This window comes from Rousettus aegyptiacus, unplaced genomic scaffold, assembly GCF_014176215.1.
Source record: "Rousettus aegyptiacus isolate mRouAeg1 unplaced genomic scaffold, mRouAeg1.p scaffold_m13_p_16, whole genome shotgun sequence".
Classification (NCBI taxonomy): domain Eukaryota; kingdom Metazoa; phylum Chordata; class Mammalia; order Chiroptera; family Pteropodidae; genus Rousettus; species Rousettus aegyptiacus.
This window is the reverse complement of record NW_023416291.1, coordinates 14,242,081-14,530,438: the sequence shown is the minus strand read 5'-3', so window position 1 is coordinate 14,530,438 and position 288,358 is coordinate 14,242,081. Positions and strand designations below refer to the sequence as shown.

The following is a 288,358-nucleotide window of genomic DNA, read 5'->3' as shown; positions in this document are numbered from 1 at the left end:
ATATCAGCTAAGTGTAAACTAAATGGCACGTAAAAAGTATTTATCAAAACTATAGATTTTAATGCAGAAATCATTAGTGTAATGTGAGATATTTTTGTATCGATTTTAAAAATACAATACACGAAGAAGACAAAAGAGCCAAGAACTATTTTATACCAAAGAACTGTGATCAAAATCTATATAAAACCCAAAAAGTTAGAAATGTAAGGAGAATTGTCAAAACCACAATTACAATGGGGACCCATACCTCCAAAAATTTGGCAGGCTTGGTAGTCAGAATCTACAACATTGTAGAGAATTTGAATCGCAAACAATTAAGAAACGAGCCAACATACAAAAACTACACATTCTTTCCAAATCCCCACAGAACATTAAAAATTTTATTATGTATCAGGCCATGAAGAAAATCTCAATAAATTCCAGATATCATATACAACCACATTCTCTGATCATTATGCAAGAAAACTAGTTGTTAAACACAAAATATATTTAAAATAAATCGAACTACATGGGAGGGGAGAGATTATTTGAGACATCCTTTAAAAAAAAAAGAAAGAATTATTCAGAATGAGGTACATATATACGTATTGCTATATATGTCTCCAAATTATATTAAATTTAAAAACACAGGTTATAAAACAATTTTTTATATTCAAAAGGATATTCATATATATAATATTAAATACATAAATAACTTTTGGGAAGAATATGCACAAAAAACTGTTGATATTGGCTATCTCAAGAGAAAGGGGGAGAGGACAGAGGCAGCAAAGGAAACATTACAGAGACTTTAAATCACACACAATTAACAAGCAAGCTATCCAATCCGCAAAATTACACATTCTTTCCAAGTCCCTATCGAATATTTTTTAAGTTTATTATGTAGCAAGCCGTAAAGAAAACTTTAGTAAATTCCAAATACTATATACAGACCATGTTCATTAAATGAAATGAGCATAACGGAACAAAGGCTGACAAAAGTTGCACATAGGAGAAAAGTAAAGACTGCATTCACTTACCACTATCGATAAAAATATCATAAATAAAATATTAGTAAACAGAATTCAGCAACATAACGAAATAGTAATACACCACAACTAAATGGGTTTGTTTCAGGAACAGAAGAATATTACAATACTTAGAAATATTTAAATTTCTCATATTACTGCATATAAGAAAAAAAGCTATGTAATTATCTACACAGATGCTCAAAAGCATTTGATAAAATTTAAATATATTCTAGACCAAATTTTCAACCAAAGACTGCTAGGCTGAGAATTCTTCAACATGATTATCTATGTGTCTATAAATACAGACATGGATGTCTTTTCTCCAAAAACAAGGGGAAGACTCAATTATTTGAATGAAACTAGGATGTCTAAAGTTTGCCAATTGGCTAAGAGGTCACATTAGAAGCATTATCAACCTATGTCCCCGAATGATGTAGGTCCCACTCAAGGGTCCCCAGAACTTACCTTCCAGGGCACTATGTACACCTCCAGGACTGTACTTTTTGTGTGGAAGTCAGGCATAACTTGTCTCTCTTTCAAAAATATGGTAACTTGTACTTCAAGGGGTAGGGCATCACAGAAACCTTCGAGTGTTTAAGAAAACCCCATGAGTAGATCATGTAGCCTCTAAAGGACTGTGGAGACCTCTCCAAAGTGAGATGTTATTGGTTACTCAGGGTCATTTCCCAGATAGATATCTCCTTACTTATGTACACTTTGCAGGTAATTATCACTATGATAGGAGATAGGACTGATCCGACTAGAAAAGGTAGTATAAATGTGCCCTTTAGCAGAAGTGATCAGTAATACTACCCAGGCCCTGGAAGGCATTTAAGTCAGTCTCAACCCACTGGTCAGGCTTGTTATGGGTGATAGAATTGCCCTAGAACTTCCCAAAGTTCTATGAGTCAAGAAGAAATCTACACAATCACTAATATACTCTGCTGTACCTGGACTAAAGCCATGGCCAAGTAGAAAGATCAGTGCTGAAGCTTCAAGAGAAAGCCACCTGGCTTTCTAAGGTAGACCATGGTTGTTTATGAGATTTGTTAAGCTGGTTGGCCTGGAACTTGGGGGCATGGCTGCAGTCGACACCGTAGGTTGCCCACGTCCTGCGGCTTGGGACCCTGTTAATAGCCTTAAGTGCGGTAGTTTCATAGCAGCTAATAAATGCTCTAAGAGACAGATTCAGTGGATTTAGCCCCAGCCTCTGACAGTCAAATAACTCCGAATAGCCGATGGAGTGGCATACTGAAGGGGAAGTTCTCCAGAAGCCAGGAGAATATAAAACGAGGGGTAGATATTACTTAGAAACAAATGTCTACTAATATATTACATCCCTGCCTGTCTTGAAAACAGACACTTACCACCATTAATTTCAGATAGTATCTTTTCAAGGATGTTTGTATAGCAAATGGTCTCAGAAAATAAAGATATTTCTCCTCTCAGAGCAAAGGGTAGGTTTGCTTACAGCTTTGGACAATAAAGGTAATGTCTCCCTCGGGAGCAAAAATGAAGCATGCGTACTGCTTAATGTCAAAGATTCCGGTTCCCGAAGCTCAGGGTTCTTCTCTTGTAATACGAGCCACTGCATGTGCAGGCATCCATCTGGGCCCGTCTGCATCACTCCCATGGGACTCGGGAGCAAGGACGATGGACACAAGTTTGCTGATGCTCATGCTTATTGCTGTGCTGGGGGTGATAAAGGTCTTCGTCCCTGGCCTGAGAGTCTCTTGTCTTCTGCCAGCATCTGCGAAACTGGCAGGCCAAACCCACTAGCTTGCAAGCAGGGTAACTTCTCAAGCCCTTCATACTTCTTGACAGTGATAGCACATAAAGACTAACTTGCCCAGCCCGGCTTACAGAGAAAATAATTTTTAGAATAAAATACTACGGCTTCTTGTGTAATGAGACCTTAAGTTATACACCTGGAGGAACTGTCAGAACCTTCCCAAAGTTCCCTCCCATATGGCATCCAGATCCACGCAGTCAGATCTAGACTCTTCCATGCCACAATTTCTAAGATTTTCTTAAGTTCTGCCTTTGACTCCACCTGAAGAAAGTCTTTCTTTACCTAGTACACAAAACTTCTCTTCAGGGATATCAAGCTATCTTGTAAAAATGTGACAATGATTTCATTATTTCTCTCCTGGGTATTTCAATAGCCCTGGGTCCCTGGAAATAACATTCTCACTTCACTGACTCATTTATTTATTCGCCAAATCTCTGTAACACTTTGTACACCCACCACATAGTAAGTGCTCAACAACTACTTATTGAATGAGTAAATCCCAGTCTAGTTAGGAGATTGCCAACAATTCAATCAATACTCAAATACTGCATCATTATAAACTGTCTCTGTTTCCCCAATCCCTCCACTGACCCAAGCAGGCTCCCCATCTCGGCAGCTTTCGACCAAGCACTTGCTCACTGAGGGGGCACAACCCACTCTCCGCTGATTCGCTACCCTGAGCCCAACTACTCACACAGACTTCATTGCTTACCACATCTGTACACATCCCAGATTCTCTTCAATATCTTATCCTTAAAGTAACTTCAAAGAAACAAGAGTTACATTAAGCTTTATGACACAGCAACATATCTTTAAAAGATGACAGAAATAACAGAACTAGAAAAATAGAAAGCCAGCTCTTTATAGAGTCCAGCAAACTCCTGTACTGATTGACTTGGCACTCTCCTGAACAAAGTAAAAAGACGGTTAGTTAGCCACAAAGAAATGTCTGGTGGCCAGTGGTAAACTTCATTTATTGATAAATACTGCTACCTTTAATCATATTAAAGTAGTTGCTGTCTCCTCATACAAGTGTTGGTTGGCATTGTACAATAGTCTTTACCAACCAGTCTGTAACAAAACATAGAACACAAATGTCTATGTTGTAAACATCCTTTTTAATAATTCAGATCGGAAGACGGATGTGACTTGGAGTGGAGGAAATATGAAACTGACCTCGAGTGTGGTACAAACCTATCTCACGTCCAAGCTTTGGTATGGGCCAGGGGAAAGTACCAGTTCTGCTCGATGCCATCCAAATTTGCTGTCAATAATAAGATAAACCCATGACAGGGTAAGAATTGCTGTCTACTGCAGACAACTGCTTCTCGTTAGTGACATTACTTTGTTGTTCTGTGACCTCTTTCTAGGGGTGATGAATAATATGACAGGCTTTTTTTTTTTTTTTTTTGAGAGCTTGCCCAGTAGAATTTATACTTCCTTGCTGCAAAATGAAACTGGGTGTGGAAGTTACGTACAGTGCATAGGCAGATATTTTCCTTATATATTAACTTGAATTGATCTCGTTATGATGCTATTTTCACTTGAAAATAAATAAATAAATAAATAAATAAATAAATTAATTAATTAATTCTTGCTCTTTGGAGATATGATTTTTAAGTCTCTGAAGTATTCTGCACTTCACTTAGTCTTTCTCTCTCTGAATTACAAGTACAACACTAAGTACAGTAACTCAGGATTGTTTGAGTACCTCTTTTCTGGGGAGTGTGTGTTTCATGTTCCATAGATCTTTTGGTTCACGATTGCAGACAAAATAAGTGCTACTGTGAGGAGTATGGAAGGGAGACTCCATTCCACATTCTCTTCACATTAATATGAAATGACGGCAACAAGAGCGTGACAGGTAAAGAGCGTCTGCGGGTATAATGGGAAACAGCGGTGAAACCCATCTGTTACTGAAAAGACAACACCCATTCTCCCCAGAAAAAAAAAACTCAACAGGAGAATAGAAGTTTTCCTCTTTTCACGTTGAATAAATAAGGAGGGAATTTCACAGAATTCAAGAGGGAGGGGTCCAAGAATTGATGGCAGCCAGCTGTGACAGGCAGCCGGAGAGAAAGGACACACGATGCTCTTTCGTCATTCACACCTTGTGGAGTTCGGCCGTCTGTGCCAGAGAGAGGCCGAGGGGGCCTGCCGACTGACTGCTGGGCCTCACGAGTCAAACCAACTGAGCAAAAACAAAGCAGCTGAGTTCAGTCTAATTTAAAAAAGAAAAAGAAAAAGGAAACAAAGACCAGCAAGTAGCTGATCGTTGTACACCACCCAGTCAGGAACTAACAGCGTATCATGCTGAACTCTAATTCTAGAACATTCTCTCAGTGTGGCAGCCACCAGTGGCAGACTATTGGTGGCATTACGAGCCACTGTAATCTTTGACTCCACAACTCCACTCATATTCCTAACCAGAAACCAAGAGTACCTACTGAGAGGAAAATCTTACAAAGATAAGCAGAAGAAAAGGGAACAGGAAGTGTGCTAATGAGCTACCTTCCTCTCAATCAAAACTTTCTGGTTTATCTGCCAACTCGAAATAATTAAAAGTTGTGGGGGTTTTTTGTTTGTTTGTTTCGTTTTGTTCCATTAATTCTCTAAGTTGTTAAATGTTGTGGTCCTCAGTCAAAATGGCAAAGTAAATTGCCCTGACAGGCCAGGAAAGCAGCCTACTGGCTTCAATGATGTCTCCATTCTGCGAAGCTTCAGTGTATCGGCCACAACCACAGCCTCTTCTGGAAGATCTGTCTGTATAGGTTTGTAGCTCTGAGCGAACAGAAATTTTGAGATCCACAGAAGAGATTTAAAATAGTTCTATAAATAGTCAATTGTAGAAGTAACAGGAGCAAAAACAGGAGCCAGGAGAAAGTAGAGAATTAGTTGTAGAAAAAAATTAGGCAGAGTGGAAGACCTGAATCAGGAGCATGGCTGACTGCTGGACATAACCGCTGAGTGACTTGACACACTGTGAGAGATTTCATTGCATCCTAAATAGCAATCGTGTTTTAGTTCTCTGGGGACTTAGCTTGAATTATTTTGACGATTTCCGGATTTTCTTACTTTGTCTTTGTAATCTTACAATAAACCCTGTAAACTGAGATAACAAAGTGTTCTGTATTTCTTATATCCTATAAGAGCCTAGCCATTCTCCAGGTCAGCTTTTAATGGATCCGAGTAACAGAGTCAAATGCAATAAAATTTAAAGATCTCCAGACTGTATCTGTTTCGATAAGCAGGAGCTACAATGTGTGCCAACTTGTCATTCTCTTTGAAGAGGATATTCTAGTATGCTACAACTCCTGGAAAGAAACTTTACTGAAGTGGTAAGACCCTCCCGCTAACTTTATGGAATATATGTATTTCCTTCCCTCTTGCAGACATGTACCTTATCAAGGCATCTAGGATACTTCTCAGCATCTGCTCTTTAACTCTGGTCAGCACGATGTCATCAACCTCGTAGACCACCGTGATATTCTATGGGATGTGTGCTGGTCAAGGCACTGTGTACTGTACTGTGGCAAACAGCCTGAAAATCAACATAGCCATGAGGCAAAAGAATAAAGGTGTCCTACTTTTCCTACCAGATAAAAGCAAACGCACTGTTTTCTCATGGCAAGAAACAGGTGTCAACAAAATAGAATCTGAAGGTTATATCTGACTTATCGCCTTTTTAAATTTTATGAACAAGTTATTGTTTAGAATAGTTTAGATCTACAGGAAAAATGAGCAGATAGTACAGAGAGCTCCCAAAACCTCTGCCATCTCCTATGGTTTATCCTATTAGTAATTTCTTATAGTATATAGTAGACTCATTATAGTTAATTAACCAATATATTATTACTAAATAAAGTCTATAGTTCATTCGGACTTCCTCAAATTTTACCTTTATGTTTCTATTCCAGGATCCTGTCCAGAAGACCCCATTACATTTGAACATCATATTTCTTTAGGTCGCTCATGGCTGCGACAGTTTATCAAACTTTCCTTGTTTTTTGATGACCGCGACGGTTTTAAGGAGTAGTGGTCAGGGATAGCATAGAACATCCTTCTATTAGAATATGATGACTTTCTCATGAGAAGGGATTATAGATTTGGGGAAAGAATATTATAGATGAAAAGTGTCATTTTCATCACATCATATCAAGGGTGCATATTATCACCCTGATTTATGTCCACTAATGTTGACTTCAATCACCTGACTGAAGCAGTGTTTGTCAGTTTTTCTATTATAATGTTACTTTTTTCTACCTTTCTATTCTGTTCTCTTTAGAAAGCAGTCACTACACACAGCCCATACCTTTAAAAAAACAGGTTATTCTTCACCTTCTTTAAGATGGGGTACCTACATGCTTTATTTGATATTCTTCTGCATAAGAGTTTTGTCTCTTCTCCCCATTTATTAACTTATTTGCATCAGTAGGGCTCATAGATACTTACCTTACACTTTGAGTCATAATCCAATACTACTTTATTTTGTTGCTCGACCTGTTCCAGCTTTGGCCATCGGGAGCTCTTTTAATTGGCCTCTTTGACATGCCCCCATCAATGCATTTTTTTTTTAGTACTTTTTACTTTATGGCCCGTCTTGTACATTTCTTGCCCCAATTCTAGAATCAGACATTTCTCCAAGGAACCCTAGTTCTTATTATTGGTGATTTATATTAGAAACCAAGATCTGGGCATTAGATGTTCTAACTGCTACTGGGATACTTACTGCCTATTTTTGTAAATAAAATTTCACTGGAACACGGCCGTGGCCATTTTTTGCACCTATGGTCTATGGCTATTTTCATGCTACAAGGGCGGGTTTGAATAGTTACAACAAAGGCCATATGATCTGAAAGTCTGTAGTGTATACTATCTGGCCTTATACAGAAAAAGTCCCTGGGGTAGAGAAAAAAGAATAAACTAAAGCAGAACATGCAGACATAGGCTCTAATAATTTCCTCCAATAAGGAGACTACATCTGGTGTAGAAACTGAAATTATTATAATCATCTGATTGAGTTTGCAATAATCTACCACTTTCTAAGATCCGTCTATGTTCTACTCTAGTTGAACCAAAAATTACATTATTGACTTCTACTTTGACCTTGTAATTCCTCTCCCTTTCCCCCACAAGGCATTTTAAATATAGTTCTGTAGACAATGAAGAATGTTGGGCAAATAGAGAAGAGCCATCCTATAGAAACGGGAAATTAAAAACTTGGTATCATCGCTCCTGAAGCAGTAGTTGGGCGTGTGGCCTTATAATGAATTGAGCCCCCCTGAGATCTATGATAGGACCAGAAAAACGCCAAGCGAACAAGAAGGTAGTTTTAGGGACAAACAGCTCCAAGTGGGAGAGGATAACTGCCAAGCTGCTCTCTGCCTCTCTCCCCTGAAGGCTTCCCCTTTCTCTAAGTACTTTACATTCTGTCCTAGTCATCTCTGGAGCTTATGATCCCCATGTCCCCTTCCCTACACATAGACAAAGCACCACTCAAAAAAGCAGAGGAAATGACAGAGAAATTCTTCTGAGGTGAATGGAGTTAAGAACCTGGCCCTAGATAGGCTGTTTATTTTTATTTTTTATTATTTTTTATTTTTTTCTCTCACAAATGAATAGAAATTTAAATCTCTTTCCCTTTCTTCTTTGGCCCAGAGGAGATAGAAACCTTCAAATGGACTTTGGTGAAAAAACAAAAGAAAACAGTGGAAGATCTAATTTAAAAAATCTCTAAAGGTCAAATTTACAATGTAGAAAGTTCTAATAATTAAATTCTGATAACAAGTTGTTTGACTCAGGATAAGATTCGCTTCTTTCTGGTTCTGCCTTTTTTATCATGGTTTTTGTTTTTCTGTTTGCACGTGGATTTATGATTTCTCTTTATTCCATCCCCCTAATTCCACCAGCAGACCAGCGCTAATACAAAAATGTTGCCTGTTTATAATAACAGCTGCCATTTATTCATCATCTACTACATCCAGGCACTTTATATAAGAATGCTATAATGTAGCTAATTAAAATAATAACATGAAAGTAAAATAATAGATAACTTTGGGGAACATTTCCTACATGCCAGGCTTAATTCACATTTAATCCTCACAACCATCCTAGGAGGTAAGAATTACAATCTCCCTTTTAGAGGTAAGAAGATACTATTAATTTCACAAAGCACATGAGTAGATGAGGATTAGAGGTAAATGACACAATTATTAAGTGGCAGAGACAGGATTCAAACCGAGGTCTCTGGAGGATGTAGAAAAATTGGAAACTTGGGCACTGTTGGTGGGAATGCAAGCCGGTGCAACCGCTATAGAAAACAGTATGGAGTTTGCTCAAAAAAGGTAAAAATTAAAAAAAAAAAAGAACTTCTATATGATCTGGCAATCCCACTCATGAGTATCCAAATGAAACAGGATCTTAAAAAAGAAATTTGCACACTCATGTTCATTGTAGCATTTTTCACAATAGCCAAGAGACGGAAGCAATGCAGAGATCCATCAACGGATGAATGTATAAGAAAAATATGGTATATACATACAGTGGGATATTATGAAGACTTTGAAAAGAAGGAAATCCTGTTGCGCCTTATAACATGGATGAACCTTGAGGACATAATGCTAAATGAAACAATCCAGTCACAAGAAGACAAATACTATGTGATTCCACTTTTATGCGGTATCTGGAGAAGTCAAACCCGTAGAGAGAGAATGTGGGATGGCGGATGTGAGGGGCTGGGCTAATGGGGAAAGTGGGGAGCCGTCCAATGGGCATGGCGTCCCCATTTCGCAAGATGAAAACATTCTAGAAATACGTTGCACAACTGTACACTTAAAAATGGTTAAGATGGTGAACTTATGTTTTTTACCACTACAAATAAATAACAAAAACTCCAAAAAAAAAATCCACTTAAAAAAAAAAAGTGCTCCACTCTACCCAAGAAGTGAAAGCACCTCCTCATAACCAGCAAACTCTCTTTTCAAAGAGGCTGCAGAGATCCAAAGTAACTAAGGTGGCTCAGCCCCACCCAGGATCGAGTTCTCAACGCTGCTCGTCTCCTGGAGAATGCCAAAGAGTCTTCTCTCTTGTGTTTCAGGTGGTCCTTTCTCTCCCCTTCTCTGGAAAATTCTTAACTTACCAGGACAGTTCATGACGCGACAACATCGTGGTGGCGATATCACAGAGGCAGAAGAGGAAAAAAAGACTTTCCTTGACTCCTGGGGACGTGGCGTCTCTTTGACCACACGTGGCACCTCCTTTCCCTGATGAAGACAGCAGCTCTGCAGTCAGACAGCTCTGCCTTCTGACAACTTCCACACAGGAGCAAGGTGACTTCTGTTAAGTCACCCCTTGTGCCCTGGGTTCTCCGTTCGTAAACGAGGAGAAAACCATCCAGTAAGTGGCAATGTGCATTAGGAACAGCATATGGAGAGTCCCCGGGTCACAGCGGGGCTATGATTAATGGAAGCCATTATTATAAAACAAATTTCCCGGCCCCTGTTTGGCTTCATCTTTATGTTAAGGTGAAGTTACAGACGGTGCTCATGCAAGAAATCAAATCAATATTTTCCATTTAACATTTGTGAACATTTTAAATGCCATAGTTATTGAGAGGGTGGATCCTGATGATTGTCCTAAATTTTTAGTTGGGGCTGGGGCTCCGTAGTAAAACAGGAGGGAAGTAGACAAAGTGAGATGCCCAAGCCTTCCCCTTAGGCATATCATGGGAACGTGGTGACTGCAGCCAGCCGTCTCTGTCCGGGCTCCGAGTTAGTGGTCCTGGCAAGAATGAACATGTGAGCCTTGACTCTGAGCTAATTGTGTGACTCTTGGCTTTCCTTGACATTATTTCCTACTCTAAATTCCACAAATCATTACTTCCTTTTTCTCTTATTATATTTTAGTATGAATGATTTAATGCCATCAATATTCAAAATAAGTCTGTGTCAGGCACGGGGCTAGGAGCTTCTCATACCTTGTCTCCCTGATTTCTAGAACAAGCCAGTGAGCTAGAGGCTCCATCTCTAGGTGAGCTCCATCCAGGTGACCAATCATAAGTTCAAAGAGTTAAGTAACTTGACCAAAGCCATGTAACTAAGTAGCAGAGCCTAGTCTGTCAGATTTCAACGTCGATGGTGGGAATTAAAACATTTTGCCAGCAGACTTTTCTCGGGATTTTGTTTTTCTTTGTTTTGTTTGTTTGGCTTACGTTTCTTCATCGGCCTGAGGATTGTTCTAGAGCAGCTGATAGCTGCTTCGAGTCTAACCAAGCTTTCGCCTCCTGGACATCTTCCCTGTCTCTCTAAGATGGGTCAGGTGGCCATCCCAGAGGTCCCACAGTGTCCTGCACGGAAGCTGATCACAATGCTTCCCCCACTGAATGAAAACCACGGGTGTGTGCTTTCCGGCTTCCCTTTCTAGGCCGAGCACCACGGGGCGGCGCTGGCTTTGCTTCCACAGCATCCCACACAGTGCTTGATATCCTAGCAGGGGCTCAGGGCAGGTCATGGACTTGATTGACAAATCTTAAGGTAGAGAAAGACCAGTAATCCCAAATGTGTTTGTTAAGGGGTGCGCGCGCGCGTGTGTGTAATGAGAATGTGCACTACAAGCTTTCTCTTTCCTCCTGTCCTATCGTTATTCCCAATATCTCTACACCCATGACATTTTCATTTCTTTCCCCAAACATCAGACATTTCTCTGTTTCCTTTACATAAAAGACCTCATTTTACTTCTCCCCTTCTTTTTCTGATTTCCTTTACTTCAGACAAGATAATGTCTCAGATAAATAAAAGAACTCTACTTTAATTAAACTCTGAATGGACTTCAGTTTGCTTCATGTCGGAGGCTATAAGAAGGACCAGATAAGACTTTTCAGCCGAAATGAACAACCTGGCCCCATCGTTCTTAGAAAATAATAGCGTAACTAAGATTATAGAACATTCCCCATGTGCCAGGGCCCATTCTAAGCACGTTACTCACATTTGCTCATCCGTTTCTCACAACAACGTTATGAGGTGGGAATTATTATGAGCCCCATTTTACAGATGAGGAGCACGAAGCTCTGACAAGGAAGCAGCTTGCCCAGGGCCTCACAGCCAGTGAGTGGTGGAGTCGAGTAACAGCAGCAGGAAGGCTGACTCCAGAGCCCACACGGCCCCTCCTGATCCTGCTGCAAGGGCTTTCTATCTCCCTATGAAATGAGGTCCGTGAGAATAGTGACCTTATTTCAGTTGTCTAAGTTGGAAATGATAGGATCTTTAAATTGGAAGAGACTTGTAGTCCAGACTAACCTTATTTCCTACCCACTGCAAAAATCCCTTCTGGAACTTTCCAGGCTGATGAGTATTCATTCAACTCTGCTTGAGTATGCCCAGTGACAGGGACAAAGTACTGTAAGATGAATGCGAAATACAAACCATTGTGGATAAATTATTGCATGATAAAAATATGACTAATGACTGTACTCCCCTAATACATTCTTTTGGTAGATTTTTTTTTTACATGTAAACTTGTCTTGATAAAATTGTTTCTTTAAAAAAAGACTTGGGGTGTAATTTGTCTTGAGATACCTAAATTTCCTTTTGGTATGTCCTTATTAGTGGGCTATTTTTCAGAGAGGAAAGTACAGCAAAGACAAAAGAAAAAAATAGTTACGTTTGCTCATGTTGTTCTGGGGGTTAAAAATACATGCTAACAGTGTGTTAGTAATCTTTTTAATATTTGCCATTAATTCCCCACATATACTTTTAAAAGCTGCTATGGTGCTGTTTTCTCCTACTATTTTTAAAAGAAATCTGTTTGAAATGAACTACTGGAAAAGTTAGGACATCATAACTCATGCTAAATGGGACAATTTCTTTGATATTTAATCCCCAATTAAGATGAAAATATCAATTGCAGCTGTTCATTAGTTATGTTCTTAGTTTGTGTTTATGCCACAGCAGGAGAAAAAAAATCCAGAATCCTGTAATGTTAAAGAGATGTCTAAAAGCTAGTGTTACACAAAACTTGCAAATATAGATGCTCCTCGACCGACGATGGCGCTGTATCCCAATAAACCCACGGTAAGTTGGAAGTATTGTAACTCAAGGATGCATTTAATACATCCAATCTACTGAACGTTCTGGCTTAGCTTAGCCTTCCTTAACGTGCTCAGGACACTTACATTAGCCCACAGTTGGGCAAAAGCATCTGATGTGATGAATCCACTGCAGAGCTTCACTTGTTCAGCCTCCTGATAGTGTGGCCAATTAGGGGCTGTGCTCACCGCCACTGCCCAGCATCACGGGAGTATCATACCGCAGGTCACTAGCTCAGGAAAAGGTCAAAATTCAAAATTCAAAGTAGGGTTACAATTGAAAATGTATCACTTTCGTGCCATCCTAAAATCAGAAAAGTTGTAAATCAAACCATCGTAAGACTGTTTGTGTAGTATCGGGGAGATAATGGTGCCGTCCTATCTGAGAGTGTGGGTTCTGGAGTTAGTCAGCCTGGGGTTTGACCCCTGCAGCCTTCACCAACATCATTGGGATGTTGAGAACATCCAATGTGCTTAGCAGAATGCCCAGCACTGTAGGTGCCCAAGAAAAGCTAATGATATTTTTTCTACTCCAGTGAGATCTTTTCAGAAGTGTAGGCAAAGCTGGGGACTGAGAAAGAGGGGTGCAGGCTCAAAAACTTGTAGTCCAAAGTTTTCTAACCATTTCCTCCAGTTTATCCAAAAATAAAAATAGGGGGAGTAAGGTATCCCATGAATGATCTGCCAAAGGGCCAAAAAGACTGACCAGAGCCAAAGGACGTACATGGGTGAGGTAGGGTACAATGTGGCTATGACCCACATTGGGGAAGACATCAGCAGCCAGGGACACCCAAAAGGCAGAGGTCCTCTTCTCCAGTCGTCAGGGTGAGGGGAGCAGAAATCTTTTCCACACCTGGAGGTGGCTTGAGGCTGAGCCATCTCTTTTTATGTCCGTCCTTGCCATGGAGGAATGGCCCCGGACCAGGCTTCCAAAGGCCTGGCCTTCAATCCTGGGTCTGCCTCCTGTCAAATGTCAGGCAGGGTATATTTTCTGAACCTCAAGTTTCTCCTAATGATATTTTTTTCCTGCCTCCCTTAGGGTTATTGAGATACTGTGTGGGAAAGTGCATTGAAACAAAGTTTCAGAGTACTATCTATACAAATGTCACATTTTATTACTATTACTGCTGTCTTCTAATACAATTATTGACTTAGGAAGACAGCATACAGGGACTAGGAGGCAGGCTGAGGCAAAAGCAACTGGCCACATATGATAAAAACAGGCACAAACTTTCTTTTTTCATCTCACAAGCCTCGCTTAAGGCCGGACACATAGCAAAAGCTAACAAAGTCCCATGCACTGATTTAAAAGTGTTCACTTTGCCTTGTATTTGCAGGAAGCACTTAGAGAACAACTTTTCGGTGGGTTACAATGTTGATTTCAAATTCTCAGTATAAAACATCACTCCAAATGAAAGGAATGAAGTCCTAGAAACAACTGGAATGGCAGAGTGAAAGGGGCCAGTTTCTACATGTGCTTCAGAGCCAAGGAAACAAGAGTACAATTTTCAGTATGCTCAGTGACATGCTTAAGTTCATGGGTGATGACATAGCACATGGTAATAGGCCAGTTGCCTTTCCTTGTTAGGCAGTTCTCTAAAATCTCTCTATATTAAAATTTTAAATATAAAAGTTTCCCTAAAGTAAATAAAGCATTATGTCATTTTTAATGACTAAATATGGCACTTTCTCCATTTTAATGAAACAATTAATTTTGTTCAACGGAGTGATCTTTATTGATTAAAAAGAGGACAAGGGTGTGGCAGCATGGTCACAGAATCCTCAGAGAATGAGGGAATTTTAGGGTTAGAAAAAGCCTGACTAAAACTTAGGCTTTTACCCTCAGCGTACAAATAAATCACCATTTGAGAGTCAAAAAACTGATTTCTGGTGCCATCCGAGCCAATAAATAGCCGTGTAGCCCTAGGCAAGTCATCCAAACTTCCTTTGACTCAGCTTATGGTTCGGTATAAACAAAGAACTTCCAATCCCATGATACCTTGAATTAAGTTTACCATCCTGGTATTGGTTTATACGTATTTTAAGCCAATAATAATATGTTTCAAGAAAATATGGTTTTCTATTTTTGACAACAAATAGGGGAACCGGTTATATTTTAATTGCCTCTGTTATTGAGTAAAACGTTTTCTTAATAGGCTATAAACACCCTGAAGATGGGGTCCGGGGTGCATTATTTTGTGCCTCCCATGGTGCCTCTAACCTACTGAGTAGTAGAAAAGTGTGAAGGGCTGTAGAATTTTATTGTTGTGCGTTTCGATATATTTTGGATAAAAGCATACAGTCTTAAAACACCATTGGGGAAAGACAACAACAAAAAACCTTATTGTAATATGTACCTCCAATGAAGTGAGTTTTAATTGTGTTACCCGACACCAACGTATTAACGAAGACTGACGCACAGCGCATGCGCCAACGCAGGGTTCCCCCCCCCCTATACAGTTTTGCGCCCCACCGTGCTATGGAGTTGGTGTTTTCCATCATTAACTTGTATTCAGGAAATAATTCCCAAAGCTACTTCTCCGGCAACATGAATGTCAACATGCCAGTTAAAATGGGTGGTGTAAATGTCACTATTCAGAAAACTCTTGACATTCTGTTTGTTTTTGTTTTGTTTTTTAATGATTTGGGACCCACGAAATGCCCAAGATGTGGCAGACAATTTCTCCAGGGAGTCTGAACTAAACCAACTTACGAATGGTCGGCTTAGACTGCCTGCATCTCAGCTACAAGGCCAACTGTGTCCTTACCTTGAGGTCTGAGCTCTATGGCGGCTGTCTTAAAGATTCAGGTGAGATTCCCACTCGCATTTCCTGACTTCTGTCCTGCAGGTTCCTGACTCCTCCAGGAGCCTGGAGCTCCCTGCACTGGTGGCAACTTCAGGAAACCATGACACTCCAGCTTCACGACACATGTGAGTCATTTTCCTCCCAGAGAGATTCAAGAAGAGAGTCTTAAGAATTCAATCTGAGTCTCAGTAATTCAATGGGTAGAAAGGAGCAAGCGAAGCTTTTACTTCTATCGTAATTAGCTTCGTGTGCGAAGGTATTAAGGCATTGTTTCACGGGGAAACACATTAGGTGACTAGAGTGAGCGACGTGGCGGATAAGGACAACAAAAGAGTCTCCCCGAAGGTAGGTAGGTGGCTGTCCCCTGCATGCAGACCCAGGAGTGGCTTCGGTGAGGCAGGCAGTTTGGGACAAACGGTCACCGGTCTTCATGCTGGAACCTGAAAGTGCGTTCCCGCCCAGGTGCTGTGTCAAGCCAGCAAGGGCTGGCTTTGCGAGCCCCACCCACACACGTCTTTATGCAAGTGCAAACTTTTCACCCACTTCCTGGGCTCCACACGGAAACGGCCAGCTTTCTCCTGTCTGGAATTAAGCCAGCTGTTATAGCACTCGGATCCAGTCTCAGCTGCTTTCCACGTGAGCGGCACGGCCATCTCGTCTTTGTTTCAAAAACTTAGCTGGAGCTTTTGGCAACCGCCGTGAAGCTCGACACTGCTCCAGTTTCTGCCCCTTGAACAGAGGGAGAGAAGATTGTCTGTGGTCACAGCAAGGTTGTCTGGAACGGTATAATCTCATCTTTGCCCATACAATCTCTAAGCGATTCAGGAGACCGCTAGAGCTCTCTAGTTTATGAATAGCGTTGACTGTTATTTCCCAAAGAAAGATCACCCAAGCCTTTTCTAAAACGTTAGTACCATGCTGAGGAAAAATAGGAGGATGCATGTGAGGTGGCGGTGCGTGCTGCGGGTGGGAGGGGATGTTCATTCCGCTGGGCCTGCTTACTGTCTTTCATGTTGGCTTTATGCCTCTCTGCAGGCGTTTTCCCAGTGACTTTTGGCCTTTGTTGTAAAGGAGGTGGAGAAAGATCTATAAGGGTAAGAGAGGAATATAGCTGCCCACAAACGGAGGCATGTATGCTCTCTCTCCGTTGTGCAAAAGTGCTGCTCATATTGTAGGTATCAGATGGTAGGGGTGAGACTCCCTATATCACAAAACAAACAAACCAACAAAGTGGTACCTTTTAAAGACAAACAACGAACATTGCAGGGGAAATGTCTAAACGCATAGGCAGGTTCAGGCAAGTCTGACCTGACCCATAATAATTACGGGGAAGAAAGTAATTATTAAGACAGGGAAGGGGACAGCCACCCCCACCCTTGAATCTTGAGGGCAGTGCGTAGCCCAGGCGATCCTAAAGATAGGTTCCTGGACTTTCAGGAACGCCTAAGGAAAGCACATTTCAAGAGGTGCCTTTCCTCTTTGAGCAGCAGGTATGCTATACCTGCATTAGGAGCCCAGACAAGGGGACCTGGTGGATGGCGAGGATGCTTCCAGCGGAGCTGGGGGAATGAAACCCAAGAGAAGGCAGCCTCTGGCTTTAGGCGTGAGAGAAAGAGAACCCCACCTCGCCGATGGCCCTCGCCTGTCCTTGTAGGTGCTATAAATATGAGTCTGGCCCTGTGCTGAATTTTTCACATAGATTATTTTTAATAATCCTCCGACATAAAGTGCTATTATTATCCTCATGAGAAAATGGAGGCTCCGAGAGAGAAAGTCGCTTACTCAGGTTACACGATGAGATGGCTGAGTAAAATTCAGTCCCATGTTTTTTTGACCAGAAGCCCCTGCTCAGATTCACAACCTCTTGCCTTTGTTTACACAACGTGCAGTGGCGTCTGAGCTTCTGATTTACCTCTAACTTCCTTGTTCCTCCATCCTTCTATTTCTCTGTAGCCTAGTTCTTAAAATTTCCACCCTGCAGGATGGGAGGTGGAGCAAAGAAGGGCGCTAGCTCCTTCCTCCCCATTTGCATACCTATTTCACTTTTCCAAGTACAAGTTCATTTAAGTCTTAATCACCCCCAAGCAAGAATATTTCAATGTCAGGATCTGCCGCAGCATAAGGATTTAGTCCACAGCACTAAATTCGGCGGTGATTACCCAAATTAATCAAGTGGCCCGAAGCCTTGATTGTGTCGAAAACTTCAGCAGAAAATGCTCTATTTTTGCTCTCTGCCACCTCTCTCAGCACACGGGGTCCTCATAAAGTGTCCTACTCATATATTCCTTGGACATCCACAGGGCATTTTTAAGACAATTTTCTAAAATACGTGGAGAAGATTATGGGGAACAGACATTCCCCTGTATTGCAACCAAAGATGTAAAGTGGAAGGTTCTCACTAGCTGGCAATTTGATGGTATGTTTCAAGAATCTGAACAATATTTATGAATATAGCAGCTCTGCATCTAAAAGTTTATCCTCCGTCTATGTGCAGATGTTTGTATGCACAGAAATATTCATCACAGAACTGTATTATAATAGTAAAGACCTAGAAATTAAGAGTCAATGATAGGGGCTTGACTAAGTAAACTGACACATCCGTACATTGTAATATTATTCAGTCGGAGGAAGGGGTTCTATAAAGAATGTTTAATTATTTGAAAAAATGATCATGAAATATTAAGCAACTAAAAATGTTTCAAGGAACTTCTGTTTATTATGGTTTCTATTAGTCACACGTGGCCATCTAATTTTTAATCAATTATAATTAAATAAAATCAAAAATTGAGTTCCTCAGTTGTAGAAGGCACGTTTCAAGTATGCAAAGCTACTATATTGGACAGTGCAGATATAGACTATTTCCATTCTTTACAGGCACTTCTATTGGAGGGCACTAATAATATAAAATATAATTTTATTTTTTTCCAATATATGCGTGCACTTAGAAAAAATTAGAAGGAAATACGCCAAATAGTAATTATGATGCTCTTTGGGGTTGACTAGGAGTACACAAACTTTTTCGGTAAAGAGCTAGACAGTGTTTGTTTAGACTGTGTGGGCCATAAAAGCAGTGTGACAACTGTTCAATTCTGCCGTTATAACGTGAAGAAGTCCCTGACAGTATGTGAGCGAATCAATTTGACTGTTGCAATAAAACTTTATGTACAAACCAGACAGTGAACTGAATTTGGCCCATAGATGTAATTTGCCGATTTGAATTAAATGATTAGTGAGGTTTCTTTTTTCTGTGCACATATTGATATATGAATTTTAAAAATAACATATATCTTTTTAAATAAAACTCACTGGAAAATTATATATATGTAAATACACATACACATACGTTTATTATATATATTTATATGTATATCTATCCATCCATCCCTGAAAAGTCTGGGTGCAGATGCATGGAATTTTTTGCAAAGTAATAATGTTTATTAAATGATTCAAACTCTCATTCGCCAATAAGTCCACTAACTCCTCCCATCCCTGCCACCGACTCTGTCAAACCACACTTCCCATCTCCCACTGCACAAGGAACACTTGCACTAATGCTCCCCGAGATGTTATTCTCCCAAGTTAGTAAAGTTCTCCTGGGGAGGGCAGAGCATGGGCGTGTGTCTCGGAGTTTGCCGAGATGGAAACGTACACCTTAGAAGACGGCTCGTGGAGGAGGCCACGTCTGCACCATTGGCCTCACCTGTTGCCAGCAGAGTATCCTACGCAGGAGTCTTTCCAGGGCACATTTTGCACGGTGAACGTGGTGACGACCTTGTCAATAAAAATAACATCAATCCTTATGAATCTCTAAATAAACGGAGAGCTTCAGCGGGCATTTTTGGTCAGCGCGTTTGGTGAGCATCCTCTGCACCGACTGCCGATACTCTGGAAGGGGAACTGGACCGAGGGTTAGGCTCCGACTGGTCTGTCACCTGCAGAAGAGGTTTGCATTCATCCACTGGTTTTCAAACTGCTTCTTCAGTCCTGGGAGAAGAGTGAAAAAGAGCCAAATGTTCAGCCGTCATTCTGCTTCAATCGGAGCAGTCCTCCGCGCTACAGATGGGGTTTCTGAGTTTGATTTTGATCAAACAAAGGATTCCGAAGCTTCTTGTGGGGGCGAGGAGAGCAGGCTGGGTGCAGTCGGAGCAAAGGTGGCTAAATTAGTTGTCACAAATGGTAGACCACGAGCTCCGGCTTTGTTTTGTTTGCTACAAATGTTGTTATCAAATATTAAAATTTGAAACCAGTGTTTCAAAATCAGAACACTTCACATTTAATATTAACAACAACAACAACAACAAACAAATGAAATCACCTGTGGCTCTGGCCTCTTAAAAAATTAGAAAATCCGGCAACGATCCCCTCGCAATCCGTCATGATGACAATCAGCGGATGCTGAGAAGCAGCTGCTCCCTTCGCCCAGGACATGTCCTCTCCATCATCCTGTCCCCACCGCTCCCACTTGTATGACTCCTGGTCCTCGCCGTTCATTCATATGACCTGCCTTGACCCTGTAGCCGTTTGAATTCAAGTCCCCGAGGCTAGATGATTGTTACAGCCCGTGCCTGTTCCCATAGTCTATTGGATTTCTATTACATTTATGGCAATCACTCCTAAAATTAAAGCCGAAATCCTTTCCTTAAAGTTATCCTGAGTTTATGAACATCTTAGCCACAAACGTTCTGCTCATGTTAAGCGTGGGGGCCAGGAGCTATTTTTCTCATGGACAAAGAAGGTGTGCGATGCCCCCCCCCCCCACCAAGAAAACAGGTTTTCTTCCCAGCAAGTGCCATGTCAAGCTGCATGGGAATCGCTGAGATACAGCCCTCCAAATCTTTTCTGTTCCTTCCTCACTCTGGGAACGAGGAAAGACTTTGCTTTCTGACCCCCTCGAAGTGGTCTTAGCTAAGGGGTCATAAGCAAAAGCGACATGCCAATTCTAGACCTTAGATTTCGTATGATCCAAAACCCCGGGCTCTCATTTCCCCTGAGAACAGGGATTGGAAACGTTCAAGATGGTAGCGGTACCATCAGCCACCTCACTCCCTGAGTGAAGGATGAACAGAGATCTTTACCGACTCATGGCAAACATCCACTGTGAGCAAGAAATCAAACTGTGTTGTTTTAGGCCTTCAGGTTTGGGGTCGTTTGTTACTGCAGCACACCCTAGTCTATCCTGACCACTTCAGCGTCCCGACTAAAAACACTATTTCGAGCCTCCAGATCTACACCCCTTCCTCCATCTTATACTAGCCAACCATACCTCTTCTTTCTTTGAAGTCGCTTCCTTCGAATCTAAGCATAAAGTTAGAATATTTTGAAGCGGTGCCTGCCATCCCGTCCCCATTTTTGGGCATTGCTCTGCACTTGATCTTTACTACCCTTTTCCCGCCCTGTTAGATAATAGATTGGAGGTCACATGTGTCTCCTGCTTTGAATAATTCATATCCACAGAATCTCAGTATTTCAGTTAGAACATTCATTTCTTTCATTTTAATATTTCATCACTTTTGTCCTAAATGTATGACCTTAACTGGTTGCCATGCGTTTCATTTCTTCTTGCCTTAAATATTTTAAAAGTTTCAAAGTACAAACATTACTCATAGAGAGTAGAACAAAAAAAAAAATGTTCAGTTTTAGTTCTATATTATTTAACTGAAACTGGGTGTCATTAAAATGATTATTTTCCCCCTTCTGATTTCTTTTCGCTTTGGCTCCAGTTTTCATCTTTCTTGGAAAATTTCAGTGCTTGGCACTTGGCCGCAGCGCCTACAGCTGGAAGGCGGACCGTAGAATACCAACGTTTTCTCCAGAGTTGTTAGTTTTGCTGGGGGCTTTGTGGTAAAGCACAGTTTAAACCGGGGAAAGTTTAAACATCGAAGCTAATGTCTTCTTCATCTGTTATTACTGCCAGAGAATATTAGACTAGATCTTTTTTTTTTTTTTTTTTTTTTTTTTTTAGTACAACAGCTTTACTGAGGTATAATTCATATACAGGGAACCATACATCTTTAATGTACAATTTGGTAAGTTCGGACATAAGCCAACACCCATGATACCATCACCGTAAACAAAGTAATAGTCATATCCAGTGCCTCCCTGAGTTTCTTTGTGTCCTTTGTTTTCTGTTTTTTGTTTTTGTTTTTGTTTTTCCCCTGTGGTGAGAGCACTTACTGTGAAATTTACCCTCTTAGACTTGAAAGTGCATGACATGGTGCCGTTACGCAGGCGTCAGGTTGTGCAGCAGAGCTCGAGGACTTGCGAAGCTAGTATAACTGAAACCTTATCTTTCTTAAATAACAGCTCCCTGATTCATTTTTAAATAATAGTGACAACTAACATATGGTCTATATTCAACCCTATGACAAGCAACAGTCTAAGAGCTTTATATTAACTGTCAGCACGTCTTATGCGGGAGGCCCTATTAAGTTCCCATTTCACAGATAGGGAAGTTGAGGGGGTGGTTTGCCAGTTATTCAATTTACCCAACCCTTTGAGGGACAGAGTACTCCCAGCTAACAAAGGTTTGCACGCACATAGAGAGGAGTGAGCTGTGGTAAAGGGAATGCCTCGCTAATCTCTGTTTTCATTAATTTCTTCTTCTTTTTTTTTTTTTTAAATTTTATTGTAGTAACAATACCTAATGAAAGATCTACCCTCAATAAATTTTTAAGTATACCATATAGGACCGATGACTATGGGCTCAATGTCATACAGCAGACCTCTAAATCTTATTTATCTTCCTTGTGACGCTTTGTGCTCTTGGTTAGCAACACCCCACCTACCTCCTCCCCGCCCCCTGCCCCCTGCCATTCGCTCTTTGAGTCTATGAACTGGACTTTTTTAGATACCTCATATGAGCAGAAGCATGCCGTTTTAGTCTTTCTGTAACTGGCTTATAAAACTTAGCATAACGTCCTCAGGGTTCATTCATGACATTGTAGATTGCTCTCAAAGAATATATTAACATTCCTGTGTGTGTGGCAGCATTATTCACAATCGTCAAGATGTGAAAACAACCCAAGTGTCCATTGACAGATGAATGGATAAATAAAATGTGCCATATACATATAGAATGGAATACTAGTCAACCTTGAAAAAGAAGAAACTCCCACATTGATTAATTTCATTGTACGAAAGTAAGAGAGTCTAGTTTTATGCTCTCGTTAGGGTAGGTCTGGCATGGTGGGATTGCTACTTTCTACTTGCGTGACCTGTCGTCAGACTTAAATAAATGCAGTAAGAGTTATAATTCTCACCATCACACTTGCTTATGGCTCCTGCTTCTATTTCTACCCCTAAGTCCAAACAAGCCAGCCAGACACAAGGTCCAATCTCTTCAGGATTTTCCCTAAAAACCCCAGATCTGTTCACACCAAGCATATCACATGTTGAGTAATGTGACAGGAGATTTGATGAGCCATGGAAGAGGTTAAAATGAGCATTACGTGGCTTCCTGCCATCTCCCCAGCATCTCCTCGTCTCCCCGCCTCACCCCCCACCACCAAGAGCCCCTGGGGGGAGTGGCACAGTCCCTGCTCAGGAAAACCTCCTCAGAGACGGAGCCCTCATACCAGCTGCAACAGGAATGACATTTTCCTCAGTATCATTATACTCAGTAACTGTCTTTTTGTTGTTGTTGTGCACTAAATTATTCCTTAAACTTTGACCGTAGAGGCAATACCTAAGAATTAGACATGTTTGCCCTCAGTTAATTTTAAGAAGCTATCTAAAGTAGAAATTTTTTAACTCAAACTTAAAGTCCAATTATCAGAAGATAATGAAGTATGAATACTCAGCCGTGGCGAACTTTGTAGAGGCTGAAAAGATTATAACAGTAAAACCAGTTGGAATTCCGAGGTCCGGATTACTGAAATGTTCTACGTTTAGGCTTCGACAAGCATCCTAAGTTAAAACACACTAAACAGGTGTTCCTCTCAAGACACTTTAAGGCTCCAACTTACAAGGAAAGAATCAGCAGTTAATTTTTCTGAAGCCAAGGAATAATTTCCTTTTAAATTCCTTTGCATCGCTCCTTTATTTCTTGACCTTGAAAAATCTCTTACCTCCATTTTTTTTTTTAATTTTTTTATTTCAAAGCTGTTAGGTCGGTTACTTTTCCCGCCATTTCTAGTGTTTGAGTCATAGCAGCTGACGTCCTTTATCTTCGCCTAAATCCGCATCAAAACCCGTCAATCTACAGATTAAGTGCAATCGGCTCCATTTTGACGTTATGGCATAGTGGGAATATAGCTATAGCTCTGTGTAGTAAAATAAATGGTTTGCAGCACAGCCGTCCATCCACTCTTGCTTTCTGCTGGCTGGTTCCAAAATTGGCAGGGCTGTGCCGACTGAGGAGACTGAAGGCAATGAGCTGAATCGACTAGTTTTACTGCACTACAGCACGAGTCAAACGTCTAAACATGGCCCGCGCCTTCTCTTCTTTCTTTATAGCCTTCCTTAACATCTGTACGTAAAATCAGCTCCCATCTTGCTCGACTTCATGCCTCACTATGTCAGTCACCGCCTCCTCAGAAATGTTCTACTGTACCCCGAACACAATGTTTTATATTATCCCTTACATCCCTAAACATGTGCTCTTTACAAAGTGAAAATCCTAACCAAAAGCAAGACTAGAAAAAATATATAATTTCAAGGGAGCATTGTGTACGTGAACTAGACAGTACAACGTCAGGTATATATTGTTGGAATCTCACGTATAAATAATGATACCCAGTCATACTCTTTTAATGCCCTAGTTTTGAAGTGTTTATTTTGCTTATATTTTCATTATGGTGATGCCAGTTTAGCTTTGGCAATTTGACTTTGAACCGTAGTTTCTATATCATCACTTAGTGATCCCAACTAGTGACTGAATCTGGCCTGTGTTTATGTTCAGTTATCTTCATAAATGCCTACTATTCTTCCGAGTCCCCTTGCTCTCAAGTTCTCTCACACTTACCGCACCAGCTATTTGAGATTAAAAAATCTGATACACAGACCCACACTATTTTCAGTTTATCTAACAACCTGTGCCCATGTTAAGTTTTCGTATAAAAATAATCTAATTTAAAAATAATATTTAAAATCACATTTAGCATGCACAAAGCTTAATTGCTCTACAGCGCCATCTAGTGACAATGGATGTTGCACCGAGCGTCCCAATTCACAAACCTACTAGAAACAGTGTTTCCCTCAGGTTTTGGGGGCCTAAACGGACAGATGAAAATATTCACAAGTTCCCACTATGCTTGAAAACACAGCACCTGTGACCATAGTCCATGGAAGTAGACAGCCTAGTTATCAACATGGACAGGACCTTCTTTTAATTCCAACATGTTATTGTACTTCTTCATTGTCACTGATCTTTTTCCTTCTAAAACAAGCGTAATTTCTCAGCCTTCTCTTAGTTTTCACATCAGATCATATATATCACTTACAAGTGTTTACTGGGTACCAGCCGCTGGCATAAGTGCTTTAGCATGCATTTACTCAATGGCTTTTCACAATAACCCAACAAAATGGTTGCTATTAGTATCTGCATTTTGCTTTCTGGAAAAAAAAAAAAAAAAAAGACACAGAGAGTGCCTAAAGTTACACAGCTAGTGACTATCTATCTTTCTGAATACGTGTTCCTCTTATTTTATTAATTCCTCTTTGCAAAGCTCGTTAGGAAGGCTACTAAGTTTTGTAGGACTTCATGAAATCAAACACTATTTGTTCTGGAATATTAAATAATTTTACCTTGCTCAGGTCTGGTTGGAGAGAATTAGGGCTACTTCTACAGGCATAAAGGAGGCTGCAGGGAGAGATGGTTTGTAACTTGGAACTGAAGTCAACTCTCGTCTGGAATTCTGGCCTGGAAAAGTTAGCCATGTATAGCTGTCACCCAAAGATTGTAATGTATGGCTGAAGACATTAGGAAATACCCAAGATTAACAAGGTAATAGGATTATAATATAAGAGATAGGTCATCAAAGTGATACAAATCTAAGAAAATTAAAACTAGGTTGGTTGTATTAAATCCTGCCCAAGCAGCAAGAAGATGGTCATCACAGAACCTAGAAAAAAGAGACAAAAATTGGATCACGTTTATCCAAAACTACCCAAGAGTTATATGAGTCTGGAACCATAGACATTTTCCTTGAATAGAAAAGTAAGCTCTGCTTCAGGACAGAAAGAGTTTATTTGGGTTTCACTGGCTTGAATGACATCTTTTTCAAAACTGCCTACCTTTCTCTGGACTGATTTCGTCCTGACTGATTTGGCAAGTTGTCAATTTATTGCCCCACAGTTCTAAATCCACCCTTCATTCCCTACTGTATGAGAATGGAGCAGGAGCCCATAAATATTACTCATTTTTCACCTGGCATAATGTTACGCATGTCAATAGAGGGCACAGGAGGGTCACCAGAGGAGAAAAAGGCTTGTCCTCCTGGGCCTGCTCTGTTTTCCTCTCCACGTTCCTTCGCTGTGTGTGGCGTCTGCACTGCCAGGCGCCTACAGCTGCGAGAGCCAACAGCACCTGGTGGCCAGCAGCTTCCTTCCGTACCTCCCCAAGTGATGGCACAGTAAATTCCAAGGTGCAGTACCTCTCTGAGGATGGCTTCCCTGACACCCCAGAAGATGGGTTTCCAATAAGTTCTACTGGCAAGTGATCCAGTGAGCCATGGCTGTACCCTCTCCCACAAGGTCTGGTTCACCCTTGGGTGCTTCGTCTCAATGCTAGAGGTGGTGGCTTCTCCTTACATCTGCTACTCCTATGCACACTAGAGATATTCATATGTCTTAATAGCTAATTCCTTATAACTCTAATTCTCTGCTATCGTTGATAATTCTTTATATCGAATGTTCCTTGTTCAAATTACTGTGTGGTTTTGCTCTCTCTTGACTGGACCCTGGCTGATGCACCAAGCATCAATGTAAAATCCACTCAGCTTTCCAGAAACTGAAGGTCTTTAAAAGAGTGACTCCTGAATATGGAGCATAAATAATTTGTGCATGACATAGTAATATTTGCCACAATAATTAAGAAAATAGAATATTGGTTTTTACATCAGTCCTTTGTGAGTTTGGTTATTTGCTGTTAGCCCTGAGCTCAATCGAATTTCAATGTGGAAAAAAAAAAAAACAACTCAATGTGCAAACAGAACCAGTTGAAAATACGGGAACAGACTAGGGACAGTGGGGACCTCACCACCACACCACTGCGGTGTTGGCAGCCATCTGGCTCCTCGCTATAACACTTCTGCTTCAGCTCTCAAAATTACAATGCTTAATGCTACTTTTCCTCTTTAGAAAAGACATAAATTTACTAAAATGGAAAAATGTAATGACCTGGAAAAGAACCTTATCTTCTGGTTCATTTGTTCTGTGGTCAGCAGGAGAGGTTAGGATAATATGGTGGTTACTGACAATGAACTTGACCTGCTAATGGGTCACAAGCCAGTAGCTATCAATGTGCCATGAAAACATGTGACAGACCTCTCCGGGTGCTTTTCATTCCATAGCATAGAGTGGAAATATTTTCCTGCACAAGGCAGTAATATAATCTTAATACTCAACCTCCAAATACTTACCAACTTTGAATCTTAAAGAGCAAGAAATTAAATATTGGTCAAATAGCTTTTTCTACTTCCCATTCACAGTGTAAACTTGTCTTCTATAATCTATTGTTGCTACTTTTGAATAAAAGAGTTCAAAATAGACCTTGACCATATTAGGTCAAGAACTTGATCTCCAAATCACATTTTTAAACAACTGCCCTGCACTGCTTACACCAAAGGCACTCTATCCAGATTGGGAGCAAAGCATTTGGAATAGTATTGTGTTTTACCCAAATTAAAGAGTTTAATTGCATGCAAATACCGTGATAAAGAACACAGCAATCCATGGAAAGGGCTTATTTCTTTAAGCTTTTCCTCCACATGTATCACCCTTCATTGCCAATAGAATCACAGAACGTTAAAGCTAAACAAAATCTCATAATTTTGCCTTTGATTTCATACATAAGTAGGAGGACTTTTGATGCTCACCCATTTTATACTTCCGACAAAAGCAACAAAACTCAAGATACTCTTCGGAACTGTCCAGTACTTTTTTTTCTCTCTACATACTTAGTGATCTCATTCTCGGATCCGCAAAAACTATATAAACTGCATTGCTCAGATGCATCTACTAATGGAAAGATTGAGTTCTGCGCTAAATACATGTTTTTATTCCAATACTGGTTACTGTGCCTTATCTTTATAAACATAGGAAAGTACCCAACGTATATTAGGCTCTGATCGATTTACTTGTTAAACTGCATTTGGCTTTTTATCACACCTATTTGCTCCTCGGTGTCAATCCTCTGGGTACCTTCTGCATATGTGCACTTCATTACGTGTTGGTTCTTACTGGTTTCATTCTCTTTATTCCCATTGTCTCGAAAGATACCCCCATCAAAGTGTTTTAGGTATTATCTACATATGGACTTTGATGCTCCAGAATCTGTCACCTCTCTGTGTAGTGAGGTGAAAATGAGCTTCACCCCTAGAGTTAGATTGTAGGGCGTTTTCAGAGACTAGGGAGTCTTCTGTGCCAGTAGAAGCCTTTTCTGTTCCTTACTTTGACATCTTTCTGGGCCGTTCATGCGAATGTTCATTTGCAGCGCACAACATACACCGCAGTCCTCGGTGGGCCAACCTCCTTTCCACCTAATCTCTCCACCTTTTTCTCCTCTGTGGACTAAGCAGAGTTATTAAAAGCTCTGAGCATCATTCAGTCTAGAGATTTACAACATAGAACTGAAGGCAACCATTTTGGTCAGCATGATTTTCAGGAGGCATTTTACAAAATCTCCAAAGTAACAGAGACCTTTTAGCCATTTGGTCACTTTTTTTTTTTTTTTACCTTTATTGTTGCTGATATTTTGACTTTCATATTTTTCTTTAATAAATTACGTAGCATGAAGAAAAAAAGAACAAAAAAGGAGTAGGTGCTTGAATCTATTATCTTTTTGCTAGTTCAAATAGCAATTGAAAAAAAAAATTGGAACTATCGATTCAGATGAAATTTCTGGATTTGCCTGAGAGCTCTGACATCTCCATAGTAGGGATAATTGAAAGCTGACCATACAAAACTGTCCTCATTATATTGCTGTGAAAGCCTTCATAAAAATGAATGCATACACCAAGAGAATTCAACTAGCGAGCACTTTTCTTAACATGAAAAGTTTAGCTGATTTCCAGTTGTACTGTAACATAAATTTTTGGACCCTATAAGTCAAGAGAAGCTTCATGCTTACGCGAAATTAAATAGACAGCATTCTCACTCTCCAAAAGTTTAGCCTCTGCTCCAAAACGTTTGTGAGTTAGTGCTTACGTGCGCATGTAGGCACATGCACATTCAAATACCTGAGACAAGGTAGGGGTTTTAAAGGTGAGGAGGGCCAGGATAAGGCAAGCAGGAAGAGTATGTGCCTCACTGCACCCTTGTCACCACCCAGAACCTGTTTCTAACCCACACAAAGGCGTGGAGTTTGAACTGATGTTACCAAGTAGTGCTTTGCAAGAAAGAGAGCTCGCGTTTGTTTTATGTGCTACGTGCCAAGTAGTTTATATAAGCTCCATCACATTTCACGACACCCCAATACTCACTACTGAGGTAGGCATACATGGATGGGGTGGGGGCACGTCAGTAAGATTAAATAACTTGCCCATGGACCTCCACAGAGTCAATAATGGGGACTCAACTGGGACTGAGATCTCTCTACTTCTCAAACGCTTTTCTTAAATATTTCTTTGTTGCTTCATTTTGAAAATTATAACCATAAAAATAGAAGTAATATATAAAATTTCCACATATCCACCACTCATTTACTAAATGCTATTTTGCCATATTTACCTTTGATCTTTTTAAGAATAAAATATTACAAACAAAATTTAAGTCACCTATCTGATTTCTATCCTTCTTCCCTTTCTAAAATCAACCATCATCCTGAAATTGGGTGCATCCTTCTCATCTACGTATATATATCTTTAATTCTTATGAATCTATCCACAAAAAAAGAAATGCTGCTTATTTTTACCTTCCTATATTAATGATATCATGATAGATGCATACTTTTTGTAGCTTGGTATTTATACTAACATATTTGTATGATTTATTCATGTTGATAGATCTATAATATATAGCTCTAGTTCATTCTTTTTAACTACTATTTTATTGTTTCACTATTCCATACTTTATTTTTCCATTTCAATAATGGTGGGTGTTTGGATTTTTTAAATGTTGCTATTATAAATAATGAGGAAGGAGGTAGATAAGGGTACAGAGGATAAATATATATGATATATAGATGATGTATTATTGAACTGTACACTTGAAACCTATATAATTTTATTAACCAATGTCACTCCAATAAATTAATCAAGAAAAATAATGCTGCAATTATTATTTTTTCTGCATATCCCCTTGTGCACATGTGAGGATTTCTCTAGGAAATATTTCCACAAGTGGAATTTCTGGGCCCTAGGGTATGTGTATCTTCAGATTTTTTATATCACCAAGTTGTTTCCTATTTTGGACTGATTTCCACCCTACCAGCAATTAAGATACTTCTCGTGACTTCCAAGCTTCACCAGCATTTGGCCTGGCCATGACTTTGACCTTGCGCCAGACCAAAGACTCAAATTCTTAGAATTATATCCCAAGTCAAGACATGCAGGAGTTTCACTGCATAATGGCATATGTGAGAAGCATTTAATTCCTTTAAAATAAAAATAACAAACCTCTTAACTTGATAGGTATTTGGCTACCAGACATATCTCATTAAAATTTTTAACATACATTTTTAACTGGGGATATTTTAAACTGTGATTAACTCTATTTGTTACCTAATTAACTTTTTCTTTCAAACTGGGACTTTTTTTTTTCACCCTTGTCTTTATCAGATGCGGTCTGCAAAAGCAACTGTGGAGAAAAAAGTAGGTTCCCCAATACTCATGAATTAAAATACTCAAAATGGCCAGTGAGAAAACTCCCTGAACCTGAGGGTGTAAATGGCACCCTATTCTAATACATTATTTATTGGAAATAGAACTTTTACCAAAGGCCTTCCTTGCTATTATCAATCCAACATGATCTAGTACCACGATCCTTTCTGGGGTGCCTTCTCAAGCTAGCTTGTATAAAATTCTCATCTCTACCTTTACGATTGTTCCTTATCTCACTGTACGTTAAAAGCTTTTAATTAAGGGGCCAAAGCCCATGAAGGTGAGATGTCAGGAGAGGTACCACTGCTGGCACCTCCCAAATCTAAACCAAGTAGCCACAGATCATTAGAGGAGCTCAAATCGATTAACCTTTCCTGACACTCCAGCCTCACTCCTTGAAATGAGTTTAGTGACACTTTATGACCCAGCCTACCACCATCTGAGAGGTCAAAGTGTCAAAAAAAACCAGTTTGGGCACAAGGTGCTAAGTATCCAGATATTCCAGTTTTTATAGTCCTATTTAGCCTATACCTAGAGTAAGCTAGCAAAGGATTTTGCAAGAAAGTGAGATAGATTATTCTTTAGATAAAATTATAACAAAAGAGTGTAAACTAAGATGATGGGTCTTATTTTCACCTGCTTCTGGAATGATGGAGACTTCAAAAACCTCTCCTTTGGATTGGCCTCTGCACACATTAAAAGCCCCATGGTTCTTTCGTAGCGGTCTATGGACTTCTGGTGGCCCCAAGAAACTTTAGGGGGGGCCTGTAAGGTCAAAACTATTTTTATAGTAATACCAAAGCGTTGTTTGCCTCTTCCACTGTGTTGGCATATGTATTCACGGTGCAAACGCAGTGGTAAGTGAAGCTGCCAGCGACTCAGCATGAATTAAGGCAGTGACCCTAAACTGTACTGGTCACCATGCATTCTTCACCACCACACACTTGCAGGGGGAAAACGCCATTTTCACTTAGTAATGTTTTTGACGAAGCATCAAAAATTATTATTTTTATTAAATCTGGACCCTTGAATACAGGTTTTTAACATATTCTAAATGAAGAAATGAGAAGTATACATAAATCATTTTTGCTGCACTCCTCGCTACAATGAATGTCTCAAAGAAAAGTACTAGAGTGACTGAACGCAGCTGAACTAGCTGCTTTTCTCATAGAACACCATTTTTACTTGAAAAAATTATTCTCAGAGAAACTACAGTTTTTCGGACTAATGTATTCAGTAGACATTTCTTTTTAAAAATGAATGAAATGATCTTGTCACTTGAAGAAAACACCTGAGAGTTTTTGTTGCCAATGATAAAATTTGAGCTTTTGAGAAAAAAATTAGAATTTTTGAAAATCTATATTTGCCACTGTTAGCCTGACAGCTTCCCAATACTTAAAGATTTTCTTAAATGAGTTCTTTGGTGACATTAATGAATGTATTTCTGATATCATATAGTGAAGTGTGTCAACATTTGGAAGATCTGCATAATTCATTAAACCAATATTTTCCAAATAACCAATACATGTTACAAAATCACTTTAAATCAATTTTAATGCAACACAATAGGAAATGTTTATTGATAGCCACTTCTTTGGATAGAATTAAAACCGGGAGCTGGTTAATAAACTCTAAGCTAATATAGGTATAAGCCATGTTCACTGCCTTCTTATGCAAGCTGCAGCAGAGAGGATGATGTGTTCTGTCTAATTTTAAAATGTCATGGTCCTATTTCACAATAGGTTACGATTCATAAAGCATTCTAGAGATTTCCAATGTATGCTAAATTATTTTCTTTATAATGCGTGTATATTGTTACTAATGCATCAGGGCCCCATTTTATTAATTTTTGGAAAAGTAGAAACGTTTTCACACTGAGGTCAAGTAGAATAATAAGGAGATTAATTAGATCCAGACTGGAAATCTGAGATCTAGTTAGAGCTCTGGAAATTTTACATATCTTGTCTGTGATTCATATTTCTTATTCTATTAAATGAGAAGTCAATTATATGTTCTTTGAGGTCTCTTTCTCCTGCCCTAATAGTTGATGAGACTAGAAGAAATTCCAGAGGCCATGTTTGGAAGTCTGCATCACACAGTCTCTCCGTAATTGAAAACATTATGGACTTTCGAAGTCTCTTTAGTTCAACAATAGTTTAGGCCTTTTCTTTAAAAAAAAATCAAACTTATACCATCAAATGCCATTTTGTCACATTCTCGGGTATAGCAGAAGTTGTCTTAAGGCCGTAGAATCACAAAGGGTAGCACCTTAGTTCAGCCGAATGGACAAAACTTGCTGGTTTGAAATAACCACATTTTTCATTTCAGGCCAATTAGGCTGTGGTTGCATGGACGCCATCTGTATTTTCCAGAAGGATCTAAAGTAAACACAGCCGGGTGCCAGACCCCAGGCCCCCCTGAGATGAAATGCCTCGGGGGCTGGACTCAGAAATGTGATTTCCAGAAGTAGCTGACAAGCCCAGTTAGAGGGACAGTCTCAATTATAAAATTTAAGCTATTGAGGATTAAAAGGTTTAAACTGAGCAAGCGGCAATGATGAGTCCTTCAGCCTGAAAACTAGTCGTCATGTCAAAGCCCGGTTTGGAAGCCAGCCCCGAGGTGATCAGAGAGAGCAGTGCAGCAAGAACTGTGACAGTCTTGGGGACAGGGGTGGGTGCATCTCTTGGCTTAAAAGCCCAGGATACATAAACACTTCTCACCCTTCTGTTTATTAGTATGGAAATGGAGAGTAACTTTCTTAACCATGTTTCTCAAGTGTTCTGAAATTTCATGATTCTAGAAAGAGCTGCGATTTGTGACTGGAAGGTACGAAGAAGTGCAGAATGTCACAGTTGAGGTTTCTCATTTTTATGTCGACATATAATACGTTGACTGAAATTGCCGGAAACCTCTGGGATATCTATCTCTTAATCCATTAATTTATCTACTTTTATGTACAGCGAGTATCAATGATAAGTAGCTCTTTGGGGAAATTTGAAAATCCTGCATGGACTACAACTTAGATTCCACAGAATGAATTTAGGATGTAGCATCCGAATTACCTATAAATGTTAGGCTTTGTAGTTTCATGTCAAAGGCGTTCTGTTATTTTAATGTTGCTTTGAATTTTGTTTTTCACCTTTCATGGAGGTGAAGAACAGTCGAGAATTTATCTCTTTGATGGACTGAGAAGCTCTTGTGCATAAAGAGCTTGTGCATACAGGGTTAAAGTGAGCATTTCGTGGCATTATTTCACCGCGTTAAAGCATTTGCCTTCATATAACACTCGGAGGAAAACTGGAGACACATGAATCAAGCAACTCGGCTGTAAATGATGTCAAATTGGTAAAAAAAAAAAAAAAAAAAAAAAATCAACATAAAAGTTAATATTAATGGCTCACTGTCACAGTAAAACTTTTTCCCCCAATAAATGCTGCCATGGTACAATATTTTTAAATAGTCTCATTAACATCGCATCATCATCATCATCATCATCATCATCATCATCATCGCAGCTTAGAATGTGGACTAGAGACCATTAATAAATACGTGACGATGCTATGGTGCTGGAAGGATCACAAATACAAAAGAAATTGAATTAAAATTCATAGAATCATGAAAAGTTGGAGCAAAGGATGAGATAGATAAAATGAGTTTAATAATGACAAATACAGAATAGCTATCAGAAGGCAGTAATGATTCAATGTACAAATTAAGTAGAGGGAAAGGATTAGGGAGTAATACAGCAAAGAAAAAAATATTCGCTTACGTGGGGCGATTATTTAAAAAGACTCTATCAAAATAAATCGTTACCCGAGGCCTCCACGAGCTCTTTGTTTACTGAGGCCTATTACTTCACACACACGCGTCCTTTATACTTCTCAAGGAAGAGAAGCCTTTAGGGCAAGGTGGTTTTGGGGGTGGGAGATATGGGAGGCGGTGCCCAGAGAAGATGAGTATTAGGGAAGAAAAGCGAAAGTTGGGCACTCATGAACCTGCAGGTAGGGAACACACCTGAGGGATGGTAGCGTCAGCGGAGATGGGTCTAACATAGCCTCTCTCGGGTGTATGTGTGAATGTTGCCACATTGACCCTACATGGCATAGGTCAGCAGTTGGTAAAAGAAATCTAACATGCTAAGTTATTTGTCTGACGTACTGAATGAAGACTTTGCAATGAAATTGGTATGTCTGCCCTGGGTCCACTAATAAGCGGCCAATTGATGAGAAGTTTCAAGTTGACTCTCTTTTCAACCTAATAGACTGTTTATTTAACTCAGTGAGTCCCAAACCTGCTTACATCTGATTCAGTGGGGAGATGTTTTTCAAATACTAATTCTGAGTCACTAACTCAAACCGATTGAATCTGGAATGTTTAGGGATTGGGCGCATGCTCTTATTTTTATTTTTGTTTTTTTTTTTTTCAGTCTACCCAGATGATTCAGATGCAACCAGGTTTGGAGACTACTGATTGAACCGATATTCATAGCTTCCATTTAAAGTACTTAGAAATGTAATTTGTGAGGCTGCTAACATGTTGGATTGGATTTATATTTATCTTTTTAAAAAATAAATTTGGTGGAATTTTTTCAAATCTCCCTTTTGCTATATTAAAAGTCTATGAGAGTGGTTAAATAAATTATTTGAATAAATAGCAATATCAATACAGGCACTATCTTCTAATTTGCTGATTGATGAGCATAAGCAGTGATGAAAACCAGTTGAAATATGGAGCAGAATTTATTACTTTCATCACCTTTAATGACTGTTGACTTCAATCATTTCACTCAGCACGAAATGGACCTCAGAATTTACTGTTCATTTCTTGAGTACTGAGATCCAGAATACTCAAGGGTCCTAGGGAAGCGTAATAAATATAAAGTATTTTTGCTAGGCTGATTTCTCACAGCTAGTTTCCCTTAAAGGCTCTCATGAAACTGCGACCAAATATTGGCTTTAAGGTACCAAGAACTGATGAAACGGAAACCTGGGACAATGATACATAAAAGGTACAAATCACTTTGACTTACATTTAACTCCATTTCCCCTTCCACGAAATGAGGGTAACAGCAGTTGGTAACTGTCTACTTCACAAGTCGAATTAATGGAGTAATAGCTTTAAACTCACCTGAGCTCTGCTAAGCCAGGAGCTCTTAGGAGAACGATGTCAGATTCAATAAGCAGTGCATTTTAAGGAAGAGAGGATGTGGGAGTGTCTAAAACATAGTTATGAAGTATCCACCATGCGCCATGCACAGTATAATGCATTGTCTCATAATATTTAATTTGCTGAAATGCTTTATTAATAAATGCCCTGTAGTTAGGCATTTAGGAAGCAAACTCTACAGGGGAACATATTTTATACACGTTTCTGTGAAGAAATGTCTATGGTGATCATGATAGTTTGGCCAAAGTCAAACATGATGGGAGTCATCTAATCTTGAGGTCCTTGGAGATGAAAAGTAGCTAATTGAGAGAAAAACTTTTCACACCCTATTTCTTTGAATGAAGTGCATTATCTTGCTGGGAGCAGCGCTAAGCTAACTTCAAGGGCCTTATGAGTATTAAGAAAGTGCGTTTAGAAGGAAACGGACGTAAGAAACATTAGACAAGTCCACTCACAGAAATAAAGGAGGAGTAGAAACTTCTCTTGGCTTCCCTTGACCATTTGGGGCTAGAGTGAGGGAGAAGAGACAAATAATAATTTAAAAACGCAATGCATAAGTTACATGTAAAAAAAATAATAAAACAATAAGGCACGTGAGTTATGAGGATATGTAGAGAAGGCGAATCCCAAATTTAAATACAGTGATCACTTTGGGCTTCACTAAGAAGGTAACGTTTGAGCGAAGGCTTAGCTAAAGTGAGGGAATTATGCCTGTGAACATCTAGGGGAAGAGCCCTCTGGGCAGAGGCCCTCAGGTGGGAACATGCCTAGAGTGAACAGGTAGAGCCAGGGCGCCAGTATGGCCCGAAGGGTGTAAATGAAGGGGACGGTAATGGGGAATGACATCAGAGCAGTAACGAGGGCTGGAGTATGGAGGACCTTGCAGGCCATGGAGAAGAGTTTGGCCTTCATTCTGCATGAGAGCGAGCTATTGGAGAGGGTTAAGCAGAAAAGGAACATCTGACTTACATTTTAAAAGAATCCCTTTGGTTTCTGTAATGAGAATAGACCGTAGCGGGGAAAGAGGAGGGGTGGCGTCGGGGGGCAGAGAATGGAGACCAGCTGAGAGGCAACCGAAAGCAAGAAATGATGATGCCTTGCACCAGGATAAGGGTGGAGTGAAGCTGGTGAGAAATGCTTGCAATCTGGATACCTTTGGGGGTCGAAGCAACAGGCCCTTTTGACTGATTGGATGTGGGGTGCCGGAGGAAGAGAAAAAGGAAACGGTGGCCCCCCTGTGTTTGTCCTCATCAACTGGAAGGAAGGCAACTGCTGGCCCCTGGGATATGGGAGGTGGGGAGCAGATCTGGAGGGGGAGAATGCCAGGAGCACAGTCTGGGTCATGCTGAGTTTGGAATTTCTATGGGCCATCCAAGCGGAGATGTAAAGCTGTCCATTTCTGTAGTTTTGCAGAAGGGTCTGCGCTAGAGATAAAATGTTAAAATTACCCTGGCTCATAGATTAGGATTTCCAGATAAAATATAGTTACCAAGTGAAATCTGAATTTCAGATAACAAGTAATTTTTTAGTATTTCTTATTCTCTAAATGTTCCCTTTTTTAATTTCGCATCATGTTCTTCTTTTATTGATGTAATAAATTATCTTTTATTTCTAAGGTCATAAATAATAAGTTTGTTTAAATGTTTTTTTTTTTCACTGCGAGGTACTTTGTTCATTTGTTTGTTTTAGTCTCCACGTTTTATGTTAGAGACTCACATGACTGGTGATATTTGACTTTCTTCGTATTTAGGAATGAAACACAAAAAAGCTGATTGAGAGCCCTGTGTATATTTGCAGGGCCTGTCAATTGCTCCTATTTACTGTGGGATCATCAGTCAGGTGCCTGGCCATTTCACTGGGAGACTTCCAAAGTCTATTAGTCTTTTCTCAAACCAGTTGGTTTCCTCAGAGGTGAATCTTCCAATCTCCTGTCCAAGGAACATAAATCCAGCAGTCAGTGACCTGGATCCAAGGGAGGGAAAGACGATTGGGGTCTCACTATTCAGTATGTGGTAGGTAGACTTTATTTAATCCTCCCTTTTCAGCCTTACTCCCGGACTCCACCAGACCTGTTGTCATTAAAGTCTTGAGACTCCATGGTTCCCTTTCTCTGGAAATTAAACTTCCTGTTGCCAGCTGGGTTGGTGACAGTGCTGGCCCTGCCTGCGCAGGAGAGGAGAGGGACTCTGACGGTCCAACTCCAGTTTCCTTCCTTCGGCCCCACCTGCACCCCTTCCTACAGAGGCAGCAACTACTTCCAGGTCGTGGGCCTTTCCGGGTTTTATGGTGGGGGTCCACTTGTTTGTTGACGGTTCCCACAGCAGAGCGAACATTCTTGCCACAGTTAACTTTGTTACCAGTCGTTCATCTGCCTTCTGTCTTCCAACGTTTTGTCACTAGCTTTTGTCTGCCGTTGCCTCTTCTGTTCCTTTCATCTTTGGGATTTTATGAAATTAAAAAAAAAAAAAAGATTTTTTTTCTGTCATTTTAGAGAGGCCTCAGGATGGAGGTGTGGTAGATGCATGCATTCAATAGACCATGTTTAACAGAGTTGTCTTGCTGATTATCTCACGTGAATTACTAAAACATAGGTATAGCAGACACTCTTGCTACCTTGCCCCCTAGCCCCTTGACCTTTCTTATGTCGCTGCAGGGGACATTCCTAAGTGTGCTCACAACATCCTCCTCAAGCATCTGTGCCATTCTGCTCCTCTGACTGAGCATTCCCTCCAGAACCTCGAGAGCTCGCTCGGCCCTCACCTAAGGTCTCCTGGAATCCCTCGTTGTTCAACGTGAGGCATGAGAACCGTGGGTTAGCAGCTGCCTTTCCCATAGTGGGCGGGACTGTCACGAGGCACTCTGCGTGGTTCCTTAGATGTCCTCAGTGAGACTGAGCCTAAGTTGCTCACAGGAGAAACCCATTCACCAATCGGACTTTCTCCTTTTCCTCTCTCACTTTCCACATTCTCTCACTTATGCTTCCTGGGATATTCTCCCAAATAAATTCCTGGTACCCAAGACCTTTGTCTCTGATTTAGGAGGAACTCGACCTAAGACAACTGGTACTGGAAACAGCCTTAGGAGGTATATTCTCAGTGCTATGGAGGCAACAAAGATGCCATGGGTGGTGGTAGGTTGGGTGGTGATAAACCCTGGCACTTTGTAGATCACAATTGTCAAAACGTTCACCTTTGGTGTACTAGGATTATGCGATAGCACTATGTCGAAAGATGTGGAGGTATAATGATCATGGGAATTAAAGAAGCTTTTATTCACTGGTCAGAAGCAATGAAGAAAGAGAATGATTGGTTTACACTGTCCAACCATCAGTTCAGGACATGGGAATAAAAACCAGACAGCCTCCTCGGAGAGCTCCATTTCCTGCAGCCAGAGGGTGGACTTCTGAAAACTAAGGCCAGGGGTTAATCCTAAGGGTGAAAAAACTGCAAAGATGATTAACAGTACAGGCCAGGCAGGCCTCTTATGCAAAAGTCAGAGCCCTGAGGGAGGACGGGGGCCCTGAGACCCGGGAGGCAGGCAAGCGGGTAGACAGATGTACTGGAGAACCTTGAACGCCTGGAGTTCTCTGAGTCGTGGGCCTGCGGAAGTCTCCTTGTGGACTTTCTGTTGCCTCGAAAGCTTGCAAAGTTCTCCTCTGAAGCAGATGCTTCACAGGTTACGCTTGTTTACCTCCAGGTCTTTCCCCACCTCTCCTCATGGCCTTGATCCCAAAAACTAGGGACAGGTCTCAGCATAGCCTGAGTTATGCTATGAGAGATGTGATAGATTTTTTTTTTTCCCCCCTGAGGGTGGCTACAATGATAGCCCTCATTCCAATGGCTCTTCTACAATAAAACCTTGCCATTACGCTACCAAGAGTCGGAGTCTAGTCACCTTGCTTGAATCTGGGTGGGACTTGACTTGCTTGGCCAACAGTGTTGGGCAGAAGTGATGTCGTGTGATTTCCCCAGCCGAGTTATGAAAGGCGATGCAGCTCCTGTCTTGTTCACGGAGACGTTTGCCCTCGTAGGCCAGAGCTGCCGTGCAAGAGCAGCTACGATGAGGCCACCACGCTGTAAGAAAGCCAAGCCAAGGCCCTGGAAGAGCACGCATGCTGGTTGCTTAAGTGAGATGTGTGGGCCGATCGTGGACGCCCACGGCTATCTTTCTCTTGCGAATGCAAACTGCTTTGGCGATGGCCTCCTGCTAAATGCCAAAGGTCGTCGTTTTAGCAATCGCGTTCTATTCGCCATTCACCACCGCATCTTGGGGATAGGTTAACTACTCCTCTTTTCTGTTACAATATCCTCTGCAGGGACCGCCATCATCCTGACATTCTGCAGAATATCATACTGGCCCGTGGCATTAATGACAGCGTGGTAACTGGGCTCGGCTTTTAAGAAGAAGCAAGTCTGCTGGTTGCTTTAATAAAATACTTCCTATCAGAGGATGAGAGATAAACCCTGCAAGGATTCTAAGGCCTGCCACATCAGAGGATGTTTTAGGGGCCCAAGGATCTGGGACATTCCAGATGTATTGCATTTGTTACCACTAAGAGAGAGAGGCAGGGTGCTGGGTGAGCTACTTTGGATTGCTGAGGCAAGAGAAATAGTACCCTTGAAAATACTACTCCGACCCATTTATTAGAAGCCGTTGGTTGTGAGGGAACCTGAGAGGGTATAGGAACTGCCTCGTAAACATTCAGCCAAGGCATCGGCGTAGGGGTGACACTTTGCATGGTTGGGTCACCGTTCTCAACGATGAGGCATGTATATTAAACCAATGATCGCTACAGATAGTCCCTACACGTGTTGTGTTCCCAATATCGAGAATACACAGGAATGGTAATTTTTTAAAATTAATTAATTATTTTGGCGAGGCAACCTTTGGTTGACCTCATGGGTTGCAAGGACCTTGTCAGTTTACAATCCCTTATTTTTTAATTTTTTATGCCTACAGCACCCGGTCTTCCTAGGTGGTCTCCCATCCAAGTACTAACCAGGCCCGACCCTGCTTAGCTTCCGAGGTCCGACGGGAGGAATGGTAATTAAATGAGGCAAATAGGGTTGGCCCCATCTGCCATATTCCCAGTGACCTATTCGTGGAAATAGTGGTTTTAATCCTTTTAGCTTTGGCTCTTCCTGATCAAGGCCTTGGTCTCAGCAGACAGAGGGGGACAGTCCCACTAGGGATACGGCAATGGTTCCTCTGCATCTGAACCGGTGACTGCAACCAGGTGATTTTGGGTTCCTCATGTTAAGAGGTCAGCAGGCAACAGTGAGCATCACCGTGCTGGTGGGGGCAATAACTCTGCTTATCTTGCAGAGCCGGAGCTGCTGCTACATAACAGGGGCAGGGGGGAAAAGATGCCTGGAGCTCGGGGGGTTCCCCGGGGTACCCCTTAGTGCTTCCGCGCCTGGCGATAACAGTAGAAGGGTGACTCAAGCCACAGGGGCCTGAGAAGCACGAGGCAGCCAGGGCTCGGACTGCTCGGAGACAAAGGCCTGGTCCTTCTCCCGAGCAGGCCACCCAGACTCGTGGAAGCGCTGGCCAAGGGAGAGGGGCGTCTGGAATGGACGGGGCAGGAAAGAGAACGGAGTGCGGCCCGGGGCCCAGCTGCGGTGTGAGGACTGGGGCTCGTCTCGCCAATTCTGCCACGGTCAGTCTGTCTTGGAGATTGCATCGTCACAACCTGGAAATGTCGGTTACAGGGTAAACTCCAGGTCGGCATGAAAGGACCTGACGACATAGGGAGGGAACGCGGCTGTCACTCTGGATACCCTGCTGTGCCCCCAGTTCACCCCTCCGCTCCCCTGCGGCTGTAGCAAACATTTCTCGCACAGCGGCAGCTTCCTCCCGGAGTTCGAACGCAGGGCTTCGCTGCCTGAGGCCCTTCTCCGCCCGCAGGCGGAGTGACCTGGAAGTTCTGGGACTAAGGCCTTCAGGGTCAACCTTTAACCGTGAGGCTCGAGAGTCAGAAGAAAAATGCCCCGACTTCTCCACCCGTCAGTGGATTAGTTCTACGTGAACCAACATCTCTAGTGGAGCAAAGCCCAGTTATCCAAAGTGGTAACCTGCTCATCAACGACCCTTCTGACTTTTCTCTTTTTCTGCTCCCCCTTCGCCCACTCCACCCCGTGGGATTCCTGGGATTTCCAAATAAACTACCCCCGAGGCCTTACCTCAGGGTCTGCTCTGGCGGGGGAACTCAGACGGTAAGTTTTCATTATAAGCATGTCTATCTATACTAATTTGTTATTTGCTACAAAAAAAAAAAAATACAATTTTAGTTGATAGGTCTAAGTAATACATATTTATTGTAGTAATAAAAATATGAAGAACAGTAAAAAAAAGTTACTTTAGTTTACAAAGAATGCGGAAAAATAAACTGAAAAAAATGTAGTAATATATACTTATACTATAAGAAGAGGGATATTTTAATAACCATAGAAATAGTTGGCAGGGCTATCGGCCATCAAGGGATTATTTTGAAATTGCTATCATTGGCCAACTACTATGATTAATGTACTCAACATTTTCATAATGCAGGAGACATAAATGTTATAAGTCAAATTTAATAGTTATACTCTTTTCCTTTAAAAGTTGTTGAGCTATTAGGTTACTCAGCCCCCTTTATCTTTATGTATGAGAAGACTTTTCTCACACATGCCTACACACACACACACACACACACACACCTCTTTATATTTTAAACATTTTCAGAGTGTATCTCTCCAGACCCATACATTTTAACTCTGGTGCAGTTTCCCCTTGAGGATACAACTTACAATGAAATCCACATCGGAGACGGAGGTCCAGCAGTTCTTCCTTTCTCTCCCTCATCCAGCAAGGACCCTCCGCAAGTGATATCGCTAAGCCAAACCGAGAAGGGCCTCCACAATCACAGGGAGGAAGAAAATGTCAGTGCTGTCTTCAGGAAAGACAGAGTGATCAAAAATCAGGAATAAACAATCTTCGCTCATTTTACACTATATAAACATGTGTTGAACAAATTCCGTTTTGTCTTCACATTTGACGGAATGTTAGTTTCCGGAAACAAATGGTATCCAGATTCTTCCTTCCTAGAGGCCTGTCGAAGCCCCAGACATGCTCCTTGGTGAATTTGGCCCCCCATGCAGGCTTTGTCGAAACTTTCCCGTTTTTGTCTACCTAGTACTGCTATTGCTTCTTCTGATAGCAGCTCCCCCACTTTCTCCATTTCAACCTTGGGGACCCCTGACGTCTCTGTTCCTGCTGCGGGGGCAGGACTGTGGCTAATCTTCATGCACAAGGCACTGTCTTCGGCGAGGGCTCCACGAGGCGGTGGAAGCCACGCCAGGAGTTTCCATGTGGGGCTGGGCCTGGAGGGGGAGCCCTTTCTTTTCCAGCGGTGATCTCGGACACAGCCCTGTAACTCCTCCACAGGGGGAAAGCTGGTCTGAAAGAACAAAGTCAGGTGGCAGTGGAAGGTGACACAAAGGGTTCGAGGTCCCCACTCCCGTTTTCCGGCCTCCGCTGCCTTCCGGGGCATGGCCATCCCTCTCCCCAACTCAGCACCTTTCCCACTCTTCCCCTTTCATGCTCAAGGTAAGTCAAGTGTGGTTTCTGGTATTTACAACCACGAACTCTGATGAACGTACTGCATTTACTTTTTTGTTGTTTGATGAAATCGTTGGAAAAATCACTGCTTCGTTAGGCAAAGCATTCTACTGCTTTCCCTTGTTGATTTCTCTGTCACTAATTTCTGAGGAGTATGTTCTCCCTTACTGAGATTCTTCTCACCTGTGCTGCCCACCCTGACCCACCCTCCCGACCCCTACCCCGCTCCACCCACAGCTTGGACAATGACTAAAGCCATTTGTTAAACGCCATGGCCAGGCTACAGACCACAGACGTACGTGGGCATCACCTCTCAGGTGCAGTAGCGAATTTATCACCCTAAACTGTAATATCAGGTTACTACGGCTGAGGCTCTCTCACTGTTCTGGAAAAACCTGAGCAATTCCTGGGACTCCCATGACCTTCTTACCCCAACGATAAAAACAAGAGCTCTCAGCAAATAGCTCTTCTCTAACACAGCAGAACGGACAATTCTTAACATTTTTCTTGATACAGTTCTGGAGACTTGTTTCAATGTTGTTTTTACATCTCACTGAGTACTCCTGTTTTTAATTTTCTTAGAGTTGCCTCAGTAACATGAGCGTCAGCTACATTTCAGTTGAATTGTCACTTTGTGTCGTAGGCTACTCAGTTTGCCATAACAAAATTTCATAGATTGAGTTTAAACAAAGCAGATCTATTTCTTACAGTTCTGGAGATGGGGAAGTCCCAGATGAAAGAGTAGATGGGTTTGGTTCCTGGTGAGGGCTTTCTTCCTGGTTTCTAGACAGCTACTTTCTGGCTGTGCCCTCGCGCGGACTTTTCTTGGCACATGGGCATGAGACAGGGGGATCTTTCTGCCTTCCTCTTTATATAAGGCCACTAATCCCATTGTGAGGACCCCACCCTCATGACCTAATCTAAATCTAATTACTTCCCAAAGGCCTTATCTCTAAATATCATCACATTGAGTTAGAGCTTCAACATAAGAATTTGTAGGGGACACAAGCATTCAGTTCATACACTCTGATCCAAATTTAAATCATGGAGGGGGAGCATTAGATTGGCCAAGCTTGGGTTCGCCAGAGGTGGGCAAGGTGCCTGTTTTAATCTCAACAAACTTTATCCATTGGAAGTGGTAATTCTGCAAGGGGATTCAGAATTGAGAAATGGATGCTAAGGAGTAAAATAACTACACATATCCATGGCGGACCGTTCCCGGTGTTGTCAACAGAGCTAAACTAAGCACAATTGGATAGCAACTGCTTTGTAAGACATCATGTCCACCTACAATATGTGAATAGATGAGAATGTTTCTTCTTGAAATTCCCACTTTTATTTTTCAATTCGGTTAGCCTTAGAAGAGATGCCTAGAATCTTCTATTTTCCTCCTTTTTAACTTTTCTACAGAAATATTCCCAGAACTTATGAATACATATATTACATACACATTATGTACACATAAGGTGTATATATATGAGAAAACGGACTTTGCGGATATGACTAAACTAAGGCTCTGGAAATGGGGAGATTATTCTGAATTATCTGGATGGTCCCAATGTAATCATGAGGGTTCTTATAAGTGACAGAGGGTGGCGGGGGAGAGTCAGTGTCAGAGCGACGTGACGTGAGAAAGACTCAAGCCGCCGTTGCTGGCTTGGAAGATGGAAGGGGGGGCCAGCAGCGGAGGAATGCGGGCCGCCTCTAGAAGCTGAAGGAGGCAAGGAAACTTGATTCTCCTCCGGAAACTCCAGAAGGAAACTCAGTTGCGGCAGCACCTTGGCGTTAGCCCAGAGACACCCACTTCGGCAATCCAACCTCCAGAACTGGAGATGGTATTTTTGTGGAGTTTTTTTTTTTTTTCAATCCACTATATTTGTGATCATTTGTTATAGTAGCAATGGGAAATTGATGCAAGTAGTTATTCTTAGGAATTAGGTTTTGGGGTAAGAGGTAAGTGCAATGAGACACTAAGGAACAGTAATGCTTCTAAGCTGGAGATTTTTGCAAGAATGTATTATTTGTATGCTAAACACCAATATATATTTTTGATAATAATTTGCAAATAAGTTGCTTAATAACTCATATTCAAAAGACTTTTCTGAATTTGCCAAACTTATCAGGTGTTTTTTTTTTTTTTTTTAACATGGGCAAATTTGTTATTTACCATTCATTGACTTTAAAAAATACATGTATGAGGTTTGTATTAGTTAAGAAATGTGTTATGTTACATGAATGTGTGTGTATGTGAATACACACACCTGCTTATATATTTCGCAAAGGTCAGAATTTCTTTTTCTCTCATGAAACTTGAAAACCAGAGGTCCACAGGAAGGAGGCCCGGGGCTAGTTAGAGGCTTCAAGGTTATACCTATTTTTGCCTCCTTATTCTTTTTTCTGCCATCTACGGAGAGCATAGCTTCCATTCTCAAGTCTGCCCCATGGCTTCGAGATGGCTGCAGGAGTTCCAGCCATCACATCTGTATTCTGGGCAAAAAAGAAGAAAGACTAGGGGAGAGGGGGAGAGGAAAGGGGCACATGCCAGCTGAGTCAGGCCCTTTAAAGGAGCATTCCTTAAGTCAGCATTGGCAATACTTTGGCCACCCCTGTCCACAGTGAGGGGCTAGGAAATGTAGGTTTTCAACTGGGCACATTACCACCCACAATAAAATCACGGTTCGCTTTGTGAGGAAGACGGGGAGAGAGGCCACAGGCTTCACGGACAACGAAATTATAAAGCAGGAGCCTTTGTAACTATATCTTTTAGGATAAACATTGTGCCATAATAAACAGTCCTTAACGGTTTAGGGAAGTATAAATAGACATACCATAAACATTCTATAACTGTTCAAAACCAATCCACGGGGAAAAAAAACTGCAATAAAAATTTAAAAACCTAAAAACAATCTGTTTCACTATGAGCTGGTTTGTAGGAAATCAACTCAGTAAATTTAATTTTTAAAAAAGTCCTAGTTTAAGATGAACTTCAGAAGGCATATAAACTACCCCTCTCTTTGAAATTCTATGCATAATTTATATTCGAGCATTTTTTTCTGATTAAACATTGCATAGATCTTCAAAGGAGTTGATGACCCCAAAAAGGTTAATGACCATGGATCTAGGTGTGGTTCCCATTTGGATGACACCAAACAACTAATATAACTGAACTCAGAGCTGAACTGGAGTCTCGGCAGCATACAAATATTCTCAGGTGGATAGAAATTCCAGAATGTGAGATGCTACCTAATGAGTTAAGAGAGCTGGGGGGCACAGCTGGCGTCCAGCGGCTGGACTATGACCAGCGTTAAATAGCAAAGGCAGGACATCTCTGTCCTTTGAAGGAGCGGGAATGGACTGGATATGAGTAAGACCTTAGAGATATGAGGGCGGTCATCAGAAGAAAGGAAATCCTAGGGAGGGCAGTGTTTCGTTTTGAGTCTGAGAAGTAAGAAAAGAACAACATGGACCATCTGTTTTGACATCTACAAACACAGAATTTGGCCTTTAGTTAGAAAAACTGTTTATCAAGCTCTAATGCTGATGACGAACAAGTAGGAGCCTCCTGCTCTGTGCTGCACCGTTGATTTGCCCGGGGAGGAGGGCTCCAATCCGTCAACCTAGTGAATCTACCGGCACACGTTCAAGAAGACTTAAAGAAACCTGGGGAATAGGACGCAGTAAATCTGATTATTTTGTCAAAAAGTTCTCAAAGGTAAAGTCCTTGCAGTATAATGATTATCTGGCTTTGTTGACACCTGGAGTTTTGCCACTGAACAAGTGCCACATCGCGGCCTCATCCTGGGCTGCCCAGCCCCCCACTGTGCCCCGGCTCTCTTGCGAAGGGGAGATCCCATCTTCTAGTCGGAAGGTCTCCAAGTGGGGTGTGATGTGCACCTCGTGGGATTCTCAACACTCTCGTTGGGGTATGAGAAGAAAATATTAGAAACCGTAAACATGGATTATCTTAAAAATAAGGGAAATATGCATTATGAATATTCAATATTTGGATTGACAGCAGCACCAACACTAGGTAGAGATGTCAGATGGTCAGGCCTTCCGGACCTTAGGGGCCATTTCCGTAGAGGAGCAAGAGGCTTCACACCTGGGTGCCGGGAGGAGGGGCGGGGGAGGTTGACTGTGGCATCCTGCTCCTTCCTACTTTTCCAGTGTCTGGCAACATGTGGCCATTTATTTACGCCAGGTTAAGTGGATTTATGGATCACGGCATCTAACTTTATGTAAACTAGTCTTCACTAAATATACCTGGCTTTAAAAGATTACGGAAAAAAAGAAAAGCCCTTCTGATTGACAGTCTTACTAAGGCAAGCAAAATTGAATGAGGTGATGGCAAAGTTGATATTTGTGTTTCTAGAGCAAGGTTTCTTCAGCCACGTTGCCCGGGAACACAAGGTCGATCTAATAGGATCAAACAAGAAGTCGTTCCCACCAAACTGAAAATATCAAGAAGACTACCAGAAATACAGAAGTGTATCTACTATTGTACACCTAAATTTCACTTGAGGTGTTCCTATCGAGTTTATATTGTGTCTGTGCAATGTCTTTTTCAACAGCCACTGAAATCAATGACAAAACAAACTGAACCTAGGAGACCTTCCACTTGCTGTATCATAAGAGGCTAAGCTATAATTTTCAAAAATAATGAAGCATATTCAAACACGTTGCACTGATTCAAATTAGCATATTCAAGAAAAAAATTTCTGCCATGAATAGAAATTAATAATATTTTCAAATATTATTTATTTCAAACTTTGCTCGTCCTTTAAAAATATTTATTTTGAGTATGTTGTAATATACATGTTTATACAGCAATACACCTATAGAACAAAATACAAATATACATACTTGGGAGATGCTACTCAAAATGGTATTTACTATTGGGCTGTATAATCAGCAGTGTTTAGAAATCATTGCTGAAGATAATTGAGGGTGGTAGCAATCTACCCATAAAATAATCTAATCCCTGCCAATTTGATAGTCCTCCTAGATGATTTAATGCTTAAACCCAATTAAAATAGGATCTGTCTTTCCTTCAAACTTCCACAGCAGTATAACTCGAAGATAACTGTTCTGTAACTTCTGCTAATTACACTTGACACTTCCTGGGTTGTGATTACTTGAGTAAATGTGGGGCCCTCCTATTGACTTGAGAGAAGGCATTCTGCAGACAGGATTAGGATTGGAGTCATTGCCTGCTTAAGTATTTATCTCCCATAGCACGTAGTACCTAGGAGATGCTCAATGAACATTTATTTGTAAGTGAAGAGAAAGTGAGTAAGTGTCTGGAAGGCCTTTAGAACTGATGATCACAACAGGCAATTTTATTATTTGGTGTGTCATGGAGGTAAACCACTCAGCACTGATCCTTGCCCAGAGTGAGTGCTTGTTCCCTTAGTGAGAGAAATTTTTTCACCCTCTGATTGACGCAAAAGACTGCTCTTGCTCCTCAGAAATAAAGTGCTAATATATTTAGCTACTGTTTGTGGCCTAGAGGTGCCTAACTCATTCTCACGTGTATCCATATTGAGTCAGACACAATGCTCCATGTTGTTCTCAGCTCGACTCATATATACGCTTATAGAAACCAAATTTAATATCACATTTAGCTAATTTATATATAGATACAGATTTTTTAATAACCTGCAACGGCAGATAACCTCACTGTTCAAAATAATCTTAATAGCTCAATTACTTATAAAATATGCAATAAGTTCTAATGGAGTCTTTAAGAGGAGGAACTAGGCGGAATCTTGCTTCGTGGGCTGACACAAGAATGTCTTATTTGACTTTAGCTATGTAACTGATGCTCTCTTTTTTTAAATGTCAAAATTATTTTATTATAATCTCTCTGCTTAGAACAAGTATATAAGTTTGCCTTGGATTCTCAGTAATTTCCCAATTTGTAACCACATATCTAGTAAAAATTTTTATTTTTCCATTTGCCTTTGCAAGAAAGTTAGTGATGATTTGATAATAATTTGAAAGATAATTTCTGCCCTATTAAATTATGATAGACTATAAAAAATTACTAAGTTATGAAAAATAAGTGGGTAATGGGTCTTGCTAAAGACCCATCTTTCACAATTTCCACACCAGTTTGCTCATGCTTAGTAATGAAGCATAGCAACTTCTTTTTGACTTTCTAAAAAAAATCATAACATGGAAGGGAATTGGGCTACCCTCATATGAGTATAACCAAACTGGGTTCTAACTATAGGATTCAAGCATAGAATTATTTTTCAGAAACAAGAAATGAGTTGAACCGAGCCATCCATAACCCTACAGTGAGAGCTCCTGCTGTGACCCCTTGCACATTTAAAGTCACTTGGTTAATGTATGATGCCAACGAGACTGAGGTCATATAAGTCCTATTCCCGTGCAGGCTGGGAGGTTCATGTAGAGACCTCATAGCACAGACACAGCCTAAACTACAGTCTGCCCTCCGGGAATACACATGTCTCTGTTCATATGGAAATGATACATGTCTAAAAGTCATGCAGCAAAACAAAAATTTTCTCTGCAAAACTGGGAAGAGCTTTTTATAATGATTTTAATTCCTAGGGCTGTGATGATTCATTTTATGTGGACTGGGCTAAGTGATGCCCAGATAGCGGGTAACACATCATTTCTGGGTGTGTCTGTGAGGGTGTTTCCAGAAGAGATTAGCATTTGGATCAGTAGCCTGAGTACCAATGTGAGTGGCAACATCCCATCTATCAAAGACCTGAATAGAACAAAAAGGCGGAGGGAGGAAAGGGAATTTGCTCTCTTGGCTTGAGCTGGGAAACGCATCTTCTCCCGCCCTTGGGCATCAGCGCCCCTAGTTAGCAGACCTTCAGACTCTGTCTGGAACCTTACGGGATCATCGCAGCCCCACGCCAACTCCCTGTCTCATTCCTGGACCTTCCGGTTTGGATCAGGACTGGCTCCCCTGGGCCTCCTCCAGCCTGCAGACGGCAGATTGTGGGGCTTCTCCGTCTGCACAGTCATGTGAGCCAGTTCCTCGTGGCCAATCTCTATATGCACAACTATACCTATACCTTCTGTTGGTTCAGTTTCTCTGGGGAACGCTGGCAAAGGCAAGGGTGCTCTTCAGCGGAGGGTCTTGAGTGAAGAAATTCTATCAACCAGGATCACTGACTAGGAATGGAGGGCAAACCGATCTTTATCTATCAGCCTCTCTATGCAAAGGGCACTGAGCCAATATCGAGTCCCAATATTCTGAACTTTTGGAAAACAATAATAATGAAGGATATTGACAAATAAAAAAAAAAGCCCACATTTTTCTGTCCTGCTCAGTGTCAACATACTACAAATTTTCTATAATGGCAAATTTTTATGATAATAAAAATAATACTTTCTCATTGCATAAAAATCTGGAAAATTCTGAAAACTATGGAGAAGAAAATTTAAATTATTCATAATCCTACAATCCATTCACTGGTTTATTCGAGCAATGTATATGCAAAATTGCATGGTTTACTGTGTGCAGGGCATATTCCAAGGCTCACCATCCAGAAATGTTAGCGGCTAATTGATTTCCTTCCAACCCTTTTCTCCATGTACTTTTAATAATAAAGTAGGAATCCGATTATATACAGTTTTGGATTTTCCTTTTCACTTAATGTCATAAATGTTTTCCCAAGCTACAAAATAATATCCAAAGCTATGATTTTAGCAGCTGCATTATAACACATCACATGAATTACATGATTTTATTAAATCATTCTTTTACTTGGGAACATGTATGATTATCAATTTTTCATTATTTTAAATAATGTTGCAAGTAATATCCTTTGGCCACATATCTGATTATTTTGGGGAAATTTTTCCTAGGATACAGATTGCTAGATCAAAAACCTTGAACATTTTAAAGTTTTTAGATACACAATATTTAATTGCTTTTTTGGAAGATTGGAACAGTTTTATTTCTACCAGCTAAGAGAGTATCTGTCACACAATGAGGTCCATCTCTCAAAACAATGAATATTAACATTTAAAAAAAATTTTTTTTTCCAACTAGGTCAAAATGATTTTTCTTTTAATTTACATTTCTTAATTGACAAAGTAAGTCAAATTTGAAGAAAACATGTGTCTTCCTGTAAAATTTTAAATTACACACACTTTTTGTCATTTTCCAAGTTGATACTTCTTCTTAGCATTATAGTCTTACTATTTATCAGTGGAGGATATTCTTATTGCATTCTGAGACCCAGCGCCTTGGTTAGAGCAGAAGGAGGCGAGGCAGTAAAAGGGCTGGGAGTGGGGAGCCCACAGTTGCTTTCTTTGTCTTCCCGTCAACAAGTTATGGCATAGGTAAGTTTCTTGGTGTATCTAAACTTAACTTTCCCCTCTGTAAATAGAAGGATTTAATTAAGGGCACTTCCTTTCCTGTGATCACATGATGCTGTAAAAGAGCCATTATAGATCCATAGTTTCAAAACTTCCTTTGTTATGATTTGTGATGAGCTTTGGGAGAGGTAGTGGAGAAGTGTCGAATCTTAAGCTTCTTTCCCAATTCCTACGATAGGGTTCTATTCTACCACCTACAAGCTGTGAACAAATCCTTTCTGTAAATAGAAACTTTATTTGACAGGTTTCTTGTAAGAATTAAATAAAATGATAAAGAAAAGTGTTTAAATTATAATATGCCACATAAATATATATGCACATACACACACACACATGTACTTATACTATGAAATTACACTTAAAAGATTTTGTTTTACAGTATGGAGGTTGCCCCCAAAATTAAAGTAGAACTACCATATGACCTAGCAATCCCACTTCTGGGTATTTATTTATCTGAAGAAAATCAAAACACTAATTTGAAAAGACTTCTATGTTCCCCTATGTTCATTGCCGCATTGTTTACAATAGCAAGATATGGAAGCAACCTAAGTGTCCATGGATAAATGTGACACACACACACACACACACACACACACATACACACAATGGAACATTACTTGGCCATAAAAAAGTGAAATCTTAGCATTTGTGAAATTATGGTAGGACCGAGAGAGTATTATGCTAGGTGAAATAAGTCAGACAGAGAAAGACAAAAACCATATGATTTCACTTACAGGTGGAATCTGAAAAACAAAACAAACAAACTCATAGATACAGAGGATAAACCGATGGTTGCCAGATGGGAGCGGGGTGGGGAGGCTGGGTGAAAAAGGTGGAAGGATTAAATGCAAACTCGCAGTCAAAAATAGTCACGAGAATGTAAAGCACAGCCTAGAAAATGTAATCGATAATATTGTAATAACCATGCATGGTGTCGGGGGGGGGCACTAGACTTACTGGGGGGGTCGCTTTGTAAGTTACATAAATGTCTAACCACTGTGCTGTCCTCCTGAAACTAATATAATACTGAATGTTGACTGTAATTTAAAATAACTTATAAAAACTAAAAATAAATAAATAAAAGCATTTAATTTTCATAAATTTCAGTGTGCGAAACAGGAAAAAAAAAATTGTCTCATTACATGAACTTCCCTTGCAAACTACCCTCTAGACTTTAATGCTCCAGAGGGAGCAAGGCCACAGACAGAATGTAAATAGAAATAAAAGAAGGTAAACCTTAGTTTTTAAGGTTCTAAGCATGGAGCCCCAAGTGATATATGCAGTTTTCTAAGGTAATTTTGGCTAGACGTGATTTTCTGCTGTGGGCAAATTGACTTAATATCTTAATTCACACATGAGGTAGGGACGTGTGTTTACATATACATATCTATAGATTCCTCACGCATATACATGCCTCACATATATATGCCACACACACACACACACACACGCACAAACACACACACACACACTCCTTCCACATACATATGAAAATGTGCTTAAAATTGCCTTTCAGATCTTCCTGTAGAAAATGTAATTAGAAAAATGCAAACCACTCTCATTTTCTTTAATTCTTTCCTTTAATTTTTGTCATTTAAGACTCATAAATTTGACCAACTCCATATTTATAAAACCAGCTTAATATACGGTATATGTATGTTGATTTGCATAAACAACCTCAGTCTGTCTGAAAATTGTACTTATACACCCATAGGTAAGTATAGCACCATTCCGAGCACCAAAAATACATAATATGGACCAGACACTAGCTTATGATCTAGGGGAGACATGACGTATAAACGTGTAATTATCTAAATGTGTATGTAAATACAGTTCTGTAATTAAAGACTGGATATGGGAGGAAGGGGATTTTGTCGGTGGGTTAGAGATGTTTACTTTTTTCTGCCCCATGCTGTTCTGGCATTTTTCTCCCCATACCTTAGGACTCGAATTATATCACACGAGGGCAGTCGTTTAGCTTATAGATCTCGTGGGCACAAACAGTCATTAATATAAGCACTAAAAACTGGCCAGAGATTTCTCGTCACAAAAGGGACCAGATATTTTACTCTGCAGAGAGGAAATGGTAGCAAATCTGAACAAATAAAAGCAAGAAAATGAGCAAATACTTCTGGACTAAGTTCAGCTTACGTAAGAAGAACAGATACAAGGCCGAATATCTAGGAGAAGAAAAGCCCCTATCTTAAGTCAAAGGAACGGAGTGTGCAACATGATTCGTGTTCTAAGGGACATTTCACTTTTCTCTTTATTCCTACCCACCTGTGACATGTTTGGGTCCCCCCCCAACCCCCAACAAATTCTCTTATATGTGTTAGCCACATTTCTAAGCACTTCACGTGTATTAATTCCTTTGCTTCTCATAATAACCCTCTGGGTTAAGGACTATTGGCATCACCCTCCTTTTACAGGCGTGGAAACTGAGGCACCCAGGAATTAAATAACCCTCCCAGGCAGCTGGGATTCCGTCCCAGGAAGTCTGGCTTCCTGGCTTACATTCTCAACTGTGAAAGTTGCACTGGCTTCTTAGCCGGAAGGCGAACTGTGCATTCGAGTAGCCGAGGGGACATGGATGGACTGACTGAGCAGAGAAAGGCTTTGAAAGTTAGCCTGTCTTTGAGAACATGAAAAGAGAGGCGAAAAGGAAGGGGAAAGCCAGTGTTAGTTGTGGGAAGGCAGGGGAAGCAGTGGAAGAACAAGGAGTAGAAGAAAAAGGCAAAGAGAAATCAGCCTTTGCCCTGCTCAGCTCCTTGGTGACCGGATAGAATGGCTCAGGGCTGGAGTGGGTGGAACGGGGCGTCTCTGTTTTCAAGCGGCGGCATCTAACTTCACTGGGTTTCTGCAGCAAACCCACCAGCACCGTTTTTCACAGCAATTATGAGAGTGGCAGTAGAGGAAGTGTTCTACCCCTATGGAGGTTCAGGAGCCACCCAGATAAAAATATTAACCCAGTGGTGAGATTAAATTCTGGGCCCCAGACGAAATTTCCTGAAGATGCCCTTTCCCATGGTGTAAATTGGAAACAATTTCCTCTCTTGGGCAAGATGACTGCTGTGGGAGGCGGAAATAGATGTAGAATTTGGATTTCTGAGGAGTTCTGTGAAACTCTGATGTCTAATAGAGGCAGTTTTAACAGTACATCCAGGAAGTTTCTTCCCCATGAACTTGGATCTTAACTTTGACTCTGCTCTTAAGCGACTGTAGCCTGGGAGGAGATTGTGAGCACTTCACAGCTATAGGGAAATGTTCCCCTAAAGAACTCGGCATCGGGGATGCAGGAAAATGAGATTAGCCTCCAAGAGTGAAACAACAAAATCTACATACGTTGTAAGGAGCAGAGAAGTGCGAAGCCGTCAGGTTGGACACAGGAATCTGATCGGGGACAGTAACACAGCTAAAGGAATCGTGGTCGGTTTGAAGTAGTGCTGGGTACCATCGGAGAAGCAAAGGAGAGAGCAGAGTGAGCAGACTCAAGCTCTCCATCCCCCTTCTGAGCGTCTGTTAAGTGCTGCGCTAAGGGCGGTGAACAAATCTGACCTCCCCTGCCTTCCTGGGGTCCCAGGATGTGGTCACAAGGTCCCTCTGAGAGCAGCTCATGGAGAAAAGGCAGCTTGGTCAATGGCATCTGGTGTTTCAGGCCACCGGCAGGGCTGTGACTACGACTGTTATGATTTTTTCCTGCATTCCTACCCGAGGCTACCTTTTCATTAACACCTCGGAGATTTTCACTGATGCTCTGAGGGGGTCATGCAGAAGGGCTTTCAAGTCCACGACGCAATCCACATTCATCCGTGCTCACATGGCCCTCTGTGCAAGCACACACATACGCCTTAGATGACTGTTTTGTACTTACCCTTACTACATAAATTAATTCTATTTCCTATACCATACTTTTTTCTTTTTAAACCCTGGCTAAGGTCTACTAAATTGATTTCAAACTCCAATATTGGCTCAAGACTGTCTAGTTAAGGGATACCATAGCGATTCGTGCATAGAGAGGCCACCTGACCTTGTGTCGGGTACCCAGCCTTGTTCGTCACCATATTTTCTTCTTGAGAGTCCTCAGAGCGCTTTATGCCAAGTGTGGGGCTTTGCCGTTATTGTCGTTTTTGACGTCTTGGTAAACAGATGATACTGTGGCACGGTTTTAATATTGTTTGATATTAGAAACTTATAAAACTCAGTTCCTGGAAAAAGCACTTTGATCGCTGCAAACAAAGTTTTCTGGGAAACGGCGTGTGGAGCCGGATTATTGCCGTTATTGTGCCCCGACCTCTTAAAGGGTCACAACAGACACCGAAGTCCACAAACCTGGCCGGGGCAAGGGAGCAGAGCGACAGCTCTCCTGCCCGGCCAGCCCACGGGCTCCATGGCTCCCTGGGACAGGGACGGAGAGCTCAGGCTTTGGGTATCGGACTCGGGCCACCAACCTGATGACCCTGTTCCCTAACCCTGCGACCCTTAGCACCCTGAGCTTCAGCTCTCCCGCCCGTGAGATGGCCATGGCACCAAACCCACCTGCTCCCTGAGGACTGAGTAAGTTAGCGCCTTATCTGTGTGTTCACAGGACTCGTGGCTAGGGTCACGGCGCTTCCTTCCCTCCTGAGTTACTTTCGGTGTTTTCAGGTTGATCAGTATGGGTCAGGGATTCAACGGTGCCGCGGGAGGGGAACGTTATTGCTCCTTTCCCCCTTCCATTCTTGGGATCTCCGCGCTGGTTTGATCGTCATCCTTGATTCCTGACACACTCTCATCATTGCCTATTCATACATACTCTGCTTTTGCTTGTTTAGTGAAGTAATTATTCTTATAATAATATTAGTAATTATTATAATAAGCACCCATGAGCCCATCCCCTTTAACCAACACTAAGCTTTGACAATGCGGTTCCCACACTTCCTCCTCTCCATCCACTCACCTAATCCTCTTGCCTCCCTTCACTCGAGGCGACCTTCATCTTCTCGCTTTCATTCTTGCGGAACCTAGAAATCCTGCTGTTTGGGGTGGAGTAGAGCGCAGGCCCCTGCTAAGCAGAGCTTTGGACGCAGCCTGGGTCACTCATCCCCAGGCCACGCGGACACATGGGGTCGGGGCAGCAGTGCATTGCGCAGAAAAGGGCAGTGCAAACCGGGATCTCTATCATCGCCACTCTTCTTGTAAGTCAGAGGAATGGTCTTCCTTTTCTTCTTCTTCTTCCAGTCGTGTGTTCATGCTACACTATCCTCAGGACAATAACACACGGGAGGCGGTAAGGGGAAAGTCAAGCGCACAGTAACTTGGTCTCTGCTTCATTCTCAGAAGTTCAGCGGAAGTTATTCCGAGGCACGCTGGCCTCAGCCGAAGGATGCCATATATAGCTAGACTGCGCTACCAGCTTCTAGATACATAGTTTCAGCAGAGTGAGTTAAGATACTCACAAGTCCTCTTGGAAAGGCTTTGTGACTCTTGTTTAAAGGCACAGGAAAGACACTCGACGCCACAGGCAGGAAGACACAGGACCGCTCACTCATGCTCGCCCTCTTCCCACTCCCCTCCTCTCCTTCCTCACCCCACTTCTGCCTTTCCCGGGGTTGAGGAATGGTTGTATAATAACTCTCCATGGAGAGTTAGTTCTGAATTAGCCACTTAATGGCATTTAAAAAAAAAAAAATCCTAGGTTAAGTCCCCCTGCCACACCACACGGCCCCATCTCCTTTTCTGACTCAGCTAATATATTCTCAAAAAGCAGGTGGCTGTGAACTCATTATAAAATTAGTCAAGTCAACTGTGCAAACATGTATTTCAATATTGTGCATAACTGTAGGATTATCAGAGCGACTACTCTCCTCTCTCAGGATACTAATAAAATTTTTATTGGAAGCCTACTGAATGATTTCTCTGCTTTGTCTTTTCTAGAATAAGTCATCGCATCCCCCCTGCCCGCCCCCACTGTTTGTAGCAAGAATCAGGACTGCTTCACTTACTTCCACCCCTAATGCACAGATTACAGGGTGTAGTCAACCCTGCCTAAGAAATCGATCCTGCAGAAGTAGAAGAAAAATGAATTTCAAAACTTCTGCCAAGTGTCATCAGAGATAAGTGGCACTTTTGTTTGGCAAGAAACCGTTGATGTTCAAAAGTAAGCCCAGTACATTAGAAAGCCCTTGAGAGTTCAACTAGTTAATATTTATGTAATGAGGTGGGGAGATACAGGTAGCAAGCTCTGGGGTGGGGAAAGGGAGAGAAAGAGAGGAGGGAGACAGAGAGAGAGAGAGAGAGAGAGAGAGAGAGAGAGAGAGAGAGAGAACCAATGTGAGGTTCCCCGTGGTGCAGATCACTGAAGAACCTGAGAGTGATGTCCAATATTGAACTTCACTTGACTCGGCTTCTGTTCTGAGCTGTGCTGACATCTTCATCCACTGCTCCCAAACTCTCGCCGTAAGTGCCTATACGCGGCAGCCCGATGGGCACGGTGCTTCGAGGAATGAAAGAGAATGGAGAATGGACACTCTGGGCATTGAGCAGGCTGGAAAGAGCGCCGCAGCCACAGGATGACTCGGCTCGGCGTCCACCACGGAGTGGAGACGACTCAGGATGCTCGGAGAACACCAGGAAGGATGTGTGGAGAAACGAACAAGCTAACTACACCTGGGCATGTCATATTCAACAAGCCATTTTCTGAGACTTGAGCGTGGAGCGGGAATGGTGCTAAGCATTTAGGATGAATAACACACGAGCTCCCCTTCACAAGCTCAAAGCCTGGAGAAGAGGCAAGGAAGCAGCTCGTCTAGCTCTGTGGGAGAAAACTCCTAAGTGTGATTATTGGTTCTAGTTCGGGAGCTCCTGGTTGTCCCTGGGATCCCAGGCTTCCTGTAGGTCTGCTCTGCCTTCCTTCATGCTTGTTTCTTCATGGCACAAGATAACTTTAATAGCTCCAGCATTAGGTCCATCCGTTTTCAAGACAGGAAGAAAGAAGAAGAGGCAATCCCAGCAGCTCTCCTCCTGTGTGTGTCTCTTCGTTAGAAAGCAAAAACTTTCCCCCCAAAATATGAAAATTCTAAGAAAGAATGAAAAGGCAATGTGAGCAATAAATACTGTGATGGAAATGAAGAATGCCTGTGATGGGCTCATCGGACCCTGGACATGACTGAGGGAAGAGTCTCCGAGCTCGACATGATAGCAGAAACTTTCAAAACTGAAGAACAAAGAGGAAAAAGACTGAAAAAACAAAGAACACATCATCCAAGAACTGTGGGGCGACTAAAGAAGATGTAACATATGTGCAGTGAGAATACCAGATGGACAAGAAAGAGAAAAGGAAAAGAAGCAATATTTGAAGAAACAATGGCAGAATTTCCCCCAAAATAATATCAGATGCTCAGAAAACACCGAGGAGGATATGGGGGAAAACAAACTAACTAACTAACTACACCTGGGCACATCATGCTCAAACTTAATAAAATCAAAGATAAAAAATCTTGAAAGAAATCAGAGGACTAAACGCCTTATCTACAGAAGCAAAGATAAGAATCACACTCAACTTCTCCTAGAAGGCACACGAACAATAAGAAAGTCGAGTACAATATTTCAAGAGTTGGGAGGAAAACTCCACCAGCTTAGAATTCTATACCTTTCAAAATTATCCTTCAAGAGTGAAGGACAATTAAAGACTTTTCAGACAAACAAAAGTTGAGAGGATTTGTTGCAAGTAGACCTGCCTTGCAAAAAATGTTCGAAGTTCTTCAGACAGAAAGAAATGACATAATTCAGAAAACTTGGAAGAGTGTCAAAGAAGAAATAAGTGAAGGGAAAATAAAAACTTTCACTTTTCTTATTCTGAATTGACCTAACAAAAAACAGTTCATTTAAAATAATAACTGCAGTGATGTATTTGATAATGTATGCTCATGTATATGTCTTATGTATATACATAGATACATACGTGCTTATATATGCTTACATATAAGTGAAATGAATGTCAAAATAATACAAGGGACAAGAGGGAGGAATTAGGATCAGTTTGTTATTATAAAGCATGTACTCTACTCGTGAAGTGGTATAATGTTATTTGAAAGTGGACTTGGACTAGTTGTAAATGTTTTTTGCAAACTCTAGGGCGATAACTAAAAAAAGTTTAAAAAGAAGCATAATTAATTTGCTAAGAAAAGAAATGATATAAAATGCTCAATTGAAACCACAAAAGGCAGAAAAGAGTGTGGAAAACAAAAATAAGAACAAAGGACAAGTCAACAAACAGAAAACAGTAAAAATATCATAGATATTTTCCTGACTTTATAAATAATCGCTTTGAATGTGAATGGTCTAAACATACCAATTAAAAAAATGTTCAAAGCACATCAAAAAGCAAAACTCAGCTATGTGTCGTCGCTAAGAAACCCATTTTAACTATAAAGATTCACATAGAAGCATTCTATAGTCCTGCGATTAAATCTCCAGTCTCTGCCTCCGGACTGTGAACTTTACCAGTGTTTTCGGTATTTTTCTCCAGCCACTCCTAGGTGTGTCAGGATGACCAGAGTGAGCCAAACTGGGGTATTTCCCTCCCTCAGATCAGTTAGGTTCTGATAATACCCCCAACCAATTAGGCTCTAGGGGACTAGTTAATCCTAAGAGCAAGAACAAAGTGACCTCGAGATCCAGCCATGTTGTTGCAAATAACAGTATTTCACCTTATGTCAAAGTAGTATCTTGAGAGTATCATGCCAAGCAAAATAAGCCCAACAGAAAAGGACAAGCACCCTAGGATTTCACTCATATGTGGGATATAAAACAGAAAGCAAACGAACAAAGAAACAAAACAAACAAACAAAAAACCCTCTTAGACGCAGACAACAGTATGGTGGTAATCAGCGGGGAGGGGGTGGGGGAAGGCTAGGAGGGCGAAGGGGGTCAAATATGTCATATATATAGTGGCAGAAGGAGACCGGACTTTGAGTGGCGAGCACACAGTGTAACACACAGCTGATGTGCTACGGAATTGTACACTTGAAACTTATATAACCTTATTAACTGATGTCGCCTCAATAAATTTAATGATTAAAAAAAAAAAAGAACAGAGTGCTCTGGCATATTTCAAAGTCATTCCTTTCTCCTCCCTCTGCAAGAAGCGTGAGAGGATTTTTCTCCGATATTCCTTATAGGGATCCAGTAGTGTTCTCGGAGGTCCCCCTGTGACTGCGCCCCGTGCCATTTTTGACTCTCAGAGTTGTCCAGATGTGCGAGCTTCCAGCGATCCATCAATCACAGCCCAGGTTTCCCGACCCTGACTCCGCTTCCCGCTGACGCTCCCTCTCGCTGGCTGGCGAGTCTCTGCTCCAGGTAGCTGCCGTGCCCTGGATTCGGATCCACTGTCCGACTCTCCAGCCTGGGGCAGCAGTTGGCCCTGTGTCCTCCCCTCTCTTAAGGATCTAAGAAGAGGCGCCGGTTTTTCAGTTTGTTCAGCTTTTTAACCTGGTGTGAAGATGGAGTGGGGTCTTCCAAGCTCCTTCCACGTAGCACCGTGAACCAGAGTGACAGGCTGCATTTTTCACACAGGAGATACACCTGCTGGCAGGTCAGAGATGCATTCACAGAGCTCGCTTTCTCAGTTCAACCCCAGCACACACAGGACGGGACGCGGAGTGTCCTGGTTGAGTCATTTGCCCGACAGGGGCCCTATGGGAACTCTCTGTACTTTCTGCTCAATTTTGATGTGAACTGAAAACTCCTCTAAAAGTAAAGCTCATTAATTAAAAAAAAAAAAAAAGGATAAGGTGGCTCACGCCTCAGTGTCCACAACATGATCGAACGGGGCAGGGCAGGGCGTGGGGAGCACGTTTCAGAGGAGCAGGCGTAAAATAATCCTTTCGTATGTGTCAAAATGTCCAGGAAGTCATAACTAAGTGATTATGGGTGATTCTTTCCGAGGAGCAGAATTCCATGGTCGGAGGCAGGGAAGTTGCCGGATGGTTGGAGTTCCACTTTCTGTCTTAAATACTTTGTTTCCAAAGCATGTATTACTTTTATAATTAAAAATTTTTATTTTGGACCAGTTGAAAGACTGACAGCCAAATCGATGAGTAGAATTAAGAGTCTTCCCATCAAGCCTCTCTGGGGTCTCCATTGCTTCTTTTTCTCTTGTCGAGAAGAAATAGTGTCCTGCAGGGGATGAAAGTCAAGCCACCGGGCCCGCGTAAAGCCACTCCGAAGGCCTTCTTGCCCCTTTCCGCTTGGCTCCCAGACTCTATCTTCCCTCCCCCCCGCCATTGACCCTCCTAGCCGAGGAGAACCCCGAGTAGGCTTCTAAAGCCCTATATTCATGTCGCCCTCTTTTCCACGCCCCCTCTAGCCTCCATTCTGCCACCACCACCCTCACCCCGTTCCCTCCCCCTCGTACAAGACAGTTATATTTTATGCAAAGCATGTGCTCCTGGAGACCTCACATAATTCAAAACTTACATAATTCAAAGCTGTTTCCCCAGAGGACTGAATAGAAAGCGTGTGCAGCAGGGAGGATGCAATCTCGGAGTGCATAAATCTGTAAACATCGTAATGTATATTTGCTTTAAGACCGCTTTTTACTCTCCCTGCATTTCCTTTAATATCTCGAAGTGCTCTCTCTTAAATTAATAGGAGGAAGATTGTGGGGGTCGCTTGGCCTGCGCAGAGATTTAGCCCATCGAAAGATCTGTCCCAAAGTCCCTGACTTTCCTGAGTGTTTTACGGCTCTACCGTTTAATGAACTCTTAGGTGACCTTGTTACAGGATTATAGAGGGAATGTGAAGATTTAAAATTATAATGGCGGCAAATGTTAAAATAACAGAGGAGACGCCGTCAGGCCTCTCACAGACGCTCCCAGGCAGGTACACACAGCTGTGGTTCACCGGGCATGTAAGAGGGTGATGGCAGAGGAAGGAGTGTCGCCGAGCGGCCGCAGAACAAACACAGGTGGCCGCGCTCCACCTGCCAGCTCTGCCTGCGTGTGATTCTCGATGCAGGTGTTTTCACTGCGGGGGGCGGGGGAGGAGGAGACTTTAAGTTACCTTCAGCTCTGAACGCAGAGTGAGGCCGTCCACGTAGAACCAGCTCAGTCGTGCATAACTTCGATAAAGTGCATTGCATGTGGAGAGGACGTCTTGTTTCTCAGCTCGGCATTCAAGGCTCTTTGGGCGTCTACCTACGTCTCCAACTTTATCTCTCTGCCATCCACATCCCCAGCCGTGCTGACCCTTGTTTTCACCTACCTTAGTTCGATTTAGCTTGTTAGTTTAAACAGTTCAATTTAGAAATGAAAATGATGCAAATAAGCAAAAATAAAATTTAAATTACCCATAATTTGATCATCAGAGGTACTCATAATATTTCTATGTGTTTCCTTGCAGTCCTGCGCAATGTACATGTACAAGGAAAGTGGCGTATTGGTGCATGTTTATTCATGTGTGTAAAGTTTTTTAACCAAAAAGCGATGATTCAGTAATTTGTTCCGCAGCATAATTCTTTTACCTTAAAATGTCATTAACGCTCCCTCGTTATTTTGTTAGGAACTTGTTTGGCTTCTGCTAACCCGTCCGTTCCATAATAGATGAAACTAATCTCGTATTTTGGAAAATGTAGACTGTTTGCACAGTTAAGCTTTTGTGAACAATGCTAAAATGAAGATTCTTGTTGCTAAATCTTTGCTATCTTTAGGACTATTTCTTTAAAATAAATTTCTGTAAGTAGATGTTCTGGATCAAAAGGAATGAAAAACTACAAGGCTTCAAGCCAAATGGCCCTAGGAAGGTGGAAATAACCGTCTCTCCCCTCAGAAACATCTGCGAGTCACTGCTTATTCGCACCTCGGGGGCCTCCCGATTCCTGTCTTCTAAATTCAGATTGTGATGCAAGAAGACCCCTGAAAGACACCCATATTTCTAAAAGTACTTCCTGTTAGCGTAGCATGCCGGGGAGCCTCGGTGTACACGGCTCGGTCGTCTTTCTTAGACGGTACGCGCTGAGAATGTGCACAGTGCGTATGTGTAAATCTCTCCTGGTACAGGACCACATGGAAAGAGGCCCTTGAACGTCAAAAAGCATTTATTAAGTGGGCTGATAAATGTATGTTACTTGCAGGCCTGATGTGAGTTATTTGTCTTTCCTCGGTCTCCTGTTGATGGCTTATTCATTGTAAAAGATGGTATGATGACTTGTGTGTGTGTGTGTGTTTTGTCTCGACTGTTTAATTTTTAATTGATGGATATATGCTTCTAGCCTTTTGATGGGTGTATTTTATAAACTATTTAAAATCAATGAATTACTCTATGGTACCTCGGGGACTGGCGATATCGGTCCTCTTGCGGAGACTGCGTCTGTTCCGGTGAAATGTAAAAAAAATGGCACTCAATTACTTCTCATATCATCCAGTACTAAGTGGCAGTGGCAAGGTCACTGGTAAATACACACACGACGGGACCCAGGTTCATGTGAGAGATAATTGTCTCCTCATACGAGCCTGTTTCCATGTCTCCTATTTAAGGTCGTTAGCATTTTGCAGTGAGCCTTGTTCAAAGTTCTTCCCTTGCAGGCGTGAAGCTCCCGTGTGTCTTGCTCTGTAACTTCCAGGCAAGGAGCTAGAATTAGCAGTTCCCTCCTTCTCCCCCTCCCTCTCTCCTGGGATATTCTGCACTCTCTTAAGAAATAGTCCATTAAGGGATAAATCCATCTGTTCATCTAAGTCATCCACTTAGACTATGGCCAGAGAGTTAACAAACATTTCATACCAAAAGTCTAGGAAAAGTGACGTGAAAAGAGTCACGACAGTTACCGTAAGATCCCATTAGCAAGTATAGATGCTCCCTCCTCTCTCTGGACACTCCCAAACCCTTTCTTCAAGTGCCAAAGGAAACCCCGTTCTTGAAATTGGGGCTAGTTTCTCGAGGTGTTGCCTGCTGCTGCAGGCTCTCACTGAGAGGTGATTATTGCTTTCTGAGAGAGTAGTGGGGAGGAAGGGAGGGGCTGGGTAACTTTCCTGCTGCCAGAGGATCTGAAAGGGAAAGAAATTAAATGAATAACCCTTTCTCTCAGGCTCATTCAAATGGAAGTGGTCTCTACCTAGAAAGTATTACCCCTCTCCTTACCCGCACCTTAATTAATGGAAATCTTTCCATCTATTATTGCAGCTTCTAGCCGGGTTGCCTTTGAGTTATTATAAATGCGCTGTTCCTTTTCTTGGACCTTTTGCAGGTCAACCCTACTAACTGTACAGGTGGCAGTGAACAAGCAACCTGATTTCTGCTCAGTGAGAACAATAATGTAATTGAGGTTTCGCCATAAAAAGCCCAACACTGATCATGGCCCTACCTGCACGTAAACATGTCAGCCTACCCGCATGGGGCCCTGCAGGTCCAACCCTCCCCAAATCCTGAATTCCTAAACCAGTCATTGAGAGAATGAAGATGATGATACAGCAACTGTGAAAGAAAAACCCGTCTTCATCTGAACGGGCCCTAGGCAAGCATTGAAGCACTCCATATTTGTTCTTATGTGAGCACCGTTTCTCTGGTCCACCTGTGGCAGAACTAACATATAACCATCTTAGATGAAGTGTACGGGTTTTTTCTCTTTACCTCTTTTTCTATATTGATTTTTCTGGAGGCATCGAACATCTTTAGAACTGGTTCCCTTTAACTTATAGTTCAAATGTTCGATTCTAAAAACACCTGTCCCAGGTTAAAGGACTTAGTAAAGTATCGAGAGAAAATGATGTGTGTAGTGAGGTGGCAAAGGAAGTAAGTACAGCTGCCGTTCGGTGTCAGCAAATGCCATAACAGATGCCACCCCGGCCGGTATCATTTAGGTTTGCACCTCCAGGTGAACTTGTCTTCCCAGAAACGAAGCAGAGTTGCACGATCCATTGCCTACAAACGATCTTCTGTTACAGAAGGCTTTCACTCCACTCCATCTCTTTTTCAGAAATGAGACTCACCATATCCAAGGATTTTGATGAAGATTCAATGGCCCGATAGAAACAGGAATGCTCCTTACACTCAGGTCACAACCTACAGCCAGAGCCAAATGTCAGGCGCTGACAAGTGACAAGCATGTGCCAACGGACTCGCCTTTCATGTCATTGAACTGGCTTTGCCTCTGGAGCTGTTCCGCCCAAGATGGAGCCATCTTTTGGGAAATACATCACCACCGGGGCGCTTTGTTCTGATAATGTATTACTCTAATACATCTGTTGCTTTAATGATATAGTAATGTAATCCATTATCAGAGCAAGGACAACTGTTGATCTATTATGGGAAGAATGGTGCCATTCAGAAAATGAAGGATTCAAGAAAAAAAAATGCATTAGAATTAGAATTACAGGATAATAGTCAACATATGGGATTCCGGAAACTGTAATCTTGGTCTGTTTTCTATATTTAGATAAATACCTCCCTAGCTTCACAGGCTCTCCACTCCACCCCTCATTCAGGTACCAAATTTCATAAAACGCTGGTTGCTACATATTTTATAAACTCTTTATACATACTAACAATGTCTCCCATGAACCTCGGGTCACCGCAGCCTCATTGTATCCAGTTACATTGTTTTTACTAGGAAGTCCTCCTTATTTACCCCTAACCATAGGAAACCAAGTAACGCTGACCTCCGGGCAGTCAGAACAGCGTATCATCTCTCATTACAATAATCTGAACTCCAGTCATTGTTCAACATTAATTATTGCCAAGGCTATAGCATTTTCTTGCTACTCGACAGTTGATCTTCATCCTATCATTAACCTTGGGTCAATTTAATCCCAACCTCCATTTTCAGCGCTATACAAACAATTGCATTTTTTTTTCAGCCACACAAAGACAAACAATGTCAGACTGCTCCACATTGTTTTACGCATTACAATGATTAAACATTTTAAAAGAAATTCAGACGTCAAAGTTTGGAAAGCACCAGTAGTCAATGAGAGCTCTGGAAATGAGACATCACAGCAGTTTATTTTCCTTTAGGAGAATTATATAAGAAAAGATTCAGAGAGAGAGGATAAGTTCAGGACTTAAAAAAGAAAATTATTTTAGGACTATTCTCGCTACATAAACCAAGAAGATTTAGAGTCAGCACCTACTATATGAAATTATCTACTATGGTATAGAATACTATCCACTCACTGTTTTTAAAAGTCATGAGCAGAAAAATAGCAAAATCGAGACAATTTTATCTGCCTGTAAGATTTCCTTTTTTCTCTTGGAAATCAGAAGTATGAACACATAGGAAGAGGGAAGGTGGAATTCCTGCTGAGAATTTTATTTGGTGTTTTCTATTCTTGACCTCATGCTTATATTGAAATGCCAGAAATAACAATTTGACACAGCAAGGGCCGTTGAAATTAATGCATTTAAGTGATGAGGAAGTAAGCATTGTAAATATAATCACAACAGATTGCAAGTTAAAGAAATGTGTTGCAGAACTTTGTTGAGTTTTTCTTTGCTAAATAAATACAAAAATAAAAAAAAATGCTTAGAAAAAACAACAAAACATAAAACTCAGGAAGGCATTAATTTAAAAATTTCCAGAAATGAAAAACTTTCACATACAAAAGAGGTGTTTTTAGATCCACCCATAAAGTATTATGTAAGCAAAATGGTTAGTCAGACAAGTAAACAAATAAATAGAAAACAAGCGAAAACCCTCTGTAGCTGTATGCATGAATATATCTTTATTTAAATTTTAATTATTTATGTGGCCTACCAAACAGTTAAGAGAAAAATCCAATGCTCTCTGTTGCACCTTTGCGAGGCGGCAGAGTAACAACATGAAATAGAGATGTAATGTCCAGGCTGAACCCCGGCCCTTCCTTTGTCTCTTGCTGCATCTGCCACAAAGAAGAAACTGAAACAACTTGTCTTTGATGAGAAGAGTGAAAACATTTACCTCTTCTATAATGATTTGCTTTAGCAAGGCCGACGAATACGGCCTACTGAGTATGAGAGTCCGGCTTGTTTCCGTATAACTTTAATGCAGAATATAAGCTGGAGGGGACTTGACGTGGGCGTCTGGCAGTAGCGTCAGACAACTCTTATTCTCCTGATCTTGAACGAACACGGACGAGTTCTGAATCTGCCTCAGCGCCTCAGAGCGATTCCCAGGGAAAGCTCTGTGGTCGCCTTCTATACCTTCCGTTGTCACCAGGCTCAAGGAAAGCAGGCCGCTCTCGTTCTGAAAGTGCGGGCTAGTGCTGGCGGCCTTCTCATTTCCAGGAAGAGCTGTGGTCCAGGGGCAGGGCGAGAGCTCTCCTTTGCTGTTGAACTTAAGGATTGACAGCAACAGGTGGGTAACAGGAAGTGTCCCTGCCATCCTGGCGGGCTCTCATTCTGCATCACGACCCCGCAGGCAGATCTGCCGGCAGTTCTGTGGGAACTCATGGACAAAGGGACATGAGGCCACGGCTTCCCGGAACCCTGCGGAGTCTGGGATGGAGAGAGAAGCCTACGGTTGGTTTACTCCTTAGCCTTGAGAGAAAGGACCCTGCACACGGAGGCCTAGAACTAACCGGAGATCAGAAGACCCATCTTGTTCCTGTACCATTAATTCTTCGAAAATACAAATTAACAGGAAATCCTGGGAAATTATAGTTAGAATTACAATTGAAACACTGAGTATAAATCGAACTACAAAACTCACTTTTAGGATGATGTTTCGGCAGGGGTCTGTCTACCTAGAACTTTTATTTCAAAACCCATAGAGAGGAAATCATTGCCTCTTTTTTTTTCCCCTCACGAATTCTCCTCAACTCCCACCACTCAATCCAACTTGCTTTAGGGTGACACACAGTTAGGGGAAGATTGATGAGCAAAGAAGGGAAGGCACGAGGTCTGCGGTAGCATTTAGTGTACGATGATTTGGTTTAGATCATGCAAACCTGCCAAAAGCAGCTGGCGCTTCTCAGGACAAATGTCAAAGATTTCACTGGAATCTCGGAAAACTAATAAAAAAAAATGCATTCAGTCAATATTGAATTTTTAAGTTATTTTAAGCAATTTCACAGTCAAATGCTGAGTTCTTCTATCCAGCAACGCATTTTCACATTGTGTTAAAAACGTCTAAATTCAACACGTCCCATAAAAGTGCTATTGCCCTGCATGTATATGTTTCTGCGTACCCTCGAAGTATGGACATTTCCATGTAGATTTGTCTAGTTCCTGACAAATGACAGGCGAAGATGGCGGTCTACCTGAGCTTGTCTACAGCGAGGAAGCAGAATCTTGGCCTTTGCTAATCTCCACCCTCCTCCCTGGGATCAAAGGTGCTAAAATTAGCAAGGAATGTGCTACACCTTGATGTGTGCGACAAGAATGTGTCATTGGTGGTTGCGACAGGGAGAGGGGTGGGTGGTGGGAGAAATGGGTGCAGGTGGTCAAAAGGCACAAACTTCCTGTTATAAGGCAAATAAGTCCTGGGGATGTAAGGTACAGCACGGTGACTATAGTTAACGGTACTGCGCTGTATATCTGAAAGCTTCGAAGAGAGTAGATATTAAACGTGCTCATCACAAGGAAAAAAGTGTGTAACTGTATGTGAAGTAGACGTACTGTGGTGATCATTTCGCAATATATACATATATCAAGTCATCATGATGTACATCTAAAATTAATATGATGTTATATGTCAATTATATCTCAATAAAACTGGGAAAGGCAAAAAAAAAAAAAGTTCTGGCTGTACTAGACTTGGAAAGGCCAATATATGATCCTATTCTCAGAAGTCTTTGTAAATTAGAATTCCGTGGGAACAGCCTGGTGTAAGTAGAATAGCATAAAATAGGAGTGGGGCTGGGGAGGGGTTCTTAAGCCTACAACATTAAAGAAATACCATACTACACAGCCTTCCCTCCGACTGCTGACAAAGAGCCAGTGTTGATGTAAAGAGACCGGCCTCTAGTGCGTTGGGTAAGGTGATGAATTCTGGCTGCCGATGAAGTTGAGCTGAACCAGACTAAGAACATTCTGGGACGGAATTTCACTCAAAAGTCGACAAAATAAAACATTAACCTCTCATCAGTGCCCTTCCCTCAAGTTTGCCTTCAGTCATCACATCCTGAAGCTCACGTTATAAACCTGCGTTCGCAGGCAAACTCGAACGCAAAGCTCTGCTTTCATGCAATCTATATTCAGGTGCACGAGTTGCACGCACACACTGTAGCCTGCTTTCACACATGTTGTTCTATTCATTCAAGCCTAAGCTTGATATGTCATATATAGGAAGGCAAGTTAAACAGAAAAACATGAAAGGACATGATGTTAAATGCAGATAAAATAGAAATTAATCTCTCAGTAAGCTTCCATGGAGCACCAACTGCATGTGTAGCCAGCTCAAATAAGCTTCAAACCAAATCCAAAATGAAATCATGGGCGCGTTAAGGTTCTCGATACACACATTGCTTTCTAAAAAGATCCTGACAATTGGCACCTTCACAAGCAATGTAAGAAAACCCTTATTTCACTGGTATGTACTGCCTTAAATTAAAATCTTAAGTAAAAACTGTCACACAGATTGTATATTACATACCCTAAGATCCTATATCTTTAACTATCTGACATTTTATTTGGCAGACTATCTAGCTTATAGCCCAGAGGATGGAGCCTCACAACTTAAAACAACAGGCATAAGTTAGTTGAGCAGTAGATGTAACTATTTTGGTCACTTTCCCATATAATCCAAGGTGCTTATGACCACCTTTATTTAACTCCAAAATCTACATATCTGAAAAAGTTCCTACACACCTATGATTTTCAAGCGATGGCAATCGTTATCTCCCTTCCCATATTTAGAGACCCAACCTCTACCCAAACCCGGATGAAGTGAGTCTATGTGCCCAGATTTTTGTTAGGTGACCCAAACACCATGGTGAAATCTGATTGGACAAAGAAGGAATACCTAACCCAAGGTGAGCCAATCGGATCCCTCTTAATGAATTTCGTAATTGGGATGCTTTAAAAATAAGTCTCTGAACAGAAGGAAACAGTCAAATCGAGTCTAAATTTGGCACCATGAAAAGTCAAAGCTGAAATGATGGGAGAGCAGAAGTTAAGAGTGGGACGGGATAGAAGCACGTGCCGGAGAGGACAGCTCCAGCACTGGAAACCCTGGTCCTGGCTACTGCCTGCTCCTTGGGAAGTCTTTCCGTACTTCCTATCACAGGATTATAGGAGATCTTTCTACATCCTTAGCACAAATGCCGATAACAACGAATTCTCCCCAAGTATTCATCTTCCTACCCTAATTTTAAGATGCACTTCCTCCTCTTCCCTGCCACTTTACAACATTTCTAAAATCAGGATTTATCATACACTCGATATACACATTGAACGTAATGGGTGTTTTTCCCCTTGAAAAGTTCTTAGATGATGGTCATCTTACATGTGATGGCATCTCAGAACCAGAGGCTGTAGAATGTAAATGAGGGAAGCCAGGCTGGTCAGCCATGCTCCCAGGTTAAAGGGGTTCTGCTATGCGCTTCTAGGCAGAGCTATCTAGAATTTATATCTCAAATTGCCATGTATTTTTAAAGAACCAAATGGAGAAGCAAAGTTTATTATACTTATTTGAGCTCAACATTTTTAAGCTGTTAACCCATTTGTCACCAAAAGGTCTATACATCTTAAATATAGCTACATATTACCACCACCATCCTTAATAATATAATGAATTTTGAAAAACTCCTTTTCTAGACTTTAAGAAATTGAAACTTTTCACTGCTATCAGCTCCATCCAACAGAAAATGGTAAAATGAAGAAATAACGTTTGCTAACTTTGATGAACCCCAGAATTTGACCTAGAAACTTGTGGTTTGCTCTGTAGACAGACAAAGGATGTGATTTAGGAACTGAGCGGGGCTCCCTGATCAATACAAAAGCCACGCCCTCTCATTCCCCTCCCTCTCTCAGGCCCCCTCCCTTCTTCTCACTGCAGGAAAGTCGAGGGGCGGGCTTTAATCTAAGGCCTCCAGGGATTGGACGCACAGAGAGGACTGTCAAAAGCACAGAGAACACCTCACAGTAGATCATTCTTAAAGGGAGCCACATGTGTCTGGCATCTGCTTGCCATCCCCGCGGAAAGTGGCTTTGGCGAGTTCTAATTTCTGATGGGAGCAAACAAAACTACGCCTGCACTCAGGGGACCTCCCCCCACCCCCCGGGGGGGCTCTTTCATTGTCTCTTTATTTCTGTTTGTCTGCTCCTGGTGCTTGTATAGTGAAAAGATAGCATTAAAATCTCCCTCCCCCCCCCCCCCAAAAAAAACCCCAAACATTCCTACAGTATTGCTGGAATCATGCACATTCTTTTGCTCATTTTTCTTCGAGCCAAAGTTGAATGTTCGCTCACAACCAAAAGATTTTTTAAATTACTGTAATAGAACTATGTCTGCTGCCCCGCTGGCTGGAATAAGATATATACATAGTGGCGGTGCTTCTCTGCTTGCTCTCTGCCCAAAGGCCCGCAGGCCCGAAACAGAAATGGAATCGGCCGGCACTAAAGGTAAGAAAAAGCCGGCATTCTGCTTCACAGCCCACCGAAAAGCATAAGCAGAAAAATATGCAGTCTAGGCCCGTCCTGTAGGATCGCCGTTTTTCCAAAGAAGATGAAGAAACTTTCCGGGTACTTTTCCCATGGAACTTTCCTCTGAAAGATGTATCATCTTGGATCAGATGAAAATGAGTACCCAGATTATGCCATTGAAAGTGTGTGTTTGTGTGGGGGGCAGGAGGGGGGGGGGTTGGGCTTTCTTCCACCCTCAAGGTTCTTTTGGCTGGTCTAATGATCAAATAGACATGAAATAGACTCATAAGATAAAACACACACACACACACACATTTAATACAAACATATGTATGGGAACCCTGTATACACGAGACAGACCCCACATGCATGAGAGGTTCAGAGAAAGAAGGGGAGAATGGGTGTATATGACATTCTGAGCAAGGGATAAGGTAAGGCACCTTGGGACATCAGAAGATCACTGCAGAGAGAGTGCATGTTTAGTAATGAGTAGTTTGCCCTGCCCTATGGATAGGTCAAAAGAGGTTATCTCTGATAATCTCTTATTCTGGGAAGAGCCCCTAATTCAAGTTCGTCTAGGCAGTTAAGGGAGGGGGAGAAGTTTCTCTTGAGCCCGCAACTCCAAACAATCTGCAGACCACAGAGGCACATCTTGGGGTGACTCGTTCGGAAGCCCCGCAGAGCTCAGAAATGGGCCAGGTGAGGAGCAGATCTCTTCTGGCCCCTGACTGGTGCTTTACAGTGGATGGATGCCCGTACTTACCTCTGCAGAATCTAGGCTGCTGCCACAGCTCCTGCTGAGAAGCTCAGAGTTAAGTAGCTCGCAGCAGAGACTTCAAGACAACGCGATGATAAGTGCTGCTTTGGGATCCTGAATGGAGCCTCAGTGAGGGAGAAGCCATGAAAAACTTCAGGGGAGAGATGAGTGTCGAAAGATCCCCCACTCAAACGAAAGCGTGAAGTTGCCAGATGTGGTCGGCTTCGTAATGAGCCGCAGAGGGAAGACGCCACCTTAGGATACACATCCTCCCTTTCAGAAACCCGCGTCGGCCAGACGAAACACTCTGCAGGCCAGATTCGGTCTGTGGGCCTTCCAGACTTATGTCCCCTGCTTTAAGGGTGGCATAGGAGGCATTTTAGGCAGTAGGGGCAACGCACATTAAACAGAAGCTCAGGAAGGGGCACGTAGGTCTGAGGTAGGTTGAGCAGGTTGGGCAGATGCCGTAGTTCTTCAGGACGGGCCAGAGATTAGCAACGAGACGACTGTGGGCTGGTTAGGACTAAGAAACGCTTTGAAACTACTCTCTCATCCTAACCACCCTCACAAGCCAAACGATATCTTTAAGCGGGGGGGGGGGGGGGGACACAAAAAGATTCACTTTTAGTAAGATAAATGCCAGCAGCACCGCAGAGGAGAGAGGCTGGGTGCAGGAAGACAGGCTGGCGACGGCAGGGACGAGGAAGGAGGCCAAGGCAGCGGCGGGAGGGGTGGGGACAATGGGGTACAGTCGAGAAGTATGTCTGAGGCAGCACGGATAAAGCCTAGCTGTGGGGGTAAGAGAGGAGACGTCAAGGGTGACCCCGAGGTTTCCAGCTTTCGTAGGTGCTTAGGCAAAAAATGCCACTAATCCGAACTGAGAATCAGAAAAGGTGCCGATTGGAAGGGCGATCATTGTTTGTCAGGTATTCTAAATTTTAAATACCTGGGGTTTAACCAGGTCGCAGTATATTTTTTCCTTACTTTCTCTCTTTTAATTTTGAAACATTACAAACATACAGAAAAGCTGTAAGTACAGTACCAAAGGGAAACAAATCTCTTTGACTCCCTAGATCCTACTAAACACGTTTAAGTAAGTTGCTGACCTAGTGTCCCCCTAAGTCTTTAGTCTGTACTTTCTACAGACAGGAATATTCTCCCACATAGGCAGAAGTTAACTACAAAATTAGACAATTAATTGGCCACGTACGTTTGTACCATCTCACGCTCAAACCTCAGTCAAGTTCTGCCAAATGTCCCATTATTTATTTATTTATTTTCCAGCAGAAGAATCTTGTCCCAGATCTTGGCTGGGTTCAGCTGCAGGGTCTCCTTCATCTCCTTCAGTCTGGAACAGTTCCTCAGTCTTTCCCTGTTTTTCCCGTCCTTGTCCCTGGTGAGAGCACAGGTCAGTCACTTAAATTTGTTAGCATGTGAGTTATGTGTCCCTCAGCTTGGGTTTGCCCAATGTTTCCTCATGATTAGATTCAGGTTATGCATCTTTGGCAGGAAAATCAAAGAAGTGAGTCTGTGTTCTTACTGCATCTTATCAGGTGGTGCACGATTTTGGTTTATCCCATTACTGATGATGCTTGCTTCGAACACTTGACTAAAGTGATATCTGCCAGTTTTCCAACTTTAAAGTTATTATTTTTCACTATGTAATTAATATATCTATTTGCTATTCCTCATCAAACTTTCGATTTATTTACTCATGAGTTTATATCAGAATGGATTCATTTATTCAGTTGATTATAATCCATTTCTTGCATTATTTAGTTAGTGGAGAATATTGTTCAGAAGCCGTATTCTGGGATCCAGGTGTGCCTATATTATTGGGGTGGTACTGTTCTGGGCCCTCACAGTGGACAGGGCTGGGGCATGTGTTTATGTAGGTATGTACATGCAAACATACAAACATATATGGATCTGCATTTTCCTTTTTTCTATTTGTTCTTTCTGTTCTTTATTTCTCTTTTCTTTTTTTTGTCTTCCTGTGGACTGCTTACACATGTTTTTAGAATTTCACCTTGATTGGTCTGAAGTGTTTAGCGTGTATCTCTTTGTAAAGACGTTTTAGTGGTTACTCTTGGTACTGCACTATGTATACATAACTTACCACAGTCTACATTTTACAAAGTTCAAGTGAAGTATAAAAACCTTAACTCCCTTTCTCTCCTTTTACACTCCACTGTTTATAATTGTCTTAAAATTTCCTTTACATACATTTGGAATCACATCAGAGTGTTATAATTCTTGCTTCAACCATCAGACATAATTTAGAAAGCTCAAGAATAGAAGGAAAGCCTGTGATGCTTACCGATACTTTTGTTTATGATGCTCTTTCTTACTTCCTGATGATCCAAGTTTCCTCTTTTCTTGTCTTTCCGCTTAAAGAAATTTCTTTAGGCATCCTCTTATGGTAGGTTGTTGTGTTCGTTTGTATTGTCCAGGATTCTTAGTTTTACTTAATAAGAGGAATGGGGAAATTATGTCTAGTCTACTCCATGTCCCTAGAAACAGAAGTTTTAAGATGTACATTTGTTTTAACTTCCCCAAAATCGGGAGTTCACCTGCTATTGATCAGGCTACAGTCACAACACGGTTGTTTCAGCCTCTGTATGTGTACATGTGATCATAACTATTTAGATTATATCATTTTAATAGGATTGGATACATTGCTTGAGTACAGGCTTAGCCTTTAGGGGAAAGGAATTCATAGATGTAAGAAGTCTTCTTGAAGAAAGTCGAAGGACAGAGGATTTCTCCTGGGCCAAAGGAGATCCCCCAGAACACAAGGAAAGACAGAAGAAGAAAGGATTAAATGCTATCTGGAACAGTCCTTCGTGAACCCACATAATCCACCCAATGTATTAGCTCTTGATGCACTTCAGGGACTTATGTATTAACAGTTAAAGATAAGCTTGTTGGAAAGGGTGGTAATGTGATTGTTATTTCTGGTGTCATGACTGGACAATGACATGCCCTTGACATTTCAGTCAACAAATCATTTAAAGACCTTTTGAGGAAGAAATATGAGCCCTTGTAGTTGTCAAAACCTCCCATCGATACTTTCTGGTAAGAGCAATAAAGTGTCAGCATCAAAACTTGCAGAATGGATGTCAGTGGTTTGGAAGAAAATGCAGAGACAATAGTGGCACCCTCTTGTAAAATACACTAGAAGTCCACTGCTGAAGATGGCACAGAAGACGACTTCGTGTGGAAAATCATGAGTATCAAAGATTCACTTTAAAAAGTAATTTAGAAACTACAGACCCTTATTGTGATCAAGTTCCGTTATTAACATATACATAAGAGCGATACATAATAAAAATTATGTATCTCTAAGCAAATCTAAAAGAGCTCTTTTGACAAACATAAAATAAAAACCCTAGGTGATAAGAAATTATTGTGCTACTGTTTAGGAGACGTTGTTATTTTTCTTCATGGCATATAAAATAATGATGTATTTTACAACCAACATTCTTTCATAACCATGTACACCATTTTTTTTCGCTTACAATCTGTATTCTTGTTTTGTTTTGTTTTGTTTTTAATTTTTAACTTCGGAGAATAAACATCACATAACATTTGCCGCCTTCGCCGTGTTTCAGTGCGCGGCCCAGAGGCCGAGAGCGCACGGACATCGTGTGCAACCGCAACCCGCTTCCTCTCCGGAACGTTCCATCTTCCCAGACTGAAACTCTGTACCTGCCGGACGATAACTTCCCATGTCGTTTTTTTCCAAACCGCTGGCAACCCGGTGGCGACATTCTGTCTCTATGACGTTGGCTACTCTAGGTACCTCACAGAAGTGGGATCCTATAATATTTGTCCTTTTGTGTCTGCCTTATTTCACTTAGCACAGTATCTTTGAGGTTCATCCACATCATATCATGTGTCAGAATTTATTTATTTATTTATCTGTTTATTTATTTATTTATTTATTTACTTTAGTTGAAGAAATGATTTACATTTCTTCCCCCCATCTACCTCCCACCTCTCCCCTCCCTCCCCACCCTCTGGTAACCACTAGTCCATTGTCCATGTCCATAAGTCTCTGTTTGTCCTGTTCATTTCTTGCTTTTAGGTTTATATCCCACATATAAGTGATACCATACAATTTCGACTTTTTCTGTCTGGCTCATTTCGCTTATTAGTATGATTATTTCAAGGTTCATCCATATCGTTGCAAATAGCAGTATTTCATCTCTTCTTGTGGCTGAGTAATATTCCATTGTATATATGCACCACAGCTTCTTTATCCAATTGTCTATCATAGGACACTTCAGTTGCTGCCACGTCCTGGCCACTGTGAATAACGCTGCTATGAACATCTGCGTGCAAATATCTTTTCGGACATGAGTTTTCAAGTGTTTAGGGTAAATATCCAGTAGAGGGATTGCTGGATCGTATGGTAGGTCAAGTCTTAGTTTTTTTGAGGGCCCTCCATACTGCTTTCCATAGTGGCTGTGCCAATTTGCAGTCCCACCAGCAGTGTATGAAGGTTCCTATTTCTCCACATCCTCTCCAACATTTGTTATTACTTGTCCTGTTGATTATAGCCATTCTAACAGGTGTGAGATGGTATCTCATTGTGGTTTTGATTTGCATTTTTCTAATAACTAGTAATATTGAGCATATTTATATATATTTATTGGCCAATTTCTTTGTTTTTTAAGTATGTATGAGCCATTTTTTTTTAGCCATTTATCCATCCGTGACACTTTCTTGCTTCCACCTCTTAGCTATTGTGAGTATTGTCTACAAAAAATTTATTTGCATCCTTGTTTTCAAAACACTCAGAAGTGGAATTGCTGGATCGTGTAGTAATAGCATTTAACTCTCCCTCATAGGGTTATAAATGAGTCAACACACTTAAGCATTTAAAGCACAGAATATTCCATAGTAACGCCTCTATAAACATTATTTATTTTGATTATTAAGGAACTAGAAATGTTTTTTTTTTTTCCTGATTCTTGGAAGAGTGGTAAAGTTTGTAGAAAAGAAACAAGAGAGTCGTAAACACATAGACGGTCCTGGAAGCCGGTGGAGTAGATGAGGTCCCTGAAAGAACGTAGAGCAAGAGGAAAAGAGAATTGAGCTTAAGCTACGGGCATATTAAAAAATAAAGGAAGTAGAATTAGTGAAGAAAACCATAAAAATGAGCCTTGTTGGGAACAGAGTAAGAGGAGAGGGATAAACGGCTAGGAGGTCGTGGTCCAGGAAGAGAACGGTGGAGTTTCAGAGCTGGGGTGATTCTTGATGATAACCAATTTTAGGGTCTGGTCTTGGTAGAGGTTTGGGGAGACAGAGACCAGGGTCACTGGCCTGCAAAGGATTAAGGAGCTATGAGGTAGGGTGTTCAGTGGTCAGTGAAGTCACCCAGGCTGATAGCAGGACTTGGGATGTGGAGGAAGATAGCAAATAGAAATTCTGAGTGCTCTACAAAAGCAGGAGAGTCCCTCGGAGGTTAGAAGGTTGCAACAAATAATGATGGAGAAAGGTGGTAGCATAAAGTTGTTATCAATTTATTTATGAATCTTCAAATTCTGAGGAGAAAGTTTTTAAAAGTGTGGTAGACTGAATCCACTGCAAAGAGAAAACCTTAGTCTAACTTTTTAATAATCGTTCATTCTGATATCCCATGAGATTCCTATGGAATACAAATTGATAGAGTATCATGGATTAGACTTATCCAAATATCTGAGCTTGGCTATTGTAAAACTCTATATAATTAATGTCTTGAACTTTTTCCTGTGTTAATATGGAATTGAACAGATAGCCCAGTAACTCAATGAAATCTATGGCCATTAAAAATGTCCAGATGGGTGAAGCCATATTTGCATATTGAACAGTAATGCTACATAGTGGCTTATTGACGTGATGATATTTAAAGCCACAGGAAAGGAGATAAATAAAGCATTTGAAAGTCTAAGACCATGCTATACTTATATACTATTACCTTGCCTCCACACAAAATTAAAGCACGGTGAGCTGGTAAGGAGATAACGAGTTAACTGGGCACATCATAAATTAACTTCAAACAGCAAAGCCACATAAGAAAACCCAACTTCAGAAATGATCTCTTGGCTCAGACTTCAATAAACAGGAAAATCACAGATGGTTAATCCTTCGCTTGTAGGCCGAAGATAGAGATGTAGCCCTGATTGTTCCAGAAAGCATGCAAAAATGTGTGCTTGTGTGAGGGTATTCATAGGTAAATAGTGAGGGCATGGTCATGAGAATAGGGACAAATTAAATTATAGCACGAGGACCAAAGCAATCATTTAAGGAAATCCAATGTTTACGAGAATACTTAGAACCACTCAAAGTGTACCAAGAGTTGGAGTGGTAGGGCTTGACAATAGTCGAACTGAATTCTCTTCATAGGATAGCACTGGCTACAGGACAGACTATGAGGCAGGTAACCTTTAGGAGGATATAACCATCGTATGCCCTTAGCATCAGCAGGAGAAAGATGCTCAAAAGAGAGATTCGGGCCTTCCAGAAAGAGAGTTGCACAGGAAACAAAAACTGAAAATGACACACTGTGTAGTAAATGAATATTGAAGAAGAGCCATTAATGCCACATATTTCAAGCATTATAGGAAGAGTCTGAGAGTGGGGAATTTTTTTCTCTTCTAAGTAATAAGGGATCTACTAAAAAAAAAAAGTCATTATTGGCTACATGAAAATGAAAACACTTTCACTATTAATTTCTTTTCTTTTTGAGGGAGAAAGGAAGACAAAATATTCAACTTCCAAGCTTTTAAAGTAATACTGAATTCAATAAATACAAGTAATAAGACTAATGTTTTTAAACTGGCTGTGTAAGGCTCAGTTCTGGGGTGGGGGCAGGGAGGAAAGAGGCATGAGAAAGATGGGGAAATGAAAGAAAGACAGTGATCATATTTAGGCATGGCTTTTCCTCCCGCACTCGGCCCCCTGTGACTGGCCGGTCGTGGAGGTCTCCCGCATTGGTCACCTCACAAACAGCCCCACCGCCTCCCCTGCCACCCACCACCACACTGGTGTTAATAGAAGAAAGTTATTCCGAACCTTCTCCAGGAGCCTTCAGCTCCCAGTGCCACATAAGTTTGAACAATTTTTAACCTTCCTGAGAAGTTCAAACCGGTTCGGTCTAAACAGGCCCCCATTCGACCGTCCCCAGCTCAGTGTGTTTCCCTCTCCTTTCTCCCTCTTCTCCCGGGGAAGATGGTCCCTTTCCCTGTTCAAGCCTCACCTCTCCACCTTTGCCCCGGAGTGTCCCTCTGCGCTCTACCTTTTCAACCTGCTCCTTGCCGTCTGTCTTGAATGTTATGTGATAGAGGCAACCAAAAGATTTAACGTTCGTAGTGTATTTTTAATAGACAAAGTGTTTGCATGCGCGTAATTTCCTTCAAGTTTCCTCACAGTCAGTCTAGAAAATAGGTGTGATTGTTTTTCGCTTTTAGAGTTCTGAGAAGTGACGTGACTTGCCAAAGCCACGTGGCAGGCAGTGAACTGAAACCCAAACTTCTAGTTTCAGGCCCAGCATTCTGCCTGCCGCCTCCTCCTTGGGACCACGACGAGTAGGGCTTCCCAAACTGGTGAGCGACACACACTTTCCTGGCCGGGCTGGAGGAGGCCTCTGTTAGTAAACTCGGTGCCCTCGCCGGGGCCATGGAGGACCGAGGAGCTGAGAGCCCAGGGCTATCTCCTACCTGATCCAACCTAAAATGTCAAGAAATTGAAGGGTTATGTATGATACTGCTAGGTGAATATCAGACTCCCAGTGGATGCTGACAGCGTATGGAGCCCAGATCTGAAGTCACTGAGGAAGATGGAGGTTTGCAAGCTGAGAAATGTGACAGAAAGGATGGAGAGAGGCTGGCATATGTGAGTGGTAGACCTCAGAAGAGGTGGTGGAACTGTCGCCTGCAGTTAGCGGGGTTCAGGGGATCCCTCTTCTCAGCCCTTGAGCAAGAAGAGTGGCCTCCATCAGAGAAGGTTCATCTGAGAATTGTATCAGGACAGAAATCCAGGTTTCAGTTAAATTGATGAAATAGGGGACCCGATTTAAAATGCGAGAAAGGATGGAGGGGTTCTCATTGGCAAAAGGCAGACAGTAGAAGAATGCCGTGGCTAAAAGGTAATAGTGCTAATGGATGTGGGAAGAGAGAGTTGCTGGGGAATTACGTCTAGGGCTGCATTAGACGGATATCAGAATGAAGGAAGTTGAATATTAGCATCTAGGATGGAATATCACTCATTATTGCGTTGATTCATTCAAGAGGGGAGGGAAGGATGGATGTGAGCTGAAATATCCAGAATGGTCTCAAGATTTTACATCTCGTTGCTTCTAAGTTTGAAGCCATCACTTCAACTCCTCAGGTTCCTTTAGGTCGATGTTGAGGGTGAGGTGAATTCGGGTTTGGGGACAGGGAGTGAAAAAAAGTAAAAGACAAGAAAGGTTTGCCTCAGAGAAGGCACACAGAGCTTAATAACAGATGCTCAAGTCATGATATCAGACTATAAGTTCATGTCTAAAATTCTGAACACCATTTTCCTACTAAGCAGGAGGAAATCCAGTATTTAGTGTATAAATCCAGTCAATTAATTAAAGATGCATGTTCTCTCTCTCTTTTAAGTGAAGGAAGGAGGCATAAGAAGCAAGATATCCTGTGACATTTTATTTGGTCAAAACAAAACGACTCGTCAGTGTCATTTCGAAGGGTTTTTTTTTTTTTGTTTTTCAGCTAAAAGTACAACTTCTAACCTGGTACCCTGTTTCCCACCACCCAAAAGAACACACTTATTGAATTTTAATTTTTGTTGCTTTTACAATGTTATTTCAAGTTTGGAACAGAAAGTATACAGCTTTGTCATTAGAAAAAAATCAGATGGCAATGAAATGGGATAGTTGAAATCTGATTTGAGTGAAGTATTTTATTTATTTTGTTTCAGGTTTTTTCTTTTTCCTCTGAAGAAGCAAACTACTCCAATTCTGGCTCAGTGGAACTTATTACTCAAGGGAAGCAGCCATTTATAGCATTGAAGCAAAGAATGTAGCAGCGTGCACCTGTCTGATCTGGTCTCATCCCGCCTTAGAGCAGGCAGAAAGGTGAGCACGCCTCTCAGTCTTCTGTAGGCTATGATTTGATGGACTTCTCAGGGACATGGACATTCTCTCCCTTCTGACCCCAACACCAGAGCCCAGAGGAAGTTAAGTTTGTTCTTGTGAGTGGGCTCTGCATACCAGGAAGACTGGGGAAACATTTGTCTCCTCTCTGTACTAAATAAAATAAGATGTAATAAAATAAGATGTCTACCAAGATGTTTTGTCTAATATGTAAGCGCAGGCAGAAAGTCAACTGGCATTTACCCAGCTTCCATGAGGCACAGAAATGACTTACTTAAGATAATCCAGTCAGAGGCAGCGGTGGAAAAACCGCCCACTCCTCCCACACAGCAGCTTCCCTAGGGGGCAGCTTCCCTCTCTTCCACGAAGAAAGGTAATTCTCTCCCCCACTCACACCCACATCCATGACTCAAGGCTGAAGCTAGGTGACAACAAAATTAATGCCTCTTTTTCTTTTTAAATAATATTTCAATAAAATGAACCTCACCTTCATTCCTTAGATCATAAAATTTTTTTTTATAACGGGACACAAGAATTGTGAGGAAGAGAATCTAATTTTCCACCACATTTGCTAATGATCTCTTCTCATTATCCTTAGGGAATTCAATACTGAGCATACTTCCCTGCAACCTCTTAGTTCAAGTCCAGGCCTTTTATGCCAAACCAATCCATTACACTTTCTTTCTGGAGCCAAGAGTAGTGGACATTTGTTTTTTGGCCATTCAGCATCCACACACCCTACTTCCTGTAACTGTGGTCAGGGGAACCCCACTCTACTCATCCTTGTTCCCTGTGGCTGGGGGTACTCCACTGCCTTCCCCCACACCATGAGTCATTCTGAGAGGTGACCCAGGCCACAGACAACGCATCATCACACTTTTCCGAGGTACTGTCACTGGGCCAAAGGTAAGTGAATCACCAAATAAGAAGAGCCAGTGAAATACAGTAACAGATACTTCTGGGAAAGAGACCCTCTTCCTATGCCGGGTCTGAGGGGACAAAGCGGTTAGAGCTGTGCCTCTATTTTGCTCCAATGTGGAGGCTGTGACGACAACCACCCCAGCAGCAGGAGGGGCTCTCAGGCAACAGAGCGAGACAGCCCAGTGGAGCCTGTGGAGCGCTGGCGCCCAGAGGGGCCTGCAGCAAGCCTGTCCCCGTCTTTCCAAAGAGCCACAAAGTCTCTTTCTCTTTAAAGAGAAAGTGTCGCAACCAAAAGAGTCACACGTGCTATTGCAGCGGCCCGAGTCTAGATGCCGGCTGTCTCTATAAGCTCTCTCTATGGTGCACTAAAATGGTTCTCGCATGCTCTCTGACAACGTCCCTCAGTGGAGGCTCCGCATTCTGTTGAAGCCGCCCTCATTAATTTTACGCAATTCGATGTTGAAGCATAAGCTCTTTACATTGTTAAAGACTCTTCTGTATCTTTCTCTTCTCCCTATTCCTTAGCTTTTGATTCAGCAATGACTTCCAGAGCGCTCAGAGCAAAGGAAACAAGCAACAGAGTGAAAAGGTAACTGATAGAATGGGAGAAGATATTTGCCAGCTGTCAGGTAAGGAGATAACGTCCAAAATACATAAAGAACTATTACAACTCTAAAGCAAAAAAAAAAAAAAAAAAAAAAGTAATGAATCAACTAAAAAATAAGCTAGAGATTTAAACAGACATTTCTCCAAAGAAGATATACAAATGGCCAACAGGTATGTAAATGATTTTCAATGTCATTAATTATCGCAGAAAAGTAAATCAAAGCAACAATGAAATATTACTTTATACCTGTTAGCATGGCTATTATTTCAAAAAATTTAAAAAAGAAACAAGAGTTAGTAAGGATGTGGAGAAATTGAAGCCCTTACACACTGTCAGCGGGAATGTAAAAGGATGCAGCCTCTGTGGAAAACAGTAAGAAGTTTCCTCAAAAAATTAAAAATAAAACTACCATATGATCCACCAATCTCACTTCTGGGTATTTAGCCCCCAAAGTTAGATCGGGATCTGGAAGAGACATTAGCACTCCCATGTACATTACGGCATTATTCACGAAGCCAAGATGTAGAAACAACTTACATAAATGTCCATCAACAGACGAATGAAGAAAATATGGTATATATGTACGACAGACTATTACTCAGCCTTTAAAAATGAAGGAAATTCTGTAATAGGTGACAATGTGGATAAACCTCGAGGATATTATGCTGAGTGAAATAAGCCGGTCACGGAAGGACAAATATGATGACTCTACTTACCTGAGATATTTAAAATAGGAAAATTTAGAGACTGAAATTGTGGAAAGTGGTGGCCAGGTGCTGTGGGGAAGGGAGGGGAGAAACAGGGAGCGGCTAAGCAACGGGCGTGAAGTTTCAGCTCAGGAAGATGAATTAGTTCCAGAGATCCGGGTACGAACTGTGCTTGTGGTTAACGATACCGTATTTTTACGCTTTCAAAGTTGTTAAGAGGGTAGATCTCATGTTAAATATTCTTACCTCAATACAATAGATTTTTTTAAAAAAAGAAGGCATGAGGGATGCCTAGCCTCAGTCTCAGTACCCTGTATAATTACAGACAAAGGTGGTGCGCACAAACATTAGAAAATGTAAAAAATGAAGAAGAACCCAGAGCAGGAACCTGGATGGAATCGCTGGGGGCTTCCGGCACATCTCGGCCTTTCCAAGATCCTACGCAAGGTGGGATATTTGAGCAAGGAAGCATTTTTCTTCTTCCTTCGTGCTCTCTTTTCATTTTCTTTACCGAAAGGGTTTGGAACACAGAAAAAAACATTCCAGGTGCAAATTCACCGAACACAGAACAAACATTTGTGAGCATCGACCGTGTTCCTGGCACCGTGCAGAGCTCAGGGGACAGAGGACATTGGTGTCGCAGAACGGACATTCCAGGGGAAGTAACAGACCACAAACAAGTACAGCGAGAATAAATAACTAATACAACGTCAGATGCTCACGAGAAAAGACGAGCTGGGCTGAGGGATAGAGATGAGAGGTGAAACTGAGGTATAGGGCTTGTCTTAGACAAGATGCCTAGACGAAGCCTCTCCGAAAACGTGCCATTTCTGCAGAAACACGAATTCAGGGATGTTACATGTTGCGTGACTGTCTGGGGCAAGAGCACTTCGAGCAAAGGGAGCAGTAGGTGCAAAAGGTCTTGACAGGCACAACATCTCTATGACGCCCGATGGATACAGGGCCATGACACGGTTAGGGGCCCACGAAACCGTTTTAATGTCCTTTAAAATCAGAAAGGAAAATGAACTTTTCGATCAGGGAAAATATTTCAATATGGAACATTCAATTATTCATCGTTATACAGATGCAGTCATGAAATAGAATTTCGTTTTTAATGGAAGAACGGGCCCACGGAAGTCACAACGCAGCCCGAGGCCCTGGAGCAGGAAAGGGCCGGGCTTGCTGGAAGAGGGGCCCACTGTGGGGCCACACAGTGTGAGACCAGAGAGGTGGGCGAGGCGCCGCAGGCAGGGAGACTCCCCGGGTCCTGGGTTGGAGTCTGCAGTTGGGGAGTGGGTGGCTAACAGGAAAAGGGGGAGCAAAGCAAAAAGACAGTGCTCAGAATTTTCGATACTTTGTTGAAGTCCACAATGGGAATTTTGAACATTTCTGGTCATTTCAAGTAAGGGTTTTCCGTTGACTTTTGAATTTTTCAGAAACATAAACAAATGACTCCTCATGAGCTACCAAGTTCCGCTCGAGCCTTGAGATCGGCCTCTGCTGCGTCTAAACTCCACGTTGTCTGTCTGACCTCCTTGCTCCACGGTGGGGTAAAATAACTTAGAGCGATGCTGAAGCACTTTGCGACATTCAAATGCCATAAAAACACGTATTGTTATCATTATAGTTAGTAATGATAAGTAATAATGCTCCTGACCATGGATGGACTTTGGCTGAGAGACAAATGACCTTCCTGGCTGGCTCGTCTGCCTTGTACCTATACCCAGCACCGTTGGGAATCCCTCAGCCACAACCAATATTTCAAGAAGGATTTGTCACACTGTGTTGTGAACTCATAAAGTTTACGGCACTGCTTGTAGCTGCTCATTTACTAATACCAGTGATATTTAAACCTCTTAATAGCGAAGGCCTGGGCCGCTGGCTGCAGCGCCCCTTTGCTGTCCTACATCCTGTTGAGACAATTGAGGTCATCTCCCTTCTCTGGTGTGCACGCTCATATTTAACATGACCTAGTGGAACCGGAGCCTGAGCTGGCAAGCTGGGAACTCCCAGCATCCCCCAGACCTTTCAAGGTCCTTTGCAAAGCTAGCTGGCTGAGCAAGGAAGCCTTTTTTTTCCGCCTCTCTTCTTAGAAGGAAGTATATTGGGATGCCTTAAAGTGTGTGAGGTTAAAAGGGCTCACAGATTTTGTCAGAGCTTCTTTGGGAAGTCGCTTTTTATCACATTCTCTTCATTTGGGCAAATACCGAATTGGAAATAATATAAAAGGGTCCCTGTATTTTAGGGTTAGGGAGGGAGGGCTTCATGGGGAAGGAGGACGAGGGGCTTTATTGATATCTAAGGGTAGGAGGAGCTCTTATTGGAAATATAACTTTTAAGCTTATAAGACTACGTTTACCTTTCAGTGGTAAAAATGTCAGGAAAGGTGGAAGCAAGGTGTAGAGAAAAAAAAGAAGTTTTGTTTCAGCGTCTTTCTGTTTCTTTTCTCTTTCGTGACAGACAGAAAGTCCGCGATGAACCAGACAGTTCCCTCTGGGGTCCTTTTTCAACTGCAGGGTAATTTCAGTAGGAATTTAGATCTAGTCATGCTGCAGTTCCAGAATTCAGAAGGAAATTGAAGTATTGCCTATAGATTGGCTTTGAAGACGTCCGATCAAGGAATAACAGTTCTGGATGTCTCCTGTTCGCTACTTCTATCCTTCGAAGTTATCTATCATTTGCAAACAAGTGAGCCACACAACGACGCTGGTAACACACACAGAAAAATGAGATAAAACCTAAAACACTTGAGTCATGTAATAGGGAGCAGCCTCCTCCTAGAAGTCTGTGTTTAGAGCAGGGGAGGTAATCTTCCTCCTCCCCTTTGCACAAACGCTATGTTCCTGGCCTGAGTGCAGGTCCTAGAGGGAGTGGAAGGTCTCAGAGGAGAGCGGCAAAGATGCAAAAAGGCCTCCTCTCTGCCAACATTTGGCAGATAGTCATGGAAAAAAAGCAAACCTATGGGGTATGATTTCAGAGGGCAGAAGAAAGAGCAGAGAGTGGAAATGCTGGATTCCTTCTCATATTTTTTAATGTCATAAAATAAACGTGACATAAAATTTACCCTCTTCGCCAATTTTAAGTGTACAGTTCAGTGGCGTTAAATACATTCCCAGTGCTGTGCAGCCATCACCGCCACCCATCTCCAGAACTTCTGCACCTTCCCCAACCGAAATGCTGCACTCATTAAACCGTAACTCCCTCCTCCCCACAGATCCCGGCACTCACCTTCTGTTTTCCGTCTCCAGGAATCTGACTAGTCCAGGTACCTCGTGCAGTCATACACGATTGTCTTTTTGTGTCTGGCTTATTTCACTTAGCGTAATGTCTTTAAGGTTCATCCATGCTGTAGCACGTGTCAGAATCTCCTTCCTTTTTAATGCCGAGTAACACCTCATTGTTTGTGTACAGCACCATTCAATCATCAATGGGCCTTTGGGTTGTTTCCACTTTTGGGCCACTGTGAAGAGTGCTGCTATGAACATGGGTGTACGAATATCTGTTGGAGTCACCGCTTTCACTTGTTTTGGGTGTATAGCCAGAAGTGGGATTGCTGGATCATATGCTAATTCCATAGTTAATTATTCGAGGAACTGGCACACTGTTTTCCGCAGTGCGGCACTGTGTTACATTCACACCAGCAACGCACAGGAGTTCCAATTTCTCCACATCCTCACTGACACTTGTTATTTTCTGTTTGTTTGATAATAGCCATCCCAAGAGGTGTGAAAGCAAGTGATAGATTTTGACTGACCCTAAGAAAGCATTATCTCACAAGAAGTTCTGTCCAATTAGAGTCTGCCTCATTACCAGGGATGATCAAATGAAAAGTCAGACTAAAGTGCTAACCCGTTTCCAAAATTAAGAGCCTATAAATTTGTGACACACAATGGTATTTATTTGAGGGCCTTATTTATTTTTTGGTCCAGTGTATATAAGAGAAGAACAATGTATGAGTTACAGTGATTTATTGAGAGTTATGAATACATGGAGGGGAGATTGCAAACTAGTGATCCACAGATCTGACCTACAGATGTATCTTGTTTGGTATATACGTCCCACTACTTGGAGATTTCTCAGTGAAATTTAGCTTTCCCGCTTCTCTTGAAAGATGGGAAAACAACGGGTCTACAAATTAGAAGGAGCCCTCACTGTCCTGCGTAACGGTGCTCAACCCAGCCCCGTCCCAGCCGCCGTCGTCCATTTAAAGAAGCTACTCAGTTATAAATAAAAGGAGAATTTAGGTGATTTACGTCCTTAAAGAGCTTTCGATCGGATACAAGATCTTTGACCAAAGCATCTGAAACAAGAGATGCTATCATGTTTATCATTTTCTCCAATGTTAGTAATATGTTTAATTATTTTGTTTGATTAACTTTTAAAGAAAAATACTGGAGAAAGTCTAAGGGGTTACCAGCAGAGATTTTTATATAAAAAAAATCATGACGTCATGATATTTGTTCCATGACAATAGAGACCACGATTCTTTTTTCCCCACTGCATACCCAAAGCACAGGTGATACAGGGCGATGTTAGCCATCACCATTCATGAAATGTTATTATGTGTGGAGTGGAGTGTACTTTGCGGTGAATTGCATGCTGCCCTCCAACACAGTGAGTGACAGAGTGACATGGGTACTTAAAACAACGTGTACTTAAAAGCATTCATTCATTCAAAGCATATCAAGACTTGCTTGTGACTTTAGTCCTTTCAAGGGTAAGGTTCCAACCTAAGGCTTGGTTAAACATTATCAAAATTTGTATATGTGGGCTTTGTTTTGTTTGAGGCTTTTTTTTTTTTTTTTGGTATAAAAATTCTCTTATGAATTCAGAGAAAATTTGGGTTTAGAAAATAAATTTTGCTTGTGATTTTTTAAAAAAATTTTGCTTGCCTATGAATTTAGGCAAAGAAGTGTTAAAAGGGGAAAGGTAATCCTCATTCGGAACTCTACTCTTCCATAGGACTGTAATGTAGACTTGTAAGTAATGCAATGCAGGTTATGATTTATGTCAGATGAATGCCGAATAATACTGGGTCATTTATTTTGTTTCAGGCACAACAATGGGAGCGGAGGAGGGAGAATAGGTTGGTTTAAAACAAATCAAATCATGAAAACCTCAATAAATGTTTTATAAGTGAAATTTATAACTGAATGAATGCCACAAGGCCTAAAATTCCTGCTATTAAAGTCGCTGCTTTGGGATCAAGCATGAGGAATCCAGAAAGCAGAGGTAATATATTCAAACCTTTCCTCTAGTAGCCAAAGAAAATGAAAAGCCGTCCTCTGGGAATCTAGCGATGGAGCCGGAAGAGGTTTCTGGACAAAGTTTCTTTGAGATCTTGCATTTTGACTTGAAATTCACTCAAAGTTTAGACTTCAGGGTGTAGTTCATGCCGTCAGGAGCAGACGCTGTGCTTAGGGCTTCGTAAACAGGATTCATTTAAATCCCGGGCCAATCTCAGAGGATAAGAGCAATGCTATTATTACCCCTGTTTTCTAGGAGAAAAACCAAGGTCCACGATACATCCAAACCGATCTTCATAAAAGTTTGTTTTAAATTATTTTAAAGTTAAATTACTTAACTTTCCCCCAATAAATGTTTGCATGAAAGGAGAATTCCAGAAAGATGGCTATATTTATTCTGTGATAGCTTGTACTTTCTGTCTGCTTTATACATATTTCTATGGGGAAAAAAAAACTTGAAAACAAGCTTTTTGTACTGCTGAAGACATTGGCATAGAATGGCTAATATACTTATCGTCTTTAACCTTTTTAATTTTAAATTAAAAAAATTGAACTCTAGCAATATGTTTAAATAGTGTGGACAATAAAAGAGAAAAAAAAGAAAGAGACAGGGTTCGATGATCCCATCCATTGACTGTCATTTTGGGGGAATGCAAGCTCGACGCAGTCCTGGGAAATGAGGCGGGGAAAGGAACAGTTAGATTTTGAATGAAGAAAAACTGTGGGCCCCACCCGTCCGGAAAAGCTGGGTTTGGTGGGCAGCACAGTGGCTATTTCTGGGTGCTGCTGAGAGTGCAAACGGGCCCCAAATGTGTTGCCAGTGGGGTTGGGAGAAAGGACAGAGGAGACGCAAGAAACGGGTCCTGGAGGAAATCACTGCTCGCTCGGCAGTTTTGCTTAGATCGCCTCGTGTTTGTTCAGAGCATGGCGCTGAGATGGTCCTTGATTTTAGGGGACCAAGACTTTTTTGGGTAACTGATTCTGATCTTTTTTTTTTTTTTTTTAAATCCTCTACTATATTAGTTAACTGGGGCTGCCATAACAAAATGCAATAGACTGGGTGGTTTAAACAACAGAAATTTATTTCCCTACAGTTCTGGAAGCTAGAATTTGGAAATCAGGGTGCCATCATGGTCAAGTTCTGGGGAGGACTCGCTTCCTGGCCTGCAGATGGTTGACATCTCGCTGTGTCCTCAGATGGCCTTTCCTCAGATATAGATAGAAGGTAGATGATAGATGATAGATAGATAGATAGATAGATAGATAGATAGATAGATGGATGATAGATAAACAGACAGTCATGCATTGCATAACACTTCAGTCAATGGTGGGCTGCATGCTGCAGATAGGACAGTGGTATACCACATAGCCTAGGTGTGTTGCAGGTTATACCATCTAGGTTTGTGTGTCCCATCATGCGGGATCCACCCTCCTGAATTCACATAAACCTAATTACTTCCCAAAGGCGCTACCTCCAAATACTATCACGCTGGGGGTTAGAGCTTTGACATATAAATTTGGGGCAGACACAATTCAGTCCTTAGTGTCTACTAATTATGTGTCTAGTGTTAGGCTGGGGCCTATGATTACCTTTCACACAGTCTTATTCCCAGTTCTCAGAGTTCTTGCTTGGCCTGGAGCATTTCTGTACTTTAAAGGTTAAAAAAAAAATTTATTTTAGTTTTATGGGAAATAACAGAGAAGGGTTAATTGAAGTCAGACCTGGAGTTCTTTAGTCGGCGGGGTCAAGGGTAAGATCTCTATTTGCTCCCATCGCATTCCCAGGGTTTTCCTCAGTGTCTGGCAGGGAGCAGTGTTCATTAAATATCTGGTGAATGAATGGAAAGAGGTTGGATCAGTCTGGGTTCAGGCAGTGAACAGAATTCACCTCAGATGATTTAAACGAAGAGCTTTACGAACGGACTACTTACTTATAAAGGTGTGGGTGAAGTTATGGGAGCAAATAAGGGCTGACGAGGCACCCAGAAACCCACGACGGTAGAAGGCCATGGCCACCTCTACGGCTGAAGGAACAAGGGGAGGAAGTCGTGTATCCTGAGTCCAAGAAGTCTGAGCTGTGCTGGGAAGCCGCGTTCTTGGAAGGGCGGAGTCATAGCCGGGGACCAGGCATGGAAGCAGGAGGGAGGAAAGAGAACCTCTCTCCGCCCCCTCCCCTCCCGCTGCTCTTTCCTGCCCTAAGGTAGTTCCTGTTGGCTGAACCCATCTGCACCTCAAGCCAGCCAGGGAGCTTGGGTGATGCAGTAATTGGAGGTCAGTTCCTGGGGCACAGACAGGGCAGAGGAGGGAGGAGAAGTGGGGGCCGGGGGGCGGGGTGGTGGGCAAAGCAGAAGCAGCAGCACAGGGCTACCTCGAGGGTGCACAGGGAATTCGGTGTATCTGCTGTTCCACACTTTTGTTACTTTTAGAGATTACTTCGCACTCTTCAATAATGTAACAATTGATATCTCCGTGGGAGTTCATCTTCATCTATCAGGGAACTGGAAGCGACACTTCCTGGGGAGAGGCCCGGGGCATCTGGGTTTACTCCTCCCTTGTAAGACCAAGCCAGAGTCTCTTGGCCTATATGTTCCTCAGGCTTCTGCCTGATCGGTGTATGGAGATCGCTAGGGCTGAAGGAGAATACTAGCCATCAAATTAACACGTGGAGAGCTCCAAGAGAAAGCAGTCTAATTACGTGGCCTTGAGCAATTTCTTGCCTGGGCCATGCCTCAGTTTTCCTAGCTATAAAGTGAAGAAAGAAATGGTTCAAAAAGTTGATGTGTTGATGAATGAGATAGCCTCACTGAGACTGCATCTTCTCCCCCCCGGATGTGACTACGCTGACACTCAGACAGAAACGCTGCTCAACAAAAACACTTACATTCCGGCCAAGTCCCAACGAAGCGTCCCGTGGACACCCTACCAGGAAGCAAAGTCTCTGAGGAGTGGGATGTGTGAAAGGGCAGTCAGCAACCTAACCTTTCTCTGAAACAACAAATAACCGGGCACAAACGGAGCCTGAACCTCCTGGAGTGCAAATTTCTGGAGGCATGACCTTTAGAAATTAAGCAATTCCCGGGATGCTGGTTGTCCGTTGTTTAGGACATCTTTAGTAGAAACTATACAGCAGCCAGTCCGCTGTGCGCTTTGGGGACAAGACGGGTACCAAAGGAGCCTTGGCCGGGAGGCTCTCAGACTACACAAGTGCCATGGTGCAGCTCCTCTATCAGACTGAAACCCCACACTAACTTGTTCGGCCATTCACCGGGGCTGTCTACCGAAAGGACGCTTGCTGAACCAGCTGTGCTTCAGATCCCGGGACAAGTGTGCGTATTGTGGTTTATCCATTATAGTTCCTCTATTGTTTTGAGAAATTAATTAGTGGGTATCATTTTTTTTTTTTTGTCCTGAACATTTCCCGAAATTCCACGTTCCCCATTCTCTCTCAGATGGGGGATGCTGGGTGCAATGGAGAAGGAGGGCGAGGTTTCAGAAGGTGCTGCTGGAAGGGGCGTTCATCCTCCAGCGCCCCGCTGACCTGCTGTCAGGGCGCTGGGCTGCGTGACTCACGCTTTGTGCTTTCAGGGTAATAGATTTGCACTGATACATTGATATCTTTCCAAGGTAACTATGAACCCTGCTGAAAGACTTTTTGTAAGACGATTGGCCAAGGCTAAGTGAACGACTGGCTAACACTGGAATGGATCGGAAGTCGGATTTCATAAGCACTCTTTTCTTGAAGGGATGGACGTTTTATTTTGAAATGTCTGCGATGTTTCTGCTCAGAAAATGTAACACCTCCTTTTCCTTACTTTTTTTTTTTTAAGGGATTCCAATTGTTTAATAAACAGTATTTACATATTCAACATAGAGTTTATGTTGAGAATTTCGTAAATTTGTCATTCATTTTTAAAGGTTTCTTTCTAGGCCCCATAGCTACCTTTTATTCACATTTAAAAGAATCTTCCAGAAGCTGGTAGAATAATATCAAACTTATGCTGAATTTTTCACACACTATATTTAAAAGTGCTCAATTCCTTGCTGGTGTATCGAATGCTTCTAAGTTCTTGTTTACAAAATTGGTTTGCTTACATCCATTAAAGTGCACCAATGCATCGTCATATTATCCTATGTTTAAGCCTTACTTTTCCGGAAGAGCAGACTCACTAGTCAGATCTTAGCTAGGAGCATCATCTAATATTCCCTCCATCTCTTCATCTGTGAAATGCCGCGGCTAAACCAAGTGATTCGCAAGGCATCTTCTGGTCATAAAGTTCTATGATTCTCATTTGAAGCTCTATTTTCTCTTCCTTATTAAAAAAAAAAACATTAAGGCATGAGATTAAATGATGGAAGGGAGGGAGCATCGACTATTTGCCTCCAATGGTATTATCATTTGCTGTTTTATATGAAAGGACTTTTAATCCGATGAGAAGGCATAGTCAACACCTCAACAACCAAAAGGACACAGCTGGGGTTCAATGTAGCTTGGTCCTATTAGATACCCAACTGCATAAGATTCAGCCAAAAAAAAAAAAAAAAAAAAGGGTGGGAGCAGACTGGTGTGACTACAGGTGGCAGAGATAGGAACCATGGATGAGAAAGTAAAAGAAAAACCTGGAGGAAGCTTTTCGATTGGATTCTGCTTCCATTTCATTTCTGATCAACAAAAATCATGATTCTCGGTGCCTAATAATTACGTCGTTATTCTTGATTATGCCACACGATGCTGTCGTCTAAGGAAGAAGTTGCTTGGCATGTGAGATGGGAAAACAATCTTGTCGAGATGCCTTGGGTGGCTACCTCAAAGTGGGTGAAGGGGACGGGAGGGGGCAGATTTGACAGAAGGAAAGACAGACATTATAGAGAAACTGAATCAAAGTTGTTTGCAGCTAGAGAGGGTGGCCATGAGGTGTGAGGGACTCAAGAGGAGACAGTAGTATGATTTGAGGTAGGTCAGAGGGCGACTCAGTCAAGCAGCAAAGAAGTACATTAAGTGACCAGGCAAAGCAGTTGGAAAAAAGCGTGAAGTGGGGGCAGCTGCTCACAGGGAGTTTTTGTCTATGCAGATTAAAAAGTAAAAGCCCAGGGAAGCTAAATTGATAGAGGTGCCAAGAATCCTAGCAAAAGAGGCTTTGGAGACAAGAGTTTAGTCTTCACCAGGGTTCGAGATTGGAATCAATAAGGACTGAGTGATGTATTAGAACTGACAAGGAGGACCAGGTGAGAGGAACGTGGAACACAGAGATCGGGAACCCACCTCATCTGAGTATAACTTGTACTCTGAGATGGTGTTGAGTTGGACGACTGTCGAGAAGATATTCAAGAGAAAGAACCCTAGCATATGAAAGACACCCAAAATGCCAAAGCTGTTTCCTTTGCCAGGTTCTCTGCCGGGGCATGTGCTTGCATATCCACTACTTTTGAAAGCAAGATTTATCCAAATTGTGACAAAACTTGCTGATTCCAGCCAGGCCCTCGCCTCCTGAGAACACGAGTAGAGATTACAGCACAAGCCTCCCTCTCTGTAAATGATGGTTGGTCATCGCCACCAGATACTGATTTATAACACATGAGGTCCAGGCCAGGAGAAACGCCAGACCCGTATCTTGCTTCGGGACAGGCACTCGTTATTTAAAATGTCAGACTTAGAGTGCTTCGGGGTAAGAGCGTCCCCATCTTAACCCTTGAGGCAGTAGCTCAGGCCCTAGGAGAAAGAGGGGCCCTCACTGGTTATAATTTCCTAAAGGGTTGGAGGCTAGAGGAGGCTTGGTCCCTCTGTGCACAGTAACCAGCCTCTCCATACGACTGGGCGACCTGATTCCACAGGACTTGGTGAACGCCTGCTTCTCCTCTGTGTTGTCATTTTATTTGTCAACTGAACTATGCTAAGGGATACCTAGATAGCTGACAAATGGTATTTCAGGGTGTGTCTGTGAAGGTGTTTGCAGAAAAAGGTTAGCATTCAAATCCCTAGACTGAGTAGAGAAGACCCCCCACCAGCGCGGGCGGGCAGCATCCAGTCCACCAAGGGCCCGCATGGAATGCAGGGGCAGCGGGTCAGTGAATTCGCTCTCCCCGACTGAGCTGAGACATCCCCCTTCTCCTGACCTCGGCCATTGGAGCTCTTGGTTCTCAGGCTTTCGGGTGCAGACCTGGACTGACACCACTGGCTCCCCAATTCTCGGACCTTCAGACTTGGACTGAATCACACCACTGGCTTTCCTAGTTTCCTAACCTGCGGATGGCAGATCAGGGGACTTCTTGGCTTCCATAACTCACGAACCAGTACCTATAATTAATTAACTAATTAATTAATTATATGTTGGTTCTGTTTCTCCGGAGAATCCTGACACTCTGTGCATCTCATAAGGAATCTCATCAGAAGAGCCAATCTTTGGGCACACAAAACCAGCTCTCAGCTCCTGAAGCTAAGTGGGCTTCATTTTATGAGAAGTGTAATCATATTTACAATGGATTCCAAGACCGCTAGTAAAACACCCATAGAAGCTAATTTTTCTCTTTAACTGCATCTCAATTAACTTCTAGGGCAGTGGTTCTCAAGGCTTTTGAAATCAGGACTCCTTCATACCCTTAAAAGTTATTAAGGGCCCCAGAGAACTTTTGTTTATGTGGGTTATGTCTTGTTATGTACTATATTCCACATTAGCACTGTGGAATTTTTTAAATATTTATTTATTCGTTCATATATAAATAGTTATAATAAACACAATACAAGTTAATACATTCTTGTGAAAAATAAGTATATTTTTTGAAACAAAAATATTTAGTGAGAAGAGTGACATCATTTTACATTTCTGCAAATGTCTATAATGTCTGGATTACTAGGAAACAGCTAGATTCTCATTATCTACTCTGCATTCGATCAGTCGTGATATGTTGCTTTGGTTAAAGACATACGTGAAAAATCAAGCCACGCACAGATAAGTGGTTGAAGGAAGGGAGGAATATTTTAATATCCTTTTCAGATTATTATGGATACTCTTTGACACTACACCAAAATTCGATGACTAGGAGTTTCTTAAAAGTTATTGATATGTGGACTCTGAAACCATATCTATGAACTTTTTATATTCTTACATTAAAATCCATTAATCTGTCTTGTACTTTGAATAGATCTTTTCTTATAGCATGATTTTGTAGCATCGTGTATCGGTCATTTGGAAAAGACTGGTTCCCTGAGTTATGCCGTTCTGAAATGTTGACACAGTATCAGAAAGTCACATTCATTAATATCACCATGAATCTCATCAGAAAAGTCTTTCGGTATTAGGAAGCTTTTAAGCGTATAGTGATGAATACAAGTTATCTAAAATTCTAGTTTTTTCATTTGTAACTGCAAATATTACTACTGCCCCCCAATACCATGGATTGTTTTTTCTCAATGTTACAGGTTCACTTCATTCATTTTTTTTTTGAGAATTACCTAAGTCTGAGGAACCACAATTTGTCCATTAGTCATTCTTTCAAGTGAAAATGATATTTCATTAAAAAGCAGCTCTATCAAACAATTCACGAATGATTTTTCCCTGAGGCAGCTGGGACTTCAGCATGTGGCAGTAACACTTGATACGTACCTACCGTTTTGTCACAAAGAATATTTAAAGGTCTTGTCCTCAAGAGTTAAGGTTTAATAAAGCTAATAATGTTTGCGTCTTCATGGAGGACATTCATAATGAACCTTCCCTTTTGTAAAATTTCCTTTTCCCCTAAGTGCATGGTGGTGGGGAAGAAGCTACATTTTGTGCCACTACCTTGATTCAAGCAAAGATACCGGCATTTTGTTCCCACTGCTTTTGCATCATCAGTGTAAATGTCAACACAGATAAAAGGGCGAATAACATCATAGTGCTATTGTGAGAATAGTTTTGACCTCGAGGCCCCCTCTACAGACCACATGCCATCCTAGGAGAAGTGCTCCCTCTGTCTGCCTACCTTTGACAATACTCGGGCCAGGATAGAATTGACTCCTGTGAGGGTGAACATTGATGAAACGTCTTCGAGAATGCGTAATTTTGAGAAAATTACTACAAATTATTAAGGTGAAATATGCTTTTAAAAGTTCGGGCTGTGGGAATGAATCAAATTGAATATTCCAGTGTGATGACTATTGTTAACAGTAATCTAAGTTCATGGTTCACGGGTACGTGCATCCAAAAGGCACAGGTCCCCCCAAGTTATTTATTCATTCGATTTTGAAATCCATTGTAGCAACCTCCAGCTATTTATCTTTCTACTATTTTAGGTTAGTCTAACATTAAAATTAGTTTGTGTTCCCTGAATATATAGCAACTGAGGGCCAGGTGGCAGTGCTCTTGAAGTATGCTTTGTACCAAGCTGAGATTAAACAGAAATTGTTCTGTCCATATTTCCATTTTCTATTGTCGTGTACTATTTCAAATGATTTTTGGAAAGAGCTATGGAGAGGTATGAATAAATTCAATTTAATAATGCTTTTGGCTGTTGATAAAATACCTGTATAATTAAAAGTTGACAGCATTTGCCTGTAAGCCTTTAAAAGGTCACAGGAAATATACTCTACTTTGAGGAAAGGCCTAAAGTATGTTTTCAATTATAGTATACTAAGCATTGTAAAGAGTCATAGCAATTCAGGAAAAGGGGTGTTGTGTCTACATAGAGGAATAGTCTTCCATATCCTAGCCAAAGCTTCGGGGAGCAGTGGTGAAGTGTTGTGACCATTCCGTTTACCCTGTGTTAGGCTTAAGGCTCCTACACACTCAGAGCAATGAGTCTACTTGGAATGGATGGGCTCCGATATATCATTCATCTCAAGTCCAAAGCTACTGACAATATCGAAGCAATGGCAAGTTGAGTTTGATCCGAGTTGAAAAATAGTCCTATTTCAAATTATGACACAGGGAAAAGTTAACTACCAGTTTACTTAAGCCAACATTCAAGGAAGAATTGTTTTAAGGATGATGCCCCATTTTAAACCTGACTGATCTGTTTTAGTTTTAGATTGATTTCAAGTAGGTGTTTCAAACCCTGCTTCAGATAGCACTACCCGTCATTGGAAAGCTAGCTCTTTCAGCAGAGTTAGCAGAGAGGGTGTCATCCTGAGATTTCATTAATCAATGAAAAACATCTTTTGGGAGATGCAACACTCTTTAAGCTCCTCTAATAAAAATGTGCAATATACAGCCTTACAGTTATTTTTGAAGGGGTACATAGGGATTTAACCCCCAAGGCTGTCTTTAACACCATTTGAGTTCTGAGAATTGTCGGAACCTCAAAGAGACATTAGCTACCACGTAAGCTTATATGGTGTCATTTTAATGTTTTGTTTCTTCACCGTACCTCTACCTTCTTTGATGAAAAAGTGTATTTTAAAATTGGTAAGAAAATATTTAACATAATAAGATGATGAGTCAGTTTTTAAAAAGCTAAAAAGGGAAGATGTAGTTAAATAATGTACCTTTTTTATTTTTTAGCTACATCTGACTCATGACATGTAATGTATTCTGCTGAAGTTCAAAGTTGCCTTTTACAAAGCGAGTTTTATGAAACAACTCTTCTTCAGACCATTTTTACTTCAATTATAGTAGCAGGTTTTGGAGTTTAAATCATTAACAACCTCTGAGTGAACTTTTATCCAAATGACTCCAAGTCACAAAGAGAACAGTCTTCTTTCACCAAATACCTTTTGTGCTAGAGTGAGACCCATCCTTTTCTATTTTTCCCCTTTATGTCTGTCTTTGAAGAAAGATGTGTGATTTGTAAAGTAATGAAAGTATGTATCAGTTAATGAAAACTGCTATATTGGGCTCATAATGCAAACTGGAATTGCTTCAGTGTAAGCTTCATGTATCTGGATTATAACAGGGGAAAAAGTAAATTTCAGAAGTCAGGATTGCTGTGTGCACTGTAGGAGTATCATGTGCAGTTGAATCAACCATCAGGGGTGACCTAATCTTATTTTTCCCCTTTGGTCAAGGAGCTGTAATATTCATTTAGGCAGTATTTTTGTTTTAACTCCACTGGACACTCCAAAACCGGGCACTCATAACATCAACTTACTTATCGATTTCACCATATGTTATCTTTCTACTAAAACAATAAAATAAAATAAAATTTCTTGAAATGTTTTTGGAGTGCGTGGGAGACTGTAACCTCCATCACTTAAGGTAATGGGGTAAGAAAGTCATTTTTTTTTTAGGGACAAAAGCCTGAAGAATTTTGTGCAGAAAAAAAAAATGTAGCTCAATAAACAAAAAAAAAAAGTTAAGAGAAAAAATCTATTTCCTTTGTAAAAATCAGTAAGAATAATGAACCAATCGTTGTGTAAAGAGTGGGAAAAACTTTCCCCCCCCCCCCTCGATTTGGCGAATAGCGGGATAAATTCGAAGAAGTCCATCCCACCCCCGCACGCGCGCCCCCCATTCTTCCCAGACCGAGCGGTTGCAAATCCCAGGCTGAGTCCGCCCTGGGAGCCTTAGGGCACCTTCCTCTTTGCTCTGTGTGTGTGTGTGTGTGTGTGTGTGTGTGTGTGTGTGTGTGTATGTGCGCGCGCGCGCGCGTGTGCGCGTGTGTGTCTAGCTCTCGCTCTTTCCCTCAGTCTGTGCCTCTGTCTGTGTGTGTGTGTGTGTGTGTGTGTGTGTGTGACAGAGAGAGAGAGAGAGAGAGAGAGAGAGAGAGAGCGCGAGCGCGCGAGAGGAGAGAGAGAGAGAGAGAGAGAGAGAGCGAGAAAGAGAGAGAGAGCGAGCGAGAGCGAGCGAGCTGCGAGCTGTGCCGCCGCCGCCGCTGCCCTTTGATCCCGACATTAGTGTTAGGGGCTCGGAGACACAGCGCGCGGCCATAGACACCGCCGCACCGGCGCTCATTTATTTATACCTCCCATCACACACGCGAGCACAGGACACACACACACACACACTCGCACCTATTAGATCCGTTTCCATTGAAGAATATTACGCTCGGGGGACAAGCCAGGTGCACGACCAAAAATTAAAAAAAAAAAAAAAAGGAAAAAAAAAAGAAAGGAAAGAAAAGAAGAAAACCCCTCTTCTGGCTCCAGGAAACAAGCTTCAACCCATTGCACACACCGGAGAGAAGGGGTTTCCCCCTGCCCGCCCGCCCCCCAACTACCTCCCGCTCCTGCCAGTGTCTGCCTCTCTGCCCCCACGGGGGTTTATTTGATCTCACATTAACCAAGGAGGAGAATGTGAGAAAAGGGGGAAAATGCCCAGGAGGAAGCAGGAGCAGCCCAAGCGCCTTCCCTCACGTAAGTCATCCCTTCCCCGCCGCCTCTCGTGCCATTTTCTCGCCCTCCCTCTCCTCTTTCCCCTCCGCAGCCTCCTCCGTTGTCTTCTGCATTAGTTTAGGGTTACAGAGGTGAAACTGACAAAGACACAGCCCGGGTTACTCCTCGTTTAGGTCTATGCCGAGGCAGCCATGTTGGTGATGATCAGCCCCGTGCCCTTTCTATTCTCTCTCTCTCTTTTTCTTTCTTTCTCGCGCCCCCCCTCCTCTTTTTTTTTCCTTGAGATCGGGCTTTTCCCCCCCTTTCCTTCCCCCTCCCCCTCCCCCTCCTCACTCCGGTTGCTGGGGGAGGGGGCAGGAGGAGGGAGGAGGGGAGTAGTGTGGATGCCGGCGTTTTTTTTTTTTTAAATCGGGGGGTGGGGGGGGGAGGTGGGAGAGGTTGGAATCTTAAAAAAAAAAAAAAAAAGAAAGAAAAAAAAAATTCCTTGCGGATCCCAGCGCCGGAGGGCGCGGGGGTCGGGGCGCGCGGCGGGCCGGGGGCCGTGACATGGCGCTGGGGGTGTCGGGGCGAGGGCACGGGATCCGGGGAGAGGTCCGTCTCCGGCTAAAGGTTGCGCCGGGGTTGGTCGGCCCCGGGGCCGCCGGCGGCAGGAGCAGGAGGCGGCGGCGGCGGAGGAGGGGAGTCGGGGGCGGGCGAGGCGGGAGCGGCCGGGGAGGGTGTGGGGGCGCCGCACACAAACACTCGGGTACACACGCGCCGCGGGGCGGCCGCGGCCGGGGCGAGGGGGCGCGCCGGGGCGCGGGGCGGCCGGGCGGGGGGCGAGGCCGGGCAGCGGCGGGCGGATGTGGGGTGCGGGAGCTGCGCCGAGGCGGAGGCAGGAGGCAGGGCGGCTCGCGGCGCGCGAGGTCCCTGCAGAGCGGAGGGGAGGGAGGAGCAGGGCTCCTGGCCGCAATAAAATGCGGGGTCAGTCGGAGCAGACGGAGCCTGGCGAGACTCGGGCACTCGGACCCCCCTCCCCGGCGAGCCGGAGCAGAGTCCAGGACTAAAGTGCATCACAGCCCTCCCCGGCTGCAGCCACACACGCCAACTGGAGACACACGCCCGCCGGCACGGCCCGGTCCCCTTCCCCTCCTCCACCCGCGCCCCGGCCCCTCTCCGCCCTCCCTCCGGCTTCTCTTTGCGAGACTCCGAACTTTTCCCCCACTCCCTCTCCGGCTCCCCCCCACCCCCCGTCTTTCTCCGCTTTGAGTGTTCTGAGATGCTGCTAGAGCTAAAAGTGAAGGAGAAAGAAGCGACTAAAAATATCCCCCGGGGCCGCCCGGCTCCTTGAATGCGGGGAGGAGGGGGCAGGGGAGAAGGCGTGGGGCGGGGTGACGGGGAGGAGGGGACGCCCGAGGCGCCGGAGGGAGGGGTCGGGGGAGACGGAGGGTCAATTTCTCTCCTCTCCCCCCCGCACTGCTCCCCTCTCCCGGCGGTTTGGCGCTGCTCGGAGCCCGATCCTGCAAAACCCGGGCTGGGGGCGGGAGCGGAGCCTGAGCGCCCGCCCGCCTGGGTGTCAGGCCGACGTGGTCGGTCACCTGAAGTTCACGGAGGGTGGGGGAAGGGTTAAGGTTATGGTGTCTCGGGCTTGGGTTGTGTGTGAGCGTGTGCGTTTCCGCTGCAGACAGGCAGCGCGATCGATCTCCCCCTCGCGAAATATCCGTGGCGGTGTCTGCCCGGGGGACGGGCAGGGGGCGCGAGTGGCTCGGGCCGGGCGCCCCCGCGGCTGCGTGTCACCCGGGCCGCGGCCAAAGTGGCGAGCAAGGGCACTTGCAGGCAGCCCTCTCTGCAAACATTCCTCTTTCTTTCCCCTTCCCGGTACGCAGGAGTCGACGCACAGGGCTTGGGTTGTGCTTTTTTTTTTTTTTCCCCTTCCTTAAAAAAAAAAAAAAAAAAAAAAATGCCCCTGTGCAGTCCTTTCTTCGCCTGCCCGCTAGAGGTTCTGAGGATAATATCACATATGTAATATATATGCACATAAAATCACTCGCAGGCGGCTGCGTGTGTAGGGAAATTTTGCGCGAGGAAAGAGAAGGCGGCGGAGTCGGGGAGGGCGAGTTGGGAGGCTCCGCGCTGCGATTCACAGAAAACTCGCAGCAGTTGGTGGCAGAGTGTGTGCGTGCACATGGCCGGCCGGCCACAGTTCCAGCTCTTTTCTTCGGGGGCGTGGGGCGGGGGGGGGGGGAGGGAGAGAAGGCAGGATTTCTGGCGGGGTCGCGGGGAGGCTGGCCCTGCCTGGGACAAAATGGGCTTCAGTGTTCTCTGCGAACTTGCCCTTAGATGGCAACTTTGGGAGCCGATGAGCTTGTGTGCGAAAACCAGGGCGGTGAGGTTATTTGGTCATTTTCCTTTCTTCTCCTCTCCCCCTGCTTAAAAAAAAAAAAAAAAAATGTTGGCGGGGTTAGAGGCAGGGTAGGAGAGGAGAAGGGATTTATCTGTTTCGGTTGTGACGGAGATGGACCGCCTTCTCTCTCCCGTGGTGTGTAGCGCTTTCGGGCAGCTGCTGCCTGCCCTGCTGGTGACCTTGACCCTGACCTCGTGCGACTACCCTCTCCGTCTGAGAGGAAATTCAGGCTCCATTTTAGCTCGTGTGCTTGGTGGACCTTTCCTGCGCGCTGGTGCCTGGTGATTAAGTTATATTTTGAGAGTGGGCTCTCCCACCCTGTTCTCTAATTGGATACTGTTATGCATTCACTTAAAAAAAAAAAGAAAAAAAAACAACTCCCTCTTCTAGTCACATAAAGCCACTTTTACTGAAGTAAGAAGCAATTACCTTTTGGAAACACTGTAAATGTCCCTCCAGTTTTTAAAGGGAAGCCTAATTTGAGAAGCTTTGCCACTTACCTTTGCATTGAATGGAGTTTTGTGAATGTGTGCTGCCTGTTCTAAGCATGGTTTACACATGTTTTATAAGGAATTTGCATTGGGATTAATTTCTGGGCAAATGGAGTATTTTGCAATTCAGACGCAGTAACCCAAGGCTTACTAAGTGCTGAGTGAGTCTTGAAGAAATTTGCAGTGGTGTGGAGATGTAACAAATATTGACTTTTGTAAAATTAGTGTTAATTGGTATTTAATGTGGAATATAATTGTAGTCCTGAGTCCCAATTTTAATGCTAAATTCTTTATCGTTTTTTTATGTGTGGGGGAAAGATTTTTGGTTCCCTGGAGAATGTTTTGTATCAGTTAAAATATAGTTAGTCTGGGGATTAAAGTTGCCTTAATAGAAGTCATCCCAGGGTTTTAAGAGGTGATCTTGGGGCAGGGTAAGAGAGGAGTAAGGTGGGGGAAGTTGGTTTTGAAACCCAAAAGCCCTTCTGTGGAGATACAAAATAGCCACTGACTGTCTGTGTAAGGTTTTTAAGAATCTAGAGAACCATAAAAAGAAGTTCAAAGTAGAATACAAAAAAAGAAACTTGTGAAAACCCTCTAGAAAATTTGTAATGCTTTCCCTTTTGTTTTAGGTCATCCTCGCCTTCCCCCTCCCCGCCCCTCTGCGCTTCCCATAAACGATTGCTACTAATAGACTCTATATGTTGAATTTTTTTTTTCTGTTATTAAATAGAAAACTAGCCAGGCACAGCGTGGATGTCCTAAGGCCACAGTCCTCCCACTCCACAGCGCAGACACTGGGGAACCTGGAAGTTTCACCCTCGAGTAGATCAGTCCTGGAAATCCAGACTGGCACTTGGTATTATCTGATACCAAGTCTGGGGTGAGCTTTGGCCTCTGGCACGGAGTCTCAGCAATTCCCCAGGCTGGGCTTCGGCCTGCTAAGGTTTCCTAGCTCCTTCTGTTCAACTAGACACCCCTGGGACTGTTCAGAACTGAATTAGCTTTGGGGATGGGCGAGCCTTTAACCTGACACTACTAACCTAAGCGTTAGATTTCTGATTTAAAATTCTACACAGTTATTTCCTCCTGGGTCTCTGAAAAGAGAGAGAGCAAGAGAGCGAGAGAGAGGGAGAGAGAGAGAGAAGTGTTATATGGGACTCATACATATGCCAAAAAAAAAAAAAAAAGGCCTGTCCTATAGTGTTGAATGGTGATCCTACTGGCTACAAATCAAAAAGAAATTCTATACTAGCTTTCAGAGGTGACCCCCAACAAAGGTTGTTAAACCTAAATTATTTTTGAGAAGTGGCTTTTACAATTATTGCTCAAAATAAAGCCTTTATTTCTTGGCCTAAAGCAATCATTGTCACTTGGGGATTTAGCTATGACTACTGCTGTGGATGGCTCTTTTACAAAAGTTCTTTCCATGAAGAAGGTGCAATACCATGTTCGAAAATAAATAAATAAATAAATAAATAAATAAATAAATAAAGCAAGCCCCAGAGATTCTTGAAGCTCTACCATGTACTTATGTATAGCAGACTCCCAAACCGTACGGCTTTAAAGAGTTAGTCTAAGAACGAGGAAGAGAGGAAAGCCGATACTGTCTGTGACTGTTGGCCTAGCCAGGCCTGGGCTAAGCGTGTTAGGAACATTATTCCGCTGGGGGGAAGGATAAAGAAGGGCTTTCTCCTGTGTTTGTTGCATCTGTAAATCCTTTTCCATTGGTCCCATCAGCACTTTTAAGGTTTCTTCTTTAGCTTCAACCTACCCAGAAACATGTTTAGATCCTGTTATATTTATCATTGGAAATCTGCCCCATGCCTGTTCCCAAGGGGAAGCACAAAGGAAAAGTTAAGAAAACAGTTGTTTTGTTATTCTAGTATTTTCATTGTTTACTCAGTTGCGGGTCAAGACCAGAACAGGTTATTTATTGTGCTCTTCATTAACAAAACTTTAAGAATTCTCTCTTGCTTTCTAGTAAAATTGGGAAGCAAAATGATGGACCAGCAACAGGATCTGTTATTTTTTATATTTTTAAGAGTCTTTATATGTCTCCTGAAAGAGGAAGAGTAGAAGATTTAATTCTTATGAATTTTTTTTCAGTGACCAGGCAATACCTCCTGACCATGACAAGAACCACAGGGAAACATTTCGAGTCCAAAGTAGTAAAATATTTCACTGCTCCTGTCAGCCAGAGCTAATGATTCTGAGGTGCCACACAGCAGGCTAGGCGTATACTGGGCAATAATGACTATTTGTTCTCCTAAAAGAAATCCCTATATTCCTAACGCAGTACGTAGGGTCCACTGAGCTTTCCTGTTAAAATCAGAAAGCTCAAAATCACATTCCTTCTAATGCTTCAAAATAGTTTCTAATAAAAAGAATTGATTTTTAATTTATCTACGTGCTGCCATCTCGCTCTGGGGATGACATAGCTGGCATGAGTTGACAAGCCTCCTGCGCAAAGTGCTGATAAATCATGCCGGAGAAGTATAAGCTGTACAGCTCTCGGCCGTGGTTACAGCTCGCTGTGCATTTGAAGTTTTAGAGCCTTTAGGCCAACATTAGAAGAGTTTCAAGAGAGATGGGGGACAATCTCCGTCTCATAAGGCTTATAAAATTAGAGAGACAAAAGTCATGGAAACACCCAGGGGACAGCGTTGTGTTGGTGGGGTAACCAGGCAGGTTTCTCCTGGGGTCAAACGCTGGTTTCGAATACAAGGAATCCTGCTCATGTGAAGATGTTTATGCAGGAAAGATTGGATTAGACATGTATGGTGCCCGGCTGGGTTGCTCAACTAGTTTATTTAGTCATCCCAGTTAGTTTGGGTTCAGATCCTATCTGTATGAGTTCAGTTAGTTTCACCCAAGGGAAAAACTCATCCAGCATCATTAACTCTGGTCGTTTATATGCAAAGTGGTATCTTTGGACTCGAAGATGATACGGTGTGAAGGGAATGATGGTGGAGCCCAAGTTGCCACAGTGTAAAAAGTGCCTGTGGTCTCTGGGACTAGTGGGTAATGAATGCTCTCTGAGAAAGCTAAAGGGCAGTTTGTTCCTGAGGGCAGTTTATTCCCAGGTATCCTTCAGTCTTCCTTGAAGGTGCCTTGTCCCTCCCTCATTCTTCCTTTTAAAATATCTGCAAGAGTCTCAGGAAAGGAGGACAGCAAAACAAACAAAACAGGCTGGGGCTGATCTCTCCATTCTGAGTGATGGATTAGTAATTTTCTATAATTTAATCAGACTGATTGCAGAATGAGATAATGAGAGTGTGACCTATAAAATAGGACTTGGGGGGGGGCATTAAAAGCTTTCTAGCACAAGATTTTTCAAGACCTTAGGCTTTGGGGTAAAAGAATAGATTTTGAGTGTTATCGGAAAGAAATCCAGACCAGGCCTAGTTATGGTAAGACGTGGGGTTTCCCCCCGCCCATCAGATTTCATTACTATTCTGGCTAAGTTAAAGTACTCAAGAATCACATTTTAGAGATATAGATTGTAAATGAAGATTCCGGGTCCTATTTCTGACGTATTCTTTTCTGTTTCCTACTTTGCTAGGTGTAACTCGGTAATTCATACCACCTAGGGCCAAGTGCACAAAATATTTTATGCTTCATGGTAGCTGAAATGTCTTTGGTTTGTTGTATTTCATAAGAAACTGATGCGTAAAGCATAGACCTGAGAACTAGCTAAGAGTACTTGATGGGCTGAAGTTTCTAGCTGCCTTCCCCCTCCTTTTCAGGAGCAGTTTAGTGTTTCTGTCTTCTGTCTGTAAATTACATTTTTTTACGATATTAGAGAATAGTTTGTGACTAGGTGCTGAAGCAGGGGCCTCTCAGATGACTCTTATCATTCCCCGAGGACCTACCTAGGGATAGAATTGCTGTAGTTACAAGGTAGTTTCATAAATTAAAATCAGACTTTGGCTTGATACTAATCTTTAGCTGCATAGGTGCATATTGCTGTTTATTTTATAAAAGTCAGCTTCACTGCATACACACACAGACACACACACAGAGGCTGCACTGTAGCTAATTTTATAAAATGTACAGTGATACACGCCCACGGTGTGAGATCAGCATGTGGCCTTTAGCAACTCTGCTTTTCACAAACTGACCCAGGGTTGTATTAAATGCAGCAGATTCTGTGTGCCTAAAAAGGATATTGTTTCCAGCCGTCCATTCCCTTATTAAAAACCAAGCTCCACCACGGAAGTTCTGCTTCTAGAGTTCTTAAAGGACTAAGGCTTAGGTACTCTTTGCTACTGTTTTTAAGAAAGTCCAAATCCAGCCAGGTTTTGTCTACCAACAAGGAAGAAATACATGTACTCTCTCTGAGGCTTGGGCCTGAAAAAGCTGACCCTAAAATAATATCTTATTTCTCTATCTTTCTTGTAATTTCTACATGGGTCAGAAAAGTTGTTAGAACCCATTAGAAGTGTGGTGTGAAGGAAAAAGACAAAGAGTGAGAGAGAGAGAGATGCGATCTCAGGGCGAACCGTTTCAAGCACTCTGAAGAAGCTGGCCGTCGCGGGGGACCGGAGAAGGCCGGGGGGAAACAGCCTTTCGCACGGGCAGCAGCATTCTGCCCACCTGAGCTTCTGAAACAAGCGCCTGCGCTTGTGGAAGGCGATAGATTTTTCTAAGCTTATATAGTGCTAGTGTCCTAGGTGGTCGGATGGTGTGTTTTTTTCAAAAGCTTTTGTTGCTGTTTTGTAATGAGAGGGAGAAAATCATCATGTGACTTTGCCCTCTCTTCACCATGTCTGCTGTATATGGTCTGACTTAAGTGAAAACAGAGACCACATGCTTTTTAAGTTCGTAGTGTAGTGGTCAAGGGTACAGACTGTTCAGATTCCAGCTCTGCCACTAACCAGCTGTGTGACCTTGAGCAAATTATGTACCTCCCTGTCCTCTGTCGTCCTCATCTTTCAATAGTGTTTCTACATCATGGAGTTATAGTGAGGATTAATTGAATACTTATGTAAATCTCGATATTATATACTCACACAAACCATGCCTGGTTACTGCCTGTTGCATTGAAAGAGCTCAAGAAGAAGTAGCTATTATTAAGCGTATGAAATAGGTTTCCATCTGCTTAGGCTGTGATTAGGCTACGGGCATTTCTGACCGAGAACTTTCTGGTGATTTGTGTTTTAAATTTTTAAAAATTTTCCATATAGGTCATTAAAGTGATGACTAATAATATGATCTGGTAAAATTCTTTTATAAGGCTTTTATAATAGGGTTTTATTCATACTTGTTACGTAGGCCAACAATATTACTTTAGACTTTTACCATAGAAACATGTTCTTCTGTGTATATGATTTGACCTGAATTATACCTGAATTGTATAATAATCATGTGACTTATGGCTGGCTTTTACTGTAAAGTGAGGGTAGAAGATCCATGTTCACACTTATAATGAGATTCAAATGAGGGACTAGGTGTTTAATAAATGTTTTCATTTATTCGACAGTCGGCCCACTGATTAAAATTACCCAGGGGAAATTTATATTGGTTTTTTCATGTGTTACACAGGTAATACTTGAAATTTTGCATGAGAGGGAAAAAGGCAGCGTCTGCTGTTTCCGATCGCAGAGACTCAGAACAAGAGCACACGGTCCATGGCTCTGACGTGAAGGATCGAGGTGTGCGTGTGTGCCGTGTGTGTGAGAGGTCACATAAGCGGCCACGGGCTACTACTGATGTATTTCACCCCACACAGTATGTTTAAAAACTCGAGACAACATTTGGAAATGGGTAGTTTCACATAAAAAAACCAAATTTTTAGCTTCTTTGGAAAACTTGGAAGAGCCAGCTGCCCTGGGCCCACCCACCCACATGGCAGCAATCTGCTGGTGTCGCTGGCGGCTCCCTGCTCCGGACATGTGCTCGTCAGTCTGCCGCGGTTCCGCCCGCTCTGCCGCTGCGTCCCCGTCTGCACGTGCACCTGCCCACCTCCCCCGTGTACCTTACCTTCCGGCCTCTGCAGACGTCTGGATTAGAAACTGTTCTACGTTCTCCGACATTCTGTGGTCTTCTAATTCATCACTGAGGCCAAGGCGTTGTAAACCGCACTCTGTGGCAGGGTCGAGAAGCAGTGTCGTGTCGAGATGGGGGAGCCTGGCACCAGATGCATGAGTTCCGTCCTGGCCATGACCTTGGCCAGTTACTGCCGTTTGCTGCCTGTTTCATCATCTGTAAAATGGAGCATTGTAGGTTCTTTGGGAACTGAGTGAGTTCGTAAATGTAGCTGTTTATATTTAGACTTGTGTCTGGCACATAGTATATGCACAATAAATGCCAGCCGCATTGATACACATGAGGTGTGAATTCATTTCGACTAAAGATCTCGGTAGGCTTGCTTTAACGGCCCTATGTAATTCATCGAAGACAACTATTGCTCCCTCTCAGTTTCTGATCCCCATCAGCCAACCCAGTGGATCTCAACTCTGGCTGCATATTAGAATCTCCTAGGAGATTTTACAAATGCAAACACCCCCAGAGATTTAAATTTAGTTGGCCTAGAGCGGAGCCTGGGCATGGGCATTCTTAAAAAGCCCCCATGAGTGACGCTAGTATGTGTAATCAAGGTGGAGGCCTCCTGAACTAACCGGATGTCCCACAGTGGGTTGACGCCATTTCAGCCAAAAATAAAGGTATGTGAGGTAGAGCCTGGGCATCTTATTGATGATAATTTGTTACTCTTAAATCCTAAAAATAGCTCTTGGACCTGAGTAATTGGCTCCAACTCCTCCAGGTTGGAAACGAGAGGCTCAGGAAAGAATCTGCACTAGGCAAGAGACACAGACTGTAGTCTCTGTCGCCCTTTCCCATCACGGTCATCAGTGTGTCTCACGAGCTTTGTGACCTTGGACAAGTCACTTAACCTCTCTGTACTCAGGTAGCACCATCTCGTAAAATAGATGATAGTACATTAACCAGACTGTCTATTTAGATTATGCTTCATTGTCCACGAAGCATTTTCACTGACATCGCTTGACTGCGAGACGGATAGGGAAGGGCTGGTTCTCCAACCAATTGGACAGAAGTGGAAACTGAGTCACAGAGAGGAAGAAAGGGGCTCAGGGTCACCAGTGTCAGCACCATCAAGGACTAGATGGACTGACCATCTGCTGGTCTCTGAAGGCCCATTGTGTATCTGAGGTTTGTGAAATCTTCACATGGGGTCCCACGACCGGAAGGCCCTGCCTTTACCAGCTGCGTCTCCTCTTGGACACCCTCCTTTCCAGGAGGACCCCTTAGGTGCTGATTGAGCACACTGCTCTGTGATTCGTGAAAACTTGTGTCCGCCAGTAATATTTCTTTCTCAAAGATGGATTTTGACTTCAGAGTCAGCAGAGGGTAATAGAATAGAGTCACATGCAGCGACACTCTCCGGAGTCTGAATTACATGCTCTATATGGAGAATACTGCCTTTGTATAATGGCCTAGAATTATGAGTTGTTTTCTAATCTGTGCTCGTTTGGCCCCGTTTGTTAACCCAGCAATCCTCTCTAGGTCATGAAACACAGCTGTATTTGGGAGGAAACAAAGTGTGGGACGCCCTCTGCTTTAGGAAATATTCCTGAAATGTGCATTTTGATTTCTCCCTTCTAGGGGAAAGCAGACCTCAAATGATAACTTACTGGGTTTTAATCTGAGCTTAAGAAAGCAAGAAATCAAATGATAGTGAACTGCCTTCTGACATTTATTGGAAGAGAGAAACAATAATCTAGAAGTAGGGTTTGGGTCGGCTAGACTACTTGATCATAGTTAGAAGTGTTATACACAAATGACTACTCGAATACTTGTCAGTAAGTGCGAAAATGTATACAAAAGAAAAGAAATACAAGTGTTTTAAATATTACTTAAGTGCACTCCGTAAGGCTGAAACCATAGAAATCACAGATATTAATTCTGTTTATTAATTTATTTTTAAAAAGCTATACAGACTTTTGATGACTAAAGTAGTTCACACTTATAAATAATGAAAGCTACGTAGGAATATTTAAAGTAAAATTAGAACTATCTTTCTCTAACTTCCACACCACTGTTCATCAATAAGCAACCTTTAAAACTCAGCCTTCCTTTGAGGAACGGGTGTAGTTCGGCAGACTTGCCTGAGTTAATTTAAGTTCTGAATTCAGAACCAGGGTGGCGACATTGGTTTTGTAAACTGATTAGATCACATGTATAATTGGGTGCCCTGATTTGAAGGGAGAGATTGCTGAAGTACTCTCCGAAAGGGAGGCAACTAGAATGTTGTGGGCTCTTGGAAATCATCATAGGAGGAATTAATGATGGAGGCAATCAGAGTACTTAATTGGAAGATAAAAGCGAGGATGGGTAAAAATCATGCACGGTAAAGTAACTACATTCAGGTATATGAAGTTCTGTGGGGTGAAAAAGGAAGTAAACGTCTTCTGAATTGTCATTCATGCTAAATTCTTATTCATCAATTTGTTCATTGATTCATCAGTTCATTCATGCATCAGTAACTGAGTGCTTCTGTGCCAGGGATTAGGGATCTGTAGAGCTGCTCTCAGGGAGCTCAGAGACAAGTGGGTGGAAAAAGAGATGGAAACAAATAATTAAAATTCAGCTTGAAAAGTATTTTCGTAGATGTATGATTGCCGAACAGAAGACAGAGAATAGGACCAGTGTGGTACAGGTTATAGGAAAGATAACTTCGATTTATTAAGATAAAGGCTTCTTGAATAAATAAAATTGCTCCAGAATGATACCGAAGATCTTGTGTTCAACCACTTGTGAGGGCTGAGGTTTTTAAGGACTATGAGTAATGAGGAGTGAGATGGGGAGGAGAAATGTTGAATTCTAAAATTGTTTGTTATCATGAAAATGAGTTCTATAAAGTAAATGCTGCCTTGCTTGGTCTCTATTGTAAAACAGGGAATCTGTTCCTACAGTAGGGGAAACATTTCCGTATAGTAAATCAAAAGCCTTTTGGGCATAAGAATATATGTCAGCACACACAGTGTCACATGAGAGCAGTGAGGATTCGATCGTTGATCGGCTGAGAGTCGTAGTCTCTACTTGATGCTCATTCATTAAGAAATTTTAAGCACTTATCTGGCTCCCGGAAATTGTACAGATAGAATGCGGCCTCTGCTGACTGTTCTTTTCAAATGTTGACACAAAACAACCACAGAGGATAAGTATAAATCAATATGCTAACAAGTGTGAGACAATATATGATATGAATTAGATGTGTAAATGTTTGAGGAAACTCAGAGTAAGAGTGATGAGTAAAATATTCTAGGAGAGGAGTGATAATTATTAACTATAAACATTTTTATAAAAATACCTTTCCCAAATAGTTAGTGAGAAGAATGTCATTATTTTATATTTTTGCAAATCTCTTTAATGTCTGGCTTAATAGAGGGTAACTAGATTCTCATGTCTGCTGCTGCATTCAATCAGTTTCAGAGTGTTGTTTTGGATGGAGTAAGTGAAGAAAACCCAGCTTCACACAGATGTGTAAGAGCTTTTTTAGATAATTATGAATATTCTTTGACAGTAGGGCAAGACTCAGAAAGAGGTAGCTTCTTAAAGGTTAGTTGTAATGCGGAATCAAACCATTGAATGAACTTTTTGTGTTCTGTTATATTAAAATCTACTAGCCTGGCTTGACTTTGAATGGATCATTTTGCATGTAACGTCATGCATTGGTCATTTGAAATATATTGGTTCACTCAATTATGTGGATCTACCACATGTTGACACATTTCATTATACAATGTAAAAAATTTATTAACAGCAACATTGATCTTATTTGAAAAGTCTGTATGAGGAAGCTGTCAGATTCACAATGTGGGATATGGGTTTTGTAAAATTTAATTCTCGCTTGAAAGCTTGAATTTTGTCATTGGCTGCAAATACTGTCAGTTTTTCTTAAAGTTTCAGCCTTACTTCAAGGAATAGTCTGCAAAGTACCCAAATTTGAATGACCATAGTTTGTCGGTTATTTCAATTAAAAGTGATAGTCCATGAAAAAAAAAAAAAGTGGCCAGGTCAGCTCTCAGCTCAATCACACCCATGTACCCTTTTCCTTGAGACAGCTGTCATATTTCAGTAATGTCAGAAGTGCTTTGCGCACACCTTTCATTACATGCAATATAATATTAAAAAGATGTTTACTCAAGGGTGAGCCTTTAATAAAACTTATAATTTTTACTGCTCCTTCATCAAAGGCATTCGTAAGTGAAACTGGCAGAGAGTTACTTTGTTTGTTTCGTGTGTGTGTGTGTGTGTGTGTGTGTGTGTGTGTTTACTGTGAGTATATGGTGCTGAAGAATACAATGATCACTAGTATCATTTGGTGCCACCGCCTGAGCTTGATTCAAGCTCAGGTGTCAGCGTTTTATGGACCATTGCTGTTGCATCATCAGTGCAAATGTCAACGGAGTAAAGAGGGCAGATAACATTTTAACATTAGCATGTTTTGATCTTGAGACTTCCTGAAGGGTCTGAGAGACACCGAGAGGTCCACAAACCACACTTCAAGGACCGGTACTCAGAGGTGTCTGCGGAGGCGCAGAAAGGTCAAGTCTCTGTGTTTGCGTCTCTTCACCTTTACTTGATAGTTTTACAGTGCAGCACTTTGTAAATATTTTTTACTGAAGAACCCCAAAAGCAGAGAACTCTGAATAGTGGGAACACTTACTTCACCAGGGTTCTCAGCTTCTGAGAGCTCTTCGAAGAATTTTTGAAGTCTTTTGGTCTTTCTGAAAATTTGGAGGAACATATACATTTTATTCTATAATGCATGTCTGAAAAGAAAAGGAATGTTTTAAATAAACTCGTCAGTTAAATTATTTTTCTTCTCAACAACTATATATATATATATATATATAACACCGTTGGTCTATGAAGATGCTCCCTGTTTATTCCATGACGTTCTAACACGCCTGTTGGAGATGGAGAGTTCTCGTGGGTACCACGGCTCCGGCACGAGTTTTCCTGGAGAATGCATAATCGCATATATGAGATGGCTATAGTTTTCGGGCCTGGGGAACTAGGGGTTGAGTTCTTCTTCTAGGTTGCTAGCTATATTCACCATTCATTTACCAACTCACCCAAGACAGAAACCTGGGTATAATCCTAGAGGCCGTCCTCTTCCTTTCCTCTCGCATCGAATTGGTCACCGAGTCTTGTTGATTCTACTTCCAAAATATCTCTAGAACGCGTGGTGCCTGCTCCCTGCCACTGCTTTAGTTCTTTGCTGTCATTTTCTCTCGTAAGAATTGCGATCTTTTTCCCCCCTCGGCCTCATCTCCCCTTTCCCTCCACCCGGCCCCTGGAGTCCAGTCTTCACAGTAGACTTTCTAAAAAACTCACATACTCCAGATAATCCTTACTAAGGATCTCTAGGCATTCCCTAAAAGGATAGAGTTTGTTGTTTTTAGCAAAGCGTAGACGGTGGTTCATCATCTGAACCCTCCTTTCTTCTGCCGTCCTCTATGTTCCTTGTTTCATTCACACCGAGTTATCTGTTGTGCAAACTGCCATGCTCCTGACATCTTCTTACTTTGCCATATTCTTTACCCTATTTCTGGGATGTCTTCAACTCATCTGATCTGCCTAATAACTTTCTACCTGTTCTTCAACACTCAGTTCCCTGAGAAGCCTTCCTGTTTCCCTTCCTCCCTACCATTCATCCTCTCCCTTGGTTTCCATAGGCTGTTCATAATTCCTGTTGTGGCACATTATAACTATTTATTCCTCTATGTCCTTGTTGACCATGAGCTTTTTAAGGGTGTGGACTCTTTCTTATTCATTTTTGCACGTAATAGTACCTGGTGTATAGTAGGTGGTCAGTAAATATTGCTGAATAAATGAATGAATGAATAAAATGAAGAACAGATCTCAAAATCAAAGACATAGAAGGTGTTCCATAAATATTGTTGAATGAATGAATGAATGCATGCATGAATAAAGTTTAAAATGGGTCACAGAATCGAAGGGTCTTGAGGGTAGAAAGAATCTGGGACAACATCTCCTGCTGGCTTCCTCTGTCAGAAGTGAGAACACAACTTGGCTGACTTGTACAACTGGGCTGGGTCGGGCTGATGACCAGTGCCACGGACACTCACTTGGTTGTGGGCTGGAGATGACTGGAGAGAGTCATGTGCTCCCGGAGGGGACTGCTGAGAGGAGCGGGGGGCTGTGGCCTGCACCCCAGGGGGATGCCACAGGCTCAGTGCAGGAGAGAATGTTTGTGGTTGGAAGTCTGTGGCACATTCCAGACTGCAGAGCCTCCCCTCAGCTATTGGCTGTGGCTCTCTCTGTCCTCACACTGTGCCAAGACTGTAAGATTTTCCTGATGACTGGGCATATTCCACATCTGGATTCCATGCTCATAACAACTAGAAGTTTCCTGTCGTCTTGGGTTGAGGTGATTATGATATAGAGCTGGGTACCCATATCAACAATTTTGAGGTAAGCCCCTCTATTTAAAATGTAATGTTCTCTCATCTGAGATTTCTGGGTGTGTAGGAGGGAGGGAAAGGGGAAACTGTTACTGAGTGCTAACTGTATGCCAGGTTTACTTACATAATTCTGATTTACCTTCACAGTAACCCTGTGAAAGTGCGGGTATCAGTATCTTATCCTAGAAATGAGAGAATGGGCTTAGTGGGTTTAGTGGGAGGCAGGGTGAGACTTGAGTAGAAATGTCTGGAGTTAAAATCTCTCCCCCAGCTTGTGCCTTTCCTGTTTGCCAGGCTGCTTCATGTTCTATAAATGTTCCATAAGTGGTTTTTTTTTTTTTTTGCCATGCAAAACCTATTGTGGTCTTAACTGATCAATTTGCTAAGTTCTCGAAGTTGTGTATATTGCATGCACTTAAGAGGAAGAGACGCTGTAGTTTCGTAGTTTCTGTCGTCTGCTTCGCTGTCCCTGCAGGACCCCTGGTGGATGAGAGAAGGAGCAGGTGTTATGACCCTCCTTTATGGATGAGGGATCTGGTAATGGGGGCAGAGTGCTCCACATCTGTCTGGTTCATCACTGTGTTCCTAACAGCCAGTGTGTGGCTTAGTATTTAGTAGGCTCTCTGGTTTTTGTTAAATACACATCGGGAGTTTTGTAGCTGGTAAGTTCCAAATTCTGATTAGAACCCAGAGCTCCAGGTCTCAGAGCAGAACCCCTTCCACTATCAAACCGTCCCGCTTTTCTCAGAGCTTTAAGCAGAGAGATGCAAAAATGAACTCTCTCTCATTAGCAGGGGTGGGGCTTGGGAACTCTCTTGCATGATGGATTTGCATAGATCTAAATAAGTTCAAGTGGCCCCTTGGAAAAGATCTTTCTTGCTTTTGTTTCTCTTCCTTTAAATATTTCAGTATGGGATTTTAAGTCATTTCCTATCTACCTGACACTTCCCAATAAAATGATTGCAAAGGGATCAATAATCCAACACTGGATTCATAGAGGATTAGCACCAGGAGGATTTCTGCAATCATCTAAAAAATACAGTATTTTTCAAAATTAAAACTAAACTAAAACAAATAGTGGAACCCTTGCCTTTATGGAGAACTCCAATATATAGACAGATCAAAGCTGCCGTGCTGGTGAGGTATAGACTAAGGTAAGAAGTAGGGATGGATCTGTCGAGCCACGTCTTTCCCTGGAGTCTCAGGGCTCCTTGAGGAATGGTTTGTAAATCACCGATCAGTTCTAACCCTTCATTTTATAAGTCAGGAAACAGGCACAAAGGTGCTTAGTGACTCACACAAGTGGCTGGATTAAGAAGCTGATGATGAAACTTGTCGCTGTCTATCTGAATTTCCACTAGTCTTTGAAAGCACCCTCCTGCTTTTATTGCAGAGAAAAAGTACCTGTTCTTTAGAGCAGGGGTCAGCAAACTGCGGCTTGTTTTTGTGCAGCCCTTGAGCTAAGAATGGTTTTTACATTTTTCAAAGGTTGTTTAAAAAAAAAAGCAACAACAACAAAGAATATGGGACAGAGATTATGTGCCTCACAAAGCCTAAAATGTATGCTGTCTGTCCATTCACAGAAAAAGGTTGCCAACCCTGCTGACCAGGATCCACTACTGCTGATAATAACGTGGTGATACCAATAGGATTTGGCTTTCTCTAAGTAACTTCAAAACATGTAGGTTTACAATACAGCCTGATTAATTGAGCATATTTATATCAAAAAGCTTTTCAAACTTGCATTCCTCAAATGAACTTTAAATTGCCCAGTACGTTTTTGTCTTCCTCTCCACATACAAGTGTTCCGTGGGAGTTAAGCTGGTGAACTACACTCTTACACGGCAAACCTGGCAGCTAGAGAACTGCAGACAGTTCTGTGAGAAGAAAGACAGGGGTGTGCTTGTTCGAATAACAGAATTAAGGCATTTTATAGACCCCCCCCCCCCAAAGGTTAATAACGGAAGGAACTGCCATCTGAATAACGTAAGAGGTCACTCTTTGGGGCTGTGGGGTCCCTTTGGGATCCTACATATTCGATGCCAAAGGTTTTTTTTTTTTGTTTTTTTGTTTTTTTCCATTTATCTTAGGTTGAGCCTTCATCTGAAGCAGGAGTAGAGTGTATTCTCTAACCTCATTTTTTTTGCCAGAAGCATCGAGCTCTGTTGGGAAGTGTTACGGTTAGCATTCGGGTTTCTCTTCCGGAGCATCACTCTTGCTGACAGAGCACTAGAGGACAGGGCCAGATTTCTTCCAGGTGAAAGACCTCCGAAGCGTTCTTAGTGAAACCCCAGATGGCATACCTGAGGACAGCCCAAGAAGAAAGGAAACCAGCCCCGGGGTTCTTCCAAGAGAATTAAAGTGGATACCACCGCGGAGGGGGTGGTTGGGTATCTGGGCCCTTGGAATTGCCTCGAGGTTTCATTTTCGTTTGGTCTTCATCCATCCTTAACTTCTTACGCGTGTGCCAGAAGGTGGGTAGGGAAAGTAAAAGAAGACGATGGATTGGAGTCCATGCAACCACTCGATAGCAGCCCTGGCACAAAGCCTGGTCAGAGTAAAGGTTAAAATCGTTGGCCTAAGTCGGTGTTTAAAGTTAACTTTGAGGTAGGGTTGTCCTTGTCAGCTGTGTCCTTCGGTGTCTCAGATTCTTGTGCATAACCAGAAAAAGTTCTCTCAGTTCCATAGCACCGATATCTTTTGCCGAATATGTGGGGGTTGGGAGCTGCTTCCTCTGAAGCTTTTGTTTTATATGTATTTAATCACTAAATAAAAAAGCAGTTCCATCTCTTCTCCCTTGCTAAATCTCTTATCTCCCAAGGCAATTTTATTTCTGGATATACGCATATTTTTCGTAAATAAAGGACTTACTGTGTGAAATTTTCCATCGGCAGGCGGAGTGGTGATGACCACGAAATGTTTCATTACAAGGTGCATGATGTCAGTGCTTGGTAAATGTGCCCAGGAAGGAATGTCTCATTTTATGTATAAGCTAAGATTTCAATAAGTAGTCATTTATCTCTCTATAGAGTGCTGTTCTTAGACTACAGAATGCGTTATTATGTTATTAGGGCTTTTTTGTTGTTGTTAAGTTCTTTTTTGATCTATTAAGCATTTCCTGGTGATTTCGGTGGCCGGGTAATTTATCGTTCATCTTATAACAGGTATTGGGAATGGTGGGATGAAAACATTTATACAAGAGGAAATAAAAGTCAAGGAAGCAGATAATCGACCGATTTATCAGCCTTAGCAGACAATTTTTCTGATAACGCCATGGTAGCCATGGTAAATTTACTTCTGATTGCTTGAGGGGACACATTCTATATGCTTTTTGTAACGTGGAGGTGCATGGAAGGGTGAAGGAGCAGGCGATCAATCCATGGACTAATCAGTACTGTTTCAGTCTCTAGATTGGCCTTTTGGCCAGTGGATTCATGCTATATTTTGAACTGTCCCTTTCTTATTAATTAGCCACAACATATTTGGTAATGAAGATATATATTTGGAGATTGCTATGTAGCTCTAATAAGACACTTTTCTGGTTCAATGTCTTTTTAAAACTCTTATTTTAAAGAAATTTGGCTAAAGCTTAGAGATAGGCAAAAAATAACCTCTTCGTCTGTTCACAGTCTTCCAGCTGCGGAGGACTTCACCCACGTCCCTGGCCCCGACAAACACGACAGTGTTAGAATCCAGAGGTGAACAAACCCAGGAAAAAAGCCTCAGGCCTCCATTCGGACTTAAGTGTGTTGGTTTCCTGGGGCTGCCATAACAAAGAACCACAGACTGGGTGGCTTAAACAACAGGAATTTATTGTCTCACTGTTCTGGAGGCCAGAAGTCCGAGATCAAGGTGCCAGCAGGGCCACGCTCCGGCTGGGGGAGGAGCTGCTGCAGGCCTCGCTCCCCCGGCTGGCGGCTCCTTGGCCGGCGGCAGCATCTCTCCAGCCTTCGCGTGGCGTCTGTCTCTGTGTCCAAATCCCCCCTTTTTATAGAACGTCAGTCACACTGGGTTAGGGCTCACCCCATGACCTCATCTGGATCATCTGTAAAAACCCTATTTCCAAATAAGGTCGAATTCACGGATTACTGGATGTTGGACTTCAGCATATTTTGGGGGAATCTAATTCAACTCATGACACTAGGTTTTCACCCTTAGTTTGCGCACGGTTTTAAGGAGCCTGGCGATTGTAATCTCAGCCGTGGCCGACAGACAGCCACCAATTTAGAAGAAGGGGCTCTGCATTGGGCATTCAGAAGGACTATTGAAGTAAGAATAGCAACTTAAAGTACGATTGCTTGGGGCCGTTTAATATTGGGGCAAGCTGCTGACAAGTCCCCGTAACCTCTGAGACACATCTGTGTATTACAAAAGTCGTAATCGTGTTGAACACTTCATGCTCGAGTGTGTCTGCATTTTTAAATCCCATCAAAATGAAATTTTTAAAATGTTGACTGCTTGAAGGTACTTTGGTACTTTTTGGTTACTTGAAAAATTACTTTTTTTGTCAAGCTACTAGTGTTCTGTTAGATGTTTTGAGGATTCGGGTTTGAAGTTTGCTTTGTTACTCCCTAAATATGTATGTTTGGTAAGCCATTAACATTTTGGGACCTTGGTTTCCTTGTCTGTAAAACGAAGAGAGTATGATCTACCACATAAAGTTATTGTGAGGGTCACCTTTTCTGATGAATATTAAAATATCTAATGTAGTAGCGGGTACATTGTCAGTGCTTTATGCCTGATTGCACATTCGTTAGACAAATGTTTGTTGGGAGCCTGTTATGCTCCAGCCTTGTTCTAAAATTCATTCATCCACTTCATGATACTGACACCCGTTTAGTAGCAGAAGCCCCAGCCTTCAGATTGGGACATCTCAGCTAAAGTCCTGTCTGTGTTTGTAAATCATCTGTGGATCCTGGGCACATCACTAACCCTCTCTCGGTCTCTGCTTAGAGCTGAGCCACGTGCACTAGATCATCAGGGCTTTGCCATTTCTAAAATAATTCATATAACAAAATCCAAATTCAACGAATAAGACTATGGTTCTCGATCGTCTGCAGATCCATGTACAATCCTGGGACGTTACCCTCTCTGCTTCAGTTTTCTCTCTGAAGTGCAGTGGTAGGACTAGTACTATGCGTTTTCTGATCTTCGTCATACCAGCGATGAACGCTGCCCTCTATTGAGCTTCAACACCGAGCTAGGTGCTTGTCATGCCCTTTCGCGTCTCCAGCAGGGTACGTGTTTCTCCAGAGCGGGTGGGGATCCAGAGAAAGATGGTGCCTCCTTCCGGAGAATAAATTTTCCTGAATGGCTTGTGAGAAACACTCCCGTGTTATTGAGTAAGAACAAGCACAGCTATAGTAGAGAGAGTACAGCAGCCACTCGAAATTTGGGGCTTCCTGGCGGGGGCTTCGGCTTCAGACCCAAGTTCTCCTTCGGGTGCAGTTCAGTTTTCCTGACCACTAGGGAGATTTTGGTGGGAAGGTTTGCAAAACAGACTCTCCTCTTTTGTGTTTGACTTAACATGAGAAAGATACAATTATCATTTATAACTTTGAAAAACAGTTCTCATTTCCAGTGCTAAGTGCTACTTTTCCGATAGTTAATACATTCTTCTTATTCATGTGACAAATGACAATTGTCTGCTGTGTGTACGGTACCATTCTGCGTGCTCAGGATACATCAGCAAACAGTACAGAGTTCTCCTGGAGTGTTTATTTTGATCAACAGTGATGTTTGAGGGGAAACCTGAGGCAGTAAGGGAATCAACCATGAGGCTATTTTTTTTTTTTTTGGTAGAGGGGGAAGATTCCAGGCAAAAGAAGCAGCATGTGCAAAGGCCCTGAGGCAGGAGCCTGCTTTATTAGCAAGGAAGAGCAGTAGGAAATGAGGTCAGAAGGATACAAATTATGTAGGGCCTTGAAGTCAAGGTAAGTCTTTTGGATTTTATTCTGAGAAACAAGAGAAGCCATTGTGGAGGCTTTGGCGATAGGAGTAGTGAGGCCTGATGTAATATTTTAAAAGCTCATCCTGGCTGCTGGCTGAGAATAGCGGGGCAGAATCAGAAGTAGGGAGGGTAGTTGGAAGGATGCTGTCAGTTCAGGCGAGCGATGGTGGTGCTGCGTACCAAGTGGGAGCGGTAGAAATGGTGAAAAGTGGCAAGATTTGGGATGTGTATTGAAGGTAGGATTAACCAGATTCACGAATGATTTGGATGTGGGGTATGAGAGAAAGAGAAGGGTCGGGGCTGGCTGCAGAAATCTTGGCCTGAGCAATTGTAAGGCTGAAGCCGTTGCCCTTGATGTTGAGACGGGCGGTTTGAGGGAGGAGCTTGGGTCGTTCGTTCCTCAGTCACTGCAAGATCTGGCTAATAAGCAGCTTTATGCGCCAACGTCAAAGCCGGCTGAGATACTGCTTGGAACTCCCAAGGAAGATAAGGAGCAATGTGTCCATTTTTGTTACCTCTTTTTTACTCACGGACATCGAAAACAACCATTTTTAAATATTGCCATGTGCAAAATACTCCTCTTGACCCAGGAGCCCTCCCTGCTGTCCGGTCTGAGGACTCTCGTCCTCTCCAGATTTCCTGCCATTTCCCCATGCCCTGCGACACCTCTTCCCCAGCTGGACTGGTGACAGGGACCTGGTCATCTTCTCCACGCTGGCCATTTGAAATAACGAGCGGTTCTTACATTTTCTTCCTGGCCATGCTGAAAGCGGTCGGGTGCGCTGGGCATGGATGTTTCAGTAACTGCGATCTGAGTCTTGGTCCTGGGGAACCGATTACTGGCCGGTGTGTCTAACTCAGACTGTGGACTTGGAGCCCGGAACCCGGGAGAGGCCTCGTAGCTGCGGGCAGAACTGGTGTGGGGGATGTGCTAAGGGTTTCTGGCTACAAAGGGGCAATTTAAAAATTGGCAGGTAAAACTGGCCTAGATGAGGATATGTTTTATGCTTAAAATTACAAAATTGGTTCAGAACAGCCTGATGTGCAGCGTGCTGAGCCTTTATTAAACATTATAGAGGTCATCGCTTGTCTTCCTGGTGCCTCTTTCCTCGCCTTTCTTCTGTGACCCACATTGGGCCAATGGTAGAGCCCGCCCTCTGGCCTCAGTGATAGGACCAAGGAGCAGAACATGACCTCCCCTGGGCCAATCAGACGGGGGAAGACCTTTCTCCGATGGTAAGTCATTGAGAGTGAAAACCTAAAACCTGAGCAGCCAGGTCGTCGGCCTCCTGGGAAAGGCGCCTGAGAGGACAGGCCAACCTTTGAGAGGGGAGAGAGGTTAGAGGCAAACGAGAGAGCACCCCGAAGGGCATTGACATCCTCTCTGCTGCTGGCAGCTCCTTTGTGCCCCTCTCAGGGTTTGGTACAGAGACTGAGAACTTTAGCTGTGGCTGCCTTCAGTCATGGTGGTAATTGCAACCACAGGAGCCCTGGTACCCTACGTTGAGCAGGAGCGCCAAAATGACTGACTCACGGTCCTGCCTCCGGTATTTATAAGCTAATGGTTTGATTTTGCAACTAGCGAGTACAGTAAGATGATTGATAAACTCTGACTTTAACAAATCAATAGACGGTGTCCTTTTAACGTGTGAAGAATCAAGAATATAAAACATATTTTGTTTGGTTGATTTATCCAACAATTACCACCTGGATATTAGCTTTCTCCATGACTGGGCTATTTGCTGTTTGATATTTTGCAGAGGGGCAAGCCCATGGCTAAGTGGATTTCCAACGTCATCTGTTAGAATCTTCATCCTTCGAGGTCTATTTCCATAGCCACATTCACCGCCGGAATTAATCACTCCTTTTGTGCATACGCAACCCTTGCTCTGTTCCTCTGTGCTTCCAATGCTTGTGCGACCCTTGCACTCCCACAGATCATAAACTAGGGGCCAGAGACTTGCATCTCTGAGTCTCCTTGTTGCAGAGAACGGTTCCTTGAATGTTCATAAATGTCCGTTGAGTTCAATCAACTGTTAGCACTGGTTTTGCTAATAACTTTTGTGTCCGGTTCCTTCAACCTTACAAACCACTTCTGTATAAAACCGCATGGAAAATTTGGTCGTATGATTTGAGGGTAGCATTACAGGTATAACTGATAAAATCGATAGAGGTACATGGCCTTAAAAGTTAGGGATAGATATTTAGCTATAGATGTGCATTCGGTAGAAAGGGAGAACTTAGCAGATTTTTAGATGAAGATGAGCCAGAAGGTGAGTTGGTAGGTACCAGGTGAACACACCTGTGGTCACAAGAAGAGTTGTTGACTGCCAGAGAACTGACCATAGGCAAGTTCTGGGGGGTCGAGTCTCTTCTCTTCCCAACCTGCTGGTTATAGTCATGTTTGGCTGGCGGGGATGATTTATGGGTAGATTTAGAAGTACGACTTCTGGGCTTCCATCTCCACTTGCTTTAACCTCAGCCAAAAGGTATGAAAATTAATAGATGTCTCATTTTATTTCTGCTCTGATCTTTCTGAATGAGGAATTCGGGTGAATATTGGTCCAATTAAATGCATCTGATTACAGCTGTCAAACAGTAGAGGAAGTAAGTTGAAAAAATGCAGCAAGAGCTGTTGATATCAAGTTACTGAGTTTCTGCTGGAGAACAGAAATATAAATAAATGTGTTAGGTAGTGGAATTTTGTTTTGTTTTCCCCAAAGGAGAAATTGTCACCACATGGAAACAAAATTTATTCGGCATATTTTCATTCTGTAATTGCACCGTTTCTATTCTTAATTCTTTGGGGTTCTGATTTAAAGTAGAAAACACAAAAACAGACTGTTTTGTAAAATTGACAGGAACGACTGTGAACCTGGGTGTGAAAGACGCAGGTTGTTGCAAAATCAGCCATGGAAATCGCTTCTTATTCTGGAGGTTAAAAATAATGTATTTCGAAGGAAGTTATGTACCCTGGCCCTTCAGAGGCTTCCCCAGGAGCCTTTGCTAGGAAAGCGGTAGAATCCACGGTCGGCCGACGTGCACAGGAAGCATTTCCAGGACGGGGGCACACGCGGTTCTCTGTGATTACGTCCCACCATTCCGTGCTGGTGACAGACAGGAAAATGGAGCTGTCTCACTGCCCAGGCGCTTCTCGGATTGTGAAAGAAAAGTCAAAAGTCAAGCCTTGCTTTTTCTCAAGTTTGTGGCATTCAACCAGTGGATCCCCTAGGTTGTCCGAATGCTTTGTTTTGTGCGCCCTGATGAGAGAACCTTTTCTCATGCGGCGGGGTCACAGGTGCTGGGGGCCCTAACAGTCCTGCTGGAGGAGAGCTCCCCGCACCCGGACCGGTGCAGCCCGGCAAGGGGAAAAATGCGTTTTTGTGGGAGAAAATCCTCGTTCCTTGTTTGTGAACTGCAAGCATATTTGTTTGAGTGTCTCGTGATTTTCCTCTGACCTCTGCTCATCCCCATGTCTCTTGCATTCGTTTCTCTGAACGCTTCCCCCACCTTTCCCTTGACCTCAGGTGATGCCAGAATAATTTCAGATCTGTTTCTCCTCAGGTTTCTGGCCTGGCTCTTTCTAGGCCATGCATTACAATTATTTGGTGGTTTATTACTTGAATAACCTCAATTTCAGTAGCAGCATCTTCAGAAAAGACATTAATAGAATATTATGAGTTTAAGAATATTCTCCATGTATTCAAGTTTTCTTACAGTCCAAAAGAGAGTGTATCTCTGTGTTCACATCTGCAAAAGAACAGAGGAATGTATGGTTGAGAAATATCCAGGTATTTTAGAGGACATAAACCGGTCTGTTTAAGAAATGCTTTGTTTGCTTGTTTGGGGCTTATGTTTTGGCAGGGTTGGGGAAGTAGCTTTAAATGCAGAAATCAGATATCATTCAAGAATGTTCGGATCTCCTGTCGCTGCTCGATAGGATTGGACCCTGAGCTGACAACTTCTTGAATATTTGACGTGCTCGCCCGCTTCAGCACATCGGAAGGGGGAACATTCCTGCTTCCGAGGGCGTCTGTGGAAGGGGTCAGAAATCTTTAGGCATTTAAATGCATTTTTGACCAAGCGCAACAAAGGAGAGGCAGAGAGTGGGGAGATTAGGGTATAGGAATAATGAGTATTTACCTCTTAATGGTTTATCTCAAGACGAAGAGTGAACACTGTCCTCATCTAAGAGAATCCCCTTGCTGATTTCTGTCTCGAGAGGGTGGAAGGATGGATGTGTGGGGGTAGAGGGCAGCTGCTCTGAGCGCTCGCTAGAAGTCGCCACTTTAAGTGTATCCGGCAGACTGCACTGGGGCTTTGCGCTGGGCCAAGGGCTGAAGGATTTGGGCTCTTGGTTCCAGCATTAGCACTAGGTGGCTGTATATCTCTGAACCAACCAGATAACTTTTAGAATATTAATAGTCTCAGTAAAGTGATGGGCCTGGACATGTGGTTGTAATTTTTTCGTGGTTTTCAAAACCCTGATTTTATATATTCCTCGTTAGTTGACCCTTACAGCAAGGTTCTAGACCAGTCTTGGAGGTCTAGAGCTACTCTAGTTTGACAAAAATATAATCTAACAGTATTTACTTTTGCATCATTTATTTTCCTATTTTCCTATGTTAGTTCATTTAGCGAGTATCAATAAAGATCAAAGAAGAGATTCTTAAAGGAGATAGTCAACTAATTCTCACTGTAGTGAGTTTTACATCAGTCCCATGTGATTCGCCTGAAGGATGAGATATTTAATCTGAAATCAAGAAAGGTGCTTCGCCAAAGGACCGTGAACGCAGCCCAGCTGCTGAAACTGGTGTCGCCTGCTTGGTGTTTGGCAGAAAGCTTTCTAGGAGAAGCCATCGGGCAGATGAGTAGTTCAGGATCCTGCTGATCTCAGAAAGATGAAAAAGGTTGAAATCAAGTGGGGAGAAGGAAATGTGGCAAATCACAAGAAACCAGACTGTTTTTAAAAGAGAAAATTCAATTTCATTTGCTTTTTCTCCAGCAAATTCCATTTGATATTTTACATTTTCTTGATAGCAAAGGCTCGCAGGAAGCAGAATTTCAGCTTAGTGAAAGAGAATTTGCCATTTGTGACATTTCTTCTCTAAATAGCATAGGAAGATCAATATATTAGCTTGTAGTGCATGTATTACTAGTTCTAGCTATTTCTATTCTGAAAAGGCAGCATATTATATAGCAACCCTTGGCACAATGGGGAATTTTGGCTCAATCCTTAAACATTCAGTGAACTTTGCTAGTGACCAGGCGTTTCGCTGGGCACTGTGTGGGATTCGTAGATAATAAAACCCTTGCCTTCGGGGAACACCCCGACTTACCTTTCAGAAGATAAGCCAATAGCAGACAGATGATGTAGCATAATAAATAAATAAATAAAGTCAATGCGAACAACACATGGGAATGTTGGCTCTGCATTCAGAATATGTACGGAATGTGGCTGCTTCTCACCCCCTGCACTCAACCTTGATCTGGTCTACCTGCTCCCGCCCTTGTACCTGAATTCTCTTTTCCACACAGCAGCCAGAACAGTCCTTTGAAAGTCACATCATATGACTGTCCTGCCCCAAACTCTCCGGAGGGGCCCAATTTCACCAGAAGCCAAAGACTTTTCAGGAGTGTACAGTGTCCTGCTGATGTGCACGGGCCGGCTCCTTCACGGCTCGTTTCCCCTTTCTCCCTCCCCCTGACTCCGCTCCCCACACTGCTTTCCTTCCCAGGAGGTTCCCACAAGGGGACCTTTCCAGGGACTCCCTCTGCGTGGAACTCTTCTAGAGATGCTGCATGAACAACCCCACACGACTTTCAGGTCTTTGCCTAGGCAACGCCTCACCCTGACCACCCTATTTAGAATTGCCGCTCACCTTCTGCCCGTTACCCCCAATCCTTGTCCTGCTCTGTGTCTTTTTCCATAGCACTGATCAGCCTCTGCTTTACTCTATGATTTACTAATTTATTAATTTTGTTTAACATCTGTCTTTCCCCACTGAACTGTAAGCTCCGAGAAGGCGGGATCTCTGCTTTATTCAGTGCACGCAACAGGTAGCCATAGTTATTTGTTGAATAAGCGAGCGAATGAATGAGAAAGAGAGGTTAATTCTGACTGAGAGTTCTGGGGAGAATCATGAGGAAGAAACCTTTGAGCTGGGCGTTGAAGGATGAGCAGAATTTGGACAGTCACGTGTTCTGGGGAAGACATTCCAGATAGAAGGAACGTTTTGAGGAAAGGGACCGAGCTCACAAATGGCAAGGAGTCCCAACTGACTGATGCTCGAGGGGCCGTGATAGTGGTAGATGGATAAATTAATGGATGGAAATTGATTAAAGGGCACTCTTACCGGAGTGAGGGAATGAATTAGTAATCACTGCTTTGCATGAGATTACAGGCATATTGGTGATTGGAATCGAGGACTCTCACTCAAACAAATAGCATGCATAACGCGGGAGATACTGTGACTCTAAGAAATCAGTAACGTGAATGTTGCTTGCTAATGAGATCCGATTTTGACATAGTACTTGACTGTTTCAAAACGTCGCCATGTGTATCATGATTTAAGCTTCATAACAACTGGGCGAAGTTGTTATAATGTACAATATGTGATAGTTATTGTTTACATTTTCTGTTACACTTTTTAGAGCAATTAATTGCACCTTATATCATATCAGCTAAGTGACTTGCGTGAGGTCACAGAGTAAGAAAGTGGAGAAGCAGCTTTGTACGGTGTCGTGTCTCATAGCCAGCGCTCTCCCACTCTGCCAGCTGCCTCCCTGATTCCGACTGGGCTCTAAAGATCTCGTGCTGGTTTTTTTTTTTTACAAGGGTACAAGCTTCTTTCCATTTCCCCCAGTCATTGAAAAGTGCAGTTTCTTCATCTAGTTTCTTCTTTAGCAGATCCGTTTTCTCTTTCTTCCTTTTCCTCGCCAACGTTTCTGGAATAATTATTAGAAAGGTTAACGCGTGTCACAAGTGGGTGTGTGTTTTTACCTTTGCCTGCTTAGCATTTTACCTCCTCTCCGGCTTATGCCAAGCCCGTCTGACTCAGCACCTGATACTGTAGGCCGGTTGTTGCTGTCTTTCATGTGGTTTTTGGGTGGAAGGGAAGAGGAAGCATGTCAGCGACTCCGTTTGAATGTCTTCAGACTTGCTTGTTGCTCACTCGAGGAGTAAACTTGATCTTCTTAATTCCCCCCAGATGTAAGTAGGCAGGAAGAGGCGGAGGGCGATCTCAGTGAAGGAGAGCACTGGTATGGAAACTCTTCAGAGACCCCGTCGGAAGCATCCTATGGAGAAGTCCAGGAGAACTATAAGTTGTCTCTGGAGGACCGAATCCAGGAGCAGTCCACTTCCCCGGACACCTCCCTGGGAAGTGCCACTCCCAGCAGCCACACGTTGGAGCTGGTGGCACTTGACGGCGAGGTCCTGCGAGACTCCCTGCAGTGTCAGGATCACCTCTCTCCCGGCGTGTCCTCTTTGTGCGAAGATGACTCCCCAGGCTCCACGAAACCCTTGAGCAGCAACTTGAGGCGGCTGCTGGAGGCTGGGTCCCTCAAACTCGACACCGCAGCCACGGCCAATGGCAGGGTGGAGTCCCCGGTCAACCTCGGCTCGAACCTCTCCTTTTCCCCACCGTCCCACCATGCCCAGCAGCTCAGTGTGCTTGCCAGGAAGTTGGCTGAGAAGCAGGAACAGAATGACCAATACACTCCAAGTAACCGTTTTATATGGAATCAAGGTAAGTGGTTGCCAAACTCAACCACCACCTGCGGCTTGTCCCCAGATTCAGCCATCCTAAAACTGAAAGCTGCAGCCAATGCTGTCCTGCAGGACAAATCTCTCACCAGGACTGAGGAGACCATGCGATTTGAGTCCTTTCCCTCCCCTTTTAGCTCCCAGTCTGCTAGTTCCACTTTGGCAGCTTTATCCAAGAAAGTCAGCGAGAGAAGCTTGACTCCTGGCCAGGAACACCCACCTCCGGCCAGCTCTTTCCTTTCCCTGGCTTCCATGACATCCTCGGCGGCCCTTCTGAAAGAGGTAGCTGCAAGGGCTGCTGGGAGCCTCCTGGCTGAGAAATCATCACTGGTGCCTGAGGATCCTTTACCGCCACCGCCTTCAGAGAAGAAGCAAGAAAAAGTGACCCCGCCACCTCCACCGCCACCTCCGCCACCTCCGCCGCCACCGCCACAGTCCTTGGAATTACTGTTGCTCCCAGTTCCCAAGGGAAGAGTTTCTAAACCCTCTAACACAGGTATGGAATCTTTTATTTCAATCGTCGTGCAAGTCTTTTTGACTGTCAGTTGCGATGTCTCCCCGTTTCGGTTTTGCCTTACTCGTTTGGGTTCCCCATCTGATCCGAGGCAGGAATGCAGAAGCAGGAGCACAACAAAACACTTTAAATAAGCAGTGTGGCGGTCTTTTATGTGTGTATCACACAAAGACTTCACAAATAGCTTCATTTTTGAAAGGTAATGAATAATCTTAGAGAGATATACAGTACTCTCCTCCCTTTCATATAAATGATTTTTTTTTTTTTTTTTTTCCCCGAGCAGGTTCAGGCTAGGTCCATGCAAGATATATTTAATGGGGGAAGATCAAAGCATCTTTGTCATGGAGTGCATGGCATCACTGAACCTAGTGGGGAAAGAAAGCCCACTGCTTTTGAAACAGAGGACGAGGGGGAGTCCACCCTGCTGCCTCCGTCACAAATGGACTTTTATATAATCAGCAACTACTCTGCCCTAATTTATCACACTATATACTTTTATACTAGCCGTTTTATGACTTGTGTGTGTGTGTGTGTGTGAAATTTAAGCCTTTTTCACGTATCCTTTTCTTTTATAATGTCATGGGAGAACTCCAAAGAATATTGTCCATTCAGACAGAATCAGAGCATTTCCTGCAAGTGCTTTATTTTATTCAAATCCAATCAGATTCTGAAGGAATGTGCATGTGGAAAATTTGAATCATAAGTTTTCCTTATGGGGACAGTCTTACCCAAGGAGAAGTCGCTTGTCTTACAGAGCCTTGACATTCACAGTTACTCGTCTGAGGGAGAAATTTAGTCACTCGAGTTCTCAAAGTGGAAACATCATTTCTTGGACTGGTTTGTTTTTAAATTATGCGTGTGATAAGTATATGGTCCTGGACGTGGATGTATGGAGTTTCAGATGTCTCTCAAGGATATCCTGCCAGACTGGAACAGGAAGTAGGCTATGTGTGTCTTCGTCAGTATAAACACTACCGTTGCGTGTGTCTCGCCAACTTTGATTATTTGCAGCCGCATTGATGAAGAGTGCTTAGAATAGCAAATAATTGACTTGAACGATCGCCACTAACATCAATTTGATGTATTTATGACAAATTTCCATTTAAATTGCTGAATGAGCTATATACACTAATTATAATTACTTTAAAACTTGTGTAAACAGCAGAAAAGAACTAGACAATGGATCGCTGGAACTTTTATGACTCTAAGTGATCCAAACCGTTCACTCTAGTTTCTGGAGTGTCAATAAAATCCTGAAATGTTTATCATTTCTGAGTTTCGTTTCTCCTCACTTCTCACCTGCCATCTGGTGAAGTAGAGAAATGGCTAAAATTTGGAAACAAAGAGAAGGGCCGAGAGAGCTGGGCAATCTTGCAGTGGAATAAATCATTCCTGATTTATGAAAATTTCATGTAGAATAGAAGCAGAAAGAGAGGTATGGCTGTATGTAAAACGTAGTTTTATAAATATTCTCCGCATCTGGCGATCGAATGAATGTGTTAGCGGTGTTTACGCTGTAAATTCACCTGAACATTAGTTACTTTAAAAAGCTTATACAAAATTAATAATAAGCTTCAGTTGGCTGAAGAATTGGAAAAAGGTAATGGATGGAACTGTACCTCCTGAGGGCAAACTAGCAGCTTTGCCATCTTAAAGTGTCTCAGGTATAACCTGCTTTAGATGTGAAGTATAGTTTTTTCACTCAAGTGACTAAATGGATGTAAAGATGAGAAGGAGGCCATGCGCTTCCAGTGCAGTGTGGACTTCTTTTGCCTGGTTTGTCGCAGGGTATATACCTGAGGGAGAAGATGTATTTCTTTTTTGGTTTAAATGCACTGAATTCATTCCGATATCTCAGCAAGCTTCTCTGCCGGATTTAATATGGAGATCTATAAGAAATCATTCTTTCTTTTCTCTTTACTAAATTTATTCTATTGCCGAAATGCTTAATATTTTAATCAGTGAATGCTTAAAATGTTCAAATTGGAAGAAAGGAGAAAAAGGAACTCCTCGGACGGGGGTCCCGTAACCCCCTGCTGTTGACTGGGACCTGCGCCCCTGGTTTTCAATCCGAGACTTGGTGAAGCAGCCCCACTGACGAAGTAATTGTACTTAAAAATCATTTATTTTGCAAAACTTATGCGAGAGGAAAGATCTCTGCTAAGAAAAACATGAGGGCTCTTGAAATGGTCACCCGAAAAATGTTCCACAGGGACACGTCCTAAATTCAATTCCGTGTCTTACGGCTTGGATTGGAAGTAGGGGAGGAGGTGACTCCTGTGCACGTCTCAGTTAAAGTGGATGTCGCCGCTTCCCCCATCCTGACTAGGCCGTGGGTTCGGAAGGGCTGACGGAGCATCCAGGGTCGTTGTTTACCTTTCCAGTGTGGGGCGGGGAGAGACGGTTTGGTGGCTGTTACTTGGATGACTGGCTTTTGATGAGGTGTGGAAGGGAAGGTGTGTCTTCTCGCTGCCCCGTTCCCCTCCCTAACACACTACGTGTTGGTTACAGGGCCGCCTGGGGGCTGGGTTCAGATGCCACTGGGCTGTACCTAAAAGGCATTTACGAGAACGTGGTGACAGCTGTCACCCACATTTCTGAACATTTCTCGTTATCATTATTATTATTATTATTCATTTACCTTAGTTTAATTCAGAATAGATAGCTGGACTGGTTCCTCACAGCAAAGAAAGGGTTTCTGTTGCTTCATGACCTAAGCAGACAAACAATAATCAAAAAAAAAAAGTCCACAAAAATAAACTACACACTATTCTGATTTCGAGCGGGGCGTACATGTTCAAGCTATTTTTTTTCAAAACGTTGCAAAAAGGGCATATAAAGTTGATTCTAGAGTTACAAAGAGGTACGTGCTAGAAAAGCCAATGTATTGAGAAATTTAGACTTCAATATTTCTTTGACCTTCTTTAGGTCAAGGGAAGTCCAAATCATGGGCGGGGGGGGGAGTGTCTTTTAGGTCTGGCCTTATTCCTCTTTTTTGAAGAGGATTCAGTTGTCTATAGGTCATAGTGTATTTAATTCCTTAAAGAGTCCACTACTCGATCGCCTTTCCCCCTGCCAGAGAGACGTGACACTTGAGGAGGAGGTTTCTGTCCTGTGACCCTGCACCCCAACACATGCCGTACGGCTCCTCTGTAAGGCGACACAATAGAGAGAAGATGATGGCCATTCACTGTAAAGATAAATGTCACGCATTGACTCGGTTCTCTTTGAAGCTTCTGTTGCGTTGCAGCTCACAGTAAAATAAACGGTTTTTATTTTAAAGACAGAGTTTCTTGCAGAAGGGTAACAAGGCTCTCAGGATGCCAGGCTCCTAAATAGCAGTTTCAGAGAGAAGGTCTCCAGAACGTCTTACTTTCCCGAGTAAAATTTAGATATGCTTAAAAACAGGCGGATCTCAAACACCTGAGGGCTAAGAATGTTTCCTGGTTCAAAAGATAGGGGTGTCTGACTCTGTTTCCTGTCATATTTGTCTGATGTTATTGACATTATTGCAAAAGTGCAGAAAGTTCGAGAAGTGAGGGGACCTCTCCTGATTCTCTTCCGTTAGGTCCGCGATTGTTCTCACTATCCTGGGGTGATCACGCAAAGGAACTTGCTAAGAGAATTCACTTTTTAATCAAGATTCAGAACTGTCTGGTGCCGATCTCGGTTATATTTCCCCAGTGATTTTAATGTAGACTGCCTGTAGATATCAGACATCTCTTCGTTTCATTGAATGTTTACCGGTTGTTAAAATACGCATCAGCAGCATCCATACCGATAACAATCCAGCGATATCTATTGCTAACATAGTTTTTTGTTTCCCTAAAATAGCATTTTAAAGTAGCACATGCCCAAGAAATTCTATTGAAAGATATTAAATCCGTGTATATTGTTAGGAAGGAGGGCGGGTCCTCCCACACAGGTACGCGGTCCCGGGTGGGCAGGTCTAGAGCAGAGACGGTGACGACACACGGATTACACACAGCCAGGGTCACCGGGCGTCTTGGTCAGGTCTGTGTGAAAACACTCCCCGCTTGCAAATTATCTAGGTTTTCTTCTGCCAGTTGTCCCATAGGATCTACCAGGGGAACGTTCGATTTCAGAGCCTATGAAATAATTACATTTGTTTTAAAAATACTCTCCTTGAGTTAAAGCTAATACGTTAATAAAACGCTTCATGACTTTTCCTCCTTCGCCCGGTGATGTTCCGTTTGTGGATTTACAGGCAGACGGCAGGGTAGAGCACCAAACGGGAAGCGAGGGGAGGGGCCCTGGTCCTCCCGCTGCCGCTCACTTGCCGAGGGACTTCAAAGCGCTAACCCCGGCTTCGGTGTCCCCATCTGGAAACCGAGCCAGTTGGGAATTATTGCCAAGATTCCTTCTTGCTCAAAAATGCTTTCCTTTTACTTGATGCGTATTCTTTCACTTACCTATCAACTCAAAAAAATATTTTTTTCAATTTAAATGAAATACGCTCCTTCTCAAAATTCGCGGTCAAACCTCCCACAAGATCTTCTCTGCCTTGGGCAGACCTTGTCCGTTGTAAATAGTTGAAACACATATCGTCGTGCTTTATTAATGACGTAGTCACACTGTGTGCATTTCTGATATTAAAGTCCCTCCAGGCTCATGTTGGAAGTAGGTGAGGTGTAAGTCCACGAGCATCTCTGTGTTTACACACCGTTCCCGGGAGAGGTGCACTGGCTGCTGTGGGAGAGGCTAACTCTTGGGCTGACACTGCTTCCACGGGGACGTGTTGGCGGCTTCCTCATCCTTCACTTCCACGTCCAGCGTTCATCCCACTCGGCCACCCTCTCCAGCCAGCCCTGTCCGCTTAATCGCGTTACCATCTCTCACACCGTCACTGGACTGTACGTGGTGCCAGCACTGTTTGGGGTACTGCGGGCACAAACAAAGGTCAGGACTTCCAGCTTTGCCCCGGCCAACTCCCCGTCTACCCGCTCCTTCTCCCCTTCTGTTTTCTCCATCTCTGTCTTTCCTGCTGAGCCGACTGTGGCCATCAGAAGTCTGTCTAGGCCGAGCCAGACCCTACCTGAGCGCAGCGGACTCCTGCTCTTCTATCTACTCCTGGCTTCAGTGGTAAACTACCACGTTGAGCCAGGCCTTGAGCTATGTCTTTATTAGATGATACCAGTTGTTTAAATTTACATCTGCTGTGATGGTGAGTTTTCCGCTTTGGAGGGCGTGACAAGAGTTTATTATCGCTACTATGACCATTACAGCTGCTGCCATTTACTGCGTGACAGACATTTCATGTGCATTTATTATCTCTTTTATTCCAGTAATATTATTACCTACAAAAGGAACATGTTTCCTCCAAAATAACAAATTAGCAGCTATCCATCCCACTGGGTCTGTTAGCATTCGGTGGGATTTACTTTTGTTTGCAACGACAATAATGAGTGATATATTTGGGGGAAGTTGTTTATCAGACAGTTGGAAACTAGGTAAAACCATGAACAGTTTAATCCTTTTGCCTCAAGAATGTGTGGGTTATCCTGAGGAAGTGGTCATATTTCCTTAGGCTCTAAATTGGAGTGAAATTTACAGCCACCGGTTCCTTGAAAACAGTGTGGCACACCAAAAAGCATCCTTCCTTACTTCCTCCCTTCTCTAAACATGATGTATGCACGGAGGGCGTCCTCCTAAACTGCGAAATATTTTTTTTTTCTTGAATAAATAAAATGTTACAGAGAGATTACTTTGAAAATGGATCATCGGATTCCAGTTATTTTTACCATTTGGCTTGTTTTCTTCCTTTCCTGCCGTGATGGGTTGGTTAAACATTTCGGTTACAGTAGCAGAGCTGTTGGACCACATAACTTGCAGTTAGGTTCTTTTCAGTATGAGTATTCTAATTTTTTTTTTCCAGTCAATCCAAGGACACCCCGATTCGTACACGATTCATGTGTATTTTGGTATTAATTAAAACTAAGGAAGCGTAACTCCAAAATAAAACAGATTTGCATGACATACTAACATGCAGGGCTTAGCGTAGCGTACTCTCGGATACTTTTGTAATTTGGAATAGGTGATGAGGACGAGGGTGGGGAGCGTCAGAGTAAATAGGGCGCACATTGGTCACATTGGGCACAGCGAGGTGTCTGGGGAAAGCAGCAGCGTTCCTTTTGTCACTTCATACCTCTATGTTGCCTTCCCGTGATGTGCCATGAAGTCTCAGGTCAGTGCAGGCATCTCGGTGTTCTTTCCTCTCTCAGACGACTCTGTAATATTAGGCAGTTCAGGGTGCAGAGAGTGAGAAATACTTCCTGAAGACCGGGATTGGCGGCAGCCTGTTTGTGCGTCTCTTTCTGACTACTTTGATGTTCTTACAACCCCAAATAGACATCATTATCATTTTTTTCCTCCCTCTAGCTTATGATACTAATCTCAGTAGACGCCTGATTCAGTCCTTCCTCTTTGGTCTGTTGTTGGGCATGTAGTCTTTGTGATCAGGATATCAGGGTGAAGAATTGGCAATGAAGGACAGAAAATGAGAGGCCCAATTAGGGATAGGACTCCAGGGCAGCAGAGGCAATCAACAAAAACAGACAGCAGGAAAACTCCAGTGGGTTAATAAAAAAGCTTGTTTACAGACCTCGACAAAGTGTGCTTTTCCTGGAGTAGAAGGAAACCCTCCATCCCCACCCCCTCCCCCAGACGGAAGAGGAAATACTTGTGATGGAACACATCACAAGTAGAATTTTCAGACTTGAAGGGTATATTTTTAGACAGGTGTTTCTTTTTCAAGTTACTGGTTAAGCTAACAAACATTGCTTCTACCTGTATGAGTAAAATGGCATTTTCGGAATGCCCTAACTTTGTTCCAGAAGCCTTCAGGTTCCATCTATTTTAAGTGGTTCTGTGCATGTGGAGACTCAATGAATAAATAATAAAATCATTTTAAAGGTAATACTTGGGAATATTTCCTTTTAAAATGGTAAAAGTAATATGTACATTAAAAAATTTGAGTAATACAAAAGAATATAAAACGAAAATCAAAGTTTCCCTACCTGACCCCTCTCTTTCAATCCACAGTCTCTCAGAGTTAACTGTTTAATGTTATCTTGGATATGCTTCCAGACTATTTTCATACAAATAAAAGGGAATCACTTTTTGTTTTACGTATTCATCCTCTTCTTCCTACTCCCTCTCTCTCTTTTTTTTTTGCTCAAGTATTTTAAAGCAAACCTCAGATATCTTAGCCATTTGCTGGTAAATATTTCCACATGTATTTCCGATACCTAAAGACGTTCAAAAACAGTCACTTTAAAAAACAATAACTAGTATCACATCTGACAGGATCAACAATTGTTACATGATATAATGTAACACCCAGGCTATAATCAGATAGTAGTATTCCTTAATTAATCTCGAGTGTTTTTATTTTGTAATTTCATCATCAAGATCAAAATAACGCTTTACGTTTTGCATTTTTTTTTTTTTTGATGTCTCCTTTCATCTAGGAGCCTGCTCTGTTTAAAATGCCTCTTCCTTGTTGAAGAAACTGGGTCATTTGTCCTGCAGATGTTCCCATGTTCCGAATTTGGCTGTTTCATCCCCTTTGTGTGTTTCACATGTTGTTTTAATCACCTGTGTTTTCGGTAAACTGCTAGTTAGAGGCCTGATTAATTTTTCGTAAGACTGTTTCATAGGTGTTTTATCAGAAGGCACACGATGTCTGTCCCCTTTTTAGTGCCGTTAAGATTAATCAGTGGTTTTATGTGTTGTCGGCTTGATCCCTCCTTTATAAAGTTCCCTGTCAACCTTTCACCTAATGGTTTCAGTAGCAATTGATTCCCATTTTCTAGAAAATAAAAATAGCATCGCCCTAGACATATAGTTTCATGCCTTGCTTTATCTACTAACTCTTTAATGGCTTGGGCATGTTTCTGTATCTGCATCTTATAGATGTAACTCATCCTTAAAGATAGCTCCATACATTTCATGAGTGTGTTACAATTTATTTACCAGTTTAGAAATATTTCTGATCTCTCGGGATTAAGAAGAGAGATCAGAAATATTTCCATATTCCCCAATCGCGGAGGCTGGTGTGGCACTGATCAGTATAAATCGACAGACCCGAGGTACGGGAGCACAGCATCGCGGCAGAGACCCTTTCCTGTGAGGATGCTGGAAGGGAACGTGAGCTTAGCTTTCCTTGGAGGAGGTAGCTGGTTTGTGTCCTTTCCTGAAAAACCGAAGCGTGTGTGGCTGTCGTTCCTTTCACGGTCAGCGGTGAGGCCCAGTCACAGTGCAGGGGACGGCAGCACATCTCGTTAGTGGCGACCAGAGGGACGTGAGAGGGTGAAAAACCCTGACCTTAAGACCCCCCTGAGAGCTAACTTGGCAGCAGCATCCGCTCGGGCCGGAACTAAACAAGTCAGAAGCAGGGACCCTAAAATTTGTCTCCGCTAGAGTTCGGTCTGCGAGGTTTATGACGGCTGTTTGGTTTTCAGTGGGCTGCAGTGCGTTATTCTCTCTGTCCCGTTTGATTTCTTTATTTCTCGCCGTTTTCTGAGTTCAGGAATTCATGGACGGACTCGAGTCTGGCAGTTTCCTTCAGGAAACAAAGCCTTTGGATTGAGACTTCTCAGCTGAGCAAGGACAGGCCAGGCAAAGCCGCCTTGCAGATGTCCTCCTACGTGGGGGATGGCCTTCCGAAGTAAGCTTTCCACGAGGCAGGAGGATCAGAGTTTCAAAAATGGAACCCAGATGGAAGTCGTGAGATGAACGTGGGTTTTTTACCTGAAGAGAAGCAGTTATAAAACTTCCTTGTTGGATAAAGTCTTAAGATTGCCACGAAAAAAAACACCAAATCATTTTTAATGTTCTTTATATAGCAGGGCCTGTGCATTAGTGCTAGATACAATGTGCCCTTTGTTTTCCTTAATTTTCCTTTCTTTCTCCTTCTTCCAAGCCTCCGAAGAGGAAAGCGGAAAGCCTTTCCAGTGTCCAATATGTGGTCTGGTTATAAAACGGAAGAGTTACTGGAAGCGGCACATGGTGATTCACACAGGGTTAAAAAGTCATCAGTGCCCGCTGTGTCCCTTCCGGTGTGCTCGCAAGGACAATCTCAAATCCCACATGAAGGTAAGCCGGTTGTGGGCGGGCCTCCCGGCGAGGCGGGCGCAGCCACGGCTCTCGCGCGGAGTCCGGAGGCTGTTAGGCAGGTGCGGGGCCATTGGTGGACTCCGCGGGTGGCCATGCGCAAGATCACAGGGTGGAATGCAGCCCAGGTGACGCACCTTGAAAAGGGCCTTCCTGTAAAGGGCCTCACATTCCGTTCACAGCCAAGAGCCCAAAGGCAGAGAGAAGCATCCGTATTTGAATAATATGTGTCATGTAGAGCCGTCCTTTGGGAAGTGGCAGCCCGACCTGGCCTGGCGTGGCAATGCATTTCTGGGGAGCTCGCAGAAGCAGAGAAAGTAGAGGAAGGGCCGCTGGACCTGCTCGTCTTCCTAGAGACACTGCCACCTTCCGCTGCTTACAAACCAGGGGAACGCCCAGAGAAACGCCCAGAGACGCCTTATCAAGTGTGAGGAGGCTGAAAGACACCTGGGTGTCAGCTTTAGTCCCGTGGGAGGCTCGAGGCCATTCCTGACAGGACCGAGTCGTCCCTGAGGCGGCCAGTGTCTGAGCTGTCATCATTCCCAGGATCACACTTACTAAACATCTAAGGACATTGTTTTCAGTGTCTGACTGCAAACCATTGAGGGCTTGCTCCTGTAATATAAATACACAGAGCATTGAGTAAAGTCTATGCGTCACTATTTTGCGAGAAGGAGGAAAACTTAGTAGTCTAGAATTTTTTTTAGCTGACCCCATTAATACTGAGTTTTGTCCGAAATTCAAGGAGAATACCCAAAAGATCAAAAGAGCGTGGGCTTTTGGATTTGACAGATCCTCATTGAAAGCTCACTGTGCAATTTACTAGCTAAGTGGCCTTGACCAAGTGAGCCTTGAGACTCGTAATCTTCTCATCTGTTAAATGGGAACACCGATGTTTGGAAGAGCTGTTATTAATATTTACGGAGAGGATATTAGCAACGTATCTGACAGAGAAAAGTTGTTTAATTTTAATAATTCTCACTTAACACCTAGGTAATAATAACAACAATCGTTTTCCCTGATATTTTCAGTATGGTTTGGCTGTTGACATAGTTGATAAAGTTTTTACTTTCCTGCCATAAGAAGTGTGGTGCATGGACATAATTAAGATATTTGCTTTTTTCTAAATCTTGCAGTCTAATCCTTCTGAATAGATCAGTACTCACTGTTCATAATAGTAGCCCTAAAATAAATGTGATCAGAAGGAACGTCTATTGACTTTAAGAAATGGCTCAGAAGAGTAAAAAATAAATAAATAAATAAATCCACGATATAATTTGTTTTCTATCATTTACCTTTTTCTCCTGGGAGTAGCATGCTCTTTAACTTCAGAATCCATTTAACTAGGAGTTCTGGTTGGTTGAATTTCAGTGAGCCTACTTAGTTTTTACTTTAACCCTCCTCATCCTCTATCACCTCTTCCCAAAGTGAAATCTCATATTTTACACCTGCAAAGTGGATTTCATTAGCAGGGTGAGGCTTCAAAAGAAATGCCTTTAAAACCGAAATTTGTTTGCATTGCTATGTCCTACGCTGTGTTCAGAGATCAGGTCTGGCAAATTTAAAGCTTCAGTGAGCAGGAAACTTGCATCTCGCCTGACACCTTGTAAGCTTGGTTTCAGCTCAGGGTCACTTAAAACAACCTATTTATAAACCCGTGGAAAAAAAGCTGGGTTTTCAAGAGCAGGAACTACTGACCCTGAAACTGCAGGGAGACGAGTTGGGTGCCTTGATGACATAGACGGTCGGCCACGACACTGCTGCGGATGAGAGCTGCCAGGGCTCTGCGGGTCACGGGGTCTTGGAATGCTTTCAGAACAAATCAATAACCAGTACGATAAAGCAGTTGTGTGAAATTACTACTTTATTCAAACTCATTGTGTCCTAACCTGTTGAGCCGGGACTGGAGCTTTTGATAAGGGAAGTGTGAGAAGGGCTCATGCAAGTTTAATTTTATCAAATGGTGTAGTGTTTCTTTTCTCTGCTCTGCACCCCCCTTATGGGCCTTTTACAGTTCTTTACAGAATTTGTGGTTTTACTTTTGTTAGACGTACTTTAAGTGTGCTAAGTTTTGCAAATATAGCCTGTACAGAGAGAGAATGGCTGTGGTATTAGGAATAGATGTCTTCTAGTGGGTTCAGCAGAGACTACAACTATGGAGAGATTTTCTAAAGCGAATTCTGCCTAAGAAGTGGGGGCAGCGCAGCCTATAGATTGAGATCTCAAACCGTGTGGTCAGAAAAACCTTAGTCAGAATCTCAGTTCCATGACTTTTAGTGGCTGCGAGACTTTGGGCAAATCATTTAACCTCTCCAAGTTTCCAGTTCTATCTGTGGAGATGATAATCATGTGATCTCTCTCACGAGTTGCTTATAAGAGTTAAATGAGATAATAGACATAAGCCACTTTGCAGAGTGTCCAGCGTGGTTAAACACTCAGTAAGTGCAGCTAATAGAGTAATTATTACCCAAAAGCCGTCTGAATATATATTAATGTTTACATTTAGAAATAAATTAGTGCCATGGTCTAAAACGTTACTCTAAAATACATTTGATTGCTTTTCTCTTTTTGAGACATGTCTTTAGTGTTGAGAATTCAGAAAAACTCTTGAACACAAAGCATAAAAAAAATTGATCCTCAATCTCATCACACAGAAATAACTGTTAGTGCCATTCTAGTGTATATCCTTCTATATTGATTATCTAGATTAATATTTAAGAAAAAAGTGGGATTCTACTTTATTTGTTCAACAAATGTAGCATTAACCCTGTTGCTACTGGGCGCTAGGCCCCGAACGCTTTTCGAAGCCGGCCTTTCCTCCTCAACCTATTGTGCAAATGTTTTTATGAGCAGCTGCGGAAGGAGATGTCAATGCCTCCAGCTTCCTCAGGGTTATCTTAGATTTCCATTAAGTCTTTTACAACTTTCCTGGATGAGCGAGCTGACATGAATTAAACGCGAAATTCACGAGCTCGAATTGAGCGGGAAAGGTGAGGAGGACCGCTAAGAGAGAGGACGCTGGTGAGTCACAGCGAGACAGGGGGCCCGAGTCAGGGCGCGAGTTCCCGCCATCTGTCACCCACCATCTCAGGCGCTGTGACTCTAGGGTGAGCCCCTGCCCTGCCTGGCCAGGCCCCCTGGGGTGGGGGCGGAGTAGGTGTTTCCCAAGGCTTCCTCAAGCTCACTGCGGGAGAGGCACCTAATGGTGATCTCCAGCGCCTTGCTCCCCGCTCCTTAGGGTGGGCGACCTGCTCCTGGTACTAAATGACCAGTCGATAAGGACATCTCTACATGGCCTGGCAAGAGTGACATGCTGTAGACGAGCGTTTTTGTTTGTTTGTTTGTTTGTTTTGGTCCTTAGTAGACTAAAGGATCTTAAAGCCCGTGTTAAAGAGAATAAAAGGGTAAAGAGAATAGAAACTGTAAGAGCAAGTGCTTCTCGGTCAGGTGAGAAGGGGAGAAACTAACTGGAGGATGGAGCGCACGCTTCGCCCTAAGGCCAGGTGCTGTGGCTCGCCCCTTTGGGAAGATGTAGCTCAGATGAAATTATAGTGCGAAAGGCAACATCGCATCTACTGTTTTCCCTTTAAACAGTCACTAAGTTCTCCACAACTGCACGCAGCAAGGCCGGGCCGTGGTGGAAAAGAAGCCGCGTAAAATCCTCGCGTGGACTCTTCTCCATCCAGGACCCCTTTCGACTCTGGAAATTGGGCTCATGCTCTGCGCTGCCCCTTCTCCCAGAAGCTGCTTCCGGAGCTTCTGTTCTTGGATGAGCTCCTCTCCTCTCCCGGGTCAGTGGATGGAAGGGCACTTCTGAAACGGAATCTGTCCCCCGCTCTGCTCCCAGGGACTGCGGAAGCTTTCTGCCTCGTGACCTTTACCACCTGCTCCCAGGGCATGCCCTGGGCAGCACCTGTCACGGTCTCCTGGGGCTGTGACCTGAGGCCCCACCGCAGTGCCTGCCTCTGCGTGTACTGGGTGGAGGACGCGGTGGGGAAACCTTCGCAGTTCTGCCAGAAAGCAGATGCACCGGTCAGCTCCCAAGTGAACTCCCTGGGTTGCGAAGGAGCAGAGAGGGGCAGTGTTCACAGCCGGCGACAGCGTGCGCCCCCCCTCCTCATCCCCAGCCCCTCTGGACCTGGCGGAGAAATGCTTTAAATGAGCAAGGCTTTGCTGCAACTGAATTTAAGTCTATATGGTGATTTCTGTTGAGAAATTCATGCTTTTGGGGGGGACCCAGAATCTCTTCTGTTGTTTTTTTCAAAAAGCCACAGTGGGGTGCTGTAGCGACAGGATCTCACCATTAACGTTTAATTTCTTTGCTTTTGTTGGTCACTTAACATTATTTAAAAGTATGCTTTGGCTGGTGAATAATACTTTTGGATTGCATTCAGAATGCATAAACAGCTGTAGTAAAACTTGCTGCCTTGGAAAGGAAGCCTACCCAGATGGGCCAGGTGGTGCTGTGGATTAACGGACCAGCCTTTAACCTTCCTTAGACGCGGGTTCAAGTCCTGCTCAGATCACCACCGAAAGATGAGGTGTCGGCGTCATTTTGGTTTTGAATGCCAATCACTGACTCGTTTCTCCAGATCATACAACTCCCCAAATTGTTTGGCCCAAGTCTGCACAATTGGCAGTTTCTACTCGAGGGAGGGCCAGTCCCGAAATAGCAGGGTGCAGCAGGTCAGCGCTGAAGTCCATTGGCAGAGATGAAAGGGGAAGTCGCGAGCCTGCGAACACCTGCCAGCTCGAAGCCTTGGCTTGGGCCCATGCAATGATTTCCTCGCTTTTTCAAGCACTAAATTTGGTAAGGGCAGGAAGGGAAAAAGTTTCTCTCAAGTTTTGCAGGTATGCGCGTGCATGCAGGACCGGAACTGGGTAGAAAAGTCTGCGTTCTTCCTTTCCAGACATCGGGATCTGAGCGTGGAATCCCCTCTCGCTGAGCACCCTGGGTGGGGATCTGACCGTGGTTTTTCCCCGCTCTACTTTCTTCTTACGTAATTTTGCTCAAGCCACTCACTCCGGAGTCTCAATTTCCCTGTCTATGGAATGGGAATACGGTCGAAATGCGTTATTTTTCACATTCTTCATTATCTAGGGAAACATTCCGAAAACTGAAATTATGTTTGCAAAACATAACTAATTCTCCGGCCGGCAATCATTGGGTACGTGCGAAGCGTTATCATTACGAGAGGAGTTACTTGACAGGTTACCGTTTTTGATCCCCAACTAGTGATTAGGTAAGTTGGTATTCTTCTGGGTTCATACTAATTTTTTTTTCTGAAGACACCAACTAGGATCGGATGACCAGACCGTCGGGAGGATCCTACCGCGAGCGGCCTCCGCGGGCAGACGGCGTCCTCGCTGGGGAGCCCGGCTCTAGCGACGGCCCCGCTCTGTGTCTGGGGACAACCCCGTGGCCTGGAGCGCAGTGCCGACGTGCTCCCCTGGTGGTTGCGCTCCCCGGGCCGGCGCCCCGTGCGGCGAGGACGTGGCCGGGCCCGCGGCGCACGTGGGCAGCTCACTCTTCTTGCTTCCTCGCCAGGTTCACCAGCACCAGGACCGGGGAGAGACCTTCCAGTGCCAGCTATGCCCTTTCACCTCCTCCCGCCACTTCAGCCTGAAACTCCACATGCGTTGCCATCAGCACTTCCTGAGGACGGAAGCCAAGGTGAAGGAGGAGATCCCAGACCCAGATGTCAAGGGATCTCCCCACCTCAGTGACAGTGCCTGCCTGGGGCAGCAAAGGGAAGGAGGAGGGACAGAGCTAGTGGGGACCATGATGACGGCCAACACTCCAGAGAGGACTAGCCAGGGTGGGGCTGGCGTCTCGCCTTTGCTGGTGAAGGAGGAACCCAAGGAAGATAACGGCCTGCCAGCCTCCTTTACCCTGAATGCTGCCGACAGGCCGGCCAACCACACAAAGCTGAAAGACCCGTCCGAGTATGTGGCCAACAGTGCGTCAGCATTGTTCAGCCAGGACATCTCTGTTAAGATGGCGTCTGATTTTCTCATGAAGCTGTCAGGTACTTGAATAGGGTTGTATCCTTTCTTTCTCTGTCTCTCTCTCTCTCTCTGTCTCTCTCTCTCTCTCTGTCTCTCTCTCTCTCTCTCCCTCCCTCTCACTCCCTCTCTACCAGTATCCTCATCTGTGAAATGAACTGGCAGGACCAGGTGATTTCAAAGTCCCTTTAAATTCTAATAGTCTGCAACCTTCGTATATGTTCTCCTTTTTTCCCAGTCCTTTGGGAGCAGGTGTTGCTGTGGTTTGGATCTAGAAACAATAGAGACTGTTGATTTCCTCCTGGTTTTTCTCCTTTATGGGTTCTTGTGGTGGGGGAAAGGTCACATGGTGAGCCAGGAAAGGTCACGTGGTGAGCCGGGTTGGTGGCAGTTCTTCGTGTGACCTTGGTCCCTATTTCCCTTGTCTTGCATGGGGTTCTTTAAAGTGCTCGTATGGAGCATCTCACTTTGCATTATTCAAATTCTTCATTTGTTTTAATTTGAAAGATTTTTAAAGGACGTATATTCAGAGACGACCATTAGGAATTAGAGACTTTTAAAATTTGAGCAAATGATAAAGATTATCTTAAAATTTTCCTTCCAGTGGAAGAATGTTTATTGTGGTAAACTATACCCAACATGAAATTAACCATTTTTTAGTGCTGTTCTTTGGCCTTAAGCACATTCGCCTTGTTGTAGAAACGTCACCACGATCCGTCTCTGCCATTTCTTCATCTTCCAGAACCTAAACCTTGTACCTGTTACATTATAACTCCTTAGCTCGTGGTAATCGCTCTTCTGCTTCTGTCCCCATGAACTTGACTACTCTGGGTACCTCTTGGATAGTGGAACTGGAATTTATTTTAAAAATTCCTTTCCCACTTCCCCAGTGCCATTTGGAAAGAAGATGGAGTACAAGTCGTAAAAGTTAATTCTTATCCATTGATATCACTTTCGCCATCAAATGACATGGGATGTTTCTTTTAGTTTTCGTCTTTTTTTCCCCTCCAATTTCTTTGATTAAGTCATCGAGTTGAGAGGAGGACATAGAGACGTTGAGGGAGGCTGTTTCTCCTGACTCCCTTTCGGGATGATGAAACACGTCCTGGGATTGCGCTGCTACTTATTATGTTTTTAAAAGTATGATGTTAAATTTTAAAAGCGACGTGGAGGGTGGGGAGAGGTGGCTGAGAATTGGTTCAGTCTCGCAGTGCAGGTGGCCGTCCCCAAGCCGGCTTCCAAATGCCATCTCAGCTCTTTGGAGAGTGACAATACCCTTTTAAATGGAGAATAATTGGTCACCACCTTCCTTTAAATGGACTGTGAGTCGGATTTCACTAAATGTCACTGCCAGGTGAATTAGAGGTTCAGCTTCACCCCGAAGACCCTGTGCTCAGTGACACTTCAGTCAGGTTTCTCGGAACGTCCCCGTCACCCCAGATCTTTGCCCCTCAGGAGTGCATGACACTAGTTGGAAGAAATGAGAAAAGGTAAGGGATGAAAATGAGGCGTCACAGGACTGAGCTGAGCAGGAGGAGAGAGCGGAGACTGTTACGGGGAGGCGGCCCGACCTGCCCTGGGAAGGGTCGAGGCCCAGGAACTAAGCTGCGCCGACTGCGGCACAGAAGAGCGGGGTCCCCTCTCTCCTTCCCCCCTTCTCCCTCTTCCGTCAGGGCTTTTGGACATGTCGAGTTTTATATGGAAACATTTTTGAAAATGGGGAAGTGCAGGCTTCTAGTGTCCCTTTGCTGCTGACCCTTGAGAATCTCCCTTGATGGTTTTTTTTTTCTGCCAATATAGCAAAAGGGGCTCCTTATTTGGGCTCTCCTGGTGCGTTCCCGAGAAACGGAATGCAAATGCCACCTTCACTTAACAGAGCTTAGAAAGGGGGACTGTTCCTTACTTAAGAAATGGGGAAGCGAAGTGGGGGCTGTAACTCTTGCTAAGGGGTTGCTCCCTTTCCTCCCCAAGCCCAGGAAGTGCTCGGGCCCGCAGGAAGGCGAGAGGGGGTGAAGGAAGGATTGGCGTGTGAGACACCGGTCCCGCCCGGCTCAGCTCCGGGTGCCCCACATCCAGCTGCAGCTAACCCCCGCCTCCGTCTCAGGGAGCTTGACTTAAGGCTGCGGCTGCTGAGAGCCAGAGTCGCACACAGGAGGGACACCGGCGGAGAGGCATGCTGGTAGGCTGGGGCGAAAGACTCTGCACCAAAGCCTTATGCTGCGATCTGTTTTCTCAGTTAGCTATTGATGGGGACTTGTTTACAATTTGGCAGTCGCAGTATTTACCGACTGATCAATTGGCAGAAGAAAACAGATAACAAATGCACACTATTTATGCAAAAGGCCCATGCAGTTATTTTATGGTGGCTTACTAGAGGTCCTGAAACCTGACTTGTGTGCTCCGTTACCTAGCAACCTGTTATAAAGTCACCGGGGAGTGAGATGCATCGGTAATTTTGTGTGTGTGTGCGTATTTGGATGTAAATGTAAACTTGGCGACTGTGGCAGTGCAGCCCATGGGAGGAGAAAATACGTTAAAAAGAAAGAAATACATTTTCTGGAGGGATTTTGTTTCTAAATTCCACTAACTCTTCGGTTGGTCGGGCCCTATAATTGATGTCTGCTGTCAGTGTGGAGCTGTGCCTGGCTGTGTCTGTGGCTGTGATCCCAGACCAAAAGGCCAAATCCCAGAGAGCTGCGGCAGAGTTTCTAGCTCTTTCCTTCGTCAGATGTAGTGCAGCGGCGGTTAGCATCGGGCCTGGTCCCTCGGTGTCATAACGGCGCCATTGTTCTGGCGACGGATTTTTGAGCTGGGCTCTGTGCGTGCACCTGCCGGGCTGCAGGGTGCAGCTGTTTGTGGGCACCGAGTCTGCGAGTCTCTGTGCCAGCCACATCGCTGTCTGCAGAACCGGGGGACAGTGACGAATTCAGACGTGTACATACCTACTTGTTTCCAAAAGAGAGATGGAAAACACTTGATTCTTTCTTGCCGGGTTATTAAGGGGGGTCTTTCTTGCTCCTTCAACTAAAACTGAGCATAAAGATGACTAGAGGGAACCCAGTGGAATTAAAAATCGCTGTGGAATGCTGTTTAAATGGACTCTGAATCCTCCTCCCATCCCTACTCTGGTTTTGACATTTTCCAGCGTGTGTGAAATCAGACCCTTTCTCCCGGCCATCAGCTCTTCTGCCCGAGCCCACACTTAACATTCCTTGGTCCTTCAAGACTCATATTGCCCCCTGGAGCCGAGGCTTCTCAGGCTCAGCCCCACGATCGATTCCGAGAAGAGAGGGGGCAGCGCCTGCCGCCGGCCTCCTGGGCCAGGGGAAAATACTTTCATAAACTTTGCTCAGGGCCTCGGCCGAGAAGGCAGGCCTTTGAGGACTGCAGCCCTCCGTGTTCACATAGATCTTTCTTGGGAGGCAGAACACACGTGCAGATTGTCGCATGTCAGAGCAAGTGACTCAGGTGTCCCATGACCAGGGGCGTGCAGGGCCGAGGTGACCTTAGAGAGCTTAAGTTACTGTCGCTTCTGTGCCTCCTCTCTATTATCTTGTATCTAGCAACAGTTCTAACAGGCTGCACATTACACTTTCCTGTGGAGGGGTGTGTGAGTGTGTGTGTGTGTGTGTGTGTGTGTGTGTGTGTGTGTGTGTGTGTTAATGCCAGGGTCCGGCCTCACTCCCACAAATTATGATTTAATTGGTCTAGGATAGGGCCCAGTCATTGGTATTTTCTTCAAAATCCTCGGATGATTCTAAAATGCAGCCAAGACCGAAGACGTGGGATATTAACTTGGTACCCGGTACATTTTGTTCAGTACAGCTCTCTTCCCTGCTTTCTATACTAGACCATGAAAGCGGGGCCTCCGAAGCATTCACCGGAGGTCCAGGTGGACGTGAAAGAGGGGCCTGAGTGAGTCATGCTCACTGAGTCCCATGTTTTTCCTCGTGGGGCTTCACGACAGGCGAATGAATGGAAGCATCTAAACGTTCTCTAGGTAGAACTAGAAAGCCTCGAGACTCAGCTAGAATATCAAGGAGCTAAGCATCTCATCACTTGAAGCCTGATTCGAAGTTGCCTGCAGTGGCCTTGCATTGCTTCTCTTTCTGAAAACTACACTTTTCAAGATATATAATTTAATTCTAGCTCTCCAAATTACAACCAAGCCTTTGACAGAAACTTGGCACCTCAGTTGTTGGCTGGGAATATCTTTTTGTCCCTGGGTTTCGAAAATAAAAGATACAAGTCATTTCAACTATTTTTAATTTGGAAACTGGCAAAAGAAATTTATACTTTCTCCCACATTCTATTACTTTCATAAAACTGAGGCCAAAAGAATTTTAACCAGGAGAGATGGACTTTTTAAAGCAGCGACTTACAGATGGATAGAAGCCGAATTGTTTTTAATTTATTAGGAGCTCAGCCACAAAATAGCAAAGGTTTTCTTGTGTAAATGAAGGGGGGTTGGTGAGTCTGTTTATGTCCCATAGGCCTTTGTTCTGCATTTCCATCTATTTCAAACAAGTTTATGCATCTGTGGTTACAACACGGTTAGTCCGGGAATGACAGCTCCCGATCCTGTGTTACTTTTGCTTGTGCTGCTGGAGGAAGAATGGGAGATGCCCAGCAAACCAGGCTGTGCTTATCGCCTGATGGCTCTGCCTGGCTTTCTGTAAAACCTCTTGACAAATGAGCCATCCTCGTGCCGTTTGGTCCCTACGACGTCGGTGCCAATGGCCAGCGGCTTCCCCCACTCCCCGTGCTTAGGCGTCTTCCCCCGGCGACCTTCCTTCACATCTTCAGTTTGGCCTTTCTCTTTAAACCTGCCTTGCTGTTGCTGATCACGTGATCTGGTGTCAAGCTGCTTTTAGGCGTCTTATACACGCAGGTGGCCTGAGCACCCTTGAAATCCTGGATTTTATTGAACCTGGTGGTGATTCCAATGAGAGGGAGAGTGTGACTCTTTCCCGTTTTTCAGCGACTCGCTGCTCTGTGAAACAAGGACCGATCTGAGTGACAGAAAGGCGCAGGTGCCATTATGAGAAAGTGGGACCTGGAGTTACACGCATGTGCCGAACTTCCACCAGAGACTTTGCGACATTGGCTCATTGTTTATTATTTTTCCTTAACAGTCACTTACATAGCGCTTACTCTGTGCCATTTAATGCATTTGAACTTCATAACAACCTTATGGCAAGGTAGTATTCCCATTTTACAGATGAAAACTAAGAAACAGAAAAGTTAAGAGACTTGCCCGAGTTTACACAGCTAATAAGTGGCGGCACCGGGATTCCCATCCGGGGGCCTGGCTCTGGTATTCCCTACCGGCCCACCCCTCAAGCTGCCTGGACCCAGATCGCAAAGTAAGGAAGCAGCCGAGCCAGAACTTGGCTCCGTTCTCTGCCCTTCGATGTTGTTGAGTTCGCTCGTCTCCGGCATAGGCACTTTCTCTGCGTGTCGTGTGTTAGACGCTATTGGAAGTTGCAGTAATACTTGTAGGCTTTTCAGGAATTATTTAGTGCAAATAGAGCAGTAGCAGTAAGGACAACTTATGTTTTCAGAGAGCTTTTTACTGTACAGTGTATTTCCAAATCCATCGTCTGATAACAAGCATTAGATGAGGAAACCACGACTCAGCATAAATCCTGTCAAAGGGCCATGACCAGACCCCAGATCTTTCTTTTCTCACTGTGCTGGATAAAGTGTGTCCAGTTCTAGAATTGCCCCCCAAATAATTTTTACCTTGATCAACCTTTGGGAAAATTTTTCAAAGGCTGTGTTTCCGCAAAACTGAATTCAGCTCATTTTCTTCCCTCCCTCAGAAGTACACTTTCCTCTACTCATTACTGTTGTTACTATTGTTACTTCCTCCGCTATTATTACTATAAGCATTATTACTAATCAATTGTGTTTACAGGGAGCCAGGCACTTTGCCAAAACTTCATGTAATTTTCTCACTTAACCCTCTCAGTGGCCCTATGGGGTTAATAATATTGAACCTATTTTATAGATGAGGAAGCTGGGGCTAAAAGGCTTCAGCTACAAGGGACGGAGCAAAGATCCAGCTCAGCCCAACTGCAAAGCCTTGGCTCATGACCACTTAATTAGCTATTACCTAATTTTTTTTCTCAGCTGAGCGAACTGGTTTTTGACCCCGTCTGCCTCGCTGTTTGTTTTCCTTGGCTTCGAACCATGGCATCATTTCTAATGCATGTTAATTCAGTCACTAATCTGGTTAAATATTTTGTCTTCGAAATAGATCTGCAATTCCTCCCTTCCCATGCAGCCCTTCCCGGCCATCACCTCACACCTAGACATCTTCCCCCCAGGTCCCTCCCCGACACCATCTCCATCCCCAGGCCCTCCCGCACATTCTGAAATACCTCTGGCATCAGGCTGTGGCCACCTGGCTCTTTACTGCTGAGTAACCGTATTCCCAGTCCTCTCAAGAAAAATGTTCGCCGTCTTCACTAGCTTATAGATAGACGCCTCTCATTTCCATTTTCTGCCTTCACTCATGCTGGTCCAGGGGTCTGTCTGGTAGTTTGAACCGTGGAGTTCCGTGCATCATCTTCCCGTTAGATAAAATGGGGGTAAGGCTTTTTCTAAAAGATAGTTAATAATGTCATTAAAGCTAAAATAACCATTTAATGCACCTCTGACCCACAGTGGTCCCGTGTCTTTGTAGAGAATTTCTAGCAACGTCGGCCCCATGCCTGTGGTAGCCTCCCTCTACTGCCCGGCCTATGCAAAGGCTAGCCATTCTTCCAAGAATAGTTCCCAGTTCTTTAGTAAAACCTCTTCCTTTTTTTCGGTCTTCGCTGCTTGCCCCCATCGTGAATTCCAGTGATACTTAGAGTCTTTATCACCCTGGCTGGTACTTCTATTATTGCTGGTGCGTTCTATTTCTATGTTAGTCTTGCTTCTCCAACTGTTTGGAGTTGCTATGGGGGGAGACGATGTTTCTTTTATAACATCTTTATCATTGTATCATCCACAATGCATTCCATGATGAGTTATAAGAAAACTATTACATTCTAGAAGTCAGGTTTTCAAAGGTTGGGATATTACTTCACTTAAAAAAGATTTGCAGATTCACAACCACCTCCGTAATGCTTAAGAAGATGGAATAGGGAGCAGAGGTCTGTGGAAAGGAAGCAGGCGTTTAAAGGGAACGCCAAAGGGTTCGCGCTACCTTGGCGTTGTCTCATGTCTTATGTTCCGGGACCTCAGTTTGTAAGGCCAAATCTAGGAACTTGAGTCTCCCACAGTTAAGTAACAAACGGTTTCACAGTTTAGCAGCTCAAAACAATAACCGTTTTCTTAGTTTACGACTTTGTGGCTTGGCAGTCCGGGCATGGCTCAATAGGGTGCTTCTTCTGGCCTCTCCTGGGCTGACTCATCCATCTGCAATCCGTCGCCAGGTTGGCTGGGGGCCGTCTGGTCTAGGATGACCTCAGCTGGGACGGCTTCTCTCTGCTTCCCAGGGTCTCTCATCCTTTAGTGGGCGGGCCCAGGGTCGTTCACATGGCAGCTGGTCAGGGTTCCAAGGAGAGAGCAGAAGTGTGCAAGACCTCCGAAGGCTGGGCTCGGAAATGGCCCAGCTTCATCTCCACTACCTTCTGGTGACCAAAGCAACCTCCATCTCCAGTCCGGATTCAAAGTGTGGGAAAATCGACTCCGCCTCTGAAAGGGAGGAGCAGCAAAGTCAAGGAGAGAGTTTTCAGGGAGCAGGGAACACTCTGGCCATTTAATAATCTACCACAGCCCAGAGTTCTTCAGCCTCTCTGGGTGTTCCATGATGACATAAATCATTAAAAAACTGAGGTATGATCTAGACTGTTGGCAGAGTAATTTAAAATGACAAGTTTAGCAATCAAGAGAAGATGTCATTTGGGGCAGATGGTCACGAACTTCCCAGAGAAGTGTTGGAAATATATTATGCAGTCTTTAGGCTGTCTTTTTTTCTAGTCTCCAATCATTTCTCGCTATTCATACATTTCGTTCTTTGGATTTAATAGTACGAATTTAAAATGCAGCTTTCTTTCACATTTACTGGTGGCTTGATTGGTTTTCCAGGACTTGTCCTTCCTGCTTTTGACAAGGGAGATATCCTGTCTGCTAAGTGGATTTTCTTCAGAGAGCTCCTTCTGCTCATTATGTGCTTGCTGGGTTTGGGAGTTTAGTTCACGGAGAAAAACCTTATTTATTTATTTCATAGTTCTTGAGGCACTGCTCATTGTTCTTGCCCTTGACCCTGCAGCAGAGGCTGCTTTGTTTTCCTTTGGTCACTGAGCCATCATTGTCACTAGCTGTCATTGGGGACCTGTGCAGGGTTGGTTTGGGGACCTGGATCCTGAAGTGTGGCCAAGGATTAGCTCAGGTGGGGATTAATGAGAAATACGAGATGGTTAAAACTTAACTAAACACTAATTATAAGACTACTTAAGGCAAATTAAGTAGTTTACCTTATTGGAGAGCAAGATTTAAAAATATTTAGCTAATGTTTTAAACGTTCTATTTAGATGTAATATGCTTAACATCTAAAAGTCATACCCCACTATTGTTATTATTTAATTAAATCTTGGTTTTCCTTATATGATTTCAGAAGGCAGTTTTTTTGCACTTAAAAGTACATAAAATTATCAAAAAAAAAAAAAAAAAATCCCAGATCCCCAGCCAGGTCATACATGGTTACATATACTTACAAGGGAACGTGGGTGATTATCACAGCATCGGTCTGTAGTCTGGAGAGTAATCTTGAGCTCTGATGCTGGTTCTATCTTTAACAAGCTCTGTGATTTTTAAAAGGCCATATCATTCTCTGAGCTTATGTTTTCTTATTGTAAAAGTAGGGAGTGGAAAACAGTAATGGTTTTCATTTTGTTTGTTTTTAAAGCAATAAACCATTTTTAAAAACAATCTTAAGTGCATACTCAACATGTAAAATACATAGAACATGCATTTTTAAATATAATTATCTTTTAGTTCGCATTTAATACATTTATTTACTTAAAAAGTCAGGCAATTAGAAAAGAGTTGCTATTTGAAAAGTACAAAACGTGAAATTAGTGTTATGATCAGGTGAGGTATAAGCAGTATAAGCTATCTCTAAATTTATTTCTCTGATTTATTTCTCAGTGTTTACACAGGGGGATTGTGGCAAATGAGGGCAGATTGCAAACAATTAACCTTGTAATCTTAGGATCCCTTTACTTACATGTATTCAGATGCTTGAAAGAAGAATGTAATAATAAAAAGTTATTGTTTCAGAGTTGACAACATTTAGCAATCGTCCTCATTCCTCATTGTAATAAATGGCAGAGAAGCATCATCAAAAACTTCCAGTATGCACTAAAGCCATCTCTCCTTCTGTATTAGCTCTTGGTTACTAGTCAATTAACTATTATTTGGAAATTTGTTTAATCTCTGGTCTCAGATTCCTCATCTGCAAAAAGGGGGGAAACAGTAGTACCTACTTTAAAAGGTTGTCGTGAGGACCAGAGAAATTAATCCAGGTAAACACTTAGCATACCCCTTGGCCTGTGGTAGGTGCTCTATCAGTGTTATATCTAGATATATCTACATCTATCTGTCATCCAAGGTCAGAAGCTTCACCAAAGCAGATATACTTACACCTATTCCGACATTTAATTTGAGGCAGTGGTTCTCAACCAGGGTGTGCCCAGGGAACAGTTAGCAAAACCTGGGGAAATTTTTTGGTGTCACAACTAGGAAGTGCTATTGGCATCTGGTGGGTAGAGGCCCAGGGATCGTGAAAACATCCTACAATGCGCAGGACCGGTCTCCCATAGCAGATCATCCAGCCCAGAATGTCAGGGGTGCCAAGGTTGAAAAAGCCCGACCTAAGATACGCTGTAGACTCTAGCAGGACCGTGATCGTATAGTTTTACATGGATGCACATGCACAGGTGTGGATTTTTTTAAAGATTGACCACTTCCTTATTAATGATAGATCACTAGAACTCTTAACACTTTTATGATGGCAAGAGAAACTATTACAGGTGATACATAAACCTGAATTAACAAGTTAACATATTCATGGTCTTCAGTGAGTTGACATTTTATATGTAAAGCAGTCGAGGGTGCTCGTTTTAAAATTAAATTTTGAATTAATTTAAAAACAATCTTAAAAACTTAAATTTAAAACAAACATCTGTCGGAACCCCTGAAGCATCTTCCAGGGTTCCTTGGAACACAGTTTGGAAACCAGTCATCTACGGTCCCTTCCAAGTCCAAATCTTTGGCTCTGCGTTGGGGAGAAATAGTAAGTAGACTTCTTCCTGGCCTAGCTTTTTCAGGTAGCCGTTCAGCAGTCACAAAATGGCTAGACTCTGAAGTGAAAAGAGAGCTCCGTCTTATTAAACTCAAGGAAAATGTCATTTTCCTTCACCAGAGGGAACTAAGAGAACGAAAGTTGCCATGTTACAGTTCGTTCCTCCTCTTCCACCCTCTTTGTCAAATCTTCGCAGAATTCTTCCCTGCTGGACAGTGTCCTTTACCTTCACGTCACACCTCACGCTTCCCATCTTTACAAAGAACGATGCTTGGTCCACTCCGTATCACTGACTTGCCAAGGCCTGCCGCCCTGCTGCTTAGGTTAGTATCGTTCTCAAAGAAGGCTGGGCTGTCCTCGAGAGAGATGGGGTGCGCTTTCAGCCAGAAGCCCAAGTCTGGCGGTTCTGTGACTTCTCGGGAGAAAGGGGGCCCAGTCTTAGGACCTTAGTTTCCTCACCTATAAAATGAAGATGCAATAGTATCTATCTTCTGTGGTTGATGGACAGGATCAGTTTCAGCGTAACTATTCAAATGCTGGTTTTAGGCTGAATCGAAACAAATAATGGTCTTTAAGGAAGTTCTGTGGAGTTTTCCTCAAAGGGGAGGTGTGCTGGGCAGGAATCTCCAGGTGCCCTGAGGACACCTTTGGTTTCATTTACAACTCGTTGATGCCTGCCCAGGAGAGTGGCTTCCCCATTCCATTCCCATATTAGCCTTTATCTTGAATCCTCCGTAAATCCTCAGAAAGCCAATTTGTTTCCTCTAAATGGCAGCCCAGCTCTATTGAGTGCGTGAACTTACAGGTGGATGTACAGCATTTATAATCAGAGCGCTCAGGTCCTAAAATGTTTGGGACAAACGCAAGAGAAGGGGCCTCTGGATCAGCGGGGCTTCCTCACTGTGTTAAGCTGGAAGCATTTAGGTCACATCCACAGACGCCAAGGAAGGTGCCGTGAGAGTTTTTTTATGAATGAAATTCTATATGTGCACAAATCTTTTTGTTAGTAGTAAGAATGAAGTTGAAGACTATGCAGTGAGTCAGAATGATTACTTTTCTCTGGGCGGTTTCTCTAAAGAAAAAAGAAAAACATCTTTTAATTCTACCTTTCTCTGTAGAAAATCTATGGTTTTTTTTTTTTAACTTTATATAATGAAAAATGATGGCAATTTTTTCAGTCATGTTAATTTTAAAATAAAGGCTTTACATGCTGTTCTCGGTGCAAATTTTTCTGGTAATTGAAAGAAAGCAGGGTAGCCTTCATATTTCTATTTTTATATCTTTTATTTTGATCCAAATGTTTAGGGAACCAAAACTTGAGCAAACAAGTGTCTCCCACATTTTTTTTTGACATGTCATTAGCTCTCTCTATACATATATTTGTCACTATATTTACATCTCCCCACCACTTTCCAAGTTTCATGTCATTCTCGAGATTGTCAGAATGAAAAACCAGGTAGAAAGTGCCTTGCAAATTTGTAGTTCAGCAACATACAGCTTGCCTGTTGTTTTTTAAAGTGTCTTATTGAAGGTCCGTTAAATTTGCGTTGTACTAACAATGCTAAATATCTGGGTTTTTTCTTAACTCTTACTCAGCATACCTTCTGCCTGATGCTTCCAGAAGCTCCTTATATCCTCAGAGAACTTAAGCATGATATTGCCCAGTCTGGAAGTTGGAATTTGCCTCTAAGGCCTCACTAGTTTCTTGTCTTTTTTTCAGCCTCACCTTAGAATTTTTTATAAGTTTTGAAATAGAAGATGCAGCACTGAAACATTTTTTTTTTTAAAAAAAACCTAACCAACCATTCATTTTCTATTATTCCTTCCCAAGGAATTAAAGTTACAGACATAATAGATTACACACCATTTAATTGCACTGTCGTGACTAACCAGGAAGCTCTTGAGAAAGGGTTTTCTGAAAGTTCTGGAAGAAGGGCTTGGGGTCAGAGAAGCTTTAGGACGTTGTTAGCAAAACCCCAGGAGGTTGTTGAAAGGGCCCAGAAGCACTAAATAAACAAAGTCCTATTAGGAGCCAAGCCACCTTCTTGGTAGAGGCTGGAAATTTGTATTTGTTGCAGGTTGCTCTAGAGACCGTCTTGGCTCCCTTTGGTTCAGATTCTGATGGCATTGTCCCCAAAGGGCTAGATTTTAAGCACTGTCCTTGATGTCTGGATGCCTTTAGTAATGCCAGAGTTCAGGTAATTACTCAGAGACCCCTCAGGAGGTCCTGTGGCGTGGGCAGCAGACCTTTTACCTTTATCTCTGAGGCTTTATCCCCAGCCTCACAACGGTCAGACCCAGGGAAAGCACTTCTGATTTTGCCCTTGGTGGAGTATTTTGAGACTCTTAGTTTTTGTTTACCACAGGTAATAGTGGAGAGCCATTCGATGTCACTAACTTGTGGCCAACGTATTTTATTCATCAAAATATATATATATATATATATATATATAGAGAGAGAGAGAGAGAGAGAGAGAGAGAGAGAGAGCGCACCTACTATGTGCTGGACACCGCTGTGAACACTCAAGATCCATCAGCATTAAAAAAAAGAAAAAAGATAATTACCTTCATGAAGAACAGACCATAAATGGTTAACATAACAAATAAGAAAATTATATAGCATGTGATTAGTCTGTTTGGGCTGCCATAACAAAATAGCACAGAAATTTATTTCTCGCAGTTGTGGAGGCTGGAGGGCCAAGACCAGGGCGTCGGCTGGTGTGGTTTCTCCTGAGGCCTCTCTCTCTCCTTGGCTTGATGATGGCCCCCTTCTCTCCATGTCCTCACACCTGTCTCTCTTTTCATAAGGACGGCAGTCATGTTGGATGGGGGACCCACCTCAGTGGCCTCGTTTAACCTTAATTACCTCCCAGTCTCCAAATACAGTCACAACGGGGGTTAGGTTTCGAAATACAAATTTGGGGGAGGGGAAACAATTCAATCCATAACAGTATGTTATCAGGTGATAAATATTTGGGAAGGAAAAAAAAGGAAGATCAGAGCAGGGTAAGAGAGATTGGGAGTATTGTGGGGGCGGGGGCTGCAGTTTTCACAAGGTGGATCAGACTTCACTGAGAAGGTGGTGTTTTAGCAGAGACTTGAAGGCCAAGCTACACGCAAGTGTCACTGTGACACGGGGACCAGAGCGGAGCAGAGGTATGGTAGAGGTAGGTGGGGGACACAGGACAGCGGCCCAGGGACCTCGGGTCCTGTCCCAGCTTTTCCTCTTTCTGGCAGCAAAACTTTCAGATGTCACATTGATCCCCTGGAGTACAGTTTCCAAACATGCCGACTTGTGTGAGCTTGTGATTCCAGAACATACCTGCTTGGAGAGGCATGAGGTCGGAAGAAAGGGCTTCGTGCCTGTGTAGTGGCCGAAGGCAAGGGGTGTTAGGTATTTGCTGTGGGGAGTTGCTTGCTTCCTTTTATTTGTTAGACAGGGACAGGCTTAAAGCTCATTCTAATGAGTGTTACTAAGAACTCTGTATCAGGGTGAGATCTTCTTTTTCAAGACAAACACTCCCGATATAAGAAACCTAAAGTTCCTACCACGTGGCCCTTTAAAGAGGAGCAAGATGCCCACGAAAGCGACGAGCGGTGGGAGAGGATGCTTGCCTTCCTTCCTGGTCTCTCCTGGGTGGTATGTCGCTTAGCGGGTGAAGACGTGGCATGACGTGGCCCAGCCACAGGCTCCGTCCCATAACAGGCCAGTTCGCTCTGCCCTGACCACATACTTCCACACCAGCCCACCATGCTGAAAATGGGAAAAGGACCTAAGTGGAAAAACTGGTGAAATCTGAAGAACACGCGGAGTTTAGATCACAGCAATGTGAATCTCTTGGTTCTGACCCACGCGCCACGGCCGTGGACGAGGTCAGCGTTAGGGAATGCGGGGCGGAGGCCATGCGGGTACTGTGCGAACCGTCTCTGCCGCCGCTCCGCGAATCTCAAGTTCTTCCAAAATAAAATTTTATTTTTTAAAAAAATGCTTATCGTGGTCTCAGAGATGACCTGGACTACAGACACGGACCCTGAAAACAAGGCCAAATACATGCCCCTGTCGATGGGGTCAGTAGTGTCGGCTTATAAGAAGGCAAAGTGATGATATATCTCTCGTCTGAGCTCTTCTCTCTGGCAAATTCTCCATCCTCACTTTACACCCTCCCCCCCTAGGTTTTCACTTTGGATATTACCTCTGACTCATGTTTGTATTCAATATGTTATGGCAGAATAACTGCCCGAAGGCATCATTCTATAATAGGATCAGGGAGGGAGAATACAAATGGGTCAGGGAGGCAGCAGCATCTACAGGAAGGCAGGTGTGGAGGGAAACCAAGGAGAAAGTGCCCAAACACTTCGCAGAGGCGGCGCTGCCTGCAATGGGACAGACCGGAAAGGTCCGGGAGCCCACACGCTCGCTCGCGGAGTGTATTGCGTTTTTGTGCCCAGAGCTCAGCGATTTCGATTAGCTCGTGGTCCCTCCTGCTGTGAACACTATGTGATTGTGCATCCATACTTCATTAAGGTGGGGGCAGCTAAGAGGGGGAGTGGCCTTTTATGTGTGTGTGTGTGTGTGTATATATGTATATAATCCCTTTCTTCTTTTGATAGCTGCAAATCAGAAGGAGCCCATGAATCTTAACTTTAAAGTGAAAGAGGAGCCTAAAGAAGAGGAGGCCCTCAGTGCTGCCTTGCCTCGATCCAGCTATGTGTTTAGCCCAGACACTGAAGTGCCAGCCCCAAGCGTCTCTGAGGACACACTAAAGCCCCAGGAAGGGAAAGGGAATGTGCTAAGGCAGGATATGTCAGTCAAAGCAGCATCTGAACTTCTCATGAAACTATCAGGTACTTGATTTATTCTAAAATGTTCACGTTCTGATCATCTCGTTTGCAAGCCAACTGGGCTGCTTCCTGCATGGGTTATAATTAGCCTGGCGGTGGCAATATCACATTATTGCGGTGAATTCAGGAATGATTGGATTATGTGACTTAAGTTCCTGTGTTGTGTGTGTGAATTTGTTTGCAGATGTTAGCTGTGTACCTGTCCTATTAAACACAGCCGCCTTTTTCTGACTATGACTGCAAATCGTTGGAAAACCCTGCTGCTTTCTAAGATGATGCAGGTCATAATTTTAAATTGGTTCTAATGACATTCAAAGCACTTTTGCTCACTGATCAAAATATCTACTTTTTCCTAATAGAGGACCTTGCATTTTTTTTTGCGTTTGTACTTTATATCCTCTAAAAACCATTTTTCTTAATATAATTCGAAATTCATGTACTTTGGATTCTTTTCCATTCGATCTCCTATCTGCCCCATCCCCTTCAGAACAGATAAACATTTAGTGTCTTTTAAATTCAAAGGTATGACTCTCAGAACATGGAAAGAAAAGTTATATCAATAGTAACACTTACCAATTTGTATCCCATCCTTAGTTCACTACTGTTTAAAGGTAAGTTTGAGAAACTATATTCAAAATGTTAATATGAATCAAAAGCTGTTTTCAGCTTGTAATTTGCTGTGCTTGGCAGATGAAAGCAATCTCTGCCTTAAGGGGCTTTCTTCCCTGTGTAATTTCATAAGCAATTCAGACCGTGTTTCTGGTTGATTAGTAGGTAGGAAGGTAGGAAATTAATAGTGGGTAACTCGGAGTCATTATATCAGAACAGTTGAAATTCCTGTATTTGCCAGTTGGTGGGGTTAAGAATTCTTTGGTGTTAATTCAAAACACTGGGATTTCCGGGGAACATGATTTGTTATAGATAAAGCTTAATTCAATTATTATATTGTATTGTAACCCCATTTTCCTAAACTTTGCAATGATAGCACAGCTTCTCCTATGTAAATGGGAGATCTGCCAACTCAACAACACTCCAGTGAAAAAATGGGCAGAAGACCTGAATAGGTAGGTATTTCTCCAAAGAGGACATACAGATGGCCAACAGACATATGAAAAGGTGCTCAAGGTCACGAATCATCAGAGAAATGCAAATTAAAACCACAGTGAGATTTTTACCTCACACCTGTCAGAATCGCTGTCATCAGTAAATCAAAAGACAGGTGTTGGCGAGGATGAAGAGAGAAGAGAACCTTTGTACACTGCCGGTGGGATTGCAGATTGGCACAGTCCCTCTGGAAAACACTTTGGAGGTTCCTTAAAAAATTAAAACTAGAACTATCTTTTGGCCCAGCAATTGTACTTTTGGGTACTTATCCAAAGAAAACCGAAACACTAGTTTGTAAAGATCTGTGTGCCCCTAAGTTCACAGCAGCGCTATTCACAGTAGCCAAGAAACCAAAGTAACCTAATATACAATGGAATACTACTCAGCCATTAAAAAAAAGAAAAGAAATCTTATTATTTGCAACAACATGGATGGACCTAGAGGGTATTATGCTGAGTGAAATAAGTCAGAGAGAGAAAGATGAATACCATATGATTTTACTTATATGTGGAATCTAAGGAACAAAAGAAATGAGCAAACTGAACAAAAACAGACTCACAGATACAGAGAACAAACTGGTGATTACCGAAAGGGAGGGAGATGGGGGGACTGGGTCGAAAAAGGTAAAGGAATGAAGAAAGAAGTACAAATGAGTTACAGAACAGCCACAGGACGTCGCGTAGGGCATAGGGAATATCGTCGATGTTATCGTAAGGGCTGTGTGGAGCCCCAGATGGGCCCCAGAGTAATCGGGGGGATCACTTCATCAATGACAATAAATGTCTAGCCATTGTACTGTATATCTGAAACTAACATAAAAGCATTTTAAAAATAAATGGGAGCTCTGGCGAGATTGTGCCGATTGCCAAAAGCTTAAAAAAATGTTCAAGCCAACATGTTTTCATATAGTCGGACCCTCCTCCCTCGTGTCAAAAGGCCTCAGTGGCGTATAGTAGTAATCTGTCTGTTGGTTTTTTCAGTCAATTCATAAAGGCCACACAGCTCTCTGATTCCTTCCCATAAGATAGACTTTTACATTACAGTGCCTTTGACTCCTCTCCGACAGTGATTCTTGTTCCTTCCTGATAGTAGGATTCTAATATGTAATATTTCTATTGCAGAGTTTGCTGTGCAGCCGCTCTTTGAGCAGAGAATGCTGGGATGGCACCAAAAGATACTGTGCAAACATGAGGTTTCAGGAAAGATGATGTTCTTTCAGGAAAACATTTATCTTAATCTTTTCGGATGATGCGATTTGAGACAATGAAGTAGGAAATCATTTCCCAGATAATGAGGTCCCTCAAATAGAATAGGGCTATGCAGCCATGCACAATTGACGATATTTGTGGACGGCATGGCCTTTCTGTTTATGTTGGGTTTTATGGAATCCTTGTGCTGCGGGGTTCAACAATAGTTGAGTGCATGACACAATCATATTTCCCAAGGGTACCTGGCCTGCTTCGTGGTGGCGAGGTGAAAACTTGTTTAAAGACTAAGAAAAACTTTTTTTTTGGGGGGGGGGGTCCTGAAAAATTTCCGCAGCATTCTAGATGCAAGAGATCTAGGTCAAAAAAATATATATCACCCTCCAGACGCTTATGTCTAGTCAGGGCGAAATCCAGGGCAAGAGAGTTCATTCGATATGTGACTGGCCCTGGGAACTCTGTGTTCCCCATCTCCAGCGGACTAGGGTCAGGTAAACTGCAAAGAAGTCTCCAAATCAGTCCTGAGAACAGGCATGTGACTTAAACAAAAGTGTTTCTGTAGTCCTAAGCCGCCAAGGTAAAGCAGACTCACCCTTTATTAGGGTTAAAGTGGGCAGTGGAGACTCACCCTTTATTAGGGTTACAGTGGACAGTGGGGTTCCTAATCATGGATGGATCAGTGAGTTGGCCTGGAAGAAGGAAGTTGCGAGGGAAAACCTTCCTGTGCTGTCTCTCCTCGAGGCCTAACGTTAGCGTTTTCGATGTTCGTGCCCTGAAAGACACCCGCGTGCAGGACTTGTCAGTGCCTCCAGACCCCCTTCGCCATGGTGTTTCCTGTCCCTCTGTGGTCGAGAGTAGAGGTGCGTTTCCCAAGGCGTCTCTCTCTGTGTGCAGGTTAGTCAGGGCGCCTCCAGGTGCACCTCGCCTGACCCCCAGAGCCTCACCGCAGGCATTCGTGTGAATGGGAGTCCCAGTTGATTCCTGCCTCTACAATTTTTGTTTATGGTCTTCTGTCCTGCTGGGGGGAAATCCTTCTGGTCAGGAGGAGTTGGGTGAGAAAAGGGTGTCCCATGCATTAATACACTTGTTCCCCCTCTTCTTTCAGTTTGGAGCCAAGAAATAGCCGAAATGTAGAATAAAAGAATTTTTCATCTCTGTTACTTATTGCCTGGAGAACAGAAGCTGTGATCTATAGTAGTTTAGGCCTGTTCGGTCTTTTCATTGAATTAGTTGGAGGAAACCAGTCGATAATTTTGGCTGCTCCATTTCCAGTTTTAATTTATGTCAACTCCTTAACAATGGATGTTGGGCACATGGCCCAGACAAATATCATATGAAACTTTCCTATGAGGAGAAACCTCTGTCAGTATATTGTTTTCCGAATCGACATTAACGTTTTATGGGAAAAACACAGATGAGTTAGAGACTAGACTAACTTTTTCATTAACTGTGTGTTTGGGAAAATCTGAGTTTTCTTCCTTCCTGGGGATCCAGTTCTGTTTCCAGTTGTTAATTGGGAAGTCAAGTGCCTGACAGCTGGGCCACGTAAACCGATTTCCATAAAGAAAGCAACCCACTCTGAGGGGACCACTGGATTCCTGCGACTGACTACCTGTTGCCCTGTGACGTGATGCGGCCAAAATAATCAGACTTTTCTGCTAAGCGTAGAGTTGCCAAAGAAAACGTACAGAAGTCCTGATTTTAAGGAGGTCCAAATCCTCAAGTTCAATGCAGAGGGTATGTAACATTAAACAGACTATTAAACCGTGGTTTTGCAATGTCTAGTGACTTCGCAAACTTAGGGAACAGCTGTGTTCGCACAGACATGACTTAATGCTAAAAGTGACACAGGACTTTATCTGCCTTGTTTCTATTGTGTTTTAAGAGAAGTAATTAGACTCAGAGATAAAGAAACGTGTTTCTTCTTTCCTTGGGGAGTCACATGTTTACATGGGAATGCATATATAATACACACTATTAAATGCTTGAACCTAGAGGTAGAGGATAAGAAAGCCATTTAAAAACATGAATTCCACAAACATAAGTAGCTGGAAAGCTGTAGCTATTCAGAAGCATTATTGAAAAAATTAAACATTTAAATTCATCTAATGTAGTAAATAAAACTTCATGTTCAGACCCTAATTTGAAACACGTCTATTGGTGTTCTTATTTCTCTGCTCAAAAAAGGAAACCGAATGGATTTATATTCCTTTGTGATCTGTATTTATTTATCTCTGCCTACTCTTGGAGAGAAGTATACATTATAACCACCTCTTGTGGAGGAATCCAGGCAGGCCTCCATCTGATGTAGGGTGCGTGGTGTGTAGGGTTCAGGGAGTCACCCAAGTCAGCCAGGGCTTCGGCTGTGGGATGTTCAGAAGCAGGTAAACTCGAGTAGGAAGAAGTTTTAAGGCGAAGTTAATCTCTGAGTGAACTGAAGCAGGGAGGAAAGGAACCCCAAAACTGACCTCATTAACAGTTTAAGTTAAGGTCCTTTTGCTTGTAAATAAATCTTCTGGAGCCAGTTTAGTCAAGAATGGGGAATTTACTAGAAGATGGAGGTTTGGGGTCGATTTACGGAACGAACCCAAGGGCAGAGAAGCAGCAGGGCCTCAGTCCTCTGCCGAAGCCAGCGCGGGAGGGCCGTGTGGGCCCCGGGGGGCTGTCACCCTCCACCTCGTCCCTGCTTCTCTGTGCGCATACGGATGGACTTTTCCTGGTACCCAGGTGGAAAATGGCTATTGCCATCTGCTTCTGAGTTCAAAAGAGCAGCTAGTCCCAATTCCAGCCGATTACCCGATTGGCACCCACCAGAGGACACTTCTGTGCCCAGGACAGACATATATGAATTGCTGGCAGGGGAAGAATCCCCAGACACAGATCTCGGGTGAGTAAGAGTGAGGGTGACGTGAGACTAGGAAGAGAAACTAAACGCACGCACCACAAACGCGGAGGAGCAGATGTGGTCATTGCTGTTCTTTAAATACTAAATGTAAATGTGTTTGGCCTTTGGGTGCCGTTTGCCCCTCCCCTCTGGTAGACTCCCAGGGAACACCTGCCCCGCTGGGACTTTGCCTAGCCAGCCCCATCTCTGAATGCGGTGAGGCTGGGCTTCCCAAGGTGTGGTCCCCAGACCAGCAGAATCAGCATGTGTTGGCAAGGGCAGGGAAGTATTAGAAAGACAAATTCCCAAACCCTCCTCTGGACCGAGCTGAAACCTGAGGGTTTTACAGGCCCTGCAAGGAATTCTGACAGCTAAGTTTTGAGAAGCACTGAGCTGAGCAAATGGTTAACTAAAGAAATAAGTTCTGTCCACCTGAAAAGAATGCCTTAGGTTGAAGCCGACAGAGAACAAAGCTCTATTAAATGCACGTTTTACTTTTTAAAAAGAACCATCTCTCTTTGGCAGAGATTCTTTTTTTATTTATTATGAAATAATGGTATCTGGGAACCGTTTTTATAAGGGCACATGTACCTAATAAATCAAGAATGTGTTGGTTATGAGCCTCAGATAATACTACTATTTTCGATGTTCTTTGCTATTGAATTTCATGATTATTCCTGGGCAATGCTGGCATCCTTTTAGGAGAAAAAAAAGCTCCCCCCACCAAAACCCCAACAAATCAAAGACCATGTCAAGGATTCTTCTCTTCAAAAGAATTCCTTGAGACAAATTAGAGATTCTAGCTAAAAAATTTCTCAGGGGGGAAATTATTTACTGTTTTATTTGGTATGTCTCCCTTGGAAAATTGTAGTCTATCAAACTTTATTAGCTGTAAGACTTCAGTAATCTACAAGTGTGGAAAATAAGCGTTTTCGTTCCATATTGGGGAAATCTCACATTTGCCTCCTTTGAACTTATAAGTTATCCGATTAAGTGGCGAGAACATGGGGGTCCTTGTTGTATCATGCCTTGTGATTCTACCGACTTAACTTGTGGGTAAGTATAGAGCTAACTTCTAAACTGAACAGGTAGACATGTTAGCAGAGCTATGCGCAAGAGTCAAAGAGTAATTTAGAAGTATCAGTAGAAAAATATTTAGTTTATTTTATTAATGTCATTTTTTACATTGTCATATATGGTACTGAAGACGTCGAAAGCAGAAAACTGTCAAAATGGTATAGTCTAATCAGTCGGAAATCGAAAAATACTTTTTTTCCACATCAACGTCTTTTGAGTACTTGGAGAAATGTATTAAACCCAGTACTCTACTTTTCTAAAAATTTATGTATTTTAGATTGTTATGCTTTAGAGGGGACGTCTACATTGATTTTTTAAAGCATCTTTATTAAGATATAATTTACATACCATATAATTTATCCATTCAAAGTGTACAACTCTGGTTTCTCGTGTATTTAGAGTTGTGCCTCCATTGCCACGTCTAACCCGTTAGCAATCCCTCCTTATTCCCCTAGCTCGACCCCCAGCCCTGGGTAACTATGTACTGTCTGTTTCAGTAATCCGTCCTGTTTGTACATTTCATGTGAATGAAATCATACAATATGTGCTGTTTTGTAACTAGCTCGTTTTACTTAATACAGTGTTTTCGAGATTCATCCATATCGTTACATGTATCAGTACTTTATTCCTTTTTATGGCTGAATAATATTCCATTGGCTATTAGTAGAATGGATATAAAATAATATATTAATTTGACGCATGGTATATAATGGATCCGCCACATTTTGAGGAGCTGCTAAGCTGTTTCCCAAAGCAGATGTACCATTTTACTTCCCTACCAACAATGTATAAGAGTTCTAATTTTTTCTTATTCTTGCCAAAACTCATTGCTGTCTGTCTTTTTTATTATAGTCATCATACTAGGTGTGAATTAGTATTTCATAATGGTTCTGATTTGCATTTCTCTGATGACTAACGATGTGCCTGTTTTCGTGTGTTTATTGACCATTTGTATATCTTCTTTGGAAATGTGTCTATTCAAGTGCCTTTCTAATTGAGTTATTTGTCTTTATATATGTTCCAAATATAAGTCCCTCCTCAGATATATGATTTTCAAACATTTCCTCCCATTCTGCTGATTATCTTTTCACTTGCTTGATGGTATTATTTGTAGCACAAAAGGTTTTAATTTCGATGTAGTCCAATTTATCTCTTTTCTTTTGTTGTTTGTGATAATTGTGGAATTATCGTATTTTCCATTATTCAAAAAATTATGTAAAATGCAGACTTGTTTAATATTAAAATGAAAACCTCTCTTTACTTATATTAGCGCAGTATTTAATTTCAGATATGAAATTGCAGTGATTTGGGAGACTCATTCTGAGAGTGGAATCATCATATTATAAAACCTAATTTATTGAATAAATACTGTCACAGTGGCATTGAGCCCTCTGATTTCTGTATTTACTATAGCATTCTGTACTTCGGCTGACGGCAAAGAATATTTGTATGCCAGTAATTTAAAACGACTTATAGTGAATATGACCAACAATAGCCTTACAACTAATTGGCCAGATGACTTTCCACATTGCCATATATATCCTAAGCAGCTCTCAGGATATGTGGGAACGTTAAATCTGAGTAAAGCATTAGTCTCTTTTTTCTAGCACTTGAAAACTCAGCGAGAATCGAAGATGTTTGGAGTGCGAAAACTGTGTCTTATACAAACAGGGAATAGATCACCTTAATAAGATGGAAATGTGGCATGTTTATATACCCAGAGAATTCCTGAAGGTCTGGATCTCGTTAAGCTCAGACGACAGGCAGCGGTGTTATTTACCTGACTGTTTAGGCAGAATGGAGTCGGAAACAGCTGCGTGCAGCTCCGAAGGGCCACCTTTCTCCCAGCAAGAAGAGGGGACCGGCCTCTAACAGCCTCTCCATTGTAACTGGCGTTACCCCCCGTTTCTTACACGCAGCTTACGAAGCCTCGAGCCCACGCGCCTGAATGGCAACTGCTGTTTTCCCCACCTCACCTGGGAGCCCTCCCAGCTCCCACCCCCGGGGCCAGCACCCCTGCACCCCATTTTGCCCTCAGAGCCCTCACCCCTCTGCCCCCCTTTGGCTTTCTTGACCCGACGTCCTCCGCCTCCCATGCTGAGGCGGGGGCCTCAGAAAGGCCGGACGCAGAGGGCTCTTGTTTTATTCTCTTCCCCCTGTCGCACGGCTGCACGTGTTAATGTCGCTGCGAAGATGTGTGTCGGCTTGTGTTCCCAGAAGCCAGGCGAGAACTCTGCAAGGAATTTCGCGTGCTCCACCTTCGTTAGAGGTTTTTTTTTCTGTTTGGCTGGGCCTGGGGTTGGAGGGGTTTGGCGACGGCTGTCAGGTTGAGGGTAGGACTGTGGGGTAGGGGGTACAGGGTGAGGCTGAGGGGCTTCCAGACCCTCCTCTACAATGCTGAGCAAGAGTACTAAGAACGGCCCTTAGGAAATGTGTTTGCAGGTGGGGACAGTGTGCCCTCCTGTATTCCTGTGCGATTTTCTGTTTTCCGGTGTAAATGACTAGAGGTTCTCCCCCACACGAATCATGGCACAAGCGGAGGAGCCATCCGTAAATACTCTTTGATGGCGACATCTCCAAGAAGCTTTATTTTCTGAGGGATCCAGTTTCAGTGTGGATGCAAATATCTGAGTGACCAGTCAAACATTCTGTTCCATTTTTCACTCAGAGGATAAATGTCCCTGCCAGACAGAGGCTGTGCACCTTACCCACGCATTCAGTCGTCTACACCATTCTGGCTTTTTATGGTTCCTCCCCCCAGACATTCTGGCTATAATACTAGCACAGTTATGGGCTTGTGAGGGAGAACACAGCCATTATTTTTCTCAAGAGATCTAAAACACTCTCATTCCACGGTGGTTTTTCTTCTCATCGCCATATTGACCTTTCACCTTTAACGTATTCGCATCAAAGAAGGGGAACGTTTGGGCGTGTAATTAAACCCCATGGATTCTGTGCCCTCTGGGTGCAGGCTGGTGTCACAGAGCAACCTCTGGAGAAGGAAGCCACCTTCCCACTGCCAGGGTCCTGTTGGCCGCGCCACGTCCCACCCAGCGCCTGTGGGTGCTGGACAGTGTGCCCAGCCTGAGGACGGGTGGGGGGGGCCGTTTCCGCTGGGCTGGGGGTACGGGAGGAGCATCCCTATCGGTCCAAGAATGGAACACTCTCATGAAGAGAACCGTTTCTCCCTGTGGCTTCTGTTATTCTTACAGGACGACGTAGGTTCGGGAAGTGGCATTTTCTCTTTATCTCGGTATTGGGACCTGTGGCATTCTTTGTGAAGGGTTCTTGGTCCGTCTTCCAAATAGTTCTTCTGTTTACTCCACCCATATGTATTTCCCCCACATTTAAGCCACCTTGAGTTGGTGCTGGGCGTCGAATTACTTCTTCTTGTCTAAATATGGGGTGGCAGCTGGATTCGGCACTTTTCCTGGCTCCGCGGCTTGCCGTGTGCTCGTACCGTTGATCTCCACAGCCAGAAACGTGAGGGAGGTGATAGAAATACGTGTGGCCCGTGGCCCACCGCGCTTCATCTTAGCTATTTACAAACCCGTTTCCTCACTTCCTAGAACTACCATCGTTACCCCCTAAACACACAAACATGCGCATACAGCTCCCATTGTCACTGACAGGCATCTTCCGACCTTGGAGTCGGGACATTCGTGGGGGCAGCCTTGCTGGCGGCTTCCTGTGGTCCATGCACATGTTGTCAGGTATACACGTAACAGCTCCCAGGGTCAAGAGGGACAGAGGCCCGCAGCAGAGCCGAAGGACCGGTGAGAACGAACGGAGAAATCGCGCTGATTCAGGGGACTTGTTCCGAGAGAGGAATCATCCCGCCTCGCTCTATGTGTTTGAATATTGGTTAGAACCTTCTCTTAGAAGCCATGAATGCTTATTTAGTTAACATATTGGGTAATGTGTAGATAACACTTATTTTCCTTCTCCGCTTTTTAAAAAGAGCTGTAAGGAATAAAGAAGAAAATGGGAACGAGGAGAATAATTTGGTCAAGACAGATGGTTACCCCTTTCGGTTACTTGTGCTAAAACCTTTTGCACCCTGGTTAGCGCATCCAAACGCTGTTGAAAATATTTTCTCCTAAAATGTCCCCATTAGGAACTCTTCCTCTCGGACCGTGTCAGCTTTCTCGGAGACGTACAGAGCTAAAGCGTTCACCTTGCGTGTGACAGTGAGCGTTCAGGTCCTACGGCCTGGCTCTCAGTTGAGGGGTGACCTTGTCCTCGGTTTTCTTGTTCTTTACCACCTACTCCAGAGAGGACACAGGAATGGAGAGCGGAAGGGAAATGAAAATGAGTCACTTATTCTACTTGTAAGTAGCTTTGATGTAAAAAAAAATTCAGACAAGACAGTCGAAGCACGGCCAAAATACATTGTAAGGATATTCGTGTACTTTGTGTCTTCAAGAACCACGGGGTAAAATTAAGAGCCTAGGAGGGTCATTTTCCACCATGACATGGCCCCATCCTTAGTTTAAGGACGACCACAGGGTTGGTATCAGGGACTGCCTCTATCAAAGGCTAAGGCTCGTTTATCATTGGCTAGTAGGGGCTTTGATTTTTGGCAAATTATGTAAAGATTTTTTGGGGTCTGCATGAATCCTATACTTTAACTTTTCTCTACTTCTCATTCTATCTTTCTATTTATTTTCTGTGGTCTCCCCCCTGGCCCTTCCCCACCCGACCCCCATTTACGCATTCATTCAACAAATATTTATTGAGTTCCTGTTATTTTCCAAGCCCCATTCTGGGCACTAGGGACACAGAGGTGGGCAAGACAGTGCCCTCAGCCTCCGCCGTGTGGAGCCTCCCTTCTCTTCCCACCCCATCTCTCGCTCAGCTTAGTGTCGGGTTCTGGTTTCTCTCGTCGCGTGATGCTCTGCTCTCTGCACCATGCCCTCTGGCCCTTCCCAGCCTGCCGGAAACACTGACCAATGGGGAAAGAGTTGTCATGGCTTCCAGACAGAGAGAGGTACTCTTGTGACATGATTCAGTAATATTTAGCACCACCTAAGAGAAGCGTTTTAAACTTGTCTGCACATAGTAAAGCCCCTTTACCCTCTGTTAGTGTAAGACACTGAAACGTTTAGTACGACTCTCAGTAATTGAAATAGAGCTCTTTTCTCGTTCCTTCCCCTCTTCAGGCATTAAGGACTCTCTCTATCCTTCTCCGCCTTCTTCATGCATAACGCAGTGGTCAACCCACCACTTGACAGAGATGGACCTTACTTTTTGGAATTTTTTTTATGTCAGCAGGAATTCTACTGAATCGTTAAGGAATTCGGTTTAAAACCTGCGTGTGCACATTCACCCTCCCCTAGCGTTTCAGGTTCACGGAAGGATATAGAAAGGTCTATTAATCACAACAGATGAGGTGGACAGGGCTTGGATTTATTGAATGGCAAATGATAATGATGTTAAATAGCTTTAAGGTTAGATCAAACACTTTAATTGACCCTATTCCTTTTTTTTTTTTTCTTTCTTTTTAATGTGAGACAAGAAAAGTATATTCTGGACATCAGATGAAAAATAGGTTAATTTTTTAAAAATGAGATCATTTGGAATGTTACCAAATGGCAGACATGCAATTTAAATGCACCTTTTTAGCTAACTTCTAGTGAAATCATCAAATGAAAAGAAAACAAGATCCTTGGGAGAGGTTTTACATTAACACCGGGACACTCGGAGTTCAACGGATAATGCCGGAGCCCCTCCACATCATTGCTGGTTGGAGAAGCTGATCTCTCGGAGCCCCCAACATTCTTGCTTGTCATGTGAACGAAAGCGAAATGGAAAAATAAAGTGACCGGACGAAAGTGGCATGTGACATACGTATTCTGGCCCGTGATCATCTTCCACGTGAACACGCTGAGAGACCTTCCTTGATGTCATATGAGCCTCCTGATGCTAGCTGGGCAGCATCTCACCCTGAATTAAGTCCAAAGCTTGTGTTGTAACCTTGGGCCCAGCGTTGTGGCCAGTCTGAAAACATTAGCGAAGGCCCAGCTCTCGTGGACGAGGACCTATTTAGTACATGGCTTGCTGGTATAGGGGTTGCAAAGACTGATTTAAAAAATTGACAGGAGAATAAAGCATCAAGTACTTCGTTCGCTCTGATGGAAAATGGCATGTTCCTTGGACTCCTGAAAGAACTTCCAGGTCTCAGTAATTCTTTATTGCCTTTCAAGTTTCGGTTCCATTTTACAGGGCTTACTTGTTCCTTAAAGATTCAGAACAGTTAGTGAAATTGAACACCTGGGGCTGCTCATTGTGTGTTTTTAAAAACTTGATTCTAGGTTGACCCCCTGCTTACTTCGGTCTAATTGTGAATGCTGGTGTACCTCGCTCATTCTTCAGACAGACATATATTAATTCTCCCTTCTAAGTCCCCAGGTAGTATATACTGATAGTTAATTTATGGTTTTAGTGATGCAATTTAAAAGGTCGATTCCGATCAAATTGTTATGAAGTTATTTGGGGAATCAAAAATGTAATGTGGCGTGTGTATGCGTGTGTGTGCGAAGAGAGAAGAGACATAGAAAAAAACCTAGCCCCATCGTTTGCAACAAAATCCTCCTGATGTTTGGATTATCGTAGACTGGTTTTACCATCTGGAAAGATGATTTAATGGAATTAACTGATTAGTTTTTTTAATGCATTATTTGATTTTGTGCAGATCTTCGCTTGTCTTCCTTTTAGACATTGGCTTGGTCTCATGGTTTGCTCGGTTAGTCCTGTGCAATTCTGAGAGGTGTGTGTGTGTGTGTGTGTGTGCGCGCGTGCGTGTACTGGAGCTCATTTTAAGGCTTTTCTATTGGAAAATACTGTTTCTTTTTCACTGAGCTGCGGGGGGGGGGGGGTCAGTTTCCCACCTCACACGACTTAGCATGCCCCCCCGCCCCCGCTCTCAGCTTTGCCTTTGGTGCTGCAGCCCAGAGACCATGCGTTTTATCCGTTCCAGACGATCAGCCTCCCATTCTATTGTTCCAAGAAGAGGAGGCTGGAAAATCCTATGCTCGGACGTTCTTGTATGTTAAGAGAACTAGCGAAAAATCTGCCGCACCACTGTTTTCTTTCGTGAAGAGAGTTTCCTCTCTGTTTCCCCCAGGAGCAGGTGACCAGCAGGTCCCGTGGGGAAAGCAGCCTGTGTTGCTGCTCTCTGGGGTACGGCAACACCCATGGGAAAGCCGCGGCCTCGGATTTCGGTCCCCGGAGCAGGACCGAGGACCACTGGACTCTGAGCATTGTGCAGCCGAACCGAGGGCCAAACCATAAGTTAATTTAATAGGTAACATCCCACGGAGAAGCGTAACAGTCCGGTCTTCTAAAGAACACAAAACTGGTCCCAGTTTGCATGTGCGTCCGCTCTGTGTGATGGCTCCTAGAGAGAGAGGCAGGGCGCGGTGAAAACGAGGGAAGGAAGGGCAGCGTTCAGCATCCTCGTAGCGAGAATGGAGCTGCATCTGCTCCGTTTCACTGGGGACCGAGCTCCCCTCGTGGGACCGGGGGCCGGCTGCCGGCCGCCGGCCCGAGGCAGCTCCGCTCCCGCTCTGTGTCTCTCTGAGAAGACAGAGTCCGACACACAGGGTCAGAGGTGGAATGACATTTCCATTTCCGCCTCCGTCCTTGCCTCCGCTCAAGCAGATCTGGGGCTTGGTCTCCGCCTGGGCCACCAAGAAGCCCAGGCCAACTCTTCCTTCCATTTTGATGTTGGCAAGGGCCAAGTCAAGTAAGAGAAGGCAGAGGGAGAAGGCGGATCGCCCTCAGCAGACGCCAGCAGAGGCCCGGCCCTGCGATAGGGCGTCAGCACGTAACCTCGTTTCTCGTTGCTGGCCATTTGTTTCACTTCACTTTGCTTCCCATTGGTGAGCACTGTTGTCCCCGAGTGTTAAGGAGCAAACCCAGCACCTGTAGGAACCAAGTTTCATACCTGGACGGTGTTTTCATGCCCAGCCAGGAACTCTGTGCCTTTGAGGATGGCAAGTTGGAGATGAAAGATGTTTAATTTATCTGGTCGACAGGACTATCCCTCTAGAAAGTGAATTGTTTCCACACGCGGCATTGCATCGAGAGGTTCTTTGAAGCTTCTGTTATTCTGAAATAATGCTAGTTCAGGATTGTGACAGTGAGCAGTCTAGAGAGAGAGAGCGGTCACTTGTTATCGTTTATTCCAGTGCCATTGCCAGTGTTTCGGCCTTTCGTATTTCGTTTTTTAAGTTCATAGCATGTCTGAGTGTCTATGACAGACTGAGGGGTCAGGAAAGGGGGCCCGGCATTACACGCCTACTCCGTGCCGTGCTCCGGTGACTAACATGCGTTAAGCATGTCGAATGTGCCAGGCCCTGTGCAAAGTCTTGGGAATGAAGATGAATAGAAAATTAGCTCTCCCTCGAGAGTTCTGTCCAGAGAGAAAACGAATCTGTAAATGATGAGTGTGGTGCACGTCAGCATTTTGCAAGGTCCGTGTCATCCAGACATATGACAGAGCAGAGAGTGTGCCATGCTGGGGAGAGCGGGGGATGCATCTAAATAGTTCTGAAATCTGAATCGGGTGTCACTGGGGTCGTTAGGAAGGGAACGAGGTGAGAAACCACGAGGCACATTCAGGCAGCTGGAACGTCCGTACTGCAGGGCAACAGGGGTGCGTGGAGGAGGGAGGAGGGCCGGGAGGCGAGGCAGGGGGGAGTGGGGCTGGGGATTGATGTGGGACAGAAACTGAGGGACGGGATCGCCGTGCGGGCGCAGGACCCCAGCGCAGGAATGCAGCGGTGGAGGCGGGAGGCTCGTGGCGGGGCCAGGGATGCCTCTCCCTTTTTCTCTGGGTCCCCACCGCACTCAGCATGCTGGACCCCTTCTCCGCCTCCTCCCCTCGCTTCTCTTCTTCCTTCTCCTCTCCAAGAGTACGCAGTAGCGGTCTATCGCCTTCCCTTGCTGATCTCGCCCAGGCCCGATTCAGATGACTCCCGATCTGTGTGTCCGTCGTTGGTGATTCTTCTCTTACTGCCCGTAAGCCATCGTGACCTCCACTTCCTGCAGGAACCATCACTACTTAGCTAAAACAGAGCTGAAACTTCTCTGTATTTCTCCCCAACCCAACTTTTCTGTTTTCTTACTCCTGTTAATAGCAGCTTTTGAATCTCAAGGCCTAAAAGTCACAACTCTCTGGCCCCAGATGTCAACAGTGCTAAGGCTGAGAAACCCTGCTTTAAAAAGAAGACAAGAAAACACTTGGCAATAATGCCTGGAAGAGCAAGGACTATACAAATATTTATTGTATTATGTCTCACTTGCCTATTGAGATGTCATTTTGAAAACTCTTCTCCAGGAGTCTGGAGTCTACAAGGCAGATTAAGAATGCTGAAGGATTTTATCAGTGGTCAGAGTTTTGTGCATTTTTGAAAGGTCAAGAGTTGTCATAATAAAGGGCAGAAAGCACTTCATGGAGATCATACTTGAAATTATCCCAAGCAGCTTTTAAAAATGGATTTCATTAAATTCAGCGGTACACATAGCCAGGTGGTTTTTCAATGCAGGGGCGAAGCTGGGGAAAGATGTGTCTGTAGGGGTGTGTGGGATGGGGGCAAATAACGAGACTTCTTTCTAGCTTTGCTCTGTATGTTTTTGGGATTTTTTAAAACGAACTAAATGAATCTCTTCCTGGTATTCCTCCGGGTTTGTCGTTAGGCTTGGGAAGGACTTGCAGGGTTCAAAGACATCATTACGTACCTGTGACACTGACCCCACTGTTTATTTTCCAAATAAAAGGACTCTGAGGGAACACGAAGAGGGAAAAGAGTGTTGTGACGGCACCTATGGGTGATCCAGCTGAAAGTCAGGACAGCTGTCAGGTCAACAAACCCCTAAGGGGACAAGGGGCGCAGTCAGCACTCAGGGAGGGGTCAGGTGGACTGCAAGGAAAGGCAGAGAAGCTAGGCATGTAACTTAGAAAGCTCTCTCTCTATTTTTTTAGCACAATTGAATCAATGAACTTGGTTTTTTTTATGAGCTTCACAAACATTCGGAGGGAGAAACAGCTTGGCAGACCTAGGAGAAGGGGAAGGGATCTAAATTAAATGTAACAGTTGCCTGCAGTTTAGTTGCTGACAAAAACAAGTCGTTTTCCCTGAGAAGCATGTGTAACATGTCAAGAAGAAAAAAGAACAATTAGCACACTTCTTACATAAGAGCTTATCGATAGTGCCACATTAATTTTAATCATTTAATTCAAAATGCTCCTCTCTCTTCTTTATTGCAAATCAATAATTGTACGTGTACTTGACTTTCACCCGTCTTATACTTAGCAAGGAAAGCATAGTTTTCTCTGAACAACCTGCTTTGTGTTTTTTCTTACTGTTCTGTCTGTACATCCATCCGTCCATCCATCACAGGTTACCACAAACGTGGTAGCTTAAAACAGTAGAAATGTATTCCGTCACGGCTTTGGGGACAGAAGTCTGAAATCTGAAGGCTCTAGGGGAGAATCTTTCCAGTTTCTGGTGGCTCCAGGCAATCTTTGTCTTGTGATTGATAACTCCAGTCTGTCTCTGTCTCTGTCTCTCTGTCTCTGTCTGTCTCTGTCTCTCTGTCTGTCTCTGTCTCTCTGTCTGTCTCTGTCTGTCTCTGTCTCTCTGTCTCTCTCTGTCTCTCTGTCTCTGTCTCTCTGTCTCTCTCTTTCTCTCTCTCTCTCTCTCTCTCTCTCTCTCTCTCTCTGTCTCTCTCTCTCCCTCCCTCTGTATGTTTGGGCTGTTATAACAGAACACCATTGACCAGGCAGCTTATAAACAACAGAAATGTATTCCTCACCGTTCCGGAGGCTGGGGAGCCCAAGAGCGGCGAGTCCTAATATGCAGTGTCTGGTGAGGACCCTCTTCCTGGTTCACAGACAGTCATCTTTTCGCTGTGTCCTCACCTGGAGGAAGTGGCAAGGGGGCCCTCTGGGGTCTCCTTTGTAAGGACACTAATCCCACTCATGAGGGCTCCACATTCACGTCCTAATCGCCTCCCAAAGGCCGCACCTCCAAATACCATCACGCTGGGGATTAGGTTTCAAAATACTAATGTGAGAGGGGAGGGGGACAAACAGTCAGTCTATAGCTCTGTGTCTGTCTTCACGCGGCCTTTTCCGTTCTGTCCCTGTCTTGTCCTCTTCTATTATGAGGACACTTGTCACTGGATTTAGGGCCTCCTGGATAATCCAGGATGATCTCATCTTGAGATCCTTAACTTAATTACATCTGCAAATACTTTTTTCCAAATAAGGTTACATTCACAGGTTCCTGTGGTTAGAATATGGGTATATCTTTTGTGGGGGGCTGCCATTCAACCTTTACTCTATCTGTTTACCTGTCATCTCTATCATCTATCTGTGTATATATGTATCTATGTATCTATGTATCTATCTATCTATCTATCTATCTATCTATCTATCTATGTATCTATGTATCTATCTATCTATCATCTTCTGTCTATCATCTATCTATCAACTATATCTATCTGTCTCTACCAAATCCTTTTTGTTTTTTGTTTTCCAGAATGCTGAGTACATAATAGTTACTAATAAATGCTCATCGATTTGAAAGCGTGGCCTTCTTTTAAAGTGACCCAAATTAATTGCCCCACCTTATTTCAAAGACGTTCTGTCATTGCTCTAAGGGACACATGGACATAAAGACACTCCAGCCTTGCAAAGTGAATGCATGTTTCAGACTAAGGAACGAGCATCTAATAGCCACATTTAAAGCAAGAACAGTCAGTAAATTGAACTGTTATTATAAACTGTAAGATTGCTGTTTTTCTAAGTATTAATCCTTAGGCTGCAATTAACTTCCTAGGTGGTATTGAGGATTACTAGCTCCCAACAAGGTGTAAATGTTTCGGTTGAATCAACCCTATTTATGCTTTATTAATTTTGGTGCCCTAGCAGAGAAAGAAAAATAAAAGATCAGAGCTTCAAAAATAGAGGGAGAAAGTCATTATATTAATATGCTTGCTCTGATTCGATTCACCAAAATCATGTTATAAAACAAGGACAGCTATTTACCATCTTCTCTGTGAGTTCTAGCAGCAGCGCGGCAGAGCAGGGCGTGTGCGGGAGGGGCTGGGAGACCCCGGTCCTGAGCTCCGAGTTCTCCATCCGGAGCCTGAGGCCTGTCCTGCTGCCGTTTGTGTGGCCTTGGGCAAGTCGCTTAAACACTCTTCTCAATTTACTCTTCTCGATTCCAAGAAGAGAATTCAAACTATTTTGAATATTTCGACAACTCCAAAGAAAGTGTTCACTTTGATAAATTGATGTTCCCCTCAACCACACGTTGCTAGACTTGATTCTCGGACAGCTTTATTAATTTCCTGGGCTTCCGTTTCCTACCTTTTCAGGAAACTGGGTGGGTTAAATTAGTACTTTTTCCACCTGTGTTCCAGGGTGCCAGGGTGTTCTCGTCTCGACAGCTCCCTGACTCTCTCATCCTCACGGTCCTTCCTCTTCTGCGATTAGAAACGAACGGGTTTGGTTCGGGATTAAGAAACTCTGGTGTTTTTGTCTGTCTCCACTCACGTGCTTGCAGCGGAAAGCTACAAGGAAACTCAGATGGTGAAGATTAAAGAGGAACCCATGGAGGTTGACATCCAGGACTCGCACGTCTCGATGTCACCCAGCCGCGGCGTTGGCTACAGCACTTTAATCGGGCGAGAGAAAACCGAACCCCTACAGAAGATGCCAGAAGGCAGAGTGCCCCCGGAGAGAAACCTCTTCAGTCAGGATATCTCTGTGAAGATGGCTTCCGAGCTTCTGTTTCAACTGTCAGGTGTGTTTTGTGCGGGGGGGAAAAAAAAGTCAATAATTGGGAGTAATTGGAAAGAAAGCCATTCTAACAAAGTAAAACACCCACATTATAGGATTTTTTAGAGAGAAATCAATTTTGTTACTTTAACGTGCATACTGCCACTCAAACTCACAGTTAATAAAATGTTGCCAAATGGAATTCCTGCCAAACTTTCTTTAATAAATAGTTAAGAATCGTTTGAAATTAGAACTCTATTCACTTCTGTGCAAATGATCCTTGTTGACTGGGTTAAACGTCTCACCTCTAATTTTGTTTAGGCAGTTGATCTGATTAACGGCCTTTTTTTTTTTTTTTTCTAATGTGCAAAAGAAAAACTTCAGTTTGCTCCAACGGTGACTGAATTGCCATGAGTTCCAAATTGGCATGGTCCGAACTAATGAGATTTTACTGTATCTTGCCAAAAAAAAAAAAAAAAAATCAAGAAAAAGGAAAGGCAAAAGATAACGTATGAGGACTCTTTTCGGCTCTAAGCTAGTAGAACATTATCTGTAAGCCAACTGTGTCTGCTTCGAATCCTTAGAATCGAAAAGTTGAGTAATTAACCAGCTCAGGGTCCTAGTACCTAAATCTGTCCCTTCGTTAACTCTTTCAAGCTGCATACTGTTTGTCCTTAACAGATTATCTGAGCACGATTGAGACCTATGATATATAAAAATATAAGATTCAGATTTCTATATAAATACCCATACCTTGTCCATAGTGAAGCATTGCTCTACATATTGAAGTTCATACATCAGTAAAGTTTGTGACTCATGTTGGATAAACTCTTTTGTTATAGATTACAAACTTAAAACACATCTTCAATGCCTCTTTATTAAAGTATTTGCCTGTTTTCACCCCTAAGAGAAATATCAGGAAAGAGAAAAGGAGCTAAAACCTGTGCGTGTGCCATCATGATAGTTCGCCTTCCCCTTGGTCCAGCGGCTCATCCCAGAGCTGTGAGACCATCAGTTGGTGCCGAAAACGGTGGCCTCTGGGCTCTCAAACAAGGGCTGCTTTTGTGCTGAGCTACGCCATCGTAGAAGTAGTTGATTTCATAAACTTAATAGGACACTTAGATCTTCGCAAGCTCCAAACCTTGCAAGATACTTTTTTTTTTTTTTGATTTTTACAGGCTGAAAACATATCTAAAAACAACATAACTTTGAAGATGATTCAGCCGTTAAATTTTTCAAAAGTGAGGCCGGTGTGGTTCTTTTCAGAGAGTCTCTGTCTCATTGCATTATCGCAGTCTACTATCAGCTGAAAACTCTGTGTCTGAAAGTTCTCACACTGGCACTGTCACAACTGCCTGGGTGACCTCAGGCAAGTCATTTAGCCCCGACTTCCTGCTTTCTGAAAGGATACTGCCTGGGAATCTAAATTCACCCTCATTGTCACTGGTGCGGGCACAGAAAGGAATTGTCCACGCAAACGGGCACGAAGCAGCCTCAGACTCGCGTTACAGAGTTTGGGACAGATGTTGTAAGTCTTTGTTGAAATTTTTCCAAAAATCCGTAAGCTTAGGAGTTTTTCACTTGCCCTGCTGTTGAAACCCGAAACCCTGATCGAGTTGGCCAGGTTTTCTCTGGATACCTAAAAGAAGCCATTGAGCTGCGGCAGGGCAGAATCCTCACATTTGAACTGCACTGGGGAGGCCAGAGTTCAACTTTTGTGTTCTTGAAAGCTAATTAAATAATTTCTGACAGCTGGTAGATACAGACCTCAAGACAGAGTAAGGGAAGGTTTACCTCTTCTTGTCTAATGATATTTTTTTGTCCCTTGTGACATTTATCAGAATGAGCGCTCGATGCCTGTGGCACCCGGAGGTCTTATGGCTGTTTTTATACCCTCCTCTCACAAAGGGGCCTGACAGCACAGAATGGTTAAAGGTTGTCATCAAAGTCAGAAGCGGAACAGTTGCAACAATTGCAGTTTTTGTGCTGAATCAGAGGAAAGCAGAGATTTTCAGCTGGGGGACGCTCCAGTAGAATGACTACCTTTGTGCACATACCTCTGTGTGTGTGTGTGTGTGTGGGTGTGCGTGCGCGCATGCGTGTGCATGCACGTGTGTGTGTGTGTGTGTGTGGGTGTGGGTGTGTACTTACTCAGGCCTGATTATACACTTGAAATTTGTTAGTAACTGTTTCCCTTTCGCCGGGAAACTGTTTCTGTGGAGGCTGCCTACATGCTTTTGATGATGGTCTGTGCCAAAGAGACAGGGAGAATTTGGATGTTTAAAAAAGAAACCAAAAGAGAAACAGAAGAGAGAAGGAGAATGTTGAGGGTGTTTGCATTAAGCTTTAAGGATACAAGTCGAGTGTGAAAGACCTAAGAGGTATGTGTTTTGTTCTTTCTCCTTACAGAAAAAGTGAGCAAAGAGCACAATCACACAAAAGAAAACACCATCCGGATGACCACCAGGTAGGCGCGTGTGCGGGGGTCCCTCAGATAACCCTTTGTCTTGTGAGGCCCACATCACATATTGAACATTGTTCCCCAAATTATTTTCTCCCACTGGGTCCGAAGGAGTCACGCCGTTTCGTATGCGAGCTTTGGTTGCTGGTAACAATACAGAGTGTGAGGACAGCGAGAGGAAGGGCCATTAATTAATATTTATTAAACATCTGAGAGGTGTCACTTGGCCGGGGAGTTGTCTATATGTTCTCGTTTTTTATGCCTTACGATGATTTTCCTGGAGTAGATAGGGTCGTCTTTGCAGAAGTTTCTGGACTTGAGAGCTTAAGTGGGTGCCACAGCCGTGGCCGGGAGCTGGGTCTGTGTCTCCGGGTGGCCTCACGCAGTTGGGAGACCAGGGTGCCTGTCGCAGCTGTGCTTCTGAGTAGCTTCACAGCTGTGGGCTGTGGGCCGATCATTCATCGCCAAGGATATCCCAGCTTTTTATCTCACAGAGTTGTTAGGAGGGCAAAATATAAAAACCAAAAGAAATATAATGCCTTTTAAAAATTGCAGGAAAGCCAACATCACTAACAACTGTGGGTAAAGAAGCTTTCTATGGGCCAGAGGCAGTCCGAGGTCAGCCAGGGCGCCCATGAGTCCTCCAGGTGAAAGCTGGGGGACCAGCCAGTGCTGCCGGTCATCCCGAAGCCATGCTGCAGGAGGCGGGCGCCCCGGAGCGCAGACCCCACCCCCGCGGGTGACGGAGCTCGGAGCTGGGGAGGTGCGGCCGCCCCCTTCGAAGTTTTTGGTTGGTCGGAGGACTTTCTTTGCCGAGCAAACTCCCTGATGGGAGCATCGATCTGTTTTGTGCTTTTAATTCTTGCGACAAAGGATAAATGACGTTTTTCCCTTGGATGTGGTGTGAATTGACCTCAGAGCATCATCATCAGGCACGTGGACAGCACTCAGTCTGACCTTAACCAGAGTTGCGTTTTCTTTTTTAATGCCGTGACTTGGAATCGAAGACTATCGCATATCAAACAGCAATTAAAACAGGGCCAGCTTGCCTCACACCGTGTTTCTATAGCGTTAGGGAAAGGAACCCCCTCTAATAGAACAGGAGCGTGGTCGTAGCCTTGTCTCCATGGATAAGTACACAGATGGAAAACGACTCTCACGATCTGGTCTGTGCGTCGTATTGGGAAACGGGCCTGGCAGGTGGAAAGGCTATTTTCTCTCCTAAGTGGGATGGCCAAGTAGGAGACGTCGGCTACTGTAGTCTCCAGCTCCCTCGTACATGTAATCTTAAGGCTGCTCAATGTGTGCTCTTGGGTCTGTGAGTTAAACACGTGACGTTGGCCAGACCGGTTGACGTGGGGGAAGGCGGCAGACAGAAAATGATAAGCGTTCATTTCGGTGTGTTCGCAGTGCACAGGTCAGGTTCTCTAGGGGCAGAGCCCGAGGTGAGGGTCCTGGTGCAGGGGCCTCACTGAGGAGTGTCGTCAGGGGGACCTGTGGTGCGGGAGAGGGAAGGAGTCGTCGCTGGGCAGTGTGTGGTGCTAGCTGGGCTCTGGCTTCAGCTCTGTCCCACAGAGACGCTGCTGCGTGAACTGGCCCCCAGTGTCACTCCTGCCTCGAGGCGAGGGGGAGCATCTCCTGCAGCCCCTACTGTTCACTAACTTCAGCAGGGCCTGTGCGGCCTCCCAGGTGAGGAGGGAGCCCGCACGGCGAGGGCGGCTTTCACTAGCGTAGTAAGGGGATCCGGGCGGGACCCCAGGCAGCGTCTCCCCTGGCGGTTTGCTGCTGGCTCTTCACGATGACGTGATAATATTTATGTAACAGAAAGGCGTGCAGGGCGAGACCAAGCTACGTTTTGCTTTTCAGGTGTTCTCTGGGAAGAGGTAAGAGGTTTGAACTTGCTTCAAACAAGTGAAATGCTCCTCATGGCCTGAATTGCTTTGGCTGGAGCCGGAACATAATTATAGGATAGAAGAGAATTTTTTTTTTTTTTTTTTTTAGCCATTTAGCAAAAATGAAGCAATCCTTAAATTCTCCTCTTTCCAGGAGGTTATGAATAAGAAGAAATCAGGTCTTTTGCCTAAAGCAAAGGAGAGGTGCTTCTTGTAAACCCCCCACCGCCACCTCTCCTCCCGCCGTACCCCATGACACAGTGTCCAGAAATGAGAATTACAGAATTCTTGGTTTATTGTTCTCCTACGAAATCCTCGGTGTGTTTTTATTTTTCCTTTGAGTAGGCAACTTGCTCGATTAGCTTCTTCTCAAATGGATCTCTTTTTTACCTTCTCACCTCATTACTTCAGGTGTAATAGAACCAAGCTGCTTGGTGCCAAGAAATCCTCTTTAACCTAAGTTAACTGATAGCAAGGACAGGAAAAAATGCCAACTCCCTCTCTTCTCTGTGGGTCCCGGTTTGGAAGGAACTCTTAATTCGTATGTACAAGGTCAGCTCCTAGGTTATGTTTTCAGGTATGATTTGTGATGTTTTTCAAACAATTTTTCATCATCTGCAGATTTCTATATCTCCAGATTCGTGAGTACTTAGTGGGATGTTTGGTTAGCTATCAGATTTCTCACGTTTGATTTCCTAGAAGCAGCTGACTGTCCAGAACAATGACTCATGATTGGAATCTTCTATGTTTGGGAGTCGCTAGGTACATTTAAGGTAGTTTAATTGTGAAGGGCAGCCTTGAGATCCTGGCCTCGGCGAAGTATTCAGATCAAGCTCTTCCGAGTGCCGATAGGTGCGTGGGCTCCTCCGCTCAGTGACGCACCCTGCTTGTGGGGTCTGACCTCCAGGGGCACGAGGGGAGAGGAGAGACGTGCGGCACTGAAGAAAGAAGCAGATTCTCTCCCTGTCCTTTATAGACCCTCAACTTCCCCCACAGTTGTTTATCATTATTGATCTTGACTCTCATCCCAACCACAAGAACTAAGGACAAGTGTAGTAACGCAGGATGAAATACTTGGCAGCCTGGCATTTCGACATATGCTTATCAGTGGGACAAAGGGGTGCCGACTTCCCTGCCCGGGGCACCAAGAGAACGTGGAGCCTGTAGGTGGGGTGTGTGTGCGGTTAACTCTCCGTCCCACACAGGTGATGATCGTCCGCCCCGCCCTCCCCATCAAGCCCTCCCTGGTCACGGCTGTCCATTGCCCATTCTGCTGTTTGTTAATGCCTCTATCATAAAGTGGAGAGAAAATGATGTTGGACAGCATTCCTTGTTAGCAATATTTAAAAAGGTTTAGGCGAGGCTAAAGGTCGAAACTAATAACTTGCAAGTTTCCGGATCATTAGTTCTTTACCTTATTTTTTTTGACTCTTACAATGGAAAATTTCAGACGTAGATAATGTAACCATCGCCAAGTGTGAACAGTTATCAGTTCACGACTCGTACTGTTTGATCTCTCCCCTCCTTTCGTTTCCCCTCCCTCTCCCTGGATTATTTTGAAGCAAATCCCAGACATTTTAAGAACTGGCTTGAGAATGCTATTTTTTTTTTTTTTTAATCCTAAGAACTTGGACTCAGATGCTTAAATGAGGATCACCTTCCCAAAAGTAAAGGAGAAAAACAACCACCAAACGGCACCATGTAGCCGGGCAGAAAAATCAATCCACTTAGCAGCTGGAACGATTGGATCGCGTGGGCCTGCTCACCAATGCCTTGACCTCACCCCTTCCTTCCGCCCTTGTTCTGGCCCTCCTCGGACACCCCCACCGAATCAGCCCTTTAGCTGGAACTTCACTCTAAGTGCTAAAGCAGCCGCTCTTTAGCCTGTTTAACCTTAGAGTGCAGAACATTCACTCTAAGTATAAAGAAGGCTGTGCGTCTCCTTTGAGATAGTGTGTGTATCGCGTGGCTCTTACTGCCGTCCTGCCTGACAAGTGAGATGAGGAGACCCATGAGACCCAGCCAGACCCGTGAGAACAGAAGGACTGAATGTTCAAGAGATGAATAAAATCCTGATTTTTCTATTTCCTTTCCCAGCACAAGCCTAGGTTCTACAGGGAACAGATAACTAGCTGATAAGATCATATGTAGATGAAAATATATAAAGCATGATATCATAACCGGATCCCAAAGTTTAATGGAATAAAAAAAGAAGATCTCCATCTTCAGACATGGACGACCATCACCCAGCCAGATGCTGGATAAGATTGAAATAGGAAAATGGAACCCTAGAGTAAGAATCGGATAGCTCCTGGCAGGTGAATTGGACATGTTCAATGTTGTGTAACACCATGAACTTCAAACAAGAACTACCAAGAACCCTCTCTTGGTTATTTGTTCTCTTTTCCCCATTAATAATTCAGTGTCTGTGGGGATATAAGATTGCAGGCCTATAAGAAAAACTCACACTGGCTTGCTTTATTCCAAAAGCAAGGAAGTATTTACCTGAATTGTCCTTTTCTCCATTACTGGACAAAAAGCAGAGTGGGAAAATCAGAGAAAGGTAGATTCATATCATGCTGTGCCGACCGACATTTAATTTGCCCAATTTTCAGAATTTGAAATGCAAGCTATTTTTCTATGATTTAGATAATGGCACTTACAGTGTTTACTAAAAGACATATGTACTTGAAAGCGTTCAATATAGAATTTTCCTGTGTGATGGTTTGGATGTATGTCCTTAAATATTTATGACTCGGTAATGGAAATTGCACAGATTTGTAAAATTATGATGCGCTGCCTCAATTTGTGCAATTTTCCCTTTTCGCTTTTTGAAAGGCATAAGAGAACAATGCTCCATTATCTTAAAAAGTAAAAGATTACACACAAAGAACTCTGGAGTAGACAGAAGCAATTAAGAAAATAAACAGGAAACAGAGCAAATAAAATTGGTGATTTTTGAGTAGCTCTCCATATCATCTTTTTACCCTTTATATTTTATGACTTTGAGATTAAATGCACTGAGAATTCTGTTTCTAAAAAAAATGGAAATTACTACTGATTTCATGGAGTCCCTACGGTTAGGATGTTCAGTGCTTTCTTTGGTGAAGTCAAGGCTGTTGGTGGGCTGTTGCAGATTTTAAAATGCCCTTCCTTCAAGACACTGCCATCTACTGGAATACTGTCATAACAAACAAGCAAACCTTTGATCTCTCTAGTGTTAAGTACCACCCTCCGCCCCAGATGTGGTACCTTTGCTCCGTGCACAGCCTGCCCGACTGCGGGTACCCCGACACGAATATTGATTTGAGAGCCTTTTCATGGCTAATACATGCTTTACGACTCACCTTTGAGTTTTCATTTTTCAGAGAAGTTAAACCAATCTTGGAAAACAATGGATCCTGTTTTTAAGTACATATAGCTTAAAAGTACCCTATGCATTGCTGCCCTTTGAGGGTTTTTTCTTATTTCACCAAATAGGTATCACCCTCTGCCATTTTTTCTCCCATCCGTGACATCTGTATTGAGCTGTTATAGCTGAAACAATATGCTTCCAGAACTGTTTAGTACTGTGTGACTATGACGAGGCAAGTTGAAATCTCTTTTCAAGATCTGAGGGCTGTGCCTTTCTTTTCCTGACTTTTCCATGAGTTCTCCCAACTTTGTGTCTCCTGGCTTGCAAAAGTGTCCCATCTGGTTCGTATAACTCAGAACAACCAGGAACGAAGTATAAATTTGCAGATCTCTATAAGTAGACACACAAAACCTATATTCTTTCCGAGTTGGTCACCTTTGACAGGTTATGCAGTGGTGACATGACCCAAAGCTGGCTTCATTCTTGTTCTTCTTATCTGGGAATTGGTCTCCAGAGTGTCTGCATGGTTGTCACATCAGATAGTCGAGGGTCGACCTCTGCTGAGGAGTGAAAAGCTCACTTGGACGTTGCAGCAGGCCAAGGGACATCCGCATTTCACTGGCGCTACCTACAGTTTACACAGGACAAAGAGAAGACCGAGTTCATCTGCTCTCTGCTCACCTCAGCAGAGAGCCCGCTGCCCTTGTTTACGCAGAAAGTCAGATTCCTGCGGGAGATCCAGGTCCCTCCACAGGCTGACATTTCACAGATCCGGACGTGCAGGTTCACTTCCGTGGCCCGCCGTTGGCTCCGGCTCTCCGGGTCCGGCCTCCCAGCCACTGCGGCCCTCGACAAGGCCTGGCATTGTGCTCCTTGCCCTGAGACGTTCCCTGGCTCCGAATGGATGAATGCTCCAGCCGCAGCAACAGGGATTGTTCCTTGAAAACTTGGTGTTAGGTTGTACGGGTTGGCCCGCCTCTAAGACAACCCTAAATAGAAGGCATTTGTGTTTTTTCAGAGGAGAAAATAAAAAACATTACCAATAGATATTTCTTCCTCAGATGCTCTATTGTTCTTCTACGATATTTTTAACAGCCTCTCCCTTCTACAGCTCTCGGCCTTCTGCAACTGAACTTGGCCGAGAGCGATGGGATCATAATTTAGACATAGTTGCCCCCACCCGTGTCTTTTACAGCTGCTTTCTGTTATATCATCCCTCAGCTTACTCTTTAAAAGACTGAGTAACCTCAAAAATAAAGGATCCTAAACTATAAAACTTAAATCTTTTTTTAAGTTTTAAAAATAACTTTTATTTCCAGAGACTATTGGAGAACAAAAAGAAGAAAAAATAATCATCTGTAATCAGTCCAGCCATCCATAGGCAACCACTGCTAAGTCGGTGTATGGTCCTGGATCAATGTTTTTCTATTTATATATATGTGTACTTTCCTGTAAACATCAGATCCTGCTATATATATAGTTTCGTGACCTTCTGTTTTCACCTAGCAGTATATTAAGAACTTCCTTTCATGTCAGTAAACATAACTCAGTGTTTTAATTCTTTAAATCAATTCTTTAATGTTTGCATAGTACTCAGTGTTTGCATATGTCATAATATATTCATTCAGTCTCCCGTTATTGGAGATGAAGGATTTTGCTTGGTTTTATTTTCCCAAGTTGTCGCTACTATAAATGATCCTGTGATAAATTGACGCAAAAAAAAAAAAAAAAAAAAGCATTCACAGTTTTCAGGCTTTTGCTATGAATTCTCTAATTGACTTTCGAAAGGGTTGACTATACAATTCTACTGTAAGCTAATGAGAGAATATTTCAAAAATCTCTGCTTTGTCGTTAATTTTTTTTTTTTTTTTTTTTTTTTTTTTACCAACGGAGAGGTTAAAAATGATATCTTATAGTCAAAACCTGTTCATTTATTGATTCCAAACGATAGCAAGTGATATTTGTTCCTGGGGAGTGATTCGTATTTGTTCTTTTGCGTATTTTCTTTTACTATCATTTACTATTCCATTTGGTAGTTTGTCTAGGTTGAACTCTTTGATTGTTGCTGTCGATTTTTTTTTGGTGTGTAAAATTTTAAAAAGTAACAGGAATAATGTGATAAATCACCATATTCCCATCGCCCACATTGAGTAAACATTTGCCATGCTTACTTCGTCGGTCCTTTTTCTTCTTTATATTTTAAATCATACCCCAGACATCGTGACATTCACTTCCAGATTCTTTAATATATATATCTCTAAAAAATAAGGATATTTTCTATAATGCTATTGTACACCTTGCAAAATTAACAACACGTTTAATGGGTTTTTGATCGCTAGAAGATTCTATTTGATCGGCCCCAGCCAAGTTCACAAGCCATGTCAATGGGCTAGTAGGTGAAGGAAACACATCTTCGCTTTCTTGTCACCTCAAAATTAAAGAAAAAAAATCTGGTACCTATAGGGGTAGTAGGATGATGGAGTGACCTTGGTTCTCCATCTGCCACAAGCCCCATTTAGAAACCCACTGAATCTGCAGTGCCGGCCTCAATGTGTTGATAAAGGCCCGGCTACAGCTTGCCAATGCATAGCCTTTCGCTGCAATCTTTCTTTCTTTGAAAATGTGTGCACCCGACATGATCGGTAACTGGGGTTCCAGGCCTGGCCCACTGAGGTCACAGGAGGTCTTCTCTGTGTATCCCTTTTAAGCTTACCTAGGGAACTGACTGTTTCGGATGGTCAGGGTCGTCTTCAGGGCAGAGACCCCCCAAGTCATTTTTAATCCTGAGCACTCTCCTCCACCCCCATGTCTCCTGAATCTTGCTATCCAGGGTGCTTCATTAAAATAAGTAAATAAAATCATTCATGAATAGGGCTCCTCGTTTCTGTGGCATTAAAAAGAGAAAGTATTCATTAAACTTTTTTTTTTAATCATTATTATAGAATATCTTTTTCACTGACTACAAGAATGCTAATAATAAAAACGGCCGTTGACGTGTATACCTAAAATGTTCATATCTGGGCCCACTTTTAAAGAAACGCAGCTGTGCCATTTCTCATCTAAAATAAAAGTGAGGGCCCGAGGTAGAAGCTAGGCGGGCCATGCACAGTCCACGGTGACATTTAGTGATTGCTATGCCAGAGCAAAATGACCATACCAGGACTTTTTTAAGTGCTCAAAATTCTTTTACAAAAATCTGTGCAACTAAGCTTTTAACATATTTTAAATATAGTCATTTATAAATGTGTCACGGAACATACAGATATGTAAATATATCGAAAAATATGAAGCATCTATTTCTATTATAAATTATTAGCAAACAAATTAGACAAGGACAGTAATATTTCAGAAAAGAACAAACACTACCCCAAAAATAAAGAAAATTGCATTGATCGTGGAAATCAGGCTGAAAATGAAATCATGTTATTTGGTCTTTTTTAGAAAATGGAGTATATATATATAAGTGTGGTGGCGGTGTTTTCGTTGTGGAATTGTGAGCATATTTACATGCGAGCTATTCCTGCTTCTTAGGAAGTTTCTTCTGACCTTAAAGGACTTGAGGAAATGTTGAGAAGGTGGTTATAACTAAGCTACATATTCCCCCTATTCCTTATCTTCGAATAATCCTATCTTTTTTATTTGAGATGTTGGAAAGGCTTTAAAAAAAAAAAACTCTCTCTTTTGTTTTTTGGCAAGGACCGTATTCTGTTAATGTTAGCAAGGCTTAGGTTTTGTTCAAAGAAGTCATTTCCGGTTTGTGGTCATTTCCTTTAGTTTCATTATGTAGACACTGAGATTCCAAATGGAAGTTACCTGCATTCATTTTAATCCATCAGTCATTTTCCACATATTCAGAAAGTCTTCAGACTAGAGTAAGATTTATTCTTGAGATAACTCAGGGATAAATTGCCCGTCTCTTCTTGAGGCATTGGGAGGCGTGGCTTCCTGCTCACTTTAAAATGTCATGCAGTGTGTCACTCTTGGGTTTGTCTCAAGGTCTAAGTGATTCATAAGTCAGAGCTTTAAAAATATCAGTGCAGTGGTTTCAGATAAACAAATGGAATTTCGGTTCTTTAAAAATAACATGATATATCAATACGGAAAACTAGGATTTCAGTGATCTGAAGTACTAGCGTAAGGGCTTGAGGGAGGTCCCGTCAACAGGAAGGACTGACAGCCATCTGCTGAGGTGGCCAGAGCCTGGGGTCCTTTGGCAAGCAGGTCGCAGACAGAGAAAATATCAGTTCCCATAGAACTTTTCCAGCCCGGAATGGGGCTCCTGGGCCTCCTTTCGCAGTATCTAGCTTCTCACAAATACCTAAGTCAGATAACTTATTCTTCAAATTTCCTTAAAAGAAAACAAGACAAAATTAAAACTAATTCAAACTCTTTTGGACATATTTTACCCAGTTCTTGGGAAAAATCCAGAAGCCCTGTTATGTTGTGTGATACATTGCCGACTGGATACTCAAGTACTTTTTTTTTTTTTAAATACCCCATCTTTTTTCGATTCATTAAAGAAAAGTTTGTCTATGTTTGAACTGAAGTCAGAAAATCACTTTAGGATGATTTGCCAAAACTTAACATTTAGTAGAATTTCATTCCATCCTAAAATACGTGGATCCTTACGTGTTCTGAGTTAAAAACTCATCAGAGAGCACAATCTTTTTTGTTGTCGTTGCTTTAATCTTTCTTTTATATTTGCCATCCCCACGTTCAGTCCTAGGAATTACTATTATGGTCTTTTAGAAGGAAAAGGAAAAAAAAAAAGATCTCTGTCGTCCCTTGAAAATTACACCGTTGCTAACGAAGTTTTCTTTTTCTTAACTTTCTCTCGCATGCTGTAACCACCTTCTTTTCCGTTTTGTTTTGTTCTCGCCACGGAGCCGGGACTTCTCCTGACGTGTTGGCATCAGGGGTGGCACGTGGAGAGTGTGAGTTTTCAGTAGATGGGCCTTCTGTTCTGCACGCGGCAGAGCTTCCCCGTTGGCACTCAGATGCTGACGGTGCCACCGTCGGCACTCAGCAGAACGCGTCAGCATGTAGAGCCATCATCTTTTATGGACTGTTTTATTATTTACTGTAAATCCTCTCTTGTCATGGCTTTGTGCCGTCCACCCTGCGGGCCGTCTCGTGCCTTGGAATGGTCCAGTCACGGGGACGGCAGTGCCTCATCACATTTTAACCCTTAGATGTTCTACAAGAGAAAAATAAAAACATACATTCAATATCCGTTTTTATCCAGAAAAGAAACTCAGATAGAAAAAATGTTGTCTTTTCTACATAACGAAAAGCATGAAAAGTAACGGGGTGTTGGGCCGGCCTAAGTCTTCACCAGCAGCTTCCAGATGCGACTTCTGAATATTTATTGAATATTTATACAAATCAGCTAAGTCTTCCAGGCAGCCAAAGGGAATATGTTATGGTAGATGGAGATTTTGTTCATAAAGTAACAAGCCCCTCCCGTATTAGCTGTCAGCCTCAACCTGTTCCTCTGCCAACTTCTTAACCAAAAATATTAGTCAGAAATAATTTTTTAAACATTTTTGCCTCGTTGTACTTCCTTGCCTCACTTTCAATAGAGAGGCTTTGTCGCCGTAAAATGACTGAAGTTCAGGTAGCTGGAGAGTTAGGAAGTTAGAGTCTTGCGACAGTCACAACCTGGCTCCTTTCCCGGAAGAGTTGGTAACTAAGTTACCAGCTGAAGGATGGTACAGATGCCTCGGATTTGATGTGTTGCATGTATTGTCTTCCTCCCCAGGAAGATGCAGGCCCGGTTCATCCCGTGTCGGGCACCTCCCAGATCATCCCTCTCCCCCGCCCTCTCCCACTCTTGCAGTCACTGCCACCCCAACAAGGGTCCGGCTTTGTCCACCACAAAGCTGGACATCCACCAAAAGCCAGCCGGTGCCCTCCTGCAGTCTACAGACACTGCGAGGCCCGGCAGAAGAAAAGGAGCTTGAGGAGTAGCATCTCAACAGTAAAAATTACATTGCTCGCGGGCGCAGAGTTGCAAGCGTGGGGTTTTCCGTCCTCAGAACCTGGGCAGAGAGTTAGATGACCAGTGTCACTGGAGACCTGATCCTGTGAAGGAAACGCCTGCCGGAGGGGGCAAGTCTGCTTGCCTCTCCTCCTCCTCTTCCTGAAACACGGATGTTACTCTAGGCAGCCTCAATTATTATACAGGCAGCAGTGCAGCCATAGTGCCGTGAGCTTCGTGTCTGTGCTGAGATGGAGGTGTACCCCCACCTGATGCCCTCGTCACCCTTCCCTCTTCATTTGGGCTCGCCCTCAGAAGCGGCAGACACAGACCGCGGAGAATGGTTAGGACTGCAAATGGCCCTGTCCCCTGTGTTGGAGAAGTATTAAAAAAGTGGGGCCTATCTTAAATTCTAGAGAAGAGTAAAGATTCGAATCATTTTCACTTGCTCTATTTCTCAGTTGAAAAAGTCTTCCCTCAGCGACGTAGGATCCTGCACACTGGCATGGCCGCTTCCATCCTCCTACATCCCTCCTGCCTCCTTCCTCCATCTCCTTTGTTCTGTCCGTTCCAAGAAGGGTTTGTGATTCTGCGTTGTCCATGAGTTGCCTGGACGTTAAGCGACCACGCAAAGGCAACACAGCTTAGCACGTAAGCTAGCCAGCCTGGATTCGGATCCTGGCTCAGCTCACGAGCATGGGAAACTACTGGGCCTGAGTCTCTCCATCTGCAAAATACGAATAATAATAACGGTAGCTACACCGTGGGGTCCTTGAAAGGATTAAGTGAAGTTAATACGCACAAACCACCTTAAAACAGTGTCAGGTACTTGGTAAGCAATATATGTGTTAGATACTATTTTCTGCTGAACACGTACTGTGCACTAAAAACTTGAACGTGAAATATTTAACCCTTACGACACCCCTGTGAAGGTGATATCTTTAAACCTCTCTTCTAGGCCAGATAGTTTGTGGGTTCGACAAAGGTCACTTACCTCTTACGTGGCCGATGTGGAATTCAGAGTCAGAGCTGTCTACTTCCAAACTCCGCGTGACCCTCTGCATCACCCTACCTCCCGGTTGGGACAGATGCGCGTTTGGAGCATCACGTTCGAGACCGGGGCTCTGCTAACCTAATACCTTCTCCTCATAGATAAGACTTTCTGCCAGGCTCGTGCTGCCCTGACTTGTCACCATTTCTCCATTGATTCTTTGCCCTGTAATATCACTGCCCTTTAGTATTCAGTGTGACTCCCTTCGAATTCTCTGCTCCCTTGGAAGAAATCTTTTTTTTCTTTTCTTTCTTTTTTTCTGTACAGGATAAAGCTGGCATCCAGGGTAGAAAATTATTTGTAATGTCGTCCCCCTCAGCGATTGTCTCCCTTTTGACTCAGTTCCTTCCGAGAGGCTGGGGGATAATAGGGCTTCCCTCCTCGCATCGGCGGGACTGCTTGCTGGCGAAGGGTCCTCGTGGAGATGCAGAGCTGGCTCATTCCTGTTACTTAGCAAAACCAGGGAGGCTATTGCCGGCATGTAGCAGAGAGGCCTGGGCCTGGTTCCCCTGGAAACCGTGGGGTTCGTTTTAAATGTACCTGTGATCTTCACCTGCCTGACCTTTCCGGCTAGTTTTCAGTCTGCGTATGTCACTGCTGGTTTGCATTGTTGGCCACCAGCATCACCACATCCACTATGGACTGCTGCTCTGGCCACCTGCCTTGTCTTCTGCAAGCCGCCACCTCACCCCCTGGCCTAGCTTCCTAGAACCGAAATCCTGTTCCACCTTCCCCTTACTTAAGACGCGGCAGAGCGTCTCACTCCTGCTAGGGCAACGCCACGACCCCTGCACTCAGCGTGCCCACCTGCCACGCCAGCTTCACCTCCCTTACGTTGGGCCTTCTTCCAGCTCCACGGACTGGCTGCGTCCTCTCCCTGGGCAGGGGACACTCTCCCCGACGCCCTGGAACCTCACAGCCCTGCTCCTTCTGGTCTCAGCTGGGGCTGCTGCAGGAAAGCCCTTCCAGGCCAGACCAGGCCAGACCCCACGGTAACACGGCACTGGCCACCATGGCAGCTCCCTTTCACTCACTCACATGGTCTCCGTGCTCCCAACATTCACGACCATAGACAGTTTTGCTGACCATGATGTTCCCTGGCCTGGCACATCGTAGGCACTCAATAAGTAGTTACTACAAAACGGAAGGAAGGAGAGCAGTACACGCTTTTCTCTGTGGCGGGAAGAGTGATTTTTCTGGAGGGCCTTTACGGGGCTCCTCTTCAGACTCTTGGTGTCCCCAAAGGGAAGTGTCCACGTTTCAGACCAAATAGTTCCATGGGCTCCACTGACCTCTCAGAGTTCAAGGTGATTGGTATAACCAGTCACAGTGACACACAGGCCCATTGCCTGCCCTTTGCCCTGTGCCGGGGGGCCGGTCTGTGGTGTTTCCGGTGTGATGTCCACTTGGACAAGAGGACATCACTGTCACCTTGTATAGAAGCTTCAGAGTGAAGGAGGTGAGAATTGAGAAATCTTACACTCTGGGTTTGACCAAAAATCCTCCAAGGTCTCTACTTCCTTAAAAGTTCTTTGGTTCTGAAATTAACTTAATCACCCCAGTAGTCAACTAACCCTTCAGAATCAGAGCAGCCTTTTCTTCATCTTCTACAAGGAAACTACACTTGTGAGGAAGATTTGACTGATTCATGCTCTCTCTTGGTCTAGACAGAGATATAATTAAAAAAATAGCTCACGTTTATTGAGCACTTACTATTTGCCAGGCACTATGAAAACCACGTTCCATGGTCTGGCTTATTCAGTCCTCAGAGTTCTTCAGGGAGGTTTGGGTACTGTTCTATTGCTTTATAGACAAGAAGTGAGGGTTCGGAGAAGTTAAATGACTTGTGCAAGGTCACACAGCCATACATGGAGCTGGAATTTGAACCTAGAGCTGCCTCTCTCCAGCCCAGGCTCCTGGACACTGTGCTTCGCTACCTTATGCGTTCGAGCATTTTGTTATCACTTGCAGGTATGATGAGGTGTTTAGAATACAATGACATGTCTCCCCACTCCTCATCACCTACTCACCTACACAGAGCCAGTTCATTTTTTTAAGCCTATTTAAATCATTTTATGTTTAAGATATAGCTAAAAAGCATGCCACACCAAGTTGCATTAAATAAGTCTAATGGTCATGTAAAACTATCTTGTTCATTAATGTATGTTTTGCTTCTTAAAAGAATTTATATGCCTTCAATTTTATCTGAATATTTCCTCTGTAATATTGACTGGTAGTAAGCATAGGCTCGTGGGTGTGTTTGGAAAAAGAAACCCGAGTCCCAGGAGTCCCAGGTTTGCATGCCCTCAGGTCTTTTCCTTCCCCTGATCTGCGTTTTTTTCTTTTTTTCTCTAAGTTTATTAGGGTAATAGTGGTTAATACAATTATATAGGTTTCAAGTGTATTTTTCTATAATGTGCCATCTGTGTATTGCATTGTGCGTTCACCACCCGAAGTCAGTCTCCTTCGTCACCATAAATTTGCCCCCTTCCCCTTCTCTACTTACCCCCCCCCCACCGCCTTTTCCCCTCTGGTAACCATTAAACTCTTGTCTGTGTCTATGAGTTTTTGTTTGTTTGTCTGTCTTGTTCGCTTGTTGCTTTCAATTGTATATCCCACACGTGCGTGTCGTTATATGATCTGCAGGTTTACAGGGGGCCTGATGCCCGCAGGTTCTGTTTCTCTGGCTTCTGAGAAGGTTCGGCCAATCAGAGGCCCCGATGAGAGATGGGGGCGGGGCTTAAGAGCTATGGACTTTCTTCTTCTCCCTCCTGCTCCCTGTGGCTGAACTCCATTGACCTCCTGCCGTCCCTCCGGCCTCAGGGTGGGGGCGGCCTCCTGCTTTTCCTATCACTGGGCTTCCGTACTGCCCCCTAGGAACCATCTACCACCGCGATGACGTTTTCCCTGTTGTACTAGGGCTGCTGGATACCTCACTGTTCTCACGTGTGATCACAACACTTGTTTATCGTTTACTGTAAGGCATGGCAGATGGATGCTGTGATTGGGTTAAAACCTTCGGACTGATTAAAGGCATCCAAAGCCTTTGTGTTTACTGAGGCTGTGGTCCGGATGTTCCGTATTCCAGTTTTGGCTAAGTTACTAGGGGAGCTTAGAATCACTCAAGTCAGAGCCGCAGTCTCATAGAAAATGAAGGTCCCCACCCCCACCCCAACCACAGTGTCCTCTCTGGCGGTCCCATTAGCTGCCTTTCGCTCCTTCCAAACCAAGACAATTCTAGGAGGAAGTCTCGGTTCCTGTGGGGACTGGCGAGGTGTCTCTTTCAGTGCAGAGGCCCCTGACTGCAGCCGTCTGCCCCTCCGAGGTGTACCACATTGGTCCCCCAGGGATCAGGTGACAGAAAGTGGGTGAGTGAGCAAGGGCAAATCTATCGCCACTCAGGGAAGAACCTTGAACCAGGCCTTTCTGATTCTGACCCAGATGGTTGGTCTTCATTTGAGCTCAACATACTCACAGAACATAAGTGTAGGAGTAAAATTTACTGCTCAGCTGTCCTGACTCTGGGTTTAACCGCCTTTCAAAGATGGTATTTCGTATATTCACCTTAAGTATAACACCAATAGGCAGAATGTGCAGATGGCACTTGTCTGATGTAATATATTTTCTTTTCCTCCATTTTAAGCACAATCTTCTTCTACTCTCTAAACATTTTAAAAAATTACCTTATCTAGCATTTTGTGGTTTTTGTGTATGTATGGCCAGATGCTCTGGGTATCTTAAATAACTTTAATTTACTAAACTTCACTCCTCCTTCCCTACCCCCAGCCCTTTCTTTTCAGAAGATACATTTAGACAATCACCATTCACCTCCAATTCAAAAGACCTGCTGCCCAGTGAATCTGTGCTTCACGGAAGAATATCAGCTCCAGGTACGGAATCATTGTTGGCTTTGCTTCTACTATTGATCGCTAAAATTACTTTTCTGAAATGTGTGAATTTCAGATACTTTCAGCGTATGTGTTGATGTTATTCATGTGAAGCTAGGTTTTTTAAAGAGAGGGAGAAACTCAATTTAAACGGCCACGAAAGTTTATTAAAAGAAAATGCAGACAGTAAGAAAATTCATCTTTGCTTTAGGAGTTTATCGTTGTTTACCTACTGATATTTCGTTCGCGTAGTGAATTTCTCTTTCTTTGAAATAGCAAAGTATAACCTGAAAATAATTTGCTTTTCGCGTTTTCAGTATTTCAGGCACACAGCCAGGAAGATAGTGGGGAGAGCAGTGGCCAGAACACTAATCATCACTGGGGCAGGTCAGGACCCCGGTGGGGTGTGGGCTGCCACAAAACCACTTAGGTTTCCATGGAAGCGATACAGCTCCTTAAGACAATCTTGTCATCCATATTTTACTCTCTTCTTAGAATATCTGCGTATATATTTATCTAATGCTCCTTTTTGCCATCTCAGCATCAGTGCATAATTTCTTATCCATTCTTCCTTTTTCATTTCTCCTGTTCAGAGTCAAAAGGAAGATGTGCTTGCTGTTTTGTTTTGTTTTGTTTTGTTTTGTTTTTTTTAATCGACAGCCTGGCCATCCCTCAGGGCTCGAGTGTGTGTCTCAGAGTTGTTATGAAATGAGGACATTTGAGAACCATTGAACTGTAGCCCATACTCCCAGATCACCCCTCACTTCCCGGACCCCCAAGCCTGATCCAGCAGCTAGAAAATGTCTTGCTGTGGTTACCTTCGTTCCCAGCTGCTGAGATCATTTCAGAAGCGCTCGGCGGCCTCCATATCCATTCATTTGTCCCTTCTTCGTGTGCAGGAGGGGCTTACTGCAGGGTTGTTGTCTGGGAACTCCTGCAAGAATAAAGTCCCAAGTATCCTCCACACTCCCGAGGAGCCTGGTGTCACAGCCTGCTGGAGATGAGTATTGTGCAATTCAGAAGGAGCCAAATAGCATCTTCCGAAATGTTGGCTTGGGTATCGCGAGTCAGTGGAGGGGATTTGTACCAAACGGTTGGGAAGAGGCAACTCTGTCATCCTTCAGTTTTGTGATGGCAGATCCATTTCTTCTCATGTCCAAAGAGCCCAGGTACCTGTGTGCTTTTTGGCTCTGCACCTCACGTAATAGCTGGTTCCAGAGGTGGAAAGAAATTCTGCTCAGTTGATGTCTTCGTTCTTAAACAGGGGCTGTTTGAACTACTGTTTACTTCCCACAGTGTCATTTTGAATAGCCATCTCCCTGGTCCCCAAATTATCACCCTGCTGTTAAGTTGATGGATTGTGACTTTCTAATGTCAAAATAACTGCTTAGGAATTGCAAGTCTGAGTGCCGTGACCCATACAGCCAGCATCCCATGATGTATATATACAAACCCTGCATTGCTGGCTTAATGTTTGGCTTGGCTATATTTTAAGACGGGTTTATTGGTCAAGCTACACTCGACCTCCAAGAGTGTTATCAGTCTGTTTAACTGAGTGTGGGGAGGGTTTCTGTGATTTGCTGGGTAGACATACTACAAATCAGATAAACTCACAGTTTAAAAAGTTAACTCTGATTTTGGGGGCAAGTCAGCATAACTGAGATTTTTAAAATGTAAATCCACTCTTCTGAGGGAGAACCAATCTCTGTACTTCTGCCTTTCTTTAGACAGAGGATGCGCAAAATGACCGACTTTACCTTTTGCTAAAACAGATCATGAAAAAGGAACTTTTTACAAATAAGCAAGGTGAAAATACTTTAGAGCTAGAGTTAAAATTAGAACATTAAAAATGAGGACGGCCCGCGATCGCAAATTTCTCATAACCTGAAGGCATATTTTGTAAAGAAAGCCTCAATGATTTGGACTAATTGTGGAGAAGACCACTCTGAATTAACAGAGGATTGAAGTTTGGAGACTTGACAAGTGAATATTTCTTTCAAGTGTGGACAGCGACGAATGGCCGTTACACCCCAGCCACAGCTCCCCAGTCCCTTACCCACAATTCTGAAATCCAGAAAGCTCTGCTAACTGCAGTATTTTGAATAAGTTACTAGGTGGCACGAGCCAGTAGGAGGCTATTTACATTTTGTTGCAGAAATACCAGCGTCCTTAATGACGAAGGCCCAGTAGACTGTTGCACGACATATGTGTTATGTACTGCGTCATCATTTCAAAATCAGAAAAAGTACAAAGCGTAGACTACATCAGGCCCACGTCGACTCGAGTGCTTCGCTTAAATGCCGCGCTGGGAGAAGGGGAGTTAAGGCTGTCGTTGAGGATCCGGAGGCTCTGTGGTGTAAGAGTCATGGACTCACGGGGGAGATTTTGGAGGGCCGAGCGGGCAGCAGATGGTGGAATCATTGGAGAAGGTGGGACGAGGGCGAGCACGGTGGGCCGCTCGGGTCCTGCGGCGGCATTGGTGACGCGGCCCGGGTTAGGGAGGACGGGAGCAGGGCATGGGAGAGGCAGACAGAGGCCGAGTCGACTGGTCTGGGAGGCTGGTTAGCTTCGCCATAAGCAGTTTGAATTAGGGAATGATAGTGGCTTTGCAGAAATGGGGAAAGCGGGAAGGAGAGGCTGGCTTAGTGACCAGGCAGAGATGAATTTGTGATTAGCGTATAAGGAAAAGCCTCAGAGTCCTTAGAAATCTCCTCTCGGGTCATTCAAACGTTACCATTAAAATATTATTTCTAATCTTTATTTATTTCACAAACTTCTTTCCACAGATAATGCAAAGATAAATGTCATGCCCGAGAATTATCTCAGATTCCCAGTTGGTAGAGACCATAACTGATGAGGTTTCCCTGTGCCTAGTTCCAATCTAAGAAATCCCTTGCATGTGCTGAAAACTCGTAGCATTAATTCAAAAGTCTATATTGGTATATATTTACCTCCCTTCTATCAATGGGCTGGAATTCTCTTCCAAACACCTTTGGAGCAAGGCAGTGGGGCAGGGAGGCACATCTCACGAGAGTCTCATCTAAGGACAGTGTGCTGTGAGCGCGTTTCGGGCCCGTGGACGATGAAGCAGTGTGGGGCTCGCTAAGCTGGGAGGCGTGGGCAGGACCATGGGCTGTGAAGAAATCGAGAATAGCACCGTTAACTGGGCATTTGCCTTTGGCAGATGGCATCTGAGACACACAGCTGCCACCATCCCAGAGAAGCAGAATCAACACAGAGCTTCGCGGTACCCCGGCCTCTGTCGTGGCCACTGTTTCTAGACTGACTTTCCTGACAAACCAAAGAATACGCAGGAACCGAGACCTAACCGTTTCACTTTTGCCGTGAATGTCTAAGACAGAGGTAAAGCCAGGCGTCCGTAATAAGATGAGTTAAAAGCTGCTTCCACCTTCTGCTGGGGGGACGTGGGGACGAAATCCCCTTCGAGCTGTGAATAGATAGATGGGTGAACACACCCTGGGCAATGCTGGTCCCGGCGGTGATTTTACAGGAGAGAGAAAAGAACTCTCCCGTCATGGGGGCAGTCGAGTGACAGACCCCGTGCGATGTCGCCTACTTCGTCTAATTTACAGTTGTCTCCCTTCGTACAAGACTTATATTCAAAGGGGAAAGTCGCAAAGGCAGGCGCCGCGCAGGGCGCGAAGGGCACTTTCGTGTGGGGACCGGGCCGGCGACCGCGGTCCCTGCTGCCCCTCGCCTTCCCCGTCGTCTCTCGCAGCGAAGGCTGTGAGGAGAGGAGCACATACCCCGGCACTGCTCTTAAACAATGCGGAGCTTCAGTTCCGTCTTAGGATTTCCGAAGTCACAGTCTGTTTGGTCTGTATTAAGCCAAAAAAACAAAAACACAACCAGAGCGGGTGTGAAGAGAAATGTGGGTCTCGGCGCGATTCTTTCCGAGTGTTCGGAGTCACAGACGCGTCTGTGTGGTTTCAGATGGAGCCTCGAGTCAGATGATGGAAACAAACCAGCAGTTATCGTCGTAGATCCTTATCCCCGTTATTTGCTAACTTCTTCTTCTTCTTCAAAAGAAAAACAACTCTTTTCATTGTTGTTTATAATGTGCAAATGAGAAGCAAAGAACGTGGGGAAAATTTCGTTCCTTTCTGGACCCGATGCGCCAATCAGGATCTGATGTTAAATGAAAAAGCTGGTCCGGAATGGTCTTCCTTGTCCCCAGGCCAATTCTTGATCCATTATGCTCTCTCTGTGTTGCCCATTAATCTAATAAAAGTAGTAGCATGTCATATACTTTTCTGAAATCTAAATAAATGATGCCTGGTGTTAGAGTGCCACCCACGGCTAACCCCGCCTGCTGTGCTACCGGCCAAATAGGAATGGCCTCGTTCAGACAGTTGGCTTAGAAGGTGTGCATGTCACATTTTGATGTTAAGATTCCCCAACTCATACCCCAAAGGAGACATACAAGGCTGGATTACAGCAAAATGTGTTCTTCAATCCTTTTTCAAACAGAGCATTTTCTTTCACAATTCAGACTAAGTCGCAGATAAACAGTAGAACATTGGGCGTTGTTGGTGTGTATCATTTTGTAACTTAAGCTCCTTTTTGATTAAACAGATTCATTCTATACAGAGAAGGAGGACCTTCTAAATTTTTAGGCACGGGACCTCTGCCATCTCATTTAATTCCGAAAGCAACTCATTGAGACATAGGAATTAATAGCTTATCGGCCTTTGGGCAAATACCACGTGTGGAAACATAGGAATTATGCTCAATTTACAGATGACTAAAGAGGTTCAGAGAGATTTAATAACTTTTTTCCTAGTTTTATTGAGATGTAATTGATGGATAATATCGTATTAGTTTAAGGTATGTAATATAAAGCCTTGATACATGTGTGGCAAAAAGATTACCACGGTAAATTTAGTTAACATTCACTACTCAATATAGTTAAAAATTTTTTTCTTGTGATGAGAACTTTTAAGGTCTACTCTCTTAGCAACTTTCAAATATAAAATACAGTATTGTCAGCTCTAGTCACCATGCTGTACATTGCACCCCCAGGACTTTTAACCAGAAGTTTGCACCTTTTGCAGAAAGATTTAATGACTTGCTCAACGTCATGCAGCTGGTGAGTGGCAGCGTGGGAATTCAAACCCAGAACTGCACAGTACCGTGTCTCTCTTTTCCCTGTCATGCTGCCCACTAAGTCAGATGACGTGCCACCCGCAGTGAGCCAAAGCAGCACATCTCCCCAGCGTCTGCCCACACATACCCACCACTGGCGTTTGAGGTATTACTGATGGGGTTGCCTGCCTTTGCGTGTGTGCTGCACGCCGTCGAGTCCGCTCCAACTCCTGGTGACCCTGTGAATGAGTGCTGTCCACCGTACCGTGTCCCCACGTCCTTGCTCAGCTCCTGCAGACTCAAGCCTTAGGCTTCTCTGATGAGGCAGTCCGCCTCACGTTTGGTCTCCCTCTTCTCCTGAGGCCTTCTGGTTTCCCCAGCATTATTGTCTTTCCCGAAGAACCCTGCCTTCTCGTGATGTGCCGGAAATAAGACACATTCGATTTTGTCACTTTTGCCTCTAGGGATGTTTCAGGCTTAATTTGCCCTGGACCCTTTTGTCTGTCTTTCTGGCAGTTCGAGGTAGCCATAGAGTTCTCCTCCAACACCATATTTCCAAATGATTTCATTTTTTCCTCTCAGTCTTCTTCACCGTCTAACTTTCTCATCCATACGTAGTAACTGGTAACACGAGGGGGTACCTTCTTTTAGTTAGAAATAAAAAGGGGTCCTTTAAATAAGAGATCTCAAAGAATTTACAAGATAAGAAAGTACCGTTTATTATTATTATTATTCTAATTTTGTCCTCTTCTTTATCATCTGTTTTTTTTTCTTTCTTTCTTCCTTTAAGACTTTGATATCTGGTAATCATAGTCACTTGGAATGTTTCTTTCAGTTAAGAAAGTTAAACAGTTAATGTTCCTTTTTAAGTGATCTTTAATGGATCATTTGGGCCGGAGAAATAGTTTTGTGAAACTGTAAAAAATCTCCTGGTTAAATAAAGCATGTAAGGCTAAAGTTGCTGTTGATCTGCTCAGCAGTGTAGAAGAAAAAGCTCTTGACTGGGAAGCAGGAGAACCACGGTTTGGTCCTACCCTGGTTTCTGGTAGACAGAGAATAAAAGATCACCACGCTTTCCCCAAATCCCCTCTTTTTCAGAAACTTGGCCTTCTGGAACGCTGCTGTAACCTCAGCCCAGGCTCTTCCCCCCCCCTACCCCCCCTACCCCCCCCCCCCCCGGGTAAAGCCAAAACCATATGCTGGCACAGGGAGAAATTGAAGTCTGGTCTAGGGGCACCACTAAGACATGGGGAAGGGACAAGCCAATATAAGTACTTCTTGAAAGACACAGTACTGGGGATCGTAGTGACCAGGAGGGGGCCACAAGAAAGGCTTCTAGCAAGCTGGGATTCCCATTTCTTTATCTGGCTTTTGATTATATATGCCTGTGTCATTTTGCCAGAATTCATCAAGCTGTGTACTTATGACAGTATTTCCGCATTTGTTAGGGCTAATCGGCTTATTCACAAATAGGTGGGTCTAGATGCCAAACGGTCACCTCCAGGCCATCAATACCAGGGCACATTCATTTCAGAAACCATGACAATGACGATGACGATGACAGCGGTCTTTCAATTATGCAGCTTTCTGTCAGCGAAGGCATTTCTATTGGTAGCGTGAACTTACTGCTCTGAACTGAATGACATGTAGGTCGATGGATCTGATTCCTGTTCCGTTTCAAACTGAGGAACGATGCTGCGCTGCCTATAGCATTTCTGGGAGGGAGACGTTTTCGTCGTTATGGGTTTTCCTGATCTGCATGGTCTCGCGGCTAAAAATGACGTGCTCGCCGCTCATCCCCCCCGTCCCCCGTGAGCCTTCTTCGGTCTTAGTTGGTGTAGGTGAATCCTGAAGGGGAGCGAGTGACACCAGGAAGAGCTTTTTGCAGAGAAAGGCCTCGCGTTAAGTAGTGTCAGCTGTGTGTCCAGTTCAGTCCTTCTCAAATATATAACCGATCAGGTCTCTGCAGATCAACCGTTGTGGGATTCGTGCACTGAAGGGCGGGCACACTTGTTTTAAGGGTGATTACCTTTCCAAAGGAGAGATTTATATCCAGTTAAGAGGCATCGCCTGGGCTATCTCTAGAAAGCCACAAAAACAGAGGAGGAAAAAAAGAAAAACGAACCACTGCGGTGGTCTAGCCAAGCGTCTTCATCTCCGCCCAGATGGCACAGGGGTTGAGTCTCGTGGTGGCGAAGGTACCCGTCAACACTTTCGTCTTTGTACTGTGAGAGAAATGGTAACGTCCAAAAGCCCTTTCAAAAACCTGCGTCGAGGACTTTTGTCTCGGGTGCAGGTTACCTCTCGGGGCTGTGGCCACTTGGACCTTGGCCTGGTATCTTCCTGTGGGCAGAGCAAATCGGTCTGTGCGCCCATCGACGTTTCCACACGCCGTTCGTAAGGCCTCGGCGGTGCCTGCGGCTGTGTCGTTGCTGTTGCAAAGACTGCCGAGATGCCTCGAGAAAGAACAGTGCTCTAAAAGGCCAGTCATGAGTGCACGTAGCAGGCGATGGAGAGCACTTGTTTGCAGGCGGCGATATAGTGACCTTGGTTTCAGTTTGACGCTAGCTACTTCAATCCATAAGGCCTTTTCTGTATATACAATATGTCCTTCCATTCCTCTGCTATCAAAAATACATAGTCTCATGTCATGCAATTTCTCCTTTGTGTTTATTCTTTTTCAGGGCAGTAGCCACAGTAGAAAAAAAGAAAGAAAGAAAGAAAAGCCATTCCACTTGCAAACTAGATCATCTGTTTTCACTGAAACAGATCTAGTCTTTAGGCCCACATGTAGGCCAAACGGGCGCCCCTCGTGGTAAGAAAGACACCTGCACATCGCCCTTTCTTGATGTGGTTAGTAGAATGACAGTCGGGGTCCTCACAGGCTGGCCGTTCTCCTTGTGTTTCCTATAGCTAAGTGCTTATCGTTTCTGTTCCCCATGTATCGTCCAGAAAGGGAACCTGGCGACGAGAAGCGCCGAAGTGCGGGCGGCCTTTGCGTCCGCGTAATGAGACGAGGTCCACTGCACCATCCACCGGCATTCCACTGAGACACGCCACACAGAGGTCTCCGGAGCGCCTTGAATTGCATGGGTCCCACATTTAACTTGCCATTTCCACCACCTCCCACTGTCCTCATTCCTTCCTTCCAAAATTAATTAATTAAACCTTCCTATCTTATTATTATTTTTTTCTATCTTAGTGGACAGCACCATCACCTCGCCCACAACGACATAGACCGTAAGACTGGACACCATTTGTGTTTGGGTTCCCCCGGAGCTGACAAAGATTTGAGTGCAAGTAGTTTTTAGGAGGTGAGATCAGGGAATCATGGGAGGAGGATGGGGAAGTGAGCCAGGGAAAGGAAGGCATCTAGGAAAGGGTATATTATCAAACAGGTCACCTGCTGTGCACAACTGGAGATTAATGTCCCTGGGGAACTCTGGGAAGCAATGGAGGACACATCTCAGCGTTTTCTCCTCAGTGTGGAAGAGAGCTGGGATGTGTGCGCAGTAAGCCATGGAGTACAGGAGACTCCATTTCCCAATGCTCTGGTCTACCACAGAGAAAATCTACTGGTTTCCTCACGTAATGATAAACTTTCTAGGCATAAAATTCTCTATGGGAGGTAAAGTACAGCATAAGAACTAGAGTCGGTAATATCATAATAACTACGTATAGTGTTCAGTGGGTACTAGACATATCAGGGGATCGCTTCCTTAGTTACACAAATGTCTAACCACTGTGTTGTACACCCAAAACTATCGAATGTCAACTGTAATTTTAAAAATTTAAATTAAAAGAATAATAACACAAAATGCCAGAATAAGGGGCAGGGGATACCTTGGAATCATTTCAAATAGCATTTTTTCCCATCCACGAGCAAACCACTTTATCAAATGAACTTCTAAAGTAAATCATTTAATTGAAGGGCAGCATTATATTTTAATCCAAACAGGGCAAAAATTCACATAAGGAGTGTCTCATAAATACTAATGGGAAACTTTGTGTGAGACAGATTTGAAGTCAGGCCTGAAGCTTTCTGAAATTCGGGCAGCCGATAAAATGGAAATTTTTTTTCTTTCAAATTACTTCAAAATTGAACACGGCTTTTACCTCTTGCATAGGAAACATGTCTCAGAAATCTTCTGACGCTTCCCTAATTTTTTCTTGCATGTGAAGAGAGAAACAATTTTCTCCAGTTATCAGGCTGCACGCCTCTCTAGTCTTTTACCTTTCTCCTCATCTCTGCGAGGAACAACAGAGGTGGGCCTCCTGGCATTGGGAAGTCCCATAAACACAGCCATTTCCTCCCTCAGTTACCTGTATGGACACTCAGGTGCCTTTGCATTCGGCCTCATCTCAATCATTTCCTTCCCCTTTTCTATCGTAGCCATTATGGGGCTTACATGAGGTAAGATTTTCATTGAGTACCCTATTAAACATGGATAAGAAATGAGTTCTCCAAGTTACAGAGAAATACGGTGCTGCATGTTGTTTTGTGAACTTGGACCTTGACGTCCCATTCTAGGAATTTAATCTACAAATAGACCTGAGGAAGTAACACTAAGGTATGTAGACAGGGATGCGCTTTGCAGCATAAAGACCTAAAAACAGACTAGACGTCCATAGGTAGGGAACTGGTGAAATGAACCATGGGACATTTGCTGTGAAATTCCACAGCTGTTAAAAAAGGACGAAGGAAATCTGTTGGAATTTATTTGAAAAGATGTCCAAGATTATATATTAGATTTAGGAAGCATAAACAAACAAACAAAAATTAGCTGCAGGGAACATGTGTGACATGACGCTGTTTATGTTTAAAATAAAAAGAGCTGGTGTATTGTCTGTGCCTATAATATGCTTGCATGTACAAAGACAATTTCTCAGCACATAAACTGTTGACAGTGGTTACCACTGAGGAGTGAAAAGGGCTAGGTGGTGAGGAGAGGGCTGGTAAGTGAGAGGTGTTCTTTCATTTTTCAGTTTATATGCTTTGTATTATTTTTTTAACCATTAATTTATATTATTTGTGTAAGTTTTAAAAGTTAAAAAAAAAGTGAGATACCCATGTGTTCAAGTCACTTTTTTTTTTTTTTTTTTTTTTTGACAATCTGTCATTTATACATCTGATGCCTTGGAGCCTTAATGCATAATCTCTAAATTAAGTGAACTTCTAAAAACATAGATAAAGCGATGATTCTTAGTCATCTTCCTTCAGTGAGCTTCCTTCCTTCATCTCCCAGCTAGTTGCCAGACCGAAATGAGTTTTTCATACTGTTAGTTCATGAGACTATAAAGCAAGTTACAGATCTGCATGAATGGCATGATCCCACGGTTTGCAAATATGGGCATACAGGAAAAAAATTAGGAGCGATAGATGTAAAAATGTTAACTGCTGTCTCAACTTAATTAAGATTTCGGTTGATTCGTAACGATATTTTATAGACTTCCGTTTCTAAAATAAGCGTACATTATTTTTATAATCAGAAAACATCGATAAGCTCCTTTCAGGAAAAACTGTCTTGTGCGTTCTGGGACTGAATGCTTGACACCGAATTGCTTAGAAAGTTTCTGTCTTGAGGATGTGGCTAGAGCTTTGGACAAAGAGATCAACCACACTTAAATGTGACCCCTGAAAAAATGCGAGCCCTAAAAGCAACGAAAAGCTATCAGGGATATTTTCTGCTGAAAAAGATGAAAGTGTTTGTTAGGAAAAAACTGGCAAGAGCCGTTAGGAAAGTAGAATCCATCTTAAGAGGACAGAATACTTCAGACCCAAGGGTACTATGTCAGTGCCTTGTTTGTCGGCACCTCCTGCCTTGACGACTTCCCCGTCCTCTGTTACATCCATCCTTGGATCCTTTTCCTCATCCAGGGCTTTCCAGTCAAAATGACTCACCCGTCTGCAGAATCTAGTTTCTCTGCTATAAGTACCCAGGAATGAGTCACTCACATCAGTTGCTTCTCTTAAACTTGAATGGAATTAGGTTTAGGGACATTCAACTGAAAAATTCATGAACGGGTGGGTCCCAAGAAAGGCAGTAGTGAGGTTATAGGGGGAAATCAGCTATATTATAGAAAACAGAATAATTAGAAAGTCTGACAGCCCAGAAGTAGAATGAGTTACAAAAAAAGATCAGGTCCAAACTCTGTTTGTCAGTCTTTGCTAGAGTATGGAGGCAGGAATTACTTGGTTTATATGGGTTTTAGGTAACTATTTTCTCTTAAATGTAAGATGACTGGTACAAATTATTTTTTTTTGCTCACTAATTTTGTATGTACTGTGTAGGTACTTGCCAAAAGAAAAGTAGAGGAAAAATTCTCCTCAGGAAAAAAGAATGTGTACTCTTGCAAATGCTTTTAACATGTAGGCATGCTTTCGGTATGTGAAAGTTATTTTTGACACTATTTTTTGGCGAAATTGTTCTTCATTTTTATGAAAAATGTTAATTTTTAAAGCGTTCCGGTCTATCTTCCAACTGTTACTTTTATCACTCGAAAATGTGGTATTTTAAAAATATCATCACTGGTGTCATACTAAGACTTGCCTTGGATTACAAGCCTTTCATAGTAATTATTTTTTTAAAAGAATTTGGACATGAAAAAGGAATAAAATGAAAGCTCACCAAGCTCTAGGCAGAAGTCTCTAGATGCTGATGGGAACTGTGGTTGTGGTTTTGGGTTTTTTCCCCTCACTTTTCTACTTTCTTTTAGTTTTCTATAATGAGCATAGAACCCTTTTTAAAAAATTTAAAAAGGAAAAGATTTGTGATGCTTTGAGTTATATTCTAATAATTATTGTGGTCACACAAGATGGATCTTTGTCTAAGGCTTCTAAACATCCATTGTTACAGTAAACAAATATTGGCAGAGTTGTTTCAAAAAATTTAAGTTCCCCATCTTGTAAGCTATTAACAAAGAGCTGTGCAGTCCTCGTATGAAACACAAACGTGACCACAGTCATTTAGATACATATTTCAGTTTGGGTACTTAGTAAGTTCACTTGAGAAATGATTGGAGTTTGAGGATGGTTTCTTATTTTTAACCTTACAAGAGAGATTAATGGATTAAATTTATCTGAGGGCACCAGCTCTGGGGAAGGAACTGATACCCTCTTATCGAACGTTGTTGTTGAAAACAGTGTTGAATGGAACCGTGCGCTGCGCTGTTGGCCTTGTTAATATCACTTACTTAGGTATCGTTAATAAAATAATAGCTGCCGATGGAGGGTATTTTCAATAGTAATATCAAGAAGCGTGATGAGCAGCCGTTCACATTTCTGTTGCATCTGTTTAGTTTCCGAACAGAAGGGGTCAATTAGAAAAGTGATGTCAGTGGCTACAGACAGGGTCATTGGCTTTCCCTCTGGACTGTCTTCAGCCTTCCCCATCAGTGTCACTGGATACCGAGATGTCATGAAATGGAAATTAAATATGCAAGTTTCTGGATGTCATTTAGTATTTGATGAGCAGTGTGAAAAGCTCTTTTGAGGTGTATGTTCCACTGGGAGGAAAACAAAGTTCGTTTGTTCATTCAGTAAATACTTATTGAGCAGCTGTTACACGCCTGGTACTTTCTAGGTGCTGGGGAACAGTCCCAGTCCTTGTGGGGTTCACACTTGAGGGAGAGAGGCAGACGATAAATAATTATACAGGGTGCATATAATATATATAACATCACATCATCATCATAAAAACATATAATACATACTTATATGCAATATATAATTATACACACACATATAATAACATCTTGAAAAAACCAAGTAAGGTAAAGAGAGAGGTTGGGGAGGGGCCATCTAAAGAAAGACAGTCAGAGAAAGTTCTCCCTAAGAAGGTACAATTCCAGCAGACACCTGGTAGAAGTCATGTCATGGGTGTACGAGGTAGTGGTGAGGATGAGCTCAGCTTGGGAAAATGATGGCAGGAAAGGAGGTTAGGCTGGAGCTAAGACGGGGAGAATAGCTTAGAGGGGCTCCTGGTCGAATAAGAAGGACTTGGGCTTGTATTGCAAGAATGCCAGAAACCACTGGAATGTTTTGAGTAAGGAAGTGACATGATCTCACTTCCCTTTTAAAAAGTTAATCTGACTCTTTCTTGTTTAATCTTTAAAGCCCTAATAAAGTTCCTTGAAAGGCTGAATGGAGACAGAGTGGCCCTGCATAAAGATAAGAGGCAGAGAAAGTTAATCTAATTTGCTGGGTATTATTTTTATTGGGGACGGAATTGGTGCATATTCCTTTAATAATTAATTATTGATGGTGAGTGTTGCCCAATGCTTATTTAATTTTTCTTGCTATTACATTATAAAAGAGAGATTATGTTTTTACTTTATTATGTTTAGTTAAAATTTTGGCTTTTTTCCTACTCAGTTAAAAATTACTATCTAGCTGTTTAACTGACTATTTCTGGGGGAAAAAAGTCTACAGAACTCATAGCAATAACAAAAAAGACTCAGAAAGTTACAGAGCTTGAAATCAGAATTTCAAAAAACGGCAAGACAAACCCATCACTTAAGATTCATTGTTGAAGAGAATACCTTCATAAAAAGCTGAACTTAGCTTCACACACGGAGTTCTTCCAGCATTATTAACAGGGAACTATGAATTCACCAATAAAACTGCAAATTACTCTAACAGATGCTTGTGAAGCATTCCGAGAGGCTATCGTATACGTGTGTTTTGCCAGCACTGCCCTCGAAGAGGTGGTTGACAGTCCTCACACCGCAAATGATGTCATTTTACAAATGTCATACCAAATGACATCATGTAAGACATCTGTTATTGACAACAGAATTCCTAAATATCTGTTACATCCCCGAATTATTGATCATCAAAAGAGTTCACATTTGCTGGTTCATAATATCTCTCTTTTGGAATGGGACATTTGCCTTTGCCCCATTCATGGTAGTAGAACTTAATAAGGGATTTCTTTACCTCCCGTATTTAAAAACACTACCAAGTACTAAACCATTAAAAACCTAGTTACTAAGTAAAATGATCACCACCGCTGGAAAACTCAGGTTCAAAACCACCATTCAATTACAGATATCACTTCCCGTCAATCTCCAATAATTCTCAGATGTTGAAATCACTTCAAAAAAAAATATTTTGTTATTTGCAATATCTGAGGAAATTTAGATTCCTCATAGACTGTTTAAGACTTGCATTATATAAATACATCGCTCAGCTAAATTTTTGTTTTAGGTGGTTTTTAGCCACCAGAAGAGAGTAGTTGATTGTCTAGTCTAGACCGGTTACCATACCATTCTTCAGCCAAGCTGTTCGGAGGCAGTTTGCTGAGATAAGAGTGAAATAATATGTTTCAGTGATAAAATAAGCAGTCCACTTCTTGCTGGCAAGCTGTGAGGTTGACTACTTAATATAGAGCTAGAGAATGAGTCCAAATTACAGTTTCTCCCAGGATGATGCAAGCTTCAGAATTCACTGGGGTAAGGGGTGAGGGTGGAGAGAGGAGAAACCTTTACAAGTGGTCCATTTACGTCTGTTTTTACTGTGTGTGTGTGTGTGTGTGTGTGTGTGTGTGTGTGTGTGTGTTCATTTCTTTTGGCATGTGAGAACAAACTGGTCAAAATCTCTAAATGGGCTTTGATATTTTGAATAGAAATTTCCACTTAGGAGATTTTATAGTTTAAAAAGGATTCTTAGTTGACTAATTGTTCCCTAGCAGTGGTGGCTTCTCTTCAAGGTAGCACACCATATATTAGATCAAGTTACAACAGAAATGAATTTAAGGAAAACTGCATCCACTTTGAGAAACTAGATTTTTTTTAATGCATAAATAACCCAACCAGGATGTTCCTAATGCTTAGCATACTGAATGCATTTCTGTTATTTCCATTTTATTGGGGAACTGGCATAAACCTGCAGTTAGACCTTTGGGAAATCATTACTGGCTCAAGCTAAATGATATTGCTGACTCTATTAGTTTCTTAGAGTCTTGAGGAGTCATATATACTGATTCATAAGGAATCCTTTGATCAATTGGAAAAACTTCTCTCTGCTCAGAATGAAGGCAGAGGAGACGTCTCACAGGTCAGATTGTGTGGTTGACATTCTCAAGATGATAATATTAACTCCTCTCAGACTCTATCCGTGACACTTTCTAAATCCTTCTGCAAACAGCTGGATCCCAACATGACTGCCTTTATTTGTGCAATTGAAGAACTAGGAGTGGTGCCGATACACTGTTTGCCGGCAAAGAAATGATTTTCTTACCTTCTTTAAAGGTGGCAACCAGCTTGGGCTCAATTTTTTTTTTTTTTTTTTTCAGATTGCTGAGTTTGGTACGATTAAAGAGATTTCTAAAAGAAGGAATTTTAAAGCTGCAGTAGGAAATAATTATTTGTTGTTGTTTTATGTATTTGTTCTAAATAGACTTGGACTCTTAAAATATTTTATCGTAACAATGTAGGTGGAATGATGTACTATGATGGCTTTCAAATTTTTTTTTTACTAAAACCTAAATTTCATGTGTTTATATATGCATATGTATATGTGTATGCTAAGTGACAATGTAAAATGTATAGATGATAGATAGGTAGATTAGATAGATAGATAGACAGACAGACAGACAGACAGATAGATAGATAGATTGCTAGATGATAGATAGGCAGGCAGACAGAGAGATAATAAATAGGTAGGTAGGTAGGTAGATAGATAGTTAAATGAAACAATCTTCGCACATGTACCATGTCTGATATTTTCTAATCTATCCTATATTATTTCACCTTTTTTCTTTAACACTGGTTGAGACTCACTAAGTTAACTTCATGATGGACCAGAAATTTGAACATCACTGGGCTCACTAACTGTTAAGGATATCTCGAGTCCTCTGAGTTCCCTTCTGGGAAATCCAAGAACTACCATTTGATGCCAGCTGCTTTGGTTTTGACTCAACAGTCTGGTTTGCGCCAAACATTCTGTGGATCCAGACTCCCATCCTTATTAAGAGGATCGGGTCACTCTTCAATAATAGGAATCAAACCCTTTCCCAGTGTGGCCAAGTTATATTCAGCTTTGTATCTCAGTAGGAAAGAGAAAGTAATGATCTTTTACATTTGAATGAATCTCAGTGAAGAACAAATATCTCTGAATTGCTTTTCAAAATCTTAAAGTAATTGTAAAGTGAAATTAAGTGGGAGGAAAGGGAGAAATTTTAAGATTTTGCATTTAGCTATTAATTGAACTCAGAGTCCTTAGTATCTGAAACTGGGCACCTTGGATATAGGTAACTGTTGACAATGTGCGGCCTTCATTCTTATTCAGTGTGTCAGATAAGGGATAAATGACCTTCTCTACCTAGAATATTGCCTTTAATTTCCATTTTTTAAAATAATCTCTTCCTATGAATAGCAGATCACCTCTTCTGGTTCCTCCACACTCCCCTCCCTCAGTAAATGGGAAAATGTACAAATTGAAATAATGGAGGTTTTTGGTTGCTGGAAATGATGGATTGCAGCAATCGGCTAAGCTTTTAAAAAGCATATGTATTAAAGGGGGAAAGAAGATATGTCTTGGATTCCACCCACTCCAGAAATCGGCAAAGAGAGAATTCTTCCAATTAAAACAGAATGTAATTTCCATTGTACCCTTGGGCATTACTTCTGCTATGTTGATGAAAATGAACATCAAATTGATTGGCTCCCCACACCCTGACAGTCAATTACACTAAAGGTGCTGGGGACCTTCCCATTGAGTGTAGGAACCTGAAGGAAATATGCAAGGTGACAGCTTTTTCCTCCCCTCACCCCCAGAGTCCCGTCGCAGGACAGGCGATGGGCCCGATGTATCTTTTTCCATTACGTGCCTTCCCCACTCTTTCTAATAGGAGAGAGAATTTGAAAATTCAGGAAAATAGATCCAGTGCTAAGTATTATGGGGGAATAACTGAGGTAGAAGAACTTGATCGATTGGGCTAAAAAAGCTCACGTATTAGAAATTACCTGTGAACAATTCTCACTTGTATAATACCCAAATATCTGAAGATATGGTGCTAGCGACATAAAAAGCCGTAAGAACTGGAATTTTAATAGGGCAAGGCTCTTGATTCTGAAAGGGTCAAATTTTCTTCTATCGTTACAGTTTCTATAAAAGAATCCTATTCATACATGGAGGAATTTATTTTTTACTTCACATAGGCAATTATTGCCATCTGAACCTTGGATAGAAGATGTTGGACTAATAGTTAGATATGCTCGGAATTATGCCTATGACTTTTTTACTCCTCCGAATTTTCTTATTGAAAGCTCTGTGAACTTCTTAATTTAAAAAATAAGAATCAGCTCATGCTCGTTACCCCTGATAATCACCAGGGCACCACTGTCATCAAAAGTGTGTTAAGGACCTACCTGTCTGTATCCTGCTGGAATTTAAATAGTATAGTCTCTATTTTCTCAAAATGTGCAACCTAGAATATAGATGTATGGTTCTCAACTGGGGGTAATTTTGCCCCGCCAAGGGACATTTAGCCATCTGGTAATATTTTGAATTGTTGTGACTAGGGGACAGGCCCTACTGGCATCTAGTAGGTAGAAGCCGGGGATGCTATTAAACACCCTGCAATGCACAGGACAGGCTCTGCAACAAAGACGGATCTGGTCCACAATGTCAGTAGTGTTGAAGATGAGAAGCCTCCCTTAGGTGTCACTGCTATAGGTAAAGGACGTATTGAAAACTAAATGTCATGGACTTGATATGCAGATTAAATGGCATTGCTTCACCTGTGCATAAACATCTCCTTCTGGGAAAATTTCTCAAGTTTCTAGGCAACAATTTGATTATTTAATAGCTCTGTTAACACTGGTACTCGTTTCATAGTAAACAACTGGCCCGTTGTGACACTATATCAGTGTAACAGTGGTCTGAAAAACAAGCATCGAACATGATAGAATCCTACTCATGAATTATGAAAATCTCAGGAAATGCAAAATATGCATTATAGAACAAGGAGCCCTACCCCTTATAAACTAACTGAATAAACTTTAAATGATAAAAAAAAAAGTTGTATGTATTAGTTAAGATAAAGTTTCTATGGCTGGATGGCTGTAAAGAGGCCAAAATAACTGGCTTAAAGCAGGTAGAAGTTTGTTTCTCTCCTATATAGTAGCAGCCAGAGTGTTGACAGTCCGGGCGATGCGGTGACCCTAGGGTGCTCAGGCTCTTTCTGTCTTATATCGTTCTGCCACCCTTGGCGTGCGGCTTCCGTTTCATTATGGCCCATTATAGCTGCTCCAACGCCCACTGTCACATCCACATCCTAAGCAGCAGGAAGTCGAGAAGGAAGTCGAGGTCATGGCCCTCCTTGTAAGGGCACAACTTAGAGGCTGTGCCCGTCACTTCTGCTCATTTGTTGTCCAGAACTTAGTCACGTGTCCACACCTCGCTGTTAGGGAGACTGACAAAGTCTTCTGTTGGGCAGGCCCTGCTCAACCTCAGGGATTCCTTGATTAAAAGGAGAAGAAAAGCATGGATGTGTCTGCCTCAGATATCTTGTCTTAGGTTAATTCGAGGTTAAAGAACCCAAAGGCTCTCAATGATTCCAGATGGCCTTTGGTCAGAATAGAGGTCGCACGCTGTGACCATGTCTACAATGGCCCGTTGTATCACTCTGTTACGTTAATCCTAAATCACAGGAGAGGCGGTACCAGCTCAAGTGCTGAACAACCAGGGTTCAAATCTTAGCTCTGCCACTTGCCAGCTGAGTTGGTTTTTAGCAAGTTTACTTCTACTCTCCATGCCTGGATTTCTTCCCTTGTAAATTGGCGATGCTTGTAGAACCTAACTTCCAAGGTAGAACAGCACTCAGAACAGCATCCCACATAGTTAGCACTACAAGAAGTTTTCAGCATTGTTGTTATTGTGGGGAGCCTTGCGTCTGACTAGCTAATTTGATGTCCACTGATTCGAGGTTAATTTATTATGCATAAATATCTGTTCATTTCATTTAGTTTTTAAAATCTCAGTAAATATTTGTCTTTTTGATCTAATTTTCAGTTATAGCCCTACCCTCACCACCAATAAAGTATCAGAATGTAGATTTTTAAAAAAAAAAAAACATGGAATTTAATTTGCAATGAAGATAATGATAAATTGGGTTAATGTGAACTTGAGTCAACCTGTGGAACCAGTGGATTGCCAGTATTTTATATCAGAGCTACATTGGTGAACATGCTAGAAATTCAGTGTAGACCACTCCAGATGCTTTGTCACGTTTGCTGGTTTCTCAGCCGATGTCAGAGGTTTCTGGTTTGAGCCAACAAAGGTTGTTAAAGTTGAGGTACTTCTTTCATTATCCCTCAGTAAGGAATTTAAACTCAGCGAAAACATTGCAACTCAAAAGACCTACAAATGGCAGCAGTCGTCTTAACTTTCTCTGATATTTAAGATTTTAACATCTCGTAACATCTTTCCTGACATTCTACCTCATCAGCTCTAATAAGCAAATAACTAAAAATAAGATTAGAACCTCTTTACAACTGCAAACATATGTGCATGTGCTGTGCATGTGTGTGTGTGTGTGTGTGTGTGTGTGTGGTGTGCATACATATGTTGTGTTTGTGTGTGTTAGAGAAAATCTTGGCCACTAAAACACACAATTGTTAGGTAATTTCATACTTTCACTGGTGTCAATTTTGAAAATAGGTCAATATTTACCTCTCTATAAATTTAGTGATAGAAATGCGAATCATGTATATTGTGGTATGAAAAGGAGATTTTCTACAAGGCTATAAATACTCTGATGTGAATATGAAGTTAGTGGGGACAGCCATACTCCAGCATACAAACCTTGCCCTTGATTTTCTTCTCGAATTCTCTTTGGTCCTCACAACATAAAATTTAATAGGATGATTCTACGTCTGCTTAATCTTAAATTCAGTGAGGGAGAATGATGTTGATCTATTATAATACTTATTTTGTCAACAGAAAATGATAAAGGAAACAATCTCATATAATCATATGGAAATGAAAATTATGTAGACCGGCCTGTGTCAAAACATCTACTAGGCTGGCTAAAATTTTAAGTACTCAGAGGGTGTGTGGATTTAACAATAAAATGAGAATTTCCAGAAAAAAAATCATTACCGTTTCTACCACAGAAGATTCGATCTCTTAAAACTCAACATGTTACAGTATAATGCTTAAAAATTCTTCAAGACTTGAAGAAACAGGCTTTAGAGTGTTAGTTCATCCAAAGAGAAAAGGGATTCCATTCTTTCTTTTTAAAGTAAATGATACAGGAAACAGACCATATGAGAATGGGGACTGGTAGCCTTACATTTGATGAACAAACCTCAAAGAAAACGGAGATGGTCCTTTTCCTGTAAGGCAGCATTTGTTGTGGGGTGGGGTGAGGGGTTATGAATAATCTCTTAAAGTTCAAGGACTTCACAAACCTCTCCTTGGCCAACTTGGATGAAGCCTGAGACGCGTGAATGACCAGGTGAACGGTTGTAACTTGATAGGATGATAATCCTCTGGCTATTATTATATGAGAGCAGTTGAGGGAGTTTCTGTAAAGGTCAGTGTGAAGCTTTCTAAAATAATTTTGCCTAAAGGCAAAGAGTTTACCTTTAAGAGCAGGATCTACACTGTGTTCTATAGCGTTTCTTCGATCCAAGGTAGAGAAACTCACATTCTGACTTGAGCCAGATCTGTTAGTGGGAGACTCTTCAAGAGCTCCGCTTTTTGTTTTGGGATATTATACTAGCATTTTGCAAATGTAGCCCCAGAATCGTGTGACTTGGGGCCCATGGCCCTGAGAGACTAAAATTCTTTATAAAACATAACGGTGCCTTTGACCTTGTCTCTGGCTTGGTACGACCCCTGGTAGGACGCTCCCAGGATGGGCACCTCTGGTCAATGTGGTTTGGTTCAGCCTCTATGAAAAGGAGACAGCACCTGCCACACAGGTAGGTGGGAGGAGCCGACGTTGCAGTTCACGTCAGGTATGTTGCAGAGTGCCCAGCATGTCGCCAGCTCTCAGTAAATGTTTTTATTGGTGCTGTTGTCGTATTTCCTGCACAGTTGTTAAGAGGGTAAGTGGAGAGATGATACCAAGTTTTCAGAGTTGGTTAGACATTTGATTTCGAGCGATCCAGTAAGGTGCGCCTCCTGCCCTTCTCCCTATTGCCAGTTCACTGCTCCTACCCCTGCCACCCTCGCCCCGCGCCCCCCTCCCCCACTCAACCAGTATTACCAGTTTCATGGGCGTCCTTCCAGACATAGCATATGCGCAGACAAGTGAAAAAATATCTGCGTGTATCAGTATTTTTCTGGAACATTTATTCTGAAGCAGCCCTCCGCTTGACAGAGTCGAGACCCTTCTTTCAAACCGATGGTTGAAATGAGGACATGAAGTAAGAGTCTCTTCCCTCCGCGGTTGCAAATGGAAAGCTTGGTTCCTACCGTGCAGAATCAGATGGCTACATCCTTTCCAACGGAAAATGCCACAAAGGACTTTAGGATCCTTTTGACAGAGTAGACACGGAGGCCCAAAGCATGGTTCAGCAGAGTCACATTAGAGCTCATTACTACGTGCAGTAAGCCATTGTATCTCCGTACAGAGATGTGATCATTTAACCGCTTGGGCCAAACATGAGGTGGCTCAGAATCAACACCAATTCTCTTTTACATATTTTCATTTGATTTATTAGCTGACTGGCTCCAAATTAAATTGAAAGGGAATTAGACGCCTCTGTTGAGGAGCCTGTGGTGTAAGGCGCCCCGCTCTAGCTGAGCAGGTATAGCAAAGAATTTCAGGAAAATGACAACTGCGTCGGCTTCTCTTAAACGTCCCCTTTGCTCCACATTCATAAACCTAATCAAATTGTGACATAGGGCATTCTGTCACATTCTGTCACTTATGACAAAAATGATTGGGTTAAAAGGACATACTTGTGATGTTCATGGTGCCTAAGTAATGTGGTAATATTATCTATAAATAACGCAGCGAGGAAAAGACACAGAGGCAGCCACTTCGCATAAGCGACTCAGGGTGTTTCTGACATCGCTTGGCAGGCAGGTGTGGCTAATAGACCTTGCCTAGGTATTGTAGGTCACCATTTGGTTCAACTTTCACTGTGGAAGAAGAAATGGGGTGCCAGTCCTTTCGAACACCCTGCCTTCTGGAAGCTCACTTTTTGCCCACAGCTACCTGCCAGAGCGGTATTTGGTATCTGGTGTTGTTCAGTGCTCTCTCCTGCTGTGGAAGTTACTAGTAAATAGCTCCGAGAATTGGGTCTTGATAGGTAAAGAGCTTTTCCATTGGTCTTACCAGTCAGTCAGTCTTTATTGGGTATGTGTATGCTTTTTAAATGAGAAATGTAGATGTATCTTGGAGTTTCACCTGACAGTGTCTCCCGTAAGATTTGAATGTGACCACGTTTTCAGCTCAGAAGATACCAGCAGGACCTTGAGGCAAATTCATATGCTGGAAAAGCAGCCAGTCATACGCTGTGAAATCAGAATGTGGCAGCATTCCAACTCGAGGAGCATTTGTGAGTTCCCATATTAATATTAAATGTAAGAATCTTTGTTCATGGAACATTAAGGCTACAAATTTCCACATGCCAGATTTGGGAAATAGCAGAAAATGAGATTCTCATGGTGACATCTGTTCTCCACTAGAGTACATGTTCTGTGATACGTGTTCTATAATGCTGAGTATGGCTAGAAGACAGATTAGTTATGCGAAGCCTCTGGTATGCGGTGTGGTTAAAAGCCCGAACTTCAGCATGTGGGGAGACGGGCAGATGAAGTGAAGGGGGTGCTGAGCTAAGACCGGTTCACTCCCAGTCTGGGTTTTTTACTGTGACTTTAGGCACTTGGCTGACCCACATCTCAGGTTTCCTATGAATTAGAAGCAATAATGTGCCACCTCCCTAGTTCGCAGGAGGTGAGGTAAAGATTCTGCTAGGCGAAGTCTCCAAAGAATGCTACATCTCCGCCACCAAAGCTAGAGGTAGCGACTCTCTCTTTTGGGAGAGCAAGTGGGAGAGGGACAGGCAAAGCCCTCTCAGCCTTGTTTATTTGCATGTGCTTTGCATTAATTTACATATATCGCACATCAGTACATGTTTTCTCTCCTTGGCCTACAATTAGTGAAATTTTAATCGAATCAACAAATATTTATTGATTGTCTGTTGTATTTAAGATCTGTGTAAGGAGAGATAGGAAGAGATATTTTCAAAGATAACCAGATCAGAATGTACAAGAAAAATACACACATTCAACCTACAGTAATACAGACTACATAACTGGAATAGCTTGCGTTTCCACTGTGGATTAAATCGCACCTCCATATTTACAGTTTATTATTTGATTGATCTCGAGTTTAATTTGGAACCAAAATATTGCATTGATATTTTTTAATTTAATTGATTCGAATTTTTTTTTTTTTGCAATTTGAAAGTTGACATGGAAGGAAGTTGGCTCTTTTCTTTCTTTTTCTCCTTCTTTTGCTCGACGACTTTGGAGCTGCGTCGCTGAGTACTAGCTGCTGCTTACTGTATTTTAGGCTGTTGGATGTTTCCATTTCTGGTCATGAGCTGAAAATGCACTTCTCTTTCAATCCATAGATGGTTACGTAGAAGTGGTTTTTTTTTTTTTTTTAGTTATATTGATAATAGTAATGCCCTAATTGGTATATACAAGTTCAGGTCTTCAGACCACTTCTTAACAAGATATGTGTTTGGAGTAGGATTACATTTACTTTAAACCTGCCACACTGCTAACTCCATTCTGTTATTCGACAAGGACGTTTGTGTTCAAGGCAGCTGATAAGGTTGTATTTTTATCCGACGCCATAAAATGCAGTGGCGCTGGCCACCCAGAAAAGAGAAAAACACATGGCCGGGTCCAAATGAAGGGCGTAAGCTTATAAAAATCGCAAAACCAGCAGCTCTTGGCCTTTTCCTACTTCGACACAGAGATTAAAGGTCCTTCCCGAAGAGGGGTGACATCCCCAGGGACGACACACCTAGAGTGACGGGCAGTGTCAGGGAAGCCATGGAGTGTGTGCTCTTCCAGCCTGGGTATCCTGGGTTCCGATCTTGGCTCTTCCTCTTACCTGCTATGTGAGAACAGGCTGATTCCCTAACCACTTTGAACTTTGATTTCTCTCATTTATAAAATAAGGATAAATAATGAGATCGACCTTAGCATGTTGTTGTGAGGATTAAATGAAAGAATATAAATAAAGGACTTAGTCATCACACAGTTCCTGGAACAAAAGAAGTGCCAAGTAAATCTTAGCTAGTCATATATAATTCCTCTTTCAGCTACATCTAAATTCACAGCTTTCTCTCCCATTAAGAAAAGTACATGGATATTTAAATTATTGACAGTGATATTATTATGGAGGTAGCCTACTTTATTTATTTAAAAATATGTTTGCCAACTGTGTTACTTATTATTGGTAAGAAATTACCAATGCTGCCAATCATTCTGACATCCTTGCATAGGAAAACACTAACGATCCCTTCCCTCCTCTAATAACAAGCTATTTTCCAATCTTGTATCTGTGATCCCTTACCTGGGGAAAACAACTAAATAAACTAACAAACAGAAGTCTCCATCACATAAAAACATATAACTCTACTTAATCAAATAGATTGTATTTCTGGGTCAAGGAGAAAAATATTCGTGATCGGTATTGCCTCAAATGTTAAATCTGCCATCAACTAACATAAATTTTATAATGTGCTAAAACCCAAGGTCAAGAGAAAGGTAAAATAGAAGAGTTAAATTTTCTGTTAATGCAGAATTCAACAGATTAGGGGCAGAGAGAGAAGAAGACTGAAAATTTGAAACTGGATGTAGACACGCAAGAATATTGCAGTGTCTGGGAGCTGATAAGGGCTTTAAGGAAATTTAGAAATCTTTAAAGGAATGGATGATATGATCAAGGCTTGTCCCTAAGAAAAGAGGACTAGAATAATTGAGAATACGAGCAGATTCCAGTCTTCATGAGAAGAACTGCAGGAGCCCCAGGGGCTTACTTGAATAATATTTGGAAACGACTGTGGCTTGAATTTTAAAAGAAATACATTAAATATTTCTAAAATACTCTATAGGTGTGATACGCAGCACATCATATAATTATAGGAATAAACCGGCATTAAAATTTTAGTATTTTAGAAAGTCTAAATTTTTATATTTTAGAGTATTTGAGAAAGGTTAAATTCTTTAACACTGGAGATTTCTATTTTCTTTTAGTTGATTCATTCCCCATTTATTCTGTTAATATATACAGAGCACCTAGTTCAACAAAAAAAGAGAAAACAAGGTAATTCTGCCCAAATAAAGGTAGTGATTTCCCTCAAGATGTTCTCATATGTGCCCATACTTTAGAATAATTATTTGTAGAAGAAACTCTTGAATTTAAAGATTTGCCATCACATAGTAGTCATGCTGTTCCTGTTCTCTTTCTTCACTGAAAAAAGTTGAAAGAACAGTTACTCTAGGGTCTTATTCTGGGGCAAGTGAGCTGACCCGAAAAGAGTTTTGTAATTAAAACTTACATAATTAGTGCTCACATTTTTGATAGGCAGCAACCAGCCAGCAGGAAATATCTAGAAAGAAACTGAGAGGAATCAGGCAAGAGAAGTGAGGTGGAGGCTCCGAGTTGCACCATTCTCTCTGCGCTTAGGCCCTGGGGCAAGTGTTTAGTTGCCCCAATAGAGCCCTCTTTAAATTTATGTGGTCACAGATGCTTCTTCTTTATGGTCTGTGAACACAGGAAATTTTAAAATAGAACAAATCAAGATTGTAGCAAACAGATTTTCTCTGGTGAAATAAATCAGAAGCCTTAGATTTTCTTTTCTGACCTTGCAGTATAATAATATAATGTACTGAACAGTTAAGAAGGCTTTGGAGTCAGATTAACGTGAGTTTGGGATGGGCTGTCACTTACCAGCTAGGCAACCTTGACTTGACTTTTCAACCTTCCTGAGCCTGATCGATACCCCCCCCCCACTTTTTTTTTTTTTTTTTGTAAAATAGGAATGCTTTAGTATCTAACACATAATGCTGTTTAAGGTTAAATAAAATACGTGTCGAACACGTAGCAGGGCGCCTGGCACAGCGGTAAATCCTCAAACATAAGCTATGGTTTTGCATATTGGTGATAAACTGCCAAAACGGGAAGAAACTAGTTGTGCGCTTAACTTCCTCTGTTGGAATTCAGTTTAATAACCGCGGTGACTTAAACAACCGGGAACCTATTGTTTTCACAAAATAAGGAAGGGGTTCACGAGTAGGCCACACGGGGCTGGCGCAGCAGCGTGAGGGCCCAGCCTCCCTCGAATGTTCTGCTCTACCTGCCTTATCCCACGGCTTTCATCTTCACAGCCGGAACAGGGCTGCTCTACCTCCGGGTATCTGAGGAAGACGAGCCCGGGGTTAAAGGCCTTTGTTCAAGACTGTTTCTATTTCAAGGAGTGGGCAGGTGTTGGAGAGTCCCCAGGGACTCCCACTCTACCTCACTGGCCAGCACTGTCTTTCATGGCTAGCACCTAAGAGCAGCGCAAGTTTGGGAAAACACTTGCATTTTCTCAACTGGGCACATTGCCACCCTCAAAAAAACGATTGTAGCTCCGTTGGATATTGCATGAGCCATCAGTAGTGTCTGCCACAAAGCCACAAGAAGGACACAGCTCCTCAGCCTGATGGTTTTCTGGCAAAGACTTATAAATCTCTTCAACATGAGGGCATTTGCTAAGACTTTAAGTCCTGCCATCATCAGTAAGAAACGAGGTGGTCACTGGCCTATGTAACAGGTAAGATAATAACCAAGCCCTTTAGATGTGACTCCTGAATCGATATTGTCAGTTTACTTTCATGTTGCAATGTAAAATTAGGTTGCCATTTAGTTTAGCAATCATATGGGTGATGTGCCTGTCTTATTTATTCAGTAAGCATTTATCAAGGATCCACTGATCTTGGAAACACACGTAAAGGGAAAATGTACAAGCAACATTCAAAATCCCAATGGATTCTTTTTAAGGTTCAGGTATATAGAGGTAGCCAATATCAATTTGCCTAGTTTCTGGCAATGATGCTATCTATATGTTTGGATGCTTGGATGAGATTCCTGACATTCTCAATTTGCATGTGATCAGCCTCACTGGAGTTCGGGGTACCAAGTCCTTAGCCATTTTCTAGAGGAATCAAGATTTTCTTCTATTGATTTTAAATGACCTGTGTAAAAAACAAGATGCAGAAAACTTTTATGGTTTTTTACCAGTTTAACACATTACACATCGATCCGTAAGGATTCATTGAGGCTGCTCACTATTGCCCAGCACTAAGCAAAAAATGTCACACAACTTTTCTGGGTTGATCCCAGGATGTTTACTAGGAACCACTTCCACAGGTCTTTCTTGGTTGGAGACTCTGGCGTTGATTTCTTATGGCTGAGAGGAGCTTGAATGAAATGGTGGGGCAGTTATTTAAGTTTTGGGGGCCTCAGTTTCTTTATATGTAAGAAGAGAACATTGAACGAGCTGATCTTTAAGGTTTCTCCCTGAACTGAGGTTGGGGCAGGATGGAGACTTACAGGATGGGAACTCTGATTCTGTTACTCCGCCCTGTGTAGGCTGTGGGGCGCCCGGGGATGAGACAGCTCCCGGACTTCGATGCCTCAGTTTCATCCCCATGGCAACGAGGAGTTGGATACCAAGGAATCTGAGTTCTTTACTTGATTCTCTCTGTCAGGTATAGTTTGATAGAGCTCCCTCCTCCCAAATTCTACCAGATGGGTTTATTTCATGGAAATTTTTGGAGAGTTACTTGATAGGTTTCATCTTCCCAGGACCCGTGTGTGAGCTTTGCTACACTTGTTAAACGTTACGGTTTGACCTGAGCCCAAAGAAGATCAAGGCTGTGAACTCTTCTGTGCCTAAGAATGTCCACTCAGTGTTTCAGGTTGGGCACATATTGACAAAAGCTGTTGCTGAATTTCTGCTATCTCGGCTGTTCATTGAACTGACATCTTGACTGGCAGAAAAATCCCACACTTTGAGGTATTTGAAATGCTCCTTAAAGGGGATTTGGTTACACTAAGACCTGCAGAGGTGTAGTCATAAGCTACCTAACAGATCTGTTAGGACTCGCCAAGTTATCCAAAGTTGAAGTGACTCTTAAAAAGAAAAAATAATAATAATTTTAAGCATGTAGAAGAACTGCAAGCACTAGAAAAAAGATTGTAACCCCCAAAGAGGCCCTAACCAGAGCCGACTCCTCAATTCACAAGCAGCACTCAGAAGATGGCGGCTTGTCTTGAGCAGAGGCCCTGCAGAGCCCATGAAACTGAAGCACAGAGCCAGTCGGGGACAGGGTCTAACCAGAAAGGCACTTGCTCTGCCCAAAAAAGCCTGAGAGGTTTTAACCAACCCAGGGCACTGACTCTAAATACGAAGGACTTCAGAATTTCAGTTGTGATATGCCTTAAAACTCTCTAGGCTTAATAATGAAAGAAAGAAATGATCAAAATACCATCTGTCATAATGGAAAACCCAAGCGGCCCCAAAGCCTCTTCCTCAATGAACCGCCCGATGTGGATTGAGTCAATCTGGACAGTTATTTATGCGCTGAGGTCATATTTTGGCCCATCTTTTGCTTACGGCTTTAACCAAATAAAGCCTTCTCTCTCTGCATTTCTCTTGCCAAAGTCAGGTTGAGAGATGGTTCTTTGAGAGGATTGTTTTGGCAGGAAATACAGGATCTTCTCACAAAGCAAAATGCGGCAACACAGCCAAATGATACACCACTCAGGGGGCCAAATGATGTTAAAATTGAAAAGAAACGAACTCGAGTTTTTTCCTTTGCCCCTTTTGTCTTGTTTGGTTTGGTTTTGAGTTTTGTTGTTGTTGTTGTTGTTTGTTTTTTAACGAAAAAAGCTCCTCAGATGTCAATGAAAGGCCCAAGGGAATATTCTTCAGGAATAACTAGTTTACCTCAGAGGGGATTGGCTTGTAGGAGTCTCCCATTGGATCTTCCTCTTGTTCTTTCTGTGTTCTACGTTTTTCCGTATTACAGTTCTGTGGCTGGAAATATTCTAAGCTGCCACCTTCAAGAAGAAAGAGGGACAGAGATCCTGGTGTCTGCGAATCATCGCTAACTCTGCACATGTCCACTTATAACCCAGAATAGTAAACGCAGGGCCAAAGGATAGGAGGAGAAGAAAACGCCCTTCTTTGTTCGTTGTTACCTTCGTCATCGATTCTGTATGGCTTGGAAGAGCTTCGGTGAGCCCGTGGATCTGGTGCCTGTTCCCCCAGAGTCACTAGCCAAGTTACCTGAGGCAACCTTCAGGTTCTTTGGGGCAAGATGGTGACTTAGTCACTGTGGAGACCCTGATTCTGTTACTCAACCCTGTGCAAGTTGTGGGGTGCTCCGGGGTGGGAGAGGTCCTGGACTTTTATTCCTTGGTTTCATCCTTATGGAAATGTAGGAGTTGGATCCCAAGATATCTGAGCTTCGACTTGATCAATGTCGTGTCAAGTCTGTCAAGGTGCCTCCCAAATGCTACCAGATGGGTTTTTTTTTTTTTTAATTGAAATGTTTAAAGAAGTGCATGACGGATTTCATCATCCCTGGACCTGTGCATGAGATGAGACTTGTCCCCTTGGATCACTAGGTCATAAGAGGCAGAGCTTGGAATAGTGTCTCTTGGTCATTAAGCCTCATCATTATGAATGAGGGGCCTCGGTTCACTATAAACAAGAATAGCTAAGAGCCTTGTATTGGGGCTGCTTAAATAGGTGACTCTCCTGACATTCTGTTCCTGTTTCTCCAACTGTACCCTAGGGATAAAAGTGCTTGCTCCTGTGCACCCATTTACTTTGTTTAAAACAAAACAAAAACCCCATTTAAGGAAGAGGAAAATCCCCAAACAATATTCAGGGCAAAGACCATAGGTGGAAAAATAGAAGTTCAGATAGTACCAAGTAGCCAGGAATTTGTAGATGCAACTTATAATATCCCAGGAGTCAGAGTATAAGAGTATGAAGAGAAATAAAATGCTTGTAGGAGAAAAAAGTCCTCTGAGACTCTGAATAAAAGAATATATTGGCTTTAGAAAAGTATTGTGCTATAAAAAAAGAAAAACGAAGAATGCACAGCAAAGGAAACCATCAACAAAATGAAAAGCCAGTCTATCTAATGAGAGAAAATATTTGCAAATCATTTATCTGGAAAAGAGCTAATTTCCAAAATGTATAAAGAGCTCATACAACTCAATAGCAAAAAAAATCAAACAATTGATTTAAAAATGGGCAGAAGACCTGAATAGATATTTTTCCAAAGAAGACATAAAATAGCCAGCAAGCATATGAAAAGGTGCTTAACATCACGGATCATTAGAGAAATGCGAATCAAAACCTCAATGAGATATCACCTTGCATCTGTTAGAATGGCTATTATCAAAAAGACAAGAAACAGTGCTGGTAAGGATGTCGAGAAATGGGAACCCTTGTGCACCATAGGCTGGTGCAGAAATTGGTGCAGCCGCTATAGAAAACAGTATGGAGCTTCCTTAAAAAATTAAAAATAGAACTGCCATATGACCCAGCAATGACACATCTGGGTATTTATCCAAAGAAAACAAAAACACTAACTCGAAAAGACATATGCACTCCCACGCTTATTACAGCATTGTTTACAATGGCCAAGATAAGGAAGCAACCTTAGTGTCCATTGGCAGATGAATTGGTAAAGAAATTGTTATACGTGCATGCATACACACACAGGAATATTATTGAGCCATAAAAAAGAAGGAAATCTTGCCACTATGGGGGAATGAGCGAGAAAGAGGGGGAGTAGAGAATGATTGTTGGGTTAGCTGATAAAGTATCTGCCAGACAATTTGTGCTGAGAATAATCCTGTGGCTTACTATTAAGAAGAAGTATGGATATAGAACCTTTGGGGGTAAAACTCATGACTATAAACATTTCCACTAATCATTAAATCACAGTTCTTGTATTGGGTTAAAACACCTATTCAAAAGGCAAATAGCTTGATTTTTCACTCTTAATTGGCTATAAACCTTAACTAATGCTATTTCCAGGCCTCAGTCTTTCCTACTATAAAATAAGAGTAATGTTTATTCCCTGCCTCACTTGGATCCTTTCATTCATTTATTCATTCAACACCTATATACTGTGCACCTGCTCTGTATCAGGTACCATGCTAATGCTGAGGATGCACAAATAAATAATGCAGAACCCCTTCCCCCAGTGACTCTCATGCTAATTGGGAAGGGAGGCCAGGAATGGATTTATCGAACACTGCTGCATGTTGGACGTTGCTGGGAGCTTTATATTAAAATATATATACGTGATATGTAAACAAGTAATATAATAGGTAAATGGTGCAACAGAAGTGTTCATAAAAGTGCTCTGGGACACAGAAGGGGAAATGACTCATTCTGCCCTGGGAATGGGGAAGGCTTTACCAAAGTGATGAAATCTGAGATAGGGCTGGAAAACGAACCTGACTTTGCTGTGCCGAAGAAGTCCTGGGATGGGGAGTGGCCTCTGGTGGAGGCATAGTTGATTCGAAAAGGTTGATGGCTTAAAAGAGACTAGTTCGATCCCAAAAGGGGTGAGTAGCTCACCCCGCTGGGCCTTGGGTGGTGGGAGATGGAGCGGGAGCTGGGGGTCGGGGGTGGTCGCAGCCAGATTGTGAAGGGCCTCAGAAGCCATGTGAAGGACTTTGGCCTTGGGGAGCTATTGGAATACAAGACAAGCAAGACATGATCAGATTTGTGTCTCAGAGAGATCATTCTGGAAACTGCGAGGGACTATTGGAATGGAGAGAGGCTGGTAGCAGAGAGGCTGTTTGGGAGGCTTTTGCAAAAATCCTGGTGAGAAACGATGACTCAGTTAAGGCAGTGGGTTCCTTTTTTTCTTCTTCTTGGTTCCCAAAGGTGGTCGAAAATCAAAGAACTTTACCTAAAACTATTTTAATTTTCACTTCTACATTGTCATCCACACACAGAAAATCACAATATGATGCCCTTATGTTAAACCTGTAGCGTGTGACCACGGCAGTAGCCAGGCCGATTAATCTGGTTCACCACGATGGGGATAGAACATGGCACCTGTGTCTACGAATCCAGCTTTACAGTGCGCACCCCACAGGACATGCCCTGCATCTCTGCAGTGGCGACCTTGCTGTCGGGTGACCACCACGTTGCTAATGCATAGAGATTAGCATAAGCCCAAGTATCAGCTTTTATCAGTATTTCTTCATCAGTAGGTTCACATTTTAAATATTTTAAAGTATTTTTGATAACTTTTGATCCTTAAGAACTGTGGACAAAAACGTGCCTCCCTATTCTGGAATGCCTCCGAGAGGACCTGCAGTCACAGCTGGGAGCTCTCGGTGATAACGTGGGCCAGACCCACTTCAGAGAGGCGGACCATAGACACCTGAAAGCTTGTCCTTGTGGGGTACGCGTCCTGTTCAGATCTCACTCTAGAACCAGACGGACACCTTTGGGTGGCTGATCAGCTGTGTTGAACGAGAGAGGTGGGGAGGAATCAAAAAAAGATTCTGAGGTTTCCCACGTGGCATTTGGGTGGTACCATTCACAGAAATGCGGAAGAATGTGGCATCTGCTGAGCTGCATTTCAGATCCGCAAGAAGAGGAACGGGACTTTTCAGTACTTGTTTCGTTCAAGTAATAATACCCTTCCCGCTGCGCTTGCACCCTGCGGCCTCGCCCAGCTGTGATTTCAAGTTTGCCTTCCGGGACAGAGCTCCAGCCGGCCTGTGGTGGGGTAGCCTGCAAAATGAAAGCAGGTGTCCGTGGTAAATGCAGACAGCAAGGAGCCAGTCCCTGGAGAAAGCCTGGGGTCCGGGCACCAGGATGTGGCTGCCCAGTAATGGACACCATCGTGGTGGCTCTGGCCTGCCCTGTCACCGCGGAGGGTGTTGCCTCTGTTTGCTGAAACATAGTCTTCAGAGCTTTTGATGGTTTTTTTTTTTTTAAGGCCAGTGGAGGGGATTGGACTTTTTAGATGCTTTAGCTTCTCAAGCACATGGCTAATACTTGAAAGACGTATTAAGAGACTTCTTTATTTTTAATTGCATCTACTTGTTTGGTATGTGACCCAATTAATTCATTCTTGTTGTAAATGTATCGGAAGACCCTGTACCCTCTTGACCTCTTCTTGTAATGATTACTATCCTCCTCCTTTGAAGCACTATTTTGATTACACACTTAAAAAAGGGACTTCTAAAATACCCTCTCGTCACTGCATGGCTGAAATGCCGACTGCTTGGACTCAAGGACAGTCACCTGAGAGTGGTTCTTGTCCTGAGCAGGTCAATGGCCTGTACCCCCCTTTTCGCCTTCCTTTCCTCCACAATTCTGCCCCTGCCCTTTTAGAAACTTTTAGTCACACATTCCTCCCTTAATAAGAAGACTAGCTCTACCCCTGAGGCCTAAAAAGCAATGTTTTTGACAAACACAGATAAATCAATAAACGCGCTTTATCGTTATTGGCATTGCTGGCAGGTGCCTCCCAGCAAACATTGCTGCGATTTCGCCACCGTTCCCAAACACAGATTCGGATTCGTTTCCTTAGATTCCACTCTCTGGCAAATCTGCATTCAAATGAAAATCAATCCAATTGACGCGTCCAAGTACAGGCCTATGTTTGGGAAGCAGTTTTAACTAAATCGTGTGAAATAAAGGTCTCTGTTCCGATGCTGTCTCTGACTGGTGGGCTGAGCATCTTCATCTGCACAGATCTTAGGAGAAGTCTTTCCACCATGTAATTGCCGCCACGTGGTATCTGGTTCTGTAAAGCAGTACTGCGCTTCGAGAAGATTCGCAGTAATTTACCGAGGTAAAGGATGATATTAACTCAGTCGATTACCTGTCTCGTTCTTCATAGTAAGGCCTAAAGGCCTTTCAGCAGCCCAGGCAAGTGTCCTCGTGGAAGCATCCTCCTCCCTCTTTTTGGTACCCTCTCTGTCACCTACCTTCCTGTATTATTATAGGAGGAATGTTTGCATAATCCATTAAAGTTCAGTAAGATAAAATATGGATGAGAAAATTAAAGGTAATCCTATGGATGATGATGAGAAAATATAACAAACATGTTTTAAGATGACAGAGAATGTATTGAGCTCCACGTATTTCATTCGTGGCTGAGAATCATGTACAGGTAACTTGGGTCACTCCCTGTTTTCCCAAATATGAGACCTTTGGGGAAATTCAAGATGTGCCCTGTTGCATTCAGCGGTTTTGTGTGGAACAGTGCCTTAGTCCTTTCATACTGCAGTAATTAAATGCCACAGACTGGGTGGCTTATAAACAACAGAAATGTGTTTGTCACAGTTCTGGAGACTGGAAGTCCAAGATCGGGATGCCAGCATGGGCACGCGAGGGCCCTCTCTGGATGGCAGACTCATCATTGGACCTTCACTTGGTGGAAGGAGAGAGGAAGCTCTGTGGGGGTTCTTTTATAAGGGCACTAATCCCATTGATGAGGGCCACACCCTCGCAACCTAAGCACCTCCCAGAAGCCCCACCTCCTAAGACCACCGCCTTGGGGAGGAGGGTTTCAACCTAGGTGAGGGAGGAGGGACACACGAACATCCAGACCACAGAAAGCGGCACACAGTTACCGTCACTGAGTCTTTGTAACGTAAGTTCCTCATTAGGGATTTTGCACAACCCAGAACACAGGCTGAACCTTTTCATCATAAAAGTCAGTGGAAGTGTGTTTCCTATCAAGGGATCGAACCATTTGTCTTCGCATCGGGATCTGAGACAGCTTTCTTGATTTACTATCTTGTGGCAAGAGTCTACATTTCTGGAATTTAGCACGCGACACAACCATTCATTCCCTCAACAGAGTACTGACTATAGAGTGGGCACGGTGCTAAACCAAGCTCCCAACCTACTGAGAGGGTTGGGTCGGCTGACCTTTGCTGATGAAAGAGGGAAAACACTGGAGACTTGACTAAAATTGGAATCCATTCACCGCCACAACTTTTCAAGAATAGCCTTCTTGGAGACAGGAAATGAGCGTGAAGACCAGAGGCGACTGGGATTTATTTGCAGTTACCAGCCACATTCTGCAGAAGGAAGCCTCTGCTGAAATCCTAAATGTTGACTAAACTGAAATTTGTTCATGTTGCCTTGTTTATTCTTCATGATGCTTTGTTCTTTTGGTCCAGAAACAGAAAAGCTAGTTCTAGAGGCAGGAAATGGATTGCCATCCTGGAAATTCAATGACCAGCTTTTTCCCTGTGATGTGTGTGGGAAAGTATTTGGCCGACAGCAGACGTTGTCCCGACATCTCTCGCTGCACACAGGTGAGTCAGGGCCTCAAAGCTGTGCCTTCTCCACACTGGGTCACTTCTCTGCTATGAAGAAGCTGGGTTTGCCTAAGAGAATTATAACAGGACGTGGTGGGAATGCTTTTATCCTGACCTTTGCAAGCCATTTTCCCGGGCATGTTCAAATAAGGCCCTAGAAAGGGTTTTGTTGTTGTTGTTTTGCTTTGTTTTGTTTTTCTTCTATTGAAAGGACTCGTAGAGTTCAGGAAGGATTGATGAGAAAAGATACACACTTAGGCATGTCCAGGTAAAATTCCCCAACTCTAAGGATTTATTTCTTTCATTTTGAAGGCACAGGGGACGGGCCACTCCATCTTATTGGATTTATCTTATTGCAGATGGGAGCAGTAAGGGGGACAGAGCACCTTGGTGGAGGAAAAGTTGCTGCCTTCATTTACATGTAATAGAGAAATATGGTTGATGCTGTGTGTTGGGAAAAGAAAGGCAACCAAGTTAAAGAGTAAAGGAAGAATAAACATTAGCTTAATCAATTGAGCAAAAATAAGTGAAAACAAAAAAAAATAGGGTAAATCAATTGTAAATATAAAGCAAGATGGAAATAATAAAACGAAGTATCTCAATTTTCACACCGAAGATCAGACTTTTTGAAAGTTGAGATATGTCTTATTTATAGGAAACACAAGACAAATTGATAAAGGAAATAAAGAGGTTTTGTATATCACATGTAATCAAAAAGAAGGCAAGACAGTATGACTATGACAAGATTAAATTGCTCATATATGCATTTGATCCTTTTAATCTTAAATATTAGACCACTGAAGACAAAATTTAGTCATACACTTAGTCATATACTTTTGAACACGAAAACTTTAACATGTTCAAAAGAGTAGAAGTTTCAAAGGCCATATTCTCTGAGAATACATTAATAAAATTTAAAATAACCAAGAATCAATAAAACATCCTACCTAATCAGGCCAAAGAAAAGGAAAGATATCAAAATAAAAATTTTAGACATCTAGGAATGAAAATGAGAGTATTTCATACCAAGACCTGGAAACTTGCAGCTCTAGTCAGGGGAAAATTCATAGACATAAGTGTTTTAATTAAAAGAGAAGAAAACAAAAATAAAAGAACTTAGCATTCTTCTTAAAGAAACAGTAAAAGAACAATAAAATCTAGCAAGAAGAAGACCATACAATAGTTAAATTTCTTTAAGCTCGATTAAGGAAAAGAAAGCAAAATATTCAAAATTAGGAATGAAAAAAGCCTAATCATTAACACAGATGCTATTAAAGGATTACTGGAGAATAAGGGCAACTCTATGGCAAAAAGAAAAAAGGAAAAGGCTGAAAACTTAGATGGCATAAATAACTTAAGCAAAATTTCCAAAACTGACCTAAGAAGGGTTAGAATAAAACAAGTAAAGAGAAATCTCCAAAGAGAATTTTGGAAAGATGGTAAAGGAGATACTGTTGATAAAAGCATAACGTCCCAATGAGTTCTTTCTAACCTTCAGAGTAAGAAATTACAGTGTTATTAAACCCTTCCAAATGATAGATAGGAAGTTCAGCAGTCCTCTTTAATACCAAAACTCAACAACCTTGCTTACTACTATAAATGCAAAAATTCTAAAGAAAGGACTCAAAGACTCTCTTTTACCCTCAGCCCTGGGCCACCAGCACCTCAGATGTTGGAGACCACCTATAATGCCTTACATTTTGTTGCAGAAAACTTTTTCCCTGTGCAGTAGACAAGACAGGTGTTTTGTTTTGTTTTGTTTTGTTTTGTTTTGTTTTGTTTTGTTTTGTTTTGTTTTAAGGCAAGCTCAGTATTATAAAGTAAGAACCAAGGATAGAAAATGAAGTTATTCTTGTCTCCTGCTACTGTTTGTCCCCTTTATCTGTACAATGAAAGCAAAGCCTGCTCCATTTACTTTAATTTGCTTGATTAACCAAATGAATTCAGACTACAACGCTGGAAACAGTCTTGAAACACTGTCAGTTTTACGAAAGTGTTGCCATTAAGAAATTAATTGAAATTTTTTATTTTATGGATATGAAAAGAAAATTTCCAATTAAATGATTTCACATAAATCATTTTTTTCCCTTTAATTTCATTAGTTTTTTTTTTGTTGGCTGACCCAGACCTGGAGCGTAGGGGAAATGGCGTGACTTCTCTTACAAACAAGTCTTACACACAAGGGAAAACGCTGTGTTTCACTCCCCTTCCCCAGCTCAGAACCACCCATGCCTGACATGGGAGGGTGTGTGTACACACACACACACACACACACACACACACACCTCCACAATAGGCTATTAGCTCACCTTAGCAGAAAGGGGCTTGCAGGTGTCCAGGAAAAAGCAGATGGCCCATTGCCCTGAGACTTTCTTTTATCTTTGAAAGTATTAATACAGGGGCGACCTGCTGGGTAAAGACTTTAGATATGTACAATTCCGAGGTGTTCCTTTTGTCCCGCCTGAAATGAGATTCGAACCCTCCTTTCCGTGATAGGGTTAAGTAGTCTCTTGCAAGGCGTTGGGATGTCAGTTTTGAGAGTGCCTGGGATTCTTTCCTGTTCCTTCTCCCCCAGAGGAAAGAAAATACAAATGCCACTTGTGCCCCTATGCTGCTAAGTGCCGTGCAAACCTGAACCAGCATCTGACCGTCCACTCGGTGAAGCTGGTGAGTACGGACACTGAGGACATTGTCAGCGCCGTCACCTCTGAAGGCAGTGACGGGAAGAAGCACCCTTATTATTACAGGTGAGCTGCGGATGGAACTCGCTGGCCCAGCCTTCCCAACACTCCCTGCCCACCTGCGAGGGCACATGTGACGAGGAGCCTCTTCTCGGTCATCGCGATGACCTTCCCTTTAATATTTGCTTTGCTCTTCTCTTGGCTTGGGTGGCCCTTGCAGAATTATTGAAGGGAAAATGGTCTTGGAGGTGGCTCTTGGGTGGCGCTCCAGGGAATAGGAGGGCTCAGGGGATTATTAGCTTTTAGGTCTGTGCAGCTGGCAAGCTCCCCACCTTTGGAACTAAGCACCTTGCTGCTTCCTGAGAATTGTCCTAAGGAGAAAAAGACTAGGAAAAATAAATCTGAGAACGCTGACAAGACGGCCTCGAAAGCATAACATTTTCCTTGAGCTGTGTTATTCCCTAGTACCTGGAAATTTATTGGTTCCTCCCATATTCAACCATGAATCAGTGTTTTGGGTTGCCATAAAACCCCAAGTTTCAGGCTCTCTACAAAATCTCGCCCGAGAGAGAGGGCCATACAGACTGGTTGAAACATGCCTTGGCACAAAATGTCTCCTTGGGCGGGTGGCTTCTGTGGGGAATTGTCACAGGCAAGAGCGCTGTCGACAAACTGTGTGTGTTCTCGTTGCTACACGGGAGGTTTGCAGAGCCGGGGGGAGGCTCCCCGGGTCTGTGGGGCGCTCCGGGTTCGTCAGCGTACCCGCCCCGCTGATATCCTGGCAAGGCTGCCCTGCGTCTCTTTGCCCAAAGGAATCCGTTAGGAGACGTGCAGCATCTGGAATCTGTAATTTTTAATTAGCTCTATGAGTAGTTAGCATCATTATAGCATGTATGGGATTGCTACATTATGCTGGCACTTAATCCGTTTGGCACAGCAAGCCCTTCAGAGGCATCCCAGAAAGCAGAAGTGTTTTCTAATGCGAAACCTTGCGGCGGGCAGCGTAGTGTGCGTAGAAGTCCCGTTTTCTGGGTGTAGTAGGTTTGAATGGGTAGCTTACGTTTAGAATGCTACTCCTCTCTCTCCCCCCTCTTTGCCGTCATCCTCCCATACAGCTGTCACGTGTGTGGATTCGAGACCGAGCTCAATGTCCAGTTTGTCAGCCACATGTCACTCCATGTGGACAAGGAGCAGTGGATGTTTTCGATCTGCTGTACCGCCTGCGACTTCGTCACCATGGAGGAAGCAGAGATAAAGGCTCACATTGGCACCAAGCACACAGGTGACCATTCCTGTCGGTCCTTCTCACCCTTCTCTCCTTCACCCTCTGCCCGCCACCCCCCCCCCCCCAGAGTGCTTGCCCACCTGGCAGAAGCATCCTCATCACCATGCGACACAAACATTCCCTTCCTCAGAAGGAAGGACTTCCCCAGGAGAGCAGAGCCAAGTTTCCCTGTAGCCACATTTCCTTTGTGCCTTGCTGATCCGAAGGACTCCCAAGTTGAGACAGTTGAGAGGTGCCGAGCTGTTTGCTTGTCCATCGTCGTCATCATAGGCGGCAGCCGTTAAGCTCTCCCGACGCCCCAGGCTGCCGCCTTCGCATGCTGGGCCCCCCCTTTAAGCTCATACAACCCTCTGGCTGCAGTACTGTTATTAGCGTACTATATATAAGCCGAGGAACTGAGGCTTAACAGACATGAGGTATTCTATCCGAGGACGACAACTAGCATGTGACTCCAGGAACTCAGACCAGAGCAGCTCTCATCGTGGAGTCTTCTCTCTGGATCAGTGCTGTCTGGGGCGGCCCTGGGCAACCCTTGGCAGAGATCGAGTCAGCGTCGCTGGGCCAGGGCGCCGCGCGCCGCTTCTGCGGGCTCTGCAACTCGCCGCCAAGCCGCAGCCCTGACGCCCTCCGTAGCGACGCATGGCAGGTCCGTTCACGGGCGAAGAAAACCAGACTCTCCTGAAACAGCCCGATCGCTGTCTAGGCCACGGCCAAGACTTTGCCGGTGCTCGCCCTTCGTTTCTGGCCCTTGCCATTCTGGCTAACTGCTTCCGTCTGACGATGTTCACGTTTTGACTTCACCATGCAATGATCCTCTCGCAAGCGATGGTTACAAATGGCACCGGCCTGGAGTCACTGTGTGAGAAGCCTGCGTGTGCAGGGCTCACAGATTACCAGCTGACGCTGCCAACGGCAGCCCCGGGCGTTGGGCCGGCCCCTCGCATCGCATAGCCGCCACCTGGAGGGTTCGGGAGGGGACACGTCCCTGACAGTCGTGCTGACGATGTGCACGCTGAGAAGCATCTCTCTGTGCTTTCCTGGCCGCGTGGCTCTGTGGTGCCAACAGCAATAAAAGCGTGTTTTTGTCAGTCAGTCGAGCAGCTCCGACTTGGAGGTCTGCAGAGAGCTGTTCTGCTGAGTGAGAAGGTGCCGCTTTTACAGTCGGTCTCCCGACCATAACCACATTAGCGCCGTGGGCAGCAGGTGAGCTGGGAAACCCACGTCGAGGACAAATTGAATTCAGCGTTTCTGGAGTGGCTTGCAGAGGGGAAGGCCAGCCTCTCTTCTGTTTCCACTGACTTTTCAGATCTTCTTTTTTCTCTCTGTTCTGTTACACTCCCTTTCTTCTATCCCTTTCTACCCCAAAGTATGCCTGAACCGAGCTGAGAACCTCCCCACTCACCAGCCACTCCCTCCCCCGCCCCCCCCCCCCCCCCCCCATCAGCACCCACTTTAAGGAACCGTAACGACTGGGAAGAAGTTGGACTTAGAATCACGGACTTGCCCTCCATGGAAACTTCCCATTCGCGAGTTACGGGTGCAAACACACTCACCTCCTCATTGCCACAGATGACACAGGAAAGATTTTGCTCTCTGCAAAACTGTCTAGCTAGGAAGATTGTCCTCAGTTGTTATCACAGACCTGGGTTTTTTTATTTTCCAGGGGAAGACAGGAAGACCCCTAGTGAATCAAACAGCCCTTCCTCGTCCTCCCTCTCGGCTCTGAGTGATTCGGCTAACAGCAAAGACGATTCAGACAGCTCCCAGAAAAACAAGGGTGGGAACAACCTACTGGTCATCTCTGTCGTGCCTGGGGGCCAGTCTTCACTGAACAGTGAGGAGAAGCCAGAGAAAGGTAAGGGAGGAGCAGGGCTGGCCTACGTAACCATTCTGGGGGGATGACCCAGTCTGGGGAATAAGCCCACATCAGGAGTGATGTTGGGAGACAGATGTTCGACCCGAGAACATTCCTTTCGGCTTGATTTGCATCCAGTAGAGGGTGGGGAATGTGACATGGTCTCCAAAGCCGTATGTCTGACTTCTTATAGCGCACGGATGCTGGGGACAGTGCCTGGAAGGGGATAGCTGGGGGGAGACGGGAAGGAGGGGGATCCCGGCCCCACTCCCGCCCTCCTGTCCCTCTGCCCCATGCACCCGTACACCCAGCTTCGGTCCTTCCAGGGTTCGAATGCGTTTTTTGCAACTTTGTCTGCAAGACGAAGAACATGTTTGAGCGCCATCTGCAGATACACCTCATCACCCGGATGTTTGAGTGTGACGTGTGCCACAAGTTCATGAAGACCCCCGAACAGCTGCTGGAGCATAAGAAATGCCACACTGTCCCCACCGGTGGGCTCAAGTAAGGAAAGCAAGTACAGAACCTTTTACTGTGTTGTTATTAAACACCCTCTCCCCACCCCTATCTTGTCCCCTCCCCTGAAGGTTTTGGGGTCGGTCGTGGAGAGGGAGAGCTTGAATTGAGGGGAGTTAGGCAGGCACCTCTGCTACCTTAGCTGGATGTGAGTTAGCCCCGTCCCTCGGGGCATCAGCAGACATCAGCAGGAAAACCCACTGCACAGATCGCCCGGGATTCTGAGCAGGCGAGAAGGCGTGGGCATCTCCGCACGCGAGGGTACACTCGTCCTTGCTCCCTGAGTTTTGTTCAGACTTGGTTCTAATGGACTCCGGTTAGTGTCCCCAAGTGCAAATCATTACACCGTCACAGCCCTTCACCGTCTCGATTTTTTTTTTTCAGGTGATTTGCCATATATGTTTAACACAAGCATTAAAACCGCTCCATCCACACCCACCCCCACATGTTGGAACCTTGCCGGTTTGGACAGGCAGGAGGCGGCCTTCCTCGTGCAAAGCCCACACGCCTCTCGTGCGCCCGCAAACTTGCCTTATGCCTTCCCGAGAAGCAGGATGGGGATCTCCCTGCATGAAATCTGACCTTTTCCATCCCGTTATTTACAGATTCTCCCCACCCCCAACCCTCCACCAAGACCTTGACTGTTAGCATCATCATTGACCAATATTTGCCAGAAGCCCTCTGGTCTGAAATAAGACCAATCAGTTATTATCAAACACAGTGTGTCTGGCTTGATAATAGGTGCTAAAAGACAAAGAAAGAATAAAACCTAATTTCTACCCTCAGGAAGTGTATGTCCTAGCACGACCAGAATTTAATCTTCCCAGCAATTCCAGAATCAGGGTCCCTGTTCCCCAGGCATCATGGTCCAGGAAAAAGAAAGAAGCGTATGTCGTTGGGCACAGAAAGGCACACAATTTTCAAGGCATAATTATTCATATTTAGCTGAAATGATCATGTAATTAAAAGAATGAAAAATTACATTTCACTTAATACAAGGGGGGGGGGGCAGCAGAATTTTGTTTTAAAACGTTTTTATCTTCGAAACTCACAACTTGCCGGAGGGCGGCATGACTCTCCTGAATGGGTGTGGGCTGCAGAGACCCAGAGGGGCCCTGGGAGTCAAGTGTTGGGGGCAGTTGTCCCCCACACCCCCCTCAGCTCCCACCTGGTCAGGGAGACCCTCCTCAAAAACTCCCCCAAACAGAGGAGTCGGAGAGCTGCACCTACAGTTGAATTCCGTTCTGTGTCAGTCTTGGGGACACCTGGGTGGGAAGGGGGGGGAAGGGAGGACTCGAGGGATGGGGGAGGGGTGGTTATAATTCAAGACGACCAGTAAATGGGACATGCCAAGCAAGAGCTTGTTTGGGAATTTGATTTGGTTTTTTCCCACTGTCCCTTTCTAAATATTTGTGTACTGTTATTTAAAAAAAAAAAAAAAAAAAAAAAGCCATGTAGCTCTGTGGCTGGACTAGCGCTCATCGCCCTTCCCAGTAGCCCAGTCACAACCATGACCTCCGTGGCCCGGCCCGTCGTGGCTCTGCCCGTTAGCCTCTCCCTGGGGACGTGCCGAGTCCCGTCCCCCGAGCCCTTGGGGAGAACGCACAGTGAACGCTGATGCTTTCGCGGTACAGACACTTCCCGTGCGGTGCTAACGGTCCCCTGTGTGATAGTTTATGTTCTAGGATGACCAAGTAGAAGAATACTTTGAAAAAATTGATAATGCCTTCTGGCTATACAGTGAGTCTTTGTTTTTGTTTTGTTTCGTTTTCCCTTTGCCACATCAGAGAATTAACTTGCCTGGGAGAGTGTCCTTACGATCAATAAACGGGAACATGCGACAAACAAACACCCTTAGCACTTTCCCTGAGCAGCGGAAGAAAGATTGAGCTGTGGGTCACAGAAATGTCCTTAAAGTGAAACAGACTGCCGATGTCTAAATTGCTTTTCTGTGATGGAACTGCTTGTGCTCTATATCCTGTTCATAATGCAGATCAAATAAGATTATACTATTATTTTTCTTTTGCCGTAGCTCAGGACAGTGGTGAGTTTCAGACTCCTCTAGGTAAGGCCCAGCTTGGCGTAGGGGTTGTGTGTGCACCTGACCTGGGAATGGGCTTTTATTTCTCTCGTGTGCACTCTTCTGTGAGCTGAGGTTCCAAGGCTAACGGCGAGCTTGGCGCTGAGGAGCAGTGCACGGTGCACTGGGTTGTGTTGGGCTCTGCTGAACACCTCTCCAAACCCTCAGAGGACAATTCACGCCTGGGCCCTGCCCTCCTGCAGGTGCCCGGCGAGAGCTGAGGCAGCCACTTCTGCATTTGCATTCTGTTTGTCAAGAGAGCAGACACGCTACAGCTATCATATCAGCCACTGACTCGAGCCCGGCAGCTTCTCAAAGAGCCGCTCCGCGCAGTTTGTAAACATGCCCTCACTGCTCCTCCTAGCCCCTCTGGACAGCCAGGGGGCTTGGGGAGAGCGCAGCCTCACTGCATAGGACGGAGAAACCAAGCCACGGGAGGCCCCGGCTTTGGCCCAGGGCATATCCAGCTAGAGCCCGGCAAGGCAACGGAGCTGGGACCAAAATCTGCCTAAATTATGTGTAGGGACCAGTCCAGTAATGACACAGTGCCCGCCATGTGCTGAGTACTTACCAAGCACTGGACAGAATGCAGAAGAAATGTAAGATATGGTCCTGCCCGCTGAGAATTTATGATCCAGTTGGATTATCACGATTTCCATGACGTAATAATGTGCGAACAATGTCTTCCAGCTCCAGATAGCAGCTGTCACCCTCCCGCCTCATCCCCCACTAGTGGACGGGCTGGCGGGTGGGCGTCCTTCTCCCGCGCCCCGGGCCAGTCCTCCCCTCGCTGCCCTGGTGGAGAACCAGTGTCGTGAGAGCTAGGCGCTGTGAGCACAGATCTACGTATCCATACTCACTCACACGAACACACCGAGACACACACAGGCCTCTCATCCTAACCACCTTTCATAAGCACGATTCTGACCCTACGACTCTCTGTTTGCTGGAGGTAGCTCTCCCCCTGTAAGCTGTTCTTTAAAACTCTTAGCCTTTCTGCGTGTGCTTGGTGTGGTGCATGAAACGTCGATTCTTTGTGTTGCTCCCATCCAGAGGGGAGGTTGTGAGGTTTAGACCTCTGCTATGTCCGGTTGGGCTGGGCGTGGGGTGGGCCTCTGCAGGAGGGGCCGGGCGGGGAGGGCGGAGGGGAGCGACAGCTAATTCCTTACACCTTCTCTGCTCCCCTGCCTGAGGGTTGGTGCTCCGGGTTCCAGCCAGGAGAGCCAGAGTAGGCTGAGCGCACCTCCTCGTCACAGCTCCCCCGTGGTGGGGGCGGCTCTGTCAGCAGAGGGAGCCGAAGAGGGTCATCTTAGGCCCCGAGAGGCAGCAGGGCTGGGCTGGGCAGGGGCAGGCCAGGCCCCCGAGTTTGCAGGGTGGCGTGAGGGAAGGCCGGTGAGGAGGGTAGTAGCAGGGCCGCGGCAGCACCCGCCTGGCTCACCGCGCCTCTCACCGCTTCCCCCGGCAGGTGCCCGTTCTGCATTTATTCCACCAACCGCCCCGCTGCCATGGAGTGCCACCTCAAGACCCACTACAAGATGGAGTACAAGTGCCGGATCTGCCAGACGGTGAAGGCCAACCAGCTGGAGCTGGAGACGCACACCCGGGAGCATCGCCTCGGCAACCACTACAAATGCGACCAGTGCGGCTACCTGTCCAAGACCGCCAACAAGCTCATCGAGCACGTGCGCGTCCACACCGGGGAGCGGCCCTTCCACTGTGACCAGTGCAGCTACAGCTGCAAGCGCAAGGACAATCTCAACCTGCACAAGAAGCTGAAGCACGCGCCACGCCAGACCTTCAGCTGCGGAGAGTGCCTGTTCAAGACCACACATCCCTTCGTCTTCAGCCGCCACGTCAAGAAGCACCAGAGTGGGGACTGTCCCGAGGAGGACAAGAAGGGCCTGTGTCCAGTCCCCAAGGAACCAGCCGGCCCCGGGGCCCCGCTGCTCGTCGTCGGGAGCTCCCGGAACCTCTTGTCCCCCCTGTCAGTCATGTCCGCCTCCCAGGCTCTGCAGACCGTGGCCTTGTCCGCTGCCCACGGCAGCAGCTCAGAGCCCAACCTGGCACTCAAGGCTTTGGCCTTCAACGGCTCCCCTTTGCGCTTTGACAAGTACCGGAACTCGGATTTTGCCCATCTCATTCCCTTGACAATGTTGTACCCCAAGAACCACTTGGATCTCACATTCCACCCTCCCCGACCTCAGACCGCGCCTCCCAGCATCCCCTCCCCCAAACACTCCTTCCTCGCCTATCTCGGACTAAGAGAAACGGCAGAGACTGTCTGAGGGCAGCCGCGTTCTGTACCAAAAACAGTGCGACAGAGACAAAACCCACGAAACTTAAACACAACCCCAGCAGGTGTGCGTTGCTGCAAAACCCACAGACCCCCGTGGGTCCGAACCACGTGTACTGTATACCTTTAGTGAGGACTAGAGAATTGGCTCTGTGTGTACACCTATTGCATTGACTTGAAAGCTGCTTTATCCACTCTTCAGAGAGGTGACCTACTGCGTGCATCTACCTTGAGAGGCATGCCTCCTCAGCCACCCACTCCCGCTCTCAGCCCTTCTCCGTACTTTTATCTGAAAGGAATTTTGTCTTGTTCAGCCCTAAAGAGAGTGTCCTTAATAGCAATCAGCACTTGTGAGCTTATATACCGGTGCATTTTGTGTTCTGTCGGGTGAGTGGGGTGTGTGGGCGTTTGTGGATCCGGGACGAGAAAGCCGTGTGTCGCGTGCCATAACCTCTCTCTACTGCACCTTCCTTGTTCTGGCTTCTTTAACAGCGATGAGCGTTCGTTTCCCTCTGGGGTCGTTCATCCACCGCGGTCTCTCCCCGAGCTCCTTCATCACCTTCCTCTCTCTCTCTCTCGTGGCGACAGAGCGGTAGGGCCTGGCGCTTCGTCGACGGAAGGACGGTGGACATCGCAGTGCTGCCTGAGATTTCTGACCGCGTGCTGGAGGCCTTGCGTTGGAATGTCCTCTGGTGATGGAGATGCCAGGCAGCAAGGGTCCCCCCCACTGGAAGAAATATCTCGCAGCACTGAGGCCAACATCACGAAGCCTAAGTGTGTTGCGTGCGTGTGTCCATACGACTAGAACCCGTGGTACACACACAGTGCATCATTTTTCTGAGGGCAGATTATACATATATATATATGTATATGTGTATGTACGTACCTACATATATACATATGATGCATTAATTCAGTGGTTACCATTTCTTTGCAGGAAAAAAAAAGAAAAAGATAGTATGAGTGAAAAATTTTATGGTCGATAAATCCAGCCAAGGAGATTAAAAGGGGTTTGGATAAATTCTGGGTATAATAAATGCTCAGACTAAAAAAAAAGAAACGGCAGTTTTGCACAGTGCTGTGGTCTTGCACTAGTTTTTGTTTCTCATCTGCAAAAACAAAACGAAACAAAAAAAAGTAAAAGGAAGAAAATGTTACCTTTTATATGGAACGAGTAGACTGTGTGTTTGAAAACTCGGTCACACCCTCGTTGACGTATAACCGCCACTAACAAGGTGCCGTGTGGTCCCTCGGTCCGGCAGGTTCCCCTGAGGAGTGTCTGTCGTGTTCGCAGGCTGTCTGGCTCTAGCGGCGTTCTCCACCTTAGTAATAATTTTGTATCACATTTCGTTAACGCCTGGTAGATGTAACCTGCTAGGAGGCGAACTTTATACTTATTTAAAGCTCTTATTTTGTGGTCATTAAAATGGCAACTTATGCGCAGCACTTTATTGCAGCAAGAAGCAGATGTGGTTGGTTGCGTAGCCCTTTGCTAATCTTTGAAAGTAATGGGCGATTTAAAAAAAAAAAAAGAAAGAAAAGGAAAAGAATCTTTGGCTGACGACGTGAATTACTCGTATTTTTAAGACAACAGAATTTCCAGTATGAAACAGGCTGAAAGAGCAGGAAGAAATATGCTTTGTACAATAATGGGAAGTTTGGGATATAAAAGTTTATATATTATTTATCTATTGAAGAACTGGTGTACGGCAAGAATGCTTGCTTCCTGCGTCGCTGTTTGCCATCATGCGTCATCCTAGAGTTGGGATTTTTTTTTGTTTTTTTTTCACCTGTTTCTCCAGGGGAAAATAAAAGCATCCCTAATTTTCTTCCTCTAGTCAGTTTGCTTCACTGAGGCCCCCTTGAAATTGGTACAGTTCCACAGGAAGCCATAAGACTGTCCTGTCCGCCCACGCCACAGTCCCCCACCGCACACGCCCGCCCTTCCTCCCCAGACGGAGAGCAAGTGTGCCTGCCGGACCTCCCTTCGCCAGTCATCCAGCCCTGCCAAACCTGTTTACACTAAGAAGAAGTCCTGGGGCGGGGGGGTGGGCAGGGAGGCTGCACCGGCCAGGGTGAGAAGCTCCCACGCCCTCGGTCATTCCCCGGCAGACATTTGCTTCTGGCCGTGTTCGAAATGTCATTCGACCTCATCATATCAATATCTCAGTCAAAGACACTACAGATGGTTATGGACAGTAAATACACTCCAAGAAACGCTGGGCTAACGGGTGGGTTGGTTTTTTTTAAAGTCGCGTCTTTATTCCCATATAATGGAGAATGTGTCACTTGGCTAATAATGTGCTTTTCAAACTTACGAGTTCAGCGAAGAGGGCCACGGCGATCCCCCGGACGCTGGCAGAGAAGGCGAGTCGCACGTAAGCACCATCAGGTTAAAAACCTGAAGGGCGGCCCCTGACGGGATCACAGATGTCACAGCTACTTGTGCAATATGAGGTCTTAGGCTGAAGCTTTCAAGATCGAGGGGGGTGTTGGAAGGAGACGTTTACTGCTCAAATGCCATGCATTCACTGCTTGCCACTGACCTTGTATCTGAATGACTTAGTTATGCTTAATGTAATTGGGCAACCTTTTTTAGCACTTTGGAAAGAGTCATCGATCTTTCTGGTAAATTATAAAAGTTTTCTGAGTGAGAAAAGGTGTGTTTGGAGTTTGTTTGACTTTTTATATTATTATTATTGTTATTAATAAAGAGGAAAATTCTACAGCATTTTCCAGACTCCACCGAGATAATATGTACCCTTGAATCTGGTTTGCAGTTCGATCCTCAGGGAAGGATGTATTCCATAGATATCCTTTCCGCGTCAAACACTAACATCTTCGAGACATTCACCTGCCAACTAACCTCGATTCTGTTTTCACCATGCATTCTTCGATGAAAGCTAGCTTATTTTTCCATAGAGTAATGCAGTTAGTGTTCTCAGCACTTTCTTTCTTTTTTCCTTTTTTTTTTTTTAACCCCTCATATTATGTTCAGATGATCATACTGTCAAGGTTTGTGTACATTACTGAAAATTTGTATTGTATAAAGCTTTTTGCATTACGAGGCTGTACAGGGTCATTTTGACAGTAACTGGTATATTCCTTTGCATCTTATGTTGCATTGCCAATTTCTAGTGTATCCAGTTTGGAAGTATAATATACTCTAATTAAAAAAAAAAAAAAAGGTTGGCTATACTCTCGTTTCTTTTTCTTTCTTGGTTGCCATCCTTGACCACTTGTTAGTCTCAGGGTTTGGTTTGTCTTGCTTGGTTCTGATTTTTTTTACTTTTCAGGCGTTTTAAGTAAGTTTAGGAAATGCCCACTACTAGTTATAACTATTGCAAAATGCGAGTTTTGAACAGCCATGGTCGCAATGCAACCGTTCTCATCAAGTCATCAGTAGCCACGACAGTTGAGGGCATCTCCATCGTTCGGTACAGCTGCAGGCTCCCTCCCGAGATGACTTAGCGACATTTAAAAGCATTCACCAGCCTTACCCTCTCCTGCTTAAACATCATTGTATTGACCCCATAGCCAAAGAGTGGAGGGTGGGGGCAGAGCAGATGAATAATTCATTTATCTTAATGAAGTTGGGCATTTATGAGATTTTAGTGAGGAGGAAAATGATGTTTTGCAAGCTAAATAATAGTCTATCCAAATGCAAGTAGTAGTAGTTCACCATTTAAAGGAAGGTACCAGAGAAAGAGACGGAGGGAGGGAAGGAGGGAGGGAGAGACAGAGAGAGAGAGAGAATGAAAAAGCACGCTAAGCTCAAATAATACTTTTTAAAGTTCTACCCGTTAAAGACCTTCCCCATAAATCTGTGATGGTAGATTAAAAATATATAAAGCAGCAAAAGAGGTTTACAACTTGCATGCTTATAACTATGTCTTTTGCTCATTGCAAAAAATTATGAACTTTCACTCTAACATTTAAAAAAATCAAATTTACTTTTTATAAAAATGAGATAATGTAAAAAAGGCCACTTTGAAAACGACCAGTCACTAATCAGATACTATTTTCCCCTTCATTTTTTCATCCAATAGCTAGTTTTTTTAGGTGATTGAATCAAGTTCTCTCATTTGATTCACATACCAAGTTTGTTTTATGGTGGCTGATATTTAGTGAAAATACTCAAGTAAATCAGACTTCTTTGCTTTTTGCTAGCACTACAGACAGGAGTGGCTTCTCATTTTGTATACATATTTCTCTTTTCCTTGAGATTCCACACACCTACATCACATTTCCCTGTGGTTGAGAAAAGCCAGAAATATGAAGAAAATGCTCATCAGTTTGGTAATTTTTCCCCCCATTAATGGGCTTCCAGCGACATTGTGGAGTGCCTGGGGTCAGAGCCGCCCATGGCAGAACGGACCACATCTTCACCTGCATGTGGACCTGGGCACCTCCAAGCCACTGATGTGGCCCCTGCTTGAATTTAATCTCAGGTCACACATACACGTACACCCCTGTCATGCTAAATATATTTTAAGCTGAGACTCAAGGTTGTGTTTTCTATAATGTGCCTGCAGCTCTGTCTGGGAGCCCCCAAAACTCCTTGACCATTTAACAGGGTGGCGGCGCTGGCCACAGGGGAGCAAGGGGGAATATCAGGGCGCGATGAGCACACACATCTTTTCACCCACAGTCGGAAGCATAGTATCGGAACTCTTGGCTGCCAAAGGTGGGTGTGGCGGGGTGTTGGGGATTGTGAAACGATTTGAACAGGAAGGCACATCTCACCAGTTGCCAACACAGAAATCAAGTCGCCACAGTGCTTTTAACCCCTGGGGAAGAGGGAGGACAGAGAGGAGCTCAGCGCGCCCAAAGGGGAAGGGAAGGAAGGAAGGGATGGCAGCCCAGTGATGTTGCCCAGGCTTCCAGAAGACAGTGAAGGGGAAACTGAAAGAATCCTGCCCAGCAGCGCCGTAGAACCTGTGCGCAAAGTCATAGGATAACCGAGGCGCCGGGGACTCCTTTCTAAGGAGTCCTCAACCACAAGTATTCAAGGGACCCCCGCCAACATTCTTATTTTTATCACTCTCTCAAAACAGAACGGTCCCACCCAAAATGAAGTTTATCTTTACAAAAAAACCTGCAATTAACTAAGAAAGCAAATGCCCAGAAAGTAGGCCTTGGGGTAAATAAAGTGTAGTGACCCTGGGGTCCGGGGGCCGTTCTATCCCTGACCATGGTCTGGAGGGTCTCAGGGTCAGCAGACTTCCCTTCATAATTCTTTCCTGAGAGCTGATCCGTAAGACAGGAAAATGCAAATCCTCACACTGGCAGGAGCTGCACAGGAGAAAGGAAATGCTCTGCTATATCTTCTTGGGACTCTTCTTTGATAGAGCTAAGGTAAATGTTAGTTAATACCAACTGTCGATGGAATTATAGATGCGGAGCAGAGAATCTACCTCAATTTCACACTTCAAAATTATGTTCCCCTATGTCAGTCCTACAGGTAGGTGGCTTTTCTACCCTACTGAGTGAGAATATCTGGAAGACGGACAATGTTTTCCAGCCATGACGAACATGGCCATGGAGTGGAATTGCCTGAGTCTGAAACCTGGCTTGGCAGCATCTTAAAAAAACAGAGGTTGAAACTAGAAGATCTCTAAGAACCTTTCCCACCTAACGTGTAACATACAACATACAGTTAAGTCCTCACTTAACGTCGTCGATAGGTTCTACGACTTAAAGTGACGGAGAACAAAACCGTCTCATTGTAGGCTAACTGAGCTGAGCTGGCCTACGGCATCGCATCAACGTGATAACGAGACACTATTTGAGGACATGCTGTGCTCTGATTCTATGATGCTTTCGAAATGGGCGAAAGTCCACCTTTTGAAGCAAAGTAGTCAGAAAGCAGAATCCTTGCAAGGCAGTTAGAGCAAAAATGACGTCTCAACATTTTCAAGCCACAACATCCTTAAGGGAGAGGAAAAAAAAAAAAAAAAGCTAAAAATATTTTTTTGCCCACTTCAGAGTTTGGGAGATCTAAAAATGTTCTCTTCTGATGAAACACTAAATCATTGCCCTTGGATTGTCTGCAGACATCATGAGGGTGGCTTAAACATATTTTACCAGACGGTGGGTACTTAATCTGGTGAGATGAGTTAGGGAGTAGCCAGATGGGGATGGAAAAGTTTTTCCTGGCCCATCTTGATCTCTCCAGCTCCACCCCCTCCTTGCCCCACCACCTGACTGTTTCCAACTTCTTCCAGGCTCCTGCGGTTGTGACCCCTGAGAACTCTGCCCACCACGTTTCAAATGTTTTCTGTAGAAGAGCAAATAGTTTCTTTTAACAGATAATGAAAGACACTTTAGTTTTAATATAATGAAAGAATACACTAAATATTCTTATCCCGCACCTTGTTTGAAAAGACTCAGCCCAAGAACTCAAAGCACATAAAAGCTCCCAGCCAATTCCACTGAATTGAAAGTTTCCACATGTTTGCAGAGACACGCGGGAATAGCTGGTCTGTCCCCACCATCAGACAGGTAAAACCAAGAGAGTGTACACTGGGCGGGGGCCAGGGAAATTTGCCTAGCTGTCCCCTGGCCTGCAGGGTTCCACCCAAGCATCCCAGAATGGCGTCTTTCCAGTCTTTAAGATTTCTAGGTAAGAGAGGCCATTTCTTGGTTTCAGTGTTCTCTAGTTTTATCTTAATTGCGATTCCTGGTGAGTAGTCCACAGACTTCTCAGTGCGTATTAATTACAAAAGGCCACTAAGCCCCTGTCCCCTTATGTCCTACTTCAAACAGAATCCCTGTCAGACCATTCTCCATGCAATGAGTTTGATCAGCATTTGTAGTCTCGGTCTATCTATCTCCCTATCTATCATCTGTCTATTTTCTGGGTTGCCCTAGAAAGCAGAACTGAGATTTATTTTGGAAACCAATTCCAGAAATAAAAGTGGGAAGCCAGAAAGAGTGAAGCAGGTAAAAAGGGAAAGTCAATGCCAGGGTGAACTAGCAAGCTAGTCATTGCCGTGACTTGGGATGGAAGCCCTCTGGGCATCCTCACGAGGAGCCCTGTTAATGGACCTCGGAATCCACAGCCCAAGGGGTAGAAGAAAGAAGGAGCTAGCATGGTCCCAGAGAATGTTAATTCTCATGCCCTTCCAGGTTTTCCCATAATTTAAAGTGACTGAGTGCTTTTTCACAGGAAGCCACAGAAGTGGCAAAGTAGCCAATGGTGTAGAAGGCAAGAGATGCTTGGGGAATCTAGGGGAGCCGCTGTCAATTACATCTGACCATAGCTGACTATTAAAGCAAAGGCTGGAGTACGAAGGTAAGTTCGTAAGATGCGGAAAAATAAATTTCCAATAAAACTATCCTATTTGGCATGAATGTCACCACCGCTTTAGCCTGTAAACCAATGTTGGCTGCATATCCCTCCTACTGGGTTAGCTCAGAGCTCTTCTCCTTTCCCCCAGTAGGAGTCAGGTGGAGCCAAGGACAGTTTAGGATCATGATGCTAAAGAATGGGAGAGGTGACACAGGAGAAGCAGGTAAAGGCTCTCTCCTCTATGCGGCAGAGTCTCTTTAGAGTCCTCCCTCCCTTAGGGTTTGCTTTCTCTAGTGGGATTGGGCTCTTTGAGGACTCCATTGAGAGGAAGCCACTTGACAAGGACATGGGCTGCCTCCCACCTCAGAGAGCCCCCTTAACTTGCAAAAGCCACACGAGAGCCTAAATGAGGCCAGAGGAGAGGGGCCATGCTCCAGGCTCTGAGGCCAGCCTCAAAGCCAAGCAAAAGGCATGCCTGTGGCTCTCATAGGTCCTGACTTACCATGAATGAGGGTCCAACAAAGGAGTTAGCAGCCAGAGCTCGGCTAGGAGTGAAAAGGCTACATTTGCCTGGCATGTTCCGCGGGAACCTGGGGCCACAGTGGTATCTGTCCTCACGGAAAACAGATGATTGAAAAACCAAACTATTCAGAATATAGGTTATCTGTTTCTTTCCATCTCTAGCCCACAACTAACAGTCCTTTCACTAATGGAAGATTGGGCTAAGCATGGACCGATGGATGGTTACATAGACACATCACACATAAACATACATATGTATATACACACATACATACATATATGTATATATGTAAATGCATAGAGTACACAGATAATATAGATATAAGCATCGTAAATATGTATTTGTGTGAGGGCATCCAGAAAGAAGGCCATGAATTTTATTATTCTGGGAATCACAATATTGAAAGATAATATTTTTCATTTTTTTGTTGTCGTTGCTGAAAATAAATACAGGTTGATGAAAGAGTAACATATGCAAAGAATAAAGGGTCAAAGAAATCTCATTCATCAGAGTGTCCCCTTGCCCATATTTTCCACAATTAAATAAATGGGCACAGCTACGGGCCATCACTATACTATCAGTCAGGGTCCCATCTCTTCATGGCGGCGGACGACAGACATACCAGCAGCAACAGCTAACTGTGCGGGACTTGTGGTCACACGAAGAGGCCACGTATCTTTTTAAATGGGCAGGATAGTTACATTTCCTGCTGGTGAAGAACTTTACCATTCGGCTTGCCTGCCTGGGAAAGAGGCTACATTGTATACATGCATGATTTTGTGTCACTGGAATCCTGTCTTTAAAAACGAGCCCCTCACATGACCCGCAACCCAGTGCCTCCCTCATTGTTATTCTCCGCTCATTCTTCACGATCCAAAGTTTCCATCCCAGTTGGCCATATTCTAAAACAAGTTCAAGCCTATCCTACCAATCACTTCTCCCCCACAGACTCTCCTTCCACTCCAACCTTAACCAAGTCCTCCCTGTCTGCTTCCCATTCATTATTTAACGAGTGACAAATACGCTAGTGGCTCGTAAGACATGGAGATAAATAAGACTCATTTCCTGGCTTTAAGGAGTTTAACCACCAACAGAACATGCATTGAAATAAATGCATTATAATACCAGGAAAGAATACACATAAAATGCTTTGGAAATATTGAATAAAGAGCTACCAATTCCGACGGAATGAGGGGAGGCTTTCTGGGGGTGTAGCATGCAAACTGCAATCTAAAGGTGAAGTGGGATCTTCGCAGGCAGAAAACGCGGGGCAGGCACTCCAGATTGAGAGAACAGCTTGAGAAAAGGCAAGAAGGTGAGAAACTGCATGGTGGGTTCTGTTGTGCTAGAGGCTTAGAATAAAACCAAACAAAGCCAGCTTGCGTAGGGCTTCGAGTCCCTCGTGAGGAGACGGAATGTCTAAACTACTCTGCAGTTAACAAGAGCTAAGAAAAATTTTGAGGAGGAGCGTGGCACGATCTGACCTGTGTTTCAAGAAGATAATTCTAGCAGCGCTACTAACGGAAGACTCAAAAGACAAAAAAGGCAGAAATGTGGTATGTTCAAAATGTCTGAACTGAAGCCCTCATCTTCACCAGGTATTCCTTAGCCCAGTAAAGGCAGACCCATCCTTCGGGTGACCCAGGCTACGAAACTTAGGCGCGACTTTGCCCCTGCTTTTTCCCCTCCTTTCCCTCCCTCCCTTTCTCTGGACGGCTGATCCGCCAGAGCCCTGTTTATTTCATCTGCCACGTGCTTTATAAATCCTCTTAACATCCTGGTGCAAGTCTGTAGCATCCTTGCCGGGTGTCTCGCGATAGTTTCCCGTCTGAACAGGGCATGCTCGTGCAGAAGGGACCGTGAAAGATTCATTCCCGACCTCAGACGAAAGTGCGTGACCAGACCTATAGACACGCAGGTGACACTTGGAGCCAGGGGGCAGGGCGATAACACCATGGTGGCGATGGCAACGATGACAGCAACAAAGGCACCCAAGGCAGGACCTTGGGAGACACCGACTCTAAAGGAGACAGAGGAGGATGCGACATAGGAGACTAGGAAGAAGCAGTCGGAAAAGCCGTAGACAAGGACGACATTGTTAGGAGAGGCCGAGGAATTGGCTTTCACGAGGAACTGTGCAGAAGGATGAGTGGGGTGAGGTTGAATCTCAGAGCCTGTACCAATCTGATGGTCCTCGGTGATCTTCAAAGATCCAGTTTCAGTGACAGGTCAGTTGGTTAAAGAATGAATGCATGGTGAGAAGCTGGTGACTAGGAGGAAAGTCTACACTTGGATTGAGTTTGATAGCGCAAGGGAAAAAAAAATCCTGCTGACCTAGCACTCGCCAAACGATGCCGAACCTCCCCTTTCCTCACAGGGAAAGCTAACCTTTTCCCATTCCTACTTCACATTCCTTCCAAGAGGAGAAGCACAACCCACTGCCATTGCAATCCCTAGCCACACTCCAAGCCAGTTTTCCACATCCCTTTTGGTATAACTCATCCTTGGAAGCACCTCAGTCTGACATCACACCATCCCTGCGATTGCTGTCTGCCTGGACCCATTTCTTTAGCCAAAGCCATCCGCAAGAAATGGGCTGCACTGGATAAAATTCAGTAGCACTTCTCCCATGTATAAAAGTCTAGAGATTTGTAAAAAAAAAAAAAAAAAAAAAAAAAAAGTGGTCAAGGGATAGAAAGTCACCACCATCCTGAATTATAAATAAAGGATTCCAGTGTGCAAAGATGAAGGCTTAGAAGGGAATATGACGGGCTTCTAAAAGAGCATGGTGGATATGGGCAGAGGGCACAGACCCAGGCACCAAATTCCAGAATATTAGGCCAACGGGATAAATTTGGAAGCTTAAAAGAGGCTGTTTATGTTGGAGTACTGGTCTCAGGCTACCCTGACCGGCCCTTTCTGATGCACTGCACACCTGACCTCAGTGCCGGCATTGGCTGTCAAGCCTTTCTAGGGGGCACACGCCACCTCGGCTGGGAAGGAGAGCTGCAGCTCAGCTGTCCGGCCAGTGCTTGCCGTCACCTCACCGGAAAAACAAAACAAAACAAAACAAAACAACCCTCATCAGACATAGAGGAAAGAAAGCTACTGGGTCTTATGAGATAGAAATGAAATAATCTGCTTTTTTGTTAAATAGCATGAGAAAGTTCTTAATTTATGCCAGAAACACAAATATAAACATTATCATGTTGAGCGCATTTATTCTGAAGGAGACCATCTGGCAGAGCCTCGCAGACCATACTTTGAGAAACAAAGTGTATGTGCCGTCATGCCGGGCAGCAAATCCAGAGGGAGTGAAAATTCAAGGGTTTTGAGGGGAGTACTTTGCAGGAATGACATCTGCTAGATACTTGTCACGTGTTTCTCTAGAGGTGGGCCTGCTTTCACAAATGCTGTTATACGAAATTCTAAAATTTCAAAACAAGGGGTGGTTATGATTTCTGAATCCCTGTCTTTAAAAATGAACCTTTTCCTTGGACACCAAATTCCAGAAGGGCGTTTACAGATAAATGCATGGAGCACTGATCGTTTAACATAAAAATTGCGGGGAAGATGAAGGAGGATGTAGGAAATCGAAAGACTTCGGAGCCATAATCAATTACAGATTGACCAAAAATTGAAAATACGGCATCTTGAAATTATAAAGTAAATGAGTAGTTATATATATAACCATTATATACATAACCATTATATATATAACCATTATATATATAACCATTATATATATAACCATTATATACATAACCATTATATATATAACCATTATATATATAACCATTATATATATAACCATTATATACATAACCATTGTATATATAACCATTATATATATAACCATTGTATACATAACCATTATAAATATATATATAACCATTATATATATAACCATTATATACATAACCATTATATATATATATAAAATGCAGTTTTAAAAACCTCGCACTGTCACACTTTTTGCAGAAAGGCAGGGACATACACCATTTGGAAAGCACGTCACCCTCTCTGGAAATGGACAGAGCACCAGTTACCCAAAATCTTGCATCCTAGAAAAGAAGAAATGCCGACACAGCTTGAAAAGGTGCCTGAATCCTTTGAGGATCCCAGTGAACCCTTTTCACCTGGCTGCCCTACATTTTCGGAGGACTCCTGGACTTCATTCTGTTTGCATCTGCTGCCTCCATTTGCTCAGAGATGCTATGGTGGCCTGAATGTCAGTTCTGTGTTTGAGCCTATCCCAAATCTCCTGTATGTTACACATCAACTCCAGTAAGTGCACGTACGACATCTATGGAATGAATTCCTGAGCCTGGCTGAGGGGAGGCCAGGAAAGCTTGGCCTCGATATGCTGTCAGTACTCAAGAGTTCATCCCCATCTTCGCCTTATTCAAGACCATCAGACATCTGCCTACCGAGGTTCAATCGCTATGTACAGAGTCATCTGAAAAGGGCCACATCACACATTGAAACCATATTAATATGATATTCCATGTTCCTACTTGCTCAGGCATGTCTCAAACTCTAGTGAGAATAACAGCATCTATCAACCAGGAGCTCAGAGTTTGTCAGGACTGTTGGGGCTGCAGTTACTCAAGCCTTAATTACCATTTAGTTAGGAGAATAATTCAGATTATACAGGCTGTATATGTTTACTATCTCTTCACATCAAACACTCTAATGTGTGAATGAGAAGAGGAAGACTAGCGCTTTCTTATACAATCCAAATCTAGGAAAATTTGGATCCTCGATGATTACTCCTATATTCCTCATACTTTTAAAAGTTTAGTAACTATTTTTCATACTTTTGAAAAGGTAATACATGCACGTTATAAAATAAAAACGGATTCGATGATGTTTCAAGATGAATAACTTCACTTCGTTTGGATCTTCTGCCCTCCTTTCCTCAGAGATGCTAATGTGAGTTGAGCTCCCCCAAATCTCTCTCCTCTGTGCCACATGTCAACTCCAAAGGGTCCAAGAGAATCTGTGGATTGAGTCCTCGGTCCAGAGTGGGGTTCTGGGGAGGAGGGCACAACTTCGAACACCGGACCTGAAGCCGAGAGTCCTGACCGGCTGTAAGCTTGGCCACCGCTCTGTCTTCTCTGTCCAAATCTATTTGTGACAGCTCGCGTGGTGACAGATTACAGAAATGAGTGAACAAACTATTTGTCTATGCTTCTTCTATGCTGTTAACCATAAGAAAGAATTAGGTAAGTAGATAAAAGACGAGTAAGAGGGAGCAACTGAGAGGTATGAAGACATGGCAGGACTTTAGAATACGTAATTATATTTCCTTGTTATATAAAATCAGAAACTGAGGCCTGGACAGGGTAGGGGAAGGTAATAGAGCAGAGAGAGGGACATAGTGAAAGACATTTGCCGAATAATTAAAATAATAAAACTTGTTTCTATAACTCATATTAAGCCCAGGCAGTCTTGTGTTTCAGTCTAAACATCAAATCACAGGAAAAAACCATCCAACAGAAAAAAAAAATTTAATTAACAGCAATTTAAGTCCATCTCCATAAAACACCAAAGAGGAACACATTCTTGATGTAGACCCAAAGATCTTCGAAATCTCCTTAGGGCATCTTCCTCACCTCATTGGCCGTGAATTCCTCCAAACCTCATCTTCTCCCCCTCTCTCTAGAACCCCTTAAAATGCTTCCCAACACTCAGACCACACAGTCCCCTTCTCTCCCCCTCAGCACTTTATTCTACAGATCTATTTAACCTTTTTGGTTTCTTCCTCGCCACGCTACATCCTAGAACTAAAGCAAGACCCGAGTCCTCAAATTGAAAGAGCCTATCAGTGCCAAGGAGGATAAAATTTTAAAATAAACTCACACGTCGAGACCGCATTTATAAAACTCTCAAAAAAAGACAGTCCTAAAAGGGACGATAGACCAAGCAGAATGATCTCATGTTTTATATTTGTAATTAAAATGTGATTTTTAAAAAAGATTGAGAAGGAAGGTAGAAAACAACTTAATTTTTTACTTTTGTTCCCATTTTCCCTTTGCATAATATGTCATTATCATATGCAAAATGCTTTCAGATACATTGTCGGCAGCCCCAATCACAGGACCTGCAAAAATATGTTTTAAGAGGGGCCATGTTGGGGACAGATAATATTCCAATAACGCTTGGAAATGCACTCCCTGAGCGCAGTGGTGCACTCCGGGCCAGGGAGGGAGCTGCCATGCACCGGGCATCGCCATGGCTATGACAGTGGGTCCGAGGAAGGCTGGCGAACTTCCGCTTTGGCAGACTGTTTTTCTTTCTCCGCTTACGGAGTGGGACTAGACTATGAAGTGACGGAGAAGGAGATGAATGGAGGGAAGAACTATGAGACTCCAGACCGGCTGACTCGCTGGAGAGGGACCCGTTAGATGTCCAGGCTGCGAGGGCTGCGGACCAGAGGCCTTGCTGCCAGGCGGGCAGCAGCGAGAGGCCCGCTAATGCCAGCTCCTAGGCCCCGCGGAGGCTTCTGTTGAGAGGTTCATGGCCGTGGGGCCTCTGTCATACGCCGTGAATTCGGGGCTTGGAATCTCTCACTTGAACTTTTTTACGCCATCCCGGTGTGTGCCAAAAAAAAAAGAGCAGCTGCCAAAAAGCAAACATTTTCTTGTCTCTAAAAATAAAATGCTGGCAACACTTCAGACCCCGGTGCCAAGACCTGGCCTTTCTCAGGATAAACAATAGGAGGCCAAGCTGATCAGGGGCGCGCATGGAGCCCTGACGTGGGCCCAGGTCCAGCCTGGAATGCCTAGGTCAGGGCATGTGCAGCTGTAAAGCTGGAAGCCAGAGGTGGCCCTCCCCCCTCCACAGCTGATGAGGGCAGCTGCTGTTCCCCAGCCAGGGCCCAGGTGTGGCTGAGAGTGGACAGCCTTGGGTTACACCAGAAACCTGGACCCAGCTGGGGTCACAGAGCTCCCACCGGGCTCTGACCCCAGAACTCCAGGGTGCACGGTGACAGATCTGAGATCCTGTCCAGAGAAAGCTCCCTGAGAAGGAAGCTTCATAAATATCCATCTGCATTCTTCACTCAGGTCTGCACCCATCACCTGTCAAAACCCCTCATGCCCAGCCGAGAGCCCTCGCCTGCTAAACGCGGGCCCAGCGAAACCACCTTAGTGTATAAATGCTATAATAAGTCCTCGTTCCAACTCTAATTGCCTCTCAACTCGTCAACTGCTCCTACAGCACTTACTTGTTCAAGATCCTGTGCCTTGTCGTTAGGGTTCCAATCTTCCCTAGACCATAAGCTTGGCTTTTTGCTGGTTTGGAGAGTTAAAAAGGCTAAAAGAGGGTTAGGGAAGGAGAGGAACTAAATATAGCAACTATTTGCAGGCATCATCACTCCATAAACATCTTTCAGTGGAACAGAGTGTAGGGCCGACCCAGATGACGGATGCCACTCATCCGAGTGTCACATCATAAATAAAGCTGAATGAGCCCATTCTCCTGCAGAACCAGAGTGACGCCTGTTCACGCTATAAATATTTATGAAGTCATGGTCCTAAAGGACTTTATTTTTCCAGGTAAGTAGACTTTAATGAAAAAGTTAAGCAGAGCTCTTCCCGAAGTTATTATGGAATCGTCACCGTAGCTTTTCCATGTGTATTCTATAGAGAGGAGAAGAAAAAAAAGAAGAAAAGGAAAAATAAAGCCCCATTCTATGAGACCGCTGCACGGAGATCTCGTTTATGCTAGTCAAGGTTCATTCTCATTCAGAAAGTGACAGCCTTCTGGGGGGTGGGGGCGGGGGGGTCGGAACCAGTCTCGGCTCAGGCCTGCGTCCTGAAGGGCCCACAAACAGATCCTTGTCATCAAAGCGCAGGCCCCTCCCGCCACCTCTGCTGAGAGAGACATTCTCCTTAGTGCTCCCAGCTCTCTGGGTCTCTTAGTAACGGAAAAAAAATGTACACCTCACCCCATTACTGTGCCCATTTGAAAAGAATTTTCAGAATGGGAGGATGTGCGCCGATGTGCGCCTGGGTGTCTCTCTAGCGGGGTGTTTATGTAAAGTCCGCCACTCCTGTTCTTAGTTACTCCTCCTGATTGTGCTGGCCATGGCACCCCAAAAGACCCTCCGGCCTGGGACCTGCTCATCCCGCACTCTGCACTGCCCACTGCTGCAAAGAGCAAACACCTGGGGGTGGGGGGATCCTGCCACCTGGAGCTTGAGCCATTGTCTCCACAACAACACCCGCTAATTTTCCTGTCATTTCGCAGCTCACATGCTATTCATCTCTTAAATGCACCTCAAACCCTGGCCGGTGGAACCTGTTTCTTTCCTGGGGATGGCCTTCTGCCCGGGATCCCTTCCCCTCCAAACCGGGTGGCCCCTGCTACGTCTGGCTGAACTGGCCCCTGGGGAAACATTGACGGTCCTTTGGCTCTACCCTCTAGGAAGTCTTGTTCCACAAGGAACAGAGTCTTTGGTTTTGTGAAGTGAGTCACAGGCTGCCTTGACCGACCTATCTGGGAAGGCCAGGCTGCCATGTATGGTCCGAGCTCCGTGCCACCCACCTCTCCATGTAAGTCGGAGCTCCTTGCCAGGACAGCTTGAGTCATAAAACTCAGCACATTCCTTAGGCGTTGGATAGTCTTTCCTTGTTATTACTCTGTTCTTGTTTTATGCAGCACCTGGTTTCATTTTAAAAAGCCAAATAAAATCTCAGGGTTGGGGCTTGGGTGGGGTTGGGGATAGAAAGGAAAGAAAAAGAGAAAGAAGGGAGTGAAGCCTAAATGAGGGGAAGGAAGAAAGGCTATAAATTCCCAAATAGGCAGGACCTAGAGTAAGACAGAGAGGGACCTGCACAGTAAAGGGCTGGAGAGAGGGGATGTGTTACGACAGAACTGAGTGTGATCAAAGCCCTTCCTAGCTGCTGTACACGATGGAACATTTGCCGCCTAGACCACAGCGCTGAAAGAGTTAGTACTTTACTCATAAGCCATGTGACCTCCCCTAAGCCCCAAACTTTCTGAGTCTCCTCAATTAATGGACAGACTTATTCTTGATGAATTCTGAGAAACTTTCCAGTTATAGCACTCTGTGATTCTAAGAACCTCAGACCACAAACCCCAACCCAAGTGTGAGGGAATATTTTCCCACGAACTCACATTTGTTTTTTGCCTTAGGGTGGGGGTGAGGTGTTAAAAGAATGGGGGACAGCAAGCGGAGAGGTACAGACCCAAGCACACAAATGTGCTGGTCAAATTGAATTTCTGTGGCCAGGGTATTTTGCAAAACCATCTGCAAGGCTGTTAACATAGATTTTTAAGACCTGAAACAGAATTCTAATAAGTTATGCCTTACATACAGTTTTAAAAAACATTTTGCTTGAGTGAATAATAATCATTAACACGGAGAAATTTCTTGCAGTCAAGCATGTTCATTACAGCGCAAGGCCAGGACCACTGGGTACTAGACTCAGAACTTTAAAAGAGGCCTGAGCGTCTGTCTCTTGCTGAGACTGGCCGGGGCTGAAGCCCAGAGTGGGTCCAGGGCTGCATTTTCAATGCACGGTTTGGCGAGCTTAATGGAAACCATACGAAGGGATCTCGGGAATGAGACCAGATGGCTTGCTGCGGATGCATTTAGCCTAACCTGGGCTAAAGAACAAAAGTAACCACGAGCAGGGTTTTCCACCGCCCCCACGCCCTGTGCTGGGGGAGGGTGATGATGTTACTTTTAATTACCTTTTCAATTCACCAGAAATCATAGAAAGGTCAGTCTTGGTAAACGAGAGTAAACGGAGCCGGGGGCGGCGGGCGGGTGGACAGGGGTGGGGAGGAAGAAGGGGCTGGAGGCGGCTACTTTCGTGACCGCACGTGGGCCTGCCTCTTCTCCCAGGATGAGCAGCTGCGGGGGCCCCGCGCAGCCCCGGACCGCGGCGGGGTCCTGCCCGCGCACGGGGTCGGGGCGCCAGCGCCCTGCAGCAGCGCGCCGCGCTCGGGAGGGGGCGGGAGGCGGGGGGAGCGGATCGTGGGAGGGGGACGGCAGGGGAAGGAGGGGTGCAGAGGGAAGAGCGGGGAGAGGAGGCGGGTTGTGGGTTGTGCACGCGAGAGGGGGAGGATCTTGGAGGGAGGAGAAGGACCTGCTGGGAAGCGGGGAGAGGAAGACCAGGGCCGGGGCGGGGAGGGGCGTGCACGGGGCGGGTCTTGGGCGGGGCCGGCGGGGAGGGACTCAGGGCCCCTCCCAAGAGAGATGAGGCGTGAAAGGCCGCGACTTTCCTGTGCCCAAGCTCCCGCTCCAGCCGCGACTCGTGTCATCCCCCCCACCCCCCGCCCGCCAGATGGCCAGGGCCAGTTTGCTTCCCAGCGGCGCCTCGGGCGGAGGGACAACCTGGCCAACGATGCGCGGGACGTTGCTCCGAATACAGAAAAGCCTTTCTCACGCCCTTGCGCTGCGGCCCGCCCGGCCGGACTCCCAGGTGCAAGGGACTGACTCTTTGACTCTGGAGCCCACAGCCGTCGGGGACACGCCACCATTTCTGCGATTCTTGCAGAGACTTGTGGTGGTTCCAAGTATTTATTTTAAAGGAACATTTAATAAATGATTATAACGATAACTTCTGTCCCCTCTTCCAATTAAAGAGAACGAAAATTGAAGGATGAAGGCGTTCGAAGCCCAGGGAAGCGTCCGAGAAAGCCAGCCTGCCAAAGCCCACAGATTCCCGGGCCCTCTCATACCTCAACGTTGTTAATTAAGCGAACTCCAGGCCTCCGGCTTTGTGGCTTCCTTTTCCGACTCAGCTAAATGACTCTAACGGTCCTCCCAGACTATAAACGTAGTATTGATCAGCATCTGAGTCTTCAGATGAGCCAACCTTGCTTGCAGAATTATAGTGTTCCGGAAGCTGGAGAAAAATGGCCTGGCTGTCAGGACTCGCCCCACCGCAAAGGTTTCTTTTCTTTTTTTTTTTTTTTTAACACAAAACTGGGAAAGAAATGGCCAGACATCATTCATGAGCCAGAGCTTGGACTGTTCCTGCATTTTCTTCCACCTGCTTTAATCTTCCTAGTTCATCTATCCTGTCTCTGTCAGGAGGGCCAGATCAATCAGCAGGAGAGAAAAAAGGGCAAGGAATCCTGAAGCCACTAACTAGATCACCCACTGCTTCTCCGCTGCCCCCTGACCACCCTTTAGCCACCAGAGTCTTGCTCATCTTCCCAACCATTCCTTTAGTCCCGACATCGCTGGGTGTGATAACTTTCTCTGCTTTCCGTTTAACATCAGGAACTTCTTGAAAATAGGGCCCAGAAATATAAATACTTAGAAGTTGATTATCAGAGGCATTAGACACCAAACGGATCACTTTCAAGTGAAAACACTGTTCATGATGGTTGTAAATTTCATTCAGTCCCTACTTGACCCCAGCGCAAGAATTGGGATGTTTTACATCTCAGTGCTTGCTCTCTTCCACCGAAATACAGCATCTGTAACAACGAATTAAAATTTTGCCTTATCTAATAAAAAGTCACAATTTACCTTTTGGTCAGAACGCTAGCCCAAGATCCCTGCCCCCCCCACCACCCTCCCTAAAACGTGCCCCGTATGAACTGTGTGGTGTGGGGTGCTGTGTGTATACTTTTAGTCTGTGGTCGCACCATAAAAACAAAAGCACGATGTAATGGTCACTGATTTGTTGGGAGTTGTTGCCTTAAAAGAGGCTACTGTGACATAGAGGGTTCACTTTAGGGGAGGGGGTCAGGGAAGCACCTCAGAGAGAAAGGCAACTGTTCCCCAGAACAGCTGCGGACGCTGGCAGTGGGATCTCTTGGCGCCCGTTCAGCTCCGAGCAGTGAGAGGGATTTATTTATCTAACAACAGTAAATGATTCTCCCGGGCAACTCCCAGGCGTCCAGCCTGCAGTAAATACACTTTCAGGAAACTGTCTACCCTTCCTAGAAGCGCGCGCCGACCCTCCAGTGAAGGGAGGACCCCGGCGGCCCACATACTCTCATTTTCAGTGGAAACTGCCCGGCTTCAAATGCCCCCCGAATAAGGCCCCACACAGCCTGCCACCACATTGCCTTCGCATGCTTGACATGCTCCATAGGAAAGTTACCAGGTCCTGCAGCAGAAAAATCAAGAAAAAATGCACTATTTCTGGATGGCCACCATTAAATAGACCTGGGAACGGAGGTGGGCTGTCCTACCCGGTCCCATTAGCTAAATTTCTCAGCTTAGCTAGCTGGTGCTCATAGACTAGCATTTTCCGGAGTGATCTCTCTATATAACTGGTGTTCCTTGTGATCATGTTAGGTGGTACTCAAATAACATTTTTAATTTTAACAGTCAGATTTTTTTTCCCTAATACATACCACTAATATACCCAACCCACGGTACTGCAAATATAATTACGTAAGGTAAGTCTCGGTTGTTGTTTTAGGTCAATTTAGAGAAATATTCATAAACAAAAGCAGTAGGATAGCAAAATTACAACTAATTTTGTATTAATGAGGTGAAGTCAGTACAGTGTTTGTGCAGAAAGCAGGATTTATACCTTCAACTCATTCTCTAGGGGTCTCTGCCAGAATTTTAGGACATAAACAATCCCATTTTAACATCTTGTTAAAAATGACTGGATTTCGAGAAAGTCTGGTCAGGCAAGACAGAGCCCCTGCTCTGGGGGGGCCACGTCAGGGGCCACGGGGGCAGTAGATGTTGAGTGACAGAATGGGCACATGAGCAAAGTGGGGCCAGGACACTAGGCACCCAGGGCGGGTCCCCAGAAGGGGGGACAGTCTGACTGAAAACAAAATGCCTTTTCTGCAAGAGGCAGAATCCAGCGAATCACTGATACCACTCGTGGAAATTTGGACGGTGCAAGAGAAATTCCAATCCCTTTTCGAGAGTTGTTTCCGAAACACCTGGAAAGCTCCGGACGAGAAATATTCACGATGCTTCAAGGAGGCCTGCTCATCAGTACAGTCTAGTTCTCTATTTGTCACTTGATCGTAAATTAGGGATTACTTCCACACCAACTCTAAACACACATGCCGACACCCTCACTGCCACACCACGCACACTTACTGACGCCACCCCGGGGATCCACTGCTGGGTGACAAGTAAAAAGATTCTTACACGCCTCAGGTAATCTGTCCTTCGTCGATTACGGCTCATCAGTCTCTCAAAGGCTGGCTTTTCAATTCTCACATCTAACACGAAGAGACAGACAGCCACTATGTAAGTGCTCGTGATAAACAGAGTCTACACTAGAACAAACAAACGAAATTAACGGATAGTCCTAAACCATTTTTGAATCAACAGTTCCAACCCCTCACACACACGCTGCTCACCCCACCCCGCCCCCAAGCTCTGCCACCACCACGACCTTCTCGACCCTTCCGCATTTTCAGAGCTGCCCCTGGCAGAGGTCTCCTGTGGGATTTCCCCCTCCTTTTATTTCTGCATCCTTCTCTCCTCACTGCTGGGAGAGGTCCAACGAAGTAACAAGGAGCGTGAAGGAGGAAGGAGGCAGAAATGCCGAAGGCCATAAATGGCCTCAGACACTGGAAGGGATGAAAATACCAGATGAAGACCTTAAGTAAGGTAGATGCAGAGCATGGGTATAAAGCGGTAGCTTGGACAGGACTTACATGATTTTTCATAGTTTGGAGGTGCCGGAATAAAATCGCCAGACAGAATTTGGTGTGCCTGTGAAAAAGAGAGAGGAAGATAAACACCGACCACCTTCACAACCATAGAAACGTCACGGGGTTCCTTCAGCAGTGCCGTGCTCCCCATCCAAAAGCCACCGCGATAACAGATACTAGCAGTAAAATGGAACGATAAATTGGGGCAAATGTCGATGAAATAGGATAGGCGAAAGACTACTATCCTGAAACGCAAATGGCTTACGCAAATCATAAGAAAGCTAAATACTAATAGAAAAATGTGCAAAGGAAATGAAACTATCGATCCTCATTATTCGTGGATTCCCTATTTGTGAATTTGCCTACTTGGCAAAATTTACTTGTAACCCAAAGTCGACACCCACACTTTTGAGGTCGTTCATGGACGTGCACAGAGCGGCGAACAGTCTGAGCCGCCTGACACGCACGTTCGCACTCGAGGTTGAACGAGAGGCCTCCTCGCCGCTGCTTCTTGCAACTCTCATACGGTAAACAAGCGTCCCGTTTTCTGCGTTTTTATGCTTTTTGTTAGCGACTTCATTGTTTAAATGGCCCCCACACGTAGTGCTGGCGTGCCGTCCAGTGTTCCACAGCACGAGAAGACTGATGTGTTTCATGGAAAAAATACATGTGTTCATCTTCGCGTAGGCATGAGTTACAGTGCTGTTGACTGTACGTTCGATGTGAATGAATCGACAATATGTATCAAATAAGGTGCCTTTAAACAGGAACACGCATAAAACACATTTATGTATTGATCAGTTGATGAAAATGTGGCGGCCAGAGGCTCACAGGAGCCTGACGCTACGTCTCTCCTGCGAGCAGTGGCCTGCGGTCATTTAGGCTCTCTACCTGGAAATGACTGCTCAGAAAGGTTGGACTTACCACTCTGTGCTTGACATCAAGTGATCTTTTAAAGGAACTGGTTATATGAGGGAATAGACCTGCGTGCAAACAAAAAGGGAAAACCAGTGTTAGCGTAAAATTTCTTACGCTTCCAGTTAAGCTATACCAATAAATTGTACACATATCATTTATTTCCCTTTGGAATCTGACCAACAGGAAAGAGTCAGGTTAAGATGAAACTGACTAAATGCTAATTCCTAGGAAACACCCTGGAGCTTTTGGTGGGGGGTTGGGTAAAATTTTTTTATGGTACACATTTCAATTCTATTTTAAAAAGAAAACAGTACTGATAACAGCTAAGGAGACATTGATATTATATGAGCCTGTCATAAAAAAGGAGTTATCAGGATAAGTTAGTTTCACACGTCCTTTAGCTTTCTCGGAGGTTTTTCTGAAGTAGGCCTGTGATTAGGTCTCTGGACCGTGAACTTCGCCGGTTTTTCTCAGGGTGTTCCTCCCCTGCTTAGGTGGAACGGAGTGGCAGGGGGGTGGCTGGAGGTGGGTAAGTCCCCTTCTCCTGGGTCGGTTAGGCTATAACACCCCAGCAGACTAATTTCTGGTTAACTGGTTTCTCCTTATTAAGAAGAACAGTGTTCTGAGTATTTCAAAATCTTTTCTTTTCCTCTCCCTCTGCCAGAAACACAAAGGGGATTTCCCCCTGGTGTCCACTATGGGATCCTGGTCGAGCTCCTGAAGGTAAATCTTATAACGCCGTGGGACGACCCTATGCCTGGGTCCCCTGGAGTTGTCAGTTCCTAGGCTTGTCCGCCTTGTGCCTCCCGCAGTTTGTTGGTTACAGATGAGATACTGCACCCCTGGCACCGGTTGCGATGGTGGTTCCCACTGCTGGGTCTCTGCGTGGGTGTGCTGTGATGCTCCGTATTTGAACATCTGCCTCTCCAATTTGGGGGGCAGTGATTGGCCCTGAGTCCATCCCTCTCTTAAGGATCTGAGAAGAGTTGTTGAATTTTCAGTCTGTTCAGCTTTCTGCCTGTTAGGACAGAACGGTGATTTCCAGGCTCCTTACAGGCAGAATCAGAAACCAGAAGTCGAGGTAAACATTTTTCTGCCTGGAACCTTCTTCTATGATACACAGCTTATGCTCTTACAATCAGAGGAACGAAACCATGCCAAAATTCTAAGGCTATAAATTTTTATATGTCTGAAGAATCGCTGATGTATTTAACAATTTTATTGGGGTGAAACTTACATACTATAAAATCGACCCACTTTAAATGTACAGTTCAATGAGTTTGAGTAAATTTATCAAGTTATGCAAACATCACCATAATACATAATCTAGTGTTAGGACATTTTCATTATCCCAATAAGATCTCTCATGGCCATTTATGGAAAATCTCTTCTCTGACCTCCAGTCCCAGAAAACCACTAGCCCACTTTTTAAAATATATTTGCCTTTACTGGACATGTCATATAAATGGAATTGTACATTATGTGATCTTTTATGTCTGGCTTCTTTTACTTATCATAATGTTTTTGAGGTTTGTCCATCTGGCAGCTGTTTCAGTATTTTTTTCTTTCTGTTGATGAGTGGTATCCCATTGTATAAATATACCATATTTTGTTACCCACTTACCAGCCAACAGACATAAGGGTTATTTCCAATATGGCTCTCATGGATAACTCTGCAGTGAACATTCATGCATAAATCTTTGTGTAGACATATGGTTTCATTTCTCTTGGATAAATACCTAGGTATAGAATCGTTGGATCCTATGGTAAATTTGTTTCACTTTTAGGAAACTGTCAACGTATTTTCCAAAGTGACTATGCCAGGGAATGAAGGTTCCAGTTTCTCCATATTCTCACCAACGTTTATCACTGTCTGTCTTTGTGATTATAGCTATTCTTATGGATGCGAAGTCATATCTCATGTTGATTTTAACTTTCATTTCCCTCATAGCTATCATGTTATCAGGTATATTTTGATTTTAAAAAATAAAAAAATTAATTTGATTAAAAAAATAAAAATTTATCAATAAAGAAAAAGGGTCTCGTTTGTATAATATGATGGGGTCTGGTCATTAGGGATGAGTGACAGGAGAGAAATAAGAAATAGCCTTTGGAAAATACTCTTTGTTATTTATGCTATTTTATGCTGATACTTTTTAAAACAAGATATCTTAAGCTGAAGTCAAATAAAGAGTTCAACAATTTTTTAGCTAAATTCAAGAAAGACCCACTTTTCACACCTATCGTTAAAGCAGGTAGGTAAGAAGCTTGCTTGCACAGTTAGCTCTGATTATTTCATTGGCTATGAATCCTCAGCCTTTCAAAACTCTTATAAGTTCCATAGGACTGTCTAAGGCTCTAATTAGGTTTTTTTTTTGGTCACCCTTCCTTTCAAGAATTATGAGATAATTAGTAATTAGTAAATATGATACTATAATATAAAGTTTTGCAGGAAGTAAAATTTTGGAGGCATTTGGTGGATTATAGGGAGTAGAGAGGCATTAGAATTTTTGCTAGACCACTACGCGAGGGAGTAACACATTTATGTCCGTCTTTGGCCAAACTTGATCATTTTTCTAACTGAGCTAGAAACGTCTCTCATTTTCTTGAGTCTGTTTATGGAATGGAACACCAACCAGCTCACGTATGTTGAAGTACGGTTAACTCATGATTCTTTTCTTTGTGAGTTCACAGTTGACGAAATAGAGCCTACGGTGCACTTGACCTTGGCAGTTTCAGCTGGCCTTTCAATTAAGGCCATTTACTGTTACCCTAGTTTGCTTGTGTGCATCCACCTGCCGACTTCCACATCTTAGTCCTAGAACCGCAACCAAATCAGGTGATTTTGTTGATGAAAATAACAGTGATAGTAACTATGAACAAATTCCATATTCATGTATTAGGCCCTTAACTGTTGTGCCAACTTTGACAGAATGCTACAGGTACTTGGTTTTTCATGTAGATTGTCAAGAAAGCAAGTGTGGGTTAGTGAGCATCAGCCCTTTCGAAATCAGGGAAACTCGAGTTTGGGAGTATTTGTCTAGTATTCGTCCTCTAATCATTTAATCCGCCTACTGGGTGTATGTCATAGTACAAGTCTTAGCTGTGTTTGTGATTCAGTATCCTTTTCATAGATTGGGAATAATATGATTTCCTACTTACCCACCTCTGAGTTGCTTGAAACTTTGAGTTTCTGGAAATGAAACCACATGCACATAATGTTGGAAAGTGAAGACAAACCATTCTTAACCTTTCTGAGTACTGTGGTCCTAAATTGCACGTACACGAAAGAGGAGAATTTTGATCAAAGATGAACAACACTTAACCTACAGTCCATGGACACCTGGAAGGAGTTTAGACATGTGCACTGTTGGCTTGTAAAGGTGTCTTTGCGGATACCTTTCTGAAGACAGGGTTCAGAGCTTTCATCAGACTTTTCAAACTGCTTCAAAAAATATGAGGTATCTTAAAGAAAGAGCTGCTAACCACTGGGCTGGCTGACAGGGAAAATCTTTTCCTGACAGATTTTTAAGGATAAGGCATTTGATGATCTATACGTTAGGTTTAAAAAAGTTTATTCTATCACTATTGAGTTTCTAAAGTGTGATAATAGTATTATGGTTGTGGAAAAGAACATTCTTACTCTTAGGAGGCACAGGCTGAAGTATTCGAGGGCATACCGTTATGATGTCCGTAATTTACTCTCAATAGTTCGGCAAAGAAGTATATGCAAGTATTGACAGAGAGAGACTGAGATAAAGTCGCATGTTAACAAATATGGCAAAATGTTCAAATTGATGAATCGAAGTGAGAGTTGGTGAATATTGATTGGACTATTCCTTCAACTTTTCTATGGATTAAAAAAAATTATTTAAGTTCAGAATAAAAGACAAAGCATTCATTTCTCTGCCTTAATTTCACAACTATAGGTAAAGAAGGAATGCTATTATATTTTACAGTTGGCTAAAACAAGGCAGAGAAAAGATTAGGAAAATCAGCCAGCAGCATCGCGAATCACGTTTGAGCCATAACCAAGGAAAGACCTCACATCGAGGCTTCGCCTTCTCATCGTCTCCCCGCGTGACCCCGGCCCATCCCGTAGGCAAACACGTGGTTTGTTCGCACAGCCCACTAAGGCGACTGCGGTGCCCATCAACGTGCTACCTTTTAAGCTCACGGGCAGCAGCAACTGCAGCCGCCTCCTGCTTGATGTCATGCTTGAACAGTAAAGCGCACACGGGAACAGATGGCATCTTGTGACCTTCTTAATAACAGGCTTGGCTGCCGATGTTCCCTTGTGTCCAGTCTCTGCGGGGAATTTGGACGTATTTTCTGGCAAACACACTTAACCATTTATTAGACTGTTTTCCTGACTTAAAAATAGAGAGAGAGAAACAAAATTCCCAACATCTGCGGGGGACGTTGGTGTTCCTGGGTCTGGGGGCCCATCCTGGAGTTCTCTGGGGTGTGCTGGCAACCGCCAGCAAATCTGTCATTTTCAGGGTGGTGACGACCTCGGTCTCAGGCAAACTGCTTATCGGGCTGTCTAGATTTACTGGCGGCTAGTGTCAGCTTTTTTCTTCTGTAGTTTAAAAGAAATGTGTGCACTCCTCACAGCTAGGCATGCAAATTAGCTAGAAAACAAACTAAAGGCGGCATGCGCAGGTCCCTCTGCTGTGATGGCCCACACCAGGGGTGAATGTGGGAACCCCGTGGCTAGCGAGGCTTGTTCTAAGTCACCTTGGCCCCTCCACTGCACACCCTGGGCAGCTGTGGCTGTCAAGCTGCACGGTGAGGGGAGGAGTGGGGGGGGAGGGCAGCTGGCCCTCCTGCTCCTCAGCCATCCGTGGGCGCGCAGTTTTCCTTGGTGAACCATGGAAGGCAAAGCAGAGGGGTCCTGGGGAAAGACAATGAAGACTTGCACGCCAGAGCCGGAGGCGTCCTCTCCTCCCCTCACCAGAACCCGCTGGAAGGGCCCGGACCAGGTGGCAGTGGAAACTCAGCCCCTGTCAGGCACCAGGAGTGGGCGAGAGGGCGGAGAAAGGGCAAGAGCAGCCCCAGGGCACGTGGTGGGGTGGAAAGTGTGGGACCTCGGTGGATGGAAACGACTCAGCTGACAAGCACAGGATCACACGCAGGAGGAGATCGCTGAGGTCTCGGCTTCTGTTTGCAGTGGGGAGAGGCTTTCATTCCAGGGTTCCTCCTGGCCGCTGAGGGGAAGGGGAGAACCCTTCCCCAGGGCTCCACTCCTGGACTTCGGAGTAGAGGACAGAGAACACCTGGGAGAGGGGGAGGTCCCCGATGCCTCTGCCTGGGATAAGCCAGCCTGGCTGTGAAAGAAGCTTGACTAGGGAGCTGTGAGTCTCTCCCAGGAAAGCTTGGGGCAGGTTGCCTGCTTTGGCTGCCATTTACCCCTTTATTATTCCATCGCAGGGTTGGCCTATTGTCCCCTTATCAGACAGATCAGAAAACCTGTGGGGAAAGCCCCCTCTATTCCGGCATGCCCCGGCCATTCTGCCTCCCAGCCTCCAGGAGTGATAAGCTTTGGAAATGATCCCGAAACAGCACAAGGAGGCACATCCTTGTGACGTGATGGAAGGAAGATTAATGAAGCCCGGAAGCCACACGGCACCCACATTACTAAGAAAAGTAAGGTGCTTTCCTGCTTGGGCCCCACAGGTGCCAGGTAGTCTCCTGCCCAATGTCCTTCCTCTCTCTCACCCCAAGTCGTGTTTGCCATGACTCGTTTCTACAACCGCATGTGTATGTTTCAGATTGGGCGGTCCCCTGACTGTATCTCCTTCAGCCCATTACGGAACCTGGGTGAGGGATAGAGAGAGTATATAACTAAAATCCTGTACGTATGCAGCAGGGCCATATGCTATCTATCCACTCAATTTTTAAAGCATTACAGTTTGATGTGCTGCTGCGTAGGATTCTAAAGACTCCATTGGAAACACAAGTTTTTGAAAGGTTGCTTCTACGAAAACCGCATTCTAATTTTAAAAAGCACAATATAAATTCCCCTTTGGGAGACAAATTATAAATAAGAAACTGCCTTTATAAGTAAGTACGTTGTGAAGAAGAAAAAGTCAACAATGGTAGGTCCGTGTTCGTTCAACACACAATTACAGGGCATCTGGGCTGTGCTGAGCTCTGTCCCAGGTACTGGAGAAACAGAGACAAGACAGACAAGTTCCTGCCCTCATGAAGCTTATGTTCTAGAAAAAGAAAGAAAGAATAAACAAGTAAACAAATACAATAATATATAGAAAGCAAACTAGGCCTTAAGATAGAAATTAAGGGGGAAAGAGTTTGAAGAACTTACTTTAAACATGGTGGCCAGAGAAAATCTTTCTTTAGAGGTGGCCTTTAAATCCAGACTAAAGTTTAAAGCTCGGCAGAGCTAAGATAATTGCATTCCAGCAAAGAGAACGCATGTGCAAAGGTCCTGGGGCAGGGAATGGCTTACTATTTTCACGCTATTAAAGGAAAGTATTGTAACTGGAACAGAGTGAGCAAAAGGGAAGGCACAAAATGAGACTGGGAAGATAAGCAGGGTCATAGTCACACTTGCAATAAAAGACCTTGTTCATATTCACACTTACCTAAAAGCCCTTGGCAAGGAATTAGCATTTTATTGCAAGCGTGACAGGAAAGAGAGAAGTGACATCATCTTGTTTAAGCTTTCAGATCTCCCTGTGTGAAGACACGACTTATGGGGTAGTCTGGTGAGTTCTTATTGCTTTTAGAAGTCTTCCAAGGTTTGGAGAAGGCTTCACGAAGAAACGAAAGTGAGAATAAAGGAATACAAGAAAAACAAGATGTTAAAAATGGACACGAACACTCAAAGTAACAGCACAAACCCTATTCATGCTGCTTAGAATATTATTTGGTTCTTGTCAATACTCTCCTAGACACTGTCACTCTTGAAAAAGGCATAACATCGCATAAAAACAGTTCCAGGCTGCTGATGCAGACACTTGAAATAGATTATCTGTGGTTGGGGACGACCCCAAGGAGATCTTATTTACACATACAGCCACATCTGGGCTTTGACGTGGTCGTACCACATAAAACCTCCTCCCTGGTACATATTACATCTCCTGAAACAGCAAGAGCAAAAGAGGCCAGTCTACCCTTCGCAAGGGTAACTGGGGCTCATCGTAGAGGGATGCGGGTGTGGGACACAGGTAAAGTGCTGAGAACAAGAGGAGGGACCGGGCGAGCCAGCGAGAGCTGCCCGGGTTGTAACGCAGTCTGCATTCCACCCTGCTCTTCATAAACTGCTTCTGCTAGAGAGAAGCTTTTTTTTTTTCCTTTTCTTTTCTTTTCTTTTCTTTTCTTTTCTTTTCTTTTCTTTTCTTTTCTTTTCTTTTCTTTTCTTTTCTTTTCTTTTTCTTTTCTTTTCTTTCTTCTTTGAGGGAAGCTTTTTAATTGAACAAAACCTGCTAGAATTGTTTTAGCAGAGTGTAAATGGAGAGAAAATTCGATTGTTTAACAATTTCTGTTTCTCGTACTGAAGCTTTATGACATTTGATTTTTATTTTTATTAGCTATTGCTTCATTCTTCTTGGGATATGAGAAGCGAGCATACGATGGGGCCGCAATAGGGAAAAGCCACAACCAAATCAAAGACTTGGAATGAAAATTAACAGCAGTGTAAAAGAAAAACCACTGTAGGCAGAACAAATAAGACGGACTCTTTGAAAGGCAGTTGTGAGGAAGAATTTGAGAACTTCTCTCTTATGATGACAGTGAATCGCACGCAAAGTCAGCCCAGCCCATCTGATTTGCATCTCTATATGAATGGATACATTTCTACAAAGAGACAATCTGCAGACCAGTATCCATCAGAGGCGAACAAATGCATACAGTGGGCTTGTACTGACGATTTGATCTTTAGTTTCATGTTTTAACTCCCTTCATTAGAGGCTTCCGGCACAATTAAAATTGATAATCCAAACATTAAACATGGAAATTGAAGAGAAGCAGAAGATAACTTATCATTTGGCCAAATTACATGATTCCGCCTTGATGTACTGTCGCCTCTCAATGAAGAGCGTACTTATCAGTTAAATTAAAATGACACACAGGAAAAATCTATTAAGAAGCCATCATCATGAATATATACACTTACACCTTTCCTCCCGCCAATACTTTACCATAAAAACAGGAGAGGAGATAGGAAAATCAAATCAGACCTATCATACAGTGGTACGTTATCACATTTGCTCCTCATGTGACCGTGCTTGAGATACCCCCACCCACCAACCACGGACTGCTAGGCCGTCAGCGCTCACAGGCCGCAGGTGATTAGCAGGGTTAATCAGAATTCTGAAGAACACAAATAGCATATAAATATAATAGGATTATACTTTGTGCTACTCAGATCAGATGCACTGTCACTTTAGCTTACTATGAATGATGTGATCAGGCTGTTTAATTTCCTGTCCCCTAGCACAGATTTGTCTCCCAGCTATGTAGTGCGTTTCAATTTTATGTTCATTACTGCAAAGGGGAGAAAGAAAGTCTTTGCACACATGATTAGCTGTCTTGTTCTCGTGCCGCGACAAACCATGGAGGAACGCATAAAACCCATCTCGAACGTACTATTCCCATAAAGTCACATTTTATTAGGGAAGCCAGCAGAATAGCGATCATCAGAGGCAGCTGTGAAAAACCTTTGTCTCCATTATTTAAGAAAACCCCATAGGGCAGCAGGTTAGCTCTTTTCACCCATCCCACTCTCGACACATGCATACATATTAAACCTTTAAATAGTACAGCAGAAAATATTACCAGAAAGTTTCATAAAATGCTAAAAATATCCTAATTGGAGATTACATCAGTCTTATTGAACCTTCAAAGATTCGACCCTGAGAGATGGATATTATATGAGAAAAGCCTATGAGTGTGTTTCCTCCTCCTAATCAGAGTGTGCGACAGGTTGGCCAGCTGTCCCCCTCCGGTGTGTGTAGCTGTTACGGGGAAGTGGCTGCCAGCGGAGGGATCCACCTCAGAACCTCTTGGCATCCAGGTGGAGCCTCGAGACTACTTCTCCCATTGGAACGCGAGCACAGACATGTGCGTCATTTCCCAGCTGACGTGATCAAAAAGCAGGGGCGCCTTCTCTACCCTTTACCTGCCCCAACACATGCCAGGTAGAGACAAAGGACTCTGGGGCCCAAAGGGATGGTGGAACCCCAAGATGAAGGAAGTCTGTGCCCTTTAATGACCATGTGGAAGGTCTCTGCCTGCAATGAAGAGAGTAGTTATCCTTTATATGAAGAAAATATATATATATATATTGTGTTAAGCAACTGGAGTTTGGAGGTTTATCTATTATAGCAACTAGTATTATTCCTAATTTAACTGAAACAGTGGGGAGGTGGTTATGCATTACCGGTTGGTGGTTTATAGCTTTGCTTTCTCTTCTTAGTTCTTTGATGCACCCAGTAAAGCTCAGATTACATTATCTAGAGCTCCAAACTCTGGCAGAAGTTATATTCTGGGATTAATTGGAAGAGGAAAATTTTTGCCTTGAAATAACTATCATTTTTTAACCGTGATGGATCCAGAGTGAAATATGCTCATTTTCTTGCTAAAGACACATCATCGATCGCCTCTGGTAGACAAATGGAAACCATGTGGACTACAATCGAAAACCTAAAAATTATAAGGACAGCGACCTTGGCAGGACGGCTCTGCTCAGAACCAGTGGTGCTGCACTCACCTTTATCATCTGGAGCGTCTTGGGGACCAGTCCTGCGGAGAGCAGGACCGCAGGCGGAGGAGTCTGGCCATGACAGCCTGAAGAACGCAAGAGAAGAAACAATTCATAAGTTTGTAGGTTTGTACGTCACAGTCTATGAATTTAGAGGGATGCTCACTCATCTTTTCATCTGATTTCTTAAACTTTTGCATCCTCTCTCCCCCTCTTTCCACACTCCCATGAGGTCAACCCGAGTTGGACTTTCTCATTGTCTTTAGTGATTTGTTTGTTCCCTGATGTCATAGAAGGGTAAACTTGTTCAACTTTTGTACATGAAAAGCTCAAACATTAAGTTCATAATTGTTTTAACAGGATTTATGAGTCTTTCTCCAGGGAGCTGTTTTCAAAATAAGTGCTCTTAATGGAATAGGAAATAAGACAGTAATTATATTTGTTTCTCCATAAAACTTAGTAGCAGTGGAGTAACTTGGGGACCTGCAGATGCTGCGTCTCTCCTCTGAAACACATCTGTATTTCAGTTTCTTTGAATCCAGATGTGACACTCTTTGTAGAGAAACCAGGGCTTACTGGGAAATGCAGGTTGTTTTCTATAGAATGAAGAGTCATTAATTTCTTGAGTGCAACACATGGTGGCTATTGTTTTAGGGCCTCCGACTGGGGAAGCAGTGTCTCCAAGCCACAGGGACCTTAAACTGTATGTGAAGTAGGGGGAGAAGGGAGTTGCTGTCAGCCTCAAGGGCCCTAAGATGCTCTTGTACGTGTGTTCAGCCAACAAACCAGTCCCAACGCCCCTGAGACAACGGCTGGTGGCCCGCCCTGCGTCCTTCTTCTCCTAACTTATGACAGCAATTGAATCTGCTGAGGGCATTAATTTGAAAATGCAGATTTCTGAGCCCAACCCCAGTAATGATTTTTTGATGGCTTTTAAGGCAGGTGTTCATATGCAGGTGGTCAGTAAAGCGGTTTCCTGACTCCACAGCAATCACTTCTTTGCTTCTCTTCATATTTCGCATCACCTAAGCAGACATACCCAAACATGACAGTTTGGTTTGGGCTTTTTTATTTTGTTTTGTTTTGTTTTTAATTTTACATAAATGGAAGTATACACGTGTATCTGGCTCAAAATGCTCAGCATTATGTTTGTGACATTACTGGGTATGACCCGAGTGTGTTCATGTTCACTGACGTTGTATGAAAATATACCACTACCTATCCATTCTACTGTAGACGAATAGTACTTATTCTGTACTTGGCTTATTTTCAGTTTTTTGGCTTTATGAAAAATGCTGCTATGAACTTACTTGCACTTGTCTCTTGGTGCCTGTGTGAAAATGCCTTTCAGTTGGGTAGATATTTAGGATTGCTAAGCTTTAGGGTATCCACAGCATCAACTTTAGAAGGTGAGACCAAACTGTTTTTCTAGAGTGAAATCCATGGACCTTCCCACCAGCTGTACATGAGACGTCTCCTTGTTCTACATCCTCACCAACACTCAGTACTAGTGGCCTTTTTAAGTTTGCCCTTTCTGGAGGATTATTCTATATGAGTCGTCATGTCTCCTTAGGCTCATCACAGCAGTGACAGCTTCTCAGACTTCCCTTGTTTTGATAACCTTGACAATGCTGAGGATTACTGATCAGGAATTTTGTAGAATGTCCCTGAATTGGGGGTTGTAAGTTTTTTCTCATGATTACACGAGGGTAATGTATTTTGGGAAGGAAGATCCCAGAGGTCAAGTACCATCTTCATTCTCTCACCAAAAGGTAAAGCCTGCCACTGTGGCTTATCCATGTTGACATGAACCCTCATCAGCTGACTCGAAGTAGTGTTAGGTTTTCCCACCATAAAGTCACTTTTTTCCTCCCTTTCTATACTCATTGGAAGAAAGTCACACACGTGGCCCACACTTAGAGAGCAGCGAGTCATGTTCCACCCCCTTGAGTATCAACTTACTACATAAATTATTTGGAATTGTTCTGCATGGACTACGGGTCCTTTCTACATCATTAACGTATTTAGCCAAGCATTTCATTTTTGACAGTATGGACTCATATTTATTTTCTACTTTAGTCTATAATCCACTACTCCTTTATTTTGCTGCTCAAATTTTTCCAGTCCTGGCAATTGAAAATTCTTTCAGTTGGCTCAGTTGTTGTTGTTTTGGTTTTTTTGACCTTCCATACTTTCTGGCACTATAAGATGCTCCAGACTCATCTTGAATATCTCATGCCCCAACGCAGAATTGCCATTTCCCCAAGAAACACTGGTTCCTTTACTGGAGAATGGTATTAGAAAACAAAATCCGGGTAGTAGGTGTGGTTGTTGTTACAAGGTATTGCTTCTAGGCCTGTCAGCTGATGGTCCATACTGATATGGGCTGCACATACAGACTTTCTTCCAAAGAATAATATAAATGTCCATATGAACCTCTGTATATACACAAGCCTGTAAATTTTTCTGTATGTAAACACCTATGTCTGTAGTAGGCTAATATGAGTTCATACTGATGTATCCAGTTCTTATCCATTGCCACATGAAATATTTGGGTCTCTTCCCCTTGTTAATATTTAACCTCCCACTCCAACAGCAAGAAACCTGGCTCCCGTATTCCACCATCCATTTCCTTTATTGTTCATAGTGGTCTCAGAATTGTCACCTGTCTCTTCCGCAGGAGAAAACTTTACCGACCAGAATACAGTTCCTCTAGCTTTTTAGTCTCACAAATTCCTCTCGTTTCCGAAGTTACTTCAATCAGCATCTTATTCCCACATACCCTTCAGTGAGGCTGTTTCACATATTTATAATGCAAATCTTTTGACATATTTTGGATCCCATCCTAGAATCTCCTGATCTAAATAATTGTTTTAAATATATATTTATATGTAAATATTAATAAATAATAAATACATTTATTTATATATAAATATTAATATGTTAATACATAAATAACATATATTTGTATATATATATATATTAAGGTTTATCCTTTGTTCTATAAAGTTCTATGGGTTGTGACGAAAACCTGATATCTTGTATTCACCCTGACGGTAGCATACAGAATAGATTCACTGACATGAAAAAAAAAAAAAAAATCTCTGTGCGTCCCCTGCTTGATTCTCACACATCCCCTGACAATCACAGATCTGTCCATTCTCTTAGTTCTGCTTTTCTGTAACGTCATATGATTGAAATCCTATAGTATGTGATATTTTCAGACTGGCTTCTTTCACTTAGGAATATGGAGCTATGATTCATCCATGTCTTTTTGTGGTTCGATACCTCATTTCTTTTTATTGCTGGATAATATCCTATTGTACAGATGTACCACAGTTGGTTTATCTATTCGCCTGTTGAAGGACATCTTTGCTCCTTCCAGTTTTGGGCAATTATGAATAAAGCTACTATAAACATTCACGTGCAGGTTTTTGTGTAGATTTGTATACACTTACAAATCAATTAGGGAATTACCTAGGAGCATGACTACCAGACCTTACAGTAAGACTATGTTTAGTTTTCTAAGAAACTGCCACCTCTCTTCATTTTGAACAAAGTTCTCTATTTGTTTCTTTCAAAGCATCCATGGTGACTGTCCCCTCACCAGACTGTAAGCTCCAGGAAAATAGGACCATACATGTCCAGATCACTGTAGTAGCCCCAGCTTCTGGTCTAGACCTTCCTCAGAGTAGGGTCTTAATAAATATTTGATTAATGAATGAATAATTTAATGAATAAACAAAGCATCAGGCCTTAAAAATCTATAATTGTGCCATACCTTTGCCTTAAGAATTTCAAAATGCAACTCTTCCCTTATTTTAACCTTGGCAGACGACTAGAATTGATACCAACATTCCATAACAGCTTAAGTTCTGTACCACACTAACCTCCATTCTCCCTATGCAGGGTCTTTTTGTGTGTTTATGAACTTTACATATTTGCTGTTAAAACTGATTCAGAACCAAATGATCAAGACTTATGCCAACATTCCTCCGTCTTGCACAATATGGGACGTCAATGTGTGTGGTGAATAAATAAGTTGAGTAAAAAGTATTATGCTTTGTATACTTTAACATTTTCCTGACTTGATACATTTTAAATGATCGGTCATTTCATATTTTCTCAATAATCCCCATAAATCGTTTTAATTTGATAACCATGTAAAAAGTCTCTTTATACTCTTACAAAATTTTAACCAAACAGCTTTTGCTCAGAACTTAAGACATTTGTCCTTGGGGTTAAAATTAACCAAGAAGAAGATGAAAAACAAAATCATATTTAAAATATAACCAGTACTTTCAAAATGAGCTAAATATGCCCTTCATCTTCATTTGTAACCCTTGCTGCTTCTTAGCCTACAACAGAATAAACAATAGTTGTGCAAAGGATAGATTTACATTTCTGAAGTTCCAAAAAACAAACAACCTCACAGGCTTGTGCTCTTCTGTTGTTTGCCTTGGTCGAAATGATTCACGTAATGATCATACACTCTCAGTAGAAAACAAGTTCAAAGTTATGTACATATTCACCAGACGTTGCCTTTCTGCATTTTTCCTAGTTATTAATGTTCTCTCCACTCTGAGAAGTAGATATATTTGGATACCAGCTCTCAGAATGTTTTCAGACAGGTCCCCAGCAGTGATGATGTCTCTCTCCAGGCCAACAGGTGCCTTGAAATTCACAGAATTAGCAAAGGAACTCTCAAAATTATTTCTAGTGTCAACATACTTGAGAGCTATTAAAAACCCAGAGACTGTAGTTTGTTGGAACAAACCGGACAAGGCATCCAATCGGGAAGCACTTGAGATGTTTTAGCCTTAAGCATTGATTCGATCATTTGGAAAGCTCCGGAAGGCAATATACCTCATATTTGTTAGGGTCTGATTTGAGTTATTCCTCACATCTCAAGTAGGAGTCAATAATCCAATTGTTTTTCAAATAGATTTCCAGAATTTGGACAAGATATTTGACCATTAACATACAGAGGGACATTTTTCATAACGAGTCCTCATTTTTTCACATCTCCACTTATGCTTTCTGTGCTTCTCTGATAATTCTCGGGATTAACCGCTTTTTCCCTCAGGCGTCCTCTCTCCACACGGCTCTCCTTTCCTCTCTCCACCTTCTAAACCAGCTCAGGAAACCTGCTTCGCTGCGATCTTCCCTCCAATGCCCGTTTCCCTGCCACAGATGCTGATAGCATCTCCCCGCCTGGTGCTGATTACTTGTTTCTATGGTTTCCATTACCACATTAAACTGAAATTATTATTATTATTATTATTATTATTATTATTATTATTATTATTTTCCTGTGGGCCTATCATAGGGCTTGGCTTACAGCAAACACTCATCAAAAGACAATGCAAATGGGGGAAGTAAAGGATTTAGTTTACTTTCTTCCTGCCCTAAGGGAATTTTTCACAAAAAAGTGGAAAAAACTAGACAAGAAGCAAAGTGAAATGCTCAGGAGCACCTCTTTGCTGAGCAGAGAACAACAACAACGACAAAAAATCTATATTTTTAATCAAAGGCTCAGCATATTTTTATCTTTTCAAGAGTATGTTATAATTAATATACAAAATTTTACGAGCACTAAATAGAGAAGACTGTCATAATTTCAGCTGATAACTGACATTTAGCTCTTCTTCCCACTGACATTTACACAGGAAAATATGCAGAATTAAAGCCTAGGAAGTCTCTCAGGGTTTACAATGCCCTCTTTCTTCTAATAACATTCTTGTCTATTTATAGTGACAGATCCAGGTGCAAAGTACAAAGAAATCTTACTGGTGACACTCAGGCCAAAACTCCCCTGCTTTAAACCGGCTGCACGTGGACTCATCCAGTTGTTTTTTCCGGTAACTGCCTGCGTATGTCGTTACAGAAGAATCTGACCATCTCGCTTCCTTCTGCCAAGATGCTCCAGCCTTGTGTCTGATCTGATCGAACTCTTCAGAAGTCAGAGGGCGAAAGGGCAGGAGAATTTCTGGAGTCAAGTAGAAGAAGCGTGACATAGCTATGGTTGGCCTGCTCTGAATGACCACTTTTCAAGCCCTTTGCATGATGCAGAATTAGTTTCCTTTAAGCAGCAAGAAGTCATCGGCTGGGCTCACCTAACTTTGTAACTCTGGCGGTTCACAGAATGTAGACGCTCAACTCTCAAAGTTGCCAAGCAACAGATCACAGGGTTCCATAAATACGGCCCCCAATTTTAACTAGCAAATTCATAAGTTATATACGTTTCTGGCGTTTGTTCTAAGCAATACGCTGCTACCAATGATGTCACGAAAGCAGGTGGCAACTGCTTTTATAAATAAAATAGTGAATCCTAATGATGGTGGATTAAGAGGCGGGAAGAGAGATAATAGGACAGCGCCGAGCATTCGTTTCTTCTCCAGACTGGCTTCCAAGGGTCTGGAGGCACACATGAACTGCTTCTGATGTCAACGACAACAGGCGACTCGAATAGCTTCTCATGTGTCATAGAGCAATCGATGGTTCTTCAGCTGGCTGTGCACGATCGCTGGCCCCGGAGCTGCTAAAATAAGCAGCAGCTTGGGCCTCCCCACTCCCTGCCCCCACCCGTAGAGTCCGATTTAATTGTTCTGGAGGAGGGCCTGGACAGGACGTCGGCGTGTTTTTTAAAAGCTCTCTCTTGGAGGATTCCAAAGAGCAGCCAGGGTTAAGAATTAAGGTCATTGAAATGTCACCGTGAACCTTTTTTAGGCTGAGAAGTCATAGCATTCAATCTAGTCACACAATTTCCTCCATCCTTCATTAATAATTACTCTAAGTCTGGTTAATATGTTTGCCTATCCTTCTCCACATTTATAAATTATCGATCCAGTGGCAAACAGAAACGGATCTTTCAGCCTTCCTCCTTTCTTTAATTGACTCTTAGAACAGTAGTTCTCAACCCTCGCACTCATTCGCGTAACCCGTGGAATTCCTTATAAATACAGCTGTCATGCCTCACCGTCGTCAGCAACTCTATGAGTGGCTCCATCGTCAGCATTGAAAAAGGAATCCCCATTCGTGATCGGATCAACACCTATGGGGCAGGTTAAATATGCAGAGGACCAAGCCCTACCTTCACACACTATAGGAAAAGCCCACAAATCAGCATATATATTTATATTGTTACATGATCCTGATATACTTAATCTCCGAATACTGGGAATTCTGCCCCAGAAGCTGAATTCAAACAGTCTATTACTATGAGGCTGACACGTTATTGGGTACGTTTCCTTGAGAAAAAAATGATTTGCAAATAATTGTTGGTATTTTGGCATTTCTTTCCTTAAAACTTTGAAATCTGGAACATAAGCACCTTGGCCTAGAAGGATCAGGCAGATGTTTTCAGATTTGGCTGCTTTTTCTCATGGCGTGGAAGGCTCCTTGGAGAAATCCAGAAATGATAAGAAGATGGATATAAAGAGCGAAGGAGAGGAGTCAAAACTGACTGCCCGGCTCGTTACGACCCACCTGGTGTCAGGCAGCAACTGCTTATATGCTTAAACCTTTAGCCATTCTAGCAAAAACGATGGTTTTAAAGAAATCTCTGCTAGCAATATATATTACTTCGAGGCAGAAAAATAAAAAAGATCGTGAAAGGCTATTTGTAGAAAACATTTACAATTTTCTTCTTAGGTTGTGTAGGAGTCTGTAATTTGTAATAAAATAAGCTCTGATAAATAAATTGTGATATGTTGCTTTATTATCGCATTCCTGTCCTTTATATTCTTAGTTCTTCTCCCCCAATCAATTAGGATATCATTTTAACAATTATAACCTCAAGATCCAAGAGTAATAAAACTTAACGACTTAAGGGAAAATGTCTAATGTTGGGTTTAGATGGAATAACAGCTTAGTTCATCAGTCTGTCTCAGATGTTGAACTAGTCTGTTAAAAATAAGCTGAACTTCAAATTAAGAGAATAAGTGCAACAGACTAACTGAATTTATTATAAGTATTTAATCTATAAAATCCTAGAATTCTAAAGGGCCTCATTCTTATTCTTTGTTCTCATTTTATCAGATGCTTCATTACTTCCCTTGGACACTGGTATTCAGGGCTCATATGTCTGATGTGGCTTCCATGTTGAGTCTGCTCTAAAAACTTCCCTTTGTAAGTGGATAATGGCAAGTTATGTGGTTCCATCTGGTATGTTAAATGTGAAGAATAAAACCTAACCAAAGTACCTTGACAATGAACTCTGGATTGTGAGTGCAATTTAGCAAAAATAGAAGCTTCCTTCCTGAGTGACCTCATACACAATAAAACCAGAAGGTACATATCACCTAATGGGCGGTGGGGGGAGGCAGGCTTTGACCAGGCTTAATGAGGTATTAATAGATGTTAATTAAGAGAGTCTCAGGGTTAAGTAAATTTCAGATAAGTTCAAATAAACATGTTTCTTTGCTGTAGGACTTAGAGCCTTTAATATTTCAATATGCACTATGAATCTTTCGAAGGGGCCTAGATAGTTCAGCATTCCCAAAACATATTTGACCACAAAACTCCTTCCTTGGAGTGGGGAGCATGTCTGGGTATTGCTGTTCTATGGAACAGTCCAGAACTGAAAAGCCAAGGATCTCCAGAGCTAAGACTATGGACAATCTGTAGTCTCTACAGTTTACTAGATCTTGACTAGATCTCCTGCCTAAATCATTGACAGACTGGCAAGAGGGTGGTTCGAAAAGATTTTTTTAAAAATTGAGATGCAACATCAAACAGTAAAGTACACAAATATACTTTACAGATGTGTACATCCATCCATGTGACCACTACCCAGATGTGTCACTCTGTTCCCTTCACTCCAAACAGCATGTAAACACACACAGACACACACAGGTCACCACTATTTAGATTGCTGTCACCATAGACTAGATATGTCAGGTTGTATTCAGTGAAGGAAGAAACTTACTGAAGCCATTCCAAGATGAAACCCAGGAAGAAACAAAGCAATATAAAAGGCAAAAAAAAAAAAAAAAAAAGTAGAATTCTCTTGAGAAAAAGAGAAAAAAGATCCCATATGAAGCTGAAGCTTCCATCTCAGCAAGAATCAGTCGTCTGCTGAAGGAGCCAAATTGTGATTTTTGGGTAAGTGTGGTCATCGGCTGATTGAGCACACATAATATGTTATAGTTAATAACTTTTTGAGTCTGTCAGTTATAATAATATTAACTCTTAGCCCTTGATCTTGGAATAATTTCTTCATGCTTACCAACTGGAAGTTTTTAGTAACTTACTTATCAAAACTTGTGCGGTACATGGTTTAAAGGACACAGGAAACTAGGAACCAGTTGCAACAGGACTAGATAGAAACAAAGGGAGGGAAAAATGCAAAGGAACAGGAAAAGGAAATTGATAAAATTAGCGAGAAGCCTAAAAGGAAAGCCCTTTTTTCTTTCTTTCTCGAAATTTCTTTTTCATTATGTTTACTGTTAGAAAACTGAAATTGATTTCAAATAGTGTATATGCTTTGATTCCGAATTTGTTTAACCAAAAGTATGTGTGTATATATATGTATAAGAAAAGGCCTACTGGGCTATATAGAAAAATGTTAATACTTATTATAGCTGAATAGAAGGATTACATGTAATTGTTATATTTTACATTCCTTTATTTTTTAAACTTTTAAAAATGAATATATGTAATATAATCAGGTCCAAGGTGTTACCTTACAAAAACTAAAAAAAAAAAAAAAAGAAAAAGGAATGCTTCCACATATAACCAATCTCCCATAGCTTGCAAAGAATCTCTTTTAGGTTCATAATTATTTTTCTCTTCCACTTCTCTGTTAAACAAACAAACAAGCAAGCAAACAAAAAACAACTCTAAGACAAAGAGCTAAAAGTTAAATACAGTGCTTCTTAAACTTTTCCTCTTGTTCTGGGCCCAATAATTAGGGGTAGGGAGAGAAAAAGGCATACAGCTTTTTCGTGTGTGTGTGTGTGTGTGTTGGGTGGGGAACAGGGAAATAGAAACAGGAAAAGATCAAGTATATAGTAGACACCAAAGTGAAAAAAGTTAATGGTTGCCATTTTCAAAGGAAACCCTGTGAATTCATAGGTACCCATAAGGAGATAATCCATAAATTGTATCACACACACACGTGAACAAAACAACAAAGACTCATAACAACTGAAACTAAAAATGAGCCATAATAATGGGCAAGGCTTTCTGGATTTCACATAGGTACCTCTTGGGATAACAGCATGTGGTAATAGGTGATTTCTTCAGTTCACCCGAGAGTGATGGGGAAGGAACTCACGAGCTGAGTGGGCCCATCTTCCCTGCACTAGAAAATTAGCCATCACAGTACAATTCCGCTTGTACAACACTCTTAGTCTTACACAGAAAACATCATTAGGATAATCAAAAGTCATTGAGAAGAATATCCTAAAAGGTACTTCGAAGTTTTATTCTTGCTTAAGTAACTTAAGTCTTGGGAGAGTCTCCTGTAAATGATGATGATGATGATGATGATGATGATGATATTATTATAAATTAGTGACAATAGAAGCAAACACTTATATGTTCTAGACACTTTTTAACCCCTACACATAAATTTATTTAAAACTGTTATTAGTCTGCTTGACAGATGAGGAAACCGATCCACAGAAAGTTTGCCCAACATGACACTCACGTTAGAACTGGAGGTGAAACCCAGGCGGGTGGCTGCAGAGCGTGGGCTCTGGGGACCACTGAAAACTACATCTTTAACTCGCTTTACTCTCTATATCCCCACCCACCTCTGCCCATGCCCCCTTCTTCTCTGGTCCTAGGCTTGCTGACTACTCCCCTTCTCATTAGTCCTGTCCAAAAGCAGCCCCAACAACCTGGATGCTACTGAATTTCGTAATCAAAGACGTTTCTAATTGTCGACCTAATAAATGTGCCCTGCAGAGAAAGACCAAAGAATGTCTTATTGATTGTAAATAGTAACATACAAAACCCTCACAACCCTAGAAAATTTCTAAACTAAGAAGAGAAATTCTAGAAGTTATTATCCATGCATATTTCCAAACTGGGATTCTAAAACAATTCTTCGTTAAAAGGAAATTAATCATCGTGGATTACAGTTTCTAAATGCTTGAAGGCCAATAATAGATAGAGGAACTCCTCAGAGCTTTCAACATTTGAATCCTACCTGGAAGGTCATGGCTAAAATGATCTGTTAATGCATGTATGTTGGTGAACAAAGACCAGAAGACAAATCCTCTTAGGATTTAATTGACAGATCCTTCACTGGCTTTCTGGGCAACAGGAAAGTTTACCTCCCATGTTGTTGGCTTTGTCAAGTACAAATCCAAGCTCTGTTCCATTTTGCTGCTGAATCTTGTCTACATAGTTAGGTGTGCACGGGAGGAACGTGCCCAAGACCTGGGAACACACTACCCTAGAATGATCAACACTAATACTCAGCCCCATCTCTTTTAGATAAATCTGTATGGCAGCAGATTTAAAGTGCGTACAAGTATTTATATGCCTGTTCCTGCATTTCTTGGATTATACTGAGTTGTGTGCTCTAAGCTTAGAGAGACACATAGTATTTTGTCCTACAGAAATGTGGGTATCCCGACAAATGCAATTTTAGGGTAAG

The 288,358-nt window shown here is 43.4% G+C and overlaps 2 protein-coding genes and 3 long non-coding RNA genes across 10 annotated transcripts; 3 read left to right on the top strand and 2 right to left on the bottom strand.

The window, feature by feature from the left end:
- The first annotated feature begins 80,605 nt into the window (after window positions 1-80,605).
- Window positions 80,606-93,539, top strand: LOC107520355. 2 transcript variants are annotated; one of them, XR_001599302.2, is made up of 5 exons: window positions 80,606-80,684; window positions 82,042-82,198; window positions 83,663-83,766; window positions 89,509-89,686; window positions 93,325-93,539. It is a non-coding gene; the product is annotated as an uncharacterized LOC107520355 (long non-coding RNA). The 2 variants fall into 2 exon arrangements; XR_001599301.2 differs by having other exon boundaries at window positions 80,653-82,198.
- Window positions 93,540-100,419: 6,880 nt separating this feature from the next.
- Window positions 100,420-247,847, top strand: ZNF827 (zinc finger protein 827). 5 transcript variants are annotated; one of them, XM_016164057.2, is made up of 15 exons: window positions 100,420-100,963; window positions 129,436-130,488; window positions 139,451-139,623; window positions 145,190-145,670; window positions 160,559-160,792; window positions 179,638-179,877; window positions 182,262-182,319; window positions 198,378-198,481; window positions 233,806-233,943; window positions 236,522-236,693; window positions 237,743-237,909; window positions 239,576-239,767; window positions 240,094-240,271; window positions 242,316-242,348; window positions 243,829-247,847. In XM_016164057.2, exons 1-14 carry the CDS (start codon window positions 100,921-100,923, stop codon window positions 242,329-242,331), a joined length of 3,249 nt encoding a protein of 1,082 aa, XP_016019543.2. In that variant the 5' UTR covers window positions 100,420-100,920; the 3' UTR covers window positions 242,332-242,348; window positions 243,829-247,847. The 5 variants fall into 5 exon arrangements, with proteins under 5 accessions (XP_016019543.2, XP_036089428.1, XP_016019540.2 ...); XM_036233535.1 differs by having other exon boundaries at window positions 240,094-240,280; XM_016164054.2 differs by lacking the exon at window positions 242,316-242,348.
- A 12,153-nt stretch (window positions 247,848-260,000) lies between these two features.
- LOC118612422 lies at window positions 260,001-262,525 on the bottom strand. The gene is made up of 2 exons (XR_004954861.1): window positions 262,200-262,525; window positions 260,001-260,119 (listed from the first exon to the last, which is right to left on the bottom strand). It is a non-coding gene; the product is annotated as an uncharacterized LOC118612422 (long non-coding RNA).
- Window positions 261,755-264,176, top strand: LOC118612421. The gene is made up of 2 exons (XR_004954860.1): window positions 261,755-262,228; window positions 263,097-264,176. It is a non-coding gene; the product is annotated as an uncharacterized LOC118612421 (long non-coding RNA).
- A 969-nt stretch (window positions 264,177-265,145) lies between these two features.
- CUNH4orf51 (chromosome unknown C4orf51 homolog) lies at window positions 265,146-282,764 on the bottom strand. The gene is given in 8 exon segments (XM_036234400.1): window positions 265,146-265,226; window positions 265,228-265,266; window positions 265,268-265,384; window positions 265,540-265,664; window positions 266,106-266,163; window positions 267,027-267,085; window positions 276,757-276,833; window positions 282,538-282,764. Coding segments are annotated over 8 exon segments (783 nt in total).
- Window positions 282,765-288,358: the final 5,594 nt, after the last annotated feature.

Coding starts and splice junctions, on each gene's coding strand:
- ZNF827 (XM_016164054.2), top strand. CDS start 100,921: ATGCCCAGGAGGAAGCAGGAGCAGCCCAAGCGCCTTCCCTCAC. Junction 179,878..182,261: donor GCTTCTGTTTCAACTGTCAG/GTGTGTTTTGTG, acceptor TTCTCCTTACAG/AAAAAGTGAGCAAAGAGCAC. Junction 236,694..237,742: donor AAGCACCCTTATTATTACAG/GTGAGCTGCGGA, acceptor CCTCCCATACAG/CTGTCACGTGTGTGGATTCG.